The 288,358-nt window shown below is 36.6% G+C and overlaps 1 protein-coding gene across 1 annotated transcript; it reads right to left on the bottom strand.

The window, feature by feature from the left end:
• Positions 1–25,119: 25,119 nt before the first annotated feature.
• LOC140143945 (uncharacterized) lies at positions 25,120–26,256 on the bottom strand. The gene has a single exon (XM_072165782.1). The coding sequence runs from the start codon at positions 26,254–26,256 to the stop codon at positions 25,120–25,122; it is 1,137 nt and encodes a 378-aa protein (XP_072021883.1).
• Between the last annotated feature and the right edge of the window lie 262,102 nt (positions 26,257–288,358).

The following is a 288,358-nucleotide window of genomic DNA, read 5'->3' as shown; positions in this document are numbered from 1 at the left end:
TCTACAAAATTGCTTAGCAAAATCATCTGATTTTAGTTTTTGGACAATAACTCTGCAGTTACGCCATCGATTTTAATGCAATTTGGCACACATGTTAGACATATAATTTACTATCATCCCACAAAATATGGAGGAAATCAATGAATATTTTGATAGCGTTCTGTTAGTATAGATTTAACATAGCGTTTTGTACACATATTATTAAATACAGGCCTAAATTATTTATGTGCCATGTTTATTGAGCATATGTACATGTGGTATAATTAATTTAGAGAAGGTGTTAATATTTTATATTCAGCTAAAACAGACATTACTCGTAAATTTAATGTTATGTATTTAATGTCACAAATTTACCACTGTGTGATAAATCGGAGGGGGGCGAGAGAGAGAGCGAGGGATAGGAAGGGGGGGATACGCACAGGCTATGCCCATTTTTTGTTTTTAAAAACATTACTTGATCAACATTTAAAAAAAAATCAGCCTAATGTGTGAAAGTGTGTTCATTAAACATTTTAAATACACCATGGTTAGGATGGTCAAATGGTGAATCATAACGATTTACACACATAGACAAGCACGCATTTCCAACGATTCACCATATAATAGAAAAGTAAATCCTATTATTCTTTATGTTTTGTGGTCAACCGTGCACAATGTGTGTTTTCAATGGGAGATGTGCAATGATTTACCTTTACCATGAATAGGCTTTCACACTTTCAGTGTACACAGTTATACCCACTGAAGAGACAACGCAAATCATGTTTAATGAAATGTGCCAATTTGAGATTGCATAGGCCTAATAATAAAAGTCATTATCTATAATGCTCATAATGATCGGTGTTTGTTTAACTGAAAAACAACATTTTTGAATTGTTTATATTTTCTTTCTTTTTTTTATCAAAAATTAATGACAATCATGAAATAAGCCTGAACTTGCACACCAATCATTGACCATGTTAGTTAAAATACTATTGATTGATGTGTCCTATACATTGCGCATGTGTCTTTTAATGTAAAATTGGACTTGAACTTGAAACATATTGAACAGCAAGTGACATTTGCACTTCTTATTCTTCTTCTTTTTAATGCATTATTTTCCTTTTACTTAGATTTTTTGTTTTATCTTCCTTTATTTAATTTTGGCATTTTCTTTCCTATTTTGTGTTGGTTTTGTTTCTTTGTTTCTTATATCTTTCATTATTATTTTTTGTGGGGGGTCTTTAATGACTTCTTTTTCGTTTTATTTGCTTGAAATCTTTGAAGTTTACTTTTGTGGGGTCAGGAATTACTGGTTTGGAAGGAGAAGTTTGGCAATGCATTGGACATAGGGTGGTAGATGTCGTTGCATTATTTTGCTATCTACTGCAGATAGCATTGATAAATTTGCATCCCACATCCGTGTGATGTTTGATTGACGGTGCCCTTAGTGTTATAGCAAATATAAAAGATGGTCCATGATTGTCCAAAACATTGTCAACTTTTTAGCTATTCAAATTGCTATGTTTTAAACTGTTTGGGGATATGTATCAGGTATTTTACGTCTTATTCGACTTAAATTATTCAAAATTTGATGAAAATATATGTTTAAAGTGACCGATCCCTGATATATTTGTGGATGTAATGTAATATTATTTATTACATGTGTTCCCTATTATATATAAACTAACATGTCCAAGTTTCATTTGAATCGCTCTACTGGATCTGAAGTTATGATCCCAAATGTGAAAAGCAAACACTGATTTTAGAATTCCTCAGACAATCTCAGAAAATATTGTTCGAACACTTTAAAGGCCTTATTGGAAATAGTCCCCCTTCTACCCCCGTACAATGTTGGCATACCCAATATGCTCATCTTCACATATCTTCTCCCAACATTGATTGGTGGGGAAAGGGGAGGGGATATGCTTAAGATGAACATTGAGAGAACTCTATTATAAATCTTAGTTTCCAGTGACTCATATAGCGTGCGCAATATACTAAGATGAACATGGGAATTACAGTGGGTGTTCGAACACATTTTTTTCTGGGATTGTCTACAAAATTGCTTAGCAAAATCATCTGATTTTAGTTTTTGGACAATAACTCTGCAGTTACGCCATCGATTTTAATGCAATTTGGCACACATGTTAGACATATAATTTACTATCATCCCACAAAATATGGAGGAAATCAATGAATATTTTGATAGCGTTCTGTTAGTATAGATTTAACATAGCGTTTTGTACACACAAATACAGGCCTAAATTATTTATGTGCCATGTTTATTGAGCATATGTACATGTGGTATAATTAATTTAGAGAAGGTGTTAATATTTTATATTCAGCTAAAAACAGACATTACTCGTAAATTTAATGTTATGTATTTAAATGTCACAAATTTACCACTGTGTGATAAATCGGAGGGGGGGGGGGGTGAGAGAGAGCGAGTGATAGGAAGGGAGAGATACGCACAGGCTATGCACATTTATTGTTTTTAAAAACATTACTTGATCAACATTTAAAAAAATCAGCCTAATGTGTGAAAGTGTGTTCATTAAACATTTTAAATACACCATGGTTAGGATGGTCAAATGGTGAATCATAACGATTTACACACATAGACAAGCACGCATTTCCAACGATTCACCATATAATAGAAAAGTAAATCCTATTATTCTTTATGTTTTGTGGTCAACCGTGCACAATGTGTGTTTTCAATGGGGAGATGTGCAATGATTTACCTTTACCATGAATAGGCTTTCACACTTTCAGTGTACACAGTTATACCCACTGAAGAGACAACGCAAATCATGTTTAATGAAATGTGCCAATTTGAGATTGCATAGGCCTAATAATAAAGGTCATTATCTATAATGCTCATAATGATCGGTGTTTGTTTAACTGAAAAACAACATTTTTTTTTTGTTTATATTTTCTTTCTTTTTTCGATCAAAAATAATGACAATCATGAAATAAGCCTGAACTTGCACACCAATCATTGACCATGTTAGTTAAAATACTATTGATTGATGTGTCCTATACATTGCGCATGTGTCTTTTAATGTAAAATTGGACTTGAACTTGAAACATATTGAACAGCAAGTGACATTTGCACTTTTTATTCTTCCTTCTTTTAAGGCATTATTTTCCTTTTACTTAGATTTTTTGTTTTATCTTCCTTTATTTAATTTTGGCATTTTCTTTCCTATTTTGTGTTGGTTTTGTTTCTTTGTTTCTTATATCTTTCATTATTATTTTTTTTGGGGGGGGGTCTTTAATGACTTCTTTTTCGTTTTATTTGCTTGAAATCTTTGAAGTTTACTTTTGTGGGGTCAGGAATTACTGGTTTGGAAGGAGAAGTTTGGCAATGCATTGGACATAGGGTGGTAGATGTCGTTGCATTATTTTGCTATCTACTGCAGATAGCATTGATAAATTGCATCCCACATCCGTGTGATGTTTGATTGACGGTGCCCTTAGTGTTATAGCAAATATAAAAGATGGTCCATGATTGTCCAAAAACATTGTCAACTTTTTAGCTATTCAAATTGCTATGTTTTAAACTGTTTGGGGATATGTATCAGGTATTTTACGTCTTATTCGACTTAAATTATTCAAAATTTGATGAAAATATATGTTTAAAGTGACCGATCCCTGATATATTTGTGGATGTAATGTAATATTATTTATTACATGTGTTCCCTATTATATATAAACTAACATGTCCAAGTTTCATTTGAATCGCTCTACTGGATCTGAAGTTATGATCCCAAATGTGAAAAGCAAACACTGATTTTAGAATTCCTCAGACTGTCTACAAAATTGCTTAGCAAAATCATCTGATTTTAGTTTTTGGACAATAACTCTGCAGTTACGCCATCGATTTTAATGCAATTTGGCACACATGTTAGACATATAATTTACTATCATCCCACAAAATATGGAGGAAATCAATGAATATTTTGATAGCGTTCTGTTAGTATAGATTTAACATAGCGTTTTGTACACACAAATACAGGCCTAAATTATTTATGTGCCATGTTTATTGAGCATATGTACATGTGGTATAATTAATTTAGAGAAGGTGTTAATATTTTATATTCAGCTAAAAACAGACATTACTCGTAAATTTAATGTTATGTATTTAAATGTCACAAATTTACCACTGTGTGATAAATCGGAGGGGGGGGGGGCGAGAGAGAGAGCGAGTGATAGGAAGGGAGAGATACGCACAGGCTATGCACATTTATTGTTTTTAAAAACATTACTTGATCAACATTTAAAAAAATCAGCCTAATGTGTGAAAGTGTGTTCATTAAACATTTTAAATACACCATGGTTAGGATGGTCAAATGGTGAATCATAACGATTTACACACATAGACAAGCACGCATTTCCAACGATTCACCATATAATAGAAAAGTAAATCCTATTATTCTTTATGTTTTGTGGTCAACCGTGCACAATGTGTGTTTCAATGGGGAGATGTGCAATGATTTACCTTTACCATGAATAGGCTTTCACACTTTCAGTGTACACAGTTATACCCACTGAAGAGACAACGCAAATCATGTTTAATGAAATGTGCCAATTTGAGATTGCATAGGCCTAATAATAAAAGTCATTATCTATAATGCTCATAATGATCGGTGTTTGTTTAACTGAAAAACAACATTTTTGAATTGTTTATATTTTCTTTCTTTTTCGATCAAAAATAATGACAATCATGAAATAAGCCTGAACTTGCACACCAATCATTGACCATGTTAGTTAAAATACTATTGATTGATGTGTCCTATACATTGCGCATGTGTCTTTTAATGTAAAATTGGACTTGAACTTGAAACATATTGAACAGCAAGTGACATTTGCACTTTTTATTCTTCCTTCTTTTAATGCATTATTTTCCTTTTACTTAGATTTTTGTTTTATCTTCCTTTATTTAATTTTGGCATTTTCTTTCCTATTTTGTGTTGGTTTTGTTTCTTTGTTTCTTATATCTTTCATTATTATTTTTTGTGGGGGGTCTTTAATGACTTCTTTTTCGTTTTATTTGCTTGAAATCTTTGAAGTTTACTTTTGTGGGGTCAGGAATTACTGGTTTGGAAGGAGAAGTTTGGCAATGCATTGGACATAGGGTGGTAGATGTCGTTGCATTATTTTGCTATCTACTGCAGATAGCATTGATAAATTTGCATCCCACATCCGTGTGATGTTTGATTGACGGTGCCCTTAGTGTTATAGCAAATATAAAAGATGGTCCATGATTGTCCAAAACATTGTCAACTTTTTAGCTATTCAAATTGCTATGTTTTAAACTGTTTGGGGATATGTATCAGGTATTTTACGTCTTATTCGACTTAAATTATTCAAAATTTGATGAAAATATATGTTTAAAGTGACCGATCCCTGATATATTTGTGGATGTAATGTAATATTATTTATTACATGTGTTCCTATTATATATAAACTAACATGTCCAAGTTTCATTTGAATCGCTCTACTGGATCTGAAGTTATGATCCCAAATGTGAAAAGCAAACACTGATTTTAGAATTCCTCAGACAATCTCAGAAAATATTGTTCGAACACTTTAAAGGCCTTATTGGAAATAGTCCCCTTCTACCCCGTACAATGTTGAGCATACCAATATGCTCATCTTCACATATCTTCTCCCAACATTGATTGGTGGGGAAAGGGGAGGGGATATGCTTAAGATGAACATTGAGAGAACTCTATTATAAATCTTAGTTTCCAGTGACTCATATAGCGTGCGCAATATACTAAGATGAACATATGGAATTACAGTGGGTGTTCGAACACATTTTTCCGGGATTGTCTACAAAATTGCTTAGCAAAATCATCTGATTTTAGTTTTTGGACAATAACTCTGCAGTTACGCCATCGATTTTAATGCAATTTGGCACACATGTTAGACATATAATTTACTATCATCCCACAAAATATGGAGGAAATCAATGAATATTTTGATAGCGTTCTGTTAGTATAGATTTAACATAGCGTTTTGTACACACAAATACAGGCCTAAATTATTTATGTGCCATGTTTATTGAGCATATGTACATGTGGTATAATTAATTTAGAGAAGGTGTTAATATTTATATTCAGCTAAAAAACAGACATTACTCGTAAATTTAATGCTATGTAGTTAAATGTCACAAATTTACCACTGTGTGATAAATCGGAGGGGGGGGGGGGACGAGAGAGAGAGAGCGAGTGATAGGAAGGGAGAGATACGCACAGGCTATGCACATTTATTGTTTTTAAAAACATTACTTGATCAACATTTAAAAAAATCAGCCTAATGTGTGAAAGTGTGTTCATTAAACATTTTAAATACACCATGGTTAGGATGGTCAAATGGTGAATCATAACGATTTACACACATAGACAAGCACGCATTTCCAACGATTCACCATATAATAGAAAAGTAAATCCTATTATTCTTTATGTTTTGTGGTCAACCGTGCACAATGTGTGTTTTCAATGGGGAGATGTGCAATGATTTACCTTTTACCATGAATAGGCTTTCACACTTTCAGTGTACACAGTTATACCCACTGAAGAGACAACGCAAATCATGTTTAATGAAATGTGCCAATTTGAGATTGCATAGGCCTAATAATAAAGGTCATTATCTATAATGCTCATAATGATCGGTGTTTGTTTAACTGAAAACAACATTTTTGAATTGTTTATATTTTCTTTCTTTTTTCGATCAAAAATAATGACAATCATGAAATAAGCCTGAACTTGCACACCAATCATTGACCATGTTAGTTAAAATACTATTGATTGATGTGTCCTATACATTGCGCATGTGTCTTTTAATGTAAAATTGGACTTGAACTTGAAACATATTGAACAGCAAGTGACATTTGCACTTTTTTATTCTTCCTTCTTTTTAATGCATTATTTTCCTTTTACTTAGATTTTTGTTTTATCTTCCTTTATTTAATTTTGGCATTTTCTTTCCTATTTTGTGTTGGTTTTGTTTCTTTGTTTCTTATATCTTTCATTATTATTTTTTTTGTGGGGGTCTTTAATGACTTCTTTTCGTTTTATTTGCTTGAAATCTTTGAAGTTTACTTTTGTGGGGTCAGGAATTACTGGTTTGGAAGGAGAAGTTTGGCAATGCATTGGACATAGGGTGGTAGATGTCGTTGCATTATTTTGCTATCTACTGCAGATAGCATTGACAAATTGCATCCCACATCCGTGTGATGTTTGATTGACGGTGCCCTTAGTGTTATAGCAAATATAAAAGATGGTCCATGATTGTCCAAAAACATTGTCAACTTTTTAGCTATTCAAATTGCTATGTTTTAAACTGTTTGGGGATATGTATCAGGTATTTTACGTCTTATTCGACTTAAATTATTCAAAATTTGATGAAAATATATGTTTAAAGTGACCGATCCCTGATATATTTGTGGATGTAATGTAATATTATTTATTACATGTGTTCCCTATTATATATAAACTAACATGTCCAAGTTTCATTTGAATCGCTCTACTGGATCTGAAGTTATGATCCCAAATGTGAAAAGCAAACACTGATTTTAGAATTCCTCAGACTGTCTACAAAATTGCTTAGCAAAATCATCTGATTTTAGTTTTTGGACAATAACTCTGCAGTTACGCCATCGATTTTAATGCAATTTGGCACACATGTTAGACATATAATTTACTATCATCCCACAAAATATGGAGGAAATCAATGAATATTTTGATAGCGTTCTGTTAGTATAGATTTAACATAGCGTTTTGTACACACAAATACAGGCCTAAATTATTTATGTGCCATGTTTATTGAGCATATGTACATGTGGTATAATTAATTTAGAGAAGGTGTTAATATTTTATATTCAGCTAAAACAGACATTACTCGTAAATTTAATGTTATGTATTTAAATGTCACAAATTTACCACTGTGTGATAAATCGGAGGGGGGGCGAGAGAGAGAGCAGTGATAGGAAGGAGAGATACGCACAGGCTATGCACATTTATTGTTTTTAAAAACATTACTTGATCAACATTTAAAAAAATCAGCCTAATGTGTGAAAGTGTGTTCATTAAACATTTTAAATACACCATGGTTAGGATGGTCAAATGGTGAATCATAACGATTTACACACATAGACAAGCACGCATTTCCAACGATTCACCATATAATAGAAAAGTAAATCCTATTATTCTTTATGTTTTGTGGTCAACCGTGCACAATGTGTGTTTTCAATGGGGAGATGTGCAATGATTTACCTTTACCATGAATAGGCTTTCACACTTTCAGTGTACACAGTTATACCCACTGAAGAGACAACGCAAATCATGTTTAATGAAATGTGCCAATTTGAGATTGCATAGGCCTAATAATAAAAGTCATTATCTATAATGCTCATAATGATCGGTGTTTGTTTAACTGAAAAACAACATTTTTGAATTGTTTATATTTTCTTTCTTTTTTCGATCAAAAATAATGACAATCATGAAATAAGCCTGAACTTGCACACCAATCATTGACCATGTTAGTTAAAATACTATTGATTGATGTGTCCTATACATTGCGCATGTGTCTTTTAATGTAAAATTGGACTTGAACTTGAAACATATTGAACAGCAAGTGACATTTGCACTTTTTATTCTTCCTTCTTTTTAATGCATTATTTTCCTTTTACTTAGATTTTTGTTTTATCTTCCTTTATTTAATTTTGGCATTTTCTTTCCTATTTTGTGTTGGTTTTGTTTCTTTGTTTCTTATATCTTTCATTATTATTTTTTGTGGGGGGTCTTTAATGACTTCTTTTTCGTTTTATTTGCTTGAAATCTTTGAAGTTTACTTTTGTGGGGTCAGGAATTACTGGTTTGGAAGGAGAAGTTTGGCAATGCATTGGACATAGGGTGGTAGATGTCGTTGCATTATTTTGCTATCTACTGCAGATAGCATTGACAAATTTGCATCCCACATCCGTGTGATGTTTGATTGACGGTGCCCTTAGTGTTATAGCAAATATAAAAGATGGTCCATGATTGTCCAAAAACATTGCCAACTTTTTAGCTATTCAAATTGCTATGTTTTAAACTGTTTGGGGATATGTATCAGGTATTTTACGTCTTATTCGACTTAAATTATTCAAAATTTGATGAAAATATATGTTTAAAGTGACCGATCCCTGATATATTTGTGGATGTAATGTAATATTATTTATTACATGTGTTCCCTATTATATATAAACTAACATGTCCAAGTTTCATTTGAATCGCTCTACTGGATCTGAAGTTATGATCCCAAATGTGAAAAGCAAACACTGATTTTAGAATTCCTCAGACAATCTCAGAAAATATTGTTCGAACACTTTAAAGGCCTTATTGGAAATAGTCCCCTTCTACCCCCGTACAATGTTGGCATACCTAATATGCTCATCTTCACATATCTTCTCCCAACATTGATTGGTGGGGAACGGGGAGGGGATATGCTTAAGATGAACATTGAGAGAACTCTATTATAAATCTTAGTTTCCAGTGACTCATATAGCGTGCGCAATATACTAAGATGAACATGGGAATTACAGTGGGTGTTCGAACACATTTTTTCCGGGATTGTCTACAAAATTGCTTAGCAAAATCATCTGATTTTAGTTTTTGGACAATAACTCTGCAGTTACGCCATCGATTTTAATGCAATTTGGCACACATGTTAGACATATAATTTACTATCATCCCACAAAATATGGAGGAAATCAATGAATATTTTGATAGCGTTCTGTTAGTATAGATTTAACATAGCGTTTTGTACACACAAATACAGGCCTAAATTATTTATGTGCCATGTTTATTGAGCATATGTACATGTGGTATAATTAATTTAGAGAAGGTGTTAATATTTTATATTCAGCTAAAAACAGACATTACTCGTAAATTTAATGTTATGTATTTAAATGTCACAAATTTACCACTGTGTGATAAATCGGAGGGGGGAGAGAGAGAGAGCGAGTGATAGGAAGGGAGAGATACGCACAGGCTATGCACATTTATTGTTTTAAAAACATTACTTGATCAACATGTAAAAAAATCAGCCTAATGTGTGAAAGTGTGTTCATTAAACATTTTAAATACACCATGGTTAGGATGGTCAAATGGTGAATCATAACGATTTACACACATAGACAAGCACGCATTTCCAACGATTCACCATATAATAGAAAAGTAAATCCTATTATTCTTTATGTTTTGTGGTCAACCGTGCACAATGTGTGTTTTCAATGGGGAGATGTGCAATGATTTACCTTTACCATGAATAGGCTTTCACACTTTCAGTGTACACAGTTATACCCACTGAAGAGACAACGCAAATCATGTTTAATGAAATGTGCCAATTTGAGATTGCATAGGCCTAATAATAAAGGTCATTATCTATAATGCTCATAATGATCGGTGTTTGTTTAACTGAAAAACAACATTTTTGAATTGTTTATATTTTCTTTCTTTTTCGATCAAAATAATGACAATCATGAAATAAGCCTGAACTTGCACACCAATCATTGACCATGTTAGTTAAAATACTATTGATTGATGTGTCCTATACATTGCGCATGTGTCTTTTAATGTAAAATTGGACTTGAACTTGAAACATATTGAACAGCAAGTGACATTTGCACTTTTATTCTTCCTTCTTTTAATGCATTATTTTCCTTTTACTTAGATTTTTTGTTTTATCTTCCTTTATTTAATTTTGGCATTTTCTTTCCTATTTTGTGTTGGTTTTGTTTCTTTGTTTCTTATATCTTTCATTATTATTTTTTGTGGGGGGTCTTTAATGACTTCTTTTTCGTTTTATTTGCTTGAAATCTTTGAAGTTTACTTTTGTGGGGTCAGGAATTACTGGTTTGGAAGGAGAAGTTTGGCAATGCATTGGACATAGGGTGGTAGATGTCGTTGCATTATTTTGCTATCTACTGCAGATAGCATTGATAAATTTGCATCCCACATCCGTGTGATGTTTGATTGACGGTGCCCTTAGTGTTATAGCAAATATAAAAGATGGTCCATGATTGTCCAAAAACATTGTCAACTTTTTAGCTATTCAAATTGCTATGTTTTAAACTGTTTGGGGATATGTATCAGGTATTTTACGTCTTATTCGACTTAAATTATTCAAAATTTGATGAAAATATATGTTTAAAGTGACCGATCCCTGATATATTTGTGGATGTAATGTAATATTATTTATTACATGTGTTCCCTATTATATATAAACTAACATGTCCAAGTTTCATTTGAATCGCTCTACTGGATCTGAAGTTATGATCCCAAATGTGAAAAGCAAACACTGATTTTAGAATTCCTCAGACTGTCTACAAAATTGCTTAGCAAAATCATCTGATTTTAGTTTTTGGACAATAACTCTGCAGTTACGCCATCGATTTTAATGCAATTTGGCACATGTTAGACATATAATTTACTATCATCCCACAAAATATGGAGGAAATCAATGAATATTTTGATAGCGTTCTGTTAGTATAGATTTAACATAGCGTTTTGTACACACAAATACAGGCCTAAATTATTTATGTGCCATGTTTATTGAGCATATGTACATGTGGTATAATTAATTTAGAGAAGGTGTTAATATTTTATATTCAGCTAAAAACAGACATTACTCGTAAATTTAATGTTATGTATTTAAGTGTCACAAATTTACCACTGTGTGATAAATCGGAGGGGGGGGGGCGAGAGAGAGGGCCAGTGATAGGCAGGGAGAGATACGCACAGGCTATGCACATTTATTGTTTTTAAAAACATTACTTGATCAACATTTAAAAAAATCAGCCTAATGTGTGAAAGTGTGTTCATTAAACATTTTAAATACACCATGGTTAGGATGGTCAAATGGTGAATCATAACGATTTACACACATAGACAAGCACGCATTTCCAACGATTCACCATATAATAGAAAAGTAAATCCTATTATTCTTTATGTTTTGTGGTCAACCGTGCACAATGTGTGTTTTCAATGGGGAGATGTGCAATGATTTACCTTTACCATGAATAGGCTTTCACACTTTCAGTGTACACAGTTATACCCACTGAAGAGACAACGCAAATCATGTTTAATGAAATGTGCCAATTTGAGATTGCATAGGCCTAATAATAAAAGTCATTATCTATAATGCTCATAATGATCGGTGTTTGTTTAACTGAAAAACAACATTTTGAATTGTTTATATTTTCTTTCTTTTTCGATCAAAAATAATGACAATCATGAAATAAGCCTGAACTTGCACACCAATCATTGACCATGTTAGTTAAAATACTATTGATTGATGTGTCCTATACATTGCGCATGTGTCTTTTAATGTAAAATTGGACTTGAACTTGAAACATATTGAACAGCAAGTGACATTTGCACTTTTTATTCTTCCTTCTCTTTAATGCATTATTTTCCTTTTACTTAGATTTTTTGTTTTATCTTCCTTTATTTAATTTTGGCATTTTCTTTCCTATTTTGTGTTGGTTTTGTTTCTTTGTTTCTTATATCTTTCATTATTATTTTTTGTGGGGGGTCTTTAATGACTTCTTTTTCGTTTTATTTGCTTGAAATCTTTGAAGTTTACTTTTGTGGGGTCAGGAATTACTGGTTTGTAGGAGATGTTTGGCAATGCATTGGACATAGGGTGGTAGATGTCGTTGCATTATTTTGCTATCTACTGCAGATAGCATTGATGAATTTGCATCCCACATCCGTGTGATGTTTGATTGACGGTGCCCTTAGTGTTATAGCAAATATAAAAGATGGTCCATGATTGTCCAAAAACATTGTCAACTTTTTAGCTATTCAAATTGCTATGTTTTAAACTGTTTGGGGATATGTATCAGGTATTTTACGTCTTATTCGACTTAAATTATTCAAAATTTGATGAAAATATATGTTTAAAGTGACCGATCCCTGATATATTTGTGGATGTAATGTAATATTATTTATTACATGTGTTCCTTATTATATATAAACTAACATGTCCAAGTTTCATTTGAATCGCTCTACTGGATCTGAAGTTATGATCCCAAATGTGAAAAGCAAACACTGATTTTAGAATTCCTCAGACAATCTCAGAAAATATTGTTCGAACACTTTAAAGGCCTTATTGGAAATAGTCCCCCTTCTACCCCCGTACAATGTTGGAGATACCCTAATATGCTCATCTTCACATATCTTCTCCCAACATTGATTGGTGGGGAAAGAGGGGGGGATCTGCTTAAGATGAACATTGAGAGAACTCTATTATAAATCTTAGTTTCCAGTGACTCATATAGCGTGCGCAATATACTAAGATGAACATGGGAATTACAGTGGGTGTTCGAACACATTTTTTCCGGGATTGTCTACAAAATTGCTTAGCAAAATCATCTGATTTTAGTTTTTGGACAATAACTCTGCAGTTACGCTATCGATTTTAATGCAATTTGGCACACATGTTAGACATATAATTTACTATCATCCCACAAAATATGGAGGAAATCAATGAATATTTTGATAGCGTTCTGTTAGTATAGATTTAACATAGCGTTTTGTACACACAAATACAGGCCTAAATTATTTATGTGCCATGTTTATTGAGCATATGTACATGTGGTATAATTAATTTAGAGAAGGTGTTAATATTTTATATTCAGCTAAAAACAGACATTACTCGTAAATTTAATGTTATGTATTTAATGTCACAAATTTACCACTGTGTGATAAATCGGAGGGGGGGGGGCGAGAGAGAGCGAGTGATAGGAAGGGAGAGATACGCACAGGCTATGCACATTTATTGTTTTTAAAAACATTACTTGATCAACATTTAAAAAAATCAGCCTAATGTGTGAAAGTGTGTTCATTAAACATTTTAAATACACCATGGTTAGGATGGTCAAATGGTGAATCATAACGATTTACACACATAGACAAGCACGCATTTCCAACGATTCACCATATAATAGAAAAGTAAATCCTATTATTCTTTATGTTTTGTGGTCAACCGTGCACAATGTGTGTTTTCAATGGGGAGATGTGCAATGATTTACCTTTACCATGAATAGGCTTTCACACTTTCAGTGTACACAGTTATACCCACTGAAGAGACAACGCAAATCATGTTTAATGAAATGTGCCAATTTGAGATTGCATAGGCCTAATAATAAAGGTCATTATCTATAATGCTCATAATGATCGGTGTTTGTTTAACTGAAAAACAACATTTTTGAATTGTTTATATTTTCTTTCTTTTTTCCATCAAAAATAATGACAATCATGAAATAAGCCTGAACTTGCACACCAATCATTGACCATGTTAGTTAAAATACTATTGATTGATGTGTCCTATACATTGCGCATGTGTCTTTTAATGTAAAATTGGACTTGAACTTGAAACATATTGAACAGCAAGTGACATTTGCACTTTTTATTCTTCCTTCTTTTTAATGCATTATTTTCCTTTTTCTTAGATTTTTTGTTTTATCTTCCTTTATTTAATTTTGGCATTTTCTTTCCTATTTTGTGTTGGTTTTGTTTCTTTTGTTTCTTATATCTTTCATTATTATTTTTTGTGGGGGGTCTTTAATGACTTCTTTTTCGTTTTATTTGCTTGAAATCTTTGAAGTTTACTTTTGTGGGGTCAGGAATTACTGGTGTGGTAGGAGAAGTTTGGCAATGCATTGGACATAGGGTGGTAGATGTCGTTGCATTATTTTGCTATCTACTGCAGATAGCATTGACGAATTTGCATCCCACATCCGTGTGATGTTTGATTGACGGTGCCCTTAGTGTTATAGCAAATATAAAAGATGGTCCATGATTGTCCAAAAACATTGTCAACTTTTTAGCTATTCAAATTGCTATGTTTTAAACTGTTTGGGGATATGTATCAGGTATTTTACGTCTTATTCGACTTAAATTATTCAAAATTTGATGAAAATATATGTTTAAAGTGACCGATCCCTGATATATTTGTGGATGTAATGTAATATTATTTATTACATGTGTTCCCTATTATATATAAACTAACATGTCCAAGTTTCATTTGAATCGCTCTACTGGATCTGAAGTTATGATCCCAAATGTGAAAAGCAAACACTGATTTTAGAATTCCTCAGACTGTCTACAAAATTGCTTAGCAAAATCATCTGATTTTAGTTTTTGGACAATAACTCTGCAGTTACGCCATCGATTTTAATGCAATTTGGCACACATGTTAGACATATAATTTACTATCATCCCACAAAATATGGAGGAAATCAATGAATATTTTGATAGCGTTCTGTTAGTATAGATTTAACATAGCGTTTTGTACACACAAATACAGGCCTAAATTATTTATGTGCCATGTTTATTGAGCATATGTACATGTGGTATAATTAATTTAGAGAAGGTGTTAATATTTTATATTCAGCTAAAACAGACATTACTCGTAAATTTAATGTTATGTATTTAAATGTCACAAATTTACCACTGTGTGATAAATCGGAGGGGGGCGAGAGAGAGAGCGAGTGATAGGAAGGAGAGATACGCACAGGCTATGCACATTTATTGTTTTTAAAAACATTACTTGACCAACATTTAAGAAAATCAGCCTAATGTGTGAAAGTGTGTTCATTAAACATTTTAAATACACCATGGTTAGGATGGTCAAATGGTGAATCATAACGATTTACACACATAGACAAGCACGCATTTCCAACGATTCACCATATAATAGAAAAGTAAATCCTATTATTCTTTATGTTTTGTGGTCAACCGTGCACAATGTGTGTTTTCAATGGGGAGATGTGCAATGATTTACCTTTACCATGAATAGGCTTTCACACTTTCAGTGTACACAGTTATACCCACTGAAGAGACAACGCAAATCATGTTTAATGAAATGTGCCAATTTGAGATTGCATAGGCCTAATAATAAAGGTCATTATCTATAATGCTCATAATGATCGGTGTTTGTTTAACTGAAAAACAACATTCTTGAATTGTTTATATTTTCTTTCTTTTTTCGATCAAAAATAATGCCAATCATGAAATAAGCCTGAACTTGCACACCAATCATTGACCATGTTAGTTAAAATACTATTGATTGATGTGTCCTATACATTGCGCATGTGTCTTTTAATGTAAAATTGGACTTGAACTTGAAACATATTGAACAGCAAGTGACATTTGCACTTTTTATTCTTCCTTCTTTTTAATGCATTATTTTCCTTTTACTTAGATTTTTTGTTTTATCTTCCTTTATTTAATTTTGGCATTTTCTTTCCTATTTTGTGTTGGTTTTGTTTCTTTGTTTCTTATATCTTTCATTATTATTTTTTGTGGGGGGTCTTTAATGACTTCTTTTTCGTTTTATTTGCTTGAAATCTTTGAAGTTTACTTTTGTGGGGTCAGGAATTACTGGTTTGAAGGAGAAGTTTTGCAATGCATTGGACATAGGGTGGTAGATGTCGTTGCATTATTTTGCTATCTACTGCAGATAGCATTGACAAATTTGCATCCCACATCCGTGTGATGTTTGATTGACGGTGCCCTTAGTGTTATAGCAAATATAAAAGATGGTCCATGATTGTCCAAAAACATTGTCAACTTTTTAGCTATTCAAATTGCTATGTTTTAAACTGTTTGGGGATATGTATCAGGTATTTTACGTCTTATTCGACTTAAATTATTCAAAATTTGATGAAAATATATGTTTAAAGTGACCGATCCCTGATATATTTGTGGATGTAATGTAATATTATTTATTACATGTGTTCCCTATTATATATAAACTAACATGTCCAAGTTTCATTTGAATCGCTCTACTGGATCTGAAGTTATGATCCCAAATGTGAAAAGCAAACACTGATTTTAGAATTCCTCAGACTGTCTACAAAATTGCTTAGCAAAATCATCTGATTTTAGTTTTTGGACAATAACTCTGCAGTTACGCCATCGATTTTAATGCAATTTGGCACACATGTTAGACATATAATTTACTATCATCCCACAAAATATGGAGGAAATCAATGAATATTTTGATAGCGTTCTGTTAGTATAGATTTAACATAGCGTTTTGTACACACAAATACAGGCCTAAATTATTTATGTGCCATGTTTATTGAGCATATGTACATGTGGTATAATTAATTTAGAGAAGGTGTTAATATTTTATATTCAGCTAAAACAGACATTACTCGTAAATTTAATGTTATGTATTTAATGTCACAAATTTACCACTGTGTGATAAATCGGAGGGGGGGGCGAGAGAGAGAGCGAGGGATAGGAAGGGAGAGATACGCACAGGCTATGCACATTTATTGTTTTTAAAAACATTACTTGATCAACATTTAAAAAAATCAGCCTAATGTGTGAAAGTGTGTTCATTAAACATTTTAAATACACCATGGTTAGGATGGTCAAATGGTGAATCATAACGATTTACACACATAGACAAGCACGCATTTCCAACGATTCACCATATAATAGAAAAGTAAATCCTATTATTCTTTATGTTTTGTGGTCAACCGTGCACAATGTGTGTTTTCAATGGGGAGATGTGCAATGATTTACCTTTACCATGAATAGGCTTTCACACTTTCAGTGTACACAGTTATACCCACTGAAGAGACAACGCAAATCATGTTTAATGAAATGTGCCAATTTGAGATTGCATAGGCCTAATAATAAAAGTCATTATCTATAATGCTCATAATGATCGGTGTTTGTTTAACTGAAAAACAACATTTTTGAATTGTTTATATTTTCTTTCTTTTTTCGATCAAAAATAATGACAATCATGAAATAAGCCTGAACTTGCACACCAATCATTGACCATGTTAGTTAAAATACTATTGATTGATGTGTCCTATACATTGCGCATGTGTCTTTTAATGTAAAATTGGACTTGAACTTGAAACATATTGAACAGCAAGTGACATTTGCACTTTTTATTCTTCCTTCTTTTTAATGCATTATTTTCCTTTTACTTAGATTTTTTGTTTTATCTTCCTTTATTTAATTTTGGCATTTTCTTTCCTATTTTGTGTTGGTTTTGTTTCTTTGTTTCTTATATCTTTCATTATTATTTTTTGTGGGGGGTCTTTAATGACTTCTTTTTCGTTTTATTTGCTTGAAATCTTTGAAGTTTACTTTTGTGGGGTCAGGAATTACTGGTTTGGAAGGAGAAGTTTGGCAATGCATTGGACATAGGGTGGTAGATGTCGTTGCATTATTTTGCTATCTACTGCAGATAGCATTGACAAATTTGCATCCCACATCCGTGTGATGTTTGATTGACGGTGCCCTTAGTGTTATAGCAAATATAAAAGATGGTCCATGATTGTCCAAAAACATTGTCAACTTTTTAGCTATTCAAATTGCTATGTTTTAAACTGTTTGGGGATATGTATCAGGTATTTTACGTCTTATTCGACTTAAATTATTCAAAATTTGATGAAAATATATGTTTAAAGTGACCGATCCCTGATATATTTGTGGATGTAATGTAATATTATTTATTACATGTGTTCCCTATTATATATAAACTAACATGTCCAAGTTTCATTTGAATCGCTCTACTGGATCTGAAGTTATGATCCCAAATGTGAAAAGCAAACACTGATTTTAGAATTCCTCAGACAATCTCAGAAAATATTGTTCGAACACTTTAAAGGCCTTATTGGAAATAGTCCCCCTTCTACCCCCGTACAATGTTGGAGATACTCCAATATGCTCATCTTCACATATCTTCTCCCAACATGATTGGTGGGGAAAGGGGAGGGGATATGCTTAAGATGAACATTGAGAGAACTCTATTATAAATCTTAGTTTCCAGTGACTCATATAGCGTGCGCAATATACTAAGATGAACATGGGAATTACAGTGGGTGTTCGAACACATTTTTTCCGGGATTGTGGGTAACTCCACAACTGTTGTCTGTGCTCTAATAAAGAACTTTGGGAATAGGACTCGCTAAATATTTTAACCGGCGAGGTAGGTACCAGGGAATAATCACACGGCTTGGTAGATGCGTCTTGGTTCACTCGTCTCGGCTAGTCCCTCAAGATTGGTATTCGGTTCATCGTCTCTTCATCATAGATTTGGCCTGAGTAGGGGCGCTAAATAAAGTTCTTCATAGAACCAGAGGTTCAACCAGGGACTTATTTAGGCTTTTAGAATCAGCCAAGCACGAGTATTATCACACAAACATGAAGACAACCAAAACCCAATTTACTGTTAATTAAGTTATATTTATTACTTACTACATCTTCTTCATTCGGTATGAAACTTTATATTAAAACTAACACGTGAACTAGGAGTAGAACAAACTCCATTATCAAGTAATAATTAGCAAGAATTGTTCTCGCTCTAAAATAAGAAGTTGTGTTCAAATCTTGACGCACACGGAGAGTTTATGGAGAGATGTTAACCATCTGAGTGAATGCCACAGACTACAATTAAACATCCGTTTGCATCGTCCACAAAACCTTCGTTTACAAAAGACCATTGTGACGTTTAACGATAGTCTAATCGAAATGATACGAGAGAGTGATCTCACTCGAGGTGAATGACACCATGATTTTTGAATAAATAAATAAATTAAAATAGGCACGGGATATAAAATAATATATCGCCACAACAGTGCTGAAATAAAATTTCCAGTGCAGTAGTTGTAGTCCTTGCCCCTGTAATATTCGTATCTTACTTGTCACCAATGCAGTATAATTTTGGAGAATGCAAAAATAGGCACAAAATTGGGCAAGGTGTAGTCCCCCCTTAACCCCATGAGAACGACCTGCCTATTGGTCAAAAAGAAGTCTTCATTATCAATTGGACCAATCAGCAACATTGTTAGAATAATTTCACTAAGCAAAAAAAATTGGGGTGAATTATTTGCAAGGTTCCATTCTGATTGGTGATTTAAGTGAAGATATCACATAATCGACCAATCAGAGGCAATGTTAGATAGGCAGTGCTCATTTGATATCAAATAATTTTGATTTCTTGAAAATATGTGCTATAATACAAATTTTATGCAAATCTTTTTTTATTTTTTGGATATAACAGTCCTTGATGTAAACTTAATTTAAAAATTTCAGGGTCTTTTGGTGAAAAAAAAAAATGGGTATCTGCACTTGTTGTAGGATATCACATCTATGCAAAAACCTTGACTTTGATGATTTTTATGATTTTCTGAATCCGCAAATAACTTTATTTATTTATTTATTTATTTATTCTTTATTGAGGGTAATACTGCTTCAGTGACAAGCACTGCTTTTCAAGCAGGCCCTCATTGTATACATGTTATAGCAACAAAATATATTACGATACACAATATTTACAAAAATAGCATACATAATATACTAGTATTACAAATAAGTATAATGGTATCATCAAATACAAGAAAATTATAAATACCATGATTCAAAATACAGAAATACAATAATTATATTTATACAAAAAATAAGCAAGCAAATGAACAAAATGTAGATAAAGACAAGCCTAAATTTCTTTAATTTTTGACTGAAATTGGCCTGAAGTCATATTTTCCATCTGCGCTCTTGCTATCGGTGGCAAAGAATTCCATGCATAGGCTGCCCTGACGTGAAAAGTACGTTGACCTGAATTTGATTTAAATTTTGGAACAATCAATGTATTAGAAGTATGATTTCTAGTTATATGATTATGGTTATCATGAACAAAATCAAATTGAGAAGATAAGTATGATGGATATTCATTCTTTAAACATTTGAAAACAGTCATTAATAGAGTATTATGCCATCTTTGATCAAGTTTAACCCACTGCAAAGTATTCATTAAATCATTAGTTGGTGTCCTTATACAGCATATCTGCTGAGAGAATTATTCTAGCTAAATTATTATGAAGTACCTGAAGCCTATTATGGTACTCTACACTAAAATTTGACCAGACCATGCTGCCATAATCAAAGTGGGGAATAACAAGAGCATTGGATAACATTACAGTGGTTTTGTGTGGAAGAAAATATTTTATACGTTTTATTATGCCAGTTCTTTTGGAAATAGTTTTACTAACATTATCAACGTGAGCTGACCAAGACATCTTGCTATCAAATTTTACACCTAGATATTTAAACTCATCTACTCTTTCAATATCATTGTTGTTATATAATAAATGTACATTGTTGAACTTTTCAAGCATTTTGTTTGTACCAAAGATCATAAACTTAGTCTTTTCAACATTTAAAGTGAGTTTGTTTACTTTGAACCATTCAGCTACCCTACTTAGACATGACTCCATTTGAATTTTAAGATCAGATTCATTTTTAGCTTTACACATTAAAGAGGTATCATCAGCATACATTACAGTTTTACATTCAGACACAGCATTAGGTAAACAGTTAACAAAAATGATAAACAGTAAAGGACCTAAAATTGAGCCCTGAGGAATACCAATATCAATTGGCCTAAAGTCAGAAAGAGTTGAGTTAACATTAACAGTTTGTTCTCTGTTGTTTAAGTATGATTTAAACCATAATAATTCATCCCCATATACCCCATATTGTTTAAGTTTCCTAATCAGAATATCATGATTTACAGTATCAAATGCTTTCTTTAAGTCTATAAATAAAACGCCTGTAGCATAACCTGTATCCATATTCTTTAAAATGTAATCTTGCACATCTAGAAGGGTTGTTGTTGTGGAATGATTTAGACGAAATCCTGATTGAGCATTTGATAACAGTCCTACATTACTCATATATTCATATAATTGATCATGGACAGCTCTTTCAATGATCTTTGATACAATTGGTAATACAGAGATAGGTCTATAGTTACTAACATTAGTTTTATCACCCGATTTAAATATTGGAGTTACTTTAGCCTTCTTCCATGCATCAGGAAAAATAGACCCATTCAAAGACAGGTTGCAAATATGAACAAGGCATTTTGAGATGAAAGGCGCAGCCAACTTTAATAACCTTACATTGAATGGATCTAATCCTGACGATTTACAATTTTGCATTTTACTTATTTGTTTGAGAACAAATTCATTAGATATTGCTCTAAAACTAAATTTGTTTACACTATGATTTTGATGAGAACATACAGTATTACAAGTGCATACATAATTATCATTGTTATTATTAAATTTACTCCCAAGCTCATTACCTATTGAAGTGAAAAACTCATTGAACTCATTTGCCATATCCTTTTTGTTACCTGAGTAGTTACCATTCTTTTTAACAACTGCTGTAGGTATACTTGATGTTTTGTTTGGTATAATTTTCTTAATTGTTTTCCAAAGATTTTTACTATTATTTATGTTGTTACTTATAGCCTCGTTACAATAACTCTTTTTCAGTGAATATTTCATATTGTTTACTTTATTTCTAAGAGACTTTGCTTTACTCCAATCTTCAGCATTATTTGTCTTATGTGCTTTTGAAAAATAGTAGTCCCTATCTTTACTTAGTCTCAAAACTTCACTATTCACCCATTCAGGTAAACAACCTTTAACTTTCTTTTCCTTAAATGGTGCATGCTTGTCACAGGCAGCATTGAATGAAGACTGCCATTCATTAAGTGCTTCATTGACATCATTTATATTACGAATTCTACCCCAATCAATATTTTTGATTGTATCAATATAATCTACTTCATTAACGTTTTTGAAACATCTGGATCTTACAATTTTTGGTGGAAGTTTCAACTTATTACATTTTCTTACAGCATATATTAATGAATGATCACTAAGACCTAAACTATGAACACCAGATGAGATAATAAGTTCTGGTTTTGATACAAATATTAAATCAATTTTTGTTTTACTAGTTTCAGTTATTCTTGTATAATCTGTTATAATTTGTTTCATATTAGAATTGTTTGCCAACCTTGTCACTTTTCTTAAATTACCAATTTTATCCTGATCTAAATTAAAGTCTCCTAAAATATATACATCAACATATAAATTGTTACATTTCTTAAATATATCATCAAGATTATCAAGAAAATCAACAGTACAGTCTGGTGGGCGGTAAATACTGCCAACTAAAATAGGCTTGGTGTTGGTTAAATTAAGTTCAATAAAAATACCGTCAATATCATTATCATATAAATCCTCATTTTGTTTTGACAAAATACTGTTTTTAACATAACATAAAACTCCACCCCGTATTTTATCATTTTGTCTATCAAGTCTATAACCATCTATTTCTACTTCTGAGTCATCAACATCCTTATCTAACCAAGTCTCATTAATACATAACGCATCAATAGCATTGTCAAACTGAAGCTTGGGTTATAACATTTCTTCATTCCAACTGAGTAAATTTGTTTGGCATTAGCATATGCAGCTCAGGCCCATACGCAGGATTTTATTTGGGGGTGCTGATTTTGAAAAAGTGGACTTTCTTTCCGGGGGGGCGATTTTGTGAAAAGTAGACTATCTTCCCAAAATTTGGACATTTTTTTGTCCAAAAAAATCGTAAAAAAACCCGATTCTGAAATTTTGGGACTTTTTGTATACTTTTCAAAATTGGGGGGGCTGGGCATATGCCGCAATCTGCTTGATCATGTCAAATATAATAGTAGTCGGGTATGTACTTTGTTCTTTTCCATTTCGTATAAACTTGTGTATGACTAACATTTTCTTGTTTAAAGTTATTTATTTATTTATTCTTTTTTAGGCGGGGTAGCCCCTTCAATGTTAATACACTGATTTCCAAGGAGGCCCTGCAGCAAAAAGTACAAAGTACACATCATGCGATACCCAAATTAATAAATAAATTGAATAAAAGTCAATTTTAACCAGCTTTCTATGATATTGATCTTCCGTCATGCGACATGCACATTAGAGAGGGCGGTTCTGATTTTTTCTCTCCTTTATTATAATGCCAGTTTGTCTGAGTTCAATTCGCCGGTAGATCCGCCATGAGCTGTTGTGGCGTGTGGTGGTGAGCTATACGACATGTAATCGTTAGTGCACGCTGGTTCGAATCCGAACGGTTCTGATTTTTCTCTCCTTTATTATAATGCCAGTTTGTCTGAGCTCCGTTTCTTTAATTATTATATATTTTCTCAGGCATGCATCCTCTGGATCCTCGCATTTAATATATCAAATTGACTGATGTTCTGCCAGGACACAGCAGATAGGCCGCCCTCTCTAATTATAATTAACATTACATTGGCCGTGAGACATTTTCGAGAGAATAAAATCATTACATGTTCAATTCGCCGGTAGATCCGGCATGAGCTGTTGTGGCGTGTGGTGGTGAGCTATACGACATGTAATCGTTAGTGCACGCTGGTTCGAATCCGAACTGTTCTGATTTTTTTCTCTCCTTTATTATAATGCCAGTTTGTCTGAGCTCCGTTTCTTTAATTATATTTAATTCGATCAGAATGCAAAGAGAAGTCCTTGTCCTCCTGAAAAAAAAACACCTGGCAACACTGGGGAGTGGGAAATGGCTGTCCACCGTAGTGGAAATGGGGTATTAAAGCAGAGGATCAAGTTTGCGAGAGCGAGGATAGATGAATAGATGGAGGGAGGGGAGGATATGGAGTGGTGGTGGTGGTGGTGGTGGGGTAGGGAGAGCCAACAGATCAAATGGGTGTTACGCTTTGTGTTCTAATGGAAATATAAAATTGACAAAGCTAACGTTTACTGGAATAATTGAGCTTTTATTATAATAATCCGGGATAATAATATAGGCCTATCACAAGAATATTTAATTGAAACATGTTTAGAAGTATAATATTAGCGTATAGCTCATAACATAAGCCTAAAGTCGTATGCAGACTCCGAGTATTAGACGTAGCCTACAATATTGTATGTAACATATATCTACGTTATTTAATCTATTGCCATTCTATTTCCAGTAATGTTTAAGTTCTAACGAATGTTTGATGACGAAAAATCGATAATATGTTACATATAATATCTAGCAGAAATATATTATCGATTTTACGTCATCAAACATTCGTTAGAACTTTTAAGTTTTAATGTTTAAAAACATTACTGGAAATAGAATGGCAATATATTATATAAGAAAGTTTAACTTACGTCTCACGACTTAATATTTCAGAGCTGCGGTAGCCTGCGGCTTGCATCCACAAGCCTTCGGAGCCACTGGTTTATTCCGTGGTCGTCACGTGACCGCTGGTGTTTCTCGGGTCACATGACTTGATGATGTTGTCATAGCTGAGAGGGAGGATGTGCCTGCCCTGGTCCCTGTTCAGGTTGCAGTCTCGTCTCTTGATGTGAATGGCTTCGCGCACTCCCCTACGGTACCAGTCACTTTCGCGGTCCAACACGCGGACATTGTCCCAATCAATGCGGTGCTTAGCCCTCATAGCGCGCTCTCCAACCGGAGAGCTAGGTCTTTCATGTTCCTTGAGTCTATTTCGTAGAGGGCGGGCACTCTCACCAACATAGGTTGAATCACAGTCAGCACACTGGAGGCCGTATACCGCACCTGATTTATCCAATTTGTGTGTGGGATCTTTCGGTGACACCAGTAAAGAACGGAGTGAGTTCTGTGGCTTAATATGAGTTGTTATGTGATGAGATTTGAACAGACGTTGCAGGCTTTCAGTTACTCCCTCCGCGTAAGGGAGAGTCACGCTGCCTTTGTTGGGGTGATCAGTGTTCTTGTTACGACTGCTGCGCCTGTTGCTGTTAATGCGGTTGTTTGCTGTGTCCCAGGCCCACTTACGGTAGCCACATATAGCAAGAGATTTGCGGATACCGGTTATCTCCTCTTTCTTGTCGTCCTCTGTGGTTACAATGGTGTTAGCCCTGTCAACTAAAGCCCGCACCACACCTAGTTTGTGCTGGAGAGGGTGGTGGGAGGAGAAACTCAAATACTGGTTGGTGTGCGTGCTTTTGCGGTATACTTGAAATTTGAGTGAGCCATTAGGAGCGCGTTTCACCAGAACATCCAACATAGCGAGTTGACCGTCGTCCTCGCGTTCCATAGTGAATTTGATCGAGGGGTGGAGAGAGTTGATATGGTTTGTGAAAGCTGTAACTTCCGATTTCTTAATGATAACGAAAGTGTCGTCGACGTACCTCCCCCAAAATCGCGGCGGATTGGGATAAGATGATAGTGCCTTTTTCTCAAAGTCTTCCATGAAGAATTCCGCGATAATTGGGGAAACTGGTTGGCCTATCGCTGCACCTTCCACCTGAGCATAGAATTCGTTGTTGTACTGAAAATCGGTGGAGTTGAGAACATAACGAAGAAGACCAGTTATGTGATTGACAGTCATATTGGTGCGTTGGCCCAGCGAGGCATCACTTTGTAAACGCGATTCAATGATGTTGATAGTTTCGTTGATAGGTGTGCAAGTGAAAAGAGCTGTGACGTGATAGCTCACTAATTGTTCATCCGGCTGAACAACAAAGTCTTCTAATTTTGTGACTAAGTCCTTGCTATTGTGGATGTGGTGCTCTGTGTTACCAATAAGCGGCGAGATTATTTCGGCAACATATTTGGAAGCGTTGTATGCGATGGAGCCACGACAAGCAACTATGTCAATGGCAATAGATTAAATAACGTAGATATGTTACATACAATATTTTACGTACAATAAACAGTCTGCATAGTACTGCTTTATTCCCATTGCATTGGTCATCGCCCAGAGATGTAATCCATGTTTATTCAAACTAAGCGCCTATTGTATTGAAGTGTTACCAACAAAGCACTTCAGCAAACAAAAGGGAGAAATTTGTTGCAGTCGCTTTTACATACCCTTCTTTTGATCACCCATTGATACACTTCCCTAGTTTAAACAACAAGACGCTGTTGGTACAGAAACCAATCTGACGTTCGCGTTGAAGTGAATTTGAGCAAGAAATCCAATCGATATTTTTGAAGTTGCCGTTAAAGTTCCAGTAAAGTTTCAAACTTCATTTCGCAAAGTCTCTATTATCTGATAGAATAGGCCAGAGATCGTAAGGTATGAATAAAGCTGATTGTGAACAGCTCTTTCAATAATTTTTGAGATGTTTAAAGTGGATGCATAACATGCTGACGGTCAAAAATGCATTTAAAGAAATATGAGGTCAAAGGTAGTAGGCCTACATACAACAAATCAGTCTGGGGTTATTGGTGAAAAGGTGAAATGTTGAAATTTGGGCTATATAAGGATCAAACACATAAAGTTTACCCGATTTTGATAAAATATTTGCCTTGTTACAATAATTCAGGAAAACATTTTCACTGTGTATGACATTTCGTTACCTAGGTAATGTCAACATCAATTGGACTCAATGTACAGTAAATCATTTTGGTGTATTACCATGGTAACGAAACATCGTAGATAGTACAAACTTTTCTTTTCTGAATGATTATAACAATACAAACATTTTGAGACCATTTTCATCAAAATTGGGTAACTTTATTCTGTTTGACCCCTGTGGAGCCCAAATGGGAACCTTTGACCTTTTCGCCAATAACTCCAGACTGATTGGTCGCAGGTAGGTCAAACTATATATTTTCTGAATCCTAATAGGAGGAATATTTTGCATATGTTTTAACAAAATCGGAACAATTGTGAGTTTTGACCCCTGTGTAAACTTTGACCCCGAATTTCTCGGAATGCTCAAGAGTACATACTGGGCACCTATCATTATATTCTTATTCAATTTTCCTCAGATGTCAATATTAAAGGGGCATGGCCCGATTTAACTATATAAACCTTTCTTTCTTTACTGAATTACCTTATAGGGCCTATACCGTAAAATTCCCCTAATTGGGTATGTTCCCCCGGAAAGACCCCCCTTTTTGGATTTTGCAGATCTGAAAGACCTAACTTTGATCAAAATAGAGCTGAAAGACCCATAAATTGCTCAATCCACACATTTCAAACCAGAAAGCTAAGAAAACACTTGATTTTGACTGTTCGCACACTCATAGAAATGACTTGTTCGCCTTGTTGGCGCAATTCAAAAGGAGTAAGTTTGGACAACTCAAAAATAGTGTAAAAAAGTTGCCAAAACAAAATTCATTTTAGTTATCCGAACTTAAAAAATGCTGAAAAAGCTCAAAAAGTTCCGTCAACTAATCAACGTTGTTGGCATTACTTAAAAGTTGATGTAAGTCGTTGCGTCAACTTTTTAAGTAATGCCAACTTCTGAATTCAAGTTCAGGGAACTTAGAAAAATAAACAAGGTTCAAAGAACCAATTAGTTGAGTTATTGTAACTCAACATGTAAGTTGATGTAACTCGTTTTTGAGTTATTCCAATTTGGTACTTTGTTACTTAATTCACGTAATTGGATCATTTTCTGCACAATTAGCAGTATTCAAATATTTATTTTTGTAATCAGTGCAAAATTTTGTATACTATATAGCACACCTCTAGAAAATTATGCTAACCTAGTTTCATTTTCTGAGTTGTAACAACTCAATAAAGTAAGTGCAAATGAGTGCGACCAATTAGACTGGCCCCCAGTCTCGGTTCGGTTCCATCTCTGGATAATGTAACAATAAATAATTACATAATGCCCTATGAAAAAAATGCCAAAGTCCTGTAACCCCCCTTATTTTTTTTAATTCTAAAAACCCATTCCTCTTCATCCACAAATCGACGCCACTAATTACACCCACCACAGTCAACCATGCAGCAATATAGAAATAAACTCGTATAAGTGAACGCGAAAGTCCATTGAGTGGGTTGATTTTTAATGCTATGTAATCTACATTATCAGTCGTTCTCCATGGACCCGAGGGAGGGTCTAGCGACCAGTATAATGATATCGAGTCAGCGTTACTCAAAATTGTACGCGTTGGCATTACTCGGAAAGTTGACGCAACGACTTACATCAACTTACTGAGTAATGCCAACGAACAATTTCTATGAGTGCAGTTGAGACCGCATTTACCGGTACGCCGTCAGCTCCCAAAGACCCACTCGGGGAAACATACACACCAAATATTTATTTTGTGCCCCCCCCCAAGACAGTAGGAAAGGGACGTGGACCCTGAATTTCTACCCATGTTACATGTACGTCAATCAAGCATTTTTTTAAGAATACTGCAGTTACTGTCCGTTTTCCTATACACAATACACAGTGCTCTCACCATTGACGCGTGACCTCCACAAATGATGTATGTTGGGAGAATGGACACTTGCCTAGTTAACATCACTGTGTGAAAAATAACCAGCCAATATTTTATTTATTCTCCTAAACTTCTAGCAAATATATTTCTCTAACATGACCTAAAATTACAGCTAGGTTAGATGTTCAGAAATGGTCGCACTTTTGTAAAATATGAGTGAGGGCAAGGCATAGCTAGCCAACTCCCCGTGTTAATTGAATGGAGATTTGACCGAAAATATTGGTATCGGACCGCTCACTTCTGAAGGATGCCAAAAAAAAAACGGTAAAAGCTACATTTAAATTATTCTAAATAGGTTCTAGAAAATAAAGTTTTGTAACATGTCCTAAATTTTTAGCTAATTTAGATGTTTGGAGAGGGTCGCACTTTTGTGTTTTAGGAAGGATATGTAAACGACAGATAACACCAAAAATATGAAGACATTATTTCCAAACTGTGTTAAGTCAACAATCATTATGTTGCTCATTTTGAAGAATGCTGGTTAACAAAAAGCAGGTCTTTGTCTCATTTCGTGAACAATGGTACACATACCATTGTTTCCTTTCGTTTCCTTTATAATCGGTTACCCAACTGAAGCTATAATACCAGCATTATTGCGATGTCGCACATTGAAAACAGACACTCGTGCACAACCAGAGAAGATCTGATTTAATCAGTTGAGCTGCTTCAATGAGTGTTATCTTGGTTTAATAGGGTTTAAGTCCTGCAAAGGTCGAGATGAATTCTACTGTAGACATGACTGCATCATGGTCTACCAATATCACTTACACTCCTGATGTCACAGAAGCGGATGAGATAGAATCACCGAAACCAATATCTTTTAAATCGTGGTTTGACGCCGTGAAGATCATTTAACTAGCTAAGGGACCGTTCACAAACACTGGTGGGGGGGGGAGGAGGTGATGGCAAAAAGGGGGGGGGGGCTGATGCAAAAAGAGGGCCCTAAGTTTTGACCCTCCTAAGGGGGGGGGCTCTGAAAAATGAAAACAAATTTTCCTGGGAAAATTGAGTTTATAATGCTTTTCTATGGGGTTGACCCATAATTTTAATGTCAAAAAGGGGGTGGGTGTGAAATTTTTGATATCTGAAAAGGGGGCCCGAAATATATTCACGATGAAATTATTTTGCATCAGCCACCCCCAAGTATTTGTGAAAGGTCCCTAACTGAATAAATAGCGCTCGCTGTTATTTCGCTTTGACCTCTTCCGATTTCACCTCTAGTGACCTTTAGAGGTAACGAAAGGTCACACAGGGGTAAAATGTGAAAATGCTCCAATCTTGTCAACAGATACACCAAACTATTTGTCTGATCACAAGGATTTCAAAAATGTATAGTTGGAGCTATCTATACGACCTATCGTTACAGAGTTATGCTACAAAACCTCATTTTTGGGTAAAAACAGCACGTTCTAGTGATACAGGTGTAAAATTTTCGACTTGCTCCGAATTTGCCAAAATTGTTGGCAAATTGTTCGTCTTGGCATAAGAATCAAGAAACAGTATAGTACTTACCATCTAAAATGTACTCTTTACTTATTTGCAATGGAAGTCAACGATCAACAGGCCGTATGGCCAGGCAATGGCATTTGACATTTTCAACCTCTATCTCAGTAGGTTAACACAGTAGATATGCAAAACTATTCTTTTTATGATTCGTGTCAGCTAAACGGACAATTTGCCACCATTTTTGTCGAAATCGGAGCAAGTTGCAATTTTTACCTCTGAACAACCAAAACGTGCAATTTTTACCCAAAAATGAAATTTTTGTAGAATAACTCTGTAACGATAGGTCATTGATAGCACAAGCTATACATTTTTGAAATCCTTATGATCAGACAAATAAGTTGGTGTATACGTTGACAATATTACTACTACTGCTGCTGCTGCTGCTGCTGCTGCTGTTGCTGCTGCTGCTGCTACTACTACTACTACTACTACTACTACTACTACTACTACTACTACTACTACTACTACTACTATTACTACTACTACTACTACTACTACTACTACTACTACTACTACTACTACTACTACTACTACTACTACTACTACTACTACTACTACTACTACTACTACTACTACTACTACTACTACTACTACTATTACTACTACTACTACTACTACTACTACTACAATAAAACTTTGTGCTATCAGCTTCGGAAGTCTTATGTTTTTGGTAAATCTTTAAATCTATGCAGTAAGTTATTAAAATCAACCCCGGAAAGCCTTGAACACGAGTAAATGCTCATGTTGAAAGTACATATTGCTATGACGAAGAAGAAATTAATTTCCTTTTTTCGCTGGGGGATCGAACGTATTGAATTTTGACTGTATTATCAATATGGTAAAAGTGCAACATAAAATGAGCAGAATGGAACCAACTCGGGTGCGACAGAGCATGTGATCCCATGTCACAAGCAAGCTTCTTGCAGTTTTTAATATAAATATTCCAAAAAATTTGCAATAAAATTTCAAGATAAAATTAAAGGGGCATTTCGTGATTCTAACATTATCATTTCAGGGTATGTTTCAAAAAAATATCCACGAAAAACGCTGATTTCCACATAGTCAAATACCTTAACAATTCTTCTGCTTCTACAAATTCAAAGAAACCCTTTGCACCAGCTATAACCAGAGTCTATTATGATGTACGCAGAATTGAGGTCCCCAAAAAAAGCTACTTCTTCCAAATATTACTTATCACGATGAATTCACTTAGACATATGTAGCGGTTATACCCAATGTCTACAGATAAACACAGAGGTCAAAGTTCATTATAGCACGCGTCTACCCCTAAACGATCTAAGCTAATCGTAAATCAATCCTTTGTGTTCAGACACACACACACACTTTTGAACTTGAGAGTCCGTGATCATTATTTTTAGAATCCAATTAAATATTCATAGCTGATTGATCATTGATTATCGTTTATCCACTATCGATTAACACCATCCCAAACGCTGCTTACCAGCGTGCTAAGGTAAGACTGTGATGAAATCCGTAGGCATGATACTCTATGTACTTACTGCTGGCTTTGTTCTTTCCTTTGTTTTTTCTTATTTCATTTGTCTTATGATTTACGAGGTCAGATGTGTCAAATTTGTCTACCCTAAAGAAGACATGGGAATGCCAAAAATGTTTGAGTTTTCCCAAAAAAGTTTTCCCATGTCTTCTTTAGGGGTAGGGCCAAAAATATCTGGAAGCGCCCAATTCACATACATGCCTGACATGCAAACCTGAATACGGCTTAATTGTTGAAAAATATGAACTAAACTAGACGACGGTCCACTCATTTGAAAGAAAAATGAGATTCGAGGAAGATATGGATAAATACCAGGATTTGTCAGCTGTAACGTTTGCTTTATTATAAATGTTTACCGAAATTCTGGTCTCTGAGTAATTTGTGTCCAAATTGATTTATTCGAAAGTAACTTTTAACGTTTTCGCTAAGGTTACTTACGCATACTATGGACAAAAACGACTGTTCTCAATGTCTTATGATCTAGACAACGCCGTGTTGGACCCTGGTATAAAGCAAATTGTTGCCCTCAATCGAAAGGCCACAAGACCGTCAAGATGTAACTGACTCCAAGATGGACTTTACAAGTCTAGAATAACGATTTAAAGCTATTTGTGTGCAATACAGCAAATTAAAGTCATTTAAGTGCCTTTGTTTCTTACTTTGATCCTCCATATGATAGATCTCTAGTATCAGTAAACGCACATAAAGAAAACAATACATTTCAAGTGCTTTATAAAAATAAAGAGTTGATTGCGATATAGTCGAATTGTTACCTACAAATACTAAAATGCTACTTAAGAATACAGCATAATACATGATATTATGTGACGAAGTGTCCCTACGAATGGAAATTGTTAAAAACTTAAAGTGTTTCCCCTGGCAATATTATTCCCCATAATATGTATTCAGTCAGCAAATATTTTTTACGTAAATTTGCTGTATAACTATTTGTATATCAAAATGAAGTGTTCAAAATCTTCAAACTTTTTGATTCATTTGGATGTACCATCTGAAACAGATCTAAAAAACTACCACTGTATCCATTCATTAACATAATACATGTAGCAAAATTTGAGCCTGTAAACTCTAGATATTGTTAAATAGATCACGTTACCTACGAATACCCGGGTTTCTTCACCTATCATTACATAAAGTGTCAAGGGCTGGGGTACGAACGTTTGGACAGTATTTTTGTGGGACATGAGAGCATCAGACATATCGAATTGTATTCTGAATACGAAGAATGTCCTTCTGATATCAGATTCTTTATTTTTTGAAATTCGCAATATAATACACATTTTATTGCAAATAATTAAAAATGGATATTTTTGATATTTAACAGTCCTCGAAGTAAACTTTATCAATCTAATAATAGGTACTTAAAGTGTACGTAGCTGGGATGAAAAGGCGATGATCAATTGAAAGTTTCGACCTTTGGTATAGTATGTTTTCCCCCAAAACACCAAACAAATTAGGACTTTGGGGGAAAAATGTATATCTTCAATATGAAAGGTCAAAATTTTCTATTGGTCGTCGTCATTTCATCCCAGCTACATACACTTTAATTAAGTACATAATTGTCATCAGATTTAGAAAGTTTAATAATTTGTCATATAATCTGTATTATATCGCAAATTTCAAAAAATCTAAATTATTTGATATCAGAAGGCCATTCCTCGTATTCAGAATCAATTCGATATGTCTGATGTGCTCTCATGTCCCACAAAAATACTATCCAAACGTTGATACCAGAGCCCTTAAGTGTATGCTTATAGTTCTATATAATTATTCCTGAAAACAGATATCCCACTCTTTCTTACGTAAATTGATTCATACTCATTTGAAAAACAAGATACAGAAACTGGCCTAAACTTCATTTTCAAAAATAAACTAGCAAAAATTGAATAAGATCATATTTGTTCTTGAGCAATGAGCTACTTTAGAAATGATGTAATAATGATATAGTGGTAACAAATAATATATTTATAAAGCCTGAAGAATAATTTAACAAAAGGCAACAGATTAGAGATCAGGAAACTCTGTAAAACGTATGTTAGCCAGTGGTGATAAAAAAAGGTACCATAATTGTGTGTTTCTTGTATGTTGGAGAGAAAAAAAATACACTAACGTCGGTAGTGAAAGCCAATGGTGCTTGACTGTCTTGTCGACTCAAAGAAGCGACAGACTGAAATGTCTGCATTAACGAATTGTGGTATTTTGCTGGACTAACATTACGTGTGATCTGACTATCAAGTGACTTCCGACAGAGGAGCTTATGGTCAACATACAGTCTGTCCACTTAGAAGTACAAACCAAATCTGTGGCATCGGGGGTCGATGCTTTGCGTCACACGCGAGCGCGACGCGAACAGAGCGTGGCGCACAAATCGCGCAGCAGTTGGCGCGCCAAAGAAGCATTGCACTGAAATAATTATTCTCATACCTCCAGTTTCCGAGGTCTATTTACTTTGTACTTCTATGTGGACAGACTATAGAAGCCAGCAAGCACTAGCACAGCAGCAAGGATAGTGAAAATATAGTCTTCAGGACTTGGACTGAGACTGTGGTAGACCAGAGGTTTTCCTTTGGAAGACAGGATCTTGGATCTAGAACTGAGACCATCAAAGGAATATCTTACGTAATCTGTCGAGAGCACAGGCATTTTTCACCCATAGAAATAAGTTTGTGTAGCAAACAACCGCGAATTTAATGTCAGACTCTGGTTTTTACCCATGGGGAAAGGCTGACGGCCTCTATTTCACAGGAGCTTGTACGTGTTACATCTCTGTGAGCAGAATCGAAAAAAAAATGTATTCCTAATCCCATGGAGTAACTATTGAACATATTGGAAAGTAACTTTTCATTAGATTGGATTACCGGTGTTATTCAAAGTGTTTCTTGATATAAATAGTAAGGAAATACAATTTGATCGGTTGTACTTTCATTTTCACAATGTCGAAAAAAAACTTGTCTTGAAACTTTAATTATATTCGCATGTTAATATAACGATTCATTAACGATTTAAACTAAGCGAAAAACTCATCTGCGGAGTTGAATCCGGTATTACGCAGGTGTTATTTGAATTTGAAGTAAAGTTGTTTTATAATAAAACTTTGCGTTAACGATTTCAGACATTTTTGTAAATCTATATGGTGAGTTTAACTTGTCTTATTAAAATCAATTCCGGAAAACCTTGAATGAATGCTCGAATATTCACATGTTAAAAGTACATTGGAACGAAGAAGAAGAATTTATTTTTCTCTCTTTGGGAATGGGTGAATTGCATCCTTCCTTCACGCACACACTTTTTGGCAAAATGATTCATTTAAAAAATTTTACAGCCACCTTTTTGACAGTTCAGGCCAAATGTGCCCCCATAAGGGTGGGGATGGCTTCAGTCATAATGGATCACCAAGCTATAAACATGTATATATAGTACATTCCGCGTCCAATGCGGCAACAGCTAGTATCGTAATTGTTGTCTAAGGTGCGTTTTAGGCTCTTATTCACGCCCATTCAGTACCGTTTCACACAGAGGTCAGCCTTAAGGGTTGTGTAAAGCTATATCAGGTTGGTAGGGGTAAAACAGGGCAGCGGAAAATAATTTCCTTTCTGGGAACGTGAACTGCTGTTTGGAATATTTTCTGCGAGCACGGAGACGGAGCGCGAGTAAGAACGGGTGGGGTCCAGAGGCGAAGCCCCAGCGGGGGTCCAGGCAGGGGCCAGCGGCCAGCCGTTGTACGAATTGCAATCAGGTAAAACATTTTTCAAAACATCTGAAAATTCAAATATGAAAAAATTGTCGGATTTTTGGGTGGGAAAATTAGTGTTTTCGGCATGTTGCCAAGCTCACCAAGTCAACTTCATTTATGAAAACAGATATTAAATTTGTTTAAAAAGATTAAGGGCTGGGGTATGAGCGACCTTGAAGTACAGGTATCTGGAGAAGGGAAGCAACGAGTTACCCCAAATCACAGCGACAGGTAGTGACTGGGCCGACGAGTGCTAATATATATTTATTTTGGAAGGTTCGTGTTTGTTTTAAATTTTGGGGCGTTTTTCCAAAATTTCATATTTTTGGCGATATTTCAAAAAAGCGACATGCCAAAGACAAATCTTTTTGCACATACCTACGTTACAATTCGTTGTGGTGATTTAGTAATATTATAAATTTTGTGACTGCATTTTTGCGTTTTCGATGCGATTTTAGGCTTACCGTGATTTAACGTTGATATCTGGTCTTGCTCCTTTTATAATTTTACTTTGACCGTCGGCTTTTGTAAATAACAGAATGTAGATTGGCTCTGAATAAGTATCGTAGTCCTCTTGGTGGGTTTTTCATGATATAATTAGTTTGTATTTGCATGTAACAACCCAAAATCGACCTCTGAATTCGGGGTTGAATGCTGTTTCCGGAATACCTGTGGACTCAAACAAGTGCACGAGTGGCGAATATGGTTTTATACTTCCCGCATTCATGATTGCGTCAACGCCTAATAATATACTTCTTTGTATAGGTTGAGTGTAGCTGGTATACAAAAAAATTGGTTACATGTCAATGACCATTAACTTCAGGGATAGATCCTTTGCACGCCTTTCTATCATGCAGTATCTTTACCCACAGACATGTGCTCGTGTCACGTGCCAATATTGCGCAACGTTAAAGGTTAATATATATTTTTGACATGGAGAAGACTGTGTGCTTCTATGGCCGAGTGGTCTAAGGCATTGAGGTTTCTTCGTTGCTGTTCTCAGTGTCGCGTCGCTTGTTCGAATCCGAGCGTCTGTTTCTTTTTCTTATGCGCTGATTTATTTTTCCAGCGTAGGTCCTAGAAAAACTAATTTATAATATAATTTCTTTTTGTATTATTTATTTATTTATTTATTTATTTATTTATTTATTTATTTATTTATTTATTTATTTATTTATTTTTTATTTTTTTATTTTTATTTTTTTTTTTTTTTTTATTTATTTATTTATTTAATGACGTTTTGGGGCTCGAGAGAACGGACACATTTATTTATTTGTTTATTTGTTTATTTATTTATTTATTTATTTATTTATTTATTTATTTATTTATTTATTTATTTATTTATTTATTTATTTATTTTTCGATTGATTATTTGATGATTGAGTGAGCAGATTTATCGATTGCTACTTTAGTTGTGGGACTTCTATTAGAGTTTGAATGACATCGTACATTAGTATTGATTTTTCCGTGAAACATTATCAAGAATTAATATCACAGGTTTTATTGCAGATAGGAAGTTGGCTTAGTGATACTATCCGTTGATTCAGAACCGGAAGGTGCCGGGTTCGATTCCCACCTATGTCTATTTTTTTTATAGACTTGGAAAATTACTGCAGTAAGTTTATTTGGCGCGCGATCTCAGTTATTCATTTTCTGATGGCTGTGCCTCTTACAGGCACCCTCCCTCTGGAATCCAAACCACGGTTCGCTCATAACACCTCCCTTAATGATCTAAGGTTAAATACAATTGATTTTCATGGCTTGATTCCAGAGGGGCGTAAGTTAATAATGGAAACAGCCATGCAGAAAAGAATGAACTCACGCGTACAATAGTGTATCAATCTGAACTAGGGCCACGGACAAACCGCGGCTCGTGAGTCATCCTATATGTTGCAGGGATAGGGAGGGGCGACCATGATAGGACCATATGGGCTGATGGGGGGGGGGGTGATTGTGGGCAGCCGTTTTCGGCAATTTTCCTTTGGATTTTCTAAATTTTTAATTTTTAAAATTATCCTGGATGATATCTGTCGTGAAATAAATCAATGCTTCCTAGTAGGCTATAATAGGCCTAATAGGCATATTTATACCCTGATTGTGCAATATATAGGCATACAACAATAACTACAACAACAATAACAAAACCAACAACCAATATTTTGTTAATCTAATTTGTAAAAATATATTCATAGGCCGCGCCTATTAGACTAGTATAGCCTAAAAATTCCTGAATTATATAATGGGAAAAAAACGGGCAAAAACAATCAATCGCTGCAGTTAGAAAGAAAGAAACGAACAAGAAAAAGGGAAAAAAGTGAGAGAAAAATAAAATAAAATAAATGGACCACGTAGGGACTCGAACACGTACCACATTTTCCAGCTCAAAAGTATAGTATTATATAGTCGAACGCAAGTCCGGCGCGCTAACCGATTGAGCCACTGAAGGGATGAAATTGATTGATCTCAAACTGACTATTATGGAATAGTACATAACAGGCTCTTATGATAAACAAGCTCATTACCGCTGTAAATGTGGGAGGTATCGATGGCGAAAAACCTCGTTTTTTGCAAAAGTAGTTTAAATTTGGAGTGAAATTCAAATGGTAAAGTAAGCGACAGACATTTGAGAAATAATGTAGGCAGTTAGAAATCAAAATTAACGTTCCACAATCCAGATATCGATAATGTTACATAACAGTGTTTTGTGGTACAAGATTCTCGAAAAATGAACCCAAAAACGGGCTAATAAAATTTAATCGGTACTGTAATTGGTTCTTCCCCATGGCAACATTATTTCTTTGGTCGATTTGTAGTACAATACAAAAAGGAGAAAACAATCACTCGGCGTGGTTTTATACGGAGCGAAAATTTGAAGAAAAAAAACTGCATGGAACGCGTTTTTGATCTTGTGAACATGGTGCGTAAAAATGATTTAAACGAAGGATTTTCAAACGGATTCTAAAAATTTGTATAAACATACAAAAATAATGTAAAGATGCATCCATGCACCAACATTTGACTCGCTGCGATATTTGATTGCTGAGAAAACGCGGTTTTAGAGAACAACTTTATACGTCTTTTATACGTTTTTTATACGTTTCTTCGTGTAACCTTAAGACCGTTATTTATTATTTTTGTTCTTGACCCGTGACTCTCGTTCCCTGTCAAACTTCGCGAGTCTCATCAACAGACTGATATTTGTGACATGATCACTTTGTTTCTTTTTGGGGCTAAAACAGACAATAATTATTGACACTTCAAACCTTAGATTATTCTTTATTGTAGCGAATTCGATCAATGTCAGATATATTTTCATAAAATCTTATACGGCACGAACTATGTAAGGGTGGTCGTACAGACCACAAAATAACTTTCCGTAGGCCTACAATACAAAATAGGGGTCACGTTACAAGCCATAAGTCGAGTTACTCCAACTTTGAAATAGTTATTTGATGTCATCTTGATCAGAACAGAATTCTACATAACATATCATGACTCAACATTTTAGGTCTACTTTTTGAGAAAATTAGCGCTATATATTCACAGCCACATTCTCTCGTGTGGCATCCGACTGTGAGGTGGTGTTCACAGAATATTTTCAGATCTGCAGGTAAATGGTATTAAAAGATACGAATCTTTCAAAATATTTTTCCCGCCTTGATTTTTTTCTGCGACTATGAATTTTTTTCTGGGAACGCCGGTACCACGATACCGTGGATTTCGTAGCCCTGGGGTAAAAGTAAGATTATTGCCATTTTGACCAAAACACGTACGCATTTATGATTTGCTAAACAGAAACTAACAGAATAACACCTAAAAGTATCATTTTTTGATCATTTTGCATAAATACGACTTTCCACGATTTACAAAATGTTTGTACCGGGTGTGCCTGTTGTCAAGTCGATGACAGACACGCGTACCAACCTTGTATAATTATACTGAATTGTGATGTAACATTCCGTACAGAGGGTATTCAATACGGCGTGACAGAGCCATTATCATTCAAATAAAAGTCTGGCCTCCATAAGGTAACAATAAAACAGGTAATAGGTATGGCTGGTCGTGAAATCGATCTTGAAACCTGTCTCGCTGTCATCTTAAGCTACAGGGTGTCACTTGCATTTATTATGGAGTGCAGAATTAACCATCCATTTGTTGCCGAAATGAGTAACATGTAATTGTGGACATAGCTAGTTCTTGCTCTGAGCCCTCGTAATATTGAAAACACATGAAAAGGTCACTTAATCCAATATCAAGAATTATTCAGTGTTTCAAGCTCTACATCTGTGCCAAATTTGGTGTATCTCCTATGACAACTGTATGATGTCTACACATAATTGCAAAGTAGGCCTATGCGATAGTGATAAAGCAGCAATGTCTTGTGCTTATGAAGCCTTTGCGCTGTAAGTTACACACATGCAATTTTTACACGTGCAAAACATCCAGTTTTAAGAATATCAATATCACGCCAAAACGAATGAAGTTTTTGCAATGAAAATAACACAATAAGTAGGTGACATTTATGCCATTGTATTTCACGTACCGTACTCAAATTAAATACAATGTTGATTAATGTTTTCAAACACGGTATAGATCATTCTGGAACACCCTGTATCTTAGAACCGTCCTTCAACACAGGTGACAGTATAATTGTTATATTGTTCCGGTCCATTTACGACATAGCCTTCCTGATTTTAATACACGATGATACAATAAAACATGAGCTCGGTTTGAATGGTTGTGGAATCAAACTAGAGACCTGTTCCTTTGTCACATTAATAGACCTGATAAATCAAGCAGAACGATTTCATCACAAATCCTTTCACAGAATTGACCGTGTTTCCAGCGCTGCAGTGTTGGTATTAACTTTGGGCTTCTTATGAATTGATTGTCAATACATTACATTAAAACTCAAACGGGAGAAAGAATCGCGCATACGCACGTTAGAACATTTTAAACATTGTTTTAAAATTGTATATTACAATTTATTTACATTAACATTGTACCCTAAATAACATGGACATTTGGGTGATATATTGATGTAGTTACGGGCCATATTTAGTGCCGATTTGTCCCAATTTGCTTTTGACTTGCCTGGCAACACATGGCTTGTCGTGTGAAGAAGCTTGAAGACAAAGTTGGAGACCCATAAGGAATTATATTTGTTCTCAAACGGAATCATGATAAAAATCGTAAGTAAAAGTAATTAAATAACATAGCGCTATTAGCTCGCCTATGAACCTTGGTATTCGTTAGTTAACCGGATAAATAACTTTGGCAAAACTGACAAATTTGTACCAAAATTGGCGTTAACTCGTTACTGTCGAAAATGCACAAAATATGGCTTCCGTGAATCTAAACAAATTGATATTTAAAAATTGGTTAATTGTATTACCATAAATCGAACATGGACATGCAGGATGGTATCTCTAGAAGTCTTTTTGCCTAAAAATTGGAATTTTGTTGAATTTAAAGTAACAAAATAACATGCGCCAGACAGTGGTCGACGAGAGTGTAAAATCAGGTAGTATTTTGTGTATTGACGAGCTTCGAACATGCCTTCGTTGCATTCCGAAGTCGCAAATATCTATCATAATTCTTATTTCAAGGTCCTGTAAATACCTCAGCAAAAAGATAGGGTCATCGTCCAACACGGACTGCTCGAAAAGAGTTCACCTATAAAAAACTGCGTTATGCGTCGTTATTATGTACAGGCATATTTGAAGAATTTCCTATCAACTAATAATATTAAGATTGCTAAAATATTAATCTAAAGACTTCAATCTTAAATGTGCACCATAAATTTTGCATCTGAGATAGATATTGCTAGGCAAAATTTCACAGCAAACATGGCAGTTTTCTCCCATTTCGGAGATATTTGAGACAATACAGCTCGACCCCTTAAACTGCTGCAATCCCTTGAATGCCTCGCTTCCTTTTACTCTTCTCCTTCAAGCTCATGAACTTTTTTGCAAAAGATTGATTGTGTATCTAGCACTTTTGTGTAGTTTACCTTTTGAGTGAATTGAATGATGGTGGTTTTGTATGTGTTTTTCTCCTTTGGCTACTTTCAAAGACCCTTGAATTCCTTTCTCCTTTCAAAGACCCTTGAATTCTATCAAAACAGAGCACTAGAAGACCCTCTGTTTTAATATTTTCAGCACCAAAACACCTCCATATTGCTAATTTATCTTATTTCTTGGCTATCTGGTTCGCCAAAAGACTCTTGATATTGACAGTCCACAAAAAAAACCCAACAAACAAATGTCCTAATGACAGACTTACCTTTCAAGTAGGGTCGGTCGGTCATGCAGTTTTTTCTTCTTTCTATCTTTGGTATTTCCTGGAGGCTAAAATTACCCTAAAATATCACCAAAATCTAACAAATCTAACAAATCTTTTTAAAAGTCTGAAGATTTTCTTAATATGTCCAAAACGGCTGATTTTACAAGATCTTAGCACACACAAAAAAACCCACCACCCAAAAAAAACCCACCATTTGCAGTTGACAATTGTATTGCTCATGCGCATACATAATATAATGAAGAGCGCCATGCACATATGGGCATAACAAAAGGGTATTATCATTTATTATCTCATCAGGTGAGTGCAGTAAAAAAAAAAAACACATTCAGGGATTATCTGAGAGTTGTCATGTTATACAACTCAGTCTTACAGATTTAGCTCAGTATGGTTTAGGGAAAAGGAAATGCTGTAAAAAGGTAAGGAACAACTGCAATTATTTTCTACTTGTTTTAATCTAAATGACATGCAGCTATTTACAATATTGGAAAATATTTTCATTGTCAAATTTACATGTTTGAAGAATATATATAAGTTATAAGTTTCGTGTGTATTTTTGAATACATAATTATATTCAATTTCTTTTGGTCAAATTGTTACTTTGGTTGGTATCATATATTTGGTCATCATGGTCATGCTGGTTTGAATTGGTTTGTGTTATTAATTTGGTTGAACCTTTATGCGCAATTATATATTTCTCAACTTGTGCAATTAGGGTTATGTGATACCCGGCCCCGTGTAAGAACAAGATTTTTGCTGATCGGTGTACCATGGATAAATATGATGTGATAAGTAAATAAGATATTATATAAATACAAATCATTTTCGAAAATAAATTCACACGCACATCTTCAAAGGTTTCAACTTTATAAGATTATATTTTATTCTTACGGCATTCCGTAACACTATCAGGAAATGTTTTAAATGTACATTTAATGAAATTGAGCACAATTATTCAGCACGTCTTAAAATTCAGAGCTATAACTTCATAAAGTTGCCTTTAAACATTGTCACGCAATATTACATTTTCTAGTTCATTTAATTTCATTTAATTTCATTTAATTTTATTTGAGTTTTATTAATAAAGCATTATGGTCAAAAGACAAAATTGCGCATCAGTATAAGCATTTTAATGCTCTACGTGCTATCCATGCGCTTCAATGGAAAAATTTCAAGTTTTGAAATATTTTCTCAAAATATCAAGAGCTATCTTACGAACTACTGAACCAATACTAGGCTTGTTTGTACTCATTTTAATGCATTTTTCATGCTGATTCCAATTATGGTCATGAAAATTTACATTTTTGAAATTTTTGAATTTTTAAAAAAAAATTGAAACTTGTCGTCTGCAGTCGACACCCGCGTGAAGAGAGTTAAAGTGTGTAAATAGGTCGATAGCCTCTTCTTCAATATTTCCTCATAAAAATGAAATTTTAATATCAAAAGAAGGTTTATAATCATCATAATGTTCTCAGTATCCCAGTAAACTTTACAACCTAAGATTCTTTTAGAAGGTGTGAACAAAAAAGTGGTAAAATGTGGAATAAGTGGTTCCTCAATATTTCTTGTATGACCTCATGAATTTGGTGATTTTCAGTGCTCCACAACTATCAAAAATACAAATTTTAAGACATGGTGTTTAAAAAACGTTTCCACGACCAAGCTACAGAATGCTGAAAAAAATTGCAGTTCTCGTCACCAATACCACTAGACTTGGTAGTTTTACATAAGCTTTACTTTTGTGATTTTGGTACCTATTTTACCTTTGTTTGACAAATACATTTCAACTTTTCAACTAGGCAATCTAAATTGTACTCACCAATTTACATCCCAAGGTATGATATTATATCCATCATATGCCATTTGAAATTGTATCCAATAAAAGACAAACAAGACAAAATGTCAAAATTGATGCCTCATTATGATATCACATGTTGCTTAAAATGGATGCCTATATTTGACCTCATCCGGTAACCTATAACCGGACCTAATGATAACATAATAGCCCGTAGAGGTCTCTATCCCCAAAACACATAATAAAAACTACAGAGTATTAAATTTGCAAATCCATTGTGGAAGATATTATTTGGGCGTACATGACTAAGCACAGATTGTAAAGCTGGTATAACAAAAGATATTTTTTCTATTCAAGTATTTATCTTTTGTTATAAGTTACACACCATTCTGAGCTACTATAATTCTTTAGTAACCGTAAACCAAAATGATAGGGCAAAAAGGATGTTTAAAAGCACTTAGGTAGATACATTTTATAATATGAGTCCATGAGATGATGAACATATTTGCTAGAAAGGGAAATTCACAAGCACATCTTGAAACTCATAGTTATAAACTTTGCAAGCTTACATTTTAATATTCTTTTTCCATAACAGTAATAAAAATGAACATTGATTATCCTTAAATATTGCCACGCTATATGATTCATTTCTAGTTCATTTCCTTTCATTTCATTTCATTTCATTTCATTTCATTTCATTTAAGTTTTATTATTAATAAAGTTTCATGGCCGAATTGCGCATTATTTTACAAAGTAAAACACAATAAAAGAGATTAAATCGACAGCCTCAACCCTCACCCCCATTAAAGCTTGAAATCATTTTGTTCTTATTTAGCACGTGTGGTATCTTTTGTTAAAATACAAATAGCCATTTTGTTTGAGGCAAGCGATAGCTCTCACTTACGACAGTTCGCATCTACTCGATTTTTAAGCAGCGATTTATCAAATTTCAGCAGTTTTCAATATCCGATGCATTATAATATTATTGCCATTTATCCCCGAGAATGAAATAAAGGGTATCAGCAGTACACGGATAGGGCACTTAGCGCAAATGACCATACGGGTTTGCTCCACCGGAAAGACCTCTTAATTTTACCAAAACAGAGCGCTGTAAGACCTATGATTTTGATGATTTAAACTCTGAAAGACCCACATATTGCTAATTTATCCCTTGATTTTGATATTCCACAGCTCTGAAAGAACTCCTTTTAACAAAACGTCTTCGGCTCCTAAAAATCCACCATTTTATTTTTTACACATGGATCATACCCACCAAAATCGCTGCCGTGGAAAATTAACTGACAATTGCATTAATGATGTGCATACCTGCTATAGTGGAGTTTTATGGCATATGGGCGAAACCAACGAACATATCCTTTCTTATCTTTTCAGACAAATGAAGTATTAAAGGATACACATTTTGAAACCATCTGAAAGTTCTCATGTTATACCAACACATTCTTAGAAATCTAGCTTAGTACGGTTCGGGGAAAGCAAATGCTGCAAAAAGGTAAGTAACAACCGCAATCAACTTTCGAATTTTATTTTCACTTGTTTTTATCTAGCAAAATTATGTTACGCAATGTTTCAAGCAACATTTTTCCATGTCGCGCAATAATTATTCGAACCACTCCGATAGTGAATTATAGGGGCATTCTTTTGTTGTTGTTGTTGTTGTTATTGTTTGTTTGTTTGTTTGTTTTTGTTTGTTTGCTTTTTTTCACGGCCTTGGTGTGATTTTTGGCAGAGAATATTTTGAGAACTCACCACCAGTGTACACATAGTTGTTATACAGCCGGAAGTGTCATATTTTGGAAGAAGAAGCTGAATATTTTTAAACCTCAAATATTTTATCCTTTATATTATTTAACATACTTTTACATCATGTTTTTGTAAAAACCTATTTTGTTAGTGATTGGAAAAATAAAACTAATTTGACTGTTTGTAGTTGTCATATTTATATGACTAAAATGGATTTAAATTCATAAACAATACCCGACTACTTTCACTTCAAATTATTATCTTTCTTCCACCAGATCGTTTAAGGGGAAGGGGAAAGGAAAACACTCAAAAGTGTGAAATGAGGTGATTTTTGTCATTTTAGTTTTTTCTAAATTAAATAAAAATTCCTTTAAAAAAGGAATGTGGCGCCCAATGTGAACTTGGACGTGATATGGTGAAATCCATAGTGTGTAGATTTGGTATTATAATGATTTTTCTAGGGAAGAGTAGAAGATGATCCAAATATAAACTTAGTCCACCTCAAATGACCTGCAACAATTTGTGATTGACATTACTTAATTCACCTCGGATGACTTTGATCTGACATTCAACATTTTCGCGCTTACACCAATCATATCCATAACAATTTAACTCTTACAACTTCCTGTCAACTCTCTAATTTAAAACTCTAAATTTCTGTCTGTTTGCCTTTTCTGTCTTGTACCATTTAGTACACTACAGTTTGTTACAATTATTAAGATAAGCAAACATTGCTGGGTAGATAACAGGATTTAGTTATTTACTTAATCCAATGAATAACCGCTATATAGATTCTATGGTAATTAGCAAACAAAAGCCATCAGTTTAAGAGGCCTCGTTAATTGATCTTATCACTATGGACCACAAGAGTCTCATCCCAATGGCATAGTCCAATAACCTCAATTACATAATCATAGTGCAAAATTTGATCTCAAGTTGCAGATTATGAGTTTGTATACCCATATTTTCAAAGGATGAATGTACAAATGTATTAGGGTTTAAGAACTGTTCCCATGATAGATGAGCATGTTGTGGATCCTAGTGTATGGTCAAATGTCACCGTCTATCGGGTTCTAAGGCACACGGTAAATTGGTTGAACGCATACAAAGGTCAGGATTTATTTGGTGTTTTTATAAATCCTAATTTTGTATTTTAAACAAAGAATATACGCTCACCATTTTATCCCGTGCATATCAGAAAACAACAATAAAATAAAATCCAAGCAAATTGTGGTTTTATTTCTGAGCTGGGCATAATTTTAGCAAAACAATTGCAATTGGCTTTAAGTTGCGGGTAACCAAAGCGAAGAAAGTCGCGCGAATTGAATTGTGTCCTATACTAATACACGTAATGTATTTCTTATGTATTGTATTGTTTTCAAGGGGCGATATTTAAGGAATATTGGGATAAAAATTCATTTCTGAGTAGTTTAATATGTTTATTGCATATGGTCATTTTCACAGTAAAGGGTGTAACTTTTGATTTTCAGGGTCAAAATTTCAAACCACTTAAATATGTTTCAGTTTACTGAAATCATGCATAGAAGCAACTTAAATTCCAGTAAAATAATGTTTCAAGGCTTAAACCTTTTGATTTATAATAAAAATTTTGACATTTTAGAAAAAATGTATTTTACGTAAGCTCAGAAAATTCTGAAATGGAAGCTGGAATACATGTGAAATTAAATTCTAAAGTAAGTCCACGGATGTAAGTTAAATTTTATACCATCTTTTGCTATGTTTGTAATTGCAGTTTTGAAAATCTTTAACATCAAGTGTCATTTACAATGGAAATTTCCCAACCTTAAACATAGTCCATGTTAACAATGGTTAAACATTGTAGGCCTAGAAGTAGTTTTTTTTTTGAAAAGAACACTGTTGGGATCATCTAAGCTGTTATTTTCTTGTGTGTATTGAATCAATAATTCTATGCGGCAGATATTGTAGATTTATCACGCTCTAATTTTTTCACCCATTTGTTAAGGGGGTACTACACCCCTGTCCAATTTTGTGCCTATTTTTGCATTTTTCTCACAAATCATAGCGCATTGGTGACAAGTAAGATATGTATAATATAGGGGCAAGGACTACAACTACTGCACTGGAAATTTTATTTCAACACAGACAACAGTTGTGGAGTTACAGTCAAAATGAGGAAAACCAGTATTTGTTCAATAAATCAATAACTACTTGCCTTGAGTTGCTGAATTTTCAGTGCAGTAGTTGTAGTCCTTGCCCCTATAATACATATCTTACTTGTTACCAATGCGCTATAATTTTTGAGAAAAATGCAAAAATAGGCACAAAATTGGCCAGGGGTGTAGTACCCCCTTAAGTATGGTGTTAACTTGCATGTGAAGCCTCCGAAACAGGCTTTCTTTGGTATCAGTATGTTTTTCAAACATTAACCATAGTACCAACACTTGTTTAAATTTATGACATTCTGCAAATATCAAGTAATAATTACAATGCAGATATCAATGTGAAACACACCAATTTAGATGTCAAAGATGATAATTAATCTTAATGTTGTTTCGGGGACTTCATTTGTTTCGGAGGCTTCAAGTGTTAACGGAAAGTTTATATTGGGTCCCATTTTCAAACGGTGATGTTTATCTCCACTGTTTAAAAAAAAGTGACTTGAGGATCTAATTTCCTACATTTTGATAAATAGATTGGATGAGCTCTTTTATTTATATTTGCACAAGCTAGCTGAATAGTTTGTTTCGGAGACTTGCTCTATGATGTAGTCAAGATTTTATAAAAAAATTAAAAGCTTGCAAATCGGCCAATTTTTGTTACCCATTTCAAGTTTTTCGAGTCAACTGTTTTGAATCAAGAAGAAATAAAGAAATAACAAAGAATATGAACCAAAGCTATACCCACAAAGTTGGTTAACAATTGTTAACGGAAAATTTGAAAAGTATTATAAGGAACACTTGAGGTTTTGACTTTTAAAACCTACATTTTGGTCAACAAATGTGCTTGGATAGGTAGTTTTCCACAAATTTTCCACATTCGCCTTGCTATGACATTGGATTGCTTTATCTGTTGATCTAGTGACGAAAAGTGTTTTTAGGGGGAAGTGTTAGCTTTCGTTTGATATATAAATAAAAATTCCCTTTAAAAGGGAAGGCCAGCCTCAATGCAGAAGAGGTCTTGTAAATAGTTTGGGTCACCGTGAAAGGCATTTTTAGGATCACGCTTACATCCATGTTACATGACAGTTCACCAAACCATCAATGGTGAGAACATGCACACTGAAACAGCAAAAAGCATTAACTCCTATAACTCCGTGAAGTGAGTGCGCATGCGCGAAAGTGTGTAGTTACATCCCCACATCGCTGCTATAAACTGGGCTGAATTTCCACCTTTCACCCAATAAAACTCTCTTAAATATCATACCGAGTGTTTGTATTAATATCATACGACTTTTGGTTGAATTTTGGAGGCTTGCCCCTGCGGATTGGTGAGTGTCATCACTTTGCAGTTTTCTTCACCTCTTGTTGATATTCTCCATCTTGTCAACATGGCGGCCATCATGGAGTAGAATTCCTGCGGGGCGTCGTCGAGTGTGAGTAAATTGCCGGGTTTGTGACAGGTGACCAATTTTGTCCAGTGTTATAAACTCCCTCTACTAGAATGGAAGTGTACATTCTGCTTCTATTAACTGTGATGGGGATGACTGTTAATTTATATGCTGTTAGTGTTACACCATGCAAAGAAGTTATGGATCCTGAGTCGATTGACTTTATTATGAGTAATAACACCGATCCCGAGCATGATGATAATAAATGCCTTCGTGTTTTGATCTTTGGCACGTCAGCTGGGGTTCGTTGATTCACTGTACCACCGACAAGGGCTTTACTTACAAATATTTTCCTGCCATCCCGTTGCTCCTTAGAAACCGAACTGGTATCAAAGAACATTCTGGAAGTAAGCTTAAACTGTGTTTAATCTACATCTGTATGCTTGTTGTTATGCAATCAGGGGACACGGAGCTCAACCCAGGCCCCTCGCCCACTGATAGTTTACAAGATTCTGCTGACAGTCCAATGTTTCCTTGTGCTATTTGCCACCACCCATGTACATGGGAAGACCGTGCGGTACAATGCGACGAGTGTGATGAATGGTACCACGCCAAATGCATGAACATGAACACGCTTGTATACGAGGCACTTGGTAACAGTAAAGTTTCATGGATATGTTGCAGCTGCCATATGCCCAACTTTTCTAGCACATTTAGTACATGGGAAGACCGTGCGGTACAATGCGACGAGTGTGATGAATGGTACCACGCCAAATGCATGAACATGAACACGCTTGTATACGAGGCACTTGGTAACAGTAAAGTTTCATGGATATGTTGCAGCTGCCATATGCCCAACTTTTCTAGCACATTTAGTACTCCGGACCTAATTAATTTATCCAATAGTTTTAGTAGCCTGACTGACGATGCTGACATGCCATCTCCATTAGCATCTTCATCACCCTACCACCCACGTACACGCCAACCCATTGGTTCGACAAGCTCGACTACAAGTAGTAGTGAGAAAAGGGAACCTATGCCTATAAGCAGAAGAAACCTACCAATAGAAATCATCTTAAAGTAGTTGTTATCAACTTCCAAGGTATACGTAGCAAGAAAGATGATTTACACGCATTCTTAGACATTCATCAACCTGACATTATTATTGGGACAGAGACTCACATTAATGAGACTATCCTTGACAGTGAAATCTTCCCACCACACTACAACCTTATGCGCAAAGATAGAAATACCTCCGGCGGTGGAGTAGTGATCGCTCTCAAAGGAGATTTGGTAGCTTCCCATAGACCAGATCTTGATACGAACTCTGAGATACTGTGGGCCCAACTTGAGGTAGTTGGCTCCAAACCATTGCTCATAGGTGTCTTTTACAGACCACAAGTCACCGAATTGCCTGAACTTGACTATCTCATGCAACTGCGGCAATCTCTTGATAAAATTGACCATACTAAGAGACAGCAGATATGGCTCACAGGCGATTTCAATCTGTCCGGCATCCATTGGCCGACCCAATCTGCTATCCCCGGAGGTTACAAACCTGGACTATCAAGGGAGTTGACTGGTATGGTTGATGATCTAGGATTGGAACAAATGGTTGATGCACCAACAAGGAAAGGAAACATATTAGATCTATTCTTTACAACTCATCCATCTCTGGTTGAAAAGTCCATAGTTTTACCAGGAATGTCAGATCATGATGGTATACCAAGTATTGTTTTGACCACCAAGCCACGCAAGATCAAACAACAGCCAAGAAAGATTTACCTGTATAGGAAAACAAACACCAGTAGCATGAAAGAAGATCTTACCATGCTCAGCAACAGGGTTGTTGACCAATGCCAGGATGCAAATTGTTCAACAGAAAGCCTGTGGAATGAACTTAAAACTGGTATAACAAACTCTATGGAAAAACATGTTCCTACCAAGATGATATCCAATCGCAATTCTTCACCATGGATGACCCAGGAGATTAAGCGTGCCCATAAGAGAAAGCAAAGAGCATACAACCGCTTTAGAAAGACCAGAGACCCTGTCGATGAAGAGAACTTCAAGAAACTTCGCCAGGACATAAACAAAATGACAAGGAAAACCAGGAGGCGTTATGTGAGACGTACTTGTGAAGCGTCATCAAAAAAAGATTTTTTAGGCTTCATTAAAAGTTTGAAGCAGGAATCCTTTGGCATTTGTACTTTGAAAGACAAAGGGGAACTGATCTCTGATAACATTCAGAAGGCAGAAGTTTTGAACGACCAGTTCCAAAAGGTCTTCACTCAAGAGGATAACAGCAGCATGCCCAGAATTGATGGAGACCCATTTCCACCCATGCCTGAGATCACAATTTTCACAGCAGGAGTGGCAAAATTATTGAGTGAACTAAAACCTAAAAAAGCCTCTGGCCCTGACAATCTCCCAGCCAGGGTACTCAAGGAGTATGCACATGAGATCGCCCCAGCATTAACTGGTATCTTCCAAAGATCGCTTGATTCTGGTGTGCTTCCAGTAGACTGGCTCCGAGCCAACATAAGACATGTCTTAAAAAAGGGTGATAAAACCAAGGCTGCTAACTACCGCCCAGTTTCGCTAACGTCCATATGTTGCAAAACATTCGAGCACATCCTCCACGCCAACATGATGGATCACCTGGATCAACACCACATCCTCTGTGAAGAGCAACATGGTTTTCGTAGGAAGCACAGTTGTGAATCCCAGCTCATCCAAACAATCCACGACCTGTCGGAGGCCTTGGACAACAAACAAGAGACAGATGTCATCATCATGGACTTCTCCAAGGCCTTCGACAAAGTTGCGCACAATAGACTTTTGCAAAAAATGCATCATTATGGCATACGTGGGAATGTTCATAGGTGGATTTCATCATTCCTCACCCAGCGTAAGCAACGTGTTTTAGTTGGTGGTGATAGCTCACAATGGGTTGATGTAGTTTCAGGCGTACCGCAGGGGACAGTCTTGGGCCCCCTGCTATTCCTACTCTTTATCAATGATTTGCCAAAAAACATCAAATCGTCTGTTCGCCTTTTCGCAGATGACTGCGTTTTGTATAATTCCATCAAAGGACCTTCAGATGCTGATCAACTTCAGCAGGACTTAGACAAGCTCGGCCAGTGGGAGTCGGCATGGCAGATGGAATTTAATTCTGCAAAATGTTTTGTAATGAAAGTGACACATGCTAAGATTATACTGCCTTACACATACCACCTTGGTGATTCCATCCTTCAAGAAACCAACAGTCACACTTACTTGGGTGTTGAGATCAAAAATGATCTCAAGTGGAACCTCCATGTAAACAAGTCAAATCTGCAGCCAGCAGAAGTCTAGGCTTCTTGAGAAGAAACATTTCATCATGCTCGCGAAGAACAAAAGCCAATGCCTTCAACTCACTCGTCAGACCCCACCTAGAATACAGCTCTACCGTGTGGGATCCGTACACCCAGGAACAAATTTCTCAACTTGACAAAATACAACGCAGGGGAGCCAGATTCGTCTTCAACGACTACTCATACACAAGCAGCCCATCAGACATGATATCCAAGCTGAACTGGGAGCCGCTGGCAATGAGAAGAAAAGAAAGAAGACTGCTGGTATTACATCAAGCATTGCATGGTCACCTGTCCATCCCGGTAAACAAAATCCTGCGCTCGACGACACGTCCGTCCCGCTACACCAATGAGTTCACATTCCACAGAATACAAGCTAGAAAAGATTGCTTCAAGTACTCTTTCTTCCCGCGGACAGTGGTGGACTGGAACAGTCTTCCATATAACATAATCTCAACAGACAAGAAAGCAACCTTCAAAGCCAAACTTCACAAGCACCTAAGAGAGTAATAAATAGCATTGCGCACTCACAACCCTGTCCGGCTTACTTCTACCATTGCCAAGCAACCAAGGAGTGTTGGACAGTACCATATCAGATTCAGATCCTGTCAACTCTTTTAATTCATTACTCCAAATTTTTCTGTATTTCTGTCTTTACTGCTTTTTACCCATGCTTATTAATATTATTAAAATCAAGAAATACACTGCAGTTGTTAGTTAATTCGCTATGTAAACTCAACTTACATGCACATTTTATTTTAAAATGATTTTATATTATTTTATGAATCAAATAAAAAAGATAGAAAGTGGCCTCACTTTAGTTATGTGTCATTTACAGTATTTATAATTTATAAAGTAAGACAATAATTTATTTATTTTCTATAAGTGCATGTCAAAATATGGGATATATTGTTCAATATTATAGCTAGCCCCTAAAAACTTTATTTTCCATCGGATTTTTCCCGTTGAAAAGACAAAACTGATGTTAAAGATAGCAATAATATCATCAATAACATTTTGAATCAATTTTATCCATAAAACGATACAGAATTACTTTGACTTCAATGTGGTCCATATAATGAAGATTTTGATTCTACAACATTATTAGATCTGTTATCAACATATCAATTATGCACTCACAGGCAATCAAACATCATGCTATGCTCAGTAGTCCACTGATATGACCTTGTTCCATCATTCCCTGCTAATTACTAATTGTTGACCATGTCATTTTTTTTGATATGCTGATTGCTGAACAAGTTTATGTTTATATGTGTAGGCCTAACCTAAACTTTTTAAGTCATAATTAATTCAAACATAACTTTGGCAATACTCAATCGTTTTCGTTCGTTGAAACGGCAAAACATACTTTCTTTTCCTTGCAAATCGAATTAGCAGATATCAAAAACATTTCCACCACAAGAAGTAAAAAAAATAATTCATACCAATAGAAGAAGGCTATAATCTTTAGTGTACACAAATCCCATCTCAGAATTAGATACCAGCCCTATGGGCTGGCGAAAAATTCTGATGAAGGGAACACTTGAGGTTTCGACAAAAATCAATAAAAGAGACCCATGTTTCAGCTACAAGCTCCACAGCTCCTACATTGCTATGCACTCAATCGTGTAGTGTAATCAAAGACTGTGCGGAGACAATTAATTGCTTGCTTGAGAGCTCTTGGACGAAAATGTGTGCTCAGGTGTATCGAGGTGGAAACTGTGCGCATGATGGTTTATAAGAGAATCGTTTTTGTATAGAAACCTTTTCATATGAACACCGAAGCCGAGGCCGTATCATGTTACCGCCCGTGAATCTTTGAGTGAGTACAGGGCCAGTACAGTACTCGTATTCAATCCCTGTGTAAAAAATGAAGTCACTTCGCCGGCAGTTTGAGTGACAGTTGCTATGCCGGTTGCTATGCCGGTTGCTATGTATTTGAGTGCGCAGCCTAAAACTTATTGTGAACGGCTATGATGCGAGTTACTGCTTTATTGGTCAAAAGGACTTAGCCTGTATTTGATTGACAGTTGCTAGGGCATTTGAGTGCGCAAATTAGTTTTAGTTCCAGACCGGCAAGTACAGGTACGATTGTAACGCAATTTGAACGTATGTTTATTTGTTTTAAAAAAGAAATACCCTTTCATCAAAGTTTATGTTAGTAGAGAGATCATTAGGTCCATATTTTACTTGTTTTATTGAATTTCGAGCCAATTTTATGTATGAAATATGCACATTTAGACCGCTACGGTACAAACGACAGTCCGTCTTGATCAAGTCTAACATCGTCAGGCTAAAATCTCCTCAATCTTGAACGACTGTCGAGGAAGTCTATTTCGAGCTATTTTTCCAAGATGGCGCACATCGACTGCCAAATATTCGAATCCTTTCCTGCAAAAATACAGCTTATTTAGCCAATCTCATCATGGGGTCATCGCAGAGAATATTTTCCTAGCATATTGATCTAACTCGTAACTCCTCAGCTATTTGGGAACGACCAATTGTTCGTCGTTTTCGCCATTTAATTTTTTTGAAACGATGACGTAAATATGCATCACCTCTTCCACAGGTGATACGCTCCTACACAGCGCATGCCATCACATGCACGATCGTGCATTGGGTGAGTGACTGACTTCATTTGCGCAAACGTGTGGCTTATCCTATAGTATATTATTACTCGAGAATCCTTGGTGAGTATTATGATAATTGGCCCTTTCTCTGATAAAGTGTTCAAGTTTGGTCTCAGGACATGTATGTACGTGATCCACCAGTGGAGCTCCTGCGCCCCTTCGCAGCACTTCCGGTAGTGGATGTTCTGCGCTCGGGGGCGCAGTACATCCACTGGCGGAGTAACTGCGCTCGGAAGCAAAATTTGATAGTAGATTTTCTTATTATAATAACGGTGGATCATTGCTGCGCTCGGGCGTAGTGAATCCACGGTCGGAGTTGCTGCGCCCGGGCGCAGTTCCTTATGTAGCGGTGGATCATTGCTGCGCTCGGGCGCAGAAAATCCACTGTCGGAGTAACTGCGCTCGGAAGCAAAATAATATATTTTCTTATTATAATAACGGTGGATCATTGCTACGCTCGGGCGCAGAAAATCCACGGTCGGAGTTACTGCGCTCGGAAGCAAAATATTAGATTTTCTTACTATAATATCGGTGGATCATTTCTGCGCTCGAGCGCAGAGAATCCACTATCGGAGTTGCTGCGCCCGGGCGCAGTTCCTTATATGTAGCGGTGGATCATTGCTGCGCTCGGGCGCGGAGAATCCACTGTTGGAGCTTATTTTCTTATTATAATAAATTCCGAATATATAATTGGAACAAGAAAACCAATAAATATTGTAATAATAATGTCAATACATTTACATTCGGAGTTATAGTTATTATACGCATGCCTATATATTGGACTAATAGTAATAAACTTCTCCGTAGCGCTATTATAGTAAGACAATAATATATTTTGCTTCCGAGCGCAGAAACTCCAACACTGGATTCTCTGCGCTCGAGCGCAGAAATGATCCAACGATATTGTAGTAAGAAAATCTATTATTTTGCTTCCGAGCGCAGTAACTCCAACCGTGGATTTTCTGCGCCCGAACGTAGCAATGATCCACCGTTATTATAATAAGAAAATATATTATTTTGCTTCCGAGGCAGTTACTCCGACAGTGGATTTCTGCGCCCGAGCGCAGTGAATGATCCACCGCTAGATATAAGGAACTGCGCCCGGGCGCAGCAACTCCGACCATGGATTCTCAGCAATGATCCACCGTTATTATAATAAGAAAATCTACTATCAATATGATCCACCGTTATTATAATAAGAAAATCTATTCAATATGATCCACCGGTGATATTATTTTGCTTCCGAGCGCAGTAACTCCGACCGTGGATTATCTGCGCCCGAGCGCATCAATGATCTACCATTATTATAATAAGAAAATCTATTATTTTGCTTCCGGGAGCAGTTACTCCGACCATGGATTCTCTGCGCCCCCCAAGCGCAGAACATCCACTACCGTAAGTTCTGCGGAGGGGCGCAGGAGCTCCACAGGTAGATCACGTACAAAACTCCTCAGGAATGACAAAATGCAAACCACGAAGAATTCATGAAAATCATTCAGAATCATAACCTTTAATAGTTTCAGAACACAAAACAATGCATGGGTGATTTTTCAACAATACTTCATATTTGAGCAATATTACTTGTACGTATGGGGGGTAACGTATCTGTGAAGCCCTTTCCCACCTTTGTCTTAATCGTGCAAGAGTAAAAACTTTCCGACTTATAAATACCCATACTTGATCAGTCATCACCCAATGTACTAAAGTCTGGTATGGTATTTGGCTTCATTTATCACAGCGTTTTTTCCGAGGGGAGTAGAATTTAGGTAAAGTATCTGTGACGCCATGAACGTAACATCAGGACTTTTTGCATTAATAGACCTGATTTTTTTTACTTTGAAACCATTGTATATACTTTGAAACCATCACATATATAATATAACTATGGAGCCTGCTTGAGCCATCACATATGAGAACATTCATCTGGGCAATTATTTTCACATATTGTTAGCCATTACAAATATGGTAACGTATCTGTGAACAATATTGGCAACATAGTCTCAAAGACCTGTTGGAAAAGTTTAATAACCTGTGTTGTGATGATTTATACTTTATAATTAGGGCATGATACCAGCTAATGAAAAGTACCTATAATCCATTATAATCCGCGCATGTTTAGCGAGCAGGGACACATTATACGTAACGCACCTTGGCTGGCGACATGGAGAAAAACAATGGATATGCATAATCAGCTTGATTGTTTTATACTTTCTAGGCATGTTACAACCTCTAGCCCCACACATTTTAGAAAGCAACTCCTAAGTATAAGTTATATTAATAAAATTTCTTTCTTTCTGACGAAACAAGTCTGAATTCGACTTGAAACTATGGGCGACACAGATTTGGCATTTTGAACACTTTATCGGAGAATATGCCAATAAACATGATTAATTTCAGGCATATTTTCATCTTTTTTGGTCGAACGTTCGAATGATTTTAATTCATGATGTAAAACAGTCCCGTATAGCGAAGGATTTTTGCGGGGGGGGGGTGTTGGATGCGGATGCAGATCTTTTCAAGATGAATCTTTATTCTGTCCAAAAGCAGACCTTTATCCCATTACAGTTGATTTGTGGAGCCTATTGAGACTCATTTCACAAAAGGTTCATGATTTTAGGTAAAGGCCTATTTATCTGAAATGTAACTATAATTGACATCGAGAACATTACAGTAAAGGGCTCGAATAGCGACTTTAACACAGTATTTTTGTGGGACATGAACATACTGAGAGCACATCAGACACACCAACCTGCATTCTGAATACGAGGAATATCCTTCTGATATCAAATAATTTAGATTTTTTTAAAATTCTCGATGTAATAAAAAATTGTATAACAAATTAAAAATTATATTTTTGACATTTAACATTAACAGTCCTCGACGTAAACTTTATATATAAGCTTATATACATGTTATGGATCTAATGATATGTACTTAAAGTGTATGTAGATTGCATGACAAAGATTACATCATAATGAAAAGTTGAACCTTTCGTATTGAAGTTACACACTGTTCCCTCAAAAGACTTAAATAAATTAAGGTGTTTTGGGGATAAAATGAATATATGGCACTCGAGATTCTAATAATATTCTGATGAGTAAAAATATTCAACCAGCGGCGTAACTGGGATTTTTTCCAAGGGGGGCGGGGGGGCAAGCCTGTATGGGGCGGGGCCCAAATAGACAATTTTGCCGGGCTTATTGATAATAATCGTATGGTATTGCATATCGTATGGATTCCAATATCTCTCTTTCCTCCTCTCCTCTCTCTTTTCTCTTTTCCTCTCTCACCCTCCTTTTCCTCTTTTTTCCTTGCACTAGGGGGGGCGGGGTCCCAAATAGGCAATTTTTGCCAGGGGGAGATCGTCCCCCCTGTCCCCCCCGGCAGCTACGCCACTGTATTCAACAACCAGATCCTACAATGCGAGGTTTTCTGAAATTGATTTATGTCGGCCTACGCAATTTGCGAAACCATTACTCGTCGAGTGATCGATAGACGTCCCAATAAATCGGACTTAGTCACTGGTCAGTTCTACAGCATAGATATCCATGGCTAACGATGGTTAACTATGGAAACATGTTAAAGGACATCAAGAAAATTTTCTAAGTTATTTATTTTGAGCTCTTTCGAGTATCGACGAGTAATGGATATATTCTGTAGATTTAGGTTTTGTCTGTGACTGCTAATGTGAGGCCGTCGTAGGTCGTACGGGGCTCAAACTCGGTGGGTGGGTGTAGTTCTGTCCTGGCAAGAAGAAGTTTATGTTCGTTAAGTCATCCGACCCCAGGTCCCCCTCCAAGGGGTCATTTGAGGTCAAATAACTAAAAACTGTCATATGGGCATGAAACTAGGTCCTACAGGGGCGGGCTCAAACTCGGTGGGTGGGGGTAGTTCTGTCCTGGCAAGAAGATGTTCATGTTCGTTAAGTCATCCGACCCCGGGCCCCCCCCTCCCAGGGGTCATTTGAGGTCAAATGACTAAAAACTGTCATATGGGCATGAAACTAGGTCGTACGAGGCTCAAACTCGGTGGGTGGGTGCATGTAGTTCTGTCCTGGCAAGAAGAAGTTTATGTTCGTTAAGTCATCCGACCCCGGGGCCCCCTCCCAGGGGTCATTTGAGGTAAAATGACTAAAAACTGTCATATGGGCATAAAACTAGGTCGTACGGGGCTCAAACGCGGTGGGTGGGTGTAGTTCTGTCCTGGCAAGAAGATGTTTATGTTCGTTTTAAAGTCATTTGACACCGGGGTCCCCTCCCAGGGGTCATCTGAGGTCAAATTACTAAAAAGTGTCGTATGGGCATGAAACTTGGTAGGTACAGTCAACATTTAAAACAACATTTTTTGAAGGTCATTTGGGGTCATCCAAGGTCACCACGGGTCATCTGAGGTCAAATTAGTAAAAACTCATATATGGGCATGAAACTTGGTGGGTACAGTCAACATTAAGAGTTATAAGTTTAGGTCATTTTGGGGTCATCCAAGGTCACCCAGGGTCATCTGAGGTCAAATTACTAAAACTGTCGTATGGGCATGAAACTTGGTGGGTACAGTCAACATTTAGAGCCAAATTTTTGGAAGGTCATTTTGGGGTCGCCAGGGGTCATGTGAGGTCAAATTCGTAAAACTGTCGTATGGGCATGTCACCATCAGCCTGGTAATCGCGCCCAGCCGAGAACCGCCAAATATGGTAACCGCCTAGTCTATTTTAAAACTGATGCATCAATGACTATGTTCATCATGTCATTATTGTATCATTCTCACATACATTAGGAAATGGATTTGGAGAATAGAGGCCTTGCATGTGACATATCATCCCGTAAATATGGCGGACTACTCAAATGCATTCAACAAAAGCATGATTGCAATCAAATAGGTTGATGACAACATATGATTGAATGGACTGCCCTTCCGCCATAACTACGGTGAAGGACACCGGCTCAAATCCTTTGTTTGGAGCCAATCGATAATTTCATGCAGGGCCTCTATACTTTCTGTTAATAAAATACTATGCTGACCTCACACTCCAGTAATTTCAGATCATTGAGCTCAGTAATACATCAAAGAATGTCTTCCAATTCATGAAAACAAATAGATAATCTGAATATCGGATTAAAAGCTTGAGGCATTTCAATTGCAAGGCCCATTACTTATACACCAACAACAACATAGGCCTACAAGCAAAGAGCTTTTAAATAGAAATAGAGTCGCAATAGATTATATAATCTTTTGTTCGTTTGATGCCGATTAGAAGTTGCGACAGGCTATTCATAAAAGTGGTACCATTGTTTCGATCAAAGGGGTTCCACCATTAAATTGGTCACTGATCCGGCATCATATTAACGCTCTACACAACAGGCGAGTATCAATAAGTGACCACAATACAGTCATGTGTAAGGGCAGTCATGTGTAAAGTGGTACCATTGTCCTGACGTGTCCCAAATGTGTGCTTGTGTGGGTCTGAGGTCTATGGAGGAGGCTTTAGCTGTCGATTCAATCATCTTTACCACCCACCTGAATTTAGGCGCCTCATTTAAATAAATTGAATGCTCTTGATAATCGATTACACGTTAGAATGTATGAAGGCTGCCATGTCACATATCTATATTAGGCCTACGCTGGTAATCGCTATACTGGTAATCGCTATACGTATACATGTAAGTATAAGTATAGGCCTGTAAAGGTTGTTTTTAAGAAATTTCCATTTAATTTTATTTTAAGAAGGAGATTGGTATAGAAATAGTGGCGTACCCAAAGAGGGAGGGGTTGGAGAGGAGCAGATTCACCCCTGTGAGAAGTCTTAGGAGGAGGAGGGAGGAAGAGAGGAGGAGGGGATATGGAGAATGAGAGAGGGCTGGAGGAAGGAAAAATGAAAAGATATAATAAAGACAAGTAGATAAATAGAAATATAAGGAAAATGATGGGAATGAGAGAGGGAGGGTGAGAGGGGACAAGGAGACGAGGGAGTGATAAAGTGTAGGCCCAGGAAAGAATAAGTACAGAGAAAGGAAAAGAAAGGAATGATGAATAACTTTAATAATAATTATTAGGCCTATATAATAACTAAACACATAACAGCACTGGGCAGCCATTCGATGATGTCAATGCCTTTATTCGTTACGTAATTAAAACGCCCAGTCAGATGTATTTCACACCTGCCAAACACAAGTCTCCCAATTTCGAAAACTGGACGTTGAATGTACACTCTCATGAATATTGATTGGCAACATTTTCCAATATGTCAGCGCTCTAATCGGAAACAATAGAACAATAGACCCTGCAGAGCGTTGCCTACAAGTGTATATAATGTAGCATGTGCACACATTATAATGTTGTGGATGGTGAATCAAGCTGCAGTCCCTACACATTCCCAAATGAATGCAGTGACCACTCATTCATGATGGACGTACTGATCATTATGTATGATTTAAACTCATAGGTGTTGTGCGTTAAGTTTGGCAATTTGGGAGGGGTGGGTTCAAAATGACCCCATAGGATTATATGGGGTAAAAATTTCAAATTGCTCAAATACCCTTTCAAATATATTAAATTATTTAAATAAATAAATAAATAAATAAATGAAAAAAAAATTGAACAAATTGTAGCGTAGCATTAAAATCATAATAACCATTGCTGACGGGCGGATTCGAACCAACGATATTGACATTACCAGTCTGATGCTCTAACACTGAGCTATGCCATCATCTAGTAATGAAGGTCGAGTTTTTAGCGTATACAGTGTTTATCTGTGATAATGCCGCCTCGTGAAATAAATAAATATAAAATCTCAATTTTTAATTTAAATTTATTTGATAATTTTCTAACCTATATTTTCTTTAGAGCAGGGACAAATATTTCCCCTTTTATCCAATTTGGCCGCTAAATAAGAATCTACTTCTTTTATTACTGATTTAATTCCGCGATTTGTTCCATTAAGCAATATCAAAGATTAATGTCAAGCATCTCACAACAGATATTTAGTTGGCTTAGTGGTTTTGCACAGTGCTTTTTAACCGGGAGGTACCGAGATCGATTCCCACCTCTGCCTGCAATTTTTTTTCAAGACTGGGAAATAATAACCTGACATTCACCGCTGACATTCGTACTGCAGAAGCGGAGTTATAACTTGTTGAACTTTGCTCCTTACGTAAAAGGGTACATTATGTTGGCACTACATTATTTCTTTTTTTCCACATTGCTGGTATTAAATATCAAATGGTCATAATTGGCGGTCACTTCAAATCATCCCCAACTGAAAGACGTTTAGGAATGTCCTCTCATTGATAATTGTTGGTTAACCCACCACTTGAACAGGATTTAGCCAAACAAAGACTTAAGCTTTTTAATAATACTATACATAAGTATAAGCTTATTATCCTCTTCAACAATAGGATTAAAGATTGGTGCTTGACTGGAATTACGTGCTAATGTCATTGGTTATTGTTAAAAGGCAATAAGGTGTGTATTTCCTCTGAATAGGAAAGACTCTCTACATCGAACCATGGATGCTGGTGATTCGAATTAAGCCCGATCCTGACTCCACTTCGCAGCGGTATGCGATGCTGCGATGCTTTTCAAACATCTCAGCATCGCGCGATGAAATTAAAATGTACAGGTGGAGTCAGTATCGGGCTTTAGGAGAATGTATCTTCCAAACCCAATTCGAAATGATGCGCTTGAGAATTCAACAATATAAATAACGGTAGCTCTATTATAATACACATTAATGTTTTAAGCAGATAAAATTCCAAAATATAATACGTTTTCTGCCTTTGCTTGTCACGTGGTAGGCCTATGTTGAAGTTGCGATTATATTTTTAAATAAGTTTCAGATGAATAACAATAAGACAAGTGGCCGAGTGGTCTAAGGCGCTAGGCTCATAGAGTACTAAGCGCTGCGCCGTGAGTTCGAACCCCGCCTCTGCCAAACTTTAAAATAACTAAATTAAAATTTGACTTTTTTTAATTTCATATTTGGGAAATGTGACTGGGAGAATTTATGTATGGTGTGGAGTGGTGTGATAGGGCATGTACTTTAACTGGCCGGCGCGGTCCGGTGACTAAGTCTTTATTGGGCGTTTTATCGGCAGTCAACGAGTAATGCGAATTTATAAAGGGAAGAGAATTATATGACAAAATTGCTTGTCGGTGGCGGTAAACCATAGCATGTCGGTAGGCTCCTATCGCTTTCCGTACTAGTAAATATATTCAATGAACTGCCTCTTGGGAGAATGTTAAATAATATATCCTATACAACTTTAGCACTGCCTCGGTTCCCACTCCGTAAAAAATTATGATTTTTGCATAATAGGAGAGATGATAAATTCAAGATGATACAGTACAAGTTATGCTAATAAGAAAATTTAAATTTAAATGATCATGACTATTATAGTTATTTGAATTTTTGCGATCGTGATGGAGTAACAAAAGAACATACACCGAGGTGAGGAATTTGAAAGTGGAACGTATTTTATTTTATTAAATTACAATATTATTTAAAGTTTAATAACGATAATAAATTTTGATCGGTTGAGAATAATTTCACTCTGCACAATGTCGAAATAACTTGACTTGAAACTTAAAACAATACGTGAATTTAACGATTTTATTTTCGATTTAATCTTAGCAAGAGATTCAACCGCGGTTGAATTCGTTATAAGTTATGCCTAATGCAAGTGTTATTTGAAATAACGTTGTTTTACAGAAGACTTTGTGTTAACGATTTCAGAAATCTCATGTTTTTTGCAAATCTATATAGTCAGTTATACTTGCGTTATTAAAATCAACTCCGGAAAACCTTGAACATACATGATTGCTCAAATGCTCAAATGTTAAAAGTACATACTGGAATGAAGAAGAAGAAATTAATTGACTTTTTTTCGCTGGGGATCGAGCGAATTGAATTATTACTGTTTTATCAATATGGTAAAGTGCAACATAAAATCAGAATGAAAACGAACTCAGGTGTCATCCACATCGCAAGCAAGTTACTCGTGTTTTTTTAAATCTCCCAAGCAGCTTATAGCTGAGAGGGGGTGAAGATGTGAATCACGAAGTGTCCATTGAAGTATTTCATTTCATTATAGCGAATTACAAATTGACATTTGTAGACAGAAGGGATGCAGTTCCATGAGCAGAAACACCTCAAGCAGTCACATTTCTTTTCAAAATCACTACAGACAATAAAAATTATACAATTGCAACAATGGTATATGTAGTGAAATCAGTAACATCATGGATAACAGAAAAACGTCACTTGGTTTCTTTACTATTTCGGGCTCAAACGCTATGCTCAAACTCAATAGTCTAGAAAAAGAGTTGGCCCACGTTCGACATTTTCGCGCGTATCAAGTTTGTATCGTGTAGAATTACCTTTTGAAAATGCTGAAATTGTTAACCCTGTTGTATAAAATTTGACTCCTGTTGACCCCTATGGACACTTTTTGAATTTTTTACCATATCTTATCTACGTCCTACCTTCATCTAAGTTATTAAGCGATATAAACGATATGATCAACTAAGGCAGCGAAATACACTTGGACCACTTTTTGGCAACTAATCTATGCCACAAGTGACTTTTTCATGGCTCTGACAAGCGCTCGAGCAAAGATATTGGTAATTGGGATAGCCGCCCATCATAGGGCTGGATAGCTCAGATGGAACACCACTGGTCTCACAAACCAGAGATTGCCTGTTTGAATCACGCTCCAGCCAAATTTTCTTTGCTGCCATTCTTAGTTTACTATTTTTGCTCTTTCTCTATTTTCCGAAAGAGACTGAATAGTATAACAAATTATACAAACAAATTATACTCCATCACAGTTCGAGGCAGGTAGGCATAACAAATTATTATTTATATCAAGTATTTGAATGGAAATAAAAACACAAGAAAAGGCTTTGTTTTTCTGTTGTGATCTTACAATTCTGTGTATTGCACAACTGGGAAAAATGTATATTCATTAGGAAACGAATTTGAGAAAACCTTCTGTTAATAAAATACTATGCTGAGCCACCAGCCTGGGTGGCTCACGCTCCAGTAATTTCAGATGATTGAGCTCAGTAATACATCAAAGAATGTCTTCCAATTCATGAAAACAAATAGATAATCAGCTTATCGGATTAAAAGCTTAGAGGGAAGGTCTTGCTGCTCAGCGAGTGTTTGTTATTATCAGAAGGTTTTCTCCAAATTCATTCTCTAATGTGCTGCGTTACACGGGCATTTGCTCTGAATATTCTCCAAAATGGTGTTTATTATTATTATTATTATTATATCAGGTAATTATACAATTAAACATTAACTTCATTTACTTTTGTAAAGTTGTAGAAAATGTTTTTAAAAGTTTGGTTCCTTCTCGAGTGAAAAGGCGTGTAGATATCCATTAATCCTTGTGTACCGATGATGGGGGTACATATTCAGCCATTTTACCGGAAAAATGACCTACAGGCTGTTTTGAAAAGAAGTCAACTCATGTTTGCGGTGCTTATTAATGCAACAAACAGATTTAAACCGTTAATAAAAATAAATATAATAATCGTTGTATTTGCTTATAAACTTCGGACAAAGGCACCACAAACAAGATTTTACTTCATTTTGACTCAGCCGTGGTTATGGTGGACGATCAAACTTCGAAGGAATGGCGGGTTTTTGTGAAGCCAATTGATTTTGCTTTTACTTGAAAGGGAAGACGCATAGTTAGCCATAGCTAATTAATAGATCACATTTTAACATATCAAAATGAATTTGTATCAAAAACAAAATGTCTTTCACTTTATTTATGGCTAAAGCGCTACTCACGGAAGGGAACTATATCGATTTGCAGCTTCAAATTTATTTAAGACCTTTTGTTTTTCATGAGTGAACTTAGACAGTGTTCTTCTATGATTGCATCTAGTCAAATATTTAGTAATGTGAACAGCGGCTAATTGTGATTCTATATACTTCAGGCTGTCTTGTCAAGAATACTCGCAATTTGATTGGTCTTCAATACATTATGACACGATAGTGGATAGTCATATAATTAAGACAGCGCGCTGCCGACACGCAACGGCGGCACGCTTGTAGATCCCCAATGATCGCGCGATAACGTGTTCGCGTAATACACGTGCGCGAACTAAGAACTCGGTTTGGCAGCTTAGATGTTTGTGACGGTTTCAGGTTTCATTCATTTAAAACAATGTCCTCACAAAAGTAACTTATTTTTTCTTGAAAAAGGCAGTTTCACTTATAAAATTATACTTGAACTGAATTAAAATTATTAGTAATTTTCGTAGTGGATACCGGCTGTGCCGGCATCCAATATTCAAAATATTGGCCAGCCCATCTTTTATTCTCTAAATGACCTTTGCCTCCATCGGAAATCTAACATTGTACCTCTTGCAATAGAGTCAAAGACAAAGAACCAATGTGCCACGCTGCTCACTAATTTGATGAACCTCTCTGTATTTGTTTCGGCAGATCTCAACTGTGGCGTTTGAAGGTATAGATGTTGATGGAATCATCCTCGTCTGATGGCATGGGCTAGTATTTATATTGGATGAGAAGTCAATATGGTTTACAGCATCCTCATCTGTCAGTAAAACATTCGTTTACTTCAGCATGCTTGCATGCTCACGAAGAACTAAAATTCCACGTATCACAGGCTGGTGAACTTTGTTATGTTATGTTGAATGGAGGTTATTGAGCGCTTTATTGGAAAGTAGACCATTTGGCTCAAAGTACAAGAAACAATTTTCTTAGACATTGAGATATGCTGCTGTAGGGAAACGCTAACAGACTTTGTGAGCAGATACACTATGAATAACAATTTGCAGCCATTCCAGTGCAAATAGTTATACGGATAAAGATTCTTGTTAATTGCAATTATTGTTCACCATTGCCAAACAAGACACGTTAGGGCCTACTTGTTTTAAGATTTGTTATAAGATGACATTTACTGTGGGCCCAAGATGAGCACATATATAAATCAGCCATGTAAGTTGTTGACATTTTGAAGTAAATGGCCCTATATGACTATTAGATACACTTAGTGTTTATCTGTACATGTTGTAAATTCATAAATATTTAAGAGATATCAATTGGGTCAAGTGTAATTATTGTCTATTATGTTTATAATAATGTTGTAAAAATATACAAATAATACATTCTTCAGCACTAAAAGAACAGCCCAATATGGACCGTAGTCACAGTTTCCTTAAAGCTGCCAGCATTGTTTTAGTATTTTCACTTCTCTCCCGTAAACTGGCATTGTATGCCAACGCAGAGCTAGAAGTTGTTCCTCTGTGGAATTCTACTACAAGTACTCAAAACAGCTCAGACTACTGCAATGCCACAATTGAGAGCAAAGATGAATATAACTCGCTCACTCTTACCGGTAATCCGGTCGGTAATGCTTGTGGTATCCAATTAATATCGTCTCTAGGATCAGGAATTGTGATACAAATATCCCAACCAATGTCCCCTGACACATTCTTGTTCATAGAAAAACAAGGCGATCTTCAGAATTGTCAAAGCAGATATGTGGTTATTGGTGTAGACAAGCCTTGTTTCATTGCATTTTCCCACACAGTGCTCCAGCTATTTTTGCAGGGTAATAACAGTATCCTCATTGGCAATGTAGCAATAAACCAGTCTCGGTCGATGTGCCTACACGATTCTCATGATGATCAAAATAAAACGGTTTCTGAAAAAAGTGAAATTAATCATTGTCCCACGATTCAATTCAACCATACTATTTCAAGCTATTTCTATTATTGTCTTAGGTACTGTGGGGACTTTGTTGGTCCCATTTTATCATTTGAGGAGTTCCCATCTAATTGTGATGCCATACTTGGAAAAGGACGTGTTGATTTCCGGTGCCATGATGGCACTATCCAACCAAACCACACATCTCTGATAATCTATCCAAATGATGTTATTATGTTCGATCTCAACGATCAGGGCATAACAGAGATAACTGAGAATGCTTTTATCAATTTGAAACGTTTAAAAGGGCTTCGTGTGAGGTGGAACAGGATATCTAAAATACATCCCAAAGCGTTTACAGGTTTGCAATACCTCGAAATACTAACCCTGGCTAGTAATGCGATAAACACGCTTGAAGCCCACGTCTTTGATGATTTAGCTAGTCTACGTGATTTATCTCTTTACAACAATAACTTGGCAATTTTGGAAAATGGCTTGTTCAGTAGTTTGCAAAACCTTCAACGTCTGAGGCTTTCGGACAACAAGTTAACTTCACTAGATGGGAATTTGTTGAAGGACACTAGAGATCTAAGAGAACTGTTTCTGAATGGAAATCAGCTTACTTCATTAGATGGAAATTTGTTGAAAAACACTAGAGACCTACGATATCTGTCTCTGCCTCGAAATCAGCTTACTTCATTAGATGCGAATCTGTTGCAGGAAACACGTAAGCTAAATACCCTGATTCTAGACGACAACCAGCTCACTTCATTAGATCCTAATTTGTTTAGCAGCATAGAAAACCTTCAAACTTTGTCGGTTAATAGTAATCGGATTTCCTCATTAAATGCAATTGTATCGAATTACACCAGTAAGCTGACTGATCTACGTCTGGCAGGTAACATGTTGCTGCATCTCCCAAGAAATTTAATTCATAACCTGCATTATTTACAGATATTCCTTGTGAGTTTCAATATGTTAGAAAATATAAGATTTGACTTATTTTGGAAAATGGGAAATATAACACGTCTTGAGTTGGGGTGGAACAAATTGGACAAAATAAATCATACAATATTTCAGGGATTGATGAATTTAAAACGATTGTATTTGAACAATAATCAGATTCATGCCCTAGCCTTTAACATATTTAAAGATAATATAAACCTCGTTCATCTAGAATTGTCTGGAAATAGGTTAACACGCATTCCAAATATCAAACACTTACCACATCTTGCCATTCTCAGCATACGAGAAAATAACTTGTATATGATAGATAAACGTACATTTATTGACGTCCCAAAGCAGGCCGAAATAGTTGTAAGCCAAACAGAAATTTGTGATTGTTATGTACCAAGTAATATTTCTTGTAAGGCTCTAGATGTGCGATCCCCATATCTGACATGCGATAGATTATTGTCAGATAGAGTATTGTTGGTCATGATGTGGCTTATTGGTTTGAATGCTTTTGGTGGTAACTTGTTTGTGTTGAGCCGTATGAAGACCAAAAAGGATAAGATCAAAGTTCAAAGCCTCCTGCTAAATAATTTGGCAATGTCTGATTTACTCATGGGCATCTATATGCTTATTATTGCATCTGCTGACATTTACTTTGGTGAATATTTTCCAATGCAATCAGAACGCTGGAGAACTGGTTATACCTGTGGAATTGCTGGGGCAATGTCAATACTTTCAAGCGAAGCTTCTGTGTTCTTTGTTACGTTGATAAGTATTGACAGATTCATGAACATTCGGTTTCCATATTCTCCTCACAAGTTGAGAATAAAATCGTCAGCTCTTACCATTGTATTAATATGGCTGGTATCTCTCGCATTAGCGATAATACCCTCTGTTTTAATTGGTCATGGTGGAGTAAATCATAAATTTTATGATATCTCTCATGTGTGCATTGGCCTTCCTCTTGCTAAAACTGAATTGTTCGATAAGAAGTATGGTATAACAATTGAATTTGATTCAAATCATTGGACATACGAAGTCTCCTCTCAATCACTCGGTCGTGTTTCCGGCTTGTATTATGCATCAGCGGTTTTCTTAGGTCTTAACGGAATCTGCTACGTTATCATACTACTGTGCTATGTGGAAATTGTAAGAGCAGTTTACAAGTCATCTAAACGCGTCGGACTTAACAAAGATTTCAAAGAACAAATCCGTATGAACGCTAAAGTTGCAGCTATAGTTCTTACTGACTTCTTTTGTTGGTCACCGGTAATTGTGCTCGGGATTCTGGTGCAAGTGGATGTAGTCATCTTGCCGCCTTCTGTATTCGCTTGGGTTGTGACGTTTATTTTACCAATAAATTCAGCAATTAATCCATATCTGTACACTATCGTGGATCTTATTGGTAATCGACGTAAACAAGGAAATCAAGAGATCACGCTACAAAAGCAGACATCTAATCCACGAAGTACTCAATTACATCCCCAGTAATCATCCAAATCATAGCAAGCAGAACAGCAATGTCACGAACAAAATATAACATAACTGTGTGCTGGTTCAACCATAGCTTAGCAATGCTATCAATAAATGTTTACAGTGGCAAGCCTTTGTGTATTTATAAAACACATTATCAGTCAAAATATTGTGAAATTGCACCGTGTTTTTCATTTTATTCACCTGAAGATCGCTTTGGCGTGAAACACAGTGTTGTGAAATGTATTAATATCTGTGTCTATATTTTTAAAATAGCTCTACCATTTATTGGTATCGAGCACTGTATAGCTGTCTGTGATACTTTTACTTCTTAATATATATATATATATATATATATATATATATATATATAGTTGCAAGAAATTTTGAATCCAAAGCGGACGTTGCAGGCAATTCACTTTATTGTACAAGCTTTCGGACTAATACATGTCCTTCATCAGGTATACCTGAAAACAATATACACAAAAACAGAAAATAATATACCAATCCTAAGAATTAAATATACAAAAACCAGATACAATATTGGATAGAAAAAACCGGGAACAAAATGGGAGCCGAAAATGTTGTGGCGCGAATCCGAACAAACGGCGGGAAAAGATGAGCGGTGGTGGCGTGCTTACAGAAATGGATATGTACATACACTATTGTTCATTGATATAAAACATACTATACACAGAAAAACAATGCGATTAAATGACCTATAAAATCCAGGCAGCAAGATATTTCAAAACAAATGAATGTAATATGGTTATGAGTATATGAAAAATGATATAATGTACATAAAACCGGAAAAAATTGCTTACCAAAGCCGATGGCGGCGGATACAAAATCCTGAGAAAACGGAGGCTAAATTGTGGTGGCGCGAAAATGAAAAAGACTATTGGTGGCGCACTAACTACAAGCGCGAGAGGAAATTAAGGTTACGCCATGAAATGGATGCAAAAGAAAATAAATTAAGGTTACGACATGAAAACAAATTGTGTAAATGATGCGACAAAGTTATTCAAGAGCATTTATGCCATGTGGACGAAGAGTGTATAGTTTGGCGATCCAAAAAGATTCGCGCTTTAAAAAAAGATAAAAACACCAGGGTGCCACTCGTCCTTACTTATTCACCCCAACTTCAACACGTCAGCTCCATTTTACACCGCCATCTGGACATCCTATACAAATCGCCAGCCCTCAAGGAGATTTTTGATGACCCACCCCTCACTTCATATAGAAGACCGCCAAACATCCGCAACCTTATAGTCCGTGCCGACTCAAGAATACCCACCCAACCAAATCAACAGCACGGTTGCTACAAATGTAAAGCCAAGAAATGTGTCGTATGCAACTTCATTCCAGAAGCTACCAAATTTACCAGCACACACACAGGAGAAAACTTCCCAATTACATCTCACCTCACCTGCAAATCCAAATACATCATCTACCTCATCACTTGCTCTGCATGCAAGATGCAATATGTCGGTAAAACTACAACCACACTTTACACCAGGTTTAATAACACACGATCGGAGATCCGTCACCACAACACCAAAGGGGGAAAGAGCTTGCCATATGTCAAACATTTCAACTCCGAAAACCATAGTGTTAACGATATTATTCTCATGCCCATCGAGCAAATACATAAGCAGACGAACTCAAACATTTTAAAGCGCGAATCTTTTTGGATCGCCAAACTATACACTCTTCGTCCACATGGCATAAATGCTCTTGAATAACTTTGTCGCATCATTTACACAATTTGTTTTCATGTCGTAACCTTAATTTATTTTCTTTTGCATCCATTTCATGGCGTAACCTTAATTTCCTCTCGCGCTTGTAGTTAGTGCGCCACCAATAGTCTTTTTCATTTTCGCGCCACCACAATTTAGCCTCCGTTTTCTCAGGATTTTGTATCCGCCGCCATCGGCTTTGGTAAGCAATTTTTCCGGTTTTATGTACATTATATCATTTTTCATATACTCATAACCATATTACATTCATTTGTTTTGAAATATCTTGCTGCCTGGATTTTATAGGTCATTTAATCGCATTGTTTTTCTGTGTATAGTATGTTTTATATCAATGAACAATAGTGTATGTACATATCCATTTCTGTAAGCACGCCACCACCGCTCATCTTTTCCCGCCGTTTGTTCGGATTCGCGCCACAACATTTTCGGCTCCCATTTTGTTCCCGGTTTTTTCTATCCAATATTGTATCTGGTTTTTGTATATTTAATTCTTAGGATTGGTATATTATTTTCTGTTTTTGTGTATATTGTTTTCAGGTATACCTGATGAAGGACATGTATTAGTCCGAAAGCTTGTACAATAAAGTGAATTGCCTGCAACGTCCGCTTTGGATTCAAAATTTCTTGCAACTGTACAATACTCCCTAGAATCCAAAATACCAATGTGTTTGGAGAAGTACAAATTTCTTACACTATATATGTATATATTATATATATATATATATATATATATATATATATATATATATATATATATAATATATACATAGAAGGTAAAGAACTGTGTCCTAGTAGATGATCATGAATGAGATCCCAGTGCCGATGGAATATTCCTTTCAATTTCAGTTTTAGTTTCGGGATCTAGTTTTGTTATTTCCTCTCTTTATTTTGCTGGGCCCATTTCCTGGCTAGGTCCATTTTTGAGGACATTTGGAAGTCAGTATTTGGATCGAAAACAACCTTCAGGATATCCTACCATTAATGGACTTACAACTAAGATAACATCTATATAATCTGCCAGTAATGTGAATGAGTCTTATTTCGTTTTCTGCTCGATGTTACACCAAGCGGCGAATCATCCTGTCCTAAGGGGTAGGAAAACCCATACATACCATGCTGGGAAAAAGACTGCGATGTGCTGTGCCAGAACTACATAACGTCTATGACTAATGACGAGAGTGATGAAGAAGTAGAAGAAACGTGTCAGATGTGAAGGAGAAGTATCAGATATTGACTTTACCCACTCCAGCCACAAAGCATGGCTTTGACCGTAGTTGTACCCCAACACAGTGTCCAGTTACAGCAAACTTCATGATCCTGAGACTTAGTTAACAACGGAAAGGAACAAGATATATGTAGGCAAGTCTGCACATACTCCGTGAATACGAATATAAAGAAGCTTCTCTAGTCTACATCAAAGGCAAGCCTTACGTGTCAAGTCTGCTTCTGAAGAGTTTGAAGTAGATATCAAATCGCTGAAGAACGGCAAGGCACCTGGAAATGGTAATGTGCACCTTGAGTTTCCTAAATCCTGAAACTACCACTGAATATATGCATTCTTCTCCACCTGCATTCATACCTTTTGGCATCTATTTCCGACACGCCCAAGGGAGAAAAACAGTAGTGCTCTTACGTCACCGACTCAGCCCTGGTAGTGGCCCATCACTCTTTTGAAGCTATTGAGCCATTTCTTGAGAAGAATCTTAGCATGCAGACCAGCTACCGATGGAACTTCAAGCTCAGCGTGCCAAAGACGGCCTGCTCAGTTTCCATCTTGTGAACAGATGTACCAACCTATATATAATTCACATCTCTCACTCACTGGTACCAAGCAGCACTTTGACCCAACACCAAAGTATAATGAATTCACGCTTGACCGCAGCTTCCGATCATCCTCTCACCATGTAAAAACATTGCTGCTAAGACCCAGGCCCGAGTTAAACTTCTTCCGAAACTTGCTGAGCATGTTGAACATGCATGGTGCCACCGGGGCCAACACTGACATGGTCAATGTTGTCTTCAACGATACCATAAGACTCACCAATGGTGCAGTTACCTGTCAACAAACTCTCGGTTCTGTCTGACATCCCTCCAGTAAAGCTGAGATATGCAGGCTTTAAAGCTAGCTCAGAAAAATAATTGCCCAAAATATTTTCCAATAACATTTTGAAAACATTTAAAATATATTGTTGTAGTGTGTTTTCATACAAAACGTTTTAAAACGTTTTCACGACCTTAGATAAGGTTCTTTGTATCTGATCCAGAATATTTACTTAGTTAAGTATGTTTCAAAATCACCTGTTGTCTTTTTCAGTCAGTAGTGACTACTATTGACAAGCGACGCTAGAAGTATTTCCAGCGTACTATTTTGGCGTTGCTAATTGATTTTCCTTCAAGGGCTTTTCATGATCCCTGTTTCTGGAACTCGTCAAATATGTCTTCGTCGCGGTTCATGGTGGTGCCCCTCCTCTTTCTTATTTCAATAACCTCCTTTATCCAGCGAGTGTATCTATTTTGCTCCGTGCCGATGACCTCAGCTTTCCCCCACCCAATAATGTGACTCTTGTTGACGACGTGATCAGTAATGGCTGACTTGTGCGTTGCTGTTAGCGATTCCTTTCTACCTGCTCTGGTGGTTTTCTGTTTTGCTTACTTTCTCTGCCTCACTTCTATGCTCTTCAAGTCGCGTGCCAAACTTTCCACTCGTTTCCCAATGTAGGACAAATCGCAGTTCATGCAGGGGATCTTGTATGTATATGCATCTGTGGTGTTCCTCGGATCGCGTTTGTCTTTCGAGTGTACCAGCTGTTTTCTGAGAGTGTTGTGTGGTTTCATCGAAGTAGCAATGCTGTAATTCTTCATAACTCTAGAGACTCTTTCTGTGACACCCTTAACATAAGGAAGCACAACCATACCGTTGCTCCTGGTTTTAGCATCAGTTTGTTTTTGTTGCCTTTCTTGGGCTTAACGCTTTGTAACTGGAATTGTCTTTGTTGTGTGTTGGATGATCATGGCCGCAAGAAACGCTGTGTTTCGAACTCCAACAAATGTTAAAATAGTATGATATATGGATATTATATTGTCGTATTTATGTCGTATAACTATGAAGTGTATGACTTTTTTCTGATATATAGTAAAATACTGAAATTTGACCTGACCTTTGACCTCAGATGACCTTTACTTTTTCATACTCCTCATGTACACGAGTTAACGCCCGATCGGAGTAATTTTACATTTGACCTTGGATGACATTTGCACTTTCATACTTCCCAAGTTGCCGAGTTACAGCCTGATCAGAGGAACTGACATTTGACCTCGGATGACCTTTGGGGTTTCATACTCCCCCAAGTGTCAGGGTTCATTTCCTTGAGTTAAAGCCCGATCGGAGTAACTTAAAAATTGACTTAAACTTTGACCTCGGATGACATTTGTGGTTTCATACTCCCCAAGTTTCAGGAATCATTTTCGTCCTGACTTTTGATCTCGGATGACCTTTGCGGTTTCCTACTCCCAAAGTACGGTGGATTGTTTTTATAATAATAATGATAATAACACACTTTTATTAAGCGCACTGCATGGAGCGTCACAGTGCGCTTTACAAAATAATTATGTAAAAGCCCTAAAAATACCGTAATTACAAAATACACATAACTTTAAGCAAATACTATTATAAAATAAGTAAAATACCAAAACAACTTATATACTAAAGAACTATATATTAAAAACAGCAAAAACTGGAGAATTCTGCAATTATAACTCAGTCATTATTACACGAAATTAAACAGACTATTCACACTTTAAAAACATATATATAATCATGGAGAAAAACAGACAATTTAGTTCAAGTTCGTGAGTCAGGATGCGTCGAGTTGTATGAACAGCTGAGTTTTGAGTTTCTTTTTGAACAGTACAAGTAAAGATGAATTTCTGATGTGTGGTGGCAGTTGATTCCAAAGTTCGGGAGCGGCGTACTTGAACGAACGTTCTCCGTATGTAACATTGTTGACAGATGGATAAGTTCCCGGATGTAAGCTAGGGCAAGATCATGAAGTGCTTTGTATGTTGTCAGCAAATGTTTGTATGTGATTCCGCTTTTCACCAGCAACCACTGAAGATCACGGAGAATTGGTGAAATATGCTCGCTTCGCTTTGTAAGTGTTACCAACCGAGCCGCGGAGTTTTGGAGACGTTGCAGCTTCGCTAACTGGAACTCAGGAAGACCGAACAATAAACTATTTCCACAATCAAGCTGAGAAGAAACAAAAGCGTGCACAAGTTTTTCTGTGCTCTCTCTGTCAGGTATTTCCTGATACGGCCGATTTTCCTGATGGCAAGACAAGTTTTTTACAGATTTGATTTACGTGCGAGGTCATGGTGAGGTGCGTGTCGACTACAACACCGCAGGTAAGATCACAGATAAAGTGTCACCAATCTTGACAGCTTGAGGTACCAGTGATGCCATACTGATGCTTCAGACGTTGGAGGAGGATTGTGTGGTCAATGGTGTCGAACGCGGCACTGAGATCAAGTAGTACAAGTACCGCGTCCTCCCTCTTGTCAACAGTAAGAAGAAGATCATTCATGACACGTAACGACGCCGATTCGGTGCTGTGGTGCTTTCGGTAGGCACTGTGGAGGTTAGAGTACAGGTTATTAGCGATGAGATATGCTTGAATCTGTTCAGCAGCTGCTTTCTCCACATGAAGCTCAAATTGGATACACTGCGATAACTCTTCAGCTGATCAGCATCCAGCGTTGCTTTTTAAAGCAATGGAATGATATGCGCTATCTTGGAACAATCTGGAAAGACACCAGAGAGGAGCGAATAGTTGATAATACGCGTAATGACAGGCAGCAATTCATTCAAACAAAGTTTCAACATCCACGTTGGCATAGGGTCTAAGGAGCAAGTTTTTGATGTCATTTTGGAGATCAATTTCCGTACATCTTCAGCTAACTCGTGGAAACCACCAAACTCAACTGCGCAATGTGGATGTGTCCGAAGATGTGTCCGAAGATGGAACAGAGTCAAGGTTCTGACGAATGTTCTTAACTTTGTCGTCAAAGAACTTGACAAAGTTGTCAGCCAGTGTCTGAGAAGAGTCATGAGATGGCAACACGTTAGACACCTTAGCGACACACATGTTGTTGACCACCTTGAACAGATTGCTATGATCACAATCCAAAATTTGAGATCCATGGAATGCTGTCTTAGCACAAGCAAGCATTGTCTTGTATTGCTTTGACTTGTCATTTTCCCCGAGATACTCCCCCAATTTGACCTGACTTTGACCTGGGCAAAGTTTAACATTTGAACTTTGGCCTTGGATGACCTTAGATGATTTTTCATGATCTCCTCATATCAATGGATATTTGTACCAGGTTTAAGCCCAGCCTTAGCCACATTGCAAATGGTTAAAAGAATAGCTAGCGAAATGTCTGCAGCCAGATAAACTTGGCATAAATTATAAAGGGTTATTAATAAGCTGGGACACTATCTGTCATGGGCAATGAGCAACTGCTAGTGGTGCATATACCAAAACCAACAAATCCAAGTTAGCTCCTATATGCTTGAAGATGATGGAAACCATAGGCCTTTTTGAAGGCATATATTGGCCATCAGAATATATAGGGCGATGTCAATAGCTTAGATGCAGATACAACTGCAAAGCATGTATGATGGGGGATCAGAAAAGGCCCTTCGATTTAAGAGTCTATGGGCACCGATAGTTAAAAATCAGGGACAAAGATTCGTTCTGTAGATATAAAACTAGCAGGGGAGTTAGCTTGGCTTAGTTGTCGATAGCTTGTCCCTAACATGTTAACTCCAAACCTTTTCCAGTCCGATTTGATATTCTTTGTCTACCAATAGTGACCAAACACAACAATTATAAGTATCTTCCCTTGAACCTGCCCCATAATCACTTAATATTGACAATTGACGGTTTATACTATTTTGACACACAAACGAGGTGTTGGTGTTAACCGGCCAAAAGGGTGCATCCGACAATATTGATATAATTTGTGTATCGAGGGGAACTCTGTTCACCCACACAGTTAGACTATGCCATAGTCGATTTTTGATAAATAAAACATGTTATTAATCATGATGAAAGCATTCAGTTGAACTCGAAATTATACTGATATTTATTACATCAAAATACTAGTATAAAATTGTTATAAAAAGTTTATATAATTATATTAGTGACAGTAAAAGTAAAGTATACGTAGGCTTATATTATTGCATGCAACATCATAATGTCATTATATAAGCACTTCAATACTGAACAATTCTAATTTTAGAATCGGCCAGTTTATTATGCGAGTTAAAAATCGATTATGGACTTTCACTTTTACCCCAGGACTTCGTTCTCTAAAACACACTGTCAATCATACTTGTTTATCAATCAAATCTAACCACAAGACTAAGCATAGTGATACACTACGCGCTAGATGCGTACGTTCATCCACCAACTTTCGCGCCAGCACAAAAGCGCCGCATTCCATTTGTGTACCATGTATAGTTAATGGTAATGGTACGTGTCGGGAGGATTTAAACAATATTTATTTTATTTATTTTTATTTTTTTATTTATAACATTCGGCCGAAGCCAGGCTAAACCCAATAGTGCTCAGGGGCTACTAAATTCAAGGGATGCCTCCAGATATGACGGGACAGGAATATGGGAAGAGGTCCGATTTTAGAAGCAGGAGGAAAACCGGAGCACCCGGGGAAAACCTGCGAGGACGAGCATGGATCGGCAACCAAACTCACATGTGGCACCGCGGGGAATTGAACCCGGGCCACAGTGGTGAGAAGCGAGTGAGAGGACCACTACACTAACTCGCCCTCCCCTCGCCCAATAACGAGATCTGGGCCACCAATCACAAGCCAGATCCATTTAAAGATGCATTACATCATGGCCAATTTTAGTAGGCCAGATTTTCGACAATCTCATCCATAGAGGCTCATAGACAGCCGTGTTAAGCATGTAAACCTCAATCCAAAGTCAGTAGTCCACTTGGGAAGCTAACAAACAGAGGGAGTAAGGTGACTGAAAAGATGATCAGTTGTGAAAATCTATCAATTGTGCACAAATTAATTAAATCGGAGTTTTAAGCTTAAATGCAATATCCAGAGTATGCACAATGGGCAAGTGGACTACGGAGTAGTCTACCACACAGTACTTTGCTTGTAGCCTCTTTCTTATGCCGAACGTTTTAGTGTTATCAACTGTTATTTCCTGTGCAAGTGTTCAATGGTCTGTAGAAATATTACCCAAAAATCACTTGATGCTGGTGCACTGCAATAGACTCAATTCAGACATTCAACCCCAAATGGTTGGTGATATTTTATATTGCTTAAATCACGCTGTATTTTCTGCACTTTGGATGATATAATGTCCGCACACATAATAACTTGAATCATATTCAGGATAAAAAATGTCACTATGTCCTTAATCTATCTAAAATATCATTATGTCATTATTCTATATATTATTCTAAAATATCATTACAGTATATCATAATTTTATAAATTATTAAATGTCGTATATGTATGTATTGTTTTCTCATATACTGTAAAATATTTGGCTTTCATCAATAAAGAAATTAAAGTAGAGTTGCAAATAATTAAACTATAGGAACGATAAAAACATTATTATGTCATTATTCTATATATATTTAATACTATCAGTATATCATTATTCTATTGTCGTATGTGTATTGTTATACTTGGTTAATATTTGGTTTTGTAGCTGACAGTAATGTTATCGTAGATGATATTTATTATATATATTGGAAAAAAATCGAATGTATCGAGTATTATGATATTGTACACAAAACGAACAAATTCGTCGGCCGTATCACATACTGACGTATTCGACATTTTTAACATTTTTGAGAAAATTGGTACATTAGTTTGTTATGTTCTACTCTATATATTCACCAAAAACCATGCCTCAAAGCGGCTTAATTAGTAAGATATTAATTAATTTCGTTATGTCGTATTTACAAAACCTTAACATGTCTGCATCACATACACTAGTGGAAAATTTAAAATGAGAATTCTTTCAAAACGATGAGAATTGGAAAAAACTATGAGAATTTAAAATTTTCTCATTTATATAAAATTTTCTCATCCAAATGAAGAGAAATATTAATTGCCGTGTTAACAACCTGTCACAAGTGGTTAATTTTCTCATTTAAAACAATGTGACAGGTGGTTGACACGTTAATTGGTATTTCTCATTCATTTGAATGAGAAAGTTTTATATAAATGAGAAAATTTTAAATTCTCATACGTTTGTCCAATTCTCATCGTTTTGAAAGAATTCTCATTGCAAATTTCTACTTTAATCAAGATTATGCAGCAAATGAAAATCGCTAGATTTTCAAGTTCGATTTTCTCGAAATGCGTATTTTGCAAATACGTGATAAGGCCGACGATTAATGTATTGTTATACTATCATGGCTATTTCTTAGTTATGTGACGTGTAAGCATTAGCTTGTTTCGGATATAGTATAAATCGTTATTTTAGGCGTCATATGTTTTTCCCACCACGACACAATAAAAGTACCAGCAGAAGTGGGTAAGTGCAATAGCTGCCATGTGTAACTGCCATGTGTAGATGATGGCAAAATGTTCACAGCACATGACAGCTATTGTACTTACCCACTTCTGGCACTGAGCAGTCGTATTGCTCTTTGGAAATAGTTTTAGCGTTTAGTTATTGCTTAATATTATCAGTGAAGTTTTGAGTGCGTAAATCATCGTAGATTTTGTAAGTTAACTTGTTTGTTCATGGTTTTCTGAGGTAAAAAAAATAAAAATTGACATGCTGATATCTAGCTCTTGGGACGTTCCTGTGGTAAACGGTGAGGGCGCTTTTTCACAGTGAGTGCAAAAAATCTCATGTAATGGAATATTTGTTTTTGCTCCAAACAGCTTTTAAAAACGTTACAGCAGTTATCGCAAAATTCACTTCACTTTCGGTCAAAAAGAAGGTTTTATGAGAAACATGAAGCTTAAGAGAAAAGTTATAAGTTGCACTCTTAAGTAGGTATGGTGAATCAACAAAGTATTTTACTTCATAAAACTATGTATGGTGACAATAGCTTATTTATTGTATACATTCGTTTCTAAAGTATAGTATAAAATTAACAATACTCTACAGTAAGCAAAATAAATAAGGTACCAGTTATGTTTACCCCTGTATATTTTAAACAAAGACATACATGTCATAATTGGAACCAGCAGCCGATAGCTGCATCTTTTAGCTCGAATTTAAGACCCCAATAAAGACACGACGATCGAAAAACCCAAGGTAGATGCAAATTTAAAAGTTGCAGTTTGCTCCATTGCATGCCCTATTGATTTGTACACAAAGCATTCTCGAAAAAGAAAACTAGCGCCGTGCTTCCATTGATTAGAACACAAAAGTGCAACTTTTGATTTCGTTTCCTCCTTAGGTTTCAGATCACCGTTTCTTTAATTCTCAACAAATTTAAACAAACGAGGTCTCAAATCAGAGCTAAAGAATACAGATATTGGCTGCTTGTTTAAATTTTTATATTGTGTCTTTATTTAGTATATTCAGGGGTAAAAACAACTGATACGTTAAATTTTTGGCTTACTGTATTTATTGTTAGCGAAATGTAACTTCGGGATTTCTGAGGCATTGTGAAATCAATAGTTAAATAAAATCACAAGCAAATAAAACAAAAACGTGTCTCGCATTACACCCAAGCAGTAGTGAATCGGAGAATGTGCCAATCGCAATCGTAGTATATATGAACATACTGGGTGTCCCATTAAAACAGAACCCCCATTGCGCCCTCCAACATCTTTGCAACCGTATTAATGCTGCATTTGCAAGTATACTGCGCACAAGAAGGGTACGCAATGTAATTGATGATGCAATGAGGACCAGGGCTGAAACATGTATTCGTCAAGGAGGCAACCAGGTAGAGGGCAAAGCAGCACAGTAAACTCACTTCAGAAGAACCAAGGATATACCAAACAGCCCTTTTAAGGCTACCTTTTATCCCAAAAAGACACGTTGTAAATAAAAAAGAAAGCAAGAAACAACAATGTAAGAAAGTAAGAAACATAACAAAACAAAAAGGCATAAATAACCAAGAAAAAGTAAGTTTAATTGCAAGTATAGCAAGAGAAGTCCCATCCCACATGCATTTTGTGAACAAGGACTGAGGACCTGGGCCTCAAGGAAGAACAGATGATTAATTGTGTTTTCAACTGATTGAGTGTCCCAGGTTAAAGAAGAAATAAAACAAACAAACAAACAAGTTAATGACACTTAACTCAATCCATAGCCCATAGGCACACTGGTAAAGCCCATTCCCTAAATTTAGTTCATTATTTTATAAAGTTATCAGTGAGGAATGCTTGATGTTCATGCATGGTAAGTGTTCTCCTTTTCAATATTTGAAGTAGCCAATCCTCCTCCGTGGACAGAGTAAAAAACGGATATATTTCTTTGAAAATGCATATCTTCAAAAGTTGTGAGCCCATTGAACTACTTCTTTCGCCGTATTAAAGCTAACAAATGAAGATTTCTTTACATACCAAAATATCTTTGATTAACTTTTCAGAAATAGGAGAAAAAGAGGGCACAATATGGGTTCTGTTTTTATTGGGACAGCCTGTATTTTAAATGGGAGATGTATTTTGCTGCTTGGATGGCGGATGTAAAGATGAGCTTAGGTTTGAAAAACGTTTGCCTACGAATACGCACACACCCTAAACCTCTTATGAACACAATGCAGACAGCAAAATAATTAAGGTGTCAGTAACTGCAACAGTTCTGTTTGCCCCTGTATCCTCAAATTAGACAAATGTGTCACAATTAAAACTAGCAGCTATTTCATACGCCATTTAGCTACGATTTAAGACCTCAGTTTGAAATAAGAAACCGTGAATGAGAACCCTTTAAGGTTTGCACTTTAAATGTTCTGATCCACGGAAAGCACGGTGCTAAGTTGTACCATGGTAGGTATTATTACCGAGATTTTGTTCGAGAACGATTTGTGTACAAATTAATGGGGCATCGATTAAAGCAATCTGCAACTTTTGAATTTGCATTTTCTTTGGAATTGTGTATCACCGTGTCTTTATTTCGTGACAACGAAATGAGATATTCATCGTGAGCATAGGAATTTTACAAATGACATAAGGAGTTGTATCACGCAAAGGAGCTAGCATGAGTGCCAAGAATTACGTCGGCTGAATAGGCCGGCATGTTAATCGATTATAAACCACCTCTTCTCAACATCTACACATCTACACGTATGTGAGAGGTCTAATTTCATTGTCATTAAAGGTTTACCCATGCATGTCAAAATGCAAATCAAATACCCCGATCGTTTAATTGTGCGCAGGCAAGTGTACAATGATTCTTGTACGGGTCACACCGACATCGCCCGGTTAATAATTACATTATTCAACCAGAGACACTGAAATGAATACACGGGATCGATACACGTAAATGTGCTATGCACGATTGATATTAAGACGATAAGTCTTTGGATACCGGGGTGGAAAATGATGAATATCTCCCGTAAATGATTTCGTATAAAGAAACCAGATGTGGTTCCTTGCACTTGAATATATATTTTGAACAGATATGATAGTCGTTAGTTTGCGCTTTGAGAGAGTAGCTTGCGTCTTGAGCTGAAAAAGTGACCAAAATTCAAGATTTTAAATAGCGCAGCGTAGACCCTCGTGGAGGTAGTCTCGGGCCAGACTGCATGTGGCTATCACGAACATACAGGATCGACGAGTGTCAGACCGACTGACACAAACTGGCTGTGTAGGAGACTATAGTAGAGGCAGTCTATAAGCAGATGACAATGGCGAATGTATGCTCGCTGACCGTACAGAGGTCAGTCACAGGCTAATGTCATTAGCCTTAGTCGGATGTCCTTCAGCCCACTATGCATTTAAAAACTATTAAACAGGTGGTAACACAATGCCATGCGTGGCTGTGGATTCAACATACCATGGCATTTTCTGCCATGAAGATATCGGGGCGATGACACTGTGCGGGTTGTTTCGGGCCGCATAATAAGCTGATACCATGCATTGGCTTTTGCGTGGTCAATTCGTAATTTGTCATTTTAACTTGCACGAATTTCCAAACAACGGTTCCTATGCTCACGATGATTAAACTTTTGATATCAAACTTGGTATCAACCTTCGAAGGAAAGTGTATAGAAAATTATTATTATAAATTATTTTGCCATAAACTCATCAGACTCTGATTAAATGAGGATGGAACTAGTGGCGACCTTTTAATTTGGCTGTGTTTATTTACAAAGCATAAAGGTATCGCACACCAACCATCGCCCAGTATCATAAAAACGCCACTGCTCTTCACATGTCTCCCACTTACGAAGTCTTCGCTGATCAAATGGAGCCCGTGATGTTCATTTTCCCCGGTCCCGTCATGGCTCTTGGTGGCAATGTTATTTACCCCTGTTTGGTCCTATAAAATAGTGTGTAATTATTAACTAAATTAGAACATTGAGGGCGCTATTTATTTTAAGCATAATTTGCATATTTTACAGGTGGTAGACTTTTAAACTGCCAATTTACTAAGGAAAAAGTCACCGCGAACAATTGGTTATATCAAAGGAAAAACAATCTTAACAAATCATTTTTAAATAAAACAAATAGCGTCTTATTTGTCGTAAATGAGATGAAGAAGCATTACTATTTATAAAAAATGGAAAACGATGAATATCGGAACAACACCAGATGGCAAGCAGGAAGAAGAACTAGCCGGTAAGTTTACCTCGCGCGCTGTTATTACTGAATCGTACGAAAATATTAATTCTGTCAACTTTCAGGAATCAATATTGGTGTTATAAAAATGTCATGCAATTATAATACAATGGAGGGATTTTTAATGTCTGAAATATTGACATAATGGCAAATCTTTGTATTTGGATAATGTTGGTTGCTTTATTACGGATGGCCCATGGCATCAAAAGAGACCTACGCATGTATATCTAACATTATGCGTCCAAGATGCAATTGGCCGTCCAATAATTTCACGGTAGACTTAAGGTAGGTGTAATGAGCGTGAAGCTGGTTTGGATTCCAGAGGGAGTGTGCCTGTAACAGACACAGCCACCAGAAAAGGACCAGGTCAGATCGCGCGCCAAATAAGTTTGCAGTCCAGAAATTTCATTTTTTTCTCAGCCTTGAATAAAATAGGGACCTCCGTGTTGTAAACCTAGTGCGTTACCACTAAGCCAACTGACAATAATAGCTATGAGAAGTTTGATAGTAATCCTTGATATTGCTGAATAGAATAAATCAATACTAATAGGCCTATTTTAATTATGTATTTATCTTATATATGAATTATTTAAGCAAAGTACAGTCTACATAATACCAGAACCTAAATGAAATGTGTTATTTGTGGTGTAAACTCAATGGTTGAATAAAAGTATGTATTCAAGTACTAAATTTGATGAATGTATATTGAGCAGGCCAGTAGGGACTCTTTGTCTCCAAAACTACTTTTAACGGTAAAACAGGGTAAAAATATTCAAAAGGACCGAATAGGAAAAAAATAACAAGAAAGGGATCACCTTTTTATTTTTAACTGTCCAGAATAGACCAGAAAAGTGCAAGTGGATAAACTTGTTTGACATTTCGCCCCCGCCATAATATTTACACACGGCGCTGGTAATGAGTGATACACCGTACTTTAAAACGCTATCTGAGTCTATAAATTTCAACATAAATGCTTACAATGTATTTTTTGGATAGAACTTGGGTAAAAAGTATTTTTAGCCTTCGGTATTTAGCAACGGCTGGACTCTTGCATCCCAGCGGTTTCTGCTTCTTCTTTAGTCCCGGCTGGACTCTTGCATCCCAGCGGTTTCTGCTTCTTAGTCCAGCCGAGCAACGGCTGGACTCTTGAATCCCAGTGGTTTCTTCTTCTTTCTTTCTTTCTTTCTTTCTGTCAACATTTAACATAATTGGCTCTAGCTCCTAATTATTTGACCGATTCTGACCAAACTTGGGCAAAGGCTCCACTACACCAGGCTTTACATTTGACATGACCCATTTGGGGTCAAATGTCACGCATGAGTAATTTTGGCTAAAAATTCGATTTTTACCAAAAATGCTTCTTCTTTTACAGATTACATGGTAGCACAATGAGACTTGGTCATCGGCATCGACTATAGTTGGAGTCTATGGGGTAAACACAGATTTGGGGTCAAAGGTCATTAAGGGATTTTTTCTGCACATAACCAAATACTTTCAAAATGCTTCCTTTCCTACAGATTACATAGTACAGAGATGAGATTGACACATATGCACTGACATTAGCTGGTGCCTATAGGGTAAACACGGATTTTGAGTTCAAGGTCATGAAGGGGTAAAATAGGGTTGATTACTGAAAATCACCTTAAAGTTCACTTCTTCCTGCATATTAAGTTCGTGATCATCAGAATAATGCCAAAATGACTATAGCATTGGGTGCATATAGGGTTATTATCAGATTTGGTTTGAACATGGGGAGGGTCTGTTTTGGGGTCAAAAGGGTAATATTTAAAAGTTTATCCAATTTGAATAAAAATTGTTATTTGTAATTCTAGTATGATTCAAAATATAATGGAGGTCTTTTCAAGGTCACCAGAGGTCAACCAAAGGTCAAAAGGGGGTAAAATTGAACATTTTATCCAATTTGAATGATTTAAAATGAAAATTGCAATTTCGCAAACCAGACACTTTCTAACGGCGATTGTAAAACAATTTGCCTAACTTAACAGCCAATATAACAGAGTTAGGCACTAATGCAGGCTACTCTACACACCGTTCAAAATCATAAGATGTATAGTTAGGCAAAAATGTGAGAGCATACTGCACTAAACGACAGAGTAGATCACAAGTTATTGATACTGTTACATAATCATCTTATAGACAGCTATTCATAGAAGATAATCTATGAATGTAAATTGTCCCGCTTTGGTAAACAGATAATTGTCCTTTCTATTCAGAGGTTCTATTTACTCTTGGTCAGTCATGCATGTTAATAATACAAAAGAAACTGACTTGATGCACTTTATTTAAATCCCATACAGAGTGCTTGCATGGAAGGTCATTAGTTCAAATCATCCTCCAGACACGCTCCAGAAGATATGCAAATGCATGGAGTACAAAAGAATTACTTTGATCAATACCAGTTACACAGGTGATTGGTATTGTGCTGCATGCATTTGCATGTCTTCTGGGGCGTGTCTGGAGGATGATTTGAACTAATGACCTTCCGTGCAAGCACTCTATAGCACTCTATGGCACTGACCGATTACCATCACATTATTAATTTTCTAAAGTCGGACGCCATGGTACATTTTTCTATTGCAACACATTGCTATACGCTATGAGCTCTCGTATAAGGTATGTACATTTTTGCTGTGTTCTTTTTATACCGTCTTTCAAGGAAAACAACAACACGATTACGCCTTATTATATTAATGTTAGAGATATGTATGTTATAAAAATCACAATAATTAACTTCATTATGACTAAAGAATTAGCGTATATGGGATCGGAGGCACCAATTTCAAACACTGCATGTCAGATAACTGTGAAGTCACTTCAAGGTCACGGCTGGACTTCGCAGCCTTCTGAGGATGCAATATATCTAGTTCTTTCTTTCTTTCTTTCTTTCTTTCTTTCTGTCAACATTTGACATAATTGGCTCTAGCTCCCTAATTATTTGACCGATTCTAACCAAACTTGGGCAAAGGCTCCACTACCCCAGCCTTTACATTTGACATGACCCATTTGGGGTCAAATGTCACGCATGAGTAATTTTGGCTAAAAATGCGAATTTTACCAAAAATGCTTCTTCTTTTACAGATTACATGGTAGCGCAATGAAACTTGGTCATCGGCATCGACTATAGTTGGAGTCTATGGGGTAAACACAGATTTGGGGTCAAAGGTCATTAAAGGGATTGTTTCTGCACAGAACCAAATACTTTCAAAATGCTTCCTTTCCTACAGATTACATAGTACAGAGATGAGATTGACACATATGCACTGACATTAGCTGGTGTCTATAGGGTAAACACGGATTTTGAGTTCAAGGTCAAGAAGGGGTAAAATAGGGTTGATTACTGAAAATCACCTTAAAGTTCACTTTTTCCTGCATATTAAGTGCTGTGATCATCAGAATAATGCCAAAATGACTATAGCATTGGGTGCATATAGGGTTATAATCAGATTTGGCTTGGACATGGGGAGGGTCTCTTTTGGGGTCAAAAGGGTAAAATTTTGAAATTTGCCCAATTCAATTGAAAATTAGTATATGTAATCACGGTAGGATTCAAAATATGATGGAGGTCATTTCAAGGTCACCAGAGGTCAACCAAAGGTCAAAAGGGGCTAAAATTGAACATTTTATCCAATTTAAATGATTTTAAAATGAAAATTGCAATTTCGCAAACCAAACACTTTCTAACGGTGATTGTAAAACAATTTGCCTAACTTAACAGCCAATATAACAGAGTTAGGCACTAATGCAGGCTACTCTACACACCGTTAAAAATCATAAGATGTATATAAGATGTATAGTTAGGCAAAATTTGAGAGCATACCGCACTAAACTACAGAGTAGATCACAAGTTATTGATACAGTTACATAATCATCTTATAGACAGCTATTCACAGAAGATAATCTATGAATGTAGATTGTCCCGCTTTGGTACACAGATAATAGTCCTTTCTATTCAGAGGTTCTATTTACTCTTGGTCAGTCATGCATGTTAATAATACTAAAGAAATTGACTTGGGGCGTTTCATTTAATTCCCATATAGAGTGCTTGCACTGAAGGTCATTAGTTCAAATCATCCTACAGACACGCTCCAACAGATATGCAAATGCATGGAGTACAAAATATTTACTTTGATCAATACCAGTTAAACAGGTGATTGGTATTGTACTGCGTGCATTTGTATGTCTTCTGGAGCGTGTCTGGAGGATGATTTGAACTAATGACCTTCCGTGCAAACCCTATGGCACTGATCGATTACCATCACTTTAATAATTTTCTAAAGTCGGACGCCATATCACATTTTTTTTTATTGCAACACATTGCTATATGCTATGAGCTCTCGTATAAGGTATGTACATTTTTGCTGTGTTCTTTTATACCGTCTTTCAAGGAAAACAACAAGACGATTACGCCTTATATTAATGTTAGAGATATGTACGTTATAAAAATCACAATAATAAACTTCATATGACTAAAATTAGCGTATATGGGATCGAAGGCACCATTTTCAAACACTGTCAGATAACTGTGAAGTCACTTAAAGGTCACGGCTGGACTTCGCAGCCTTACAGGGATGCAATATATCTAGTTCTTTAGTCCAGCCGAGCAACGGCTGGACTCTTGCATCCCAGCGGTTTCTGCTTCTTCTTTCTTTCTTTCTTTCTTTCTTTCTTTCTGTCAACATTTGACATAATTGGCTCTAGCTCCCTAATTATTTGACCGATTCTAACCAAACTTGGGCAAAGGCTCCACTACCCCAGCCTTTACATTTGACATGACCCATTTGGGGTCAAATGTCACGCATGAGTAATTTTGGCTAAAAATGCGAATTTTACCAAAAATGCTTCTTCTTTTACAGATTACATGGTAGCGCAATGAAACTTGGTCATCGGCATCGACTATAGTTGGAGTCTATGGGGTAAACACAGATTTGGGGTCAAAGGTCATTAAGGGGATTTTTTCTGCACATAACCAAATACTTTCAAAATGCTTCCTTTCCTACAGATTACATAGTACAGAGATGAGATTGACACATATGCACTGACATTAGCTGGTGTCTATAGGGTAAACACGGATTTTGAGTTCAAGGTCATGAAGGGGTAAAATAGGGTTGATTACTGAAAATCACCTTAAAGTTCACTTTTTCCTGGATATTAAGTGCTGTGATCATCAGAATAATGGCAAAATGACTATAGCATTGGGTGCATATAGGGTTATAATCAGATTTGGCTTGGACATGGGGAGGGGTCTCTTTTGGGGTCAAAAGGGGTAAAATTTTGAAATTTGCCCAATTCAATTGAAAATTAGTATATGTAATCACGGTACGATTCAAAATATGATGGAGGTCATTTCAAGGTCACCAGAGGTCAACCAAAGGTCAAAAGGGGGTAAAATTGAACATTTTATCCAATTTAAATGATTTTAAAATGAAAATTGCAATTTCGCAAACCAAACACTTTCTAACGGTGATTGTAAAACAATTTGCCTAACTTAACAGCCAATATAACAGAGTTAGGCACTAATGCAGGCTACTCTACACACCGTTAAAAATCATAAGATGTATATAAGATGTATAGTTAGGCAAAAATTTGAGAGCATACCGCACTAAACTACAGACTAGATCACAAGTTATTGATACAGTTACATAATCATCTTATAGACAGCTATTCACAGAAGATAATCTATGAATGTAGATTGTCCCGCTTTGGTACACAGATAATAGTCCTTTCTATTCAGAGGTTCTATTTACTCTTGGTCAGTCATGCATGTTAATAATACTAAAGAAATTGACTTGAGGTGTTTCATTCCCATTTTAATTCCCATATAGAGTAAAGCTTGCACGGAAGGTCATTAGTTCAAATCATCCTACAGACACGCTCCAACAGATATGCAAATGCATGGAGTACAAAATATTTACTTTGATCAATACCAGTTAAACAGGTGATTCATGGATTGGTATTGTACTGCGTGCATTTGTATGTCTTCTGGAGCGTGTCTGAGGATGATTTGAACTAATGACCTTCCGTGTAAAACCCTATGGCACTGATCGATTACCATCACTTTAATAATTTTCTAAAGTCGGACGCCATATCACATTTTTTTTTATTGCAACACATTGCTATATGCTATGAGCTCTCGTATAAGGTATGTACATTTTTGCTGTGTTCTTTTTATACCGTCTTTCAAGGAAAACAACAAGACGATTACGCCTTATATTAATGTTGGAGATATGTACGTTATAAAAATCACAATAATAAACTTCATATGACTAAAATTAGCGTATATGGGATCGAAGGCACCATTTTCAAACACTGTCAGATAACTGTGAAGTCACTTAAAGGTCACGGCTGGACTTCGCAGCCTTACAGGGATGCAATATATCTAGTTCTTTCTTTCTTTCTTTCTTTCTGTCAACATTTTGACATAATTGGCTCTAGCTCCCTAATTATTTGACCGATTCTAACCAAACTTGGGCAAAGGCTCCACTACCCCAGCCTTTACATTTGACATGACCCATTTGGGGTCAAATGTCACGCATGAGTAATTTTGGCTAAAAATGCGAATTTTACCAAAAATGCTTCTTCTTTTACAGATTACATGGTAGCGCAATGAAACTTGGTCTTCGGCATCGACTATAGTTGGAGTCTATGGGGTAAACACAGATTTGGGGTCAAAGGTCATTAAGGGGATTTTTTCGGCACATCACCAAATACTTTCAAAATGCTTCCTTTCCTACAGATTACATAGTACAGAGATGAGATTGACACATATGCACTGACATTAGCTGGTGTCTATAGGGTAAACACGGATTTTGAGTTCAAGGTCATGAAGGGGTAAAATAGGGTTGATTACTGAAAATCACCTTAAAGTTCACTTTTTCCTGCATATTAAGTGCTGTGATCATCAGAATAATGCCAAAATGACTATAGCATTGGGTGCATATAGGGTTATAATCAGATTTGGCTTGGACATGGGGAGGGGTCTCTTTTGAGGTCAAAAGGGGTAAAATTTTGAAATTTGCCCAATTCAATTGAAAATTAGTATATGTAATCACGGTAGGATTCAAAATATGATGGAGGTCATTTCAAGGTCACCAGAGGTCAACCAAAGGTCAAAAGGGGGTAAAATTGAACATTTTATCCAATTTAAATGATTTTAAAATGAAAATTGCAATTTCGCAAACCAAACACTTTCTAACGGTGAATGTAAAACAATTTGCCTAACTTAACAGCCAATATAACAGAGTTAGGCACTAATGCAGGCTACTCTACACACCGTTAAAAATCATAAGATGTATAGTTAGGCAAAAATTTGAGAGCATACCGCACTAAACTACAGAGTAGATCACAAGTTATTGATACAGTTACATAATCATCTTATACACAGCTATTCACAGAAGATAATCTATGAATGTAGATTGTCCCGCTTTGGTACACAGATAATAGTCCTTTCTATTCAGAGGTTCTATTTACTCTTGGTCAGTCATGCATGTTAATAATACTAAAGAAATTGACTTGAGGCGTTTCATTTAATTCCCATATATAGAGTGCTTGCACGGAAGGTCATTAGTTCAAATCATCCTACAGACACGCTCCAACAGATATGCAAATGCATGGAGTACAAAATATTTACTTTGATCAAAACCAGTTAAACAGGTGATTGGTATTGTACTGCGTGCATTTGTATGTCTTCTGGAGCGTGTCTGGAGGATGATTTGAACTAATGACCTTCCGTGCAAAAACCCTATGGCACTGATCGATTACCATCACTTTAATAATTTTCTAAAGTCGGACGCCATATCACATTTTTTTTTTATTGCAACACATTGCTATATGCTATGAGCTCTCGTATAAGGTATGTACATTTTTGCTGTGTTCTTTTTTATACCGTCTTTCAAGGAAAACAACAAGACGATTACGCCTTATATTAATGTTAGAGATATGTACGTTATTAAAAACACAATAATAAACTTCATATGACTAAAATTAGCGTATATGGGATCAAAGGCACCATTTTCAAACACTGTCAGATAACTGTGAAGTCACTTAAAGGTCACGGCTGGACTTCGCAGCCTTACAGGGATGCAATATATCTAGTTCTAGATTGTAACAAAGGTATAAACTATAAACGCTTAGAGCAGTCATTAGAGAGTCGAGTCACAAGTCACACAATCTCGTGGATACGTGTCGAGTCCGTGTCGAGTCATTTGAGTTGAATCCCTGCAAGTATGACATTAAGCAAGCAGACAGAAATCATGGACATAATATTAAATGTCCTTTTTACATTCAGAACGCTAATGGTGAAATGAGCCCAATTCAGAGATACGCATTTTTTGCTTTGAAATTAATTTTCTCGGTCAAATAAAAAACAATGATTTTATTTGTTTTTCAGTAATGTCGGATAAAAACATGCTTGGATATACGTTATTGTAATCCTGGTGTTAGAATTAGGCATGAAATTGTGTCTTTTAGTGTAAGATTTTTGATTTTTATAGAACTCAACTTTTCAGCGTTTCTAACGTTCGCTAAAGAAACTTTGACCCCACTTCTATAAGGCACATCGTGTGGGTCATAATAGCCACCGACTGACTAGCGTTCTGAGTGTTTATGCCTAATGCGCCTGTCACACTACACCGAATAGGTCTTCCGTACAAGAAACGGATGGTATTTTAGTAAATCCGTTGTTGTTCGTCAATGATCGTTTTATGTTCTTTTTATGTCCTGCTATCATCCGCCAAATGCGTTTCGTGTTAGGTGATGTTCGTTAAGTCCGTCGGCAAGTTTTGTGCATGCACTAAACTTGAAACGGAGTGTACCGAATACACATGTTCGGTATTTATCCGATGTGTGTTCGTATGGTGCTGCATATTGCCGGAGTTTGTTCGCTCTCCTTTCGTTCATGTTCGTTCTTTGTTCGTTGCACTCGGCCCTTGTTCGTTGCAAATACGTTCCTGTGAGGCCTTCACTTCCGAACTGGTGATTTCGCCACCGGATATCATATTTGATGTACGTTGACCCAGACCGTCTTAGTGTCACACTACACCGGATCGGTCTTCCGTATAAGAAACGGATGGTATTTTAGCAAATCCGTTAGTGTTCGTCAATGTTCGTTTTATGTTCTTCATATGTCCTGCTATTATCCGCCAAATGCGTTTCGTGTTAGGTGATATTTGTTTAGTCCGTCGACAATACGTTTCAAGTTTTGTGCATGCACAAAACTTGAAACGGAGTGTGCCGAATAGGCCCTACACATGTTCGGAAGTTGTCCGATGTGTGTTCGTATTGTTCTGTATATATACCCTGGGTTTGTTCGTTATTCTTTCGTTTATATAGGAAGGTTTCGCAGGCGCTTGTGCCGGATGTAGGCCTATGGCGAACATGTGCATAGATCATGGGGGGGGGGGCACTTTCTAAAGGGTGTGGGACGCAATATCATATTCCCCCAGTACTTTAGTGACTGAGAAGTGGAAAAAGGGGGGAAAGGAGGGAAAAAAAGGAAAAGAAAGTGAGAAAAATTGAAGATAGAAGAGAAGAGAAAAACGTAATTTAGTAGGCCTATGCATGTAATTAGTATTTAGGGAGGGGCACTTTCTGAAGGGTAGAGGACACAATATCAAATTCCTACCAGTTTTAGTGATTGACAAAAAGAAAAAAGAAGAGAAAACATGGAAAAGGTTAAATTGTACGTTATTGAGTAGGCACAGGATAGTAGTAAGCCTAAGTATAGGCCTGTGATTATTATGCTTAAATGTGGTTCCTTGGCCCAAAAGCCTGTGAAAATTACTGCCGGCCAGTCCATATGCAAAGCCCGTGATATTTTGTCACCAAAGTCAGTATTTAAGACGGACTTAGGTCTATTGCTGACTTTAACATATCAATCCATGCATACTTTACCTGAAATTACGAGTCTGAAGTCTTATATCGAAGTGTCAGTGGACATGTAACATTTTAAATTTTGCAAATTCAATTCGGGCCTTCTTTGTTGATTGTTTAAGGCAATAATAGTGTAAAAATGATGCACCAAAAACAATTTTCCAAATTTTCCATTTTTAAAACTAAATTTTTACACAATAGGCCTAATAATGTAAACACAGTCCCCATGCAAATGGCTTCAATTGGACCTTCATTTTGAAAAATGGACAAGTCTGTCTTTTTGCTTCTGCTTTGGACATCCACGTGTAAATGTTTAGAACAATTGTTTATATTATACAATAATGGTGAAAACTTTTCAATTTCTTCAATTAGGCTTTCGTTTTACCAATTTGCGGCTTTTTCAAACTAAAATAGTATCCAATATTAGTGCTAAAATTGATCCACAAATGGCTTCAATCGGGCCTTCATTGTCCAAAGGTTTCTCACCTCTATTGTCCCACCCCCCCGGACGCCGGTTGCCCTGATATGTAAGATTTGTAGCCCCTTTTTGTACTTTTTAGCTCATTTTTGACCATTTTCGTCAAAGTTTTCCCCTTAAAAGTTGTCTTTCCCCACCCTCTGAAAACGTGCTTGCTACGCCACTGCCTCTGAGGGGCCTCAAACCCTCTCTTCCCCCACTTTTCTGATAGGGTCGACGTCCCTGCTGGTGCCACATGGGACGGATTCACCGATCATTTGTCGGACGTTGAACGATCGTATATAAGACGCCTGCAGGATTATTAGCGGCCACAACGCATAGAAAGACGAACGAGAATCGAACCCCAAATCCCACCGAATCTCCTGCCGGACTGGTGATTTTTCCACCGGATAAAATATTTTTGTATAAGGTGATGTTCGTTAACCCAGTCCGTCGTAGTGTGACAGACCTATAAACAATCTTGTTCAGATCATTGTTACAACAAAGTTATTCTATATTTAAAGTTCATGTAGGTAGGTTTAAATGAAGGTTTAGTAGTGAATTCTTGTTTTCCATTTCACATTAAATGTAAAAAGTAGCATAACATATCTATGCATATAGTGGCAGCAGAAACCAGCAAACGTAGCATGTCCTAAATTAATTTATGTGCATGCCAGCAACCCATTCGTTTTTCCATTGATTCAATGTATATATCATATTATACATGATTTAGGTTTTGCTCATGATCAGCTACGCTGATATTTCACATTGCTCGTTAGACATATAGTCTGGGTATGTTGCTTAACCTCGTGTTTTCTGTCGATCCACATTCATGTAGTGAAGTTCCAATACGTGATCTTTAGCTTATCATCTCACTATGGATGTTGCTTATTTATTCCACATTAAACAAATAAAAACACGTTTCGAGTTACTCTGTAAATAAAGATTAACCCAAGAAGGAGGTGAACACGACAAAAGAAACGAAAAGAGAAATTCTTTTCTGAGGAGCATTGAGGAGTATAGAGTACATTTCAACAGGATCCTAGTACTGTCAGTATGGTTGTGGCACAAATGTAACACTCTGATAACGGGAAAACCAGAAGACGAGCAGGAAAAAGAAAGGTTGGTAAGTTTACTAAATCAATTATTATGTTATTAATGATTTGTTTAAGTAAATAACTAAATTTAATTATCTATTTATTGGTCTAACATCAATTATACAGATGATTTGAAATTGATAATAAACAGGAGCTGGAAACTTTAATATTAAGTTCATGTAGTTGAAAGGTTGGGAGACTGACACCAGGGATCGTTCGTGTGAGCCTGGGGTGGGACGGGGTGAGGCACTTTGTTTTGTTTTCTGGACTATCATATCAAATGAGGTGTCAAAATGCGCAGAAATAAATTCTGCTTCCAACGCATTTTACAGATTTGTAATACAATAGCATTTTTTTTAATAATGGCCATTATTTAAGGGGGGTTAGTTACTTTTTTTTGAGATGTTTATGGTTAATAATGGTAGTTAGATTAGACTACAAAATAATGTAAAATTGTACTACATGTAGGAATCTAGACAAATAGATTAAGGGCGATGGACGATAATTGCATCATATAGCCAAACTTTGAATTGTAATCCTGATTGTACTTGAATTATTCAGAACCAAGTGATTGCTTTTTAGAAATGGTGTTTTTGTAATTATTGTTTTGTGTAAGGTAGTCAGTGATAGTTGCGTAAAAATGCTAGTTTCAAAACTCAATAGATTGGTTAATATTAAATTTTATGTCACTTATGTTATTGATATATGAAGAGCTTAGTTTCAAAACCCCTTACATCCACTTGCCGAATTTTGAGAACACATCAAAAAATCATTGATATTTGGGAGTTTTCAACAAAAGCAGTTTTTAGTGGGATGCTTGGGTAGGATTCGCATCCCACCAAAAACTGCTTTTGTTGCAAAACTACTTTACTAAATGGTACCAAGTTTAAAAAAGGGTGAAAAGCCACACAGGAAAGATTTTTTAAACTTTGGCCACTTTTTACGTTTTGAAACGTTTTTTGGTAGATGTTTGTTACTCTTAATAGCTGACTCTTTATATCAACTTGATCAAAATATTACGTATTATATGTGCTAGTTACGTTACTTAGAGGAATGACAGGTATAATTATTAAAATCAGGAACACGAAAGTAGGTTAATTTCTGAAGTTAATGTCATGACAGTATCTGCAGCTGGCGGAAAGGTCCCCAGGACCAAAAACCCTAAACCCATCGCCGCCCGTCCCATGTCGAGGGCATTTGCAGTAGACTGGGTGAATTGACAACAGGATGTAGCATAACCTGGGCTTGGTAATACCAACATTTTCAAGACTGAACTTACTTAAAAAAACGTTGATGCAGATCAAACTAGGTAGCGGCCACATCCGGCCATGGTTGAATCTTTTCATAACATTCGTCATGTTTATTTCATTTAAGTTCAAATACAACTTCGGAGGCACAGGGATAAATATCGCACAGTACACAATGGTATATAGGAGGATAACATTATTAAAAGCATTTTCATGTTTATTTCATTTAAGTTCAAATACAACTTCGGAGGCACAGGGATAAATATCGCACAGTACCCAATGGTATATAGGAGGATAACATTATTAAAAGCATTTTCATGTTTATTTCATTTAAGTTCAAATACAACTTCGGAGGCACAGGGATAAATATCGCACAGTACACAATGGTATATAGAAGGATAACATTATTAAAAGCATTTTCATGTTTATTTCATTTAAGTTCAAATACAACTTCGGAGGCACAGGGATAAATATCGCACAGTACACAATGTTATATAGGAGGATAACATTATTAAAAGCATTTTCATGTTTATTTCATTTAAGTTCAAATACAACTTCGGAGGCACAGGGATAAATATCGCACAGTACACAATGGTATATAGGAGGATAACATTATTAAAAGCACTTTCATGTTTATTTCATTTAAGTTCAAATACAACTTCGGAGGCACAGGGATAAATATCGCACAGTACACAATGGTATATAGGAGGATAACATTATTAAAAGCATTTTCATGTTTATTTCATTTAAGTTCAAATACAACTTCGGAGGCACATGGATAAATATCGCACAGTACACAATGGTATATAGGAGGATAACATTATTAAAAGCATTTTGACCTATTTACATTCAAAACCTGATATATTTAAATACCGAAATTTATTTATTTACAGTTGAAATAGTTGAAACTTTTGTAAAGTTTTAAACTCATTCTTTAGTGAAAAGCAAGTTCAAGTTTCGCCTTATATTATCGGAAATTAAGTCAACTTCAGAGAACATCTTATGACGCAGGTAGCTACAAAATCATAAATTTTATCACTGTTACACTAAGAGATAAAAACTATTAGAGCTTGATTCCTTCTTTAGTGAAAAACGTGCTAAACATCGTAATGTGAGAATGACAATTAAACACGCATCCGCATACAATTATGTTGTCAACTATCTGGTATGTGGTAAACTGTTTCATGAAAAATTCAAAAATTTCAGTTTGGCTCATATTATCTGAAATTAAGTTTAGTAATTCTGAGCACATATCTTACGGCTCATCTCATGTAGCTTGAAATTTAATATAATTTTGCTATTGTTACCCTACAGATGAAGCTTTTAGAGCTTGATTCCTTCTTTGGTGAAAAACGTGCTAAACATCGTAATGTGAGAATGACAATTAAACACGCACCAGCATACAATGAAGTTGTCAACTATTCCAGATATAATCATAATTTATAACTTAAATATTCATTTAAAAAAAGACTATAAGCTTCGTGTACATTCACTTCTATAATATACATTTCAAATGAATGAATTTTTAGAAGGACCAATGGAATGGTACCAAGATTTTCAAACGCCGTTTACTCAGAACAGCAATTTTGCGTATTCGGCACTATGCCGTGTTCATAACGATATATAGCGTGGTTTTTATCGGGCATGGACTCTAACCGAGTCTGGACTCGGGTCTTATTTTTGTTGGACTCGGACTTGGCTCGGACTCGGACCTTAGGACTTGGACTCGACTCCGGACTCGGACACAAAAGTTCTCGGACTTGGCTCGGACTCGGTTACAAGTGGACTCGGTTCGGCTCGGACTCGGACAAACTGGACTCGGGTACAAGTCTGGTAATCAGTTTGGATTCGGACCTCCATTGATGGCATCAGATGAAACTTTAAATCGTTCGTAGTATTGGGCGGATTTGGGCGGATTTCATCAAGCGATCGTTATAAATGTTTGAGGCACATGGCAACTTGCTTACCCCTCAGGGGTAAAAGGTGGTAGATTACCGAACCTCTTCATAATATACAGCTCACGAAGGAGCTACTATAGAATGGTTGAAAAAGGCATTTTGAGGGGTTTTACTGAAACGAAAAAGCACATTATTAAACGCAAATGTCCACACTGAATTTCTTTTGTTTCTTAAGCGGATCGAGTCACTTTGGGGTCGTTTTAAACAGCGTTTTTCATAACTTCACCAAATATTAGCAGATATGTCTTATACCACGTGACGCCTATTAAAAAAAGGGGGTTTTACGCTCCGGCCGTCATATTAGAGAGACTGCGAAATTTACGTGAAACGTGATACGGGAACGCCAACGGCAAGCTACATTAGTCGAAAAGCGGTTAGTATGCCCTCTAGAGGGTGAAATCTATTGTGAATTGGTCAATCGTGGAATTACCGTAAGGCGATTACGTTGTGGTTGGCAGCAGAAAATGACATTCCAAAATGACAAAAAAAAAACATTATAAAATGCAGAAAATTGTTATGTTTGCCGTGTTATGAAGCAAATCAAAGTATCCAAATAGAACAAGTAGAGTCCGACATGTAATATAATCCATTTTTGGGGTTACAATTTGACCTAGTATAGACAAGAAGAAGTGACTAAATTTAGATTTTTTTGGCGCGAATTCGAACGGGAAGATTGCCTATTCATTTGTGTGTGGAAAATGCCGTCCAAAAATAAGCTTGCGAAGAGGCGTTTTAGGCAAGATCGTGACGTCTTACGACATAATGCGGCAGAATTGTCTGTTTGGGACGGGTGACAGCAGTTCGTGCAACGTCATTTTTCGCCATTGCTATTTCGTTGCATTAAACAACTGTCAAAGTGTTTTGCTTATGGATACTATTCAGCAAACACCAAAATGTTTTTAAAACATGATAATGCATTATGTTTTTGATTTTAGTTTAAACAGTTTGATAACATATCAATATCGGTTTATATAAAAATCATGAAAACTCTTTTTTAAAACGTGTTATACTGAAAAATATAATACAACAACATTTTAAACCAAAATTCAAAATGTTATAGTAAAAAGGTGAATCAATGTGTGCTCCCTATATCTTTAGATATATTTGTCTCAGCATATCGCCACCATGAGCTTTTACATGTAGTCTTGGTTCAGACTCTATGCGGCTATCACAAACATACTACGAACGACGAGCGTTAGGACCGACACAAACTGGCTGTGTAGGAGGCTAGTTTGGATGTGAACGGCATTATCACGTTCTACCGCATAATGCCGTAATCCGTATCCCGTATGGCGTTTGCAGTAAACACCTCTTCGCAATCTCTCTATTGCGAAGAGGCGTTCACTGCTAACGCATACGGGTTACGTATTACGACATTGTGTGCCGTTCACATCCAAACTAGTCTCCTACACAGCAAGTTTGTGTCGGTCCTAACACTCGTCGTTCCTAGTATGTTCGTACGTTGGCTCAGTACGAAGAAAACTGCAGTATTGGCGAAGATCATGCCCCATTCAAACACACGTAGCTAATTTATATACTGTCAGTCTGGCCCGAGACTACTTCTAAACGCAATTGCAATAAGCTCACGGTGGCGCTATGCTGAGACAAATATATCTAAAGATATAGGAAGCACCCATTGATTCACCTTGGGTGCATCGAACCAAGAGAATAGATTCTCATCTTCTTTCATCGAACCAACTTTCCTCGGTATTGATATGCAAATACGACTGGCTGTATCTATTGCTTTAAGCATTCAGTCCAGATAAGCGATATTTGAGTTCAGCGGGCTATTGGGAAATGAGTAGGCCTATAAATTGTTCACACGTGAATGCTATTTGTCTAAGTAACCCAGTGGTGTAGCTAGTGGTTGTGGCGCCCGGGGCTAAGGATACATAATGGCGTCCCTTCTCCCCCCAAAACTTCTTGAAACAATTGCGCGTGGAGCGAGTGAAAAATTTCCAGAAATACCATTAATTAATTTTGGTTATAATGAAGTTGAATTTCTGTCTTAAATTGAACTAAATGGCTATTTCTGCTGAAAAACGAAAATTTTGACCTTCATCACCCCGTCGCTACGCCACTGAAATAACCTAAACAGAGTTTGGTGTCGGATGGCCCATTACAGCTTTGAAAGTCGCCATGGTGTACAAGAACGAAACCCCATTAACATATAAATAGTACCTTGACCTTGTTTACTTTTTAAAGCAATATGAAAATAGATAAATTAATATGCCTAGTTCGATTACTACCCAGCAAACACAAATATATTACAGAAAACGTTATATGTCGGGTTAAAGGGTATGTGAGGGTCAAGGGTATAAAAGGTTCAAAAAACATTTTGTTCAAAACTTGCTGCAAAACATTCTAACATAATAGACTTAAGGGAACTGGAATGAGCGTTTTGAGCGTTTCGACAGCATTTTTGTGGGACATGAGAGCACATCAGACCTATCGAATTGCATTCTGAATACGAAGAATGTCTTTCTGATATCAAATAATTTTCATTTTATGAAATTCACGATATAATACAAATTTTATGACAAATTATTAAAATTTGATATTTTTCACATTTTGGAGATATAACAGTCCTCGTAGTAAATTTTATAAATTTAATGATATAGTCTTAAAGTGTATGTAGCTGGGAGGAAAAGCCGACGATCAATTGAAAATTTTGACCTTTCATATTGAAGATATGGATTTTTCCCCCCCAAAGACCTTTTTTTTTGTTGGTGTTTTGGGAAAAAAATCCATATCTTCAATACGAAAGGTCAAAATTAATAATTGGTCGTCGGCTTTTCATCCCACTACATACACTTTAAGTACTGTTAAATATCAAAAATATCAATTTTTAATGATTTGCCATAAAATGTGTATTACATTGCGAATTTCAATAAATCAAAATTATTTGATATCAGAAGGACATTCATCGTATTCAGAATGCAATTCGATATGTCTGATGTGCTCTAATGTCCCACAATAAATACTGTCCAAACGTTCATACCCCTTCCCTTAATCTGATGTTTTATTTTCAATATCCCCAATGACTTGAAGACCCATTCTGTGATCCCAGAATTGCTTAAAAGTGCTTAAAAGTGAAGGATAAGTCATTTGGTATTTTTGAAATGACAAATTTGGCTCAGTACGAAGAAAACTGCAGTATTGGCGAAGATCATGCCCCATTCAAACACACGTAGCTAATTTATATACTGTCAGTATAATTTATAAATGACAGATTCGTGTAAATTCCTTATTTTTGTCTAAAATACGTGGCTTGTTAATACATTTATAACAATGACAAAGGTAACAAAATCTGAGTTTTGATGATTTTTACGATCCTCCGGATGAGCAAATCACTGAATGGGCCTTTAATTGCATTAATCAAAATTTCAGATCATTTTATTTTTAATATAAGTCCACCCAATGCATCCTTCGGTTTTAGAACTAAAACAAGGAATTTCTGTTTGGTATAAATGATTCTTAATTTTTCATTAATTTTGTACAACATACATGCAGCAGATTGTACTTTTTACCAAGGGTCAAACATTAAGAATTTGTTAATTATTCTAATTGACTTATAGCATTGATTGCAAATACAGTATACATAAAGGCGTTCCAGTGTTTTTTAACAATTGTGATTGCTTGTAAAAAAATATCGATTTTGATGAGTTTATGGATGAAAGCAATTACAAAATGACTGCATCATTAACCTTGGTCATGACATTGCACATCATTAAGCAATGAGACGCTTACACCTTTTATCGCTGCTTAGGCATGAAATAATTATCAGACACAAAACTGATTTGATTGCACTTTGGAATGATATTCCTTTTAAACAAATCACGGATTAAACGCAATAAGTAACTATATAATAACTATGAAATTATTATAATTCATAATCATAACTATATAATAGTAAAACAATGTAAACAGATCAGCGCTAAAGAAACCAAAAACAGTGGAAAAATAAGAAAAGAGGAAGGTACTTTTATTGTGGTTTAATTATAACCTTACGTTATGTTAAAAAAAGACAGTTGTATTATGAAAATAAAATGAGAAAACTGAGAAGACGAAAATGAAAAACCAAACCACACATGCATTATCATGTTTTAAAAAACATGTTGGTGTTCGCTGGGTAGTATCCATAAGAAAAACACACGGACAGCTGTTTAACGCAATGAAATAGCAATGGTGATAAATTACGTTGCATGAACTGCTGTTGCACATCCAAAACAGACAATTCATACCGCATTACGTCGTAAGACGACACGATCTTTTTGGACGGCATTCTCCACACACAAATAAATAGGAAATCTCCCCGTTCGAATTCGCGTCGAAAAATTTCTAAATCTATTCACTTCTTCTCATCTATACTAGGTCAAATTGTACCCCCCATGGATTTTATCACATATCGCAACGTGACCACCTTACGGGAATTCTACAATTGACCAATTCACAATGGATTTCACCCTCTACTAACTAGGGTATACTAACTTATTTTCGGCTAGTGTAGATTGCGGTTGCCGTTCACGTATCACGTTTCACGTAAATTTCGCAATCTCTCTAGTGACGCAGCAAGGTGTTCAATTGACTAAACACGTGAACAAAATTATAATTATTAAATTTGAATATGTAATACCCTGTAGCAAAGCATCCTAATCTGACATGATCGCCCATTATTAGGGGCAGTGCAATAATTATGAGCCCGGAGGTAAAATTTCTAAACGGTGTGCTAGAAATAAATTCTTGCATACCCCCTCTTGGCCTGACAAAAATTACTTGCGCCACTCTCGGGCGGCCAAAAAATCTCTCGGCCGTCCAAAACATTTGCAAACCTTAAATGGTTGAGACTTTCATTTATTTAAAAGGTCCCCAAGCATGTGTGCCAAAAATCGCTGTTCCCCCTTTTGGGCTTGCCAAAAATTGCTTGCCCTCCTTTTGGCTTGCCAAAAAATACTTGCTCCTCTAATTTTCTTCTTCTCGGAGGGCTCATAATTATCAAATTATTGCACAGCCCCGTATGAAAGTGAAACGAGTTGAAGTTTATGACTTTAATTAAGTACACAGCTAGCAGACAGAAGTACATAATTAAATGTCCTTATTTGCCTAAACAATTCTTGTTTAGATCAATATGACAACGAATTTTTTTAAATATTTAAAGCAGATTTAAATGGATCATCAGAAATCTTCGTACCGAATTCTTGCTTTCCATTTCAAATTAAAAGAAGAGAGTAGCGTAACATAATACATCTCAAAAAAAAAAAATTGCAAGTGGAAACCGCTATCTGTGACAATTAAAAAATAGTCTTTGATTTCACAAAGGAACTCTTAAAACTTGATGATATCATTGATTTACATGTACAGCCCTCTTCCCTTAACTAAACATATTTCGAGATTAAAGACTAAGACTGCGCCCGTTGATGTAAACATCATGTCACAACAGTATTTTCTAATTGCCGAAGAGGGCGCTTTTCACTTGCACAATTTTTATGAGACAAGCTGCATGTACGAGTATATAGTTGCAGCAGAAAAACCAGCAAACGGAGTATTGTCTGAAATAAAAATATGATTGACTGTACGTTAGCAACCCACTTTTTTCTATTGGGTTTAATGTACTTTTTGTATATCATCTTATTGATTATTTAGGTTTTGTTTATGATCAGCAACGCTGATTGATTATTGCTTACTTCCATTAGACATTAGCGTGGCTATATTACTTAACCACGCATTTTCTCTCGATCCATATTCATTTAGTGAAGTTCCGATTATGTACTTGTACTTTGGCTTTTTATCTCACATTGGATGTTGAACATTATATATTCCACATTATCATAGAGTAAACAAATAAAAACACGTGTTTCCAGTTACTCTGTAAAGATTAACCCAAGAGGGAGGTGAAAACGACAAAAGAAGCGAGAAAGAGATTTTATCTGAGGAGTGGAGAGTGCATTACAACGGGATTCTGTTACTATGGTTGTGGCACAAATGTAAAACTCTGATAACGGGAACAAAACCAGAAGATATTAGGAAGAAGAAAACTTGGTATGTTTACTATATCAATTTTTATAATATTATGTTATTACTGATATGTTCTCCAATAATATAATGTTTAGATCAATTGACTAATTCGGAATGGCGTTTATTTCAAAATAACAAAAAATGCTTGTGGTGGTAGCATAAAGCGTCTCGCTTCGAAGCGATCAAGCCTTCAATGCTTTGACAAAGCATTTTGTGGTCTTTAGATCTAGTATTTTTAATGTAAATGAAATATAAGATCTAACCCAATGCTAATTAAAGTACAGATATCATAATTCATTTTATGAAATAATCTTCCCTTGATCCCACCCTTTCTGTATAGACGGTCAATACAAACACTATCAACTGCAATCGGAGGTTCAACAACCTCCTACTGATTATGACAAGACTTTGAAAGGTCATATATATTGCTCGGACAACATCATATCATTGGCAAGCTAATATTATGAGGACAATGAAAATGACTCTTTTTTATAAATAAGACGTTTAAAACTAATATTCCGCAAAAACCAACTTAAGCGATGAGTTCCTTCTAACAAGACAGACATGACCTAGATAAAAGTTGACGTCATGAAATGACTGTGCCTGCTTTGTGAGAAAGGACTATAAACATTCTCAATGTACAGAACGTATACTGTTGTTGTTCACAGAAAAAAACTCTGAATTAAGTATTACAAATTTAATGGTTTTTAAACATATGGATAAAATAAGCCGCTTTTTAAAAAAAAATATATATATTAGTAAATTGTGATATTACAATTCATATGTATATCAATATCATGAGAAATATTTGGGCTAAAAAAAAAAAATAATTTGAGCTTAGAATTTCAGCGTGATCAATCTGAGACTAGCATATAAACCGTGTTAAGTCCACAAACTCATGTATCTGATTTCCCTGTGCGATATTGCAATGATTTCCCTGTGCGATATTGCAATGCTATAGTTATTATAGTTTCAGTTGGATGAAATATTACAAAGCAAACGAATAGTAACAATACTGTGTGACGCTTTGTTTCCCACATGAGAACAATAGTCTGCATATTGTTATGCAGAATTGTTATGGTAAATAATAGTACAACTCATTGTCAAACTTGTCAACGTGATCACACAAGTAAATGAGAGCATGATATAGTGTCCGCTTCGTTTACTTACGTCATCAGCCGCTGCCTTCAAAAATAATTTCGCTTCAAACGGGGAAGGACACGTACATGTACGAGCCCGAACTTTACCCACACAGTTTCTCTTTTTTCAGGAGAAATACGCATAAAGAATTGCAACGAGTGTCAACTTGTAATGTAATAATTATTCTTTTCGAATGGAGATAAACTTGTTTTGCAATAGACCTGCCCTTTAAGGCATATACATGTATTAAAGGACCCGGTGCTCAATCTTGCCGACTCGTACTCGGAGTATTTCGTTAGCTCTCCTGCGGCTTGAGGAGGCAAAATGTTGATCATGTCTATGCAGGACTGATCTTTAAATTTTTGATTTCAATAGGTTACATTCACATTTTTTGCAACATTTAACTAATTCAATTATTTCTCCTGAAATGAAAAATCTCGCTTCGTTTTTATAGTTATAATCTCCGTCTGAGCTTTTTTTAACGTGAATGTCAATCAAGATCAAATGACTTAAAACACCCAAGGACACGTACCATGGTATTTTGAAGACGATTCGTGGTTGCAAACTACATTGCAAGCAAAAGCAATTTGTGGCAAAAATCACAAAACAGCATTCTTCTCAAGTAAATGCTACAACACTGGGTTTGTGGAAAAAATCACAGAACATAACAGAATTTTTCTCGAGAAAAAAGTCAGCACCCGAAAATAAAATAAAATACAAATTATTGTATTTAAAAAAAACCGTAATATATAATTTAAATCCCAAAAAAACAAAACGAGACGGTATCACGGATCAGGGACATAATCCTAATCAGAAAGAAAGGCAAGAATTCACTCAACCGTGATGATGGGGGCATACTTTCTAGATCATGACCAACTGCTAAAATCAATACCACTTCTGGGTAAATGTGATCAAGCCATCAGCCAAGATGATGTTCGCGCTATCACAGTCACACGTGAAGATTTGCGACAAAACCCACACACAGTGTCATCGCCCCGATATTTTCATGGCAGGAATCGCCATGATGGTAGGTTGAATCCACAGCCATGCAAATCCATTTTGTTCCGACCTGTTTGAGACGCATAATGGGCCGAGGGACATCCGACTAAGGCTATTGACAATAGTCTGGTGACTGACCTCTGTGGATGCCAGTGAGCTTGGTACACCTTATGACGTCATCTGCTTTTAGACTGCCTCCACCAGTGGCCTACGCTGCGCTATCATCATTGTATCTTCCGTGACCCGATTATTTACGAATGAGGGCAGTTGTCTTTTTTTGTTCGCCACATGTAAAATCAGAATTTTTGTCAGTTTTTGAGTTCAAGACGCACGGTTCTTTCTCAATACGCAAGCTAACGACTATCATATCCTATCAACACATATATTCAAGTGCAAGCATCGAAATCGGCTTCTTTAGAATAAAAAAAATTACGAGAGATATTCATCATTTTCTACCCCGGTATCCAAAAATGTATTGTCTGAATATCAAATCGTGCATAGCACATTCACTTGTATCGATTTTAGTGTCTCTGCTGTACAATGTAATTATTAACCAGGCGATGTCGGTGTGCCACAGGTCAACATGTTCAACTGGTGAACATCAGGTGCGGTAAATGCCACACCAACTCCTCGCATTCCAATGGGAATATTAAAAAAAATCCCCGTCTACGAAGAAAAGAGATAGGAAAAGTCTCGAACTGTGGAAAGCTAAGAAAAACCTTACTGAAAAGAGTCCTCTTTCCTCGTCGTATGTACCGGCGTTGGAGGGGTGGTGCAAACCCGTTGGTGAAACCTCCCTAGGTGCTTCCCTCGTTTTGTACAATGTAAAACCATGAAAAAAAAACTGACAGTGCCAATAGCTGCGAGTGCTCGCTTGGCTTGCTAATGCTACTAAATATAAATGATCAGTGCAGAAATTAAGTTCATTTTACTGGTCGTATAAAGCGACCAGGGCCTGAGGAAATTAGCTGGCCATAGTATATATATTGAGACCGGGCGTCTTGAACAAGACTACTCCCATCTTTGCATGGGATGACCCCATCCCAATTCCATGCAAAAGGTGGAGTTTGTGTCAGATGTTTCACTCCATCTTTTTACTTTTAGAATTACATGTCATTGCGCTTAATAGGTGAGAATCAAATTAATTTGCAGAAAATGTTATTTCTTATCTCACCATACATCCAAAACGTTGTTCTTATCACAGTTTTCTCTGTCATTTGAATTCATGGAATTTTTGCATGCCCGTTAGCTGCATTAAAAAGGCAACTTAGGCCTTAATACATGTATGTTTGCTTTGAAATTTATTTTATTTTACAAAGAAATTCTTTGAAACAAAATCAATTATATGACTGAATGGAAATAAACTGGTAGGTAAGTTCATACGTGCAGGTAGAAAACAAGAAGTAGAAAGATTTAAACATTCAACTGCACTCACCAGGTTATTTCGAAACCAACTGGCTCCTTCCTCAGTGGGTGATGGTGTGTAAGATGTTGCTGAGATCAGTGTTTCTAGAAGGTCTTCTACTAGAGTTGCCAGTTGGTTTCACTGATTTCAGCAAACTGTTGTACACTGGAGAAAGTTCGTACACCAGCGAGGTGTTAATTTTGGGCCGCTGGTCTCTCCGAATTTGGATCACTTCACGGATTTTCCTTGTGTCGTTCCTGCTGTCCTTTTCCAAAATTTCTCCAGTGTACAACAGTTTGCTGAAATCAGTGAAACCAACTGGCAACTCTAGTAGAAGACCTTCTAGAAACACTGATCTCAGCAACATCTCACACACCATCACCCACTGAGGAAGGAACCAGTTGGTTCCGAAATATTTGGGAAAATAACCTGCAGTTGAATGTTTTAATCTTTCTACTTCTTGGAAATAAACTGATTCCGAGTTTAATTAGAACCCATTTTAGTCATGCTTTAACATGTTAAATTTTTTATTCATTCAATCTCAGATACTCTTCTCCCATGACGCCCAGGACAGGATGCATGAACAGCTAGGTGTTATCCTGATGGGAACTGGCAGCGAGAAAAATCTACCGTGTGTGCTCCGCAATTCAAATACCGATAATGTATTTTGATTAGTCTAGCCGAGCGGCGGCTAGACTCCTGTTTCCGGGTAGTTAGTCTAGCCGAGCGGCGGCTAGACTCCTGTTTCCCAGTAGTTTCTTTCTTCTTCTTCTTCTTCTTCTTCTTCTTCTTCTTCTTCTTCTTCTTCTTCTTCTTCTTCTTGCACAGCCGCCATCGGCGCTGTGCATTCTTTTTACCGCGTTCTTCTTGCACATCCGCCATCGGCGATGTGCATTCTTTTTACCGCGTTCTTGCACATCCGCCATCGGCGATGTGCATTGTTTTTACCGCGTTCTTCTTTCTTTCTTTCTTCTTCTTCTTCTTCTTCTGTCAACACTATGATCAGCCATCGTAGCCACATGCTTTCAGGCATGTTGACCATACTTGGTCAGTATAACCGTTTGGTGGTGTCACAGATGTCACATGATCAACTTCCGGTCAAATGTCATCCACTTCCGGTCAATGGCCAAAACTTGGATTTTCACTAAAAATGCTACTCCTCCCAAATATTACATAGCACCGTGACGTCACTTACACACATGCATCATCTACAGCCACTGTCTAAAAGTTATACCACAAAATTGGAATCAAAGGTCATTAAGGGGTCACTTCCGGTAAAAGTCTGAAAAATTTGTAAAAAATATTCAAAAAATCACTGTCTTTACAAATTACATAGCAGAGAGTCGCCATTAGCACACATGCATCGCTACTAGCCAGGGTCTTTAGGATGTCTACAGTTTTGGGGTCAAAGGTCATTAAGGGGTTACTACCGGTCAAAAACCAAAATTATCAAAAATGTTTAAAAATTTTTATCTCAAAATGTAAACAGACCAGAGTAATATAATCATCATACATGAATCAGTGTTACTTGATGTATGCATGGTATTTTTATTTTGGGGGTCAAAGGTCATTAAGGGGTCACTTCCTGTTTTTAGCTAAATAACTTTAAGAATTTTTATCTCGACAACTAAACATAGTAGAATTTTTAATTAAAATTGGAACAATGCATTTTGTCGGTGTACATAAGGTTTTTTTTTTTCATTGAAGTCAAAAGTCATTAAGGGGGTCAAAAGGTTAATCATAAATTTTTTTAAAATCAAAATCCACGTATAAGTTCCGATTAAGCTGAAATTCACCAGGAATATTCCTTATGACATCCTAAGCACTATGTTATATTTTTGCGGGGTCAAAGGTAATTAAAGGATCACTTCCGGTTCTCACAGATTAAGGGGTCATTTTTTATTTTGCATCAGCCCCCCCCCCCTAAAATACCTGGCGGTTGTGCATGCTCGCGGTCGCAGGCGACCGCAACCATATCTAGTTCTTCTTTCTTTCTTTCTTTCTTTCTTCTTCTGTCAACACTATGATCAGCCATCGTAGCCACATGCTTTCAGGCATGTTGACCATACTTGGTCAGTATAACCGTTTGGTGGTGCCACAGATGTCACATGATCAACTTCCGGTCAAATGTCATCCACTTCCGGTCAATGGCCAAAACTTGGATTTTCACTAAAAATGCTACTCCTCCCACATATTACATAGCACCGTGACGTCACTTACACACATGCATCATCTATAGCCAGTGTCTAAAAGTTATACCACAAAATTGGAATCAAAGGTCATTAAGGGGTCACTTCCGGTAAAAGTCTGAAAAATTTGTAAAAAATATTCAAAAAATCACTGTCTTTACAAATTACATAGCAGAGAGTCGCCATTAGCACACATGCATCGCTATTATCTAGGGTCTTTAGGATGCCTACAGTTTTGGGGTCAAAGGTCATTAAGGGGTTACTTCCGGTCAAAAACCAAAAAAAAAAAAAAAGTTTAAATTTTTTTAAATCTCAAAATGTAAACAAACCAGAGTAATATACCCATCATACATGAATTAGTGTTACATGGTGTATGCATGGTATTTTTTATTTTGGGGGTCAAAGGTCATTAACGGGTAACTTCCTGTTTTAGCTAAATAACTTCAAGAATTTTTATCTCAACAACTAAACATAGTAGAATTTTTTAATTAAAAGTGGAACAATGCATTTTGTCGTTGTATATAAGGTTTTATTTTCATTGAGGTCAAAGGTCATTAAAGGGGTCAAAAGGTCAATCATAAATTTAAAAAAAAATCATAATCCATGTATAAGTTCCGATAAAGCTGAAAATTCACCAGGAATATTCCTTATGACATCCTAAGCACTATGTAATATTTTTGCGGGGTCAAAGGTAATTAAGGGATCACTTCCGGTTCTCACAGATTCGAGGTCATAACTCATTTGTCACTGCTGGCTGTGCATCCTCGCGGTCGCAGGCGAACGCAATCAGATCTCGTTTACATTTTTGATTTTTATTTAGGGTCAAAGGTTATGAGGGGTCACTTCCGGTGTTAAACAAAATACCTTCTAAAATACCTGGCGGTTGTGCATGCTCGCGGTCGCAGGCGACCGCAGTTATATCTAGTTCTTCTTCTTTCTGTCAACATCATGTCAACATCATTAAATCAGCCATCGTAGCCACATGCTTTCAGCCATGTTGATCATAGTTGGTCACTAGGACTATTGGGTGGTGCCACAGATGTCACATGATCAACTTCCGATCAAATGTCATCCACTTCCGGTCAGTGGCAAAACCATGATTTTCACTCAAAATGCTTCTTCTTCCACATTTTACATAGCACCATGACGTCACTTGCACACATGCATCGCCTATCACCAGTGTCTAAAAGTCCTTCACAGAATTGGGATCAAAGGTCATTAAGGGGTCGCTTCCGGTAAAAGTATGAAAAATTTGTAAAAATATTCAAAAAATCACTGTCTTTACAAATTACATAGCAGAGAGTCGCCATTAGCACATATGCATCGCTACTAGCCAGGGTCTTTAGGATGCCTACAGTTTTGGGGTCAAAGGTCATTAAGGGGTTACTTCCGGTCAAAAACCAAAATTATCAAAAATTTAAAAAAAATTTTATCTCAAAATGTAAACAGACCAGAGCAATATAACCATCATACATGAATTGGTATTACCTGATGTATGCACGGTATTTTTATTTTGGGGGTCAAAGGTCATTAAGGGTTCACTTCCTGTTTTTAGCTAAATAACTTTAAGAATTTTTATCTCGACAACTAAACAAAGTAGAATTTTTAATTAAAATTTGAACAATGCATTTTGTCGGTGTACATAAGGTTTTTTTTTTTCATTGAGGTCAAACGTCATTAAGGGGTCAAAAGGTCAATCATAAATTTAAAAAAATCAAAATCCATTTATAAATTCCGATTAAGCTGGAATTCACCAGGAATATTCCTTATGACATCCTGAGCAGTATGTAATATTTTGCGGGGTCAAAGGTTATTACGGGATCACTTCCGGTTATCACCAAAACCGCCTGGTGGCTGTGCTCGCGGTCGCAGGTGACCGCAACCAATCAGATCTCGTTACACAGCCGTGACGTTAGTCACGGCTGTGTCTTTTTTCTTACAGGTTCTTTCTTCTTTCTTTCTTCTTTCTTCTTCTTTCTGCCGACCACTACATTTGCTCTAGCACTTACATGCTTGTACCGATTTTGACCTAACCTGGTCACAACCATCATTGACCATGCCCCTACATGTCATATGAAACTCGTGGGGTCAAAGGTCACGCAGGGGTCATAGGGGTCAAAAACGTGATTTCAACTCAAAATGCTTCTTCTCTCACAGATTACGTAGGAGAGTGACACCACTTGCACACATGCATTGCTATTATCCAGTGTCTATGGGGTCCTCACAGATTTGGGGTCAAAGGTCATTAAGGGGTCACTTCCGGTATAAAACGAAAAACCTTCAAATTTTTTTATTTGCTAAGAAAAACACAGGACAGCAACGTGAAGTTCACGAGTAAATAGCACGTACGTCGTCGTTTCGTGGAAAAAATTAATTTAGGGTCAAAGGTCATTAAGGGGTCACTTCCGGTACAAAACGAAATACCTTTAAAATGCAGCTTCTTCTCCCACAAATTACGTAGGACAGTAACACCACTTGCATACATGCATTGTTATTACCCAATGTCTATGGGGTCCTCACAGATTTGGGGTAAAAGGTCATTAAGGGGTCACTTCCGGTATAAAACGAAAACCTTCAAATTTTTTTATTTGTTAAGAAAAACATAGGACAGTAACGGTATGTTCACACATGAATTGTGGGTACCCAATTCATATGTGGTATTTTTTATTTGGGGTCAAATGTCATTAAGGGGTCACTTCCGGTATAAAACGAAAAACCGTCAAATTTTTTTATTTGCTAAGAAAAACATAGGACAGTAACGGTATGTTCACACATGAATTGTGGGTACCCAATTCATATGTAGTATTTTTTATTTGGGGTCAAATGTCATTAAGGGGTCACTTCCGGTCTGAGACGAAAAACCTTCAAAATGCCCCTTCTGCCACAAGTAACATCTAGCAAAGTGGTGCCACATGCACCCATGCATTGACATTAGCCAATGTCTATGGCCGTTTTCATATATTTTGGGGTCAAAGGTCATTAGGGATAACAACACGGCTGTGTTCGTGGGTTAGACCACAGCTTAGTCTAGTTACACAGCCGTGACGTTAGTCACGGCTGTGTCTTTTTTCTTACAGGTTCTTCTTTCTTTCTTCTTCTTTCTGTCAACCATTACATTTGCTCTAGCACTCGCATGCTTACATCGATTTTGACCTAACTTGGTCACAATGATCATTGACCGTGCCCCTACATGTCACATGAAACTCGTGGGGTCAAAGGTCACGCAGGGTCATAGGGTCAAAAACGTGATTTCAACTCAAAATGCATCTTCTGCTACAAATTACATAGGACAGTGACACCACTTGCACACATGCATTGTAATTACCCAGTGTCTATAGGGTGTACACAGATTTGGGGTCAAAGGTCATTAAGGGTCACTTCCGGTTTAAAACGAAATACCTTCAAATATTTTTATTAGCTAAGGAAAACATAGGACAGTAACGGTATGTTCACATATGAGTTGCAGTTACTAAATTTATATGTGGTATTTTTTTATTTGGGGTCAAAGGTCATTAAAGGGCCACTTCCGGTATAAATCAAAATACCTTTAAAATGCATCTTCTCCCACAAATTAAGTAGGACAGTAACGCCACTTGCACACATGCATTGTTATTACCTAGTGTCAATGTGGTGTACACAGATTTGAGGTCAAAGGTCATTAAGGGGCCACTTCCGGTATAAATTGAAATATCTTCAAAAAATGTCATTAGCTAAGAAAAACATTGGCGAGTGATGGTATCTTCACACATGAATTGTGTTTACCCAATGTATATATGGTATTTTTTCATTTGGGGTCAAAGGTCATTAAGGGGTCATTTCCGGTATAAAACGAAATACCTTTAAAATGCATCTTCTCCCACAAATAACGTAGGACAGTGATGCCACTAGCACATGTGCATTGTTATTACCCAGTGTCTATGGGGTGTACACAGATTTGGGGTCAAAGGTCATTAAGGGGTCACTTCCGGTCTGAGACAAAAACCTTCAAAATGCCCCTTCTGCCACAAATAACATGGCAAAGTGATGCCACGTGCACACATACATTGATATTATCCAATGTCTATGGGGGTTTTCATATATTTTGGGGTCAAAGGTCATTAAGGGGTTACAACACGGCTGTGTTCGTGGGTTAGACCACAGCTTAGTCTAGTTCTTCTTCTTTCTGTCAACATTTAACATAATTTGCTCTAGCTCCTTTATTATTTGACCGATTATGACCAAACTTGGGCACAAGCTCCACTACCCCAGCCTTTACATTTGACATGACCCATTTGGGGTCAAACGTCATGCATGAGTAATTTTGGCTAAAAATGTGATTTTACCAAAAATGCTTCTTCTCCTACAGATTACGTGGTACAGTAATGAGATTTATACATTGACCTTGGCTATAGCCGGGGCCTATGGGGTCCTCACAGATTTGGGGTCAAAGGTCATTAAGGGGGTATTTCTGGTACATAACCAAATACCTTCAAAATGCTTCTTTTCCTACAGATTCTATGGTGCGGAGATGCGACTGACACATATTCATTGGCATTAGCTGGTGTCTATGGGGTCCTCACAGATTTTGAGTTCAAGGTCATACAGGGGGCAAAAATGGTTGATTACTGAAAATCACTTTAAAATTCAATATTTTCTGCATATTAAGTGCTGTGATCATAAGAATAATGCCAAAAGGGCTCTAGCATTATGTTCATATACGATTGTAATCAGATTTGGCTTAAACATGGAGGAGGGTCTGTTTTGGGGTCAAAAGGGTAAAATTCTAAAGTTTGTCCAATTTAAATGAAAATTAGTATATGTGATCTTGATATGATGCTAAATATTGTGGAGGTCATTTCAAGGTCACCAGAGGTCAACCAAAGGTCAAAAGGGGTCAAATAGCAAAGTTTGTTCAATTTGAATGAAAATTAGTATATGTTATGTGGATATGATGCAAAACGTGTTGAAGGTCATTTCAAGGTCATCAGAGGTCATTTCAAGGTCACGGCTAGACTTCGCAGCCTTTTAAGGATGCAATATATCTAGTTTCTTACACAGCCGTGACGTTAGTCACGGCTGTGTCTTTTTTCTTACAGGTTCTTTCTTCTTCTTTCTTCTTCTTCTTCTTCTTCTTCTGCCGACCATTACATTTGCTCTAGCACTCACATGCGTACACCGATTTTGACCTAACTTGGTCACAACCATCATTGCACATGCCCCTACATGTCACATGAAACTCGTGGGGTCAAAGGTCACGTAGGGGTCATCAGGGTCAAAAACGTGATTTTAACTCAAAATGCTTCTTCTCCCACAGATTACGTAGGACAGAGACGCCACTCGCACACATACATTGTTATTACCCAGTGTCTATGGGGTCCTCACAGATTTGGGGTCAAAGGTCATTAAGGGTCACTTCCGGTATAAAACGAAAAACCTTCAAAAAATTTTTATATAATAAAAAAAACATAGGACAGTAACCGTATGTTCACACATAAATTGTGGTTACCCTGTGTATATGTGGTATTTTTTAATTTAGGGTCAAAGGTCATTAAGGGGCCACTTCCGGTATAAAACTAAATACCTTTAAAATGCTTCTTCTCCCACAAATTACGTAGGACAGTGACACCACTTGCACACATGCATTGTTATTACCCAGTGTCTATGGGGTCCTCACAGATCTGGGGTCAAAGGTCATTAAGGGGTCACTTCCGGTATAAAACGAAAAACCTTCAAAAATTTTTATTTGCTAAGAAAAACATAGGACAGTAACGGTATGTTCACACATAAATTGTGGTTACCCTGTGTATATGTGGTATTTTTTTTTATTTAGGGTCAAAGGACATTAAGGGGTCACTTCCGGTATAAAACGAAAAACCATCAAAAAATTTTATTTGCTAAGAAAAACATAGGACAGTAACGGTATGTTCACACATGAATTGTGGGTACCCAATTCATATGTGGTATTTTTTATTTGGGGTCAAATGTCATTAAGGGGTCACTTCCGGTCTGAGACGAAAAACCTTCAAAATGCCCTTCTGCCACAAGTAACATAGCAAAGTGGTGCCACATGCACCCATGCATTGACATTAGCCAATGTCTATGGCCGTTTTCATATATTTTGGGGTCAAGGGTCATTAGGGGTAACAACACGGCTGTGTTCGTGGGTTAGACCACAGCTTAGTCTAGTTTCTTCTTCTTCTTCTTCTTCTTCTTCTTCTTCTTCTTCTGTCAACATTTAACATAATTTGCTCTAGCTCCTTTATTATTTGACCGATTATGACCAAACTTGGGCACAAGCTCCACTACCCCAGCCGTTACATTTGACCAGACCCATTTGGGGTCAAACGTCATGCATGAGTAATTTTGGCTAAAAATGTGATTTTTACCAAAAATGCTTCTTCTCCTACAAATTACATGGTACAGTAATGAGATTTATACATTGACCTTGGCTATAGCCGGTGCCTATGGGGTCCTCACAGATTTGGGGTCAAAGGTCATTAAGGTGGTAATTCCGGCACATAACCAAATACCTTCAAAATGCTTCTTTTCCTACAGATTCTATGGTACAGAGATGCGACTGACACATATGCATTGACATTAGTTGGTGTCTATGGGGTCCTCACAGATTTTGAGTTCAAGGTCAAACAGGGGACAAAAATGGTTGATTACTGATAATCACTTTAAAATTCAATATTTTCTGCATATTACGTGCTGTGATCATCAGAATAATGCCAAAAGGGCTCTAGCATTATGTTCATATACGATTGTAATCAGATTTGGCTTAAACATGGAGGAGGGTCTGTTTTGGGGTCAAAAGGGTAAAATTCTAAAGTTTGTCCAATTTAAATGAAAATTAGTATATGTGATCTTGATATGATTCAAAATATATTGGAGGTCATTTCAAGGTCACCAGAGGTCAACGAAAGGTCAAAAGGGGTCAAATTCTAATATTTGTCCAATTTAGATGAAAATTAGTATATGTGATCTTGATATGATTCAAAATATATTGGAGGTCATTTCAAGGTCATCAGATGTCATTTCAAGGTCACGGCTAGACTTCGCAGCCTTACTAAGGATGCAATATATCTAGTTTCAACTGCATTCAACCCGGGGCAAGTTCTACCAGAGTCAACGAATGCACTGTAACATATTGCTCATAATTTTGTTTTTCCTTATTTTTCTGCAATGTTTGGCAGACTTCATCAGGGATTGTGAGCTGTAACGAAATTAACCTCGTCTTTTGGCATAGACAAACCTTTTAAGGGTAGACGAGGTATTGTTAATCGAAGCAACCTAAAAATCGATTTTCATTATCTAGATCAATATATTATTGAAAAATAACACCTTGATGTTTTGCAAAAGTTCATTCTACAAATCGTATACTTTGCAAACTTGCTTAATTTATTGTTGTTAATGAGTTATGTACGTTTTACAAAAGTGTTGTTGTTTCAGCCCTCTTTACAACGTAACTCAAGAACCGCAGCACCTATAAAAGTATATCTGTGATATTTTAATTCTTCTACACACTCGCTATGAATTGAGCAATGCAGTTTTTGCCAAAGCTCACTACCATTCGTAAGATGCTGTGAACTACCAAATCACAACAGTTTAAAATAATTAATAACCTTAATAGGACGAGAAATGACTATGATTTCCAGTATGCGTGTACATTCATTCAATTTTTTTTAATGTGTTTCATATAAAACCCACATTCCACCAAGCTGTTGTGTTTAATGGAAGTTACTGAACACTGTCATTTTAGAGGAGATCACGTTGGCTCAACTGAATGACATTATTTTCATTATAGAATTTTGCACCAGTAGTGAAAGAAAGCAATGTGAGCGATCAGTCGTAAGCGAATGCATTATGAGTAGCATAAACCTACGAAGCCAATCATAGTCAAATGCTAATTGTTTATATATACTTACACAGATTTTCCCTCTTACTCACTTCTATTATGCTGTTTTTTTATATAGTCAAGAGATGGGTTCAAGTGCCTAAACCAAGCATGCTGTTCCGCTGTTAATATTTATAACAATAAACAGCCGTATTCCGAAAGTAGATAATACTAAAAACACTTTGAAATGTATCTTTGTACATGAATTAAATTCATGTAAGTGTTTATATAGATTAAGTGAGTTATGTACATATACGGATTTGTTTGTAACATATGTTTGTAATTTGAATAAATAGTTCCTACTAAGTACATTAATATTCTTCAAAATGAAAGGTCAATATATATAGAAAATATGGAATGCAATCATAAACTTGCCGCCGTTGTTTTAGTATTTTCATTCATCTCACATAACCTGGAATTGTATACCAACGCAGAGTTAGAAGTTGTTCCTCTTTGGAATGTTAATACAACACAAAACAGTTCAGACTCATGCTTTCTCACAACAATGGACGGCAACGATGGTTATTGTAACGTATCCACTCTAACCGGTAGTCCAGGTGGTGAAACTTGCAGTGTCCAATTAACAACACCTCCAGGATCAGAAACTATGATACAAATACCCAAACCAATGTCTACTGGTGCATTTATGTTCGTAGATAAACAAGGTGATTTGCCGAATTGTCAAAATAGATATGTGGTCATTGAAGCAGATGAACTTTGCTTTATCGCGTTCTCACACGCAAAGCTCCAGGTATTTCTGCAAGGCAATATTAGCATAATCCTCTTCAGCGATACATCATCAAACCTGTCTCTGTCCAAGTGTCACGAAAATTCACATGATGAACAAACACAACCCGTGTCCGAAATAAATGGGGTAAGGGTAAACCATTGTCGTACGGCTGAATTTAATCATTCTATTTCCTGTCGTCTATCTGCTGATCAAATTTGTTCATTGGAACAGTTTCCCACCAGTTGTATTGGCACACTTGGGAAAGGATATGTAGATTTTAAGTGTCATGATGACACCTTCCAATCAAGCCACACATCTCTGATAATCTATCCTAATTATGTTGTTACGTTAAATATCTCTTCACAGAACATAGCAGAGATAACTGAGAATGCTTTTATCAATCTGAATCATTTACAAACGCTGGATATAGGATTTAACAGATTATCTAGAGTGCATTCCAAAGCGTTTACCGGTTTGCAATCCCTCGAAGAACTTTACCTGCACCATAATCAGATAAACACGCTTGACGCCCACGTGTTTGACGATTTAGCTAGACTACGTGTTTTAGTTCTTTGGACCAACAACTTGGTAATTCTGCCAAATGGCTTGTTCAGCAGTTTGGCAAACCTTCAAACCCTGATTCTTAATGAAAACCAGATACAGTCACTCAATGGGAATTTGTTGGAAGAAACCAGTGAGCTGACGCACCTGGTTCTGAATAACAACCAGCTCACTTCATTAGATGCGAATTTGTTGAAGCAAACTCGTAAGCTGATTAATCTATATTTGTATGATAACATGTTGCAGCATCTGCCAAGTCAATTGTTTCGTGCACTCTCTGTTGTACACACTCTATTGTTGCAGAGAAATAAGTTATCAAATATAAGTCATGATTTATTTTGGAAAATGAGGAACTTGACACTTCTTAAGGGATCTAGAATGAGCGTTTATTGCGTTTCGACAGTATTTTTTGTGGGACATGAGAGCACCTCAGATCTATCTAATTGCATTTTGAATACGAAGCATGTCTTTCTGATATCAAATAATTTTCATTTTTAAAAATCACAATATAATACAAATTTTATGACAAATTATAAAAATTTGATATTTTTCAAATTTTGATATATTACAGTCCTCGAAGTAAATTATATAAATCTAATGATATATTCTTAAAGTGTATGTAGCTGGGAGGAAAAAGCCGACGGTCAATTGAAAATTTTGACCTTTCATATTGAAGATATGGATTTTTTCCCAAAAGACCTTTTTTTGTTTGGTGTTTTTGGAAAAAAATTCCATATATTCAATACGAAAGGTCAAAAGTTTCAATTGATCGTCGGCTTTTTATCCCACCTACATACACTTTAAGTATAAATCATCAGATTTATAAAGTTTACTTCAAGTACTGTTAAATATCAAAAATATCAATTTTTAATGATTTGCCATAAAATGTGTATTAAATTGCGAATTTCAAAAATCAAAATTATTTGATATCAGAAGGACATTCTTCGTATTCAGAATGCAATTCGATATGTCTGATGTGCTCTTATGTCCCAAAATAAATACTGTCCAAACGTTCATACCCCAGCCCTTAACTTAGGTTACAACTATTTAACACAGTTACATAGCAGAGCATTTGAAGGACAGGAGAACTTGCAACTGTTATATTTGCATTTTAATCAAATTTATGTCTTAGATCTTCACATATTTAAAGACACGATAAACCTACGTTTTCTAGAGCTGTCTGGAAACCAGCTAACAAACATTCCGAATATCAAGAATTTGAACCAGCTTGCCTTGATCGGTTTACGAGCAAACAAATTAACTCTGATAGACAAGCATTCATTTATTGGCTTGCCAAAGCAGATTGAAATAGTTGTAAGCCAAACAGAAATATGTGAATGTTATGTACCAAGTGATATTAGGCCTAATTGTAGTGCTCTAGATGAGAGATCCCCGTACTTGACATGCGATAGGTTAATGTCAGATAAGGTGTTGTTGGCCATGATGTGGCTTATAGGTTTGAATGCTTTGGGTGGGAACCTGTTTGTTTTGACCCGTTCAAAATCAAAACACGAAAAGAATAAAGTTCAAACATTTCTGATGAACAATCTGGCTATGTCTGATTTACTCATGGGCATCTATATGCTCATCATTGCATCTGCTGATATTTACTTTGGTGAATATTTTCCGATGCAAGCTGAAAACTGGAGATCTGGTATTACCTGCAGAATTGCTGGTGCAATGTCTATTCTATCGAGCGAAGCTTCTGTGCTCTTTGTGACAATGATAAGTATTGACAGATTCATTAACATTCGATTCCCCTTTTCTCGTCGTAAGTTGACAAAAAAGGCATCTGTTGTAATAGTTACATTACTATGGTTGGTCTCTCTGTCATTAGCAACTATACCGTCTGCTTTAGCTGAAACAAGTTATAAATTTTATGATATATCTCACGTGTGCATTGGCTTTCCTCTGGCTCAACCCGAGTTGTTTCATAAGATAACTTCAGTGGAATGGGTTTTTTCGGATGACGTGGCGACTTACGGATATTGGAAGTATGTGGTCGAATCCAAATCTCTCGGTCACGTACCCGGTTTATATTATTCAACAGCATTGTTTCTCGGTTTTAATGGCATCTGCTATTTTGTCATATTGCTGTGCTATATAGAAATTGTTAGATTGGTTTACAAGTCATCGAAAGGCGTTGGACTGAATAAAGGTGTCAAAGAAAAGAATGCCAGAATGAATGTCAAAGTTGCAGCTATAGTTCTAACAGATTTCTTTTGTTGGGCGCCGATTATTGTACTCGGAATTTTGGTGCAAGTTGGTGTACTGATGTTACCTCCTTCTGTATTCGCTTGGACTGTGACGGTTATTTTACCCATAAATTCAGCAATTAATCCATATCTTTACACAATCGTGGATATTATTCGTAATCGACGTAATCGACGTAAACAGGTAAACCTCGAACCGGCTAGAAATCGGAAGGAAACAGCACAAAGGCAGACACATAATACTCAAAGTAGTCAATTACAGACCGTCTCTTGCAATCAGCCAATACATAGTATAGAGGACAGCAACGTCGAGATGGAGACACACATGTAACTGAATACACTCGGTCGTTTCAAATAATAAGTTTTGGTTTTGACCACGTGGTTTCCTATTATCTGCCTAAGCTCTTGACTGACGTGGTTTCCTATTATCCTGCCTAAGCTCTTGACTGACGTCATTACCAACACCTTTGTCTGTACCCTTTGTTAGAAACTTGAAACTTGTTTGGTTTTCATTTCAGTTTGTTACGTAATCGTGTAACCGCAGATAATCAGGTTTGAAGTTACCTTGATCAAAGTATACAAAAGAAGTTTTTAAATTTCGCAGTGCAATATTACGAACTAGACCATTCCCACTGACTAAGAATGTACGATTATATTATGTGTCATGACGTAAATATTTATTTGGCATGATACTCCAAATATTAATTGGTAGAAAACAGTTGTTTTAGAACTTAATGTTGTAATATCTATGTTACGTATTCCGTTGGTGATAAGCGTCCAAACAAAAGCCTAATGCGTAAAGGTATCCCGAAGTCTAATCCCTTAAGCGTTAGAGACATGGAAAGGAATCTTAGGGGTTTAAAAAATGTTTTTTTTTGCACTACGAAATGATACAAACTCCGCGAGATCTGGGTTTGCAGCAACTTGATAACACCAATTGATACCTCTAATTGGGGTGTCTGGCCATCCCAAGTGGCTATTTATTATGTCTCATCATTCTAACCCAATGTGAACCTTGGACTTCTCTTTAGGGATTTGTCAAGGGATATTCCTAACGCATTAAGGGATTTGTTTGGACGCCTCGCCTAAGTACATGAATGTGTCTACTCCCAATGAAATTGATGTGCTTGATTTTTATATCTGATATGTTATGTAAAAATACGGTAACGATGTAACAAAAGTAATTCACCTAGCGTTTAAAATGACAAAACTCTCACTGTTTTCAACCCTTTCACACTATTCCTTTTACCACTTACTGGAAAATACCGGAGAAACTCTATCAGAGGTACCCCGAGAGGGTTCACGACATAAAATGGATTGGAACCCATGTGTGTTGAACCCCAGGATTAGATTTGACTATACCCCTGGTACAGTATGATTATTAATGTACTTCAGAATGGAGTCAAAACTTTAATGAATGTTTATCACTCCTTATATTTGACTCTTTATATCAATTTGATCAAAATAGTACGTATTGTATGTTTTAGATTTAAAATAGTACGTATTGTATTTTTAAGATATTTGAAAAAATAAAAAATTGTGGTCAAAGAAAAGTTTTAGCACATAGACCCAATGTGATTTATACTTTTCAAATTTCAAAGTTCAACTTCATTTCTATTCAATTTTGGTCTTTTCCCGCGATATTTTTTATAAAAAGCTGTAAAACGTCTGGTACCATTTTGCATCAATCCATTTTGTGCAAAATTCGACCATCCGCATCAGGAAGTAGTGTCCGGCAAAATAGCCAGTAATTCGTGTTGAAACCCCATTATTTATTTATTTATTTATTTATTTATTTATTTATTTATTTATTTATTTATTTATTTATTTATTTATTTATTTATTTATTTATTTATTTATTTATTTATTGTCTGATGATCACATTAGCGTGAACCTCTCGTGAGTTACAACTTTCACTCTGCACGAAGATAGTCGCCTTTCTCCAAGTATCTACCGCTCCTGTTTCCCGTATTCAGTTGAGCAAATGATCTGCTATTCCCCGAAAAACGTCCCCTTGCCGTCGGCCAACTTGCTCGATGTATTAAAGCAGAGCTAATAATAGGGATGACCATGTAAATTTGAAGTTTCTCCTGTATTGTAGAATCATACCTTATATTAAAGAGCTCATTAAATGGAGCATTTCAGTCTTTAAATGACCTCAACAGGATAAATTGTTCTGAAGTTATGACCACTTTTATATGTGTGCTTTGAATAGGCAGTTTGGACAGATTATGGACACCAAGTAAAAATGCCACAAAATTTAATAATTTCCAGTTTCAAATTCAGTATTTAAAAAAAAAACACCTTTTCAGTAACCCTTGAAAATGGATTACATGATTTATACAAATACTTACAAGAAGAAATCATTTATAAATACGGGTTTTCATAAATGTATTTAGAGATCTGGTCTTGTGAAATTGCCTTTTTGTTTTATATTTCTTTGTACAAATCCAAGATGGCAGTCATAGAAGAAAAATTATGAACAAATTTGACCAAACAAATGTATCACCAAATTTTGACAACTTGTTATTTAAGTCACAAAACATGTAATAAAGTTGATTTGTAGTGACGATTTTGTGCGAGGTTTTCGAATTTTGCATCCAAGGACCAAAAATTATCTAAGTCCAAAAAAGTGCAAAATTCGGAAACCTTGCATAAAAATTCGTCACTACAAATCAACTTAATTACATGGTTTTTTTTTACTTAAATAACAAGTTGTCAAAATTTTTTACACATGAGACTCATCCATGTGCTCAGTTTCCCATGGACTATGTGACTGTTAATGACCGCTAGCTGAAGTGAAAGCTACCGTATATCTGCATCAAAATTTGATTTTACTGCAAATTTTATTGGATGAGTCAAGTTTTGTATATAATAATAATAATATTGAACCAATTTTTTTATTTTTTTTTATGTCTAAACTATGCAAGGTATTAACAGCTGCTATCGGTATGATAGCGCTGATGGGTTGGCGCCAAGATAGTTGTTAACCTCCCGTTTGAAGCTCAGCCGATTCTGGTTAGAGATAATTGGACCAGGTAGAGCGTTCCAAAGGTGAGCTGAGGATGGAAGGAATGACCTCTGGTGGCTGACCAGGTTGGATCTTGGGATTTTGACAGCTTGGTCGTGGGATCTGACAGAACGCCGCAGACGAGGATCAATAATCATACGATCTGGTAACAGATTTCATGTGCAATATTAAGATATTACCATGGTTCATTGCAGAGTACAAATTTTCATCATCCAATATGCACCCCTAAATAGTAATGAAATTTTATGAAATTGCACATGGAATTAGATGAATATATATAGTATGGTATACAAAAACTTTACTCACCTAATATATCTTGGAATTTGGAGAAAATGTACAGTAAAATCACTCTTTTATACAAATACAAATTTCACTTTAACTAGCTGTGGACAAAAAATTATGGTTAGTTGAAAACATCAAGTCGGCTTTACCAGAGGGGGACTTCCTGTCAGCTGATTGGTCAAGTTATAGATAAATTGATTAATATTTAGGGGTGCATATTGGGACTTTTTCAAAACATGCTTTTGTCTATCTGACAAACAGCCTGATAAATAATACTACTGATGTTCTGTGTGTGCACTCAAGCCAGATCCATTGGTCAGTGCAGTGAGTCTCTGCATGGACAACCCCCGTGCATTACACTTCCGAGGACCTGAAAAAACGCAATACGCAATATATAGCACTATTATCAACGCCGTCAGGCGTTGGTCCTTATAGATTGGTGCTCTACCCCCAGCAGCGCAATCGAATTACCATAAGCAGTGACCTGAACCAACCCAGTTAATGACAACGTAATAACTCCAAATATGGTTGGTAACCACGCCCATCATTTAAACGCATCTGTTATGTAACTGGGACGAGCACGCTAGTCATCTCAATCGATTGATTTTGAGATTGCATGGATCAAAACACTTCACACTTTTGAAGTAGCTGGGTTTCGATCCCGGGTTTCGATAGACCAGCAGTGTAGGCCTAAACCGTGATATCATATTAATTTATTTGGTAAAATCAGTGTTATTTTATTAGTCTGGTTCTATTTTGGAAATGTGCTTATTTAAGCATCAAGCGGCAAGTTCGCGTAAAAGCTGGCAACCAGATTGTTTTGTTTCGTTCGGGTATGCTGAATTCAAAACTTTCCTCAAAAAAGACCCTCAAACACCCTACATGCTCATAGTCATATATATAGGGGGCAAAAATTAAACATGCTCCAAATTCACTAAAAGCATGTCAAATTATTTGTCTAGGTCCAAGGATTACAAAAGTAAAACATATTTGCACGTAGGCCATATAGTTACCAAGTTTTGAGGCTCGACAGGTCCAAGGTCAATTTGCATGCTAGGGGTGAAAAAGTAAAAGTCACTCCGATTTTCGAAAAATGGATGCAAACTGTTCTTCAAGTTCACGGGATTCTTTGTTTAATCACTCAATCGTTGTTTCATTCAACCAACATCCGCCCAATAAGTATTCAACAAACAATCAATAAAACAATCAGAATCATTTAATGAATTGATTAATGAATTATTTGATATGGATGTCATCCAATCAATCAATATAATATAATAATATAATAGAATAGAATCACAATAACTTATTATATTGATATTTCGATGAATTAATAGTCAGTCTGATGAAATTAAATTTGAACTACTCATCAAGCATCAATCAATAATCATTCGCTTGATCAATCGATGAATTATTAACAATTTACATTGTAGTCTCACAATTAATGTACCGTATCTTGGTGTTAAAATATCAATCAAGTAATCGAGTCAAGCAACCACTCAATAATCAGTCTCCATGGTCTTACACTAGGATCCACAACATGCTCATCTAATAAGGGCACAATTCTTTAACCCTAATACATTTGTATATTCATTGAATGACCTTTGACAATTTGGGTACAAAAACTCATACTCTGCAACTTGAGGTCAAATTTACACTATTGAGTATTTAATTGAGGTTATTGAACTATGTCATTGGGATTAGGTCATTTTGGTCCATAGTGTTAGATCTGGCAATCTCAATCAGTCAGCCAAATAGTTATTGACCGCTCATAAATTCATCAATCTCAAATTAATCAGTCTCTCAATCAACCAATCTACCAATCATTCATTCGTTAATTTAATTACATTTTGCATTCGTTTATAATTCATATGCATGATATTCATTCATTAGTGACTGATTAATCATCAATGGAATGACAATTCGAGCAATTTTAATACTCTGGTTCAGATATGATTAGTCTTTGATCTAAAAAACTCTAAACAAAAAAGTAAGCAAGCAGAAATGAAAGAAATCATAATTTCTCAAAATAAGCTCTATTATTTATAGGAAACAAACCAAAAGTTCGATGACGTCATCTAATCGATTTTTCATTTAGCATGGGATGGGTTCAAAAAGTTTATAAAACCATATATTTTGGGCTATATTAAGCTATAGAGGGGGTCATAGGGTATATTACCTCATTTTCCACCGTTTAACAAGGTTTGCGTAGCGTGTTTAAAAAACACGGTAAAAAATGTCCTCGGTGTGTCGGTGTGTTGTTATGTCAGAGTCCTCGGAAGTATTTGTAATGCAAACGCATTGAGATTGTGTGTGTGTTCAGTGTTGCATGGTGAACACAAAAGATATCCAAATGAGTGAGCTGTTGTACTGGTCATCCCTACCAATAATACGAGTAGAACTTGTTGAACTAAAGTTGTTGAACTTCCGTTCCGCAAGTTCTACTCGTAAATAAATAAATAAATAAATAAATAAATAAATAAATAAATAAATAAATAAATAAATAAATAAATAAATAAATAAATAAATAAATAAATAAATAACCGGAGGATCGTAAACACTACGGTACGCTGAACGAAGACGCCGTGATGGTGTCGCAAGCTACGTCGCTGCTAACCAAGACTCTGAAAAAGGTAACTTTTTCAGCAAATGTCAAGAATCAGACAGAGTCCAATATCAGTATACATGCTGCAGTGAATTATTGTTTTCCATTTCACATTAAAAGTAGAAAGTAGCTTAACATATCTATGTATATAGTTGCAGCAGAAAACCAGCAAACGGAGCATGTCTTATATTAATTTATGTGTATATATGCCAGCAACCCATTCGTTTTTCTATTAATTCAATATACTTTTTGTATATCATATTATCCACTATTTAGGTTTTGCTCATGATCACTTACGCTGGTAAGTTATCACATTGCTTGTTAGACATCTAGTCTGGGTATGTTGCTTAACCTCGTGTTTTCTGTCGATCCATATTCATATAGTGAAGTTCCAATACGTGATCTTTGGTTTATCATCTCACTATGGATGTTGCTCATTTATTCCACATTATCAGAGAGTAAATAAATAAAAACACGTTTTTTCGAGTTACTCTGTAAATAAAGATTAACCCAAGAAGGTGGTGAAAACGACAAAAGAAACAAAAAGAGAAATTTTTTTCTGAGGAGTATAGAGTACATTTCAACAGGATCCTAGTACTGTCAGTATGGTTGTGGCACAAATGTAAAACTCTGATAACTGGAACAAAACCAGAAGACGAACAGGAAAAACAAAAGTTGGTAAGTTTACTAAATCAATTATTATATGTGACCGTAAACTACGAATCAGCCGTAAAGTTGACCCGGTCAATTTTGTTTTATTTCGTGTTTATAAAATATATCATAAGCTTTAAAATGTTATATCATTTGACTTCAACCGATATCCAGAAGTGGGGCTATGTTTTTGAGCTCTGCTCCTTCAACAAAATGGTACCTTTTTTGGTTCTACGTGTGTCTGTTTTTCCACATTGCTGGTAATATCAAACAGTCATAATTGGCGGTCATTTCAAATCATCCCCAAGTCAACGAGGTTAAGGAATGTCCTCTGATTGTTAATTGTTGGTTATACATACCTAGACAAAATACAATGCTTTGCAAACAAAGTCTAGATTCTATAGAAATAGGTAGAATACTATTATCCTCTTCAGTAATAGGATTATTGATTGGTTTAAACGGTGTAAACTCGCGCTATCAAATGAGAAACATATGGCAACAAATTGAGGTACCTATGAATACGACCTTCACACACATTTTACACTGTAAATCAGAATACCATTTGCCGACTTTACGGCTCATTCGTAGTGTATGGCCACATATTATGTTATTAATGATTTGTTAAAGTAAATAACTAATAACTAATTTAATTATCTATTTATTGGTCTAACATCAATTATGCAGATGATTTGAAATTGATAATAAACAGGAGCTGGAAACTTTAATATTAAGAAGTTGAAAGGTTTAGGAGACTGACGCCAGGGACCCTTCGTGTGAGCCTGGGGTGGGACGGAGTGAGGCACTTAAATCTTTTCAGAATCGCTGTCACCCACATGACATAACTTATTGAATAAACAAATAATTTATTTATCTATTATTATTGATATATTAACCAACTTAACATAATTAATTATATACATTATCTTAGTTATATACTTTTAAAACTAACAATGTAACCCTGGAATTATGGAAATATTTGAGCCTCATAACTACTAAATCGTTGTTTTATTCTTTTGAATTTTAACAAAGTTTGAGCACCAAAAATGCTCAATTTTCAAAAAAAAAAAATCACCAACAAGCCTGATTTTCACCCAAATTTCAAATAAGTTGATCATAATTCTAAAAAATAATAAATCGGGTCCTAATATTAGGGATGACCAGCACAAGCACCCACTCCTTTGGACACCTTTTAAGTTTACCATGCAAGACTGAACACACACACAGTCTCAATGGAGCTATGCACACAGAGGCTATCTCCCTACACTGACCAATGGATTTCACTTGAGTGCACACACAGTGCATCAGTAGTACCTCATATTAGCCTGTTTGTAATTTTGGCAAAAACATGTTTTGATGAAGTTCAAATATGCACCCCTAAATATCAATCAATAAATCTATAAATCACCTAACAAGAAGTTCCCATCTACTGTAGCCAACTTCATGATTTAAGATACCAATAGTTTTCCCTCCACAGCAAGCTAAAGTGAAATCTACAGGTTATTTGTATAAAGAGTGATTTTAATGTAAATTTTCTCCAAATTCCAAGATATCTTAGGCAAGTGAAGTTTTTGTATACTATACTATATATATTTATCTAATTCCATGTGCAATTTCATAAAATTTCACAAGTATTTAGGGGTGCATTTTGGATGATGAAATTTAGACCCTCTTTAATAGGATTCAGAATTATGCAGTACCGTAGGCCTACATGCACAGTATACTCTGTAATTATCATGGTAATATCTTAAAATTGCACATGAAATTGCTTCAATATTGTTATGTTAATATATACAAAACTTGACTCATCCAATATAACTTGGAATTTAGAGAAAATTTGCAGTAAAATCAAATTTTAATGCAGATACACTCCATGGGAAACTGAGCACATGAATGTATCTCATGTGTAAAAAATGTATCACCAAATTTTGACAACTTGTTATTTAAGTAAAAAAACATGTAATTAAGTTGATCTGTAATGACGAATTTTTATGCAAGGTTTCCGAATTTTGAACTTTTTTGGACTTTGATAATTTTTGGGCCTTGGATACAAAATTCGGAAACCTCGCACAAAAAATCGTCACTACAAATCAACTTTATTACATGTTTTGTGACTTAAATAACAAGTTGTCAAAATTTGGTGATACATTTTTTTGGTCAAATTTGTTCATAGTTTTTCTTCCATGACTGCCATCTTGGATTTGTACAAAGAAATAAAGAACAAAAAGGCTATTTCACAAGACCAGATCTCGGAATGCATTTATGAAAACCCGTATTTATCAATGATTTCTTCTTGTAAGTATTTGTATGAATCATGTAATCCATTTTCAAGGGTTACTGAAAAGGCGTTTTTTGAAAATAATGAATTTGAAACTGGAAATTATTCAATTTTGTGCCATTTTTACTTCGTGTCCATAATCTGTCCAAACTGCCTATTCAAAACATGCATATAAAATTGGCAATAACTTCAGAACCATTTATCCTATTGAGGTCATTTAAAGACTGAAATGCTCCACTTAATGAGCTCTTTAATATAAGGTATGATTCTACAATACAGGAGAAACTTCAAATTTTCATGGTATCCCTACTAATAGAGAGATTGCGAAATTTACGTGAAACGTGACACGGGAACGCGAACGGCAAGCTACACTAGTCGAAAATCGGTTATTATGCCCTCTAGAGGGTGAAATCTATTGTGAATTGGTCAATCGTGGAATTACCGTAAGGCGATTACGTTGCGGTTGGTAGCAAAAAATGACGTTCCAAAATGACAAAAAAACGCATTATAAAATGCATAAAAATGTTATGTTTATCATGTCTAGTCTTTGTCATTCTAAATACGTATACTTGTATACCAACAATTGAGCAGTTATGAGGCTCAAGATTAAGACCACCAACAACGTAAATAATCGTGTGTTAAACATAATAAAAATATGATTATTTTGAGTAATCAATTTAATAAAGAACTTTTAACAGTAAGAAATTATCATTAACACGATACCGTAAACATGACAAAGCTTGCAAATAAAATCCACCTGATCCACTCACAGATTGCACTGTATGTGATACATTTTACCACATGTAAGAGAGAATTTAACATGTTGTTCGAGGGTAACAAGTACTGCATCATTGCATTTGTAAGAAATAAAATAAAATGTATTCCAATGTGCATTAAATGAAATTAAATCCGATTCACAAGTACATTAAAACTCAGAGTTATAAACTTTATAAGATTACATTTTAATATTGTCAGTCAATAATTGAGTTCCGTTCCTTTTAGAGCAAACAGGAATCCATTAGTGCGTACATTATCATCGTGTGACCTTGATCATTAAACACGCATCTACATGTATATCAATGTTAACAATATCAGATTTCATTTTTTTAATTATTAAATCTAGTACTCTAAATTCGTGACAATCAAAAAGACCCCTCAAATGGTTTACATTTGCTTTGAAATCATTTTAATGTTACCAAGAAATTCATTAAATTAAAATCAATTCTTCGGCTGAAAGGAAATATACTACTTCCGAGTTTAATAAAAACCATTTTAGTCATGTTTTAACGTGTTAAATTTTTTATTCATTCAATCCCAGATACTGTTCTCCCATGACATCCAGGACAGTGTGTATGAACAGCAAATGTCTTAAGCAGATCGGAACTGGCAGCGAGATGATTATCATCCACCGCATTTGCTCCGCAATTGATACGGATAATTGTTAAATCATTTTGACTCCACCAGTATTCAACCCGAGTAGCTTCTACCAGAGTCAACAAACCACTGTACCATGTTGCTCATAACTCTTTATTTTTCTGCAATGTTTGACAGACTTCATCAGGGACCTGTGAACTTTATTGCAATCAATCTCGTCTTTTCTCGTGGACCAACATTTTAGTAGGACGAGAAGTTATTGTTATCTACGACAACCTCATCTGTCAGTATTAACTGGTTAAACCCCAGTATGCTTGTACATTCATTGAATGACTTTTGTATATGAATCATACAAAAACTCACATTCCGCCAAATGAGGTCAAACGTCGAGTTATTATTATTTTTCTTAGCAAATACAGATTTGCGCTAGTGAAAAAACATTCTGAGCAATCAGTCGCAAGCGGATGTACTATTAGTAGCATGGGAATATGAAGTCAATCATAGTCAAATGCATACATTCTTGTTCAGACAAACGTACACAAATTTTCCCTTCTGTTAGAGCAAGACTCATTACATGAATAAACTTTGATTGATATATGCGGGTTTACATTTGATGTGCACAAGATATATTATTTGTCCGCTGTACATATTATAACAATAGACAATTGCTAGAAACACATGATTTAATAGATTCATATAAATAGTTATCTGGATCAAGTGATTTACGTGAATGTAGTTGTTTGTGACATGTGTTTATGATTACATTACTATTCCTAATAGAGACAGGCCAAGATATATAGAAAATATGGAACGCAATCATCATAAGCTTGTCGCTATTGTTTTAGTCTTTTTACACATCTCATGTAACCTGGAATTGAATGCCAACGCAGAATTAGAAGTTGTTCATCTTTGGAATGTTAATACTACTCAGAACAGCTCAGATCCATGCATTCTCACAATAATTGACGGCAACGATGGGTATTATAACTCGTCCGCTCTAACCGGTAACTCAGGTGGCGAAACTTGCGGTGTTCAATTAACATCTTCCGGGTCCGACACTATGATACAAATACCCAAACCAATGTCTACTGGTGCATATCTGTACGTAGATAAACAAGGTGATCTTCTGCATTGTCAAAATAGGTATGTGGTTATTGAAGCAGATGAACCTTGCTTCATTACGTTCTCGCACGCAAAGCTCCAGGTATTTCTGCAAGGTAACATTAGTATCATCTTTATCGATACACCATCAAGTCTGTCTCTTTCTAAGTGTCAAGAAAATTCACATGATGAACAAACACAACCAGTTTCGGAAGTAAGTGAGATAAACCATTGTCCTACGACTGAATTTAATAATTCTATTTCCTGTCGCCTATCACATGATCAAATTTGTTCATTTGAGCAGTTTCCAACCAGCTGCAATGCCATACTCGGGAAAGGATATGTAGATTTCAAGTGTCACGATGACACTCTCCAATCAAGCCACATATATCTGATAATCTACCCCAATTATGTTATTGCGTTAGATATCTCATGGCAGAACATAGCACATATAACTGAGAATGCTTTTATCAATCTGAATCGTTTACAAGCGCTTGATATAGGATTTAACAGATTATCTAGAGTACATTACAAAGCGTTTACAGGTTTGCAATCCCTCGAAATTCTGAATCTGAGGAATAATCAGTTACACACCCTTGACGCCCACGTGTTTGAGGATTTAGCTAGACTACGTATATTAGTTCTTTGGTCCAACAACTTGACAGTTCTGCCAAAGGGCTTGTTCAGTAGTTTGGCAAACCTTCAAATCTTGGATCTTGATGAAAACCAGATAATTTCATTAGATGCGAATTTGTTGAAAGAAACCAGTGAGCTGACTCACCTGTATCTGGGTGACAACCAGCTTACTGTATTAGATGTGAATATGTTGAAGGAAACCAGTGAACTGACACACCTGGACCTGGCTAACAACCAGCTTACTTCATTAGATGCGAATTTGTTGAAGAAAACCAGTAAATTGACTTATCTGGATCTGGAAAGCAATCAGCTTACTTCATTAGATGCGAATTTGTTGAAGGAAACCAGTGAGCTGACTCACCTCTATCTGGGTGACAACCAGCTTACTGTATTAGATGCGAATATGTTGAAGGAAACCAGTGAACTGACACACCTGGACCTGGCTAACAACCAGCTTACTTCATTAGATGCGAATTTGTTGAAGAAAACCAGTAAATTGACTTATCTGGATCTGGAAAGCAATCAGCTTACTTCATTAGATGCGAATTTGTTGAAGGAAACCAGTGAGCTGACTCACCTATATCTGGGTAACAACCAGCTTACTGTATTAGATGCGAATATGTTGAAGGAAACTAGTAAGCTGACTTACTTGGATCTGGAAAGCAATCTGCTTACTTCATTAGATGCGAATTTGTTGACGGAAACCAGTGAACTGACTCACCTGCACTTGGAAAACAACCAGCTTACTTCAATAGATGTGAATTTGTTGAAGGAAACCAGTAATCTGACTTACTTGAACCTGGATAACAACCAGCTTACTTCATTTGATGCGAATTTGTTGACGGAAACCAGTAAGCTGACTTACTTGGATCTGGAAAGCAACCAGCTTACTTCATTAGATGCAAATTTGTTGAAGGTAACCAGTGAACTGACTCACCTGAACCTAGGCAACAACCAGCTTACTTCATTACATGCGAATTTATTGAAAGGAATCAGTGAGCTGAATTTCCTGGCTCTGGATAGCAACCAGCTTACCTCATTAAATGCAAATTTCTTGAAGGAAACCAGTAAGCTAACTCATCTATTTATGTATGATAACATGTTGCAGCATCTGACAAAGCAATTGTGTTGTGCTCTGTCTGATTTACAGGTACTAGAGGTTAACATAAATAAGTTAGCTAATTTAAGTTACGATTTATTTTGGAAAATGGGAAAGTTGATATATCTTAACTTAGGTTACAACTATTTTACACAGTTGAATCGGAGAATATTTGAAGGATTGAAAAACTTGCAAATCTTGTATTTGGATTTTAATCAAATTCATGTATTAGATCTACACATATTTAAAGATACGATAAACCTTCGTTTTCTAGAACTGTCTGGAAACCAGTTAACAAACATTCCGAATATCAAGAACATGAACCAACTAGTTCTTATCGGCTTACGAGTAAACGATTTAACTATGATAGATAAGCATTCATTTATTAGCTTGCCAAAGCAAGTTGAAATAGTTGTAAGCCAAACAGAAATCTGTGAATGTTATGTACCGAGTGATATTAGGCCTAATTGCAGTGCTCTAGATGCGAGATCCGCGTATTTGACATGCGATAGGTTGATGTCAGATAAGGTATTGTTGGGCACGATGTGGATTATAGGCTTGAATGCTATCGGTGGAAACCTGTTCGTTTTGACCCGTTCGAAATCAAAATATATGAAGAACAAAGTTCAAACCTTTCTGATGAACAATCTTGCAATGTCTGATTTACTCATGGGCATCTATATGCTTATCATTGCATCTGCTGATATTTACTTTGGTGAATATTTTCCGATGCAAGCTGAGAAGTGGAGATCTGGTATGATCTGCAGAATTGCTGGTGCAATGTCTATTCTATCGAGCGAAGCTTCTGTGTTCTTTGTGACAATGATAAGCATTGACAGATTCATTAACATTCGATTCCCCTTTTCTCGTCGCAAGTTGACAAAAAAAGGATCTGCTGTAATAGTTACATTATTGTGGCTGGTGTCTCTGTCATTAGCGACTATACCGTCTGTTTTAGCTGAAGCAAGTTATAAATTTTATGATATCTCTCACGTGTGCATTGGCTTTCCTCTGGCTCAACCCGAGTTGTTCCATAAGAACACTTCAGAGGAATTGCTTTTTTCGGATGACGGGTATTACGAGTATTTGAAGTATATGGTAAAATCCAAATCTCTCGGTCACGTACCCGGTTTATACTATTCAACAGCATTGTTTCTCGGTTTTAATGGCATCTGTTACTTTGTCATATTTTTGTGCTATTTAGAAATTGTTAGATCGGTTTACAAGTCATCGAAACGCGTCGGACTGAACAAAAGTGTCAAAGAAAAAAATATGAGAATCAATGTCAAAGTTGCAGCTATTGTTCTAACAGACTTCTTTTGCTGGGCGCCGATTATTGTACTCGGGATTTTGGTACAAGTTGGTGTGCTGATCCTACCGCCTTCTGTATTCGCGTGGACCGTAACAGTTATTCTACCCATAAATTCAGCAATTAATCCATACCTTTACACTATCGTGGATATTATTCGCAATCGACATAAACAGGCAAACTTCGAGCTGGCTAGAAATCGGCAGGAAACAGCACAAATGCAGACACACAATACTCAAAGTAGTCAATTACAAACCGTCTCCTGCAAACAGTCATTACATGGTAAAGAGGACAGCAACGTTGCGATAGAGGCACACATGTAATTGTATAAACATAAGACAAATGAACAGCTGGGGGTATTTATAGAACACAATACAAAGCAAGAAATCGTAAATAAGGTGGACAAAATTATCCATTGCCGAAACGATTTTCTTTCAACATTTACCCATTATATTCAGCAATATATAGGAGGACGGGCGTTTAAGTCCCAAAGTAGCCCTATAGTCAACTGTTCTAAAAACAATTATTAACACGTTAATCGCAATTTGAATAATTCAGGCTCAAGTTGTTGTAATATTGCTAGCTTTTTAAATCAATAGTTATGTCACTATATTACAGATATATTTGCACGTTTCTTTGTACAGACTGCTCGTCTGCACTTGTCAATTTTAATGAAAGATCACTCTAAATATCTGACTCTTTATATCAACTTGATCAAAACATTGCATATTATATACATGTGCAAGTTACGTTACTTGAAAGAATGACAGAGCTTGTCGCCGAAAGCTCTACGCTAAATGTAAACTCATTTGCACGAGAATAAAGATCCGTTCATAATTTATCTTTAATGTCAGAATCTGTCTTTATATCGTCACTGGGCGGGAATTCATCCATGTTCAAGGACCAAAAGTACATGCAGGAAACATCTCATATTTAATTTTGGCCCTTGAAAATGGATAAAGCCTAGTAGGTGCGACTTTATATTGAATGATTTGCTTCATGTTCAACGGCAAAAAGTACATATGATTTTTTTCCTGGTCAGGGACGATATTATAATTGTCATTTGTACAGTTCCCCCAAATGTTTTTCCCATCCATGACCAAACGATTTGGATCCAAAAATGTATCTCTCATGATTAAAAGCCCACAATTAAAGAAAACTAGTACCAGTGAATCAATACGCTACCGATATTTTATTTAAAAGGTATGCATCTGTACCCGGACGAATGATATGATTATATTGATCTTTTGATAAACTTTAAAATATTGCCTGTCCTCGTCTATTGAATCTTTTGTGTAATGTAATGTAATGTAATGTAATGTAATGTAATGTAATGTAATGTAATGTAATGTAATGTAATGTAATGTAATGTTATGTAATGTAATGTAATGTAATGTAATGTAATGTAATGTAATGTAATGTAATGTAATGTAATCATAGGGTTGCCATAAACAACATGCCCTGTGTTTATCATGGCATCCTCATCTCATAAAATAACCTTATTTAAATTTTAATTATATCACGTTATTATCATCTACCATTTTGTTATAGCAATTCGATATATGTCTGATTTCCTCTCAGGTCCCACAAAAGGTACTGTTCAAACGTGCTATCCGAGTCCGTAAGTGATTTAGAATCAGAAATTGAGTATTTTGACTCGCCACACAGAGACCCTGTTTTCCCCCAAATCATTTTCTCATCCAGTGATCAAATGTTTTAGGTTTAAAAGGATGAAATAAGGAATGCTTAATAGCATTTTATCAGAATTGTACCTTTTTCTTCGTATTGAGCAATTTGAAAAATAACCCATGCCTATGATTTGAAACTGTCACATCTCGGTCTCTAAACCAACTAACGTGATCCAGTAAAGGTTTATTAACCGACAATGGGTGGCAGTGACACATGCCTTTCATAGACCTGTTAACTTGATAAAGAAAAATGAGTTTTTCAAGTGTATTCCCAACGGTTTAATTCCCCGCAAAGGGTTGCTGGTTTGCAGTATGTCATACACAGGAACCACTGAACAGCTCCTCCCCACCACCTCTCTGTGTGCGTCTGTCTTCGGGTTTATCTTGGATGTACTATTCAAGGGGTATTTAAAAAAAAATAATTTTAACAGCAATAGACGGCAGCTGTCGAAAATACGAATTATTATAACAGCAAAAGGAACATTATTACAAAAGAAATTATTTATTGAAATATCAAAATTGCGTAATTAGAGACAGTGTTTTCAAACGCTCAGCAGTGTCACAGAAATGACCAGAGAGCTGGGATGGGAAGCGTTACAAGACAGAAGAAGAGACGCCAGACTCCAGCTCATGTATAGGATCATGAATGGGGAAGTTGGAATCAGAGCGGAAGACTATTTTCATCAGGTTGGAACAGCGGGATTGAAAACAAGAGGAAACAGCAGGAAACTCAGAAGGGAACTGATCAGGAAGGATGTACACAAATTCAGCTACTTCCACAGAACGACGACCGACTGGAATGACCTCGACAGCGACGAGCGGGGAAATGTTCAAAAATAATCTTCATTAATTAGCTCTTTTCGCGACGCGACGCCATTAAATGCGCATAGACCTTTGACCGCGAAGTTGGTGAAGTACAGCATGTCTGGCAATGCCGACTCAACCAGAACCAGAACCAGAACCAGAACGTCAAAAATGTTGACAGGCAAGTAAATAAAATGACGAATAATTGACAATCATTTGCTGGTTTTCGGCACATTAGATTAATCATTTTTTTTTGCCAGCAAATAAGGCAGTGCCCCTTTAAATTTGAATTTTGACAATTGTCTACCAATTTTTAAATTTAAGCTCGGAATTTGATCTCGGAACCCTCACATTTTGAATCAATAGGCTGCAGATTCAAAGCGTATCATAAATTATTTGATTATTATTGATTATTTGATAAACTTCAAAACCTTAGCTGTCTATTTAATCTATTTTGTGTAATGCAATGTAATTGCTTAAAAATCAAACAGTGTCCCTTAAAACTAGATTTTGGACAACTTTCGACCATATTTATAATCAACTTCCTTGAATTGACTAAAAGCAACCCTCAGATCTTTTAGTTTATCTTGGACAAGGTATCCGAAAATATGTTCACGCATTTGCTCCCCAAATAATAGTAGTGTAGTTATCCGGAGAGCTATCAACACAGGCTGTTTCGAAACGCTTTATACAATGTGTCCCAGAATAATTTATACCGTGTTTGAACAAAATATCAAAAATATATAGTTAACAGTGTATCTAATCTTAGTAGGTGCAACACAATGCCACACATGTCTCCTACTTATTCTGTGACTTTCATGGAAATAGCTTGATTCGTTTTACTGAAAATGGACGAAAACTGCATGTGTGTAATTTACAGTGCAAAGGCATCATAACACATGGATTCTTTATCAACATCGTCCAGCCGCACTGTGCAATATATTGAAGAAATCCTATATTCGTTTATAGGAAATACACCAAATTTGGCACAGATGTAGAGCTTACAATGCTAAATAATTCTTGATATGGGATTAAGTGAAACATTTCAATATGACATTAGATATTTAGGTTGAAAAACATACTTTTTATGTGATTAATGTCATTATTACGGAGGATATAACTTCCTCAAGGATCCTACGTAGTAAATTTTAATCTTCTTCATTACATAGCTGTGGGTTTGCCCATATACTGTGGACATAAATGCATGCTGTGAAAGATGATCTCTGCCGGCATTTCAAATGATGAAACTCACACACCGCAATAATTGTCTTCAAAACTGCCGCCAAAGAAAGAATAGTTTTTAAAAGGTAACGAAGCAATCCTTTATTCCATACAAGGATTGCTTCGTTACATCATAAATAAAAAATAGATATCGTCTATTTAGTAGAAGTAAGAACAGGACACAGCAAATAGACTGAATAACATTTTCCAAATAACTTTGTGCTGAACGGTTAGTAATCTTACAGATGTTCAAAATAGGTTGCTTTGTCAAAACTTGGAATTCATAATTTTTACGCAATCCTCCCTAACTTCTACTAAAAACGTCCAATATTTAAAATCTAAAAAATCTGAGGAAGCTAAATATATGTAGAACTTAAAATGTAAAACAATATGACCAATTGGAATGCCGTTCATACCTAAAAAATTCCATCTTTTCCGGTATAAATCATTCTGGGACACCCTGTATGAATCAAATGTAATTAAAGCTATACACGTAGTGACTGTAACTTATCTATTTATTTATTTATGGTATACATTATTTAAGTAAAGTACAGTTCACCTATATTCAATAAAAGAAGCTAAATGTAATGTAATTTTTTATAGTCTGCGAGTCATTGTAAACTCAATGGCTAAATAAAAGTATGTATTCAAGTACTAAATTTGATGGATATAGTTATTATTATGCACCAGGTAGGGTTTCCGTTTACTACACGTTAGCAGGGTATTGCGTAGGCCAATGGGAGGGGGTGGGGTGGTTCATTGTGCGGAGTGTGGAGTGCGGAGTGCGGCTGCACCTATCCAAAACTCCACTTTTGATGGTAAAACAGGGTAAAATACCCCAATCAGGAAAACAATAAGAAAGAGACATTTTTTCATGCTAAACTGCTCAAAATAAACTGCCCCAGAAGAGTAGATATTAGAGAAGGGGAGGTTGAGAAGATTAGGGAGGAAGGCTCTACATTTCGCACCCACCCCGTCAAAATAATCACACACGGAGCTGGTAATGAGTGACACACCGCACTGAACATGTTAACTTGATGGCGCTACCTTAATTTTATTATGTGAAAAGTATCGGTGTCTCTGAAATCCGACATGTACGATCTTTTTTCAGAATTTACCTTTATTTTTTTCAAACCCGATTTTTTTGGCATATTTGTAATACTTACACATGTTCTAACTTAAATCTATGAGCAAACTGTCAAATTCGCCCTATTTGTAGTAAAACGGGATGATTTTCTGTTGGTCCGACATAAAATCATAATGTTTTAGATTATGATTTTATGTCGGCCACGATCGCAAACCGTAGTCTCCTACAAAACTAGTTTGGTTACGCTCCCTCCACATGTGGAGGGAGCGAGGGAGCATAACCAAACTGGCCACGTAGGAGACTAACTCTGAGGCCGCACACGCTGTCCTAATCCAAATAGTGCGAGATGTTTCGAGTGATAGAGGTGAAGTTTATGATGTTGTTTCGTTGCAAATTCCCAATGTTTTCCGCGTCCAAAATGTATTGGGAACTTTCATAATGATTGCATATTTTCATTTTGGAAGAAAAAAAGAAAAATCTAAAAATTTAAAAAGATCGTACATTAAGGCTTTAAGCCTTAAAAGGTTCTCGATAAGATCGTACATTAAGGCATTAAGCCTTAAAAGGTTCTCGATAATACAACCTTATTATGAAGTACTTAACAACAGACGTTATATTCTACTCGCTATAGCGACGACTGCACTCAGTTGCTAGGTGTTCTTGGATATTGCATTAAATTATTCACGATGGTTGCTGCATGCCTCAAATCACAACCATGTCATGAACAAAATAAATTAAAATAATCTAATAACAGATGCAATCCACAAAGGTTTTTACGCTGAAAAACTTCCCTATCAAAAACCATACGACTTAAAGGAAGGTGACCTGATGTATTTGGGAAATAAAATTCTTTAAAACTTATGTATAACATAAACTGTTGTCCCTTTCAAGCATTCAAGCAAAAAGATCATGTAAATGTTTATTGTAAATGCGACTAATTCTTCATGGAATTACTGACATTTAATACAGCGTAAAACTGGTAGTCTAGAGTGTTTTTATTAATGATAATCATCATGATCATGTAACAAATTGATATCAAATCAAAGATCCTATTTTTCTCATTAAATTCTCAAATCGGTGTATTTCTGAAGATATCATCAAAAAACTGCTGAATTAGTCAAAATATGGTATACCATATTTAAGACTAATTCGGCAGTTTTTTAACGATCACTTTGTATATACCGATTTGGAACGCCTAATTTCAATATGTTAATGAGAAAAATATGAGCTTTCACCTCATACCAAAATCTGCATTTTGATAGGGTAAAGTTGGTGATGAGGCTGTCAATCAGGTCACCTACTTTTAAAGTGTGTAAAATACCAGATATATTCAGTCAAGCAGTAAATACCAAATCAAAGGCATATTCTAGACGAAGGCAGATATCGAAGTGCAATACCAAACAGTTGCATATTCGGTTTTAAAATGTATTTAAATTGTTCTTTCCCAACCCCTTCTCGGCATGCAACGAATTACTTGCCCCTCTCTCGGCCGGTCAAAAAATCTTTGCCCCCTCTTTGCACATGACATGGCATCCCAATTATATTGGGAGCCCATCGAGCTGGAATATTTTAGCGTTTCTGTACAGTTTCCTAAGCATTTTTAGAGCGCTTTATTTAAAAGGCGCTCCAGAAATTGCTTGCCCCCTCTTGGCCGGCCAAAAATTTCTTGCACCCCTTTCGCCTCCCCTTTCTTTCCCCCCAATTTTACCCTCCGGGATTGCTCATAATTATTGCATAGCCTCTTACGCAAATGAAACGAGTTGAATCACAATGTAGAACAATCTACAAACTGATCAATTTCAGTAATGTCTCATGCACCTTGAAATATTCATAATGGCGGCCATTTGTACTGTTCAGGTTCAAGTTCATTAACAAATATGTGCTTACATCTTTATGTGACGCAAATGGTAACATCGTCGCCTAAATTTAAAATGTATAGGCAAAATATACAAACATGGTTTAATTTGAAGACAATATCTTAAATAGTGCAAATGGAAACCATTCTGAATATTTCTAAGTCAGGTAATGAGGCATTATAGGCATTAACTGAAAATAATCAATTTGAATAATTGGTTTATACATTTTTGGCAAAAATAGTGCCATTTGCTGCACAAAATAATATCAAAATACATGTATGTTTTTTACCGATTGTTGACCTGTAGAGTACCAAAGGAAGCTATTTTTTAATATTTGAAGGTCAAGTGATGAAACATTGATTGAAATTAATCAGTTTGTATATTTTGCATACATTTTAGGCGCACATGGGGCTCTTTTCGTCACATAACGATGTCAAAATATATTTGTTTAAAGATTTTTAGTTAACAAACATCGCATGAAAATAAATATACGTTTTGAACAATTTGTTTAAAGATTTTTAACCTTTACAGTGATGAGGTATTGATTGAAATTAATCAGTTTGTATATTTTGCTCATACATTTTGGCGAAAATGGTGTCATTTGCGTCACATAAATATGTCAAAACATGTTTTTTAATTGCTTGTAAATGAATTTTAACATGTACAGTGCAAATGGCAGCCATTTTGAATACTTCAAGGTTAAGTGATGAGACACTGACTAAAATAATCAGTTTATAAAGATGCTAATAAAGATGTAAAACATGTTTTTAATGATTTTAAACCTGTACAGTACAAATGGCAGCCATTGTGAATATTTCAAGGTCAAGTGATAAGACATTGTGTATTTTCTTACCGGCGAAAATTGAGGTATTTGCTCTCATTAAGATGTCAAAACATGTTTTTATAATGATTTTTTATACACTTGGTGGTTTTGGGCGCCATCTTGGATTTAAGGAAAAAATCAAGGTGGCACAAAACCTTGTTTTGATTCTATTAACCAAGTAACATATGTGCCAAGATTGGTTCTGGTAGGAAAATGCAGTATTTTTTTCCTGGGATGGACCTGCCTTTAAGTAAGTACACAGCTAGCAGACAGAAATACATAATTATATGTCCTTTTTTGCCTACAGAGTTCTTGTTTTGATCATTGTGACAACGATTTGTTTCTATATTTAAAGTAGGTATGTTTGAATGGTGCATCAGAAATTTTAGTACTAAATTCTTCCAATTCACATTATTAGCAGAGAGTAGCTTAACATATATAGTTGAAGCAGGAAAACCAGCAAGCGTAGCATGTCTGAATGAATGATATATTGACTTTTATACGTTACCAACCCACTCTTTTTTCTATTGGTTTAATGTACTTTTTGTATATCATCTGATTCATTATTTATGTTTTGCTCATGATCAGTGACTCTGATAGCACTTATTGCTTGCTTCCATTAGACATATAGAATTAGTCTGGATTCTGGACTCTACAGTAGCCACAAAGTAGCTGGGCATCGGAATCTGGTAGTGTATTCATGTAGTGACGTTCCAATACGTGAAGTACGTTATTAATTTGATTTGCTTATTATCTCACATTGCATGCTGAACATTTATTCCCATTACTATATCAGAGAGTATCAGAGAGTAAAAACACGATATTGTGATTTATTCGGTAATAAATATTAACCCAAGAGGGAGGTAAAAACGATAAACGAAGTGAGATCGACCAATTCTTTCTTCAGGAGTATATTTCAACGTGATTCTAGTTCTATCACTCTGATTGCGGCACATGATTGTAAAACTCAACGGGAACAAAACCAAAAGAGAGCAAGAACTAGAAAAGTTGGTAAGTTTACTAAATCAATTTTTATAATATTATGTTATTACTGATTTGTTCTCCAATAATGTTTTGATCAATTGACTAATTCGGCAAGGTAGTTATTTCAAATTATAAAAAATAACAAATAATGCTAGGTGGTAGTATAATGCGCCATTTCGAAGCGATCAAGCCGTCATGTTTGGACAAAGCATTTTCTTGTCCTTGGAACTAGTAATTGTAAGTAAGGGAAGTATAGGATCTAGCCCAATGCTAATTAAAGTGCAAATATCATATTTCATTTAACATGTTTAATAGAATAATCTAATCCGCTCTTTCTGTATAGACGGTAAATTCAAACACTTCCAATTTGGTATAGATTATTTTCGGTATTTTTGTGGGAATCGTAAACACCATGTCGAATAATTCGGCAATCAGAGGGCAATGTGTGCCGTATTTGGTTAGGATTGTTTTTTTAGTTCAAAACGCGGGCGTGGCCTGCTTTGTTCTTTTCCGTAGCTGCTATGATTATGCATAAGCGGGAAAATATGATCTTGTTTCTCTAATGGGAAGATTGTAAGGTAAAATCGTCTCTGATTATACTTATTAGGGCCGATCGATCCTAATATAACAAGGTCAATCACTAATGTAACAGAGCTAGCTAATTGACTATACCTCTGGCATATACTTGTAACTCAGTGCACAATAGACCCTGTCCAGAAAGTTTCTAAAGCAAACTTGGTTTTGGTGACGCGGTTAGCCATACTGCAGTTACTGTCCGTTTTCCTATACACAATACACAGTGCTCTCACCATTGACGCGTGACCTCTACAAATGATGTATGTTGGAAGAATGGACACTTGCGTAGTTAACATCACTGTGCGAAAAATAACCAGCCAATATTTAATTTATTCTCTAAACTTCTAGCAAATATGTTTCTCTAACATGACCTAAAATTACAGCTAGGTTAGATGTTCAGAAATGGTCGCACTTTTGTAAAATATGAGTGAGGGCAAAGCATAGCTAGCTCATAGCTAGCCAACTCCCCGTGTTAATTGAATGGAGATTTGACCGAAAATATTGAGCTATATTGGTAACGGACCGCTCCGTTCTGAAGGATGCCACAAAAAAAACGGTACAAGCTACATTTAAACTATTCTAAATAGGTTCTAGAAAATATAGTTTTGTAACATGTCCTAAATTTTTAGCTAATTTAGATGTTTGGAGAGGGTCGCACTTTTGTGTTTTAGGAAGGATATGTAAACGACAGATAACACCAAAAATATGAAATTATTTCCAAACCGTGTTAAGTCAACAATCATTATGTTGCTCATTTTGAAGAATGCTGGTTAACAAAAAGCAGGTCTTTGTCTCATTTCGTGAACAAAGGTACACATACCATTGTTTCCTTTCGTTTCCTTTATAATCGGTTACCCAACTGAAGCTATAGTACCAGCTTTATTGCGATGTCGCACATTGAAAACAGACACTTGTGCACAACCAGAGAAGATCTGATTTAATCAGTTGAGCTGCTTCAATGAGTGTTATCTTGGTTTAATAGCTTTTAATGGGGTTTAAGTCCTGCAAAGGTCGAGATGAATTCTACTGTAGACATGACTGCATCATGCTCCTTAACAACGTCGTGACGGAGACGCACACAAATGATACAAGCATACGTTAAGTCAACTGCAACACAGTGACATAATAACACATACAAACTTAAGTATACACATACAAACCTAGCGTTGCATTGACGCATTTGTTGGGAACATCCATTAAGCTCATTTTTTTACCTACCATCTTGGCCTTCGAGGAAGTGGATAATCAAACTTCTTGGGTTCGTATGTTAGGGGTCGAAAAGGTGTGATCAAATAATTATTAATAGTAAATATTAATCAATAGTTAATAATCAAACATCACAAGTTAAGGAAAATTGATTATCAATAGTAGATAATAATCAATAGTTAATAATTAAAAATCCATTATACGAATGTGTGTCAATGTCAAACTGTATGGTTAAATCATTCAACGCACCCAAGGGAACATACCATTTTTGCATATCTTAAATAAAGAGATATTTTGCTCCACAATGCCGTTTTCCCCAATGAAATCGGACATTTCTAAGCGAGGATATAGAGTACGTAAGTATAAAATTGAAAAATGAGCTATCGGCCTTTAAAAATATTATTGACAATGTTGAGAGTAGGAATAACCTTGAAAAATGTCACAAAAAATACAAGATGCGTTTCATATTCCGGTCTGAAACTCTCAGACAATTATGTTAAACATTAATAACATCACAAATTTGCAACAAACCAAAATTGTGCCACTTCACCCCGCGGGCAGATTTTTGGCTATTTCTCCATTTACGATCCTGCCCAAAAGTGTCTCCTTTTGACATGACACGTCGCATATACTAATACGGGAAGAAGAAATTAGAAGAAGAAAACAGGAAGAAGTAGAAAAAGTAAAAAACAAAGGCTTGTCTCGAAGACATTTGGCAAAACCAGACCAAAAACCAAAACAAACACACACACACACACACAAACATTTGCCACGCGACTGTCTTTTTTTATGGTGTGGGAGCTATATGTGTGAGCCGTGCATGGTGGTGGCCGGGGGGGGGGGGGCACTCAACTTTGGAAGTGACGGGTATGTGCCTACCGGAGTCGCGAAGTAGGGGCCTATTAGTTGGGTGATCTAGAGCAATTCCGTGACCGTGGAGAGCGAAGGTTCGTTTTTCAGTGGATTTGTCTTCTATGAAGGTTAATTAAAAAATTTAGCGGGGGTGCCCCTCGCGAAAGTGTGGGCGGAATCCGTGGGAGCCCAAAATCCAAAATGGCCGCCATCGGCCATTTTAAAAATTATTTTTCAATGGTTTGGCCTACAATGCTGTTCAGTATATGTTTTCTGAGGTTTTTTGGGTCGAAGAATTCATATCTGATGTCTATTTTATGATATTACCAACTTTTGACCTTCAAATCCAAGATGGCCGCCGATTTTCAGCTCAGAAAGGTCAAATTTTCACATTTGTCGTAGAGCGTTCATAATAGGCTCTAATTAAAGTTCTCCTCATGCCGAGTTGAGTGATTGACTCTAAAACTACCAGTAATAATGATTTGACCTATTTTTGACCTTCAAATCCAAGATGGCCGCCGATTTTCAGCTCAGAAAGGTCCATTTTTCACATTTGTCGTAGAGCCTTCATAATAGGCTCTAATTCAAGCTCTCAACATACCGAGTTGGGTGATGGACACTAAAAACTACAAGTAATAATGATTTGACCTATTTTTGACCTTCAAATCCAAGATGGCCGCCGATTTTCAACTGATGAGAAAGGTAAAAATTTCAAATTCGTTGTATAGCCTTCACTGATCATATACTCTAATTAGAGCTCTGAGTATTAGAGTCTTCATAATAGCCTCTAATGAATACCGTACCCCATTCTGGCATACACATACACCCCCGCACACCTACATATACATTATATTCATATTATTTGAATGAGTTTAGTCGTTATTGGTTTCAGGTCTATGTGTGTTTTGCTCTGCACCCTATCAACAAAGAATGAATGCAGCATCAAAGACATTTATATAATTTTATATTTAGAAAGAAACACTATTCTATGAGACTAGTGCATAGATCACCTATAACACTACTTGTTGTTACCTACAGCAAAATCATCCCCTATCAATGTCTACTGAAATGTAGCAATCCGTGTAGGACCTAAGTCCTATCATACTATTGTCCAAGGTAAATATGGTAAATGGGAGAGTTTACAAACAAAAACTAAAAACTGGTCAGGACTTGACAAATATGGTGATTTTGACAACACTTCTTCATGGAAATATGGGTCTAGAAGTCATTACATACATCACATGTTACATTATATCTTAATTGCATCTTCAGACAGGATTGAAAAGGCTCAGTATTCAAGTAAACCACCAAGTTCTGAAAGTGATGATGAGACAGAGGGACCATTGGCACCCAAGCGCCCGCGTTTATCTGTGCGTGGACCTCTTCACGAAAAAAACTAAATGTGTATGGTGCATGTGGGGTGTGGATCTGAAGCACCCGAATAGACCACAGGGTTAGCTGTCCATAATCAACACACACTCAGGCTCAGCATGACGCTCCTTTAAGCGCCACACAGTCCTCGTAAAACATGGGAGCTGAGGGGTCGTCTCACACAGCTTGTTGAGTCCACGTCAGCACTGTCAAGTCCTTTCGCAAATGATATCATGTTAGATGAAATAATGCATCATCAGAATGTGTGTCTCGCAGAGCCAAAAAATTTGCCCTTTAGACACGTGGATGGATTCGATCCTTCACCGAGCACGAGATCCGTTCACGAGACCCTCTTATTCCCTCTGTTACTCCTGTTGCATTGCCTGTTATAGTATCGATCTTGAAGTCGTCAGTGTTAACGATAACAATGGCTGGCTTGCTGTCTGCAATCTCCTGCTGGCAGGTTGCCTATGCTTCAACGACCATTAGAGTCCAGTGATCTTAAAATCAGCATAGCTGATGCAGACACGACTCTTCACGGTGTAGAGTTCCACCAGATCTTGACTCCTCGTTATACAAGGAACATTGATGCCCAGGTTGATAACAGTGGTGGTGATCTGTCCAGTGCTGTGATCATGGATGCCAGACTGAGTATGGAATGGTTGAGATCAACAGTTTTCTCTGAGGCTGTTTTAGCCAAGTCGGCAGCTTTAACTGTTAACTAATCAACTCACAGAACTCTTTGTGTTCTTCAAGATGATCGATATGAGGTGGGCAGGGGCAGTAGATGTGTCTTTGATCTTCTTAGACAGCCGCTGTGCCAGGTTCTTCTGGAGGATCTGTTCATTACTGATACCAAGTGATGAAATGGCAGCCTCAGTGTCATCACCTCTTCCCCCAATATCATAGACCCACTCACCCTTGTTATCTTCTCATTTCTCTCTTTGAAGCCAATTGTCTCTTGATACTCATTAATGCGAATTGAGCAGGCCCTTGAGATTGGACGATTTTACAGCACCCACTGCATAGTCATAGTCACTATGCATAGCATAGTCATGCGTTTGTAGTCTGCTATACAGAGGGGCTGCAGTGAACGGATCTTGTGCTTAGTGAAGATGATCGAATCCATGTGTCGAAAGACCAAATTCTTTACCTCTGCGAGACACACGTTCTGAAAACACATCGATTTGTGTGTGGTTGACATGGTTCAACCAACAGGCATAGTGATACACTCAATATCAATTTGCGAAAGGATCTGACAGTGCTGACGTGGACTCAACAATCTGTGTGAGACGATCCTCAGCTCCCCATGTTTTACGAGGACTGTGTGGCGCTTAAAGGAGCGCCATGCTGAGTGTGTGTTGATTATGAACAGCTAACTCCGTGGTCTATCCGGGTGCTTCAGATCCACACCACGCATGCACCATACACATTTAGGTTTTTTCGTGAAGAGGTTCACGCCAGATGAACACGGGCGCTTGGGTGACAATGGTCCCTCTGTCTCATCATCACTTTTAGAACTTGGTGGTTTACTTGAATACTGAGCCTTTTCAATCCTGTCTGAAGATGAGCTTGAGATATAATGTAACATGTGATGCATGTAATGACTTCTAGACCAATATTTCCATGAGTGGTGTTGTAAAAATCACCATATTTGTCAAGTCCTGACCGGGGTCCTGACCAGTTTTTCGTTTTTTGTTTGTAAACTCTCCCATTTACCATATTTACCTTGGACAATAGTAGGACTTAGGCCCTACACGGATTGCTACATTTCAGTAGATATTGATAGGGGATGATTTTGCTGTAGGTATTAAACAAGCAAGCAGTGTTATAGGTGATCTATGCACTAGTCTCATAGAATAATATTTCTTTTTAAATATCTTTGATGCTGCATTCATTCTTTGTTGATAGGGTGCAGAGCAAAACACACGTAGTCCTGATAGACCAGGTTAAAACTGAGCTAAGTACCACTTGGAGAACCAGAAATTCTCATATGGTTTATCTGGACCAGTTTTGCATGGGGAACAAGAATTTGTTGGGTAAAAAGCCCGTAACCTGAGAACTTTTCCGTGAGGGCGCTTTTTTCAAAATGGCCGCCAAAATCCAATATATATGGTTAAATTAGTCACTTTAGGGCATATTCAACCAGATTATGGATTTTTATTGATAGCAATATTGTACTACTAAGTCAGGTTATTAATATGAAGGTGACAGGAGGTCACAGCTTAGGGCACCTTTTTCAAAATGGCCGCCAAAATCAATGAAAAACATATATATGGTTAAATTAGCCACTTTAGGGGCATAATTTACCAGATTTTGGATTTTTATTGATAGCAATAATGTACTACTAAATCATGATATTAATATAAAGGTAACAGGAGGTCACAGCTGAAGGGGCTTTTTTCAAAATGGCCGCCAAAATCAATGAACAACATATATATGGTTAAATTAGTCACTTTAGGGGCATATTTAACCAGATTTTGGATTTGTATTGATACCAATAATGTACTACTAAGTCAGGTTATTAATATGAAGGTAACAGGAGGTCACAGCTGAGGGTGCTTTTTTCAAAATGGCCGCCAAAATCAATGAACAACATATATATGGTTAAATTAGTCACTTTAGGGGCATATTTAACCAGATTTTGGATTTTTATTGATAGCAATAATGTACTACTAAGTCAGGTTATTAATATGAAGGTAACAGGAGGTCACAGCTGAGGGCTGTCGTATACTTCATCAGATTTTGGATGTTGTTATTGATAGCGGTAAAGCATTAGTAGGTCAGATTATTAATACGGAGGTAATAGGATGTCACAGGCGAGGGTGTTTTTTTTTCAAAATGGCCAACAAAATTGAACTGGAAAGTATGATATCAACAAAAAGCATCATGAATGTTACTTAAGTTGAAAAAAAGTAATGACTTTTGAACTTATAATGAAGTACTTCAGGGTGGTAAATGTAGATTCTGATTTAAAATGGCTGCAATGATGACTACCAGAATTGCCTTTATGTATCAAAGAAGACCCCAAAAAGGCAACTTGTACACTAGAATGCCGCAAAAATGTTGCTTACAGTGTTATAAATTGTCCGTTTTTGTATGATTTCACTGATGCATTTTTCTTTGTTTTAATCCTCAATATCACTCAAATCGCTATTATCTGAAAAACCTTCATATTCATTCTCTACCAATAGTTCTTGGACGTCCTCAGGCATTATTACCGTTTCAACCCACTTAAGTTCCATGTTTTCGTTCCACCCATTGTCAACAATGTTTCCACCATCGTATACAGTGACATCTGCTGCTCTCCACTCTCTTGCAATGAAATTTGCGCGAAGCGCCAGCGCCTGCTTACATGGTGGTAGTAAGGATATATCTGCTATATTTTTTTATCTTTTGAAAACTTTTGATCAAAGATATCGTATCATGCTTCGTTGAGTTTTAGATTTTCCGTCAGAAAGTTTATGCAAAGAGCTAGAAGGAGTACGTTTCACTTCTATTCGAAGTGAAGGGCAAAGATGTCAACGAAGCAAGATACGATATCTTTGATCGAACGTTTTCAAAAGATAAAAAGATTGCAGATATATCCTTACTACCACCATGTAAGCAGGCGCTGGCGCTTCATAACCTTCACGCACATTTCATTGCAAGAGAGTGGAGAGCAGCACATGACACTCTATACGATGGTGGAAACATTGTTGACAATGGACGGAACAAAAGTGGGTTGAAACGGAAATAATGCCTGAGGACGTCCAAGAACTATTGGTAGAGAATGACTATGAAGATTTGTCAGAAAATAGCGATTTGAGTGATCCTGAGGATTAAAACAAAGAGAAATGCATCAGTGAAACCATGCAAAAACGGACAATTTATAACACTGTAAGCAACACTTTTGCGGCATTCTAGTTTACAAGTTGCTTTTGGGGTCTTCTTTAATACATAAAGGCAATTCTGGTAGTCATCATTGCCGCCATTTTAAATCAGAATCTACCTTTACCACCCTGAAGTAACATTTCCTGGCGCTTTTTCGTTGATATCATACTTTCCTTCAATTTTGTCGGCCATTTTGAAAAAAGCACCCTTGCCTCTGACATCCTATTACCTCCGTATTAATAATCTGACCTAGTAATGCTTTACCGCTATCAATAACAACATCCAAAATCTGATGAAGTATACCACTTAAGTTACTAATTTAACAATATAGTCAGAGCCCCAAGCCTACAAAAAATGAGTTGGGTTACCTTGAAAGAACTTTTTTTTAAACCAATGTATATTGATAGTCTGGAACCTCAGGATTATGAATTCAGAGGTCGTATTTTTCTCCAAAATTAAAAAAAGATAGATATTGCGCAATAATGATGACGTCATCAAATTTTGGTGAAAAAAGTGCAAAATTTATAAAAAAAATATTCTTGCCTGTATGGATATATTAAATAATCCTCCTTATATTTCTGTTAAGGTAGAAGCTGTATTATATTTAGATATTGTGTTATGAAGCTTTTAATTTTATTTTTCACATTGACGTGCGTACTAAATATAATTTTTGATTGCGATTTTCTCAATATGCCGTTTTTCACTTTTTCGTGGCTATAAATATTGGCTATTTTCTCTGATAAACATATATTTTAACCAATTTTAAATCTTTCAAACTATTTTCATTATACACTAGGATGTTCTTAGCAAGAAAAAATATGTTTGATTCCAAAATATATATTTGTATAACGTCTATCGGACAAAATATGATGACGTCATCAAATTTTGGATAAAAAAATACAAAATTTACAACAAAAAAATCTTGCCTGTATGGATACATTAAATACCCCTTCTTCCATTTCTTTTAAGTTAGAAGCAGTATTATATTCAGATATTGTGTTAGGGAACTTTTAATTTTATTTTTCAAATTGACGTGTGTACTAAATATAATTTTTGATTGCGATTTTCTCAATAAACCGTTTTTTCACTTTTACATGGCTATAGATATTGGCTATTTTCTCTGATAAACATAATTTTGTATATATTAACCTTTAAATATTTACAAATATATATTTAGACTATTTTCATATGCATTTGGATGCTCTTAGTAAAAAAATGTTTGATTCCAAAATACAAATTTGTATAACATCTATCGGACAAAATATGATGACGCCATCAAATCTGACTCCACATGTAAAAAATATCGAAATAGTTTTTATTGCTTTATATGATGACAATCATCGTTACCTTTAATTTCAACACGTGTAAAAACCGCACACTCAATTTCTTTACAGTTTATGAACGATCGAAACTATTGGTATGCATTGCTGTCTGTATGAAAATTCATGCATTATGACTTTTGAGCTTCACAAGACTTGTCTACTTTTTGTTTGTTTATACATTTGAAACTTTCATGTATAATTTGAGGTACTGTATATATCATAAATAGGTTTAATTTCATACGTGATAAGAAAGACTCTGTTGGACTTAACTTCTGTAACTCAGATTTCTCAACTGCAGTTTCTGTTGCAGTTGTTTCACCACTTATTCTGTCTGTAGTTTCATATCTGACACTACTCATCATCCTTATCCTGCAGAATGCAATCAGCTGCAATACGTACTCATTTATCAGGACTACCTGACTGTACATGCATACATTTTACACCGTTCTTTGCACATTTACAATTTCTCATGTATTTAGACACCCGCATGGCTTATGTTTTATTGCGATTTGGGGTTTTGGGTTTGTCAGCATTATGATTGGGACAGGTTTGCCATTGGCAATCTTCCGTCCATACAGCGTTGGATCTGGATAATCTGTTTCAGAGAGATGACCTTGCTTAATGATGATTTGGTTGGCGCTACGACGTAAGATGTGTTGGGCAATGCATCTTCTGTAGGGGGCAAGGGGGAACCTGTCTCAAGTCCACTTTTTTCTTTTGCAAACAGAGGGGCTCGCAAATCATCCAAACTACAAGAAACGCCATATCGCCCATAGAGCGCGAAGAAGAATTGCTGCCCTTATCACTTTTTCTTCCAGCTCTAGGCCTATATCACCATCTTCACCATAGTTACCTTATGCTGTGAAGGCATTGCATCTATCACTATCTAGAAGTGTCGCTAGAGCCATCCTTTTATGATAAGGATAGCTGACTGTGTCAAACCGCTGAGTATGTATATGGAAAGAATCACTGCTGTTAATTCCAGTTCAGCAATGCTCAATGTTTCCACAGTGGTATGCAATGTTTAGCTTTTGAAGCCATGATTCCTTCAGTCCAGGAATGAGTACAGCGTAATACATTCCCATGATGATTAAATCTGTGTCAGTTGTATTATTACAACTTTCTTGTGGTGATGTACATTTGCTGAATATGGGCAAACATCCTGGTATCTGCTTCTTCATGGAGACCACATGACAGCAGGAATGATCGCAACACCCGCCGCTGTAAGTTCTAATGTACAGCCAGGGTCACGTAAGCAATCTCCAAATATGAGATGCATACCTTGTGGTAGATTGGCATGTGAACGTTCCCTTGCCTTTGCAAGATAGTGAAGAAGGTTGGATTTATTCTTTGGATTCATCATGAATAAACACTAGTCGGGAATAAGCAGGATATCCTGTGGTCATACTCCTTTGAAGTGTTCCCCTTTGTTCGCTGTTTTCCGTTTCCCCCATTCAATGATACCAGATCTCCAACATCATACCTATCCCCGACAAAGTATGACATCACAACCTGCAGGTCTTAGACTCAGCAATTTCTTCAGATAATAAGCTTGCAAATCAAAGAAAGTTTCGCTTCTGAATTGCTGAAACCATTTGATAAAGGCCATCGCTGCAACTATCACGCTACAACTACCATCAGTACTCATGCTTGCAGGTGACACATGAGCTGGCCAATCATCGCCTAGGGATGTATTCATGTCATTTATGAAGTCTGCATTTCCATTTCCCATGACAAATCCTTGCTCAAATGCAGCCATTCGGCTGAAAAGGAGAACCTGGATAGCTTGTCTATTCATGCTGGAATACTGACTTCTTGTCTTTCTTGTCCAATCCATCAACAAACTACAAATTTCTACAACTGGTGCTAAAGTACCATTGTACTGCTAAAACATTCTTGGCTTGTTTAGCAGCAGTTTTCTTTCTCTCTTTTTTAGCTTAGCCTCAGATTAATGCAGTGACTTTAACAATGTCGGCTGTCATACTAGAAGTCTCCAGTGCCTTCTTAAGTGCAGTAATATCAATAAGGTCTAGGGATGTTGTCTTGTGTCTAGTAGATATGTTAAGCATATCTTGACCAGTGTAAACCAATGGGTTTACCATCTTGGTTATTATGGCATTTGGGATTTCAACTGTTGCATTGATATGCTTATATATATATAGTCACCTGTGGAGTATCTTCGTGGTGTTAGTTGTTTACCTTGTCCAAGTGTACCATCTCTCTCCAGCTTGCTGCTGGCTTATGCCATGGAATAAGTGAGTCCTTGCATTACAAGTGTATGTCTGTTCTAATGCCATGTCACTCCACATCCCATTGAAATTTTTATTGGTGAATTACTGTGAATTTGCCACGTTTGAAGGCAGTATCAAGCTGGAGTATATATTCTGGAGCTATAACTGACAGCGACTCCATGGCTTCTAAATAGTGTGGAAGGCATGCCACATATTTGTAATGTCATACACCTGTCCTGCAGGTATGGAAGCATATTCCTAGCTTTTTGTACAGCATGACCGCTCAGCATACAGTACCGGTTGAGGATCCCTACCATATCTATGTACATCAGCCAATTATGACACATAGGCGATGTGCACTGGGTTTTCTGGAATTCTTCCTTTAAAGCAGTTACAGCCTTCAGTGATTCATCTACCTGCATGAATACCTCACTGGCCTTGTGTGTGTCATCAGCTTTCAATGCTGCCATAAGTTCTTGTATACGGAGGGACCTTCCAGGCACTCAGCATCCTTTCCTTCACCCTGAAGACAGTACTCAAATGATTCCAGGCACTCAGCATCCTTTCCTTCACCCTGAAGACAGTACTCAAATGATTCCAGGCACTCAGCATCCTTTCCTTCACCCTGAAGACAGTACTCAAATGATTCCAGGCACTCAACATCCTTTCCTTCACCCTGAAGACAGTACTCAAATGATTCCAGGCACTCAGCATCCTTTCCTTCACCCTGAAGACAGTACTCAAATGATTCCAGGCACTCAGCATCCTTTCCTTCACCCTGAAGACAGTACTCAAATGATTCCAGGCACTCAGCATCCTTTCCTTCACCCTGAAGACAGTACTCAAATGATTCCAGGCACTCAGCATCCTTTCCTCACCCTGAAGACAGTACTCATATGATTCCCAGTATCTGCCATTAAAGAGTGTGCTCGCAGCATTAGGTAGTAATCTTTCCCTGCCACTTTTTTATTTGCTGTTTTCGATTCTACCAATATGTCTTCAATCCCTGTTGACTTCATTAGGTGACCAATAGCTCCCATGAAATTTTATGCATATGGAAACCTCCCACACGAAGAATCAGTTTCTTGTACTTCTCCAGCTTCTTCTGCAGCACAATGGCTATGTCGTAGATTGATCACAAATTACTGTGGTGAATTCCTGACCTAATTTGGCAGCTATGTTGAAACAGTAGTCTATTGAACTTTGAACAACGTCAGGGATTGATGGTGACCGTGATAGATGTATGACCTAGGGCAGACGAAATCAACGTTGATCTCATCATTTACAATGAGAGAAGTCGGACACATCCGGGTCTAATGCCGAAGTAAGTCACGATGACTCGTTTGGTTTTTGGAATTATTGTCTTCTTGTAAGATAGTAAGATAACCCTTCTAAGGAGAAGAGATGTTTCCCTGGCTTTTACAAGAGGTACGCTACTCGTTGGTTTCAACGTTTACTCTGCGGCCTCTTTGTACTGGTATTATTTTGTGCGTTGTTGCGTTCAATGTAGTTCCATCATTTGCGTGGAAATCTAAATTTTCTATGGCAAAGTGTGTAAAGCAACCAGATTTACCATTTAAAGACACCACCGGAAAGTTCCATAATAATTGAGGCCTATTGACATGCAAGATGGTGCAATTCTATCCTTATTTGAATTGATTTATCAAAACGAACATTTTGACACCTCTTTTGGCAAAATCGGAGCACGTTGATGTTTTTGACCCCCATGAAGCCAAAAACGTGACCTTTGACCTTTTCGGTTATAACTCAAGAACGATATGTCCGATATAGGTCAAACTATACAGTTTCTAAATCCTTGTGACTCAATGTATGGTTTGTAACACAATTAGAGCAAGTTTGAAATTTGCCCCTGTGTAAAGTTCGATGACCTTGTCCCGCCAAAAGCTACTCCGGTTCAATTGCTATCAGGCATTTTTGTATAACCCATGATATCAACTACCTATGGTAAAAGTGCAACTTTGCCCCCCCCCCCCTCCCAGTGGTACCGTCCAACCCCCGAGCTCACACACTATTTGGATGGGAGCAGAGATATGGGTATTTGTGATAACACGGGGGATTCATTAATGTAATATGCAAAATATCACCAAGCTCAATCGTGTTGAACATTGAGCTGTTAAACTTCATAATGCAAGAAAAATGCGTTTGAAGTTTCATTTTATACAGACAGCAATGCATGTATATATTATGTTTTGCTCAGAAATCGGAAATCAAGGCCGGGTGAGGTTCCTATTTGAGTTTAAATTACATATATTGATGTCAGCTATCGTTTTCAGTAACAAATATGATTTTGATATTTTTCACATGCGGAGTCAAACTTGATGACGTCATCATATTTTGTCCGATAGACGTTATACAAATATATATTTTGGAATCAACCATATTTTTTCTTACTAAGAACATTCAAGTGTATATGAAAAAACTTTAAAAGATTTAAAAATTGGTTAAAATATATGTTTATCAGAGAAAATAGCCAATATTTATAGCCACAAAAAAGTGAAAAAACGGCATATTGAGAAAATCACAATTAAAAATTATATTTAGTACACACGTTAATGTGAAAATGAAATTAAAAGCTTCCTAACACAATATCTAAATATAATAAAGCTTCTAACTTAACAGAAATGGAAGAAGAAGTATTTAATGTATCCATACAGGCAAGAATTTTTTTTTTCATTTATTTTGCTTTTTTTTCACAAAAATTTGATGACGTCATCATTATTGCGCAATATCTATTTTTTTGCAATCCTGGAGAAAAATACGACCTCTGAATTCATAATCCTGAGGTTCCAGACTATCAATATACATTGGTTGTAAAAAAAGTTCTTTCAAGGTAACCTAACTCCAGTTTTAGAGCCCTTTTTTAAGGTTGGGGCTCTGACTAATATGCTTTTCATTGATTTTGGCGGCCATTTAAAAAAAAGCGCCCTCAGCTGTGACCTCATGTTACCTTCATATTAATAACCTGATTTAGTAGTACATTATTGCTATCAATAAAAATCCAAAATCTGGTTAAATATGCCCCTAAAGTGACTAATTTAACCATATATATGTTGTTCATTGATTTTGGCGGCCATTTTGAAAAAAGCGCCTTCAGCTGTGACCTCCTGTTACCTTTATATTAATATCCTAATTTAGTAGTACATTATTGCTATCAGTAAAAATCCAAAATCTGGTTAAATATGCCCCTAAAGTGGCTAATTTAACCATATATATGTTTTTCATTGATTTTGGCGGCCATTTTGGAAAAAGCGCCCTAAGCTGTGACCTCCTGTCACCTTCATATAAATAACCTGACTTAGTAGTACAATATTGCTATCAATAAAAATCCAAAATCTGGTTAAATATGCCCTAAAGTGACTAATTTAACCATATATATTGGATTTTGGCGGCCATTTTGAAAAAAAAGCGCCCTCACGGAAAAGTTCTCAGGTTACGGGCTTTTTACCCAACAAATTCTTGTTCCCCAAGCAAAACTGGTCCAGATAAACCATATGAGAATTTCTGGTTCTCAAAGTGGTACTTAGCTCAGTTTTAACCTGGTCTATGAAACCAATAACGACTAAACTCATTCAAATAATGTGAATATAATGTATATGTAGGTGTGCGGGGGTGTATGTGTATGCCAGAATGGGGTACGATATTCATTATAGGTATTATGAAGACTCTACGACTACTCAGAGCTCTAATTAGAGTATATTATGAAGGCTAAACGACGAATTTGAAATTTTTACCTTTCTCAGCTGAAAATCGGCGGCCATCTTGGATTTGAAGGTCAAAATAGGTCAAATCATTATTACTTGTAGTTTTAGTGTCCATCACCCAACTCGGCATGTTGAGAGCTTAGAGCCTATTATGAAGGCTCTACGACAAATGTGAAAATTTGACCTTTCTGAGCTGAAAATCGGCGGCCATCTTGGATTTGAAGTTCAAAAAGTGGTAATATCATAAAATAGACATCAGATATGAATTCCTCGACCCAAAAAACCTCAGAAAACATATACTGAACAGCCACCCATAGTGGGTAGGAGAACATGAAAACTAATATGAGATACTGTATTAGGATCACATATTAAGTATCATGTGAGAGTATACTCTTGTACTCCAGAAGACAGGATCACATATTAAATATTTGACACCATAGAATATAAAAACTAGTAATTTGATAAGTTAAAATAAGTTTTTAACGGAATAAATCTAAATAATATGATTATGCAGTTTATTCCGTTAAATATTTACCCCATAATTTCCCTCATTCTTCAGGCCCTGCCCTCTATCGGGTGCTAATTTAAAGTTTAAGCTTGATTGCTATTGTTTCTGTGTAATAGACATCAGATATGAATTCCTCGACCCAAAAAACCTCAGAAAACATATACTGAACAGCCACCCATAGTGGGTAGGAGAACATGAAAACTAATATGAGATACTGTATTAGGATCACATATTAAGTATCATGTGAGAGTATACTCTTGTACTCCAGAAGACAGGATCACATATTAAATATTTGACACCATAGAATATAAAAACTAGTAATTTGATAAGTTAAAATAAGTTTTTAACGGAATAAATCTAAATAATATGATTATGCAGTTTATTCCGTTAAATATTTACTCCCATAATTTCCCTCATTCTTCAGGCCCTGCCCTCTATCGGGTGCTAATTTAAAGTTTAAGCTTGATTGCTATTGTTTCTGTGTAAGCCTGCGGCGCAACCTTGAACAATATTGTCCTTGAGATAACGCCCGTAGCCACCCCAGCCAGCCCCATACCTCATTTCAATTTTAACATACCCACATCCTGCTTTTTATATTCCATAGTGTCGCACATTTAATATGTGATCCTGTCTTCTGGAGTACAAGAGTATACTCTCACATGATACTTAATATGTGATCCTAATACAGTATCTCATATTAGTTTTCATGTTCTCCTACCTACTATGGGTGGAACAGCATTGTAGGCCAAACCATTGAAAAATAATTTTTAAAATGGCCGATGGCGGCCATTTTGGATTTTGGGCTCCCACGGATTCCGCCCACACTTTTTCGAGGGGCACCCCCCGCTAAATTTTTTAATTAACCTTCATAGAAGACAAATCCACTGAAAAACGAACCATCGCTCTCCACGGTCACGGAATTGCTCTAGATCACCCAACTATATCGGGTACAAAGCGTTATTTTAAAAAGGGGTCATTGGGTACAAACAAAATAAAAAGGGGATCATTGGGTACAATATTTTGAAAAAGGGGTCATCGAGTATAAGATTTAAAAAAGGGTCGTCTGGTAGAAAATTTTGAAAAAATGGAGCAAAATTTTGAAAATTTCGGCATAATTTTGAAAAAATGGAGCAAAATTTGACAGTTTCGGCATTTTTTTGTTGCATTTTGATGATTCTATTCTAGAAAAAAGGGGTCATTGGGTAGCCGCAACCAAAAAAAGGGGGCCATTGTGTAGCCGCAACTAAAAAAAAGGGGGGTCATCGGGTATGGCTTTAAAAAAAAGGGGTCATCGGGTATAGTAGACTTCAAAAGAGGGGGCCTATTGACAGGCACATACCGTCACTTCCAAAGTTGAGTGCCCCCCCCCCGGGGGTGGTGGTGATGATGGTGGTTGTGGTGGTATGGGGATGATACTCTCTAAATTCCAATACGTTCATTGCATGTATTAAACCGTCGCTGTTTGACATACTGTCATATGACGATTTTTGGGCAAAATGAGTTCAACGACAGTATGTCAAAACAACATAATAAAGTAATTCCTTTTAAAAGATTTGCAACATTCTGTCCTTTTGCTCTAAAATTGGCACCCACCAAACATATACTGGTTTCGCCCGTGTGGTATTGATTACTAGAGACTTGTAATCGTCACCAAACTCGAGCCTTGAGTCGAGTCATCTAGCGCTCGAGTTTCGACTCGGACCGAGTCTTAAGATGTTGAGTCGGGTCCGAGTCGAGTCGAATCATTATTTCGTCGGGCATTTATGCAAATTAGCTTATTAATATAATACATTAGAATACATTGAAAAGACGTTGACTATGTTTCAAGACAAAAATTTTGCAAAATAAAAGCAGTAATATGATAAAAGTATCCTGGACATTTATGTATTGATATATATTCATGAGCCTTTTCAGTCATTTTAGCTCATGACATTAAAATTGCACTTATGAGTAGTAAAATTAATACAGGGTGAGTAAAAAAAGTGCTATAGAGCAAAGAATCGATAAATAAATAAATAAATAAATAAATAAATAAATAAATAAATAAATAAATAAATAAATAAATAAATAAATAAATAAATAAATAAATAAATAAATAAATAAATATATAAAAATAAATAAATAAAGAAATAAACAAACATTAGTTATGTTTGTACATGGGGGGTGCTGTGCAATAATCATGATCCTTTGATATCCATGATTTATCCTTGCAAATTTATAGCATCGAACCTCCAGCCAATGTTCCTTGCCAGTGCTAGCCACGAAACAAGGTCACAACTTTTGCCACTCCTTCAATGGTCGCCATTTCAGTGATTGACAGTGATGTAATGCAATATGGCGCTGGCCATCTGGTCACGTGCGCAATTATAAAAGCGCATTTATATATACAACCGAAGTCTACTGTTAAATTAAACTATCCCTGATGGCAGTGATGGGTGTGTGTATTAAAACCATTAAAGTTATATACTTCGCATTAAAAACAAGTTTTTGTTCCATTAACTATATCTTATCATTTGAATTAATCTTCGATGTGATTGACATGTTTTAGATAAAATGTAAAATTACTAATAAATTTGTTGGAATTCGGTCTACAGGACTTTACAAGGGAGGGAACTGTATGACCATTTTAGTCATTTAATTACTTATTTAACTTGGTTGAATCATTCAACCTCATATCATATCAGGGGATAGGAACGCTCGTCATTAATTTTATTGAACATGTTAAACGTTTTTACATTCTTCCTGCAGGTTTCTTTCGTGGCTTGTGTGTATAGCCTCCTAGTATTCATCATGGACTCAATATTTTGATTGGACGAGAAGTCAATACTGTTGCAGAAAAATAGTAATGTCGTAAACAGGCGTGTTACTGCAAAGGCAGTTAAGCAAGTACCGTGTGTCCTGATCTATCCGGTTTTCAGGCACCGCCGAACCACACGATTAGAAGAAAAGGGAAGCGTCATAAAATGATGGCAAGAAAGTTTCGCACCACGTACGTCGAAGTTCACTTTTCAAAGGGCGAATAGTTGTTACGAATACAAAACGATTGGTAAAATAGTCTACTAAATGGCCTCAAAAGTTCAAGTTGTCTGTGAAAATAAAAAGGCGAAATAGCGATTGAAAATACAGCGTACTTGGCCATCGGTTTGAATACGTTTTTTAACATATTGGACTAACACCACAGCTATATGGTTTCTTACATACAATATAACAGTAATGGAAAGAAAATCGCAAATGTTCGTCATTTTTCGGCACAAATAATGTTGACAAAAAATGACGTCACGGACATAAACATAAATTTGCATATAGCCGCCATTCCTCCAGCAAGCTCGTCCTGTGATTGGTCTTGGTATATTATATCCAGGCGATGATGGCCGACGTCATTTAATGAGGCAACAGCCAATATAGTAAGCAAAACATACAATTTGAAGGCCTGGACGTTGGACGCAATTATTTTTCCCCGAGCCGAGGTGTGTTTTTAGCTCTATTGGCCCCGTTACAGAAAAAAAAAGCGCAAAATATATTAGCCAGTGCAATGTATACATTTTCACATGAAAATAAATAATTTTGGATTCAAAGTGAATGTGAAGAAAAAAATTACCTGCGCCAGGCAATCGTACCGACCATTACACCACGATCTCATTGTATAACTCATGCGAAATTCCAAGTATAGATCATAACATATCGTGTGTTATTCACACAAAAAATAAAAAAATCAGTACTTACAATGAGGTGCACGGATTTAGACTGATTAAATATTGCTTGATAACATACATACACTTTTGGAATTATTTGAGACATTTTCGTGTTTTAGTGTTAAACCAATGACGCCGTCAAAATTCAGTCAATCTTGGCCGCCCCATATATCTGTGGTTAATACCCCGGGGCTACTACGAATTAGCAAGAATCGCCATTATCGCAGATACGAATTGCAGATGACCGGACACGGCTGTTCAACATTGCAAGACTCGCATTGAAATTGATTATTACGAGATGAACAACATTTCTTTGTGCTCGAATTTTTATATTAAGCACGTTTATCTGTTGCTGACAGTCTGTAGTAAACCTCATTTTACTTCTTTGTTAAAGTTTCAAATCCATTTTGTATCATCATGATTATTGACTGATTAACTGGGTCACGGGTAAATTTAATTGGCTCTAACATGGGTTTAGAATTGTTATAACTATATAATCAGTTTTGCTCAATATTCTTCAAATTAAAAGACCAACAAAGTATGGCACTCAATCATAGATTATTTAGATTTGTCGCCCTTGGGTTGGTATTATCATTTCTCCCTCGTAACATGCAAATGTATGCCAGCGCAGAGGTAGAAGTTGTTCCTCTTTGGAATGTCACTACTTCTCAGACTCATGTTTTGTCACATTGGATGGTTACGATATGTATAATTCGTCAACTCTAACTGGTAACTCAGATGGTGATATTTGCAGTGTCCAATTAACAACATCTCTCGGATCACAAACCACGATACAAATCCTCAAAACAATGTCTATTGGTACATTCTTGTACGTAGAAAAACAAGGCGATCTTCTGAATTGTCAAAATAAATATGTAGTTGTTGCAGCAGACGAGCCTTGCTTTGTTTCATTTGAGCACACAAATCTCCAGCTATTTCTGCAAGGTAATGCCAGTATCGTCATCAGTGATGTATCAAAAAAACAGTCTTTGCCTCTGTGCACAGAGGATTTTGATAATGAACAAACACTTCCTATTTCCGAAGTAAGTGACATAAACCATTGTTCTACGACAGAATTCAATCACACTATTTCATGCTACCTATCACCTGATATAATTTGTGGGGTCTCATGTTTCCTAGCCTCTGAACCTATTTGCAAATTTCAGGTGTTTCCAACAAATTGCAATGCCACACTTGGTAAAGGATATGTAAATTTCAAGTGTCATAATGGGACTTTCCATTCAAGAAACTCGTCCCTTATAATATATCCCTACGATCATGGCGATATCATTAAATTGGATTTTTCCGGGCAGAATATAGCAGAGATTACCGGCGATGCATTTATAAACATGAAACGTCTAATTACGCTTAATATTGGTTATAATTTATTATCTGTAATATATTCTCAAACATTTACAGGTTTGCAAAACCTCAAATATTTATATCTACATTCCAACTATTTAGCAATTTTGCCAAATGGCTTGTTCAGCAGTTTGGGAAAACTTCAGTATCTGGATCTGAATAACAACCAACTTTCTTCATTAGATGAGAATTTATTCAAGGAAACCAGTAAGCTGACTCTCCTGTTCCTGGGTAACAACCAGCTTACGTCATTAGATGCGAATTTTTTGAAGGAAGCCAGTGAGCTGACACTCCTGTTGCTGGGTTACAACCAGCTTACGTCATTAAATGCGAATTTTTTTAAGGAAGCCAGTGAGCTGACACTCCTGTTGCTGGGTAGCAACCAGCTTACTTCATTAGATGCGAATTTTTGAAGGAAACCAGTAAGCTGACTCACCTGTTTCTGGGTAACAACCTGCTTACGTCATTAAATGCGAATTTTTTGAAGGAAGCCAGTGCGCTGACTCTCCTGTATCTGGATAACAACCAGCTTACTTCAATAGATGCGAATTTGTTGAATGAAACCAGTAAACTGATCTATCTATTTTTGAATAATAACATGTTGCAGCATCTGCCAAGTCAATTGTTTCGGGCACTCACTGATTTACAGGTACTAGAGGTGAGAATGAATAAATTATCAAATATAAGTCATGATTTGTTTTGGCAAATGGGGAATTCGATTTACCTTGACTTAGGTTACAACTATTTGACACAGTTGAATCGGAGAATATTTGAAGGATTGAAAAACTTGCAACTCTTGTATTTGGACTTCAATCAAATTTCTGTATTAGATCTTCACATATTTAAAGACACGGTAAACCTTCGTTTTCTAGAGCTGTCTGGAAACCAGTTAACAAATATTCCGAATATCAAGCAACTGAACCAGCTTGCCTTTATCGGCTTAAGACAAAATAAATTAACAATGATAGATAAGTATACATTTACTAGCTTGCCAAAGCAAGTTGAAATAGTGGTAAGCCAAACAGAAATCTGTGAATGTTATGTACCGAGTGATATTAGGCCTAATTGTAGTGCTCTCGATGAGAGATCTCCGTATTTGACATGTGATAGGTTAATGTCAGATAAGGTGTTGTTGGTCATGATGTGGATTATAGGTTTGAATGCTATGGGTGGAAACCTGTTTGTTTTGATCCGTTCGAAATCAAAACATGAAAAGAACAAAGTTCAAACTTTTCTGATGAACAATCTTGCAATGTCCGATTTTCTAATGGGTGTTTATATGCTAATCATTGCATCTGCTGATATTTACTTCGGTGAATATTTTCCGATGCAAGCTGAGACATGGAGATCTGGTATGACCTGCAGAATTGCTGGTGCAATGGCCATACTATCGAGTGAAGCTTCTGTGTTTTTTGTAACAATGATAAGCATTGACAGATTCGTTAACATTCGATTCCCATTTTCTCGTCGCAAGTTTTCAAAAAATGCATCAGTGGTTATAGTTACATTACTATGGCTGGTCTCTCTGTTATTAGCAACTGTACCGTCTGTTTTAGCGAAAGCAAGCTATGAATTTTATGATATCTCTCACGTGTGCATCGGCTTTCCTCTGGCTCGAAATGAATTGTTCCATAAAAACATTTCAGAGGAAATGGTTTCTCCGGATAACAGGTCTTTCTTTTATATTAAGTATGTGGTCAAGTCTAAATCTCTCGGTCACGTTCCCGGTTTATATTTTTCAACAGCAGTGTTTCTGTGTCTTAATGGTATTTGTTACTTTGTCATACTGTTGTGCTATGTGGAAATTGTTAGATCGGTTGACAAGTCATCGAAACGTGTTGGACGGAACCAAGGTGTCAAAGAAGAGAATAACAGAATGAATTTCAAAGTTGCAGCTATAGTTCTAACAGATTTCTTTTGTTGGGCGCCAGTTATTGTACTCGGGATTTTGGTACAAGTAGGTGTACTAACCTTACCTCCTTCTATATTCGCTTGGACCGTGACCGTTATTATACCCATAAATTCAGCAATAAATCCATATCTTTACACAATCGTAGATATTATTCGTAATCGACGTAAACAGGTAGACCTCTCGCTCGAGCCGGCTAGAAATCATCAGGAAACAGCGCAAAGGCAGATACACAATACTCAAAGTAGTCAATTACAGACCGTCTCTTGCAATCAGCCAATAAATAGTATAAATGACATCAATGTCGAGTTGGAGACACGCATGTAACCAGGCCTTGAAATAAGAAAAAAATCCAAGGGACCGGTGGACCCTTGCCTTTGAAATTTCAAGGCTCCTCACCAATTTCCAAGGGTCCGACCCCGGACTCTTACCTTTGAAATTTCAAGGGTCCTTACTAATTATCAAGAAAATTGAAAACCTGGGTTGAAAACTTGATGAAAGACTAAAATGAAAGTGTATTCAGGGAGCTGGACATATTATGTGAACCAGATTTTCAAGTGAAACAACAAAACAAGATCAAAGGTATATTTTAAAACTGGTCAACAACACTCACCGAATATTTCAGAGAAACCATTATCCGTCCTCAGCGGTGTAATGCTGTTGGTAGACTGACTGATGATTCTCCAGTGTTTCTAGACGTTGTTGACAATGTCGTTTTTGTCCTTTGTGATGGTGTTTCTAGAAGAGAATCATATATTCTAGAAAGTTCTCGGCCCCGTCCCTGGTTGGGAGGGTGGGGCTGGTCTCTTGTTTGATTTTAATGACTTCCCTCACTTTCCTTGGCAAAATCTTGTCTTCTCTGCAGAGGACTTTAACATTTACAATGTCCGGTTTATGTCCGGTGTCCTTGCTGTGCTCTGCTAATGCCGATTGACTTGAGGTTGTCTTGGCAGTGTGTTCTTTCAGGCGCTCACCGAGAGTTCGCTTGGTTTCACCCACGTACACTTTCTCGCAGCCTTCACAGGGTACACGGTACACAACTCCTGACTTGTCTTCCTCGCGAGGTTTGTCTTTCGGGGCAATAAGTAATTGGCGAAGCGTTTGGTGCGGTTTGAACACCACCGATACACCGTAACTGCCGAGAATTCTTTTGACCTTTTCTGATAGGCCCTGGACGTACGGAACTACAACAAATGCCTTATTTTTGGAGGAGGATTCCGAATCGCACTGTTTTTCAACCGGTTTTTTTGTTGGTTTGAGCACGTTTAAAACTCCACTCCTCGTAGCCGCAGCGTCTAAGGGCCTCTTTGACGTGATTTATTTCTTTTCCTCGATCTTCCGTATCAGTAACTAAAGTATCTGCCCGATGGAAACGGGTTCTGATTACACTGAGTTTGTGTTCAAGTGGATGATTGGAATCAAAAGCCAAATACTGGTCAGTATGTGTAGATTTCCGGTAAATACTGACCTTTACCGTACCGTCTGTTTGTCTTTTTACCAAAGTATCTAGGAATGGTAATTGACCGTCCTTCTCTTGATCATTGGTAAATTTGATATGTTCATTTTGACTGTTAATGTGGTCAGTGAACTGTTGGACTTTCTCCTTATTGATTACCACGAAGGTATCGTCCACATAACAAAGCCAAATTCTTGGGGGGTCTGCGGTGGATGTTAGCGCTTTGTTTTCAAACCATTCCATGTATAAGTTGGCGATAATCGGGTTGACCGGGAGGCCCATTGCTGTTGTTACACAACGGTACACAACTCCCGACTTGTGTACCCATTGCTTGTTGGTATAATTGTCCTCTAAGCTTGAAATAAGTGGTGGTTAAGCAGAATTCAAGGAGCTTGATTATTTCTTTTTCATTGAGATATGTTCTTTTGGTCCAGCTCTTGTCTTTATCAAGCAATTCTTTTACTATTTCCAAAGCACCATCGACCGGAACACTGGTGAACAGAGCGGTCACATCGTAAGATGTTAAGACTTCCGCTTCATCAAGTTTAAGAGTTTCTAACTTGGAAACAAAGTCAGTTTACCAACAGCATTACACCGCTGAGGACGGAGAATATTCGGTTCAAAAAGTGAGTGTTGTTGACCAGTTTTAAAATATACCTTTGATGTTTATTCCCAACACGTATATTTATACGTGTTGGGAATAAATATCAAACATCTCTTCATTCGCAACAAAACAAGAATTTTCTGCTCTTTGCTTGTTTCAATTTTTACGGGTCACGCGGACCCGTACTGTAGGAAATTTGCGGGTGCGCGCCTACTTTCACGGGTATTTGACGCAAGGACGCGCCTTATTTCAAACGCTGCACGTAACTGAATACACTAATAAGCTCTTGACTGACTGATGCGTAAAGGAATCCCGACGTGAAAAGAAGTTTTGGAACTATGAATTGATACATATCCTTAACAAATTTGAGGACTTGACCAAGTGTATGATCAATTATAGTACTACTCGACGAGATCTGGGTTTGCAGCCACTTGGTAACAATACCTCTAATTGGGTCGTCTGGCCATCCCAAGTGCCTATCTATTATATCTCATTATTCTAACCAAATGGCAACCTTGGACTTCTCTTTAGGGATTTGTCAAGAGATATCCCTAACGCATAAGGGATTTGTTTGGACGCCTCGCCTAAGTACATTAATGTGTCTACTCCCAATGAAATTGGTGTGTTTGATTCTTTTAGACCAAAACTCTGATATCTTATGTAAAAATAGGTAATGAGTTAAGTTTGGTCTGAATCATGGAATTATGGAAATGTTTTAACTTCTAAATTGTTGATCTAACATGTATATAAGTATACATATTTAGATTGGAAATAACCTGACGAATGCAGTGTTTTTTTCTGATTGATTTTTATAAACTTTTTTAAAATACCCCCTCTCTGCTGTAGGCGATTGTTCGCCCTTCTGGTATTTTGAGCTCCTGTAACTTGAATATGTCGCCACTAAACTAAACATTTTTCTCACTTGCTTGACTAAGCTGGTATTAATTGATTTATGATGAAGCATTTGACATCTATTTAATTACCGAAACCCTTTATTTATTAATATTTTGTCATATTGTAATAGAGCTGTGCTATACGGGTGTTAAATTTCCAATCATATTTCTCCAACTTCTGTGGCGAAGAGCATACAGCTCGGAATAAAAATTACCGCCGCTTTTTTAGCAGCATTAAACGTCGAGAAGAAAATATATTGCTGTGGAGAACCCAAAACATTATAACTAAATGTAAATAAATGTGATTTAAAACTAAATGTAGTGAGTGTAACTTATTTCTGGATTAATGGTTTATATTATTTAATAGTACAGTTTAACATTACCTATACTCTATACTGGAATCTAAATGAAATGTAATATTTGTAATTAGCTAGTCATTGTAAACTCAATGGTTAAATAAATCTGTGTATCAAGTACTATATTGGATGAATATCGTCCATTTTATGCATCATTGTGAATATCATCAGTCCCAGAACAACGCCAAATATGGATTAAAAGACCTTTGACCTTGGATGTACAACAGCATGTTATGATCTAATGGGAAACTGTGCACATCAACAAACACCATTTCTATCAAAAAGGCAACGTCTGATATAATTTGAAACCACATAAATTACTAGAGTTAGTTCTTCTCTTGGATTTGGACCAAGCTTTAGAATATCGAATGTTGCGTTTTGAAAACAAACCAGAAATTTATCACCCATTGTAAAATATATGGCACATGTACCGAATACATGTACATACATTGGCTGACCTTGTGGATTTCCTGGCCCAGCCATGCTAACCACATAAGGAGATTATACGATTAACCTAGTGCAGCTATTGTCATAGCAGGGTATTATTATGTAATACTCCTGATCCATATTTGGCGTTCTCTTGGACTGATCATATCAATTTGTAAGCGCTCTTTAGCAAAGTCATAGTTCATTGAATTTACAACCGTATGTAAAAACAGGCGAAAATAGTAACTTTTTGCACAAGATTTGCAATTTAAAGAGAATCGGACATTGCTCATTCTAGTGACGCTAGAATATGGACAATATAAGTGTGCTTTTTCATTTAATGACATAAAATTTGAAAAATATTGAAAGGAGCACTTGAGGTTTTGACTTTTAAAACCTACATTTTGGTCAAAAAATGACAGATTCAGTGCGGGGGTCATTCATTACCCCTTACTCTATTCGCTTGTAACCTGTATGCCCAACAGTGTCACTGTGACTAACCAAAATTACCATATGGAAAAGTTTCTATACAAAAATGATTCTCTTATAAACCATCATGCACAAAGTTTCCACCTCGATACACCTGAGCACACATTTTCGTCCAATAGCTTCCAAGCAGAGAACAACAAGCAGTGAATTGTCTCCACACAGTCTTGGATTGCACTACATGGTTGAGTGCATAGCAATGTAAGAGCTGTGGAGCTTCTAGCTGAAAAATGGGCCTCTTTGATTGGTTTTTGTCGAAACCTCAAGTGTTCCCTTCATCCAATCAGAATTGTTTTTTTTTATATCAAACAAAAGCTAACACTTCCCCCTAAAAACACTTTCAGTCACTAGGTCAACAGATAACGCAATTTAATGTTATAGCAAGGCGAATGTGGAAAATCTGTTGAAATCTACCTTTCCAAGCACATTGTTTTGACCAAAATATAGGTTTTAAAAGTCAAAACCTCAAGTGTTCCTTACAATATTTTTCAACATTTTATGTCATTAAATGAAAAAGCACACTTATATTGTCCATATACTAGCGTCACTGTGTAAAAAGTTACTATTTTCGCCTGTTTTGTCACAGGGTTGTAAATTCAATGAACTATGACTTTAAAAAAAGAGCGCTTACAAATTGATATACAGTATATATATTTAGAATGCATTGCTACAGTGTGTCCCAAAAAAGAGGCCCTCTTCTGCAACAAATAACATAGCAGATTGACTACTTGCACACATGTATTGACATCAGACAATGCCTTAGGGACTGGTCACAAATTTGTGTGTCTATATCTAGGGTCAAAGACCAAAGACCACTGTCTTTGTGGTCGCAGGAGCACTGCACTTCCAGTTACACTTTCGTCAATCGACATCAATTGACATTAATCTATTACAAAATAATATTTAAAGTTGACCATGTATGCAATAGAAAAAAAATGACGACGGCCTTAAAGGTCCGTAACCCGATCGACAGCATCATCCCCCCGATATTTTTCATTGTTGATGAGGTTTTGGTATTACATAATAGATACTATTATTTTTTCTCATTACTATCCTGAAATTTGACGCCCCAAGTCGATGTATTTCCGGAGAAATCATGCAAAACAGCGGCCTTTAGAGGCTACCACCGGATTTCTGGGCAGGAAATTATGAATGAATCATCAGTCTCCTCAACAGCTACTTTGGTTTCGCGTCATTCACATTCTGTGAAAAGAGCGAACCACGCTAACTGCTGAGGAGACTCCAGCTTTACGGCGGTAGTATATAGCTCTAAAAAATCCAACATCGACGAAGCGGGCTTTGTGGCGCAATTGGTTAGCGCGTTATATTTTTATGCATGAGGTGCCCGGTTCAATACCCGGTAGTGGTAGGTTTCTTTTTCCTCTCCATTTTTAACCCAAAGTTTTTTACATTCATTTGAAATGTACATATTGCAAGGGGAAATATATTTTGTTTCTTTTTTTCTGAAACGGTACGAAAAAGAGTTAAAAACAATAAATTTCCGTTCAATACGTGCATTTGCAGCATTGTCGTCAGGTCTGGTTTGCTTTCGTCGATAATGGCTATTGCCATAATTTATACACAAAAATCTATCATGAACGATATAAAGACGAAACTGGTTGTGGTGAGTGGCAGGTCTATTATAATTATTAAAACTAGTGTCACAACTTAGTATCGGAACGTGTACTAGTGGAGCTTCCCAGCAAACACAAAACGTTTTCGACATCATTCGCAAAAGGTTATAAAAGGTTGTCAGAAAACGTTGAAATGTCGGGTTATGTAAAGGGTACATTAATGGTATAAAACGTTTTCATAACATTAAATAACATTTGTTGGTAATTTAATGCACAGCAAACACAAATGTTTTACAGAAAACATTTAAATGTCGGGTTATATAAAAGGGTATAAAACGTTTTAATAACATTCCAAAAACATTTTTGAAAACTTGGTACAAATCATTTTAAACAAAATGTTATTTTGGGGTTGAAAAAATATTTTGCAAAAAATGTTTGCCAAAAATATTTACAATAACGTTTTAAAAATGTTTTCACGACCTTTATATAACCCGACATTTAAATGTTATTAAAACGTTTTGTAAAAAACATTTTAAGAATATATCTGTGTTTGCCGGTTGCAAATATTTTAACATCATGTTATTTAAGTGTTGACAAAATATTTGGCCAAAAATGTTTGCAAAAATAGTTTACAATGACATTTCGAAAACATTTAAAAAATATTGTTGTAGTGTGTTTTCATACAAAACGTTTTAAAACGATTTCATGACCTTTATATAACCCGACATTTTAATGTTATTAAAACGTTTTTACCTAAATCAAAACCCAAAATATAACTTATTTAAAACGTTTTAAAAACGTTTTTGTGTTTGCTGGGTTGATTGTCAGTGCAACCATACACGCACGGCACATGACGAACGGGAATTACGGCACATGTTGTTGTTGCTTGCCTGCCCAGAATGCAATTCACGCATACCAAGGTGTTGGATTGCAAATTTTGCTATTTATTCACATTTACGCTGAAAATGCTCTCGTTTTTTCTCAAAGCAGCATAAAGGGGACGATATTTGATATTATTATGTAGTTTTAAAGACAATCCATATTCAAAACCAATAGGGTTACCCCACCCTTAAAAAAGATTAAAAATATAGTTTAGTATCTACTCAGATTTAGAAGTCACAAAATTGCGTGATAGACGCCAACTTATCAGTTTCTTTTTGCTTGGAAATTGTTCCCATTTGGTGCACTGCGCTTCATTTTATAATACCCGTGATGTCTGTTAAAAGCAATTTTATATTAATGCCTCATTCAACATAACTAGTTTCACGTCTTTAGGATTTGGAGAAAGTGAGGTAGTTTCCAGTGGTTAATTCGGACGATCACGAACTATATGTCACAGAAGCAGAGAGTATCTTGATATTTATATAAGTACTTGACTTTGTCGATAGTGCACGCTTTTTATATTGGTTATGCAAACCTTATGCAATTCATCATTGGCTAGTTATCATGGTTATACTAAACATATTCTGATAGCTTTATTACCTGCTTAGGGCACACATTTAGAATTGGTGTGGTTAGCATCATGTTGTCTCTCGCTTCATATACATGTAGTGAAGGTTTGACACCTTTCAGTATGATTGTATTTGCTTACTTCCTCTCATTGAATGTAGAGTCGTATTGAGTCACACTATAACTATCATCAGAAGAACAGATCTTATGAAATCTGCTATGAAATTTCTCTGTAATAGGAATGTTGTATGAGACAAAATTATAAGAAGAATTAAGGCGGAGCTGAAGACTGTAGATGTACAAATGCATATAAAACTCTGGAAACGGCAACATAATTAAGGCGATCAGGTGGTAAGTTTAATTACAATCTCTCAAACTCTTGCTGAATCGCACTAAAATAATATTTTAAAAACTGTCACGAGATGCCAAATGTCTACACAAATAGTAAACTAAACTCAAGGTTTAAGAAATAAAGGGTAATGCATGATCCTTTACACGAAAATAATGTGTCCGAGGCAGTAAAAACGTAAATAATTTTTTACTGCCGAGGACACATTATTTGCGTGTAAAGGATAATGCTGCACCCTTTATTTCTATTTTATTACCACAAAATAGTGTGATTTAAAGAGAAAATATCAAAATTTTTGCCCAAATATTTCAAGTTGTTTACCTCAAGGTGGAGCGCATACGCGTAGCCAAAGCGTATGCACATTCCAATAACACAACCTAACATTCCATTCTCCCCTATAAGCAGGTATGCACATACAATAACACACCCCTGACATTCCATTCTCCCCTACATAAGCAGGTGTGCTGTGCGCTCTGCTGTGCGCTGTGATGATAGAAGAACATAAAGTTAGTTGCCCTTGACACTTTATCGCTAATTAATGGTCTGTCACGTGACGCGTTTCAACAAATCACAGTGCGCGATTTTGAATAATGGGTCGTGGGGGTAATAGAAATAAAATTAGACAGCGTCTACTATATTCCTTCCCAGAATGTTGCTACGCATTTGTCCAGATTTGCAAGATAATTAACGTTAGTAGAGCAGGGATTAGCAGCAGTTTGAGTGTGCATTTTATTAAAGAAACTCTTAAAAATCAATGTGATGGTAGAAATATATATATTATTACATATTTCAATGCATCCAAAGGCCCATGGGAATTAATAATGTGTCACTGTCACTAGAGCTGACATAGATAATAGCCTTTCAAGCTCAATTACATGCTCGTGATACAATGGTATGAAAGGCTCACCAATAAATAACACGTTTTCGTGGTGTCAAATCCAATATAACAACTAAGCATATTTTATCCAATATATTTTGAACATTCATTTAAGGGATCTGGAATGAGCGTTTGAGCGTTTCGAAAGTATTTTTTGTGGGACATGAGAGCACATCAGACATTTCGAATTGCATTCTGAATACGAAGAATGTCTTTCTGATATCAAATAATTTTAATTTTTTGAAATTCACGATATATGGGAGGGCGAGTTAGCGCAGCGGTAATTCCCTCGCTTTGCACCACTGAGGTCCCGGGTTCAAGCCCCGGCGCGGCCCAAGGACTCATGTGCACTTGGTTTATCCCGATTGCATGCTCGCTCTCGCAGGTTTTCTCCGGGATCTCCGGTTTCCTCCTGTATCGCAAAAATCGGTGATTAGATGTTTGGTTATCAAAAACTTCCTTCACCCAATGGAATTTGGGGAGCTGCACAGATAAATTGGTGGATGTTACAATCTAAATGCGGATAGGTGTGTGCCGTTCGGCAGCAACCTAGTTGATGCGATCTGATTGTGATGATTCACCATTGCAGCGAAATTACAGCGCTTTGAGTCCTCTAAGATCTGGAGAAAGGCGCTTTATAAATCCAAAATTTATTTATATTTTATTTATTATAATACAAATTTTATGACAAATTATTAAAATTAGATATTTTTTCACATTTTTGATATATAATAGTCCTCGATCGAAGTAAATTTTATGAATCTAATGACATATTCTTTAAGTGTATGTAGCTGTGAGGAAAAGCCGACGATCAATTGAAAATGTTGACCTTTCATATTGAAGATTTGGATTTTTTCCCCAAGTTTACTTCGAGTACTGTTAAATATCAAAAATATCAATTTTTAATCATTTGCCATAAAATGTGTATTACATTGCGAATTTCAAAAATGTCCCACAATAAATACTGTCCAAACGTTCATACCCCATCCCTTAAGAGGCATGCCGTTAAAACAATATATTTCCACGTTTTGAGCTGTATTGCTCAAGCAGTTTTGATATGCGATGCCCAAACTTGTACAACAACAGCATACGATACAAACAAAAACGTGGTTTTACTGGTGAAATGAAGAAAAATGTAGGATGTGGCTGTCAATCAAGTCACACTCTTTTAAAACGCGTAGTCTATATTGCTAGTGACTTATTTGGGACATGTTAACTGGGAAAAACACGTGCGAATTAAATTGGTAATGCATGGAGCTATACACTAGAGAGATTGTGATTTCCAAAGATTTGATCGTACGCCCATCTATCTATTCAATATAACTCTCCTGTAACGGAGCGAGGTCACGTATTTAGCCAGTTTTGAAGATTTTGCACGTACGAAAATGAACGTAGAGATAACGTTGAAAATGCACAAAATTTTTCCAGGATAGAAATGAGTTTGAATGGAGCGGAACCAAATTGGCTGCGGAGGAGACGGGTCATTTTGCCATGCAAATTTCTTAGTGTCAGCCGGTTGCTACTAGTATCAATAATGAAAACTGGAATAATCGGCAATTTAATTCTCACAATAACTCTGCCATATCCGCACCCTCTTTTAAATGTTACAATTCCCTCACAGTTAATTGCTGAAATGCGAATTCCATTGGCAATAAAGACGTAATTCCGGTTGATCATATCATAGACTATGATGTTGACATCATGTTCCTTGTTGAGACTAAGCTTTCCCCTGATGAGACGGTGATACTTGGACAATGTACCCCTCCAGGCTATAAGTTCCTAAGCCTTCCAAGACCCAAAAGGGATGGCGGAGGAGGGATCGGTAACATTGAACTTAGTATTACTCCTTCCAGTTTCACTACAGTCAACTTTGAGTATTGTATCGCTACTCTTAAAAAACTCTGTTCAGTTTGTTGTGGTTTATCATCCCCCACCATCAAAAGTAAACGGATTAAAGAGATCTGAATTCCTGGAAGATTTTGAGGTTTTCCTTGAGGAACTGTCTATTATACCTACTGAAGTTGTCCTTGTGTGGGTGATTACAATATTCACGTTGATGAACCGTATAAACCAGAGACACGTAAATGCAATGATATTCTGTCCAGCAATGGTTTTCGTCAATTAATCACTGAATTAACTCACAAAAAGGGACACACCCTTGATTTGTTAATCACTAATGAAAATGATAATACCATCCAGAGACATGCTGTTCTTCCACCATATTACTCAGATCATCGCATTATTACTTGTTCCATCAACCATGCAAAACATCCACCTGTAAAATCGATTATTCGCTCACGCCAATTCGGTAAAATGAAACCTGAACAGTTTACCGAACTTTTGCAAAAGCGCATGTCTGAGTTCCCTCTTGACTGTGAGGATCCAAATGTCCTTACTGATGCTTATGAGTCCTGTGCTTGATGAAGTCTGCCCTATTACCACCAGGGAGCGTACTATAAGACACAGACTACCTTGGTACAACGAGGACATCCATCTAGCCCGGCGCATCAGAAGACGACTGGAACGAAAGTGGCGAAAGAGTCAATCTGAGGAGGATGAAATTCATGTGTAAGGCTATTGAAAAGGCTGCGTCATGTCAGGTAGTTACAGGTGGTGGTCGCAATGCATTCTCTAAATTCAGTAAATTTTCATCGTCAACCGTGTAATTGAATGGGATTATTTTGTAATTTTAAAACGCTTGAAATATCACAAACAAATGGGCCTATGTTAATAAATAATATAAATACAAGCTAAAACCGTTGGGGTTCGATAATGAACCCCACAAAACTAACCGAGTATATGGAAAATGCCATACGGCCGGGCGGTTTCACAAGTTGCCGGCTCTATCATGTCACTCACCGCCTGGGTAGTCACACATGTCGACAACTACAACCTGGGTGAAGTGAACCAATCCTCCTATAAGAAGTCTCACAGTACTGAAACTGCCCTTTTAAAGGTAAAGAACGACATCCTGCAGTACGTGGACCATGGTAAAGTTGTCTTCCTGGTGCTGCTTGACATGTCAGCAGCCTTTGATACGGTGGATCACCATATCCTGTTGAATAGACTCAAATCAGATTTCATTATCGATGGCACAGTCCATTCCTGGCATAGGTCATATTTTAACCACCGAAACGTCAGAGTGGTAATTAACAACGACATGTCTAATGAACATACGCTCACCTACTCATTATCCCAGGGTTCCATCATTGGCCCTCAGTTTTTTATCATGTATATCATTCCCGTTGGTGAAATCATTCGTCGTTATAGCATATGCTTTCATTGTTATGCAGACGATATACAGCTTTATGCTCCTTTTGAACCAGTGGTGAACGTGAGCTTGTGCTCAATAACATGTCTGCTTCATTTCAGATATTAACTCCTGGATGGTTAGTAACAAGCTGCAGCTCAATCAGGACAAAACGGAATTTTTCATCATTGCCACCAATAGAGCTCTCAATAAGCTTCCCGTCATTGAGCTGAGCTTGGGCAACCACTCAATCAAACCATCTGCCAATGTTAAGAACCTAGGTGTTGTTTTTGATGGAGCTCTAAATATGTCTTCACATATTAGCAATTTGTGAAAAACTCTCAACTTTCACATCCGTAACTTATGGCGCATACGACGTTTTCTCAGCCAGGATGCGTGCCATCATGCCGTCAGAGCACTTGTCTTGTCTCGCATAGATTATGCCAACTCCCTCATGTATGGTGCCCGTGAAAAGGACCTAAAACGGCTGCAGCGTCTCCAAAATAAGGCAGCTAGGCTGATCTTTGCATGTGGACGAGACAGGTGCTCTGCCGATTTGTTGAATACCCTCCATTGGCTCCCGGTGAAAGAAAGAATTAACTTCAAGATCATGTTACACATATACAACTGCTTATCAGGTACTGCTCCGGCATATTTACAAGATCTTGTCACGCTTTATAATCATCCAGATTCATCTAGAAGCAGTCGCAGGCTTCGCTCATCATCTGACAAAACAAGACTCTATACAGTTCGCTCCAATAAAAGAGCAGGGGATTGCTGTTTCATCGTTTTCGGGCCCCAGTACTGGAACAAGCTCCCTGTTTATGTCAGAGAAGCGGAATCTGCGGCTGATTTTAAGCGGCTTCTGAAGACGTACCTTTTTCCGAATGTGTAATTTTTGTTGTTGTTTTTATTCTGTTTTTTCATATGTTTTTTGTTTTAGAGCAAAAGCGATGTGTTATTTGTAGAGCGCTATAGAAATGTGCTTTAATACTACTACTACTACTACTACTACTACTACTACTACTACTACTACTACTACTACTACTACTACTACTACTACTACTACTACTACTACTACTACTACTACTACTACTACTACTACTACTACTACTACTACTATATACTACTACTACTACTATATACTACTACTACTACTACTACTACTACTACTACTACTACTACTACTACTACTACTACTACTACTACTACTACTACTAACACAACTACTGCTACTACTACTACTACTACTACTACTACTACTACTACTACTACTACTACTACTACTACTACTACTACTACTACTACTACTACTACTACTACTACTACTACTACTAATAATAATAATAATTGAGCCATTTGCATACAAAACCTGACAGAATTCAGGGAACCCATAACGAACCCATAAATTTTGCTTTGATATTATCTGAAATCAAGTCCAGTTCCGTGCATATCCCACGACACACGTAACTACAAAACCAAATATATATATAAATTTGACTATTATTACACTACATATCGTCGGGTGCATCACATACTGGTCTATCTTGATTTTTTTACTTTTCTGAGAAAATTGGTATTATAGTTCTTTTTATGGAGCTCTTCCAATTCAACAAGTTACAGACCTCAATTTTTCCTAAATAATTAGTTACTGATCTATCTTGAAAAAATACGTATTTCTAGAAAATCGCAATTGAAAATCTTCGTATTAAGTTTACCTTTCTATAATTTAATTAGACTATGGATTTTCATGAAATTGGTTTTAAATTAAAGCATATACTTAACAGATTTATTTAAGTGGAATCTTGAATTATATTTAAATCTGCAATATTGCTTTAAACTACACTTAAGTTGTAGTTCTGTATGTGAAAAAGTTAACTTCATGATATCGTATTTAAAGTGCATCACAAACTGGTCTATTTCGAGATAGACCAGTATGTGATACGTCTAAAGTCACGTCACCGTTCGCGAACTCGAGATAGCCCCAAGATAGACCAGTATGAAATGCACTTTAAATACGATATCGGGAAATTAACTATTTCACATACAGAACTACAACTTTAGCGTATTTTAAGCAATATTGCATACGTAAATACAGTCATGGACAAAAGTTTGGAATATTTTTATTTTTGTATCAAATGCAGTTTTCAATCATATTAGGAACAGATTTATTGTTCTGGAGTAGTGCTCAGTAGAATTTAACTGAAAGATATGAATGTCCTTGGATGTTTACATCACACAGTTTGTCAATTAAACAAAGAACTACCTGAGGAAACGCATTACAATGGAAGGATCACACAATCGCAACACTTTTTGGTGGTCTCTTTGTATCACAAAATGAGATTAAAGACACTATCAAACTTTATTGTTTAAACAAAAACTTAAACGCTCACTGTGACATGTTCAAATAAGTATCTTGCTTGAGAAAACACATCTCAATATTTGGTGTGTCCACCCCTTGCCAGCTCAAGGTCATTTACGCGATGTGACATTCCCTCGACCATGTTTGCCATGGTCCCTTGTGGAATATCTCGTCAGCAAGCAATGAGGGCGTGTCTAAATTTCTACAGGGTGATTGATTGATTGTCCATATTACCTATCCTGCAGGATACTTCTGCCCATAAGTTCTCTATAGGGTTCATATCCGGGCTCAAAGCCGGCCAGTCCAGGTGTTCTACATTCTCATTTTCAAGGAATTCCCTCACGCGTAGGGCTCTGTGAGCCGTGGTGTTGTCATCTCGGATCACGAAATCGTTATCGAAGTCTCTTCTTGCAAACGGAAGCATAACTGTATCAAGAACATACAGGTATTGGTCCTGGTTCATGTTTCCTTCTGGCATGTAGAGGTGTGATTTCGACCACCGTGAAATGCTCCCATACTGTGATTCCACCACCATCCCCCTGGACTCTAGGAAGGATACAATCCTCAAGCAGGGCTTGACCAACCTGTCTTCGGACCTTGAATCGGTCATCTTGTATGTAGAGGGGGAACCGGGCTTCTTCACTGAAGATCACATTACGCCAGTGGCCTACTGTCAAATCCCTATGTCTCTGTGACCAACGCAAGTGCGCATGCTGATGTCTTTGCAGAAGTATTGGCTTTCTTATTGGTCATCTTGCGCGAAAACCTGCACTAACCAGTCTATTGTTCACAAGTTTCCTGGTAACAGGCGCGTTTATGGACCTCAGCCATTCTGTTCGTAGCTAAGATGCAGACTTCGGCAAAGTCTCAGGAGAGATCGGTCTTCCCTGGCGCTTGTCTTTGGGGACCGACCTGACCTTGGTCTAGGTGTAGTAGTTCCGGCCTCTCGACGTCTCTTCAAAAATTTAGAGACTGCACCTTATGTAATTCCTAAAGCGGCACCAATATCCTTCCGTTTGTAGCCGCGATTACGTAAGTCAATGATGCGGGCGTATAAATCTGCGCTCAACTCGTACCTCATGATCAGAAATATCGTATACAAAAGACAGATGCAACAAAGTAAAACTGGTTTCTTCACATCGTAATGCAAAAGCCAATGTAACCTTATGAATCGTATCGCTAAAATAACTGCGAAAAGGATGCCCGATGGTTCATTGGTCAGGCATAAGAAGCCATTGTCCTACATTAGGTATTGTGTGATATGGAATGGTACCTAAGACCTTGACAGACACCCGTGATCCATTTTGCATGGATCACGGGTCGTTGATGGTAAGAAATCTGCACTTAAAAACAGGGTTATGCAAAAAAATAAAAATATTCCAAACTTTTGTCCATGACTAATTAATGACATGTATAATTAAAGATTCCACTTAAATAAATCTGTTAAGTATATGCTTTAATTTAAAACTACGTGCATGAAAATCTATAGTCTATTTAAATTATAGAAAGGTAAATTTAATACGAAGATTTTCAATTTTTTATTGTGATTTCCTCGAAATGCGTGTTTTGCGAGATAGACCAGTATGTGATGCGTCCGACGATATCATAGTTGAAACTTTCGTAGACTTTTAAACTCATTCTTTAGTGAAAAGCAAGTACAAGAAACTTATGTTTCGGCTTATATTAATTATTATCGGAAATTAAGTCCACTTCAGAGAACATCTTATGACGCAGATAGCTACAGAATTAAATATAAATTTTATCACTGATACACTATAGATAAAAGCTTTTAGATCTTGATTCCTTCTTGAGTGAAAAACGTGCTAAAACATCGTAATGTGAGAATGACAATTAAACACGCATCCGCATACAATGAAGTTGACAACTATCTTGATATTTAATATAATTTTGCTATTGTTTTACCCTACAGATAAAGCTTTTAGAGCTAGGTTCCTATTTTGGTGAAAAACGTGCCAAAGATCCTAATGTGAGAATGACAATTAAACACGCACCCCATACAACATGTACAATAAAGTTGTCAACTATCCCAGATATTATCATTTTAAACTAGAGCGGTTCTCGGGTTGCGAGGTTTTCGGCATACGCGGTTGGTGTGTAAGGTTGTTGGGTGGTGGTATGGTTGAGGGTGAAAACTTCATGTGGTTGAGTTTATATGTGGCTCGAAACCCGTTATGCCCTTTTGCCATGGGAGGGCAGCCTCTCTAATCCCTTACGGTAAGTAACAATAAGGAGAATTAGCGAACCAAACGGGCTTCCGTAGCTGACCATATCCTTTAACCGAGGGAACAATACCGTTACAGGAGGAAAGTGGCCTCTTTATATTTATTACTTATAGTATAATTTTAACCATTTTAGTCATGTTTTAACATGTTTAATTTCTTATTCATTCAATCTCAGACGGTTCGCCCATGATGCTCAAGACAGCGTGTATGAACAGCTAGGCGTTACCCTGATCGGAACTGGCAGCGAGATAATTGTCATCAACTGCATTTGCTTCGAAATTTAAATACGGTAATGTAATATTATTGTTGAATTATTTTGCCTCACCTGTAATCAACCCGGAACCTCTTGCACCAGAGTCGAAGAACTACTGCGGTATGATGCTCACTTGTTTGATTAAATTATATTTCCCTGCAATTGTATCCGACAGACGTCATCATGGACTTGTGAACTTGATCGCAATCAAAGTCGTCTTTTGGCGTGAACCAACATTTTAATAGGATCTACTACATCCTCATCTGTCAGTATAAAGATGTAAGTTCATTCATTGAATGACTTTGGGATGTGTTTCATACAAAAACGCACATTCAACCACATGATGTCGAACCCTGAGAAGAGACCATTTTGGCTCAAATGAATGACAAGTAGAGATTTGCAAAAGCAGTGAAAGAAAACGTCGTCGTGAATGTGCACGAAGCTACAAAGCCAATCATAGTCAAATCATCTGTGCATAAATGCAGACATTCTTGTTCAGGCATACGTACACATCATTTTTTCTCCTCTTACTCACTTCACACTATGCACACAGATTATGGTGTTCAGTATTAAGTAAGACTCACTTGCTGATTAAACTTTTGTATTTATTATATGCGGGCTGACCTTTGATGTGGACAAGATATGGGTTCGAATACCTAAGCATGTATGTTCTCTGTAAATATTTGTAACAATTAACCGCATTATTCGGAATATCAAAAATTGCTAGACACACAGGTTTTAGATTCACATAAATATTTAAATAGATTTTGATTCAGGTGCATATGTATTTGCTTATAATATGTGTTTGTAATATAATACATAGAAAAATAGTTTCATACTTAATACATTAATATTCTTGTGTGAGTGAAAAGCCAGGATATATAGAAAATATGGAACCTATTTATAAGCTTGCTGCTATTGTGTTGGTATTTTCACTCATCTCACGTAACCTGGTATTGCAAACCAACGCAGAGTTAGAAGTTGTCCCTCTTTGGAATGTTAACTCCACTCAAAACAGCTCAGACTCATGTCTTCTCACAAAAATTTACGAAAACGATGGGTATAACTCGTCCATTCTAACCGGTAATCCAGGTGGTGAAACTTGCAGTGTCCAATTAACAACATCTCCCGGGTCAGGAACTATGATACAAATACCCAAACCAATGTCTACTGATACATTTCTGTACGTAGATAAACAAGGTGATCCTCTGCATTGTCAAAATAGATATGTGGTTATTGAAACAGGCGAACTTTGCTTTATTACGTTCTCACACGCAAAGCTCCAGTTATTTCTGCAAGGTAATATCAGTATTCTCTTCAGCGATACATCATCAAACCTGCCTCTGTCCAAGTGTCAAGAAAATTCACATGATGAACAAACACAACCCGTGTCCGAAATAAATGAGATAAACCATTGTCGTGCGACTGATTTTGACCATTCTATTTCCTGTCGCCATTCACCTGATCAAATTTGTTCATTTGAGCAGTTTTCAACAAGTTGCAATGCCATACTTGGGAAAGGATATGTTGATTTCAAGTGTCATGATGACACTTTCCAATCAAGCTACAAATCTCTGATAATCTATCCCAATGATGTTCTTACGTTGGATCTTTCATGGCAGAATATAGAAGAAATAACTGAGAATGCCTTTATCAATCTGAAACGTTTACAAACGCTTCATATAGCATTTAACAAATTATCTAGAGTTCATTCCAAAGCGTTTACACGTTTGCAATTCCTCGAAATTCTGAACCTTGGGAATAATCAGTTGCACACCTTTGATAACCACGTGTTTGAAGATTTAGCTAGACTACGTATTTTAGAACTTTGGGGCAATAACTTGGCAATTCTGCCAAATGGTTTGTTCAGCAGTTTGGCAAACCTTCAAACCCTGAATCTTCATGCAAATCAGATAACTTCATTAGATGCGAATTTGTTGAAACAATCCAGTAAGTTGACTCTCGTGTATCTGAGTTATAACCAGATTACTTCATTAGATGCGAATGTGTTGAAGGAAACCCGTGAGCTGACTACGCTGTTTCTGAATAACAACCAGCTTACTTCATTAGATGTGAATTTGTTGAATGAATCCAGTAAGCTGACTCATCTATATTTGTATGATAACATGTTGCAGCATCTGCCAAGTCAATTGTTTCGCGCACTCACTGATTTACAGGTACTATATATAAACATAAATAAGTTATCAAATATAAGTCATGATTTATTTTGGAAAATGAGGAAGTTGACATATCTTGACTTAGGTTACAACTTTATTACACAATTGCATAGGAGAGTATTTGAAGGATTGAAGAACTTACAACTGTTATATTTGCACGTTAATCAAATTTATGTCTTAGATCTTCACATATTTAAAGACACGGTGAACCTTCGTGTACTAGAGCTGTCTGGAAACCAGCTAACAAACATTCCGAATATCAAGAACCTGACCCAGCTTGTCTTTATCGGTTTACGAGAAAACAAATTAACAATGATCGATAAGCATAGTACATTTACCAGCTTGCCAAAGCAGGCTGAAATAATTGTAAGCCAAACAGAAATCTGTGAATGTTATGTACCGAGTGATATTAGGCCTAATTGTAGTGCTCTAGATGTGAGATCCCCGTACTTGACATGCGATAGGTTAATGTCAGATAAGGTGTTGTTGGCTATGATGTGGCTTATAGGTTTGAATGCTTTGGGTGGGAACCTGTTTGTTTTGATCCGTTCAAAATCAAAACACGAAAAGAATCAAGTTCAAACATATCTGATGAACAATCTTGCAATGTCTGATTTACTCATGGGCATCTATATGCTCATCATTGCATCTGCTGATATTTACTTTGGTGAATATTTTCCGATGCAAGCTGAAAACTGGAGATCTGGCATCACCTGCAGAATTGCTGGTGCAATGTCTATTCTATCGAGCGAAGCTTCTGTGCTCTTTGTGACAATGATAAGTATTGACAGATTCATTAACATTCGATTCCCGTTTTCTCGTCGTAAGTTGACAAAAAAGGCATCTGTTGTAATAGTTACATTATTATGGTTGGTCTCTGTGTCATTAGCAACTATACCGTCTGTTTTAGCTGAAACAAGTTATAAATTTTATGATATATCTCACGTGTGCATTGGCTTTCCTCTGGCTCAACCCGAGTTGTTCAATAAGATAACTTCAGTGGAATGGGTTTTTTCGAATGACGTGGCGACTTACGGATATTGGAAGTATGTGGTCGAATCCAAATCTCTCGGTCACGTACCCGGTTTATATTATTCAACAGCATTGTTTCTCGGTTTTAATGGCATCTGCTATTTTGTCATATTGCTGTGCTATATAGAAATTGTTAGATTGGTTTACACGTCATCGAAAGGCGTTGGACTGAATAAAGGTGTCAAAGAAAAGAATGTCAGAATGAATGTCAAAGTTGCAGCTATAGTTCTAACAGATTTCTTTTGTTGGGCGCCGATTATTGTACTCGGAATTTTGGTGCAAGGTGGTGTACTGATGTTACCTCCTTCTGTATTCGCTTGGACTGTGACAGTTATTCTGCCCATAAATTCAGCAATTAATCCATATCTTTATACCATCGTGGATATTATTCGTAATCGACGTAAACAGGCAAACCTCGAGCCGGCTAGAAATCGGAAGGAAACAGCGCAAAGGCAGACACATAATACTCAAGGTAGTCAATTACAGACCGTCTTTTCCAATCAGCCAATACATAGTAAAGAGGACAGCAATGTCGAGATGGAGACACGCATGTAACTGAATACACTCGGTCGTTTCAAATAATAAGTATTGGTATTGACCACGTGGTTTCCTATTATCCTGTCTAAGCTCTTGACTGACGTCATTACCTACACCTTTGTCTGTACCCTTTGTTAGAAACTTGAAACTTGTAGAAAGCAGGTTTGGTTTTCATTTCAGTTTGTGTGGGGGTAAAGGGAGGGAGAAAGAGAAACAAAGGGGAGAGAACATTAGAAGTGGAAAGGGATGCGTGAAAAACAAAAAGGCACCTTTTGTGCATGCGTTCTAATTAGGAAGAGTTTTGGTAGCAAGATGGGTTAATTATAGAACTCTTTGGTATTAAATAAGCTATCGTAGATGATATTTTGTGCTATGAAGTACCGAATTCCATGTTAGTAGTAATAATGAGTAGTATGTAGAAGAGAGTCTGTGGTAACTAACATTCATATTCACACATCCTTTCGGTCAGGAAAGGTGTTGTGAAATATGTCTGGCTTTTGATTGAACAGGTTACAACGTTAACAGTGTCTTTAAACTCACTTCAGTTATTATTGGTAATGATTAAGGTGCATGTATATCACTTCATATAAATCTTAAAGAAAAGTACAAGATACAAGAAATCATTACATAGTTAATATCATTATACGATTATATTATGTGTCATGACGTAAAAATTTAGTTTGGCATGATACGCCAAATTATTAATTAAAATAGAAAAAAGTTGATTTAGATCATATCTGAACTATGAAGCACATAACTTAATGTTGTGATATAAATGTTGCGACTTCCGTCGGTGATATGCTGTGGAAGCGTCCAAACAAAAGCCTAATGCGTAAAGGTATCCCGAAGTCAAATCCCTTAAGCGTTAGAGACATGGAAAGGAATCTTAGGGGTTTAAAAAGAAGTTTTTGTACTACGATTTGATACAAATTCTTAACAAATTTGCGGACTTGACCAAGTGGATGATCAATTATAGTACTACTCGACGAGATCTGGGTTTGCAGCCAATTGATAACAATACCAAGTGGCGATTTAGTATATCTTATCATTCGAGCCCAATGTGAACCTTGGACCTCTCTTTAGGGATTTGTCAAGGGGTGTCCCTAACGCATAAGGGATTTGTTTGGACGCCTCGCCTAAGTACATTTACGTGTCTACTCCCAATGAAATTGGTGTGTTTGATTTTCTATCCGAATTGATAATTATGTTATGTAAAATACGGTAAAGATGTAACAAAAGTAATTCACTTAGCGCAAGCATATTTGGAATTTATTTCCTGCATTTAAAAAGTTGAAAGTGACAAAACTCTCACTGTTTTCCACACACCATTCCTTTTACCACATACTCTATCGGTGGTACCCAGAGAGGGTTCGCGACATAAAATGGATTGGAACCCATGTGTGTTGAATACCCCTTGTACAGTCTGATTATTATTAATATTAATGTACTTCAGAATGTACTTCAGAATGGAGTCAAAATTAAATTTGATTGTAAAATCATGTGAGATTGTATTCTACTAGTAACCTAGATAAATCGGTTAAGACTACTGCAAGAGAGTGTACTGGTTGATGGTTGAATTTTGAATTTTAATCTTAAACGTAATTGAATTATTCAGAATCAAGTGATTGTATATATGACTGGTGTTTTGTAATATTAATATTCCATATAAGGTATTCAGTGGTAGTTGTGTAATAATAGTTTAGTTAAGTTTAACGTTTATGTCACTTGTATTATTGATATTTGTGCACCTTTATTTGTACTTCAGCATTTGTCTCTTCAATAAAATTTTATCACTCTTGATATCCGACTCTTTATATCAACTTGATTAAATAGTGCGTATTGTATGTGCTACTGTCTATTCAATTAGCTTAGATTATTGTATTTTTAAGATATTTGAAAAAAAGAAGAAAAGTTTTAGCACAGCTTTAGACCCAATGTGATTCAGACTTTTCAAATTCCAAAGTTCAATTTGAATCAATCTATTCAATTTTGGTCTTTTCCCGCGATAGAACGTCGGGTACCATAAACTTTTTGCATCAAATCATTTAGTGCAAATAGGGACGAATGTCATAATAATTAGATACGCTGAGATAGTATTTATTCGATCATCCGCATAGCTATATTTGCCAGTAATTCGTGTTGAAAACCCATTATTTATTTATTTATTTATTTATTTATTTATTTATTTATTCATTTATTTATTTATTTATTTATTTATTTATTTATTTATTTATTTATTTATTTATTTATTTATTTATTTATTTATTTATTTATTCATTTATTTATTTATTTATTTATTTACTTATTGTCTGATGATCGCATTAGCGTGAAACTCAGAGTTACAACTTTCGTTCCACAAGTTCTACTCGAATTTCTTTCTTTCTTATTTATTAGGCCTATTATAAAACTACATATCTATTTTCAATGTGTTATTTTGTTTGTTTGTTGAATACAAACTATGAGAGAAGGATTTTTGGAAGCAAAATAACTTTTGTACAAGAAAATATTATTTAAAACAAAAGAACTTTTGTACAAGAAAATATTATTTAAAACAATGCCTTGTAAAGTCACTGTAACAGAAAGTTTCAAGCGAATGCAGATATTCATGGGAAGGAATGATGGTATTAAACAAAACTCAATTTACATTGTATCGCTGAAATCAGTTGAAATTAGAACGATATCCATTATTTTAATATCATTTTCCCCCAAATATTTGGGGAAAAATACTAATGGTACGCATAAAACGTAATTGCGCACACCTCACGGAGCTTCATCTAATTTCATGCAACAAAAAACAGTGAACCATCGTCACCTATACACCCATTCCAATAACCGGAACGGTATAACAATTGAAATGGCAGCCATGACAGTTCTAAGCGTTCTAGTTCTAGTTCGATTGCACACCCATTCATACCTATCACCTGTTTTTTAAACTTAATCATGCGAATTACACCGTGGAGGTTTCTTGGTGGACAGATTGTTTGGTTAAATTCGATAGAGTCTATGTCCAGTAGTAAGGGTGGTCTTTGGGACGTTCACTTCCGGTTCGGGTCAAAGGTCAAATCTCACTTCCGGTTCGGGTCAAAGGTCAGTTAAACCGAACCAGAAGTGACATTTGACCCTTGACCCGAACAGGAAGTGAACGTCCCAAAAGACCACCCTTACTACTATGCCCTAAGTTGACCGTCCTACTCGATTTGTGAAAAGGTCGCGAACCCTTTTGGTGGACCCAAATAACTGCCTAAAATGAGGCAAATTGAAAAGAAATTGAGTTTGCTGTGCTAACACCTTTTTTGATGACATTGGCAACAATTTTTGATTTTTTCAAATATCTTTAAAAAACCCAACAATAATCTAAGCTAATTGAACAGACAGGGTATGGCTGGTTGTTACTTAAAAAACATTAGTACGCAACTTCACACCTCGACTACCTTGAATTGACTAAAAGCAACCCTGAGATCATTTGGTTTATCTTGGGCAAGGTATCCGAAAATATAATCACACATTTGCTCCCCAATTAACAGTAGTGTAGTCATGGTAGTTATCCGGATAGCTACCAATACATCGAAACGCTTTATATGAATCAAATACAATTAAAGCTATTCATGTAGTGATTGTTACTTACTTATGTATTTATCTTGTATATTATACATTATTTAAGCAAAGTACAGTTTACATAATACCAGAAGCTAAATGCGATGCATTAATTGTAGTGTAAACTCAATGATTAAATAAAAGTATGCATTCAAGTACTGAATTTGATGAATGTATATTGAGCAGGCCAGTAGGGGGTCTTTGTCTCCAAAACTACTTTTAACGGTAAAACAGGGTAAAACATTCAAAAGGACCGAATTATAGGAAACAAACAAGGAAGGGACCACCTTTTTTTATATTAAACTGTCCAAACTAGACCCGAAAAGTGCAAGGTGATCAACTTTGAAATTTCGCCCCCGCCATAATAATTACACACGGCGCTGGTAATGAGTGACACACCGTGACACACCGTACTGAATGTGTTAACTTTAAAACGCTATCTGAGTCCACTGTGATCTGAGTGTATGAATTTGAAACATAAATGCTCACGGTGTATGTTTTAGATAATATATAGAACTTGGGTAAAAATTAGATTATACAATCAATTGGGAAATCGTTAAGAAATCAAATACCTTCAAGAGAAAGTCAGGGATTTGCAATTTGTGTTTGGAGGAGAAGTTTACAATTTTGTGTGAAAAACGTATCAAAGGAAAGGATCTGTTAAATAGAAGAAGTGAGTTAATTAGTAAATGTATGCATGGCAACAGGCCAGCAAGCCGTGTTAAAAAGAAGTAGTTTTAAATTTGTGCTCAGTCACCTGAAGATTGCAGGGCATGAAACACAGTGTTGTGGCACTCGGTGTGTAAACCATATCAATTTGTATTAAAGCTCTACCCATCTGGGTATCGAGCACTCTTAAACTGTTAGTGATACTTTTTACATATGTTTATGAACTTGGGTAAAACGTATTTTTAGCCTTCGGCATTTCTAGATCGTAACAAAAGGTATAGACGCTTAGTGCAGTCATTAGAGAGTCGAGTCACAAGTCACACAATGTCGTGTCGAGTCATTGGAGTTGAAACCTTTCAAGTATGACATTAAGCAAGCAGACGGAAATCATGGACATAATATTAAATGTCCTTTTTTACATTCAGAACGCTTATGTTGAAATCAGCAAAATTCAGAGAAATTAATTTTCTCGGTCAAATAAAAAACAATGATTTTTATTTTTTCAGTAATGTCGGATAAAAACATGGTGCTTGGATATACGTGTTTTTTTTAAATCCTGGTGTTAGAATTAGGCTTGAAATTGTGTCTTTAAGTGCAAGATTTTTGATTTTGTAGTACTCAACTTCGCCCATGACTTTTTTTAAATAACTTTTCAGCGTTTTTATAGTTCGCTAAAGAAAGTTTGACCCCACCTAAGGCACATCGTGTGGGTCATAATAGCCATCGACTGACTAGCGTTCTGAGTGTTTATGCTGAAAAAAAACTTGTTTAGATGAAGTAATGAAGTAATTCTATATTTTAAGTACATGTAGGTAGGTTTAAATTAAGGTTTAGTAGTGAATTCTTGTTTTCCACTTCACATTAACAGTAGTAGCTTAACATAAAATTATCTATGTATATAGTTGCAGCAGAAAACCAGCAAACGGAGCATGTCTTAAATAAATTTATGTGTATGCCAGCAACCCATTCGTTTTTCTAATGATTCAATATACTTTTTGCATATCATATTATACATTAGGTTTTGCTCATGATCAGCTACGCTGATACTTCACATTGCTCGTTAGACATGTAGTCTGGGTATGTTGCTTAACCTCGTGTTTTCTGTCGATCCATATTTATGTAGTGAAGTTCTAATACGTGGCTTATCATCTCACCATGGATGTTGCTCATTTATTCCACATTATCAGAGAGTAAACAAATAAAAACACGTTTTTTCGAGTTACTCTGTAAATAAAAATTAACCCACGAAGGAGGTGAAAACGACAAAAGAAACGAAAAGAGAAATTCTTTTCTGAGGAGTATAGAGTGCATTTCAACAGGATCCATACTGTCAGTATGGTTGTGGCACAAATGTAACGGGGGAAAAACCAGAAGACGAACAGGAAAAACAAAAGTTGGTAAGTTTACTAAATCAATTATTATATGTGACCGTACACTACGAATCAGCCGTAAAGTCGGCCGGGTCAATTTTGTTTTATTTCGTGTTTAGAAAATATATATCATAATCTTTAAAATGGTATATCATTTGACTTCAAACGATATCCAGAAGCGGGGTTATGATTTCGTGAACTCTGCTCCTTCGACAAAATGGTACCTTTTTCGGTTCTACGTGTGTCTCTTTTTCCACATTGCTGTTAATATCAAACAGTCATAATTGGCGGTCATTTCAAATCATCCCCAAGTCAACGAGGTTCAGGAATGTCCTCTGATTGTTAATTGTTGGTTATACATACCTAGACAAAATACAATGCTTTGAATGCTTGAACAGGATTTAGCCAAAGCAAACAAAGAATTTAAGGATTCTATAGAAATAGGCAGAATACTATTATCCTCTTCAGTAATAGGATTATTGATTGGTTTAAACGGTGTAAACTCGCGCTATCAAATGAGAAACATATGGCACCAAATTGAGGTACCTATGAATACGACCTTCACACACATTTTACACTGTAAATCAGAATACCATTTGCCGACTTTACGGCTCATTCGTAGTGTATGGCCACATATTATGTTATTAATGATTTGTTAAAGTAAATAACTAATAACTAATTTAATTATCTATTTATTGGTCTAACATCAATTATGCAGATGATTTGAAATTGATAATAAACAGGAGCTGGAAACTTTAATATTAAGAAGTTGAAAGGTTAAGAGACTGACGCCAGGGACCCTTCGTGTGAGCCTGGGGTGGGACGGAGTGAGGCACTTAAATCTTTTCAAAATCGCTGTCACCCACATGACATAACTTATTGAATAAACAAATAATTTATTTATCTATTATTATTGATATTTTAACCAAATTAACATAATTAATTATATACATTATCTTAGTTATATACTTTTAAAACTAACAATGTAATCCTGGAATTATGGAAATATTTGGCCTCATAACTACTAAATCGTTGTTTTATTCTTTTGAATTTTAACAAAGTTTGAGCACCAAAAATGCTCAATTTTCAAAAAACAAACAAAAAAAATCACCAAAAATCCTGATTTTCACCCAAATTTCAAATAAGTTGATCATAATTCTAAAAAATAATAAATCGGGTCCTAAATAGTTATATCTAGTCTTTGTCATTTCAAATACGTATACTTTTATGCCACACACCGACATCGCCTGGCTAATAATTATTTGGTGCAGCAGAGACATTAAAATGAATACACGGGATCGATACACGTGAATTGCTATGCACGATTTTGATATCAGACGAAAATCTTCGGATCACTGGGTTAGAAAATGATGAATATCTCCCGTAAATGAATTTTTCTCAAGAAACCAGATGTGGTCTCATACACTCGAAAATACGTGTTGAACAGATATGATAGTCGTTAGCGTGCGCTTTGAAAATTGGCCGTGCGCTTTGAACTCACAATTTGACCAAACCTTTCTAATTTTATATTGCGTTGGTCCTGTATGGACTACAGCGCGCAGCAGGCTATAGCGGCACTCACTCAAGTGGAGACCATAACCATTGACCGCAATGTCGTATACAAGCTTGCTCACACAGCGAGAAATCAATTACCCCGTCTATTGTCAGTAGCCTTAGTCAGGTCACTTCGCTAATTATGCATCTCATAAGGTCCGAATAAAACAGGCATGGGTGGCTGTGGATTCAACCTACCATGGCGATTTCTACCATGAAGGTATCGGGGCGATGTCACTGTGTGCCAACAATTGAGCAGTTATGAGGCTCAAGATTAAGACCACCAACAACGTAAATAATCGTGTGTTAAACATAATAAAACTATGATTAATTTGTATATTAGTAATCAATTTAACAAAGAACTTTTAACAGTAAGAAATTATCATTAACACGATACCGTAAACATGACAAAGCTTGCAAATAAAATCCACCTGATCCACTCACAGATTGCACTGTATGTGATACATTTTACCACATGTAAGACAGAATTTAACATGTTGTTCGAGGGTAACATGTACTGCATCATTGCATTTGTAAGAAATAAAATAAAATAAAATGTATTGTAATGTGCATTAAATGAAATTAAGTCCGATTCAAAAGTACATCAAAACTCAGAGCTATAAACTTTATAAGATTACATTTTAATATTGTCAGTCAATAATTGAGTTCCGTTCCTTTTAGAGCAAACAGGAATCCATTAGTGCGTACATTATCATCGTGTGACCTTGATCATTAAACACGCATCTACATGTATATCAATGTTAACATTATCAGATTTCATTTTTTTAAATTATTAAATCTAGTACTCTAAATTCGTGACAATCAAAAACACCCCTCAAATGGTTTACATTTGCTTTGAAATCATTTTAATATTACCAAGAAATTCTTTAAATTAAAATCAATTCTTCGATTGAATGGAAATATACTACGTCCTAGTTTAATAAAAACCACTTTAGTCGTGTTTTAAAATGTTTAATTTCATATTCATTCAATCTCAGATGCTGTTCGCCCATGACGTCCAAGACAGTGTGTATGAACAATAAAGGTGTCATCCTGATCGGAACTGGCAGCGAGAGAATTGGCAATTCAAATACGGATAATTGTTTAATCATTTTGACTCCACCTGTATTCAACTCGAGCAGCTTGTACAAGAGTGAATTTGTTTTATCTTTATAGTCCTGCAATGTTTAACAGATTTATGAACTTAGTGACTTATGAACTTTAACGAAATTAACCCCGTCTTTTGGCGTGGACCAACATTTTAATAGGACGAGAAGTCACTCTGATCTACGACTTCCTCATCTGTCAGTATAAAGGTGTTAAACTCCAGTATGTGTGTATATTCATTGAATGACTTTTGTATATGTATCATACAAAAACTCACATTCCGACAAATGAGGTCAAACGTCGAGTTATTATTATTTTTCTTAGCCGATACAGATTTGCACTAATAGTAAAAAAACATTCTGAGCAATCAGTCGTAAGCGAATATATTATTTGTCGGCTGTAAAATTATAACAATAAGCCACCTTATTAGGAAAATAGATTATTGTAGTTTCTACTCATTACATTAATATTCTTAAAAGTGACAGGCCAAGATATATAGAAAATATGGAACGCAATCATCATAAGCTTGCTGTCATTGTTTTAGTCTTGTTACACATCTCACGTAACCAGGAATTGAATGCAAACGCAGAATTAGAAGTTGTTCCTCTTTGGAATGTTAATACAACTCAGAACAGCTCAGATCCATGCATTCTCACAATAATAGACGGCAACGATGGGTATCATAACTCGTCCGCTCTGACCGGTAACTCTGGTGGCGAATCTTGCGGTGTTCAATTAACATCTTCCGGGTCCGACACTATGATACAAATACCCATACCAATGTCTACTGGTGCATATCTGTACGTAGATAAACAAGATGATCTGCTGAATTGTCAAAATAGGTATGTAGTTATTGAAGCATATGAACCTTGCTTCATTACGTTCTCGCACGCAAAGTTCCAGGTATTTCTGCAAGGTAACATTAGTATCATCTTTATCGATACATCATCAAGTCTGTCTCTTTCTAAGTGTCAAGAAAATTCACATGATGAACAAACACAACCAGTTTCGGAAGTAATTGAGATAAACCATTGTCCTACGACTGAATTTAATAATTTTATTTCCTGTCGCCTATCAGATGATCAAATTTGTTCATTTGAGCAGTTTTCAACCAGCTGCAATGCCATACTCGGGAAAGGATATGTAGATTTCAAGTGCCATGATGACACTCTCCAATCAAGCCACATATCTCTGATAATCTATCCCAATTATGTTATTACGTTAGATCTCTCATGGCAGAACATAGCAGAGATAACTGAGAATGCTTTTATCAATCTGAATCGTTTACAAGCGCTTCACATAGCATTTAACAGATTATCTAGAGTACATTCCAAAGCGTTTACAGGTTTGATATCCCTCGAAGAACTGAACCTGAGGAATAATCAGATTAACACGCTTAACGCCCACGTGTTTGAGGATTTAGCTAGACTACGTATACTAGTCCTTTGGTCCAACAACTTGATAATTCTGCCAAATGGCTTGTTCAGCAGTTTGGCAAACCTTCAAATATTGGATCTTGATGAAAACCAGATAATTTCATTAGATGCGAATTTGTTGAAAGAAACCAGTGAGCTGACTCACCTGTATCTGGGTGACAACCAGCTTACTGTATTAGATGTGAATATGTTGAAGGAAACCAGTAAACTGACTCACCTGAACCTGTATAACAACCAGCTTACTTCATTAGATGCGAAGTTTTTGAAGGAAACCAGTGAGCTGACACACCTGGACTTGGCTAACAACCAGCTTACCTCATTAGATGTGAATATGTTGAAGGAAACCAGTAAACTGACTCACCTGAACCTGTATAACAACCAGCTTACTTCATTAGATGCGAAGTTTTTGAAGGAAACCAGTAAGCTGACACACCTGGACCTGGGTAACAACCAGCTTACTTCATTAGATGCGAATATGTTGAAGGAAACCAGTGAACTGACTTACCTGGATCTGGAAAGCAACCAGCTTACTTCATTAGATGCGAATTTATTGACGGTAACCAGTGAACTGACTCATCTGAACCTAGGCAACAACCAGCTTACTTCATTAGATGCGAGTTTATTGAAAGGAATCAGTGAGCTGAATGTCCTTGCTCTGGATAGGAACCAGCTTACCTCATTAAATCCAAATTTTTTGAAGGAAACCAGTAAGCTAACTCATCTATTTATGTATGATAACATGTTGCAGCATCTGACAAGGCAATTGTTTTGTGCTCTGTCTGATTTACAGGTACTAGAGGTTAACATTAATAAGTTAGCTAATTTAAGTTACGATTTATTTTGGAAAATGGGAAAGTTGATATTTCTTAACTTAGGTTACAACTATTTTACACAGTTGAATCGTAGAATATTTGAAGGATTGAAAAACTTGCAAATCTTGTATTTGGACTTTAATCAAATTTATGTATTAGATCTACACATCTTTAAAGATACGATAAACCTTCGTTTTCTAGAACTGTCTGGAAACCAGCTAACAAACATTCCGAATATCAAGAACCTGAACCAGCTAGTTCTTATCGGTTTACGAGAAAACGAATTAACTATGATAGATATGCATGCATTTATTAGCTTGCCAAAGCAAGTTGAAATAGTTGTAAGCCAAACAGAAATCTGTGAATGTTATGTACCAAGTGATAATAGGCCTAATTGTAGTGCTTTAGATGTGAGATCCCCGTATTTGACATGCGATAGGTTAATGTCAGATAAGGTGTTGTTGGTCATCATGTGGATTATAGGTTTGAATGCTATCGGTGGAAACCTGTTCGTTTTGACCCGTTCGAAATCAAAATATATGAAGAACAAAGTTCAAACCTTTCTGATGAACAATCTTGCAATGTCTGATTTACTCATGGGCATCTATATGCTTATCATTGCATCTGCTGATATTTACTTTGGTGAATATTTTCCGATGCAAGCTGAGAAGTGGAGATCTGGTATGATCTGCAGAATTGCTGGTGCAATGTCTATTCTATCGAGCGAAGCTTCTGTGTTCTTTGTGACAATGATAAGCATTGACAGATTCATTAACATTCGATTCCCCTTTTCTCGTCGCACGTTGACAAAAAAAGGATCTGCTGTAATAGTTATATTATTGTGGCTGGTGTCTCTGTCATTAGCGACTATACCGTCTGTTTTAGCTGAAGCAAGTTATAAATTTTATGATATCTCTCACGTGTGCATTGGCTTTCCTCTGGCTCAACCCGAGTTGTTCCATAAGAACACTTCAGAGGAATTGCTTTTTTCGGATGACGGGTATTACGAGTATTTGAAGTATATGGTAAAATCCAAATCTCTCGGTCACGTACCCGGTTTATACTATTCAACAGCATTGTTTCTCGGTTTTAATGGCATCTGTTACTTTGTCATATTTTTGTGCTATTTAGAAATTGTTAGATCGGTTTACAAGTCATCGAAACGCGTCGGACTGAACAAAAGTGTCAAAGAAAAAAATATGAGAATCAATGTCAAAGTTGCAGCTATTGTTCTAACAGACTTCTTTTGCTGGGCGCCGATTATTGTACTCGGGATTTTGGTACAAGTTGGTGTGCTGATCCTACCTCCTTCTGTATTCGCGTGGACCGTAACAGTTATTCTACCCATAAATTCAGCAATTAATCCATACCTTTACACTATCGTGGATGTTATTCGTAATCGACATAAACAGGCAAACCTCGAGCCGGCTAGAAATCGGCAGGAAACAGAACAACGGCAGACACATAATACTCAAAGTAGTCAATTAGAGACCGTCTCTTGCAATCAGCCAATAAATAGTATAGGTGAAATCAATGTCGAGTTGGAGAAACGCATGTAACTATATATATATATGACAAATCTAACCTGTTTCGTTAAAATCATGAACACTATTAAAATTATTAATTTAGACTTCAACACTACTTGCTTATTTCGCTTACTAGGAGCGCTTTCGAGGAACGTCCTCGTCATCAGCCGATGTTGTTAGCTCTGATGTTTTCTTGGAAACGGCTAAGGACCAACCTGATCAGGTGACATCACACTTGATGACGTCACCGAAGTCGGAAGATTCCTGCCTCTGGTGCCGCTGGGTTTGATCAGGTTGTCCCACACAGGATCTAGTTCCAATCCTGTGTCTCGGTTCAATGGAGGTCCCTGCTGCTTGATCTGGATAGCTTCCAGGACCCTCCTGGGAAATTCTTTTGTTTCTTTCTCCAGTACTTTTACGTTGTCCCAGTCTATTTGGTGGGTGTTCTTGCTCGCTTTTACATGTTCTTGTACAGCCGATTTAGAGCCAGCCGCTTTCGACTTATGTTCCGCAAGTCGCTTTTCTAGCTTCCTGCCCGACTCTCCGATGTATGTGGCGTGACAAAATTGCATGTGCTAATTTCATTTTCATTCAATGATCTATGATTGAGGTATATCAGTTTATGTTAAAAAGATATGTAAAGTGTACTATGATATTATCATAATACTATCATAATGCCATTATTCTGTAAGATATTTGTCGCATTATGTACACTACGCCAAAAAAGTTTCTTTATGGTTAGGAAATTTACCCACTATTAAAATCGGGCGATTAATTTTGTACGTTTGCTAAATAATCGCATACGGGTGATTGTCCTGCGCATTTTAACACATCAATCACTACTCTACGACACTCCTGAGAAAAGATATGAATGTTTAAGTAACACGAGGTCGAAAAATGAAAATTGCAAAACGGCCTATTCAAGTTTTCAGCATAAAAGAACACAAAAAACAACAAACATGCAGATAACATTTTTTGTTTAATTGCTGAGCACATTTCAGGCATCATACTGCCGCTTCCAACTTCACTTGAGATTAATGTCTTTCTTTACCAGTCTTCCAATACTTTGTGTGTCCACCGTTGGCTTCCCTTACAGCAGCAACGCGGCGTCTCATGCTCCTAATGAGTCTTCGAATGTTACCATGCTCAACCCCGTTCCACTCGTTGATAAACGATGCGACGCAATCCACCAGAGTTGTATCTGCCTTTATCTTCTTGTTGATTCGTCTCTTGTGCTGCAAAGGTTCTCCAAGGGGTTAAGATCAGGGCTTCTGGAGGGCCACTCAAGTGTCTCAATTCCTTCTGCTTCCAGGAATGCAGCTGTAATCATGACCTGTTTTGAATCCCTTTTCCAAATCCATCTCTCAAAACGTAAATTTCTTAGTACCCAGTCACCTTTGTCTTTGATCATTCATCTGTACAATAAGCAAAGGATTATCCAACATGCTTCAATTAAAATGCTATACATTAAAATTGAACAGGCGGGAATAATGAAACCGTCTTGGATCAGTAAATCAGCTCTAAAACCATTGAATGGGCTTCTTTGCAATTTTCATTTTTTGAGCTCGTGTTACTTAAACATTCATATCTTTTCTCAGGAGTGTCGTAGGGTAGTGATTGAGGTGTCAAAATACGCAGGACAATCTCCTGCATGCGATTATTTAGCAAACGTACAAAATCGGTCGCTAGATTTTAATATTGGGTAAATTTCCTAACCATAAAGAAACTTTTTTTTGCGTAGTTTATGTCTTGTGTTATTAACCCCTTACAAGGCCATCTCAAAAAGCCTTCCAGCGCGTTGCTAAAAATGCGCGGAAAGCACCTTTTGTGTGTGCGTTTTAAGAAGAATCCGTTTTGGTAGCAAGATGGCGGATCCGTGCAAAGGGTGACTTAAATAAGTTATCTTAGATGATATTTGTACTTTGAAGTAAAAAATCCCATGTTAGTAGTAATATTGAGAATTCTGTAGATAGGAGAGAGTGGTTATGTAGTGGTCGTGCGGAAGAATATTGGGCATTTAATCATGTAATCGATGTTAAATCTATACAAATTAAAGCAAGTCATACTTATACTTCCTGAATCAATTGAATGGTAAATTCGTCTTAACATTCATAATTATTCACACACGATTTCGGTCCCAGATTGACTCAAGTCCACGACCTGATTACAATGGGTAGTTAGAAAAAGATGTTTTGAAATATATCTGTCTTTTGACTGTACTTTTTAGAGCAGGTGATATTAAAATGTTCTTGTTAAGTTTGTGTCTAGTTATCTTCAGTGATTAAGGTGCATGTATATGTATCACTTGATATTTGTATATACATTAAGAAAAGTACAAAATGTTATACTATATTTATAAGTTAGATTATGTGTCATATCATAAACATTACTCTAAAATATTAATTCGTGGCAAAAAGAGTTATTTTAGATGATATCTGTATTATGAAGTACAAAATTCAATGTTAATAGCAATGTTTCGTATTCCGTTGGCGGTGTGGTGTGGAAGAACATTAACGTGTCTACTATTATATTAAATTAGTGTATTTTATATCCGAACCCTAAATCGTGAAGTAACTCACCAAGAGCAATCATATTTGAATTTATTTCGTGCGCAGAGTTTAGAATGACATAAAACACGTTGCACCTTACTATCTATTTCGTAATTTATATATATTTCGTATCAATACGAACTAGTTGAATTTTTGAAATTTTGAAATATTTTTATTAAAATTCGTATTTGTGACCCGGCAGCACAAACGAGCCGTAAATTCCCTAAATTGTATTCTGAGTTATGGTGTAAAATGTGTACGAAGGTCGTATTCATCGGTCACTTAAGCTGGCGCGACATCTGTCTTATTTTGATAGTCACAACACCAATCAATAATCCTATTATTGAAGTGGATGATAAGCTTCTACCTTAGATGGCTATAGAACTTTTAATAGCTCTGGTCTTTGTTTGCTTTTGCTAAATCCTTTTCAAGTGGTGGGTTACCAGGCATTGTATTTTGTATAGGTATGCATAACCAACAATTAACAATGAGAGAACCTTCTTAAACCTCGTTGACTTGGGGATGATTTGAAATGACCGCCAATTATGACTGTTTGATATTTATTGCCAGCAATGTGGAACCTCTATTTTCCGCAAATTCTTGTGAACAAATCACTCTCCCAGCGCGTGAGGCGGGTCCATTTAAAAAGCACGGCATTAACACCGCCTTCAAACCTCACCAAATGCTGAGAAATATTTTAGTGCACCCCAAAGACAAGCGGGACGTCACACAAACATCTGACTGCGTATATGAGATTCCATGCCTTAACTGCGACAAAACATACATTGGAGAAACCGCTAGACTTTTTGGAACTAGGCTCAAAGAACATAAAATCGAAGCAGAAAAAGCTTCAAAGAAAGCATATACCAGATCTCAAACACAGGCATCCATTACAGGGGTGGACAACAAGTCCGCAATAACAGATCATGTCGCAGAGGGCAATCATGTATTTGGATGAGAAGAATCCCAAATCAGAGACAGGGAACAAAACAGAAAGAGAAGACATATAAAGGAAGCCATCTGGATAAGAAAGAGGAAGGCCAAAACACTCAACAGAGACGAGGGGAACTACTTTCTACCGCATATCTACGACCAACTCCTAACAGCGCCACCAACGTCAGCTCCAAGCGGAAGCATCCGTCAAGGTGCAGGAATTGGTCAGTCAATTTGAGAAAGTTCTAAGTCTTAGCACGAAACTGTCATTGAGGTACGTAACATCAATCCAAAATATTGGATTTGTTCACAAGAATCTTTCAATTATAAACCTCTATTTTGTCGATGTCATGCTTTAATGTAAACAGGAAATGTACCATTAGCCTTGTTCAGACGGGGATAGATTCCTCGAGCATCAGGATACTCGAGAATTGTGAAGCTAATAGTGACCTTTCTTGTGGCACACTGAATTAAACTCTTTAAAAATGCACGCATTCCATCGTACCAAGGTCTACAGCAGTGACTCCCATAGGCCAAGTGTTTCTAGAATGCTGCTAAAATTTTATTTCAATTTTATATACGCCAAAATATTTTCTGAATTTAGTCAAAATTAACACTGAATTGATGGTGAAAATTGTATGTAAATTTTACGTAGGTCCCGACTAAAGATTACTGTTTCGTCTTTATGGGAATCTAATCTTTTAATATCTGAAAGAAAACTTTGGGGACCTACGTGGACTTTTCCTGTAAATTGCAAAAATTCAGACCGTCAACAAGAAAAATGGTAGGCTGACTGGGCTCCATATCTCGCAACCGACGCGATGTCCTTCAGAACACGTGGCCGAACTGAATCAAAATCAAAATCGAGTTATGTATTGTGTATGTATCATAGGCCCCTCGTATTAATTGTCTGTATGCGCTTGAGAATTCAACAATATTAATAATAGTAGCTCTATTATAATACACATAAATGTTTAAAAATTCCAAAATATGGTACGTTTTCTGTCTTTGATTGTCACGTGATATGTGGAAGTAATGAAGTTGCGATTATATGTTTAAATTTTCACGATGACACCAACAAGTCATATGGCCGAGCGGTCTAAGGCTCTGGCGATATGTCGATTCTCTGTATACATGATAGCGGCGCAGTGCAGCATGGGTTCGAGCCCCACCTCTGCCGAACTAAATTTCCTTTTTTTTTTTTAAATTTCATATTATGTTAGGGAAATGTGGCTGGGGGAATTTATGTATGACGAAGAGTGGTGTGACCAAGGTCATAGGCTATACACAGTGCTCGAAAATTGCAAAATGACTTGTTCACACGGCAGTAGTACTTGAGGATCACTTAAGCAATAACAAAATCCCCTAAATTTCTAGGGGATATATTTTGTGATAAAATTGGGGACAAGCTTTGGGATCAGGATCCGTAAGACAGTCCACACGTTGGTTTTCTCCAAGTCTGTACTTGAACACCAGAGTGTTTAAGCAAATACCTCTCCGTGTAGACAGGACTATTGAATCGTAATACAGATGTACACTACAGGTACACGATACCCAATCATATTCGAGGTCATAATAAAATACTGAAAAATCAAAAATATAAAAAGTGAATAGGATTTTACTATCTATTCAGTAAAGAAATAAATACCAATTTCGACGCATTTTCTAGACGGAGAAAGTCATATAGTAGTCCAAACAAACTAAGGCTTGGACTATTGCCATATTTGAAACAAAACATCCATAACAATCTTAATCATCGTTGAATAAGTTCATCATAAACAAGAGACATTTTTGTGTGACAAAACCAAGTGAATTTTTACTCACTACAATATTTCGTCCTTCACATCGGGTATGACTGATATGGTCATCTGATCCACTTTCCCGGGAGATGGGTTTCCGGTGATGCTTAGACTCTTTCGGAGTCTTTAAAAGCGGATCATATACGTGGCTAAGGAAATATGTGCCCTCCTCTCTGTTTAAGGTCTTGCTCCCCCTTCTTCTTATCTCCATGGCTTCTCGAACTTCTCTAGACTTCTTGTTGTGCTCCCGCCCAAGGATCTTTGAATCATCCCAATTAATAACGTGGTTGGCCCGGGCTACATGATCATGATTTTCTGATAACGTGCGTTCAGAGCGAGTGTACTTTTTGTTAGTGGCCTTATTGACTTCAGCTTTGTGTTCTGACATCCTGGTTCCAAACATGCGAGATGTTTCGCCGACATAGGACTGATCCATTTATTCCATTTATACATCCTGTTTTTGTAAAAAGTTTTGTGTTTGCTGGGATTTATTTCTGAATCGTACCAAAATACCTAAGTGCGATAAATGAATTCGGGAGAGAGACGAATCGTATACTTTTGATCTATAGTATTGTATAGCGGGAAACCACGAATCTTCTATATTACATGTCCTATACTAATATATTTGATACCAACGTATAGCTGTAGGTATCTTCTACCCAGTGATACCAAAATAAGTACAAACATTCCCCACATGATATTGCTGTGGTTTAATAATGTGAGTGCGCCCCCGTAAAATTGGAAAATCCCGGAAAATCATACGCAAAATATAGGCCAATATTGTTATTTTTGCTATAAAATCCTTGAGTTTTTGCTAAATATTACAGGGATGACTATTTATAACTTATATAGCAAGTTATGTCTATATAGCTTTAGGACAACCAGTAATTTCTACACAAAAGTCCCAAATCAAGAATGCGTGCTATGGTTTACACGTAGTTGAATGCGTATTCGACCTCTCTCTGCGCAGTGGTAGAGACATTTTGGATACAGCATAAAGCCGAATAGCTGTTAAAACGCGTTTTGAGCGATATATCGATTGTTTTCAGAACATGCAAGTATTGTAAATAATTCGTGTACATTCACTTCTATAATACATTTCAAATGAGTGCTCACGAATGTTCTCAATTTTTAGAAGGATCAATGGAATAGTATGCAGATTTTCAAACGCCGTTTACTCCGAACAGCAATTGTGCGTATTCGGCACTCTGCCGTAGAAGGAAAGCAGCAAACGGAGCATGTCTTAAATTAATTTCGGTGTCTATGCTAGCAACCCATTCGTTTTTCTATTGATTTAATAAACTTTTATTTATTTCCATTATTTAGGTTTTGCTCATGATCAGCTACGCTGATACTTCACATTGCTCGTTTGACATCTAGTCTGGGTATGTTGCTTAACCTCGTGTTTTCTGTCGATCCATATTCATGTAGTGAAGTTTCAATACTTGTTTTTTGGCTGATCGCAGTTTTGGCATCCAATTTCACAGATACAATTGCCTGTTTTTTCTTTCTCGCGTTTGTCCTTCGGGTGTACTAAGATACATTTATTCTACATTATCAGAGTAAACAAATAAAAACACGTTATTTCGAGTTACTCTGTAATGATAATGATTAACCTAAGACTAGAGGAGATGAAACGATAAAAAAACGGACAAAGGACATTCCTTTTTTTAGGAGTATGGAGTACATTTCAACGGGATCCTATGGTTGCGTCACAAATATAAAACTCTGATAACGGGAACAAAACCAAGAGAGAGCAGGAAAAAAGTTGGTAAGTTTACTATATCAGTCTTTGTATTATGTTACAATACTTTAAATAGCTAAATGCGGGGGGAGGGGATTGGGCGGGGGAGTGTCTATGGGACCCAAGATTGCCTGCTTAAGTTTTGGTTGGTGTTTTGTGCATTTGACTGACTTGGCAAGGTCGTTTATTTCAAGGAGGTAGCATAGAGTGTCGCTTAGAAGTAGCACTAAGCGATCTAGCCATCATGCCTGGACAAAGCCGTTTTTGTCGTACTTGGGACAAAGCATTTTGTCGTACTTGGATCTAATATTTCTAGAACGTGATTGGGTCGGATATCAAGCAATGTTGCCACACCCATGTGCGAGACTTTTCACAAGTATTTAAAATTATTTATGTTTGTGACTTATTTAAAGGGCCCTACTCTAGTCCTGGGACTTAAACTAGTACGCTCATATCGTGCAGGCACATACTAAATATTGACCGATCGAGTACAATTCATGTATCTATTTACAATGATCATTATAATATTATGACGAGGTCGATCAGTTGTCATTATACATTTATACATGGCGATCATTTTTTTCGTTATTATTTTTTCATGGAACAGGCAAAACGGCTACGATCATTAACATTTTAAACTGATCAGCATCAATAAGATTAAACTACCCAAATTACATCAAAGTGTTTGCATACGCTTATACCAGAGAATGGGACATATTTAGCCATGTTTGTTTTTCAATATCTTTACCATATAATTTTCACACGGATCAGTCTATGCGTACTTTTTTTTTGTATTTCATGCCCGAAATCGGGCTTTTATTTTATCATTTTATGCGTTGCAAATAAAAACAGTACAATAATGATACAAGCACACAAAAGAATATACAATAAGAATATACAATACAGACAAATTCCAGTGGTAATATAATACAATACAATATTCAAAATTCACCACCGAGGCCGAGACAAGCATATAAATATATAAATAGGGTCATGAAATTAATAATTCCAGTACACTTTTATGGATTTAAGGCGGCACCACACCCCCGACAAACCCGTGACCATCCCCGCATTCCTCTCAACAAATTTGGAGAAAAATGCAAAAATAGGCACACAATTGGCCAGGGGTGCAGCACCACCTTAACAGTATACATAAAATACAATAAAGGCAACTATTAAGATATCCAAGATATAATGCATCACAACAAACTGAGAAAGGGATCCCACTTTTTAAAATGTAAATCCAACTTCAATTGTCTTTGTGCACAAAAATGTTCAAGCTTCAAGGTATCAACAACAATATTTTTGAAACCATTAAAAGAGAGCTTAGACTGCTCGCATCTACACTTGTAAATATATCTTCTAGCAATGAGCATTATTTGATTAATACCTGCTAAGTAATTAACATGTGTATCCAGTAAACCAAATACTTTACTAAATTCATCAAACTCAGGTATGAAATCAAAATGAGTCTGAATACTTTGCCAGAAAGAATTCACAATATTACAACTAGTAAAGAGATGTACCATGGTTTCCTTCTCTGTTTTACAAAAAACACATTTATCATTGTCAACCAAGCCAACTTTGTACAGCCAGTCATTAGTTGGCAAAATGTTATGAGTAATTCTGTACTGAAGCCATCTTAATTTCACATCCAGCGTAGCTCTGAAAGGCATGCGTACTTTTATATTAAAATGCCAGGATCAAACAAATTCGAACCCGTGACTCCAGTAGCTTATAGGTTACAGGTCAGCGCCTTTACCGCTGAGCTACGATGAAAATTAACTTGAAATTTTGAATCATGGTGGAGCAAATTTAGATAAAAATTTATCTCAGTTTCTTTTAACACTGTTTGTGTCCACCGTTACGAAATGCTAGTTCGTAAATAATAATAATAACAAAGCCAACAAAAGGATTCGAACCCATGACTCCAATAACCTGTTACAAGTCCGCGGATTTACCGCTGCGCTACGAAGAATTGTATGAAAGTCTATCGATTTCTAATGTATTAATATTAATATGAAATAATGCAGTGTACATATGACTCATACCTTAGATGACGTCACACGTCAAAGGTGTCTTGGGTATAAGAAGATTGTCCCAGTGTCTTTGTTCATAATGCAGTGTACATATGGCTCATACCTTGGATGACGTCACACGTCAAAGGTGTCTTGGGTATAAGAAGATTGTCCCAGTGTCTTTGTTCAAGTTCGGTTCTTTTTTCCTCACGTGGATGGCTTCTAGGACTCTTCTAGAAAATACTTTGGGGTCTTTTTCCAACACATTTACGTTTTCCAAGTCTATTTGATGGGGGTTATTACTCCCATCTACAAGTGGGTTATTACACCCATCTACAAGTTGTTAGGCCATAAATAATCAGAGCCATAACATCCGACTGAGGACGCAGTTGGTACTGTGAAAGCTCTACCGGAATGCGATCAAATTTAAGTAGTGTTGGAGTTAAAAAAAATTCTTCTAATTTTGTATATACCACTAAAATATTAAATTTTATATTATGAAATACATTATATTAAATAAATATTAAACGAAACAATTATGGAGGGAATAATCGGAAAACCAATAAGGCCAGCATTGATTACTAAAAGTACCCCTTTTATAAGACAGAAAAAAAGGAAAAGCAAAACGAGACACACAAGACACATAAAATTGTTCCAAGTTTTCCAATGATTTAGCTTCTTTGGCATTTTTGTTTAGGGAGTTCCATAGGATTGGGTGTGTGATTCTGACTGCTTGATAGCTATGGATATCAGAGCGGTTCATACAGAAGTTATTTTAATAAAAATGATCTTGCTAATTGATTTTAGACAACATGATGCAGTCATGTCTACAGTAGAATTCATCTCGACCTTTGCAGGACTTAAACCCCATTAAAAGCTATTAAACCAAGATAACACTCATTGAAGCAGCTCAACTGATTAAATCAGATCTTCTCTGGTTGTGCACAAGTGTCTGTTTTACATGTGCGACATCGCAATAAAGCTGGTATTATAGCTTCAGTTGGGTAACCGATTATAAAGGAAACGAAAGGAAACAATGGTATGTGTACCTTTGTTCACGAAATGAGACAATGCCCTGCTTTTTGTTAACCAGCATTCTTCAAAATGAGCAACATAATGATTGTTGACTTAACACGGTTTGGAAATAATTTCTTCATATTTTGGTGTTATCTGTCGTTTACATATCCTTCCTAAAACACAAAAGTGCGACCCTCTCCAAACATCTAAATTAGCTAAAATTTAGGACATGTTACAAAACTATATTTTCTAGAACCTATTTAGAATAGTTTAAATGTAGCTTGTACCGTTTTTTTGTGGCATCCTTCAGAACGGAACGGTCCGTTACCAATATAGCTCAATATTTTCGGTCAAATCTCCATTCAATTAACACGGGGAGTTGGCTAGCTATGAGCTAGCTATGCTTTGCCCTCACTCATATTCTACGAAAGTGCGACCCCTTCTGAACATCTAACCTAGCTGTAATTTTAGGTCATGTTAGAGAAATATATTTGCTAGAAGTTTGGAGAATAGTTAAAATATTGGCCGGTTATTTTTCACACAGTGATGTTCACTAGGCAATGCCCATATACCTATAACATACACTGTTTGTAGAGGTCACGCGTCAATGGTGAGAGCACTGTGTATTGTGTATAGGAAAACGGACAGTAACTGCAGTATGATATTTGTGCATAAATATACCCACTTCTAATGTGTAGGTATCAAATACGTTTACTGATTCATGGATCTCTTTTTGATTTATTCATACATTTTTATTCGTGATATACATTCATCATATAGGTCTTGAAATATTTTACAAACTTTATTATTACTGTATCATTGCGTTTGTAACAAATATAAGAAAGTATATTTTAATGTACATTGAATGAAATTAAGCCCAATTCACAAGCACACCTTAGCACTCAAAACTGTAAATTTTTATAAAATTATGGTTTAATATTGTCACACTATGCTATTAATAATAGAGTTTGGTTCATTTTTAGAGCATACAGGTGTCCATTAGTGCCTACACATCATCATGCGACCTTGATAATTAAACACGTATGTGAATGTCAACATTATAAGATTACATTTTAATATTTCATACTATATAAAGTGTACAGAGTTTGGTTCATTTTTAGAGCATACAGAGATCTATTTGTGACTACACATCATCATGTGACCTTGATAATTAAACACGTATGTCAATGTCAACATTATAAGATTACATTTAAATATTTCATACTATATAAAGTGTACAGAGTTTGGTTCATTTTTAGAGCATACAGAGATCTATTTGTGACTACACATCATCATGTGACCTTGATAATTAAGAGAGATTTTCGGAGAAATACTGATGCCATGGGAAAAAGGTGGAAGATGGGGGTCAGCAAATTTCAACCATATTTTGGCAATTTAATAAGTTTGGATAAGTGTTCATAATAATCAGTATAAAAAATCTGCTATGCCTCCCCTCCTGGGAAATATGGGCCCCTAAAATATGCCCCCTAACACGTATTTCCCTGACTTGTAAAATGCCGTTTTATGCCATTTTTGAACAAATTTTTGGCACCTAAGACAAGCATCTATGAAAGTAAATTTTTCTACACATCTTCTTTCATCCTTTGTCTTTATCAAAAATATAAAACAACAAATGTTTATATTGGGATGTTCCATTTATGAACAGGGTGGGGCCCATATTTCACATTTACAACTTTTGAAAAAAAGTGAAATATCCCTCTACTTTGTGACGTCATTGTAGGAGTTCCTCAATCTTTCTCAAATTGTTCATTACAGGAGAGAACCTCTGTACATAGGTCATTTATATAATGCAATAAAAATCATGGAGACTTTTTTACTTTTCATAGAACACAAACATGGATTTTCCCAATATGTGACATTGGTATAATGATGCTGTATATAACACCAACATCAAATGTACGATCTTTTCACTGTAGCAGTCCCTTTTCTTGAGCCAATAGTCATTGAGGAGTTAAGAACCACATTTAAGAATGCAAATCAAGTACAGGGGTAGGTGTTTCTCTTTTACAGCATATTGGTAAAATCGCCAGTAGATAATGCTCCTTGAATATGAGCCCTCTCATGTCACAAGCTCGTATTCATACATGTTAGTGGTATTATGATTATTATGAAAATCACAAGCTCCTATTCTGATTCTTAATCATTTCACATGCATCAGTACTTAAGCTATAGGAACTAGGCCTAGTAGGGCCCCATACCCCAAAGTACTAAATCCGAATAACCTGGGGGTGGAACTTAATACTAGGAGTGGGCTATAAATGGGACTTGTTTTGTTTTGCTTCGGGATAAGGTTTTTTGTATGTTCTATTTAACCTAGGCCTATCTCAACATGAAATTACAAAATGTTAAGCCTGGGTTTCAAAAAAGAATGTGCACAGCAAAAATCCAAAATGGCCACATTTTCCCTGAAAATCACATTTTAGCCATAACTTTGTCATTTTTGGGTCTTTTTACCAGGTTCTGGTGTCTAGTCTATGTTTTTTTTGGGTCAATCAATCTATTTATGCAGTTAGAAGTAGTCTCAAATCTTCATGTGTTGAGTTACGACCATTTCTGACCCAATGCACCTTTTTTACCCAAATTTTGAACCAGGCCCATGATAGACCTCATATTTAAATTACAGAAAAAGCTAGACAACAGGTAAAAACTTACATACATGTAACACTATAAAATGGAAAAACGAAATAGACACACAACATCCGTTACATCAAGTAAAAAATGTAGATTTTTGCACTGCAGACTTTCTTGCATTACACAAGTTTGTATTACACTTTATATTACTGATTATATGAGGCTTCTTTAATTGTGAGCTAGGATAATTCAAAGAGAATGTAGTTTCCATGGCAACGGCCATATATTCTAATTTTAAAGCAAATTTCCCCAGTAACATTTGACAAATTCCCTCATCATGTGAACATGACCTAAACATTTACCCGGAATAGCCAGTATCAGGGATAATAAAATTTCTTTTCCTGATCTCTTTTTTTTACACTGTCAGTATGGGAGAGCTCCAACTAAGCCATGTGTATTGACCCTTGACCTTCTACGGTGACAGTGGTATGTTAAAATAAGATGAGGGGAAGAAAATTTGTTATCCCCAATACTGGCGATTTGGGAGTAAAATTTTTAAGGACATCTCCACAATATGAGGTAAAATTTACACAAAAAAAACATAATATAAATGGCTACTTGTTATGTTGCTACGCGGAAACTGATAAGTGTCACAGGCACAATCTCAAACTGCTGCATCATAGTGTCCTAGATATCATCATCAGTGCCATGTGGTCGCTGCTAACTTTCATCTCCGGTATCAGTACCAACGCGCATCAGGTGATCCACTCGAAGGTTTTGTCCCCCGCGTTTCATCCCCATTATCATCAAGGTAAAACCCAATATACCAACTTTTGTTGCCTCCCTCATCCCAGATGACAGCAACAACATTTTCCTGTGACCTATGACCTTTGAATTTTGGGCAGTTTGACCCCAAATTTTGAGCAATTTGTTGCATTAAAAAAGTTTGTATTACACTTAGTGAGTATATTATTGATATATGGATTCTTTAATTTTAAGTTACATGTATTAGGAGATTTCAAAGGGAAGGCAATGGCAATGGCCATTTATACTAATATTTAAGCGAATTTCCCCAGTAATCTATAATCTTTGAATTTTGGGCAGTTTGACCCCAAATTGACCCATTTTCTTCATTTTGAGCAATTTGTTGCATTAAAAAAGTTTGTATTACACTTTATAAGTATACTATTGATATACATGGATTCTTTAATTTTAAGCTACATGTATTGGAGATTTCAAAGAGAAGGCAGTTGTTATGGCAATGGCCATTTATACTAATATTTAAGCGAATTTCCCCAGTAACATTAAGCAAATTCGATTTCACAAGAAAAGTATAGGCCCTCTCCGAATAACTGCTAACAGAGCCCGTTTTAGTACTAATTTCGATGTTGAAATAGCAGCATCACTTTCTAACCTTTGTTAAAATTGGAGCTTAAGTGAAAATTTAGGCTTTATTTAATACAGCTAAAAATAAAGAAAACTATTGTCATGCGTGGTAGAATTGCCGCTTAAAAATGTTGATTTTACATGCTTTTCACTATGATGGAGAGGTTATTTGGTGGTCTGCGCCCCTTAATAGACAGAGGTCACTCAGATGAAAGAGAGCAGTTTACTAGTATATTGACCATCAAAGGATCCTCAATACAAACCCCAAAATCCATATAATGTGTCAGCATTTTTGGTATTTCAAAAATCGAGAATCATAGATACATAAGCATTTTTTATGTTTAACACAATAACACCCCTACTTGATCAATGTAGTGTTCCAATATATTATTGTCTTTGTTGTTAACTACATAGTGATAGAAAATAATTATTGTAGGTCCTACCTGCGTTCCTTGGAAGAAAAAGGTAATATTCATTTGAGGGTGCATAAAGCATGATGCAAAAAGGTTTTAAATCAGCACAGACAGAATTTTAGTACTGACCCGGGGTACTGAACCCCTTTATAGAATAGTCCTGTTCTATAAGCATTTATCCAACACAATTTAGGCCCCAATTTATTATGTAATAGTTTTGTTGATGTTATTTACTTCTGATAGGCTCCCTTTTCATCAAATTTCATTTTTAAACTTAGAAAAATCACCGTACCTGAGTTTAGCATGAAAATATCGCAATTTTGCACTTTTCTGAAAAAGAGCATAAAGTAAGATGTGCTCATTTTAAAACGGAAAAAGTCTCCACGATTTTTATTTGCTCAATTGTTCAACCTATATCTACTTTATCCAACAAGTAAATAACTTTGACAAAAATATTGAGGAACTCTCACAATCATCTTGCAAACTTTGCTTCAAAATAAGTATTTTGCACTTTTCTGAAAAAGAGCATAAAGTAAGATGTGCTCATTTTAAAACGGAAAAAGTCTCCACGATTTTTATTTGCTCAATTGATCAACCTATATCTACTTTATCCAACAAGTAAATAACTTTGACAAAAATATTGAGGAACTCTCACAATCATCTTGCAAACTTTGCTTCAAAATTAGGATTTTTCACATTTACACAATTGCTGAAAAGGCCATTACACCCCTCTCTGAAAATGGAACAACCCAAATGTTGTACAAAGAATTTTTAATTGTTATGTCGAGACAAAATGTGTATTATTACTGTGAAGTATAAATAAAATGTCTGCAGATGCGCATTATTACGTGGCTCTAATCAAAAGTTAGTGCACATTTCAAAGTTTTTGTGTCTGAGAAGACAATCATGGGGGTCAATTTGAGGGGTCCAGTATCTCCCAGTGGGGGTCCTCAAAATTTTTAATACCTCCACTGTAAATACTCATGGACACATGTTTGATTGACAAAATATGAACAAAATTTGCTGACCCCCATCTTCCACCTACCATCTGAGTCTATCGGATAAACCCTCTTAAACACGTATGTCAATGTCAACATTATAAGATTACATTTTAATATTTTCACACTATATAAAGTGTACAGAGTTTGGTTCACTTTTTGAGCATAAAGAGATCCATTTGTGCCTACACATCATCATGTGACCTTGATAATTAAACACGCGTCTGCATGTAATTAATGTTAACATTATCAGATTACATTCTAATATTGTCTCATATTTCTCGAAGGCAAACAGTTAATGTAACAGGGCGCTTGCAAGAACACGTATTTTCGCCAGCCCATTCGGGGCTGGTACCTGTTTCAGGTTTGGGGTCAGTTTACTCAAGAGATTATATTTTAGTGGTATTGGAATGATTATTTTTTTTACTTTTTGTGGTTAAATTTTTTTAAAAATATTTTAATTCGATTTGTTAGGAAAAGTAAGTATGTTTTGCCGTTTCAACGAACGAAAACGAGTGAGTATTACCAAAGTTATGTTTGAACTAATTAATTATGACTTTAAAAGTTTAAAGGCCTAAATGTAACAATAATAGTTAATATATATAGCATCATATGGTCAGCAGAAGAAAATCTGACATCACCTATGATGTCATATCAGTGTCCTTGACCGGGGGTCCTTACTCCTTGACCACTGAACAGCGTGATATCATGTTGCTAACAGATCTATAGAATCAAAATCTTCATCATATCCCGGATCATATCACAGATTCTCAACAATCTGTGATCATATGGACCATATTGATGTGAAAGTAGTTATCTATCATATCCTGTGTCGTTTTATGGATAAAAATGACTCAAAATGTTATTGATGAAATGGTTGCTATCATAAACATCAGTTTTGTCTTTTCAACAGGAAAAATCCGATGCAAAATAAAGTTTTTAGGGCCTAGCTATAATATGGGCATAATTTATGCATATAGTATTGAACAATGTACCCCATTTGACATGCACTTATAGATAAATAAATTGTCTTACTTTATTAATTTAATAACTTCTTTATTATAAATAAAATGACACATAACTATTTGATTCATAAAATTACATTCAACAAAATGATTGAAGAGAAAACACACAAGGCACTAGGCAGACTGTTATAGAATGGAGTATGTAAGATGCCATGTCCATAGCTTCGCAGGAGTTTCCGACTAGCAATCAACATGATCAGCACATTCAGAAAAACACAGTTTAAGAGTGAAGATTGTAGTGAGTAACCAGTCCTTTATAAATGTGCTGGCCACTATCTATTATAATATAGTAGGCTTAAACTATACATTGCGAATTAATTAAGTTATTTTAAAATAAAATGTACATGTAAGTTAACTCAAACCGGCAGTGTATATATCGAAAGCAGTGAAATCGGACATTCCTAAGCGAAGATATTGAGTTCGTAAGTTCTGGTATTACAAAATTGGAAATTGAGATATCGTGGGTAAAAAGCTGAAAAGACAAAAAAACCCAACGACAACAACAACAACAACAACAACAACAAAACAAACAGACCAGAACAATTTGGAGTACATGTAATGAATTAAAAGAGTTGACATGAGATTAGGAATTAATGTTTTCTGCTGTTTCAGTGTGCATGTTCTCATCGTTGATGGTTTGGTGGACTGTCATGTAGATGTAAGCGTGATCCTAAAAATGCCTTTCACATTGACCAAAACTAATTACAAGACCACTTCTACATTGAGGCTGGCTTTCCCTTTTAAAGGGAATTTTTATTGATATGTAATGCAGCACATCAAAAGGGGGACTTCGCGGCAAATGAATTTGGGATACGTTTTCACTTGAATACGAATGCCCCGATCAATGTTAGCATTTAAACCTTGCAAAATGCTTTCAAAGCAGAGATACTGAACTCAAAATTGCTTTCACCTGCAAAGTCCCCCTTATTTACATTACAATTCGCAACACATCGAAAGACTCAGGTTTCTATAAACTTAATACGATTACATTACGTTTGGGAATTGGAAAGAACCTTCTGTTAAATCATGCATGACTCAATTACAAATCTCTACATCCCTTTCTTCTTGTCTATTGATATTTTGAATAGTGTTTATCTTTCCCTAATAGATAGCGCCCTGATCGATTCTTCCTGCATATCAATATGCTTCATTTACATTACATTACAGAGATCGGACACTAATCCCTACCATAACAAACCATGTATAGACTCTACATGCAAATACAGGTGATATAACAGGTCTATATTACAGGATTAGATTAGTAAACTATGATCTATTTGCAAGTATTATATTATTTGAGCAGGAAAGATTTGATACTATTTTTTTGTATAGTAGTCTAGTTGCCGGCGTGCGTTATTTCTTTCTGCAACCATAAGGCTGCGTTCACATAGAAGTATACTATTCGGGTATACGGTGCACGTTTTACAGGTGCACGCGTATATAGTTCAATCGAGCAAGGCAATTTCATAGTACCGGGTCACATAAGGCTACGATCGCATAGAAGTATACTATTCGGGTATACGATGCACGTTTTGCAGGTGCACGCGTATAGATTAAATCGAGCAAGGTAATTTCATAGTACCGGGTCACATAAGAGCTATTCGAAAAGGCCGTATACCTGCGTATAGTATAGTATAGTGGGAATCGCGCGTGTTCGATTTTAGTGCAGCGTATACCGTCCAAATTTTAAAAACCTAAACCATATGTGGGCAAATTCATTTTTTTAATAGATGCACTATCTAATTCTGCACATTATGACACCTCATTGAATGCAATGTGACCTCAAGAAGTAAAGTTACAAGCATTTGATAAGACGAAGAAAATGGGTAAACTGACATACTCGCTATCGCTATACGAAATACGCTCATTCGATCAGGCTGAGTTCACATAGTATACTCCTATATGAACTCAGCCTGAACGAATGAGCGTATTTCGTATAGCGAATACCGTATACCGTATACTTCTATGTGAACTCAGCCTAATGGGCCACAATGCGATAACACATAGTACATACATGTAATTAATATGCCTATGAGGCTAGGTATAACACGAGTTTATTACCATTATTATTTCCGCTTACTTAATAAAATAAAAAGAAATCGATAGAATTAAAATTCTATAACGGTTTACCTGGGGTTCGAACCCACAACCTTTGTATCCATAGTCTAATGCCTACACGACTGTGCTATGATTCGTTGTGCCAGAAAGGTGTTTGTTTATGATACTTATTGATTACGGAATAAACTGCATACACACAATATACTATTACTAGTATAATAAATACGAATATAATCCTAACCCTAACCCTAATCCCTAACCCTAACCCTTATCCTAACCCTAACCCCTAACCCTAACCCCTAACCCCTAACCATAACCATAAGACCCTAACCCTAAGACCCTAACCCTGACAATAATGAACCTTGCCTCGGACTATGCGGTTAGTGATATATTGCGGCCCATTATGGTTGCAGAAAGAAATTATTTATGTCCTCTTTTGCACAATTACTGTATTTTTGTGGGACCTGAATTTTAAATTTTTATGATGATGACATAGACTCGCTTGCCAGTCCTATATACGCCATATATTGAGGACTGGCTTACGCCATTTTGGATGTCAATGGGAAATACACACTTAACGATTTGCGCCGGTTAGAAACTTGAAAAAAATCTTTAAAATTTCATCAATGTATATAAATGTGGTACCAACTGTATTGTGCTTGATAATTTAAGACTAGGGAGAAACAAAATTAAGGAGCGAAAGCATTTAAGTGTCCAAAAGGCAAAATTATCGTCAAAGTTCTGCTGAAATCGGCACCCTTGCGAAGGGTTCAGAATTCGAATCGGGAACGAAAATATCCGAACTTTGCGATCAAAAACACAAAATTACAACTTTAAACATACTATTGGCAAAAGACATTATTACCAAACAATATAGAATAGAACATTTGACATCATTTTCTCAAAATAATGAAAAAATTTGCTCACTAGACATCGAAAAAGTACGCAATCCAATTCCCATTCAAACGCGTGGGAAAATGAAAGTGCATAATCGTGACTAATGATGACATGTATGATGACATGTATGATGCAAACTCATAGGTGTTGTGCGTTTGGGAAGTTGGGAGGGGTGGGTGTTCAAAATGACCCCATAGGATTATAAAATTGCTCAAATACCTCTTTCAAATATATCAAATTATTTACATAAATAAACAAAAACAAATAAATAAATAAATAAATAAATAAATAAATAAATAAATAAATAAATAAATAAACGAAAAAATTGAACAAATTTTAGCGTAGCATTAAAATCATAAATATAACCATTGCTGGCAGGAGGACTCGAACCAACGATATTGATATCAGCAGTCTGATGCTCTACCATTGAGCTAAATGACAGCATCTAGTGATGAGAGTCGAGTTTTTAGCTTATACAGTGTTCGTCTGTGATAATGTCGCCTCGTGAAAGAAAGAAATATAAAATCTCAATTTGTAATTTAAATTTATTTGATAATTTTCTAACCTATATTTTCTTTCGAGCAGGGACAAATATTTTCCCTTTTATCTAATTTGACCGCTATATAAGAATCTATTTCTTTTATTACTGATTTAATTCCGCGATTTGTTCCATTAAGCAATATCAAAGATTAATGTCACACATCTCACAACAGATATTTAGATGGTCTAGTGGTCTTGCACAGTGCTGTTTAACCGGGAGGTACCGAGATCGATTCCCGCCTCTGCCTGCAATTTTTTTTAAAGACTGGGAAATAATAATCTGACATTCGCCGCTGACATTCGTACTTCAGAAGCGGAGTTATAACTTGTTAAACTTTGCTCCTTCCGTAAAAGGGTACATTATTTTGGCACTACAGTATTTTCTTTTTTTTTTCACATTGCTGGTATTAAATATCAAATGGTCATAATTGGCGGTCACTTCAAATCATCCCCAACTGAACTAGGTTCAGGAATTTCCTCTCATTGTTAACTGTTGGTTAACCCACCACTTGAGAATAAAGGACTATGATAGGTGCAACAGGATTACCTACGGGATTATCTCAAGGATATAATTCTGTTCTCCATTATTTTCTTACATCTTCTCTGATATGTGCTAGTGTCAATGGTTATTGTTAAAAGGCAATAAGGTGTGTAATTGCAATATTTCCTCTGAATAGGAAAGACTCTCTACATCGAGTTATGTATGCTGGTGGTTCGCAATACTGTTATTTAAGAGAAGGTATCTTCCAAATCCAAATTCAAATGAAATGTTACTTTAAGTTGACTACTGTCACGCTATTATACATTGTACGCAAGTTTTAAAGTTTCGCCGCTTCTAGAGCAGACATCCAGTATAAATGCTTATGCACTGTTCTGCTTGATATTGTAGCTTACGTCTTAAGCTGAATTTATACTCGATCGCTTTTGCAGGAAAGCGATTTTCACGCATGCTCAATGTTTACTTACATTTCCAGAGCGTCAAGCCGATCAATCGATTCAAATCGCGGAGGCAAAAACGACGTCGCTTTTGCAAGTTGAAGAAATCTCAACTTCCCAGCGATATCGCTTGACACGTGAATGCGTCAACCAATCATATACAACCAACTGGATCTATTATTTTGCTAGTTAATTTACCTTTCTCGATTTTTAACTTTTGGTGATAAATTAATTCAAAACAATATGATTGACAGCAACTCATGTTTTAAAAATGTATTTTGTGACATTTAGAATATTTTAATTGTCGTCTGCACTCGCTATCGCCGTGAGAAGTATAAATGCAAAAGCGGCGGGCGATGCATCGCAAAATTCGGCGATTGCAAATCGCTTTTTCAAAAGCGATTAAACGCATCGCTCGGCGATCGAGTATAAATTCAGCTTTATAATGCATCCTAAAAGACGAAAGGCAGACACTCTCCACTGTACTACTGTACAAACATGTATTATTGTAAGACAAATATAACGTGGAGGGTGTCTACCTTTCGTATCTTTCGTCAAAAACAGAAGTAGAGGGATTTGAAGGCATTATTGTTAAATTATTTTACCTCCAACTGTAATCAACCCGGGACCTCTTGTACCAAGAGTCAAAGAACCATGCCACATGTTGCTCACTAGTTAGCTTAACCTATATTTTCCCCATTTTTCCGACAGGCTTCATCAGGGACTTGTGAACGTTATCGCAATCAACGTCGCGTTTGGGCGTGACCAGCATTTTAATAAGACGAGGAGTTATTATGATCTTCGACATCCTCATCTGTCAGTATAAAGGTGTAAAACTCCAGTATGCGTGTACATTCATTAAATTCCTGTTGTATGTGTTTCATGCAAAAACTCTCATTCCATCACCACATGAGTTCAAACATCGAGCTGTTATGTTTGATGGAAGTTACTGAATCAAACGAATGATATCATTTTCGTATCAAATATATTCACCAGTAGTGAAAGAAAACACTGTGAGTGATCAGTCGTAAGCGAATGCACTATGAGTAGCATGACATTACAAAGCCAATCATAGTCAAATGCAGACCACAGATATTGGAATTGCAGACATTCTTGTCCAGCGTCCATGCGTACACAGAACTTCCTTCTTACTCGCTTCTCGCTATGGACACAGATTATGATGTTCAACATTACCAAGAAGACTCTTTACGTCAATAAACATTGATTTAATTGCAAGGCGACATTTTATGTGCACAAGAGATGGGTTTGATTTCCTAAGCATGTTAGTCCGCAGTTAATATTTATAACAATAAACCGCCTTATTCGGAAAATAAATAAATACTAGAAACACTTTGAAATGTATATTTGTTCATGTTTAAATTCATATAAGCCTTTATATATAGATCAAGTCATTTACGTGAATATATGTAGTTGTTTGTGACATGTGTTTGTTATTGTAATAAAATAGAAACAAGTAGTTTCTACTCATTACATGAATATTCTTAAAAGTGAAAAGCCAAGATATATAGAAAATATGGAACGCAGTCATATGCTTGCCATCATTATTTTGGTATTTTCACTTTTCTCACGTAACCTGGAATTGCGTATCAACGCAGAGTTAGTTTCTCTTTGGAATATTACTACTATTCAAAACCATTCAGACTCATGCTTTCTCACAATAATTGACAGCAACTTTACTCTGACCGGTAATCCAGGTTATAAAACTTGCAGTGTCCAATTAACAACACATCCCGGGTCAGAAACTACGATTGAAATACACAAACCAATGTCTACTGGTGCATTTCTGTACGTAGATAAACAAGGTGATCTTCTGCATTGTCAAAATAGGTATGTGGTTATTGAAGCAGATGAACCTTGCTTCATTGTGTTCTCGCACGCAAAACTCCAGGTATTTCTGCAAGGTAATATTAGTATCCTCTTCAGCGATAAAACCTGTCTCTGTCCAAGTGTCAAGAAAATTCACATGATAAACAAACACAACCCGGGTCCGAAATAAATGAGATAAATAATTGCCGTGTGACTGAATTTAATCATTCTATTTCCTGTCGCCTATCACCTGATCAAATATGTTCATTTGAGCAGTTTCCAACCAATTGCAATGGCATACTTGGGAAGGGATATGTTGATTTCAAGTGCCATGATGATACTTTCCAATCACGCTACACATCTCTGATAATCTATCCCAACGATGTTATTACTTTGGATCTTTCATGGCAGAACATAGTAGAGATAACTGAGAATGCCTTTATTAATCTAAAACGTTTACAAACGCTTCGTATATCATTTAACAGATTATATGCAATACATTCTAAAGCGTTTACAGGTTTACAATCTCTCGAAATTCTGAATCTGAGGAATAATCAGATACACACCCTTGATGCCCGCGTGTTTGATGATTTAGCTAGTCTACGTATATTAGTTCTTGGGTCCAACAACTTGACATTTCTGCCAAATGGCTTGTTCAGGAGTTTGGCAAATCTTCAAACCCTGGTTCTTTATCAAAATCAGATCACTTCATTAGACGTGAATTTGATTAGTCTTCTGTCTGATTTACAGGTACTTGTGGTAAGCAGAAATAAGTTGAAAAATATAATTTATGATATCTTTTGGAAATTGAAACACGTAACATTACTTAATTTGAGTTACAACTATTTCAACATATTAAGTCACAGACTATTTGAAGGATTGCAGAATTTACAAATATTATTTTTGAACTTTAATCATATTCGTGTCTTAGACCATCTCATATTTAAAGACACGGTGAACATCCGTTTTCTAGAATTGTCTGGAAACCAGTTGACAAACATTCCAAATTTCAACAACCTAAATCACCTTGCCTTTATCGGTTTGCGAGAAAACAGACTGACTATGATAGATAAACATACATTTATTGGCCTCCCAAAGCATACTGCAATAGTTGTAAGCCAAACAGAAATCTGTGAATGTTATGTACCGAGTGATATTAGGCCTAATTGTAGTGCTCTAGATGTGAGATCGCCATATTTGACATGCGATAGGTTAATGTCAGATAAGGTGTTGTTGATCATGATGTGGATTATAGGTTTGAATGCAATGGGTGGGAACCTCTTTGTTTTGACTCGTGCGAAATCAAAATATAAAAAGAACAAAGTTCAAACTTTCCTGATGAACAATCTGGCTATGTCTGATTTACTCATGGGTATCTATATGCTTATCATTGCATCTGCTGATACTTACTTTGGTGAATATTTTCCGATGCAAGCTGAGACCTGGAGATCTGGTATTATATGCAAAATTGCTGGCGCAATGTCAATACTATCAAGTGAAGCTTCTGTGTTCTTTGTGACAGTGATAAGCATTGACAGATTCATTAACATTCGATTCCCCTTTTCTCGTCGCAAGTTGAGAAAAAAATCATCAGCTGCAATAGTTATATTTCTATGGCTGATCTCTCTGTCATTTGCGATTATACCGACTGTTTTAACGGAAGCAAGTTATAAATTTTATGATGTCTCTCACGTGTGCATTGGCTTTCCTCTGGCTCAACCCGAGTTGTACTATAGTATAAGAACATTTCAAAGGAAAGGGTTCTTTGGAAAGGAGAGGGTTTCTGGTATGTCAAGCATGTGGTCAAGTCTAAATCTCTCGGTCATGTTCCCGGTTTATTTTATTCAACAGTAATGTTTCTTGGTCTTAATGGCATATGTTACTTTGTCATATTGCTGTGCTATGTTGAAATTGTGAGATCGGTTTACAAGTCATCAAAACGCGTCGGACTGAGAAAAGGTGTCAACGAAGAGAATAACAGCATGAACGCCAAAGTTGCAGCTATAATTCTAACAGACTTCTTTTGTTGGGCGCCGATTATTGTGCTCGGGATCTTGGTTCAAGTAGGTGTGCTAAGCTTACCCCCATCTGTATTCGCTTGGACTGTGACAGTTATTCTACCCATAAATTCAGCAATTAATCCATATCTTTACACCATCGTCGATATTATTCGTAATCGACGCAAACAGTCACACCTAATGGAGAAACCTAATACTCAAGATAGTAAACAAACCATCTCTTGTAATCAAGAGGACAACAACGTCCAGATGGAGACACGCATGTAACTATAATGAAAAATCTAACGAGTTTCGACAATATCATGAACAACAGGGCTTCAGTACTGTAGGAGTATGCATGTAACAGTAAGCCCTAATGTATTACATTATACAACACATAGCGATAAATCGGAAAAAAAATGAACACAAAATCAAAACCTCATTGTCGGTGAAATCTGAACTCAAACGACATTTTTACACTATCATGGATTTTATTTAAGAGTGTCGCACCATAGACCACAGTAGCGGTGGAAGTATTAAATGTATTAGGTGGTGGGACGAGCATATTTTATTTAATTTCAATATGTTTTAGCCGCAAATGAAGGTGACGTGAATTTTGGTGTTTGATGGGCCTGTGCGTACGAAGCTGGTAAAAGATTACAATTTAACTCAAATTGGCCCAAAACACAGTGTTATCGGAATAAAAAGAAGATGCACAAGGCAATTATTTGCTTCATTTTCCTTCTATTAGGAATTTTGATGGGGGCTCCCCTCCATCCAGCCCCCGCTTCCTCCACCTATGTAGTCGAAAACAGCATGTCGAAAACAGGGGCAAATCTCATTGCCTGAAATGTTGCAAGAGACGACACAAAAACAGAAATATCCATCAAAAACAAATTAATAAATAGTAACTTAATGAGTTTTGGCAACCCATCAGTATTGTTGACAAAAATCACCCAAATTTGCCTAAATTGGGTGCATTTAAGGGCACCTCTTCCCAAATACATACAAAATCACCCATAGATATACCAACATTTTGGAAAAGGTACACCTTCAACCAAGAAGACCACAGGCGTTTTGTGGCCTATATACAAATTGCTATTGAAAGTGTTCACCTAACCTCAAACTGCAGTAGTTGATGATACTTTAGTCCATTCAGATGTTGGTAGAAACATTTTCTTTATATATCAAGGTTTAGCAAGTTATTCGAGATTTTCTAGTTCTTTTGTCTCTGTGGAGGTTGTAATGGTTCATTTATGTGTAGTAAACTAAGTATATAACTTTTAGGATCATTTATTTCATAATAATTATTATAAAGGTTATGATAGAATTTATGTATTTATTAATGTGTATAAACTGATGTTCTGTATACATTGTGTCAGTTATCATGTTAAAATCAATCTTAATTATTTAAAGCCTTAATGTACAATTTTGGTTTTGTTATTCTTTATTGAAAATGTTGAAATAATATTAGTAATAACTGACGGGAAGGGTTGGTGTCCATTTTAGGTTGAAATAACAAGGTAAAATGAAAGAAACCCACTGGTTATTTTGACCATTTAACACGCAGTTCTATGGGAGGACATATTATCATAATTTTTAAATTATGATAATATGTCGAACTTTGCTCTGTTGACTTACAAAGACAACAAATTTGGCCGATTCCATTTAGGTGCAAGTTGGGACATGTGTAAACATTACAAATATGCCAAAAAAAAATCAGGTTTGAAAAAAATTAACCAATTTCATATTATAAGATCGTACATTATGACTTTAACTTGTGGTGTCCAGCGAAGATACTTCTGACTACAATGAATAGCTCTGAAATATTTTACTTTTTGATATTAACAGGTTTTCTTTAGCTTATAGATATCCATGTGAAGTTTGTACCTGTATATTTTGATGTCATATGATTGAGGTATATCACTTATTATTCATCTTAAACAGATATATTAAGTGTATTATAAAAATCATTATACCATTATACTGTAAGATATGTATCGCATTATATGTATCTCCTGTTGTCTTATTGACCCTTTTACGGTCATCTCAAAACGAGGTTCTACCCGCAAAGCGAGTGTTGTGTACTCGTACAGCTTTCATACGCAGGCGTTAATTATCGCGTATGCTTTGCAAAAGCATTCAGGCATGTTTTTGAAAAAGGCACTTTTTACGCATGTGTTTGTAATGTAGAGATAACCATGTTTTTGTAGATAGCGGATCCGTGCAACTATGGTCTAAACTATAATTGCAGGATGAATGAAAGTCTAAACTCTTTGGTATCAAAAAAGTGACCGTAGATGATATTTGTAAAGTACATAATTCCATGTCAGTAGTAATATCGAGAATTCTGTAGATATAAGAAAGTGGTCATGTGATGGGCCTGTGGAAGCTAAGAATGGATAGTTAGGAAAATATGTTTTGAAATATGCCTCTCGTTTGACTGCTTTTTATAACAGGAATTACATTAAAATTTTTGTAAAGTCTATAAACTCACTTCAGTTACATTCAGTATTTGAAGAACTCTGTTGCTAAAGCCCTTACATCCACCTCTTCCTGAAATTAAGTTATTGACATGATATTATAGTGTGGGTAAAAATATACATTTTGGTGCTTGTTAGACTTTCATACCACCTTCCCTCCCGGAGATATCGTATATTTTCCGTTTGGGAAATCTTAGGGAAATCTGCACTTAAAATGAATATAAAATTTCAGGAAAATACTTTTTTGATGTGCAATAGTAGCTTGAATGTTCTTTAACTATTAAAACAAAAAAGAACTGTTTGGGGTCACTATAATTAAAAAAGTGAATGAGATATTTCAATTTTTCTTTTAGATTTTGAAAGCATCAGTCAAGTTACATAGTGTAAACAAATGGGCTCAAATTTGATTGCAAAGGTGGTTTCTAGAAAAGGGGTAAATTCATGTTGTTGCAAAAGCCCTTACCTCTACAAAAGGCGCCATATAAAAGAAATAATAAACTAAATAGGAAGGCTTGAAAATTGTACCAAACCTATTCTTTTAGTTTCTATTCACCAATATTTTATCCAAACCTAAATTGAATCAAATCGAACAAGTAATACTTGCACAATTAAAAAAAAGCTGTTTTTCTAAAAATGTCAAGAAGTGGATGTAAGGGCTTTTGCAACAAAGCTCTTCATTTATAAATACAAGTAACTGTTATGTATCATATTACCCATTAAGGGGCCACGACTGAAGATGTATCGCAAGCCATAGTTTGGACACCGTTGGTTTAGTTAGAACAGGTTCATTGTAAAATAAGATATCACTCAAACCTTTTAGTCTAATTTCAAGTTGACCGAGTCGATGTTAAATTATTTGACTAGAAATCATGATAGAATTTTATTTTATCAGAAATCTGGTCAAATCGACTAAAATATTCTGGAGTGTACTGATCTGAGATTTGAATCCTAAAGGAAAACTTTGAATTTGATTTTGAAGTGATAATTGATTGCTTACAATTATAAACGATATTTTATAACTAAACAAAAGTTCCATAAGGTTGATATGCAACATTGCTATTTTTATTTAATAATTATATCTAGTTTTAAGGGGCTGTGTTAGATATCAGATGAAAAACGTTTGATAGATTGGATACTCAGAGTTATCGATCAGTAATTTAGAGACAGGACTACTTCAGGTGGTTATAGTGTAATGGTTAAGTATTATATACATGTAAATTACGGAGTTTGAAAACAAATTGAAGGTATACGTGTGATTAAATCTCACAGAGACCCTTTAAGTTTGTTTCTTATATTTCCTGTATCTACTACAGGAATGTTACCTAGATCATTTGAAAATTTCTTCCAGACTCACAAAGAAAATTATAACTATAATACACGGGATAGGAATGATTATAAAATACCTATCCACAAAATCCACAGTATCTTAATGGTTGGACCAAAAGTTTGGAATGCATTGCCAAAAATGTTAAAATGTCAGCAACCTTAGGTCATTTTAAGTCAAACTTGAAATCTGTTTATGATATTTACAAGTAGAATTATGTTTATTGATTGATATGGTAACATTTGGTTAATACTACTGAATTTGATATGAATAAATTTATTATATTTAATATTATCCAGCAAACACAAAAACGTTTTTAAAACGTTTTAAATAAGTAATATTTTGGGTTTTGGTTTAGGTAAAAACGTTTTAATAACATTAAAATGTCGGGTTATATAAAGGTCATGAAATCGTTTTAAAACGTTTTGTATGAAAACACACTACAACAATATTTTTAAAATGTTTTCGAAATGTCATTGTAAACTATTTCTGCAAACATTTTTGGCCAAATATTTTGTCAACACTTAAATAACATTATGTTAAAATATTTGCACCAGGCAAACACAGAAATGTTCTTAAAATGTTTTTTACAAAACGTTTTAATAACATTTAAATGTCGGGTTATATAAAGGTCATGAAAACATTTTAAAAACGTTATTATAAATATTTTGGGCAAACATTTTTTGCAAAATATTTTTTCAACCCCAAAATAGCATTATGTTTAGAATGATTTGCACCAAGTTTTCACAAATGTTTTTGGAATGTTATTAAAACGTTTTTATACCATTTATATAACCCGACATTTGTGTTTGCTGTGCAGTAAATTACGAACAAATGTTTTTTAATGTTATGAAAACGTTTTATACCATTAATGTACCCTTTATATAACCCGACATTTAAACGTTTTCTGATAACCTTTTGCGAATGATGTCGAAAACGTTTTGCTGGGATGTGTATACCTTTTTATTACATGCCTATGACATTTTTGTGGTAGGGTGTCCGGGTGTGAGGTGAGAAATCAAGTGTATTTTCTTTTTTCCCTTCAGATTTGCTATATTGTATTTTTTTCCATTTTGTGTATCTGTGTCTATATAATCATTCCCTTCTTTTAAGTGTTTCAGGGGGTAAAGCATTTTACAGGCTTCTGCTTCTAGTTGTGTCTCCTCCATCGTTTTTTTGTTTTATTATTTGTATGTTTTAATTTTGATGGAAATTGAATGATTGATTGATTGTTTGATTGATTGATTACTAGTATATGGCTTATGGCATATCACCTCAGTAAACAAGGTTCGTTATATCAGATCCAGAAAATGCACTTACTTTCTTCTTGTATCTATGTGGCTTAAAGCTAAACAAAATATTCATATTGTGAAAAAGCTGAGTTGGGATTATAAATTTTGGATTCTCAGAAATGGCTGAACATTGTGACTAACTTTTGCACGAATGGCGTTTGGGTTTGTTGAAAGGTAGTTATTATGTAAAATGGCTAATTTAATAAGAATATAAAGTTTTTCTCTTATATCACTTGTATTGTCCATGGTGTTGCGTGTATCATCTGTATGTAAAACACACTAGTCATTTTGAAGGAAGTTAAACAGAATGTCCCATACATATATGAAAGCACGACACAGCACGGTGGCTAAGCAGTAAAAGCCATATTGTAACATTTTGCTGAGGAGGACACCCTCAATATTTTTCATAATTCTGTCAAACGGAGTCGGACCAGACTATCACTACAGAGTCAATTGACTCTACCCGTGGGGTCAATTGACTCTACATTCAGAGTAGTCGACGGAGTCAGGGAGTCCGACTCTAACAGTTTGGCTGCATTACAGACCACGTTGCACAAGAGAACCATGTTATTAATTGGGACGGGGCAAGCATAATTGATAAGGATACGAGCAAACAAGCAAACCAGATAGATACGCGAAGCACTGTGGATCAGAAAGAGGGGCACTTAAAACATCAACCGTGACTAGGGCATCTACTCTCTAAATCACATGTATGATCCGCTGTTAATAACTGTGCGCCCGAGGAATGAGAAATTTCACGGGAGAGTAGACGGATCACGCATTACTGAAGAAGGCGTCCGTCCTGGGTGACGAAACTGTTTAAACAGTGAGTAGAAATTGGATTTGGCTATATAAATTGAAAACTTTATGATATAAATTTCTAACATTTATTTCATAAATCCAAACGTATAAACAATTAAGAGGTAAAAACAAAACGAAAACAAAAAACACGACAGTAATTACCATCTTTCTTTGTTTTTGTATAATTGTAGAAGAAACCAGTTTTTTATGAAAGGGAATGTAGTTTACGTTAAATAGTTCATGAATTCTAAATAAATAGAGAAATAAATTATTATAATATTTATTTTTAGCATATTAAAAAGGAAATAAAAGCATTATTAAAGAATTCCTAGCTTTTGTTTGTTTTCCTTGATGCAAACTGCACAAAAAATATACCAATCAATTTTAGGTGGTACAATAAGCTTGATGTCCTCGATTGTGGAAATATTGCTCAAACCCCGGGCTCAAATATGACATCATTAATGCGTTTCAAAATACTAAGCCCGTGGTAATTTTCAGTACTGTACTGCCATAAACCTCTTCCGATCATAATGACATCATTAATGCGCTTCATTCAATACGCTAAATATGTTTGGTGGTAAGTTGCAGTCCTGCCGTAAGCCTCTCCCGATCATAATGACATCATTAAAGTATTCATGATGCAGTCATGTCTACAGTAGAATTCATCTCGACCTTTGCAGGACTTAAACCCCATTAAAAGCTATTAAACCAAGATAACACTCATTGAAGCAGCTCAACTGATTAAATCAGATCTTCTCTGGTTGTGCACAAGTGTCTGTTTTCAATGTGCGACATCGCAATCAAGCTGGTATTATAGCTTCAGTTGGGTAACCGATTATAAAGGAAACGAAAGGAAACAATGGTATGTATACCTTTGTTCATGACATGAGACAAAGACCTGCTTTTTGTAAACCAGCATTCTTCAAAATTAGCAACATAATGATTGTTGACTTAACACGGTTTGGAAATAATTTCTTCATATTTTTTGGTGTTATCTGTCGTTTACATATCCTTCCTAAAACACAAAAGTGCGACCCTCTCCAAACATCTAAATTAGCTAAAAATTTAGGACATGTTACAAAACTATATTTTCTAGAACCTATTTAGAATAGTTTAAATGTAGCTTTTACCGTTTTTTGTGGCATCCTTCAGAAGTGAGCGGTCCGATACCAATATTTTCGGTCAAATCTCCATTCAATTAACACGGGGAGTTGGCTAGCTATGCCTTGCCCTCACTCATATTTTACAAAAGTGCGACCATTTCTGAATATCTAACCTAGCTGTAATTTTAGGTCATGTTAGAGAAATATATTTGCTAGAAGTTTTGGAGACTAAATAAAATATTGGCTGGTTATTTTTCACACAGTGATGTTAACTAGGCAAGTGTCCATTCTTCCAACATGCATCATTTGTAGAGGTCACGCGTCAATGGTGAGAGCACTGTGTATTGTGTATAGGAAAACGGACAGTAACTACAGTATGTTGGTATGTTTTGCTCGTTCTCCTGCCTTAAACATTGCTGCTGCTGCTGCTGCTGTTTTTTTGGTTGTTTTTTTTGCCTTACATGGACATGGACCCAAATGGAATTAAGCTTTCTTCGGAAGGATTTTTGGGTTATCCTTGGTATACCTTGATATATCTACCATTGCCACCTCGTGCAATAGTTTATTTTTGTACCCTGAATTTCGTACATTATACAGTAGATTTTATTGTACTTTATCCATAATGTGCAATCTATTGTATTTTCTATTTGTTTGTAATTTTTGAGGTGTATTGAGTGCTAAACAAAATGAAATGAAATTAATGCGCTTCAATGCACTAAACCGGTTTGACGGTAGTATGCAGCCTTGCCGTAAACCCTGCCAAACCAATCGCTATCCCTGCTGCTCGTCCTGATTACAGATTCGTGATCTTCATACAATTGACGAATCAGGACTCATCTGAAACAGATGGACTGGTAATCTCATCATAGTTTTCCACTAATGAAGACTGTATTTGCTGTAGTCTATGAACCGTGTGTGTAAGAATTTGTTTGGACAACTTTTTGTTAAAATTAGGGAGTTCTTAATAGTGTTTGGAGAGTTTACTGTTGCTACATTCAAGAAATTAAATGGTAAATGATTCGTTCCATCACTGATAGATATAATCACCATCATAGTGGTCATTGTCATCACATATCCTCAATATCAGATGAAGACCTTAGATAGTCTGGTATATACTCAGATTTGGAAAACTTACTACTTTTTTTTGCTCGGAAGTTGTGGCCATTAGGTGCACTGCGCTAAGCCTTGCTTCATTTTAAAATACCCGTGATGTCTTTTAAAAACAATTTCATATTTATGCCTCACACAACATAATTAGTGTCACGTTTTTAGGAAAGTGAAGTGGTTGCCAGTGATTTGAACGGCCATGAATATATTTCACATTAAAAGCAGAGAGTAATTATATCGGTAGCGCAAACTTTCTATAATATAAAATCTACCTTATTTATTTTATCATGCTGTAAGCGGTTTCTATTATTCGGGTTTTCTTTTACGAATATTGACCAGGCTAATTATACCAAGCTGCTCTGATAGCGTTTATTGCTTACTTCCATTACACATTTAGCATTGGTCTGGTTAAGTTCCATAACTTAATGTTGTCTCTCATTCCATTTGTATCGATGTTTCGATACCTTAAGTGTAGATTGTTTTTGCTTATTTCCTCCCTTTGGATATTATCGCACTTATTACGAGAAGGGGGACATATTTTATGCAGTTTTAAAAATTGCTCTGTAAATGAGACGAAACAATTACAAGAAGAAAGGTGAAGCTGAGGACTTTATACTTTTGTTTCTGGTTCAAATGCATGTAAACCCTGAAAACTGGAACAAACTGAAGGCGAGCGGAATTGGTAAGTTTACGATCTATTAAGCGAGGTACGAGGGTTGGTCAGTATGTAATGAAAGTTGACCATTAACCCCATACATTGAATATTTTGATGGAATATCGTTATGATCACATAAAGACTGTACCATTGTCTTTCAAACTACATATCTACTACATTAATGATATCAAAATCAATAGACTGCGGACACTGCTAAATCACGCAAAAAATGGGGCTTTTTGACTAAAGACATGTGTTTTTAAAAAACGTAAGAGAACAGAGAAAGTACACGGTAAATACAGTTCTTTCAGAGATACGCAGGTGGTTTAATTTTTGTTGAAGCATGATGATATAAATAAATAATGGGGTACCTCACAAATTAAATCTGGAGCATCAAACTGTTAAAATGCTTACGATATTCAAAATCCAGTGCAAAAATATAAAGTTACCTGGTTTATTAAAATATTACTAGCCTTGCAAGCAGTATATTGAGTATACTGAATTATTGATCATACACGAACACAGTCAATCATTTTCTATTAGTTTTGGGCTCTATAGCTTAAGAAATGTAATATATTAAATGGTGCAGGAATTGAAAGGCTCACTAATAAGTAACAGGTTTTCTTTGTACCAATATAGCCACAAAACCATGACATGCTTGAAAAGCGTGTCTGGTAGTATTGCAACAGGCACATTTTTATCAAGAATTGTTTTTGGAGCATTCATTGAAACGTTCGGTCTATATTTTGCTATTGGTGTATTTGGGACGTATTAATTGCACACTTAACTAATAAAAGAGTCTACTCACTTGATTCCTTCAAAGGTCCAATATAGGGAACTCTGTTCTGGAGTCTTGGACAAACTCCTGACACCATTAACATGACTAGCTCCTTTTTAGACTCCACTTATCTGACGCTTTTGGGTCCACCATCCATGACTCTCTGCGAGAGTCGTCTCCAGGACAAACTCTTAACATCTAACTAAGCATTTAAATGACACCTTATTAGTTTCAACTTATGCCCAATGAGACAAAAATCATGGAAAAATATCAAAAAAAAAGGAACTACACAGTATACAGTTTGAAAAATGCCCCTAGATTAAAAAGTATGAGTTATTTAGTCAAAATAATTTATTTGATAGTTGAATTAATATCTTGGCCTCCCACAACTGGCGTGTGACCATTATTAAGGACTCAGTGATTACTTTTGTTAGCCGTGTAAAAATGCAGTTGCTCGAAGTCATTTAAAATAACATGAAAATCACAGTTTCACCACCTTCTTTACAGTAATTGACAGAACGCCTTGCAAAATGTTTTGGCAGTCGTGTGATTGCTTTAAAGCACCAAGTGGAATTGTTCCTACAATCTCCTGATCTTACACCTCTGGAGTTCTTCTTGTGTGGCTATCTGAAATCAAAGGTTTTCACAAGTCCTCATGCATACATTTGTGAGCTCCAGGGACACATAATTGCACAAGTTGACATCGCCAGGCAGGCCGTCTCTCATAAGACGTGGTGTGAATACCATGCTGATATTTGTATTCAGAGGGATCCTGGTGGCCATGTTGGAGGTGAAGAAAGTGGTTAAATATGTGATGTTCTTGTTGCTTTGATTTTTATTGACTTCGCGCAACTGCATTTTTACTACATTTTGTACCAGAGTCAAAAACCACTGTGGCATGTTGTTCACTAATTTTTTCTCGCATTTTCACCCGACAGACTTCATCAGGGACTTATGAACTATATCACTATCAAAATCGGCTTTTGGTATGAAACAACATTTTAATAGGAGGAGAAGTCACTAAAATGTACGACATCCCCATCTGCCAGAATGAAGTTGTTAAACTCTAGTATGCACATACATTCATTGAATGACCTTTGTAAATATGTGTTTTATATATTCACATTCCACCACATGATGTCAAACTTCGAGCTATTATGTTTAATGGAAGTTATTCAACATTGAAAGCTTGCATTCTAGTGGAGACCATTTATATTGGCTCAAATGAATGATATCATTTTGCACCAATAGTGAAAGAAAACACTATGACCAATCAGTCGTAAGCAGATGCACCATGAATAGCATGAAACTACCAAGCTAAAGTAAAATGCAGACGTACACAGATTTTCTCTCTTTATACTCACTTCTCACTATGGACACAGATTATGGTGTTCAGCATTAACAAGATTACTCGTTACTTGATTACATTTGAATTGCTATACAGGTTGGATTCGAATGCCTAAATAATAAAAACACTTTTAAATGTTTATTTGTTCATGTTGTAAATTCATATAAGTATTTCCATAGATCAGGTGATTTACGTGCATATTATGGAATTGTAATAAATAGAATAATAGTTTCTAATCATTATGTTACTATTCTTAAAAGTGAAAGGCCATGATCTGTAGAAAATATGGAACGCAATCATAAGCTTGCCGCCATTGTTTTTGTATTATCATACATCTCACGTAACCTGGGATTACACACTAACGCAGAGTTAGTTCCTATTTGGAATGATAATACTACTGAAAACCATTCAGACTCATGCCTTCTCACAATAATTTACGGCAACGATTGGTATTGTAACTCGTCAATTCTAACCGTTAATCCAGGTGGTGAAACTTGCAGTGTCCAATTAACAACACCTCCCGGGTTCGAAACTATGATACAAATACCCAAACCAATGTCTACTAGTGCATATCTGTACGTAGATAAACAAGGTGATCTTCTGCATGATCAAAATAGGTATGTGGTTATTGAAACAGATGAACCTTGTTTCATTGTGTTCTCACACACAAATCTCCAGCTATTTCTGCAAGGTAATATAAGTATCTTCGTCGGCGATACATCATTAAACCTGTTTCTGTCTAAGTGTCAACTAAATTCACGTGAAGAAACACAACCCGTGTCCGGAATAAATGAGATAAACCATTGTCATACAACTGAATTTAATCATTCTATTTCCTGTCGCCTATCACCTGATCAAATTTGTTCATTTGAGTTTCCATCCAGTTGTATTGGCACGCTTGGGAAAGGATATGTTGATTTCATGTGTCATGATGACACTTCCCAATCAAGCCACATATCTCTCATAATCTATCCCGATGATGTTATTACGTTGGATATCTCATGGCAGAACATAGAAGAGATAACTGAGAATGCCTTTATCATTCTGAAACGTTTAGATAAACTTGATATAGCATTTAACAAATTATCTAGAATCCATTACAAAGCATTTACAGGTTTGCAATCCCTCGAAAAGCTGTACCTGCATGGAAATCAGTTACACACGCTTGACGCGCACGTGTTTAAAGATTTAACTAGACTACGTGTGTTAGTTCTTTGGTCCAACAACTTGATAATTCTGCCAAATGGCTTATTCAGCAGTTTGATAAACCTTCAAATCCTGAATCTGGGTTCCAACCAGCTTACTTCATTAGATGTGAATTTGTTAAAGGAAACCAGTCAGCTAACTGTCCTGGATCTGGGTTACAACCAGCTTACTTCATTAGATGCGAATGTGTTGAACGCAACAAGAGAGTTGAATGACCTGTGGCTGAATAACAACCAACTTGATTCATTAGATGTGAATCTGTTGAAGGAAACCAGTCAGCTGACTTACTTGATTCTGAATAACAATCAGCTTACTTCATTAGATGTGAATTTGTTGAATGAAACCAGTAAGCTGATTCATCTAACTTTGTATAATAATATGTTGCAGCATCTGCCAAGTCAATTGTTTCGTGCACTCTCTGATTTACAGGCACTATTGGTGTACAGAAATAAGTTATCAAATATAAGTAATGGTTTACTTGGGAATATACGGAATTTGGCACTTCTTAGCCTAAGTTACAACTATATTACACAGTTGAATAGCAGAGCATTCGAAGGACTGAAGAACTTGGAATTCTTATATTTGGATTTTAATCAGATTTATGTATTAGATTTTCACATATTTAAAGACACGGTAAACCTACGTTTATTAGAGTTGTCTGGAAACCAGTTAACAAACATTCCGAATATCAAGAATTTGAACCAGCTTGTTCTTATCGGCTTACGAGAAAACACATTAACTCTGATAGATAAGCATACATTTATTGGCTTGCCAAAGCAGGCTGAAATAGTTGTAAGCCAAACAGAAATCTGTGAATGTTATGTACCTAGTGATATTAGGCCTAATTGTAGTGCTCTAGATGAGAGATCCCCATATTTGACATGCGATAGGTTAATGTCAGATAAGGTGTTGTTGGTCATGATGTGGCTTATAGGTTTGAATGCTATGGGTGGGAACCTGTTTGTTTTGATCCGTTCGAAAACTAAACATGAAAAGAACAAAGTCCAAACTTTTCTGATGAACAATCTTGCAATGTCTGATTTACTAATGGGTATCTATATGCTTATCATTGCATCTGCTGATATTTACTTCGGTGAATATTTTCCGATGCAAGCTGAGACCTGGAGATCTGGTATAACCTGCAGAATTGCTGGTGCAATGTCCATACTATCGAGTGAAGCTTCTGTGTTTTTTGTTACTATGATAAGCATTGACAGATTCATTAACATTCGATTCCCCTTTTCTCGTCTCAAGTTGACAAATAAAGCATCAGCTGTTATAGTTATGTTACTATGGCTGGTCTCTCTGTTATTAGCAACTGTACCGTCTGTTTTAGTGGAAGCAAGCTATAAATTTTATGATATCTCTCACGTGTGCATTGGCTTTCCTCTGGCTCGACATGAATTGTTCTATAAAAACATTTCAGAGGAAATGGTTTCTCCGGAGGACAGGCCTTTCTATTATTTGAAGCATGTGGTCAAGTCTAAATCTCTCGGTCATGTTCCCAGTTTATATTATTCAACAGCAATGTTTCTTTGTCTTAATGGTATCTGCTATTTTGTCATACTGCTGTGTTATGTAGAAATTGTTAGATCGGTTTACAAGTCATCAAAACGTGCCGGACAGAACAAAGATGTCAAAGAAAAGAATAATAGAATGAACACCAAAGTTGCAGCTATAGTTCTAACAGATTTCTTTTGTTGGGCGCCGATTATTGTACTCGGGATTTTGGTGCAAGTTGGTGTGCTGATTTTACCAACGTCTGTATTTGCTTGGACTGTGACAGTTATTCTACCCATAAATTCAGCGATTAATCCATATCTTTACACCATCGTGGATATTATTCGTAATCGACGTAAACAGGCAAACCTCGAGCCGGCTACAAATCGACAGGAAACAGCTCAAATGCGCACACCCAGCATGACTAATAATCAAGGTAGTCAACTACAAACCATCTCTTGTAATCAGATAATACATACTATAGCGGGCAGCAATGTGGAGACTGGGATACGCATGTAAGTCACAGCAGCTGAAAGGAGTATCCCATCATGCAATGCAGTATATCTGCTTGCTCCATAGCAAATGTATACAAAATAAAAACAAGAGCCACTTAGATACTGAGAGCTATTGATATATTCAAAATACTCTGTGGTGATATTTCTTCAAACAAAAGTCTAAGCTTCCCTGATTTAAGAGAGTAATTGAAAGTTGAAGTGTTGGATTTTGTGTACATTTTCTATGGCACAATCAGTTCTATAATGGTACCACAAAGCATGGGATACTCCCTTCAGCTGCTGTGCATGTAACTATACATATGACAAATCTAACATATTTTGTTAAAAATATAAACAGCTGGGCTATGCATAACTTTCGACAGCAAGCAATAATGTGCATATTACAGAACACACTGCATATAGTGGTAAATTGTGGAAAACTGGACGCAAATCCAAATGCCTCATTGCATATTAATTCAAATGATTGGCACTCATCATTTACACATAGATTCTGCAATCAACCGATATATTTACAACATCTTGGATCTTATTTATAAGTGTTTCATATTATAAAAAGTCACAATCAAGGCACTAATTAATCCACTAATATGCAGCACATCAATGTCCAGTAAGAACAATTGTTACAACCATTCCCGGTACATCAGATGGATCTAACATAATAAAGAGGTGAAGCAGTATGCTTTGCCTTTGAAGACGTACATACATAATTTCTATCGAATGTGTTTACTGCGTTAGCTTTTATCCTTTAGAAATGCCTGATGCTCTACTGCAATTCAAATCTTGGCCATGTTGGCTGAGACCCTCTTATTCCAAGGTTGAGCAGGTTATTCGAGATTGTCTAATCCAGTGTCTCCATAAAGGTCCGGCAATGGTTGGTTTCTTTGAAGCACTTAAATTTGATTTGAAATTACTTGGTACTCTAGATCAGTAAATTAGTGAGTTTAATCCTTTCCTAGAGAAGTACTTTTCTGAGTTCTGAGCTTTTGGAACTCTAGCGAGTGTCATCTTCATAGCGAAGTCTATAACGTTTTTAGGATCATGTATCTCATTGTAGTTACCTAATAACAATGTAGCAATGTAAACTTAATTATTAATTATCATGTTCAAAACAACCTCAATTAGTTAATTAATTATCGCGTAAATATTGCTAGCGTCATAACTCAATAGTTTGGTTAAGTTTAACTTTTAATGTCACTTGTATTACTGAAATATATGCACCTTTACTTGCTATAGACTGCACTTCAGCATTTGTCACTTTAATGAACGTTTATTACTCTTTATATCTGACTCTTTATATCAACTTGATTGCGTATTATAATGTGCTAGTTACGTCACTTAGAGGAATGATTGCAATTGAAAACTGCAATTGAAAATCTTCGTATTAAGTTTACCTTTCTATTATTTAATTAGAGTATGGATTTTCGTGAAAATGTTTTAAATTAAAGCATATACTGAACAGAGTTATTTAAGTGAAATCTTGAATTATATTTACGTACGCAATATTGCTTAAAACTACATTAAATCTACGAGTGGATATTCATACGTAGTGGTAGATAAAATGATTAAAGAGTTTAACTTCAACACTACACTATTTTTCGCTCACCTGGAACGTTTTCACTAGTTCGACTAGCGTCTTCAGCAGATGGTGATGGTGTGATGATATCTTGTCTACAATCGGGATATCTCTCACTGATGACGTCATATGATTGACAGGATGACGTCATAGGATGTTACGATGTAGCGCCGCCCCCCCCCCCTGGGCATCAGCAAGTTATCCCAGACCTTTGTCACGATTCAGTCTTGGTTTCTGAGTCCTTATGTGCATTGCTTCCAGAACTCTACGGGAATATTCCTTTTGCTCCCGTTCAAAAACTTTTACATTTTCCTTTTGATCTTACGACGTGCTCCCTGACAGCTGATTTGGAACTGCCAGCGGTGGATTTATGTTCACTAATCCTTTTCTCGAGCTTCCTGGCCGACTCGCCTATATAACTAGCATCACAATCAGCGCAAGTGATCTCGTACACAATACCAGACTGTTTAATGTGTTCTGTCTTGTCTTTGGGGGCTACTAAAGCACTCCTAAGCGTATTTTGAGGTTTGAAGCTGGTAGATACTCCTGCGGTCCTAAACGCTCGGCGTAGCTTCTCAGAAAGGCCTTCTATGTAAGGCAAGGTGACAAAACCTTTATTGGCCGTCTCCGAGTCCGGGTTCTGAGAAGCACTGTCTTTCTCTTTGGGCTGGCCGCGGGAAAAAGTCCAGTCTTTATAGCCACAGTTTTTCTTGAACGGGAGCAAAAGGAATATTCCCGTAGAGTTATATGGAAGCAATACACATAAGGACTCAGAAACCAAGACTGAATCGTGACAAAGGCCTAGAAATAGACCCCATCTGGGATAACTTGCTGATGCCCAGAGGGGGCGGCGCTACATCGTAACATCCTATGACGTCATCCTGTCAATCATATGACTTCATCAGTGAGAGATATCCCGATTGTAGACAAGTTAAACTCTTTAATTACATTAAATCTGTAGTTCTGTATGTGAAATAGGTAATTTCCCGATATCGTATCTAAAGTGCATTTTATATTGGTCTATCTTGGGGGCTATCTGTGTTTCGCAAACGGTGACGTGCGGTGACGTGACTTAAGACGCATCACATACTGGTCTCGAGATAGAGCAGTATGAAATGCACTTTAAATACGATATCGGGAAATTAACTATTTCATTTCGCATTTGACTATTTCATTTTGCATTTGACTTCTGCAATTCGCATTTGACTTTTTTGTCTGCTTCAGACAACAAACATGTTTTTTTATTTCTTTTCTTTTATTACTTAAAAATCAAGTAGTGTCCTTTTAAACTTGAATGTTGACAACTCTCTACCGATTTTAGAATTTTACATGCACCATGATATTCGTAATCAACACCATTGAATTGGCTAAAATCAACCCTCAGATCATTTGGGTGTGTTCTGGGCAGCCTATATCGAAACGATTTATAATGAATCAAATGTAATTAAAGATATACATGTAGTGATTGTAACGTATGTTTTTATGGTACATTATTTAAAGGTGATCAAAATGCTGATTTTGGTATTAGATGAAAGCTCATATTTTTGTCATAAACATATTGAAATTTGGCGTTCCAAATCGGTATATTTCCGAAGAAATCATCCAAAACTGCCGAATTAGTCTCAAATATGGTATACCACATTTGAGACTAATTAGCCAGTTTTTTGATGATATCTTTGGAAATACACTGAGTTGGAACTTCTAATTCAATATGTTTATGAAAAAATAGTGCATTCACTTGAAATCAATATATTACATGATCATGATGATTATCATTAATAAAAACACTGTAGACTACCAATATCACGCTGTATAAATGTCGGTAATTCCATTCACATTTACAAAAAAACATTTACATGTTCTTTTTGCCTGAGTGCTTGAAAGGGATGACATCTTATGTTATACGTAAGTTTTAAAGAATTTGATTTTCCAAATATATCAGGTCACCTTCCTTTAAGTAAAGTACAGTTTACCTTTATTCAATAGCAGAAGCTAAATGTAATGTATTATATGTAACTTACGAGTCATTCGTTGTAAACTCTATGGTTAAATAAAATACTTAATTTGATAAATATAGTCTTTATTATGTACCAGATATTATTACACCTTCATTCTCGCAGGAGCAGAGTCGCGAGAAGGGGTGGGTCGTTGTGCAGAGTGCTGATGCACCTCTTTTAATGAAAAACGGGGTAAAAATACCACAAAAGGACCGGAAGCAATGAGAAAGGGCCACTTTTTCATGTTCAACTGTCCAAAATAGCCCAGAAAAATACATTTTAGAGGGAAGAGGTGGTGCTGAGATCAACGTTTTTCATTCAAGCGATTTCATAGGGGAAATGGTCTTCATTTTTCTTCACTGTATCTAAGCGCTCGTAAACATTCACTGTATCCAAGCGTTTGTCAAAATTTATTGTATCCAAGCGCTCGTAAGCATTTATTGTATCAAAGGGCTCGAAAACATTCACTGTAGGCATATCCATTCGATCGTCAACATTCACTGTATCCAAGCGTTTGTCAACATTTATTGTATACAAGCGCTCGTAAGCATTCATTGTATACAAACGCTCGTAAACATCCATTATATCCAAGCGTTCGTCAACATTTATTGTACCCAAGCACTCGTAAACATTCTTTATATCGAAGCGGTCTTAGACATTCATTGTATCATTTTTTTCATAAAAAGCACCCCAATAGCACCCACATTTGCCCAAATTGGATGTTTTTAAGTGCACTTTTGGCCGAATGTTCCCAATTCACTGAAAACTCAGCCATCGATAAACCAAAATCGCTGAAAAGGTGCACCAAATACGTGGCACAACCCCGTTCACCTCCAACTAGGGAAAATCCCCTCGGGGCAGAGTAACATAATAATATATATGTACGAGTATATAATTGCAGCAGGAAACAAGCAAACGGAGCTTGGCTTAAATTAATTTAGGTGTCTATGCTAGCAACCCATTCGTTTTTCTATTGATTTGATCAACTTTTTGTTCACCTCCAACTAGGGAAAATCCCCTCGGTGCAGAGTAACATAATAATATATATGTACGAGTATATAATTGCAGCAGGAAACAAGCAAACGGAGCTTGTCTTAAATTAATTTAGGTGTCTATGCTAGCAACCCATTCGTTTTTCTATTGATTTGATCAACTTTTTGTATATCACCATATCCATTATTAAGGTTTTGCTCATGATCAGCTACACCGATATTTATCATTGCTCGCTTCCATTAGACACGGATTTAGCCTGGATATGTTGCTTAGCCTTCTGTCGATTCATATTCATATAGTGAAGTTCCGATGCGTATTCCTTGCCTTATCATTTCACATTGGATGTTGAACATTTATTACCATTATCAGAGTGTAAACAACTAAATACACGTTTTCAAGTCACTCTGTAATAATGATTAAGGCGATTCAAAAGGAGGCGAAACCGATAATAGAAACGGAAAGAGACATTCTTGTCTCACGAGCATGGAGTACATTTCAACGAGATCCTAACAACGTCATTATCATGGTTGTGACATAAATGTAAAAATCTGAAAACTGGAACAAAACCAGAAGAGAGAAGGGAGAAAATTTGGTAAGTTTACTATACCAATCTTTGTATGATGTTATATAGTTATATGCAAGGGAGGGGATTGTGTGTGGGATGGGGTACATGTGTGTGGGGGTTAGGGTTGTGTCCTAATTGACTGACTTACACAATATAACTCAGGCGTAACAATTGCACAATATAGACACCTCGCGAAAAAACCCAAAAACAAAAACAACAACAACAACAACAACCTGAACAACAAGGTGGTGGTGACGCATTCATTGTCAAAACATTAGCTTACACTGTGGTGTCGCGGTGACGCATGTAAATTCAAAAGCAACCTAAGTACCTTTGTACTCAGCCTTGGTTCGTACTCCAAGTATTGCAGTCCCCTCTGGAGTGGTACCTCAAAGCGCAACATCCAGAAAGTTGAGTGGGTCCAGAGAAGGGCAACTAAATTCATTTTAGATTACCCCGAGGCTGAGTACAAAGAAAGGTTAACCGAGCTAACTCTTCCTCCATTAAGTTTTAGATGGGAATATGTTGATCTCAATATATTTTTCAAGTGCAATATGGGATCATATGACATCAATCTAGATGATTATGTAGTTTTTAATGGTATTAACAAAGACCGTCCCACCACCAGATTTTCCTCTGATCCTTTGTTGCTGGTAAATCAGCTATCTAAAACTGAGTGCCAAAAGATGGGCTTTTTTCAGCGTATGGTGCCCATTTGGAACCAGCTCTCTAGTATTATCAGATCTACAAATTCTGTTGCTTCATTTAAGCAACAAGTTTTGGAGTTTTACCAGTCCAAATTTGCTCGCACCTTTGATGCAACTTCTGTTTGCACTTGGACCTCTTTTGTAATTGTCCACATTGCAGGCAAATGTAACTTAACCTGCATTTCCCCCTCTAATTTATTTTTCCCTTCCCTTCTTTTTTGGATTTGGTGGGGCGGTCTTAGAGGTGCCCGGCACCTGTTCGCTCCAGCCATTCACTGGACTTTTTAAAACAAATATTGTTCCTTTCATAATAATGTGTAATTTTGGATGTTGATGTGCAATATTATTATATATTATTTTGTGCCAGTGATAAAGTGTAATAAATAAAAAAACAATACAAATAAAATAATAAGAACATGGTATCCAGGGCACCTGAACGTGGTGATGGAGACTTAACTAACTATGCAAGGCGTAGACTACTCCGTAGTCCACTTGCCCATTGTCATGATTGTGCATACTCTGGATATTGCATTTAAGCTTAAAACTCCGATTTAATTAATTTGTGCACAATTGATAGATTTTCACAACTGATTATCTTTTCAGTCACCGTACTCCCTCTGTATGTTAGCTTCCCAAGTGGACTACTGACTTTGGATCGCGGTTAACATTTTTAACATGGGACTCTATGGAGAGTTAGGCCAATTTCTGGCCTAACTAAAATTGGTCATGATGTAATGCATCTTTAAATGAATCTGGCTTGTGATTGGTCGCCCAGAACTCGTTATTGTTTAAATCCTCCCGACACGTACCATTACCATTAACTATACATGGTACACATCTATCTTTAGAATGCGGCGCTTTTGTGCTGGCGCGAAAGTTGTTTTTTTTATTTTATTTATTTTTTATTATGAACGTACGACCATGCTTAGTCTTGTGGTTAGATTTGATTGATAAACAAGTATGATTGACAGTGTGTTTTAGAGAACAAAGTCCCTGGGTAAAGTTCTGCTTAAAAGTGAAAGTCCATAGTCGATTTTTAACTCGTAATAAACTGGCAGATTCTAAAATTAGAATTGTTCAGTATTGAAGTGCCATTATAGTTATGCCATTATGATATGTTGCATTCAATAATATAAGCCTACGTATACTTTACTTTTACCGTCACAAATATAATTATATAAACTTTTTCATAACCATTTTATACTAGTATTTTGATGTAATAAATATCAGTATAATTTCGAGTTCAACTGAATACGTTCACCATGATTAATAACATATTTTTATTTATCAAAAATCGACTATAGCATAGTCTATGCAAGGCGGTGATGCATTCAAAATCATAAGCAACCCAACAACATGTTTTGGTGAAGTGAAAAGTAAACGGTTCCAAAAAAGTAAGCCCCCTCATAAATATGAGCATAACTAAAAAGCTGTTAGGCCCCTGAACTTGACTCAAAGTGTGAAATGTAGATAAGTTACACATTACATGTGCGGTACTTTTGTTGACTAACATATGTGACATGTCATGTCAAACACAGAAAATTTTGGGCAGTTTATCAATTTTGAGGTTTTTACATATCTTAAATATAGAGATATTCTGCACCACAATGCCGTTTTCCCCAATGAAATCGGACATTCCTAAGCGAAGATATTGAATTCGTAAGTTATGGTATTATAAAATTGGAAATTGAGATATCGGCCTTTCAAATATTATTGACAATGTTAAGAGTAGGAATTATCTTGAAAAATGTCTCAAAAAATACCAGATGCCAGTTATATTCCAGTCTGAAACTATCAGACAATAATTATTTTAAACATTAATAACATCACAAATTCGCAACAAACCCAAATTGTGAAAAAATTACCCCGGACAGATTTTTGGCTATTTCTCCAATTACGAAATTACGATCCTGCCCAAAAGTGTCTGCTTTTGACATGACACGTCACATATGTCCATCACAAGAAAATACAGACATTTATGAAATTTGAGCCAATAAAAGTTGCATATTTTACATAGGGATTTCAAGTAGGCCTACTCACATCTCTTAAACAACTTTAATGACAAGAATGTTGAAAACGAACCAATTTGAAGAAATGATTTGCTATCCATTATGGTTTTAGATTATCCAAAACAAATTTCAAACATGGCTAGGCTGAGTGATTATTGTCAATTGGAAGCGGATTATCTGTTTGTATTAACCCATGACTTTCGTTGACACTTAGTAAAGATTCTTTCTGTACTAAATCTATTTTCCTGATAAATTTCATAAATGGCCATATTTTCTGGGGAAGGACAAATGTTAGACAAAAAGTACTGCACGTGTAATGTGTAACTTGTCAGGCTACATTCCACACTTTAAATCAACTTAAGGGGCCTAACAGTTTTTAAGTTATGCCAAAATTTATAAGGGGGGACTTACTTTTTATACTAATTTATCATAGTAGGTCTGCAAATGAATTAAAGTTTTAACTTCAACACTACACTATTTTTCGCTCGCCTGGAACATAAATATTTTGCAAACGTATTATTACTGTATCATTGCGTTTATGACAAATGTAAGAAGTGTATATTAATGTGCGTTGAATGAAATTAACCCAAATTCACAAGCACACACCTTAACACTCAAAGCTTTAATTGCAATTCTGGGTAAAAACCACATGTGCCTGCTAACGGTCAAATTTTTTTTATTGCATGAGGTGAAAGGGCTTTGGTAGTAGGTTACAAAAAGTCACATCAAAAATTCCTCCGGAGCTTGTTACCATAGCAACGGCAGTTTTTATGATTTTCGTGATTTTTGCTTATTTTGGGGTGAAAATAAGGGAAAATATGTACTTTTCTGAATTGCTCCTGACTTTAAATTTGAGGTCACATTAAAAAAGCAACCTTACCACCATAAAGTATTATCTTTGTGCTTTCCCCAGATGCAAAAAATATTTCAATAATATTTCTCCATGTGCAATTTTAGGGCTGGGCAACATTGCCAATTAAGCACTTTTGAAAAATGCAATTTTACCCTATCTTTGAAGTCTAAAAAACTAATTTTGCTTGAGCACCCAGAATTATTTCCTCTTTGATGGTACTTGAGCAGACATTGCCCCTTTCAAATTTGGTAAAAAATATCTGGGGCTATTTGACCTGTAAAGCCAGTGTTGCCAGAAAGTTTGATAATTTTCAAAAAATGCATTTTTCGAAATAATGCATTTTTCTACATGTTTACTCATGTAACCTTTAATACCACCAACTTAATTGAAATATTTGCACACTTTGCACACATGATTAGACATACACTGCAACGGAAGCAACACTTTGCGGCTGGGGACAAGTCCTGTCCTGCAAAAACCGGTATTGCCAGAAAATCTTACTTCATTAATCCAAATTTCCAATTTGTGCATTTTACAATATTATGTATTCGGTTAAGTTTATACTATCAATGTTAGTTGAATATAATGTGCATTTAAACATCATCTGATACAATACATGTTCAGACACATGGGCAAGTTTCTCGACAGGTGGCTTAGTAAGCCTTAGGCTTAGGCGACCTTGAGGATACTATAGGCTAAAGCCTAGTTTTGACCCAAAATAGTAATTTTTACATGGACATTTTTTTGAAATATGACAAATGCATCTTGGAAAGTGTATCAGTTTATTAAGATGGATGTTAAATAAAAAAAAGTGACCTGTGATTTTGACCTATGACCTCTTGTAATTCATAAGTAGGCCTAAAATGCCGGTTTTCAATGATATTGTTCATTGTGGGTAAAATGGACCCTTTTACCATTTTTAGCAATTTTTGCATTACAAAAGTTTTAAATTACACTTAACTTTATTGATAAATAGGGCTTCTTTAATTTTAGGCTATTGAGAGAATTCAACAAGTATGCAGTTTCCATGGCAACGACCATTAATGCTCATTTTAAAGCAAATATCTGTGAAATAGAGCTAATTTCCCAGTAAAATTAGCAAAAAATGGGCGTAAAAGGCCGTTTCCTTGTAAACTGGCATCTCTTTGAATTCTCCTAATAGCTTAAAATGTTATGCCAATCAAACAATATTTTAGGCTTTATGATAATCCTGTTAATGAGAATACACGAAACTGCTGATTCTTGATTACGAATCCACAAGGCATAGCCGAGTGAACTCGTATCAAGGAATAACAGTTTCAAGTGTATTCGCTGATTTAAACCATTGCTTTATACTAACAATACGCTCTCAAACTGTGGATTCTTGCATAGAAACGTGTCAAGTGTTCATTTGTAGAAAATAATCTTCAGTAATGAATAAACGTCATAGCAATGGTTTAAGTACATTTTCCAGACATAATTTGTGTGATCTAGCCTGTAAATATATCAGATATTTTGTGTAATCTATTATGAGAATGATGAGTTTTAAACCTGACTCAACAGGCTTTCGTAGACTACATCTACACAATTTTTAGCGAAATATGGCACACAAGGCTAACAAAGAATCGAGGCTATATTGTAGATGAATCCAATTTCATGCATTCCTACACCTCAATGGCAGCCATAGCTGGCCATAGCTGCCCCCCTTAGGTCTATCCCACCTGAAATGTGAAATGATGTGGCCTTGGCAGTGGCGGATCCAGGGCAGTCAGAGGGGGATTTGAGAAAAATAGAAAAATGTACGAAATGGAGTGGCCCTCCCGTCCCACTCGGGCCCTGCATATTGGCGGGCCCGCAGTAATTTTCACATGCTTTTAGGACGAGGACCCGCCTTCAAGCAATGTCTAAAATAATCGCCTTTCCTCCCTTTTCTCTTCTCTTTTCCCCCTCCCTTTCTCTTCTCTTTTTTTTTTTTTTTTTTGGAAGGGGGGGGGGGCGGCAGGAATGAGGGGGCCGGGCCCACTGCCCCTCTCCCAAATCCGCGCCGGGGTCTTGGCGGGAATATGAAACTGCTCTCCCTTCCACCCAATGATCATACCATGATACTTTTGGAATGGCAATTTTTAACCAAATTGATAGCATATAGGCCTACACATACAGATAGAAAATTATCTTGAGGATTGTGTTAGAAACAAGGGGAAATCGGGAACATAGGGAGTGTTTTAATTGCAACAGCCTATCATGACCCACTAGCTTCTTCACCAGTTGGATTATTATTTGCATTGTAAACATGGTAAATATTGTCTGCACGGTTGTTTCGATTTGAACACATGTGATGTTACCTTTCCACCCTGGACAAGTATATCTTCAACAGGTCCTGTATCAACGTAAAAGTAGAAGTCAAATTGATGGTATCAGAACGGATGTCTTAATTTAGGAGAGAAATTCAATAAGGGTGTCAAATAATGCAAATGTCAATATTGATGCCCCCATGGGAGTTTGAAGTTTATATTATTGTGCGTATCATTAATTTTACATGGCTACGTTTTCAAACAAATGCACGCATGTTTGACGAACTCAAAAATTACGGGTAAGCCTGTGGGTAAATTAATTGTCATATAATCTGGCAATACCATCATTGCCTAAGTTTCAAAACCTGTTTGTGATGGTGGTTAAAAAGGGTCCATTTTTGCCCAAAATGACCTGCATTTTAGGCCTACTTATGAATTCCAAGAGGTCACAGGTAAAAATAGGTCACAGACAAATATTGTGATTTACTTTTTTTTGATCCAAACGTCCATCTTAGTAAGCTGATACACTTTTTAAGGTGCATATATCATTTTCCAAAAAAATTTCTATGTAAAAATTACTATTGTGGGTCAAAAGTAGGCTTAGTATCCTCTAGGTCGCCAAAGCCTAAGGCTTACTAAGCCACCTGTCGAGAAACTCGCCCATATGTCTGAATCTGTATTGTATCAGATGATGTTTAAATGCACATTATATTCAACTAACATTGATACTATAAAATTAATTGAATAAATAATTGTAAAATGCACAAATTGGAAATTTGGATTAATAAAATATGATTTTCTGGCAATACCGGTTTTTGCAGGACAGGACTTGAACCCAGCCTCAAAGTGTTGCTTCCGTTGCAGTGTGTGTCTAATCATGTATGCAAAGTGTGCAAATATTTCAATTAAGTTGGTGGTATTAAAGGTTACATGAGTAAATATGTAGAAAATGCATTATTTTGACAAATGCATTTTTTGAAAATTATCAAACTTTCTGGCAACACTGGCTTTACAGGTCAAATAGCCCCAGAGATTTTTTACCAAATTTGGAAGGGCAATGTCTGCTCAAGTACCAACAAAGAGGAAATAATTCTGGGTGCTCAAGCAAAATTAGTTTTTAGACTTCAAAGATCTTCAGTATCTAGATTGAATAAATAAGAAAATAGAGAATGATTGAAATGGTTGTAAATAAACTTGGAAGAAGTGTATTTCAACGAATTGATCTTGATGCAAAGTATTTTTTTAAATTATTTGTTAACTAATTTTAAAGCTAACATAATAAACAGCTGTCAGGTACCGAAGAAGATGAAAGCAAATGGGTAATGCATAAGTTGCCTTTTATCGGTGAACGGTCATGTAAGAACAATATCTAATATAAGAACAATGTTTTGGGAAAGAAATAAGGTTTCTATACACTGCAAAACCAACAACTAAGCACTGTTTAGTAATTAAACATTACTGCGCAATAAGATGGGGCGAAAACACTTTTTTTCTCGGATCGACTCACTAGGGTGCATACTCTTATTGTGCTGAAATATCAGTAAGATCGAAGCATGTTTCACCAAGGCAGTGAATACAGTGAATACTGTACTGAGAATGAACTACCTTTTTATTAAAGATTGTAATAAAATATCAAATAATTTCTTATGTGGATCCAGATGGAGGGCTAATGTAATTAATGCAAAATAGAAATATGAATCTCTAGCAATCGACAATTTAAATTTGTTTATTATTGGAACGTTGATTAAATTTGCTAAGAATTGTTTAACATAATTTGTGCCTGGACGGTACAATTATGTTTTACATCAATTTGTATAAATAAAATTCGTTTACATTGCGACATGTTACTCATTTTACAGACATTATCACGTCATTATTAAAATAAATTAAATAATTGATGCATCAATAATATTTATCAACACACTGTCCGCAGAATTCATTAAACAACAGAAAAAAACAGTGTCGCCAGTACTTTATTACAAGAGTGTTTCTTGTCTATGATTATGCAACGGTGGATAGATATTGTTGTGTTTTGTACTGTTTTGTCGTTTTTAGATATATATCTACGCCCGATTGACCTCTTCGTAGCATAATCTATGTACCCTCTACTACACTACTGCCTTTGTGAATGACAGCTTCATAACTTGCGTGCGTACCTGGCTCACATTCTACGCATTCCTGAGCAAGCTGTTTACGTCCGGGAGGGGGAATTTAACACAAATGACCATATGGGTATGCTTCCTGGAAAGACCCCCTTTTGGATTTCTCAGGTCCGAAAGATCCCTAAATTTGACCAAAATAGAGCCCTTGATTTTGATAATTTCAGCTCTAAGAGACCCCTAAATTGCCCATTCCTCACATTTCTATTTTTAAGGTAATTTTCAACCAGAAGACTGTAGCCACCACCTTCTGACTTGGAAATTTACCTGGCTGGCGCCCTCTATTTTGCATCACTTGGAACTCAGGCTAGCCAATGGAGGAAAGTTATCATGTCGGTTGTTTGATGATCTCGGAGACAGTCACCTCTTTCTACCGTGACTATTGCGTATTATTGCATAAAGCTATGGATATTATCTTTGAACAAGTTCATTAGGAATGTAGAATTCAACTGTAAATTTTGTTCATTTTGAACAATTCCTAAGTAAAAACGAAGTTTTTAACTCACGTTTTAGTGACGTTTCACCACTACACTAGTGGCTTCATCAGACTGGCAACTCATCACATCTGACTGTTTCCTTTTATGGGTAACAGTAGGCACCGTTGAGGGCGTGATGAGTTGGTCAAAGATGTTGTTGAGTGCGTAGGCCCCTCGTCCTTGTTTAGAGTGTCATGTCCTTTTCTGCGGATCCAAATGGCTTCCTTGAGCCACCTGGTAGTCTTATCAGCTTCACGATCAATGACCTTGGATTCCTCCCAATTGATTGAGTGATTTGTGGAGGCAACATGGTCGGTGATAGCAGATTTGTGAATCTCAGTGACAGAAGATTTCCGATTTGCACGTGTGAATGGTCTGGCTTCAAATTTCTCAACCTCCTTTTGGTGCTCTTTAAGTCGGGTGCCAAAGGGACGGCCAGTTTCACCAATGTAGGAACTGGGGCAGTCACCACAGGGAATCTCGTAAATGGCCTCCGCTTTCTGCTGGGGGAGAAGTTTGTCCTTAGGGTGGACGAGCATACTGCGAATGGTGCGATGTGGTTTCATGGCAGTAGAGAATCCATGCTTTTTGAACACACGGAAGACTCGCTCAGAAACGCCCTCTATGTAGGGAACCACGACCATGCCTTTGGTTTTCTCACTGTCATCTTTTCGCTTTGTCGTAGGTTTTGTCTTAGGAGTGGATCTGTCTTTTTGGACTTTTTTAATAGACCAATCTGGATAGCCGCAAGTGGTCAATGCATCGCGTATTTTTTTCTCCTCAGTTTGTTTGTCCGCTTCCTCTGTTACCAACGCGTCACTCCTGTCTAACAGCGTTCTAACAACTCCCAGCTTTTGATGTAAGGGGTGGTGGGAGGAGAACTGAAGATATTGATCAGTGTGCGTTTTCTTTCGGTAGATGCAGAGTTTTACTGATCCATCCGGTTTTCTGGTGATTAGGGTGTCGAGGAAGGGGATCGAACCTTCTTGTTCTTGCTCGTATGTGAACTTGACGCTGTTGGTGGGGTCAATGGAATTAAGATGATCTGTAAGGTTGTCTACCTCTCCTTTACGTACTATTTCCAACACGTCATCTACGTATCTTTTCCAGAGACGCGGGCGACAGGCTACCGGGGCCGTGGAAATGGCTTTCTGCTCCAGCCACTCCATGAATATATTACACGCGAGTGGGCTGAGGAGACTTCCCATAGCCATGCCAAACCGTTGGCGGTAGATATCACCAGAGTAGCTAAAGTAGGCGACAGTAGCAAGACAAAATTGTGTAAGTTCGATGATGTCATTAATTGTGAGAAGGGTTCTGTTTTTGAGGTCTTTATCCTCACTCAGTCTATCACGGAGCACATGGAGAGTGAGATCGATGGGGGTACTGGTAAAAAGCGCCACCACATCATGCGAATTAAGTATCTCATCTTCTGTGAGGACAATGTCTTTCAAGTCTTCCGCAAGACTTTTGGAGTTCAGAACATGATGTTCGGATTGACCAACAATGGGACTCAGAATATCGGCTAGGGACTTGGCCACATTATAACCGATAGAGGCAGTAAAATCTACGATGGGTCGCAACGGGGTTCCATCTTTGTGAATTTTGGGACTGCCATAAATTCTTGGAACATTTTCAGAGGTGGGATACAAGAATTGCTTGTCTGTCTTCTTGATTTTATCCTCTTTTCAAGTCTCTGCAAGATGGAAACTAACTCTCTTTTATGTTTTGCCGTTGGATCCCTGTCTAATTTTTCATAAGTCTTAGGGTCGCTAAGGAGGGCATCCATTTTTTCCTGATATTCCGTTTTGTCCATGACAACCGTGGCCCTGCCTTTGTCGGCCCCCAGGACCATGATAGACTCCTCTTTTTGGAGTTGTTTAATTGTGATGCGCTCATCTTTATTGATGTTTGAGGGGGGCAATTTTGCCGATTTTAAAGTGCCAACAATCTCAGCACGTAATTGTGCCGCTTCCGGTTTGGTAAGCTTCCAACAAGCTTTCTCAAGCTACAATATGTTCATCTACAATAGACGGCTGATTTAAATTATCAGGACTTACCGCGTAACCGAGGCCACGAGCTAATACACTATTCTGAGCATCAGATAATTTGTATTTCGACAGATTTTTCACCCATCGCTTCAGTTGGGTACCACTCAAGTCCAGATCAGCGTGAGAATTGCTTTTGTTTACATCGTTGGAAGTAGATTTTTCATGTTTTTTCGCAAGTTCCTTCAACTTCCGGGTTTGGCGTGCACGTACATATTGGAACTCACTCTCGCGGGAGTTTTCTACATGGCGCGAGATTTCGCGAGACAGATCTTTGTTTATGTCGCGGGCATTTAAACTGGCATTTGCGCGGATTTTATCCTCCTCTAAAGTCTTTATTTTGTTGGTAACAACTCGGATCCTCTCATTTAACAAAGCTTTCTCGGCTTTATTCACAATATCACGAGCCCGTTTGGTGTTGATGGGGCAGTTAAGCTTTAAGCTGGTTGGAATAAGACTGTGTTTGGCCCGTAGGGAGAACACTCTATGACCTCTGAAACGCGATATTTTCCGTTCCGTGTTTTCAAGCAATCGGAGGTCTTTCACTGCGTTTCGTCCATAATTCTCTCTCAAATCTTTGAACAAGTTCATTAGGAATGTAGAATTCAACTGTAAATTTTGTTCATTTTGAACAATTCCTAAGTAAAAACGAAGTTTTTAACTCACGTTTTAGTGACGTTTCACCACTACACTAGTGGCTTCATCAGACTGGCAACTCATCACATCTGACTGTTTCCTTTTATGGGTAACAGTAGGCACCGTTGAGGGCGTGATGAGTTGGTCAAAGATGTTGTTGAGTGCGTAGGCCCGAGCAAGAACAAGAAGGTTCGATCCCCTTCCTCGACACCCTAATCACCAGAAAACCGGATGGATCAGTAAAACTCTGCATCTACCGAAAGAAAACGCACACTGATCAATATCTTCAGTTCTCCTCCCACCACCCCTTACATCAAAAGCTGGGAGTTGTTAGAACGCTGTTAGACAGGAGTGACGCGTTGGTAACAGAGGAAGCGGACAAACAAACTGAGGAGAAAAAATACGCGATGCATTGACCACTTGCGGCTATCCAGATTGGTCTATTAAAAAGTCAAAAAGACAGATCCACTCCTAAGACAAAACCTACGACAAAGCGAAAAGATGACAGTGAGAAAACCAAAGGCATGGTCGTGGTTCCCTACATAGAGGGCGTTTCTGAGCGAGTCTCCCGTGTGTTCAAAAAGCATGGATTCTCTACTGCCATGAAACCACATCGCACCATTCGCAGTATGCTCGTCCACCCTAAGGACAAACTTCTCCCCCAGCAGAAAGCGGAGGCCATTTACGAGATTCCCTGTGGTGACTGCCCCAGTTCCTATATTGGTGAAACTGGCCGTCCCTTTGACACCCGACTTAAAGAGCACCAAAAGGAGGTTGAGAAATTTGAAGCCAGACCATTCACACGTGCAAATCGGAAATCTTCTGTCACTGAGATTCACAAATCTGCTATCACCGACCATGTTGCCTCCACAAATCACTCAATCAATTGGGAGGAATCCAAGGTCATTGATCGTGAAGCTGATAAGACTACCAGGTGGCTCAAGGAAGCCATTTGGATCCGCAGAAAAGGACATGACACTCTAAACAAGGACGAGGGGGCCTACGCACTCAACAACATCTTTGACCAACTCATCACGCCCTCAACGGTGCCTACTGTTACCCATAAAAGGAAACAGTCAGATGTGATGAGTTGCCAGTCTGATGAAGCCACTAGTGTAGTGGTGAAACGTCACTAAAACGTGAGTTAAAAACTTCGTTTTTACTTAGGAATTGTTCAAAATGAACAAAATTTACATATGGATATTATGTTGTGCCTTTTTGGAGTAAAAGGAAATAAAACACCTGTAGTTTGAGAGCCAACAAGAACGATAAGTATTGTGTTTCCTAGCTGTCATATCGTATGCAAATCTTGCGTGTATTGAGAAATGGGTCATCCGAATTCGTCAGACCAAATCAAGAAATAGAACAAAAAGGGTTCGCTAAAGAACAGCGATAGACTCAAGAACGAGTCAGAAATTAGACCCTACATTAGTAGAAAGAGTGTGTATTTGATCGTTATCTCATACATAAAGAGGAACTTCGAGAAAGAATCCGAGGTTCACTAAAAGTCTATTGTGCATGTACACTGCTTCAGTGCATTGGTATACACACGTACAGTGTATAGCCACCTGTGTGTAGCAAATTGAATTCTGCTCAGCCAGCGCTGTGAGAAAAATCAGCGCACATGTAAAACACGCTGGCGCTAGACTTGATCAAGACTTGCGTTCATGCTGATAGTGGACCTAAATAGGCTAGGTCTAACTTGCATGGGTTTGGACTTAGATAAGTCTAACCTTTGTTTTGGCGAAAGTGTCCTTGTCCTTGACAAGTAAAGTTGAAATTAGTTTCTGAATTTAATTCAGGGACCATCTCAGATTTAGTGAGATTGTAAACAAATCAGTTTATTGTAAATAGAATCTCATTAATTATGGCTGCAAAATATCCAGGGGATATTGAACAGGTTGAGAATGCTAGCAAAATTAGCAGGAGATCAAAGAGTAGTATTAGCAGTGCTATTGCCAAGGCTGCTCTGCGTAAAGCAGAGTTAATGAGTAAACAAACAATAGTTCAAAAAAGACAAGCAATTGAGAAAAAAGAGCTTGAATTGCAACAACAAAAGGAATCTTTAGAGATAGATGCAGAATTGGAATTAGAAAAAAACAAATTAGAAATTTATGAAAATCTCAGTACATCTGAAGGTAGTCAGGAAGGTTCGCCTCTACCATCTACAATAGACAGCCGAAAAAACGTACAAAGTTGGCTTGATAATCAAAATGATAGTCCTGGAAAGGTTGAAATTCAGGAACCAGTTGTGCAAAAATCTGATGTCAGAATGCAAAGGCCTACATCAGATATACATGTAGACAGGTCTATGGCAGCTGGTCAAGACATATCTCCTGAACCACAGGGAGAAACTGTACATGTTGAATTGGCTTCTAATATAAAGCAGTGTGATGATAGGAATATAATACCTCATCATCAGGAGTCAGCACAGAAAGTACAGGTGAACTTGGAAGTACCAGTGCTACCAAATAGACTTCCTGCTTCGTTGAAACCTAGAAATATGGACCCAGTAGTCAGGCCGAAAGTTAGACAGCCAAAGTTGGAAGACCACAGATCTGAACGTGATGTGAACCAGCCACGGCTTGATTACGATAGTTATGCTGAGGAATATACATTCCGACCAAGACATGTGCATGATGATGCACCTCCTATGAAGCCATATAGACACATGCAGGGACCAGCACCCGTAGATCAGTATGATCAGTTTATGCCATATTACATGGACTATAGACCACAGCAACAGCCATATTTTGGCCCACCATATAGTGTACCCACACAGCCTGTTGGTCCCCCACATGTTCCAATAACTAGTGTACCCACACAGCCTGTTGGCCCCCCACATGTTCCAACAACTAGTGTACCAACAGAGCCTCAACAGCAAAGACAGGCAGATCATTCTGCAGACCAAGCTGAACAGCTTAGTGAATTAAACAGATTGCTGATAAAACAGCAGTTGCGAGCTTTATTGCCAGAGACGAAGATCCAGACTTTCGATGGAGATCCGTTAAAGTATACATCATTTATGAGAGCCTTCGCATTTGGTGTCGAGGACAAGACAGATGATGAGAAAGAAAGACTGGAGTTCTTATGTCAGCATACAGATGGAGATGCCAAGAAATATGTAGAGAGCTATCTTCATTATGAGGATCCAAAGGAAGGCTTTGAGAAAGCTAAAGAAACTTTAGCCAAGAAGTTTGGAAGTGGCCATAAAATTGCACAAGCAATGCTGAAGAAGGCCAAATCCTGGCAAGAAGTTAAAGATGAAGACAAAAGCTTAAATGCCTTTTCGCTATTTCTTACCGAGTGTAAGAACATGATGCAGACAGTGGATGCCTTAAGTGAGTTAGATCATTCTAACACCCTGAAGATTCTTGTTGCGAAACTGCCATACCGACACAGGAATCTATGGAGAAATAAAGTGTATGCTATTGAAGAAGAACAAGGAAATACAGTAAAGTTCAGCGATCTTGTTCAGTTTGCCGACAGACAGGCGAGAATAATTGCGAATCCAGTGTTTGGTAGAATAGGGAACTCAGAATCCTTCAGTAGCAACAAGAAGAAAGCCTTCACTACAACTGCTCAAGAGGTCACAGAGAAGAAAGCTTCAAACAAGTCATGCACCTACTGTGGAGATGGCACCAAGCACAAGATCATGGAATGCAGAAAATTCTCCAAGTTGCAACCTAAGGAGAAATCAGCCTTCTGTTTTGACAAAAATTGTGCTTTGGTTGTTTGGAAGCAGGACATCCTAAGAAGCAGTGTAAGGATCTGTTGAAGTGCAGTAAATGTCAGAAAACGCATCCAACTGCGATGCATAGAGACAAACGAGAGCAAGAATCTCAACCACCTAAACGAAATAAGTCACAAGAACAGGTAACTGCTAGTGGCAGTAATGTAGTGACTGGTTGCACCAAGACTCTAGCTTCAGCAGCTACAAGTAGTGATACCTCACCATTAATGACCATAATACCAGTATTGGTGAAGCATGAAGCCAGCGATAGTTACATAGCCACATATGCTTTCTTGGACAACGGTTGTGATGCGGTTTCGCCTCTTCGCTACTACAACAGCGAATGAACTTGAGGACTCAAAAAGAAAACTGCTAATAGGAACTTTGACTTCGAAGAAAACCGTGAACTCAAAGGTGGTGTTGGATAAATTGCTAGTGGGTGATTTAAATCAGAAGAATTTCATCCCGTTACCACAGGTGTATATCGAAGACAAGATTCCAGTCTCCGCAAAGGACGCACCGACTCAAGAAGATCTGAGAAGATGGGCACACCTTTGCGATATACAGTTGCCAGTAATACCAAGCGAGTACCCATGTATTCCAGAGGTAACAATGATGATTGGAAGCAACACTCCGGCAGCCACCATGCCGCTGGAATTGGCCACAGGAGCAATTGGTGAGCCATACGCTGTACTCACACCCCTGGGATGGGCAGTGTACGGTATTCCAGGAAGGTTTAACAAGCAAGTTCAAACCTACTTCTGCAGTGTAATAGAAGATAGCCTGGAAAATTTGGAGACCCAGTTCCAGTCGTATGTGAACCATGAGTTCAACGAACGTATGAGTGATGGTCGGTTGGCGATGTCAGCAGAAGACCAACGTTTCCTGAATATGGTGGCTGGTAGTGTAAAAACTGTTGATGGGCATTATGAGATTGGACTGCCGTTTAGAGATGGAAACCCACAGATGCCAGACAACAGAGCAGTGGTAGAGAGTAGAACACACTTCCTGAAGAGGAAATTCATAAAGAATGAACAATTCAAAACAGAGTACACAAAGGCCATGGAACAAACTATAGCCAAGGGCTACGCAGAGCCAGTGCCAGATGATGAGATCAACCAGACAGATGGTTCCACCTGGTACATACCCCATCATGGAGTGTACAATGCTGAGAAGCAGAAATTGAGGGTGGTCTTTGACTGCGCCATTACATGCCAAGACCGGTGTCTGAACAAGGAGCTCCTACAGGGGCCGGATTTAACCAATACCCTGGTCGGCGTGCTGTTGAGATTTCGTCAGGCACAAGTTGCCTTGGTAGCAGACATTGAGGCGATGTTCTGTCAGGTTAAGGTACCGGTACATGACCGCAACTACCTGCGCTTTCTTTGGTGGCCAGGAGGCAACGTGGAACTACCACTTAGAGAGTATCGGATGGTGGTACATTTGTTTGGGGCCACGTCGTCACCCGCCTGTGCCAGCTTTGCCTTAAAGCAGACAGCCAAGGACAACAGAAATCAGTTTGATGAGCTAGTAACAGATACAGTATGTCACAACTTTTATGTAGATGACTTACTGACATCAGTATCCACAGAAGAAAAAGCTGTGAAGTTGAGCCAAGACCTTAGGACAATCTGCAGTAAGGGTGGATTTCACCTTACTAAGTTAGCTAGCAACCATCAGAATGTCATGGACGCTATCCCAGAAGAAGAAAGGTCGCCCACCACAAAGAACTTAGACCTTGAAAGCCAGAAGATGAGCCACAAAACTTTGGGCATGTGGTGGCATGTGGAGTCCGACCAGTTTGGTTTCAAGATTGAGCAGAAGTCCAACCCTATGACAAGACGCGGCATGATGTCGACACTTTGCTCACTCTACGACCCTCTTGGATTTGCAAGTCCAGTGATTCTGCCAGCCAAACAGATGCTGCAAGAGTTGTGTCGGTTGAAATATGGTTGGGACGATGAGGTGCCTGATGAAATAAAGAGAAAGTGGCACAAGTGGTGGACAAGCATCCCAGAGTTAGAACACTTCAAGATCCAAAGATGTTGGAAGCCAGATGGATTTGAGAATGCTGAAGTCCAAGTACATCACTTTGCAGATGCAAGTGACCGTGGATACGGAACAGCTTCATACCTGAGATTTTTGAATGAAGCTGGTGACGTAGAATGCAACCTCATCCTCAGTAAGGCTCGTGTGGCTCCAATAAAGCAGGTGTCCATTCCCCGCATGGAGTTATCTGCAGCAACATTGGCTGTGAAAGTGGACAATATGATTAAAAGAGAGTTGGACATTCAAGCTACCACCATTTTCTGGTCAGATAGCCAGCCGGTACTTAAATATATCAAGAACGAGACAGCCCGATTTCCAGTCTTTGTGGCTAATAGGATTGCTGTAATCAGAGACGGGTCTAGCCCAAAGCACTGCAACTAGACTCAAAGCTTACCAATTTGGACCCACATGTGATGGATGGGATGGTAAGAGTAGGCGGTAGACTGAAAAACGCCAAGATACCGCAGAATGCGAAGCATCAACTCATCATTCCGAAAGATCACCACATAGCGACTCTCCTAGTCCGTCATATTCATGGAGAGATTCATCACCAGGGTAGTAACCACGTTCTCGCCGAATTACGACAGAAATACTGGATTGTGAAGGCCCGAGCTAAGGTGAAGTCAGTCTTAGGGAAGTGCATAATCTGCAGAAAACACCGAATGCCAGTTAGCAAACAGAAGATGGCTGATCTTCCCGCCTACCGAGTAAAGAGTGATGATCCAGCCTTTACAGTCACTGGATTAGATTACTTCGGACCCTTCCATATAAAGCAGGGCAGAGTAACAAGGAAGAGATACGGTATGCTGTTCACGTGCATGAATAGCAGAGCAGTCCACATTGAAGTCGCTCACACCCTGGACACTAGTTCCTGTATTGATGGGATTAGGCGATTTATAGCAAGGCGTGGACCAGTCAAAGTAATTCACTCTGACAACGGAAGCAACTTGGTCGGTGCGGACAATGAGTTACAGCGCGCTCTGCAAGAACTAGACCAAGACCAAATACAGAACTTCTCAACATCCCACACATTTGAATGGCGATACAATCCACCAGCAGCCTCCCACCACGGTGGAGTATGGGAAAGGCAAATTCGTACTGTAAGGAAGTTAATGTGTGCCATCCTCAATGAACAACACCTGAAGACATGCAGTAGGTCGGATGAGCAACTTCATACCTTCATGTGTGAGATAGAATCGACGTTGAACAGCAGGCCACTCACAAGAGTGTCGGATGATCCGGATGACTTGGATGTCATCGCGCCCCGGGACCTCTTGTTGCTGAGACCGAGGGCGGACATGCCACCAGGGTGCTTTGTCGAGAAGGACATCTACGCTCGTAGACGTTGGCGTCAGATCCAATACTTGGCCGATCTGTTTTGGCAAAGATGGCTGAAGGAATATTTACCTGAACTTCAGCGCAGACAGCGTTGGCTGCAGCCACAGAGGAATCTGAAGACGGGAGACGTTGTTCTCATAGTAGATGAGTCAGCTCCTAGGAATTCCTGGTTGATGGGAAAGATCGTCACAACTCTGCCAGACAAGAATGGTCGAGTGCGACAGGTTGATGTGCGAACCAAGTCATCCACCCTACGGAGGCCCATCAGCAAGTTGTGCCTGTTGTTGGAGGCAGAAGAATAAGCTGTCTGTTTCCATGGTTTCTGGAGACTTGAAGTCCAGAGCCTATGTATTTTATGTTTGTTAGATTGACTTTGTCTTGATGTATCCGGTAGGGAATGTCTCAGGTGTCTTGTTGTTAAAAATCATCAAAATTATGGCCTATTGATAACAGATTTCACTAGGTGACACTTGCGCAGTGCGTAGGTCTTCAATGCAAAAGACATCTGCGCAGGCAATACAAATTTATACATTAGGGAGACACTTGCGCAGTGCGTAGGTACGCGATGCAGCACTCGCGCAGATGCGAACACGGTAACACAAATCTAATGGGTTTGTCGGAGTAAGATTATTAAGGATTTGGTGAAGAGCCTTTTTGGAACGTTTGAATTTGTCTAATTTCAATGGTGCGCAACCTTGTCTGTGTATTCTGGCCAGGACATGGACAATTGTTGTGCAATTTGCTTGTGGAATGTTTTGAAAGGCATTGGATTGATAAGAGAGGATATGTTTTGTAATGGAAATGTATGATTCAAAGGTTTGATTCTTTGATGGAAGTCATCCGTGAACATTTGATTGCCTAACATGGAAATAGAGCATTCCTTGTATTTGTACTTGTACTTGTAATTGGCAACCATGTTGTTTTCGAGTTGCCATGTCGTTGTTCGGTTTGATTCAAGAAAAGAAGAAGAAAAAATCATACTGACACGAAACACCCATAAACACCAACAAAAAACAAATATTATTGTATGAAAGATAGATTGAATATTATTTGGACAATGGACATTTTGTGATTAGGACATGAAAACTTTTGATTAGGATTTTTAAATCCTAAATCACTGGTTCCATGGATTATCTTAAAAGATAATCCATGGAACCAGTGATTTTTAGTGAAATTCGCTAAATTGTTTGATACCACAGTCAAAGTGCGATAAAGCATCATTTGAACTATATTATGACTGTGAAATGTGACTATAGCGCTGCTACAGTGTGAACTCTGCATTATTTAGTTATATTAGTGGAGAAATCATTATAGACAGTATATAATCTCCAGAAAGCATGTTCAGTAAAGTTGGAGATAATGATTATTGTTAAATTTTGGCAATGTTTTGGCCCAAATTTAGTTTGCCATATTTGGATCAAAATTTATTGTTTATTAATTAAAAGAAGTGCTTAGTAATTGCATGTTTGCACATGGCAATTAAGGGGCCGGTATGTAGCCACCACCTTCTGACTTGAAATTTACCTGGCTGGCGCCCTCTATTTTGCATCACTTGGAACTCAGGCAAGCCAATGGAGGAAAGTTATCATGTCGGTTGTTTGATGATCTCGGAGACAGTCACCTCTTTCTACCGTGACTATTGCGTATTATTGCATAAAGCTATGGATATTATGTTGTGCCTTTTTGGAGTAAAAGGAAATAAAACACCTGTAGTTTGAGAGCCAACAAGAACGATAAGTATTGTGTTTCCTAGCTGTCATATCGTATGCAAATCTTGCGTGTATTGAGAAATGGGTCATCCGAATTCGTCAGACCAAATCGTGTGATCAAGAAATAGAACAAAAAGGGTTCGCTAAAGAACAGCGATAGACTCAAGAACGAGTCAGAAATTAGACCCTACAAAGACCAAGAAACACCATTGACTTCGACTATTCGCAGCTCCAAAAGACCCCCTTTTAGCTGTCAGCTCCCAAAAATCCACCACCTCAAGATTCCGGGGAGCATACCCATAGCTACATTCTAAAAATAGTTGTGAATTATCCTAACAGTTTTTTGCTTGAAAATGTGCGGAATGTCTTTAAATTTAAACAGATATCATTAGAGTAACATTTAGTGCTCACGTAATATACAGATTAATGGAAAGTAAACTTACCAACTAACTTTTCTCTCTGCTTGTCTTCGGGTTTGGTCAAGTCTTCACCGAGTTTTACATTGGTACCACAAACGTCACAACAGGTTGTTAAAACGTTCTCCACAGTCCTTAGCAAATAATTTGTCTTTCTGTCCTCGGCTACGATATCGTTTCACCTTTTCTCTTTACGTGGTCACTACTATTGGAGTAATTGGCAACGTTTTGGATTTGTTCACCCTCTGAGGTTCAGCAAATGATTCAGCAAAACGGTAACGGAAATTGCTTGGCAATAACACGATCATAATGTAATAAAAATGGCGGTAAATTGATAAACCAGAGAAGATGATTGAAACGAGAGATGTCGTCTGTTATTAAAATGGGCTATTCAATTGAATTCCACACACTCCCTTTGTTTGTTTGTTTGCTTTATTCCTTCTTTAACCTTGGACCTCAATCAGTTGAAAACACAATTTAAAAACTTTATGAAATAATATTTGAATATTGTCACACAATTATATACGTTTATAGAGTTTCGTTAATTTTAAAGCATACAGTTGTCCATTAGTGTCTACAAATCAACATATGACCTTGATAATTAAACACGTATGTCATTGTTAACATTTTATAATTATATTTTAATATTGTCACCTTATATATGCGTCTATAGAGCATATGTGATGCGATCAAGCCAAATCAGTCGGAACTCGGAAATATTGATTTTGAGATATAGCCAAACAAATGAAACATTTCCTTTTGTTTCCTATTGTTTTGGAAACTCTTTAATTGCTTATATCTTTGGGATTGGTTGTTCAATTTTATTGGGTTTTCTGCAAAAACCAGCTTTGTTAATGCTTTTTCCTAACCTATAAGAAACTGAAAATTTATTATTGCCGAGTTCCGACTGATTTTGCTTGATTGCATCACATATAGTGATCCATTAGTGCCCGCATAATATCACGTAACCTTGATAATTACACACGCATCGATATGTATGCAAGTGAGAAAGAGATATCTTATCTTCCATGATGTATGTCAATGCTAAACTTATAAGATTACATTTTGATATTGTCACATATTTCTCGAAAGAAAACAGGTACTGTATCATGGCGCTTATAATAAGAGAACGTATTTTTAATACGTGATGCAGCACATCAAAAGGTAGAGTTAACGGTAATTTAATGCATTTCAAATTATGGATTAAAATAGACTGAAAAAATAAGGAAATTAATAAGAATTTGGGAAGCTTTTTCACTTAGAAAATATGAATGCCTTGATCAATTGTAGCAAATGAGGCGTTGTTGTTAATCCTTGCAAAATGCTTTCAAAGCAAAAATACCGAACTCAAAATAACGACTTCATATGCAAAGTCCCCATTTTTGATGTGCAGCATCACATTATTTTTGAGAGGTACGGAATGTTCGAGAAAGCAGTAGAATAAGTCGCAGAAAAGGTCATTGGAAAATATGTAGCCCTTGTGGTATGCTAAGCTGGGTGACAGACAAGGCCCTCAAGTTGAGATCAGAAAGAAATACAACCAAGAAGACATACCGACATGTTGGAACTCGTCACGCCAAAGAAGTGTGGAGAAAGCTCAACACCCAGCTCAACGAGTCATACAGGGATGACGAACTTGCCTTTATACACCGGCAGATAGAAGAACTGCAAGTAAAGAAAATGGCAATTATAACACCACATGGAAAATAATCTATAACATCTCGGGGAAGAAGAAGAGATCAAATCATAAAGTAAAGAAGAGCGATGGGACAGTCCCCTCAAGTGACAAAGAACTGCTTGCTGAGTGGAAAGATTACTTCTGTGCTTTGCTGAACAATGATAATGGACCCACAACATCTGATCTCCCACCACCCGCCGATCAGGATTTACCTATTTGTGCTGATCCCCCTACCCTGGAACAGACAAGAAAAGACATTCAAGCAATGAAAACAAACAAAGCTGCTGGACTGAACTGTGTGATTACCACTGAGGCACTCCAGGGTGGTGGTAAAGCTATGTTAGACATCATCCATAAATTCTGCGCCGCCGGATGTTATTGGTCCCCTTCCAAAGAAAGGAGACCTCAGCCTCATGAACAACTATAGAGGAATCACACTGATGTCAGTTGCAGCTAAGGTGTATAATAGGTTTCTACTGAATAGAATAATAGGGACCATATTGATTCTGTAATAAGAAGTAACCAGGCCGGATTTAGACCAGGCAGAAGCTGTGTACATCAACGCATAACTCTCACTCACTATAACATTCATTGACTTCAAGAAAACCTTTGATTCAATCAACAGGAAGATGATGTTTTCTGTTTTGCGGCACTATGGTATCACAGAGAGCATCGTAAAGGCAATACGTGTATACTAATTCACAAATCGCCGTATTGGTAGATGGCAATATCTCGGATCCCTTCCTAGTGACTACTGGAGTATTGCAGGGGATGTTCTTGCTCCATTCCTATTCATTGTTCTTATCGACTCTTGATGAAGATGGTTACCGAGGGGACTGACAGTGGTTATAAGTTACGAAAATATAATGAGCTGGAATTATATGTAAATATTAGTAAAATGGATGTTGGTATTGTCCAGGTCTAGAAATGATCATTATGTAATGTTTCGTTAGAAAATTGAATAAATGATCACATCAAACAAGCGTGATGCATTTTGGAAACGGGAGCATCTGTGGAGAAGTCCAACAATCACTGTTGCAGCAAAGGTCAAGCTTTTTTACACAACTTGTGTTACAGTATTGCTCTATGGGAGTGAGTCCTGGGTGATATCTACCGACATGGAAAATAAGATATACGCTTTTGGTACATCATGTTACAGGATAATGCTGAAAATCGAGCGCACTGACCATGTTAGTAATGAAAGGATGTATACCATCACCAACACTGTGCCTATTATCAACTCAATTAATCCACAACTAAGATTCCTGGTACATATCTTGAGGATGCAGGAAGATGAAACATGCAGAAGATATGCTCTCTACACCCCATTACATGGTAAAAGAAGACCTGGAAGGCAAAGAACATCCTACTTGTCTTATGTGCAAAAACATTGGCTTCAAATTGTAGTACATAGAGAAACTTTGTAGTCGCCTGCTTCGCAGCCGGATGAAATGAACATCACATTATATTTACATTAAGTTATTATAATTGATTTATATAACATGTATATATAACATTAAAATTCACAAGACTCGGGTTGTTATAAACTTAATAAGATTAAATGTTACTTTAATTTTACTACTGTCACGCTATATACTTATATATAAGTGTAAAGAGTTTCAACGCTTCTAGATCAGACGTCCAGTAATACATATAATACACATCATCATGTGTACCAACAAACGAAAGGCAGAAACTCTTCACAAAGTATTATTCGGAGTTGGAGCAATTATATTACTGATACAGACGGTTGTACAAACATGTGTTACTGTATATGGAGCGTGTCTACCTTTCGTCTCTTGGGTCAAAAATACTCTTTAGAGACATGTAGATGGATTCTGTGGTATTATTGTTAAATTATTTGTCTCCACCGGTAGTCAACCCGGAACCTCTTGCACCAGCGTCAAAGAACCACTGTGGCATGTTACTCACTAATTTCTTAATTTAATCTTTATTTTTCCGATTTTCCCGACAGGCTTCGCCGCGGACTTTGGCTTTATCGGCATGGCCTTTTTGACATGGACCAGCATTAGGACGAAGTGTCATTAAGATCGACGACATCCTCATCTGTCAGTATCAAGGTGTAAAATCGCAGTATGCGTGTATATTCATTGAATGACTTCTGTATGTGTTTCATTCAAAAACTCACATTCGACCACATGAGAGCAAACATCAAGTTGTTAATTTTAATAGAAGTTACTGAAATGTTTAGAGGAGACCGTTTTGATTCAATTGAATGACATCATTTTCTTATCAAATGGAGATGTACCAGCAGTGAAAGAAAATATTGTGATTGATCAGTCATAAGCGAATGCACTATGAATAGCGTACTATGAATAACAATGCCAGTCATATTCAAATGGAGACATTCTAGTTCAGGCAAACGTACACAGACTGTCAAGCTTACTCACTTCTCACTATGGACACAGATTATGGTGTTCAGCATGGTCAACAAGACTCGTTACGTGATTAAACTTTGATTTAAACGCAGATTGGTATTTTATGTACACGTTTGTCCATTGTTAATATCTATAATGTAACAATAAACGTAAATACTAGAAACACTTTTGAAATCTTTATTTGTTCATGTTTTAAACCCGTAAGTATTTGTATAGATCAGGTGATTCACCTATATGTAAATTGTTAAAAATATATGTGTTTGTAATTGTAATAAATAGAAAAAATAGTTTCTACTCGATGCTTTAATAATCATAAAAGTGAAACGCCAAGATTACATAGAAAATATGGACCGCATTCATAAGTTAGCCGCCATTGTCTTGGTATTTCTACTCATCTCATGTAACCTGGAATTGAATGTCAACGCAGAATTAGAAGTTGTTCCTCTTTGGAATGTTAATACTACTCAAAACAGCTCAGACCCATGCCTTCTCACAGTAATTGACAAGTATTTTAACTCGTCCGCTCTAAACGGTAATCCAGGTGGTGAAACTTGCAGTGTCCAATTAACTACAACTCTGGGGTCCCAAACTATGATACAAATTATCAAACCAATGTCTACTGATGCATTTTTGTACGTAGATAAACAAGGTGATCTTCTGTATTGCCAAAATAGGTATGTGGTTATTGAAGCAGATGAACCTTGCTTCATTGCGTTCTCGCACGCAAAACTCCAGCTATTTCTGCAAGGTAATATTAGTATCCTCTTCAGCGATACATCATCAAACCTGTCTAAGTGTCAAGAAAATTCACCTGATGACAAAACAGAACCAATTTCCGAAATAAGTGGGATAAACCATTGTCGTACGACTGAATTTAATCACTCTATTTCCTGTCGCCGATCACCTTATCAAATTTGTTCATTTGAGCAGTTTCCAACCAGTTGCAATGCCATACTTGGGAAAGGATATATAGATTTCAGGTGTCATGATGACACTTTCGAATCAAGTCACCTATCTCTCATAATATATCCCAATGATGTTATTACGTTGGATCTTTCATGGCAGAACGTTGGAGAGATAAATGAGAATGCTTTTATCAATCTGAAACGTTTACAAACGATTCGTTTATCATTTAACATATTACAGAGAATACATTCCAAAGCGTTTACAGGTTTGCAATCGCTCGAAATTCTGAACATGAGGAATAATCAGATACACACCCTTGATGCCCACGTGTTTGATGATTTAGCTAGTCTACGTATATTAGTTCTTGTGTCCAATAAGTTGGTAATTCTGCCAAATGGCTTGTTCAGCGGTTTGGCAAACCTTCAAACACTGGCTCTTAATCAAAATCAGATAACTTCAGTAGACTTGGATTTGCTTAGTGCTCTGTCTGATTTACAGGTACTTGTGTTAAGCAGAAATAAGTTTATAAATATAATTTATAATAGTTTTGGAAATTAAAACACATAATATTACTTAATTTGAGTAAAAACTATTTAAATACATTAAGTCACAAACTTTTTAAAGGATTGAATAATTTACAAATATTGCTTTTGGACTTTAATCAGATTGATATATTAGACCATCAAATATTTAAAGACACGGTGAACATTCGTTTTCTAGAATTGACTGGAAACCAGTTGACAAACATTCCAAATATCAACAACCTAAATCAGCTTGCCTTTATCGGTTTACGAGAAAACAGACTAACTATGATAGACAAACATACATTCATAGGCCTCCCAAAGCAGGCTGAAATAGTTGTAAGCCAAACAGAAATCTGTGAATGTTATGTGCCTAGTGATATTCGGCCTAATTGTAGTGCACTAGATGAGAGATCCCCGTATTTGACATGCGATAGGTTAATGTCAGATAAGGTGTTGTTGGCCATGATGTGGCTTATAGGTTTGAATGCCATGGGTGGGAACCTGTTTGTTTTGACCCGTGCGAAATCAAAACATGAAAAGAACAAGGTTCAAGCTTTCCTGATGTACAATCTTGCAATGTCTGATTTACTCATGGGCATATATATGATAATAATTGCATCTGCTGATATTTACTTTGGTGAATATTTTCCGATGCAAGCTGAGACCTGGAGATCTGGCATGACGTGCAGAATTGCTGGCGCAATGTCTATTCTATCGAGCGAAGCTTCTGTGTTCTTTATTACAGTGATAAGCATTGACAGATTCATTAACATTCGATTCCCCTTTTCTCGTCGCAAGTTGAGAATAAAAACATCAGCTGTAATAGTTACCTTGCTGTGGTTGGTCTCTCTGTCATTAGCGACTATACCGACTGTTTTAGTGGAAGAAAGTTATAAGTTTTATGATATCTCTCATGTGTGCGTTGGTTTTCCTCTGGCTCAACGCCAGTTGTTTTCTAAGAACATTTCAAGGAATATTGTCATTTCGGATGACACGACTTACGTGCATTGGAAGTATGTTGTCAAATCTAAATCTCTCGGTCACGTACCCGGTTTATATTATTCAACAGCAATGTTTCTTGGTCTTAATGGCATCTGTTACTTTGTCATACTGCTGTGTTATATAGAAATTGTCAGATCAGTTTACAAGTCATCAAAACGTGTTGGATTGAACAAAGAAGAAGAGAATACCAGAATGAACGCCAAAGTTGCAGCTATAGTTCTAACAGACTTCTTTTGTTGGGCACCAGTTATTATACTCGGGATTTTGGTGCAAGTTGGTGTGCTGACCTTACCTCCTTCTATATTCGCTTGGACCGTGACCGTTATTTTACCCATAAATTCAGCAATTAATCCATATCTTTACACCATTGTCGATAATGTTCGTAATCGACGTAAACAGGCACACCTAAGGCAGACACTCAATACTCAACTACAAACTATCTCTTGTAATCAAGAGGACACCGCTGTCCAGACGGAGATACGCAAGTAACTATATGGTAACGTGTTTCGCTAAAAATATGAACAGCAGTGCTTCAATACTGTACATGCATAACTTGTGACAATAAGCCCTTATGTATTATATAATACAACACATAGCGATAATCGTAAAAAAGCAACATCAACAACAACAACACAACCCAACTGGACACAAATCAAAACTTCACCATCGCTGAAATCTGAAATCAATCGAGATGTTTACACTATTTTATTTTGGATATTGTTTATTAGTGTCGCAACATATGATAAGCCACAGTGGCGGCGGAAGCATTCAATATATCAGGTGGTGGGACGAGCATAATTTGTGTGGGATTTAATTTCAATATGTTTTAGCCCAAATGAAGGTTAAATTTGGTTTTTGTTATCTCTGTGGAGGATCGACAATGGTTGGTTTATGTGTAGCAAAATAAGTTTATAACGTGTTTCGGGATCAATCATAACAGCTCGAATAGAATTTATGTGTTAATGAATGTGTATAAACTGACGTTCCGTATACATTGTATCAGTTATCATGTTAAAATCAATCTTAATTTTTTAATTTGCGGTGTTCAGCGAAAATACTTCTGATTACAGTGAAATGAGTTTAGAAATATTTTACGTTTTGATATTTACAGGTTTTATTTTATTATGTCCTAGTGAAGTTTATACTTATAGCCAGGGACAGGCGATTTGCGCGGAACTTTTTTTTCAGTGTAAATCATGTATCCCTGCCCATAGGAAAAAAAACCAATTGCGCGGAATAGCGCGAAAAAAAAGTTCCGCGCAAATCGCCTGTCCCTGCTTATAGCTATTAAATCTCACTTTCATTCGATGTTATATGATTGAGGTATAACACTTTGTACTAGTCATCTTACTAAGATAATATAAAGTGTACTATAATATTATCATTATATCATATGTATCTTCTGTTGTTTCTGTTGTCTTATTGCGTTAATTATCACATACGCTTTGCCTCCAGGCGTGTTTTAAACCCGAAACTTGTCTTGAATTACTCATTTAGATTAAACAACATGTAATCTGGATCGCAAAATGGTTATCTATACCATTAACGAATTTATGCGGGTTATGAAATGATTACTGGTCTGGAGTATTTATATTGTAGAGCAATACTTTTAGACAAGTTTCGAGTGAATCGGAGCATTTTGAAAATTTCAATACTCTGTTAAAGGTCATTGACCTCTGATCAAGTTGACGTCATAATCCCTAAACTAAAGGATGACATCATTAATGCGGTTCAATGCACTAGACCGGTTTGGTGGTAGTATGCCGCCCTGCCGTAAACCCTGCCGAACCAATCTGTATTCCTGCTGCTTGTCCTGATTGCAGAATCGTCTATTGCTATAGTCTATGAACCGTGTATGTAAGGATTTGTTTGGACAACTTTTTGTTAACATTTGGGAATTATTGATAATTGTCGTGTAAAATGTTTGGAGAGTTTACTGTTTCTACAGTTGAGAAATTAAATGGTAAATGATTCTTCTTTCACTGATTATCTCAGAGTAAGGTGCGATATTCTGAATGCCATCGACAGAAAGCATGCCGTCTTCCTGGTCCTTCTGGACCTAACCGCGGCTTTTGACACTGTGGACTACCCTACTCTTATCAACAGACTAACCAACGTTTACGGCATTACTGAAACAGCGCAGTTTCCTCCTATCTCATCAAGAGAGATCATCAAGTTTGTGTGTCAGGAGCCATGTCTGAAAGCCTTCCTCTGCTTTATGGACTTCCACAGGGGTCTTGCATCAGCCCTGGATTTTTACAATGTACACTTATCCAATGGGAGCAATCATCCGCTGTTATAACACCAATTATTACATTTACGCAGATGATGTGCAGCTTTAGGGAGTGTTCAGAAATACTCTGGTGGGGGGGCTGGCAAATATGTAGGGGGGGTCATACAATTTTAGGAGTTCTGGGTGTATGAGCGGGGGGTTAAAAGGTTCTCGGCACATAGGGGGGGGGTGTAAAAAATTTCGGGCGCTGCGCGCGCAAGTGTTCCAGTATTCAACCAGAACAAAAGTACATTTGATCCAGTGTTAAAAATTGTCTTGTCTATAACTTAATTTTGAGGTTTGTGTCAGTTCTTTCTAGTCAGCTCTTTAAACCACCAAAAGCTGCAATATCTTTGCTCTTCTTTAGTCTACGGATTATTAATTTATTATCACTGATATACAACTAAATCATGCTGCATTACAATTTCATGTATAGGCGGAGGAAGCTTGGAGAACCGGGGTACACATCCCCCTTAATCCCCTAAAAATAGAAGAAAAAATAAAGAAATAATTGCCATGTACAACTTTTAGCACCTCAAAAAGCACCATGTTTTGGGCCCAAATAGGGTAAAATTGCAAAATTTTGCGCTTCGCGATCACGCGAACTGGCCCATCAATTATCAAAACATACCATTTTGGCAGTAGCTTAGACAGGGGGACGGAAGGGCACCCTGACAAAAATGGAAAGAAAAAGTTAAAGTGTGCCTCTGACAAAAAATGAAAGAGAAAATATGGAGGGCAAAGAAAATCAACAAGGAGCCCCTTTTCCATCCAAATTCACCCAGACCATGGGCCAAAATAGTGTAAAATACAAAATGTTTGCATGCTGTGTGCGCACATTGTCACAATAAAGGCATTTTCATCCCATCATGGGCGAAATACACAATTTTTGCATGCGATTTGTCCTAATAAAGCCTTTTTTGGAAGTTCAAATACATGTACAGTCTCTCTAAAAAACAAAACCGGTATATGTATTTTCAACTGCAATTTCTTTTTTCATCTGTGCCCCTGAAATTTTATTCCCCCCACCCCCGACCAATAAAACTGGCTATGCCCCAGTATTTTGTGCTAAAATAGATTTTTGTGCGCTTCGCCCGCGCAACAAAAAGTCCCAATAAAACCAGAACAAAATATACTCGTCCCCCGACGAGATCTTTGGATCTTATTTATAAGTGTTTCATATTATAAAAAGTCACAATCAAGCCATTAATATGCAGCACAGCAATGTCCAGTAAGAACAATTGTTACAATCATTCCCGGTCCATCAGATGGATCTAACATAATAAAGAGGTGAAGCAGTATACTTTGCCTTTGAAGACGTACATACATAATTGTGACGTGTCATGTCAAAAGGAGACACTTTTGGGCAGGTTATGAATTTTGAGGTTTTTACATATCTTAAATATAGAGATATTTTGCTTCCAAACGCTGTTTTCCCCAATGAAATCGGACATTCCTAAGCGAAGATATTGAGTTCGAAAGTTATGGTATTATAAAATTGGAAATTGAGATATCGGTCTTTAAAAATATTATTGACAATGTTGAGAGTAGGAATTAACTTGAAAAATGTCTCAAAAAATACAAGATGCCACTTATATTTTGGTCTGAAACTATCAGACAATATTTTTAACATTAATAACATCACAAATTAGCAATAAACTCAAATTATGAAAAAATCACCCACCGGCAGATTTTTGGCTATATCTCCATTTACGATCCTGCCCAAAAGTGTCTCCTTTTGACATGACACGTCACAATTTCTATCGAATGTGTTTACTGGGTTAGCTTTTAACCTTTAGAAGTTCCTGATGCTCTACTGCAATTCAAATCATGTTGGCAGAGACCCCTCTTATTCCATGGTTGAGCAGGTTATTCGAGATTGTCTAATCCTTTGTCTCCATAAAGGTCCGGCAATGGTTGGTTTCTTTGAAGCACTTAAGTTTGATTTGAACTTACTTGGTACTCTAGATCAGTAAATTAGTGAGTTTAATCCTTTCCTAGAGAAGTACTTTTCAGAGTTCTGAGCTTTCGGAACTCTAGCGAGTGTCATCTTCATAGCGAAGTCTATAACGTTTTCTGGATCATGTATCTCATTGTAGTTACCTAATAACAATGTAGCAATGTAAACTTAATTATTAATTATCATGTTCAAATCAACCTTAATTAGTTAATTAATTATCGCGTAAATATTGCTAGCTTCATAACTCAATAGTTTGGTTAAGTCTATCTTTTAATGTCACTTGCATTACTGAAATATATGCACCTTTACTTGTTACGACGTATAGACTGCACTTCAGCATTTATCACTTTAATGAAAGTTTATTACTCTTAATATCTGATGACTCTTTATGTCAATTTGATTGCGTATTATAATGTGCTAATTACGTCACTTAGAGGAATGACAGAGCTTGTCACCGAAAGCTCTACGTATATGTCGTCGGACGCATCATAAATAATACTGTTCTATCTCGAGATAGAGCAGTATGAAATGCACTTTAAATACGACATCGGGAAATTAACTATTTCATTTTGCATTTGACTATTTATGTATCTATGGTACATTATGTAAGTAAAGTATAACAGTTTACCTTTATTGAATAGCAGAAGCTAAATGTAATGTATTATCGGTAACTTGCGAGCCATTCGTTGTAAACTCTATGGTTAAATAAAAGTATGTATTCAAGCACTTAATTTTATGAATATAGTCTTTATTATATACCAGATATGGTTATTTAATTCCACCTTCATTCACGCAGAAGCAGAGTGGCGAGAAGGGGTGGGTCGTTGTGCAGCGTGCGGATGCACCTCTCCACTTTTAATGGGAAAATGGGGGTAAACCCCCAAAGGACCGAAAGCAATAAGAAACTGTCCAAAATGTTCAACTGTCCAAAATAGCCCAGAAAAATACATTTTAGAGGGAAGAGGTGGTGGTGAGATCAACGTTTTTCATTCAAGGGATTTCTTCGGGGAAATGGTCTTCATTTTTCTTCACTGTATCTAAGCGCTCGTAAACATTTATTGTATCCAAGCACTCGTCAACTTTCATTGTATCTAAGGGCTCGAAAACATTCACTGTATCCAAGCGCTCGTAAACATTCATTATATCGAAGCGTTCGTAAGCATTCATTGTATCCAAACGTTCGTAAACATTCACTGTATCCAAGCGTTATTCAACAATTATTGTATCCAAGCGCTCGTAAGCATTCATTGTATCCAAGGGCTCTAAAACATTCACTGTAGGCCTATCCATGCGATCGTCAACATTCACTGTATCCAAGCGTTCGTCAACATTTATAGTATCCAAGTTCTCGTAAACATTCATTATATCGAAGCGGTCTTAGACATTCATTGGAACTATTTTTTTTTATATATAAAAAGCACCCAAATAGCACCCACATTTGCCCAAATTTGGTGTTTTTAAGGGCACTTTTGGCCAAATGTTTCCAATTCATTGAAAACTCAGCCATTGATAGACCAAAATCGCTGAAAAGGTACCCCAAAGACGTGGCACATCCCCGTTCACCTCCAACTAGGGAAAAATCCCTTGGGGCAGAGTAACATAATAATATATATGTACGAGTATATAATTGCAGCAGTAAACAAGCAAACGGAGCTTGTCTTAAATTAATTTAAGTGTCTATGCTAGCAACCCATTCGTTTTTCTATTGATTTAATAAACTTTTTGTATATCATCCTATCCATTATTTAGGTTTTGCTCATGATCAGCTACACTGATATTTATCATTGCTCGCTTCCATTAGACGCGCATTTAGTCTGGATATGTTGCTTAACCGTCTGTCGATTCATATTCTCACATTGGATGTTGAACAATTATTACCATTATCAGAGAGTAAACAACTAAATACACGTTGTTTCGAGTCACTCTGTAATAATGATTAAGGCGATTAAAAAGGAGGCGAAAACGATAATAGAAACGGAAAGATAGATTTTTTTCTCAGGAGTATGGAGTACATTTCAACGATATCCTAGCACCGTTATTATCATGGTTGCGACACAAATGTAAAAATCTGAAAACTGGAACAAAACCAGAAGAGAGAAGGGAGAAAATTTGGTAAGTTTACTATATCAATCTTTGTACGATGTTATAAAAGTTATATAGGTAGCTATAGGTAAATGCTGGGGAGGAAATTGTGTGTGGGATGTGGGTGCATGTGTGTGGGGGTTATGGTTGTGTCTATCGGACCAAAGATTTTTTTTGGCGATTGCTTGCTAATGTTTTGTTGGCGTTTTGTTTTTGTAATTGACTGACTTAAACATATAACCCATGCGTAACAATTGCACAATATGGACACCACGCGAAAAAAACATACACCAAAACAACAACAACAACAACAACCTGAACAGCAAGGTGTCGGTGACGCTTGCAAATTCAAAAGCAACCTAAGAACATGGTATCCAACTTTTTTTGGCCTCAAATTTCATAAATGGCTATATTTTCAAAGGACAAATGTTAGACAAAAAGTACCGCACGTGTAATGTGTAACTTATCAGGCTACATTTCACACTTTAAATCAACTTGAGGGGTCTAACAGTTTTTTAGTTATGAACAAATTTATGAGGGGGACTTACTTTTTATACACTATATCGTAAGTGCAGTTTGGACAGTTTTACAGGAGGAGCATATTTGTGTTTTGCGTAGCCGTTTGTTTCCAAGTAGCCATAAAATGACATGGGAATGTAAAGCAATTTGATTTTAATAATATAAACTACAGTATATAAATGGTGTTAAAGTTAATAAATCGATGAATTATTTACTGATATTTTAGTGCAACACTATCGTATGTGCCACATACGATAGTGTTGCACTAAAATAGAAATAAGTGTAGAGTGCATCACTATCGTATGTGCCACATACGATAGTGTAGCATTCATTGCTAAATTAAGATATGCATTATATCGGCTCAAATGTACAATATTTTGTCATTTTTTTTAAAAAGTATTAATTTATTTTGGCACATAATATTTAACATCAGCAAGACACCTTTTGCCGTAATGTTATCTCTTAAGATTTATTACTGAATCTAAAAATAAAAACACCGGATTTATCGCCTCTATTACCAGTCATGGGAGCTATGAACTTAGCCGGCATGATGACAATGCATACAGCCGTCAGCGTCACAGCCAGTGATGTGTTAGAGACTGTTTTGCATTTTATACGATGGTGTATATGTAGCATTCTGTGATTTTATTGTTTTGGCCCAATAAAGTAGCGTATGTGGCACATACGATGGTCTTGCACCAAATAAAAAACAAAATTAGCGTGCAAGACTGTCGTAAGTGGCACATACGATAGTCTTGCGTATTTTATTGTATTAATTAAATTTTGAAACTTAAAACCTGGTTTAAAATGTGTGTTTTTATATGGCCTTCCACAATTCGTCAAAATCTCATTTTGGCCAAAAATGTCACTTACGATAGTGTAGCACTCTGCCGACGATATACGAGGGTTGGTCAATAATAAAGTTTATTGTATCTATACAATAAACAAATTTACCTCCTGTGAAAGAGTCTAACCCTGGTCCATAGCTTGTGCTTGGACAAATCAATATGATTGATTTATTGATTGGTTGCCTAGTAATGGCTTTATATAAGCAGGTGTATAAGGACCAATGAGGTTTAAGGTCTATTGTTTGAAGTAGCCAATGGGAAGTGGTTAATAACCCTCTGACACTGCCAGTGGGTCAAGAATTAGGCACATTTTTATCTGTCATGGAAGGAGAAGGTGGATCTCCAATGTGAAGAAAATTTTCCCACCCACCACACCCAAAAATTTAGGTCATATCCCAGTATTCAATACCTTTGTGGACAGTCACTTGGGAGCATTAGTTGGCTGGAAAGGCATCCATATCGTACGGGGTTTAGAGGTACATAGACCTAAAGGGTATTGCAGTCTGCGTTTTAATGGTAGCTTCTGGGCATGGGCAAATTACCAGGAAGAGGGCGGTAGCTGACCAAGGGAGAGGATTCAATAAGTGCACATTTTAACTTCTCTTGGAGAGGTTAGGCCACATTTGGGTATACAGATCTAGGTGTTCAGGAAATCACTTTAAAAGGGTCCTGTAGCTTGCTGGTTAATACATTGCTGTTAACTTCTTTAAAAAGTTGGACCACACTTGGCGAGTGTGGAAAGGGCTTGAGAATACCCTGGAGGGCCCCGTATCTATCTTACATGTAATTAATTTGGGTTAACTTCTCTGCAAGGAGAGGAGTTGGGCCACACTTGTGTGTGGGCCAGGGAAATTCCCCGGAGGGCCCCGTATCTTATGAGGTTATTTTGGATTAACTTATGTGAAAAGAGAAGTGGGGCCACACTTGCATGTGTGCAAAGGGGCCGAGGAAATTCCCTGGAGGGCCCCGTAGCTTACGAGGAATTTGGGTTAACTTCTTTGCGAGACAAGAAGTGGGGCCACACTTGCGTGTGCGCAAAAGGGCTTGGGGTAATACCCTGGAGGGCCCCATATTCATTAATTCATTTTCATCCATTCATTTCTTTCATGCATTTAAAATGTATTGTACAAGGAATTAACTTGGGTTAACTTCTCTCTGAGAAGTTGGCCCTGTATTAAATTCATTCATTTTCATTCATTCATTCATTCTTCATTGCATTTCATTTATGCATCTTACAAGGAATTAATTTTGGTTAACTTCTCTATGATAAGATAAGATTGGGCCACACTTGTGTGTGTGCAAAAGGGCCCAGGAAAATACCCTGGAGGGTCCGTATCTTATACAAGGAATTAAGTTGGGTTAACTTCTCTGCGAGAAGTTGGGCCACACTTTGTTCGGAGAGGCTCCATGTACCTTACGGGTAAGTAGTGTAGGCATGAGCTCGGGAAATTACCGGGAGGGCCCCGTATCTTACGGGCGAGTAATTTAGGAATTGGCTCGGGAAATTCCCGGGAGGGGCCCCGTATCTTACGGGCGAGTAATTTAGGAATTGGCTCGGGAAATTCCCGGGAGGGCCCCGTATCTTACGGGTGAGCAAACACTGTGTGTAGATGGGGACAGACTCTGTATTTACGGGGAAAGTAAAGACTATCCAGGTCAGAAATTGTGGCGGTAAAAAAGGACAGGGCCACAAATTTAATCTTGAATCCAATTATATGAAAATAATTGGATCATCATAGGTAATTGTATAAGTGTTTACAAATAGTAATAATTCGTAACTAATAAATTTGAGAAATAGTGCATGAGAAGTTGAACGAAATATGTCAAATATCAGATTACTTTCCTGAATGTTTCCGGCTTCAGGAAAGTAGGATTAATGTATATGCACTTTTCTAAGGAATTTATATTAAAGGATTGACTCAATAAATGTATGTAAACTTCTCTGGAGAAATTTTCTCTTGAAAAGTTAAGCCAAGTTTGATGTATTATAACGGTACCCTTTGGGTCCGTATTTTATTGGATAAGCTGAAGTTAAATCCAATTCTGGTTTACAAATAAATGGAGATACTCCTGACAGATATGCCAGCAAAACTTTTGAGTAAAATGTGCCTCATTTCATCTGGGGGTAATATCCCGCAACCATTATTTATCTCCGCTCATGCATGACTTAGATGACTGTTACTTACGGTCAATAAAGTTTGTACCTTTGTCTTTCAAAACACACAACAATTAGTATCAGAGTATCTTTATTTACGTAATCTAATTTGCATAAAGTCATTGCCATATGTACACTGACAATTGTCAACATTGGCGGGAAATTTGAATTGTAGTTGAGGAACGTAATAATAAAAGAAGCAGAATTAAGGAACAAAGCAATTTACAAGCCTTATTTTTTGGTATGAGGTAATCTGAGTATATTCAATTGATAATTCCTAAAGAAGAAATATATCCGTCAACAGATCAGGAAAGGGACTGTCTTTGAACTTCACCAAAAATAGGCCTTAACGACAAACAAAATTGGTGTGAAAATCGGGAGAAAAGTACCTGCACGGTAGAAGAAAGAATCCAAATTATCTCCAAAATAAAACAAAAACAAATATGATTATTGGTATGGTATGAGAGATCATAGTCAGGATAATAGAATTTGTTGCAATACAAATAGAAATATGCGCATGCGTTGATGGTACGCATGATTGAAAGTACCAAAAATGTATGCAAAAAGTTAAATTTTTATCAAAAAAGCGCTAAAAATATGACTAATACAAGGTCTGCGGAACAGTAGCTGTGTGAGTGAATTGCTATACCAAGTCTTATGCTAGAATTAGACATACCTTTCGAAATTCAAATTTCTTATTCAATCCAGAGCCTCTCTATGACGTGCTACTTTGATTACAAAACAAGACTTTTTGAAAAGAAGGTTTCATTAAGAAAGAAATGTTTGTGATTTCACCACTGGAATCTCCCTTTTTTAATAATCAGTAGATACTCAATCAAACCAGGTACAATTGGTTAAATTTTGTCATCGATTAATCTTTGTGTCTCTTATTATGTAAAGAACAATGGGTGATAAAGCCTACTCAAAATTGGAGATGTTCAACACGATCCCTTTTCTTTAATAAAAATAGTATATATGTAAAAAGAGTACAGCATCATTCCTATGTTATCGGTCTACAAAGTGGCAAAAACCGCGCCAGATTCCATACTTTAATTTGGCGCGATATTTTCTTGACTATTTTTCACCATAAATCAGGCAGTGTCCATACACTATTGTGTTTATGCTAATGTCATTACGTAATCAAGTATTCAGCATCGCTAATACATATTTGTTTTGAATGACAAAAGTACAAACTTGTATTTAGCGTAAGTAACAGTCATCCAAGTCATGCATGAGCGGAGATACACCATAGTTGCGGGAACTTATTGACCAGCCCTCGTATCATATAGATCTGAAAATGAATATTAAAGCTTTAACTTCAACACTACACTATTCTTCGCTTACCTGGAACATAACATTTCGCAAACGTATTATTACTGTATCATTGCGTTTATGACAATTGTAAGAAAGTGTATATTAATGCATGTTGAATGAAATTAAGCCAGATTCACAAGCCGAGCACTCTCCTTAACACTCAAAGCTGTAAACTTTATAAAATTATATTTTATTATTATCACACTATTATACGTTTATAGAGTTTCGTTCATTTTAAAGCATACAAATGTCGATTAGTGTCTACAAATCAACATATGACCTTGATAATTAAACACGTATGTCATTGTTAACATTTTATGATTATATTTTAATATAGTCACCTTAGATATGCGTCTATTGAGTTGTGTTCATTTTCGAGCATACAGTGATCCATTAGTGCCCGCATTTATGTGACCTTGATAATTAAACACGCATCTACATGTATGTCAATGCTAAACTTATAAGATTACATTTTGATATTTCTCGAAGGAAAACAGTTATTACATAATGCCGCTCATACAGCACATCAAAAGGCGGACTTTGCAGTAAAGTGCATTTCAAGATATAGATTAAAGTAGACTGAAAAATAAGGAATATAATATGAATTTGGGTATCGTTTGTCTTGATCTATTGTAGCAAATGAGGTGTTATTGTTAATTCTTGCAAAATGCTTTAAACTCAAAATTGACTTCACATGCAAAGTCCCCCTTTTGATGTCGAAAGACTCAGGCTGCTATAAACTTTATAAGATTAAAATAATGTTACTTTAATTTTACTACTGTCACGCTATATATACTTAGAGTTTCACCGCTTCTAGAGCAGACATCCAGTACTGCTTTATTCACATCATCATGTGGCAATGATATAAAGCAAACGCACTGTTATAGCTTATAATGCGTGCCAAGAGACGAAAGGTAAACACTCTCCACAAAATATTATTTGGAGTCATGTTGCTTACTCTTGTACTAGAGTCAAAGGAACACTGTGTCATGTTGCCCACTCTTGTACCAGAGTCAAAGTACCACTGTGGCATGTTGCTTACTCTTGTACCAGAGTCAAAGGACCACTGTGTCATGTTGCCCACTCTTGTACTAGAGTCAAAGAACCACTGTGGTATGTTGCCCACTCTTGTACTAGAGCCAAAGAACCACTGTGGTATGTTGCTTACTTTGGTACCAGAGTCAAAGAACCACTGTGACATATTGCTCACTAATTTATTTAACTTAAATATTTTTCCCTATTTTCCCGACAGGCTTCATCAGGGACATTCAACTTTATCGCAATCAACTTTATCTTTTGGCATGGACCAGCATTTTAATAGGACGAGGTGTGATTAAGATCTACGGCATCCGCATTTGTCAGTATAAAGGTGTCAAACTCCAGTATGCATGATTTTATTGAATTACTTTTGTATGTGTTTCATACAAAACTTACATTCCACCACACGAGGTCAAACATTTTATGTTTAATGGAAGTTACTTAACCCTTGCATTTCGGAGGAGACCATTTTGGCTCAAATGAATGATATAGTGAAAGGAAACACTATGAGCGATCAGTCGTAAGCGAATGCAATATGAGTAGCATGAAACTACGAAGCCAATCATAGTCAAATGCAGACATTCTTGTACACATATTTTCCCAGGTCCCTCATTATATGGGCACAGATTATGGCGTTTAGCATTGTCAAGAACACTTGTTACGTGATTAAATTTTGATTTAAATGCAGATAGACATTTTATGTGCATATGTGCACAAGGGATGGTTTCGAACTCCTAAGCATGTTTGTCTACTGTTAATATTTATAACAATAAACACAAATTCTAGAAACACTTTTGAAATGTTCATGTCTTATGTTTAAATTCATGTGATTAAAAGTGATTCACGTACATTATATTATGTAATTATTTGCAACATGTGTTTGTAATTGTAATAAATGGAACAATAGTTTCCTCTCATTACTTTAACATTCTTAAAAGTGATAAGTCAAGATATCTAAAACTATGGACTGCATTCATAAACTTGCCGCTGTTGTTTTGGCATTTTCATTCATCTCACCTAACCTGGAATTGCATGTCATCGCAGAGTTTGAAGCTCCTCTTTGGGATGTTAATACTCCTCAAAACCATTCAGACTCATGCCTTCTCACAATAATTGACGGGAACGATGGGTTTTATAACTCGTCAGCTGAGTCGCCCACTCTAACTGGTAGTCCAGGTGGTGAAACTTGCAGTGTCCAATTAACAACACCTCCCGGGTCACTAACTATGATAGAAATTCGCAAACCAATATCTACTAGTGCATTTCTATACGTAGATAAACAAGGTGATCTTCTGCATTGTCAAAATAGGTATGTGGTTATTGAAGCAGATGAACCTTGCTTCATTGCGTTCTCACACGCAAAGCTCCAGCTATTTCCGCAAGGTAATATCAGTATCTTCCTCAGCGATACATCATCAAACCTGTCTCTATCCAAGTGTCAAGACAATTCACATGATGAACAAATACAGCCCATGTCCGAAATAAATGGGATAAACCATTGTCGTGCGACTGAATTTAATCATTCTATTTCCTGTCGCCTATCACCTGATCACATTTGTTCATTTGAACAGTTTCCAACCAGTTGCAATGCCATACTTGGGAAAGGATATATAGATTTCAAGTGTCATGATGACACCTTCGAATCAAGTCACATATCTCTGATAATCTATCCCAATGCTGTTGTTACGTTGGATCTTTCATGCCAGAACATAGCAGAGATAACCGAGAATGCCTTTACTAATCTGAAACGTTTACAAGCGCTTTATATAGCATTTAACAGGTTATCTACAGTGCATTCGAAAGCGTTTACAGGTTTGCAATCTCTCGAAATTCTGAACCTCAGGAGTAATCAGTTACACACCCTTGATGCTCACGTGTTTGATGATTTAGCTAGTCTACGTAAATTAGTTCTTGGGGGCAATAACTTGGTAATTCTGCCAATTGACTTGTTCAGCAGTTTGGCAAACCTTCATACCCTGGTTCTTCATCAAAATCAGATAACTTCAGTAGACGCGAATTTGTTTAGTACTCTGTCTGCTTTACAGGTACTAGTGGTAAGCGGAAATAATTTGTCAAATATAAGTTACAATACTTTTTGGAAATTGAAACACATAATATTACTTAATTTGGGTCACAACTATCTAAACACATTAAGTCACAGACTATTTAAAGGATTGAAGAATTTACAAATATAAATTTTGAGCTTTAATCAGATTGACATCTTAGACCGTCACATATTTAAAGACACGGTGAACATCCGTTTTCTAGAATTGTCTGGAAACCATTTGACAAACATTCCAAATGTCAACAACCTGAATCAGCTTGCCTTTATCAGTTTACGAGAAAACAGACTGACTTTGATAGATAAGCATACATTTATTGGCCTCCCAAAGCAGGTTGAAATAGTTGTAAGCCAAACAGAAATCTGTGAATGTTATGTACCTAGTGATATTAGGCCTAGTTGTACTGCTCTAGATGAGAGATCCCCGTATTTGACATGCGATAGGTTAATGTCAAATAAGGTGTTGTTGATCATGATGTGGATTATAGGTTTGAATGCAATGGGTGGGAACCTGTTTGTTTTGACCCGTTCGAAATCAAAATATGAAAAGAACAAAGTTCAAACCTTCCTGATGAACAATCTTGCAATGTCTGATTTACTCATGGGTATCTATATGCTTATCATTGCATCGGCTGATATTTACTTTGGTGAATATTTTCCGATGCAAGCTGAGACCTGGAGATCTGGTATTCTATGCAAACTTGCTGGTGCAATGTCAATACTATCGAGTGAAGCTTCCGTGTTCTTTGTTACAGTGATAAGCATTGACAGATTCATTAACATTCGATTCCCATTTTTTCGTCGCAAGTTGACAAAAAAAGCTTCAGTTGTAATAGTTATATTACTATGGCTGGTCTCTCTGTCACTAGCGACCATACCAACTATTTTAGCGGAAGCGAGTTATAAATTTTATGATATCTCTCACGTGTGCATTGGCTTTCCTCTTGCTCAACCCGAGTTGTTTTATAAGAACATTTCAAACGAAATTGTTATGTCGGATGACAAGGCTTACGTGTATCGGAAGTATGTGGTCAAGTCTAAATCTCTCGGTCATGTTCCCGGTTTATATTATTCAACAGCAATGTTTCTTGGTCTTAATGGCATTTGTTACTTTGTCATACTGCTGTGCTATGTAGAAATTGTGAGATCGGTTTACAAGTCATCAAAACTCGTTGGACGGAATAAAGATGACAAAGAAGAGAATAACAGCATGAACGCCAAAGTTGCAGCTATTGTTCTAACAGACTTCTGTTGTTGGGCGCCGATTATTGTGCTCGGGATCTTGGTTCAAGTAGGTGTGCTGAGCTTACCCCCATCTGTATTCGCTTGGACCGTGACGGTTATTCTACCCATTAATTCAGCAATTAATCCATATCTTTACACCATCGTCGATATTATTCGTAATCAACGCAAACAGGCACACCTAAGGCAGACACCTAATATTCAAGATAGCAAACTTCAAACCATCTCTTGTAATCAAGAGGACACCGCTGTCCAGACGGAGACACCCAAGTAACTATAAGCTACTATAATTATGGTAACGTGTTTCGCTAATATCATGAACAGTAGTGCTTCAATACTGTACATGCATAATTTGTGACAGTGTATCACATAATACAACACATATATAGCGATAAATCGTAAAAACACACACACAAAAAAAAAAAAAAAAACAAACAAAAACAAACAAAAACTGGACACTAATCAGAGTTTCATCATTGCCGAAATCTACAATCAACCGATATATTTACCCCATTTTGGATTTTATTTATGATGTCGCACCATATGACAGGCCACAGTGGCGGCGGAAGCATTAAATGTATTAGTTGGTGGGACGAGCATATTGGGATTTAATTTCAATATGTTTTAGCTCGAAATGAAGGTGAATTTTGGTGTTTGATGGTACTTTGCGCGCGAAGGGTTTGCAATTGAATCCTATTTCGGTGTTTTTTAGAGAAAAAGGAAAATGCACGAGGAATGATTTGTTTCATTTTTCTTCTATTAGGAATTTTGATGGGGGCTCCCCTCCATGGACAAATTTAGGGGATGTGTCCCTCATCCCACCCCGCTTTCGCCATCTATGGAGTCGCATATTGTAAACAGGAGCAAATCTCATCGCCGACTCAAAGACGCGTGTTTAAGTGTCAACTTCAAACCACTGATATGCATTACAGAAATATCCATCAAGAACAAATTAATAAATAATAAATTAATGAGAGTAATGTATGAACAGGTACATCACTTAACACGGTTTTGCTGTGGAGGGGGCGATTGTTTAAAACATTTTGTACGGGGATGTGCCGCACAGACTTTCGGATGCTGACTTTCTCTATACCTACTTCTGCTGTTTTTCTAACCCATCGGTTGACAAAAATCACCCAAAGTTGCCCAAATTGGGTGCATTTAAGGGCATCTTTTCCCAAATGCACCAAATCAATATACCAAACTTTCGGAAAAGGTACCCCAAAAACCATCTTCAACAAAGAAGACCCCGGGCGTTTTGCCTTTGTTTATAGAAGACCCATATGCAAATCGCTACTGAAAGTGTTCACCTAACCTGAGACTGCGGTAGATGGTGAAACTCTAGTCTATTCAGATGTTATCAGAGACATCCGCTTATCTCAAGGTTATTCGACAATGGTTTATTTATGTGTAGCAAATTAAGTTTATAACATTTTC

The sequence above is a fragment of the Amphiura filiformis genome, unplaced genomic scaffold (genome assembly GCF_039555335.1).
Source record: "Amphiura filiformis unplaced genomic scaffold, Afil_fr2py scaffold_33, whole genome shotgun sequence".
Lineage (NCBI taxonomy): Eukaryota > Metazoa > Echinodermata > Ophiuroidea > Amphilepidida > Amphiuridae > Amphiura > Amphiura filiformis.
This window is presented reverse-complemented; position numbering and strand designations above follow the sequence as displayed.

What these genes read in the sequence shown, in the direction of transcription:
- LOC140143945 (XM_072165782.1), bottom strand. Translation starts at nt 26,256, where the DNA reads ATGACTGTCAATCACATAACTGGTCTTCTTCGTTATGTTCTCAACTCC.